This window comes from Acanthopagrus latus, chromosome 11 (assembly GCF_904848185.1).
Source record: "Acanthopagrus latus isolate v.2019 chromosome 11, fAcaLat1.1, whole genome shotgun sequence".
Taxonomy (NCBI): Eukaryota; Metazoa; Chordata; class Actinopteri; order Spariformes; family Sparidae; genus Acanthopagrus; species Acanthopagrus latus.
This window is the reverse complement of record NC_051049.1, coordinates 19,741,872-20,025,858: the sequence shown is the minus strand read 5'-3', so window position 1 is coordinate 20,025,858 and position 283,987 is coordinate 19,741,872. Positions and strand designations below refer to the sequence as shown.

The 283,987-nt window shown below is 40.8% G+C and overlaps 20 protein-coding genes and 4 long non-coding RNA genes across 48 annotated transcripts in view; 13 read left to right on the top strand and 11 right to left on the bottom strand.

The window, feature by feature from the left end:
* Positions 1-587, top strand: part of LOC119028521 — an 8,053-nt gene extending 7,466 nt beyond the window's left edge. Inside the window, exon 3 of the long non-coding RNA XR_005077740.1 lies at positions 209-587. This is a non-coding gene — a long non-coding RNA (uncharacterized LOC119028521). The remainder of the gene's footprint in view (positions 1-208) is intronic.
* An 8,748-nt stretch (positions 588-9,335) lies between these two features.
* LOC119028501 (prostaglandin E2 receptor EP4 subtype-like) lies at positions 9,336-13,295 on the top strand. Its single transcript, XM_037114600.1, has 2 exons — positions 9,336-10,460; positions 12,400-13,295. The coding sequence occupies exons 1-2, from the start codon at positions 9,576-9,578 to the stop codon at positions 12,730-12,732; spliced, it is 1,218 nt and encodes a 405-aa protein (XP_036970495.1). The 5' UTR covers positions 9,336-9,575; the 3' UTR covers positions 12,733-13,295.
* Positions 13,296-14,774: 1,479 nt separating this feature from the next.
* slc35e1 (solute carrier family 35 member E1) lies at positions 14,775-28,866 on the bottom strand. The gene is made up of 6 exons (XM_037114604.1): positions 28,032-28,866; positions 25,299-25,369; positions 21,386-21,523; positions 20,187-20,312; positions 19,852-20,097; positions 14,775-19,292 (listed from the first exon to the last, which is right to left on the bottom strand). The coding sequence occupies exons 1-6, from the start codon at positions 28,357-28,359 to the stop codon at positions 19,065-19,067; spliced, it is 1,137 nt and encodes a 378-aa protein (XP_036970499.1). The 5' UTR covers positions 28,360-28,866; the 3' UTR covers positions 14,775-19,064.
* A 1,123-nt stretch (positions 28,867-29,989) lies between these two features.
* LOC119028495 (mediator of RNA polymerase II transcription subunit 26-like) lies at positions 29,990-35,367 on the bottom strand. Of its 3 annotated transcripts, XM_037114592.1 has the most exons (4): positions 34,701-35,367; positions 33,179-33,256; positions 31,591-33,076; positions 29,990-30,751 (listed from the first exon to the last, which is right to left on the bottom strand). In XM_037114592.1, exons 1-4 carry the CDS (start codon positions 34,776-34,778, stop codon positions 30,687-30,689), a joined length of 1,707 nt encoding a protein of 568 aa, XP_036970487.1. In that variant the 5' UTR covers positions 34,779-35,367; the 3' UTR covers positions 29,990-30,686. The 3 variants fall into 3 exon arrangements, with proteins under 3 accessions (XP_036970487.1, XP_036970485.1, XP_036970486.1); XM_037114590.1 differs by having other exon boundaries at positions 29,990-33,076; positions 34,701-35,364; XM_037114591.1 differs by having other exon boundaries at positions 29,990-33,076; positions 33,179-33,253; positions 34,701-35,360.
* Positions 35,368-36,042: 675 nt separating this feature from the next.
* Positions 36,043-37,781, bottom strand: smim7 (small integral membrane protein 7). 2 transcript variants are annotated; one of them, XM_037114620.1, is made up of 5 exons: positions 37,421-37,781; positions 37,152-37,193; positions 37,005-37,057; positions 36,801-36,891; positions 36,043-36,678 (listed from the first exon to the last, which is right to left on the bottom strand). In XM_037114620.1, the coding sequence occupies exons 1-5, from the start codon at positions 37,444-37,446 to the stop codon at positions 36,663-36,665; spliced, it is 228 nt and encodes a 75-aa protein (XP_036970515.1). In that variant the 5' UTR covers positions 37,447-37,781; the 3' UTR covers positions 36,043-36,662. The 2 variants fall into 2 exon arrangements, with proteins under 2 accessions (XP_036970515.1, XP_036970514.1); XM_037114619.1 differs by having other exon boundaries at positions 37,005-37,060; positions 37,421-37,775.
* A 989-nt stretch (positions 37,782-38,770) lies between these two features.
* On the top strand, positions 38,771-48,395 carry tmem38a (transmembrane protein 38A). The gene is made up of 6 exons (XM_037114610.1): positions 38,771-39,593; positions 44,229-44,385; positions 45,323-45,507; positions 46,003-46,090; positions 46,530-46,647; positions 47,683-48,395. The coding sequence occupies exons 1-6, from the start codon at positions 39,470-39,472 to the stop codon at positions 47,884-47,886; spliced, it is 876 nt and encodes a 291-aa protein (XP_036970505.1). The 5' UTR covers positions 38,771-39,469; the 3' UTR covers positions 47,887-48,395.
* A 3,174-nt stretch (positions 48,396-51,569) lies between these two features.
* Positions 51,570-71,748, bottom strand: LOC119028516. Of its 6 annotated transcripts, XR_005077733.1 has the most exons (7): positions 65,020-65,271; positions 64,292-64,370; positions 63,887-64,140; positions 60,728-60,848; positions 56,818-56,889; positions 52,824-53,082; positions 51,570-51,703 (listed from the first exon to the last, which is right to left on the bottom strand). It is a non-coding gene; the product is annotated as an uncharacterized LOC119028516 (long non-coding RNA). The 6 variants fall into 6 exon arrangements; XR_005077732.1 differs by lacking the exon at positions 51,570-51,703 and having other exon boundaries at positions 51,778-53,082; XR_005077730.1 differs by lacking the exons at positions 51,570-51,703; positions 52,824-53,082; positions 65,020-65,271 and adding an exon at positions 66,993-71,748 and having other exon boundaries at positions 56,753-56,889; positions 64,241-64,370.
* On the top strand, positions 51,601-64,396 carry LOC119028494 (cartilage oligomeric matrix protein). Its single transcript, XM_037114589.1, has 19 exons — positions 51,601-51,721; positions 54,914-54,987; positions 55,376-55,427; positions 55,785-55,933; positions 56,774-56,911; positions 57,526-57,600; positions 57,751-57,903; positions 59,048-59,152; positions 59,562-59,669; positions 59,786-59,945; positions 60,055-60,173; positions 60,817-60,869; positions 60,974-61,167; positions 61,255-61,433; positions 61,526-61,574; positions 61,879-62,075; positions 62,870-63,042; positions 63,908-64,047; positions 64,263-64,396. The coding sequence occupies exons 1-19, from the start codon at positions 51,655-51,657 to the stop codon at positions 64,319-64,321; spliced, it is 2,244 nt and encodes a 747-aa protein (XP_036970484.1). The 5' UTR covers positions 51,601-51,654; the 3' UTR covers positions 64,322-64,396.
* Positions 71,749-71,898: 150 nt separating the features above from the next.
* On the bottom strand, positions 71,899-84,342 carry crtc1b (CREB regulated transcription coactivator 1b). 3 transcript variants are annotated; one of them, XM_037114135.1, is made up of 14 exons: positions 84,106-84,340; positions 81,786-81,902; positions 81,132-81,257; positions 79,931-79,992; positions 79,570-79,664; positions 78,955-79,043; positions 78,820-78,857; positions 78,121-78,344; positions 77,884-78,035; positions 77,538-77,777; positions 76,742-76,828; positions 74,521-74,607; positions 74,251-74,425; positions 71,899-73,113 (listed from the first exon to the last, which is right to left on the bottom strand). In XM_037114135.1, the coding sequence occupies exons 1-14, from the start codon at positions 84,229-84,231 to the stop codon at positions 72,902-72,904; spliced, it is 1,830 nt and encodes a 609-aa protein (XP_036970030.1). In that variant the 5' UTR covers positions 84,232-84,340; the 3' UTR covers positions 71,899-72,901. The 3 variants fall into 3 exon arrangements, with proteins under 3 accessions (XP_036970030.1, XP_036970031.1, XP_036970032.1); XM_037114136.1 differs by having other exon boundaries at positions 72,902-73,113; positions 78,955-79,028; XM_037114137.1 differs by lacking the exon at positions 76,742-76,828 and having other exon boundaries at positions 72,902-73,113; positions 84,106-84,342.
* Positions 84,343-87,301: 2,959 nt separating this feature from the next.
* Positions 87,302-94,040, bottom strand: klhl26 (kelch-like family member 26). The gene is made up of 3 exons (XM_037114138.1): positions 93,903-94,040; positions 91,317-91,499; positions 87,302-90,729 (listed from the first exon to the last, which is right to left on the bottom strand). Exons 1-3 carry the CDS (start codon positions 93,950-93,952, stop codon positions 89,148-89,150), a joined length of 1,815 nt encoding a protein of 604 aa, XP_036970033.1. The 5' UTR covers positions 93,953-94,040; the 3' UTR covers positions 87,302-89,147.
* Positions 94,041-98,264: 4,224 nt separating this feature from the next.
* il12rb1 (interleukin 12 receptor subunit beta 1) lies at positions 98,265-110,428 on the top strand. 2 transcript variants are annotated; one of them, XM_037114133.1, is made up of 16 exons: positions 98,265-98,676; positions 99,359-99,482; positions 99,589-99,636; positions 101,587-101,738; positions 101,895-102,037; positions 102,130-102,163; positions 102,944-103,066; positions 103,554-103,630; positions 105,154-105,382; positions 105,523-105,654; positions 105,957-106,055; positions 106,185-106,340; positions 106,435-106,590; positions 106,706-106,775; positions 106,868-106,943; positions 109,591-110,428. In XM_037114133.1, exons 1-16 carry the CDS (start codon positions 98,571-98,573, stop codon positions 109,918-109,920), a joined length of 2,055 nt encoding a protein of 684 aa, XP_036970028.1. In that variant the 5' UTR covers positions 98,265-98,570; the 3' UTR covers positions 109,921-110,428. The 2 variants fall into 2 exon arrangements, with proteins under 2 accessions (XP_036970028.1, XP_036970029.1); XM_037114134.1 differs by lacking the exon at positions 99,589-99,636 and having other exon boundaries at positions 98,267-98,676.
* An 11,077-nt stretch (positions 110,429-121,505) lies between these two features.
* LOC119028032 lies at positions 121,506-129,425 on the bottom strand. 2 transcript variants are annotated; one of them, XM_037113520.1, is made up of 5 exons: positions 129,353-129,425; positions 126,043-126,375; positions 123,748-123,888; positions 121,898-121,953; positions 121,506-121,792 (listed from the first exon to the last, which is right to left on the bottom strand). In XM_037113520.1, exons 2-5 carry the CDS (start codon positions 126,137-126,139, stop codon positions 121,595-121,597), a joined length of 492 nt encoding a protein of 163 aa, XP_036969415.1. In that variant the 5' UTR covers positions 126,140-126,375; positions 129,353-129,425; the 3' UTR covers positions 121,506-121,594. The 2 variants fall into 2 exon arrangements, with proteins under 2 accessions (XP_036969415.1, XP_036969414.1); XM_037113519.1 differs by lacking the exon at positions 129,353-129,425 and adding an exon at positions 128,420-128,615.
* Positions 129,426-136,649: 7,224 nt separating this feature from the next.
* mast3b (microtubule associated serine/threonine kinase 3b) lies at positions 136,650-173,085 on the top strand. 4 transcript variants are annotated; one of them, XM_037115885.1, is made up of 28 exons: positions 136,650-137,015; positions 139,963-140,052; positions 147,412-147,500; positions 150,177-150,249; positions 154,187-154,207; positions 154,506-154,584; positions 156,689-156,846; positions 158,250-158,325; positions 159,171-159,380; positions 161,252-161,353; positions 161,988-162,120; positions 162,539-162,600; positions 163,254-163,345; positions 163,758-163,966; positions 164,148-164,286; positions 164,621-164,753; positions 164,875-165,040; positions 165,338-165,439; positions 165,805-165,927; positions 166,049-166,161; positions 166,413-166,579; positions 166,830-166,951; positions 167,072-167,272; positions 167,363-167,589; positions 167,757-167,879; positions 167,998-168,134; positions 168,524-168,708; positions 168,847-173,085. In XM_037115885.1, the coding sequence occupies exons 1-28, from the start codon at positions 136,969-136,971 to the stop codon at positions 169,926-169,928; spliced, it is 4,461 nt and encodes a 1,486-aa protein (XP_036971780.1). In that variant the 5' UTR covers positions 136,650-136,968; the 3' UTR covers positions 169,929-173,085. The 4 variants fall into 4 exon arrangements, with proteins under 4 accessions (XP_036971780.1, XP_036971779.1, XP_036971781.1 ...); XM_037115884.1 differs by having other exon boundaries at positions 162,539-162,606; XM_037115886.1 differs by lacking the exon at positions 154,187-154,207 and having other exon boundaries at positions 162,539-162,606.
* Positions 173,086-174,088: 1,003 nt separating this feature from the next.
* Positions 174,089-176,471, top strand: ndufa7 (NADH:ubiquinone oxidoreductase subunit A7). The gene is made up of 4 exons (XM_037115891.1): positions 174,089-174,196; positions 174,445-174,494; positions 175,832-175,969; positions 176,252-176,471. The coding sequence occupies exons 1-4, from the start codon at positions 174,146-174,148 to the stop codon at positions 176,337-176,339; spliced, it is 327 nt and encodes a 108-aa protein (XP_036971786.1). The 5' UTR covers positions 174,089-174,145; the 3' UTR covers positions 176,340-176,471.
* Positions 176,472-176,604: 133 nt separating this feature from the next.
* On the bottom strand, positions 176,605-182,507 carry LOC119029210 (methyltransferase-like protein 27). Of its 2 annotated transcripts, XR_005077925.1 has the most exons (8): positions 181,903-182,507; positions 180,860-181,183; positions 179,722-179,854; positions 179,102-179,230; positions 178,603-178,738; positions 178,315-178,407; positions 177,638-177,948; positions 176,605-177,453 (listed from the first exon to the last, which is right to left on the bottom strand). XR_005077925.1 is itself a non-coding variant. In XM_037115890.1 (7 exons), the coding sequence occupies exons 3-7, from the start codon at positions 179,833-179,835 to the stop codon at positions 177,698-177,700; spliced, it is 723 nt and encodes a 240-aa protein (XP_036971785.1). In that variant the 5' UTR covers positions 179,836-179,854; positions 180,860-181,183; positions 181,903-182,507; the 3' UTR covers positions 177,490-177,697. The 2 variants fall into 2 exon arrangements, 1 of the variants encoding a protein (XP_036971785.1); XM_037115890.1 differs by lacking the exon at positions 176,605-177,453 and having other exon boundaries at positions 177,490-177,948.
* Positions 182,508-182,864: 357 nt separating this feature from the next.
* LOC119029208 (low-density lipoprotein receptor-related protein 8-like) lies at positions 182,865-199,647 on the top strand. Its single transcript, XM_037115888.1, has 13 exons — positions 182,865-183,065; positions 184,070-184,204; positions 185,541-185,921; positions 186,848-186,967; positions 187,132-187,251; positions 188,612-188,783; positions 191,613-191,828; positions 192,830-192,948; positions 193,192-193,331; positions 194,599-194,740; positions 195,454-195,651; positions 196,539-196,687; positions 197,934-199,647. The coding sequence occupies exons 1-13, from the start codon at positions 183,005-183,007 to the stop codon at positions 197,994-197,996; spliced, it is 2,016 nt and encodes a 671-aa protein (XP_036971783.1). The 5' UTR covers positions 182,865-183,004; the 3' UTR covers positions 197,997-199,647.
* A 1,240-nt stretch (positions 199,648-200,887) lies between these two features.
* Positions 200,888-203,642, bottom strand: LOC119029212. The gene is made up of 2 exons (XR_005077926.1): positions 203,597-203,642; positions 200,888-203,094 (listed from the first exon to the last, which is right to left on the bottom strand). It is a non-coding gene; the product is annotated as an uncharacterized LOC119029212 (long non-coding RNA).
* Positions 203,643-203,849: 207 nt separating this feature from the next.
* On the top strand, positions 203,850-208,591 carry LOC119029209 (potassium voltage-gated channel subfamily V member 2-like). Its single transcript, XM_037115889.1, has 2 exons — positions 203,850-205,154; positions 206,166-208,591. The coding sequence occupies exons 1-2, from the start codon at positions 203,898-203,900 to the stop codon at positions 206,448-206,450; spliced, it is 1,542 nt and encodes a 513-aa protein (XP_036971784.1). The 5' UTR covers positions 203,850-203,897; the 3' UTR covers positions 206,451-208,591.
* Positions 208,592-209,288: 697 nt separating this feature from the next.
* Positions 209,289-220,732, top strand: LOC119028475 (N-acetyllactosaminide beta-1,3-N-acetylglucosaminyltransferase 3-like). 3 transcript variants are annotated; one of them, XM_037114511.1, is made up of 4 exons: positions 209,298-209,383; positions 215,603-215,665; positions 215,996-216,122; positions 216,762-220,732. In XM_037114511.1, exon 4 carries the CDS (start codon positions 216,772-216,774, stop codon positions 217,906-217,908), a length of 1,137 nt encoding a protein of 378 aa, XP_036970406.1. In that variant the 5' UTR covers positions 209,298-209,383; positions 215,603-215,665; positions 215,996-216,122; positions 216,762-216,771; the 3' UTR covers positions 217,909-220,732. The 3 variants fall into 3 exon arrangements, with proteins under 3 accessions (XP_036970404.1, XP_036970406.1, XP_036970405.1); XM_037114509.1 differs by lacking the exon at positions 215,996-216,122 and having other exon boundaries at positions 209,289-209,383; XM_037114510.1 differs by lacking the exons at positions 215,603-215,665; positions 215,996-216,122 and having other exon boundaries at positions 209,304-209,383.
* A 2,016-nt stretch (positions 220,733-222,748) lies between these two features.
* LOC119028474 (N-acetyllactosaminide beta-1,3-N-acetylglucosaminyltransferase 3-like) lies at positions 222,749-239,946 on the top strand. The gene is made up of 2 exons (XM_037114508.1): positions 222,749-222,882; positions 236,189-239,946. Exons 1-2 carry the CDS (start codon positions 222,875-222,877, stop codon positions 237,339-237,341), a joined length of 1,161 nt encoding a protein of 386 aa, XP_036970403.1. The 5' UTR covers positions 222,749-222,874; the 3' UTR covers positions 237,342-239,946.
* A 2,151-nt stretch (positions 239,947-242,097) lies between these two features.
* Positions 242,098-248,254, top strand: LOC119029000 (N-acetyllactosaminide beta-1,3-N-acetylglucosaminyltransferase 3-like). The gene has a single exon (XM_037115493.1). The coding sequence runs from the start codon at positions 244,659-244,661 to the stop codon at positions 245,910-245,912; it is 1,254 nt and encodes a 417-aa protein (XP_036971388.1). The 5' UTR covers positions 242,098-244,658; the 3' UTR covers positions 245,913-248,254.
* On the bottom strand, positions 246,768-261,420 carry jak3 (Janus kinase 3 (a protein tyrosine kinase, leukocyte)). 2 transcript variants are annotated; one of them, XM_037115491.1, is made up of 25 exons: positions 261,324-261,420; positions 259,203-259,412; positions 258,887-259,004; positions 258,309-258,426; positions 257,876-258,021; positions 257,451-257,754; positions 257,273-257,311; positions 256,219-256,338; positions 255,942-256,099; positions 255,742-255,853; positions 255,139-255,319; positions 254,508-254,632; positions 254,197-254,328; positions 254,015-254,102; positions 253,582-253,706; positions 252,476-252,614; positions 252,133-252,284; positions 251,650-251,800; positions 250,934-251,061; positions 250,407-250,596; positions 249,809-249,933; positions 249,149-249,321; positions 248,556-248,673; positions 248,341-248,454; positions 246,768-247,368 (listed from the first exon to the last, which is right to left on the bottom strand). In XM_037115491.1, exons 2-25 carry the CDS (start codon positions 259,399-259,401, stop codon positions 247,249-247,251), a joined length of 3,375 nt encoding a protein of 1,124 aa, XP_036971386.1. In that variant the 5' UTR covers positions 259,402-259,412; positions 261,324-261,420; the 3' UTR covers positions 246,768-247,248. The 2 variants fall into 2 exon arrangements, with proteins under 2 accessions (XP_036971386.1, XP_036971387.1); XM_037115492.1 differs by lacking the exon at positions 257,273-257,311 and having other exon boundaries at positions 246,770-247,368.
* A 3,893-nt stretch (positions 261,421-265,313) lies between these two features.
* slc5a5 (solute carrier family 5 member 5) lies at positions 265,314-282,584 on the top strand. 6 transcript variants are annotated; one of them, XM_037113437.1, is made up of 18 exons: positions 265,314-265,516; positions 265,742-265,873; positions 267,357-267,614; positions 268,435-268,500; positions 268,709-268,760; positions 270,368-270,435; positions 271,165-271,319; positions 271,670-271,810; positions 276,923-277,052; positions 277,379-277,467; positions 278,060-278,172; positions 278,447-278,517; positions 278,781-278,867; positions 279,292-279,494; positions 279,610-279,707; positions 280,412-280,497; positions 280,927-281,010; positions 281,495-282,584. In XM_037113437.1, exons 3-18 carry the CDS (start codon positions 267,417-267,419, stop codon positions 281,591-281,593), a joined length of 1,740 nt encoding a protein of 579 aa, XP_036969332.1. In that variant the 5' UTR covers positions 265,314-265,516; positions 265,742-265,873; positions 267,357-267,416; the 3' UTR covers positions 281,594-282,584. The 6 variants fall into 6 exon arrangements, with proteins under 6 accessions (XP_036969332.1, XP_036969333.1, XP_036969327.1 ...); XM_037113438.1 differs by lacking the exon at positions 265,742-265,873; XM_037113432.1 differs by lacking the exon at positions 265,742-265,873 and having other exon boundaries at positions 267,233-267,614.
* LOC119027989 lies at positions 271,332-271,784 on the bottom strand. Its single transcript, XR_005077537.1, has 2 exons — positions 271,700-271,784; positions 271,332-271,553 (listed from the first exon to the last, which is right to left on the bottom strand). It is a non-coding gene; the product is annotated as an uncharacterized LOC119027989 (long non-coding RNA).
* Positions 282,585-283,987: the final 1,403 nt, after the last annotated feature.

The following is a 283,987-nucleotide window of genomic DNA, read 5'->3' as shown; positions in this document are numbered from 1 at the left end:
CTTGTGAAGTCAGTAGATACGTGAAACCAGAAGATGTTGGTTAGATAGCAGAATGAGGGAAACTCTAGCAATCTGCGGACAGGAAATATCAGACTTAATCCATGTTATCAGTAAATCTGTGGTAAACACGGAGAGCGGGAAAGGGTCACAGTCAACTGTCATCAGAGCAATGAGGGGGGTTCAAATTTTCTTTTTCTTTTTTCTAAAGGAATTGTGTGGGATAACAGTCACAGCCACATTTCCCAAGGCTAGCAGTGAAGAAGTGAGGACACGTGGCTTCCTGCTGAGCTGAGAAGCCCCCCGCCCCAAGCTACAGCTGGTTGCTTCCAGTGAAGTTGTCAACGTAACAGAAACCCTTTGGTAAAACCCACAAATTCACAAGAAGCGCAGATAGTTTCTAGCATTGTGAAGAATGACGCTAATAATGGATCATAACTCTAACAGACCACAAAACTCTAGTTTAGCAGCCATGTTTGGTCATCTGATGTTGAAATGCAAACAGAACTCATTAACGATTCTTCAAATACATTCAGACATGGATTATTTTACAGTGTAAGTTTCTGGAACGTGGAGACATAACTATTAAAAACGCGTCCATGAGACAAGAGTCTCAAACTGGATTTTTAATTTTTTTTCTTTTCTTGATGACAGCTTTGTTAGATGAAAGGCTGCAGATAGATGCATAGCTAGGCTTGCTGCTACTGAATATTAGCTGGCTTGCAAAGATTTAAGTTTGACTTAGCTGCACTTGCTTGATTTTTGGCTGCAATAGCCAAGTTATCAACGTGCTAGATTAGCAGGTAGCATGTTACAGCTAGATGTTAGTGTCTCCGGTTCAGGTAACGTCAGCTTGGCATGCTGTCGTGCGCAGTATTGTGCAAATCTTGACTACTGCATGGAAAAAAACAAAAAAACAAACAAACAAAAAAACCTGAGCATGCATGTTTCCTTCAAGTTTTCAAGACATTGTTATAATGTGTCTCGTAATGCTTTGTTTGTAGCTAGCACATTACATTAAATTCCATCGTACAAATTGTCACAGAAACCCAGGGTTTGTATTCTTGACAAAAACGCAAATACAAATTACCACTTACTACAGCCTCAGTGTTGCTTTAACTTGTGTCTGAAAACTAAAGCTGCTATGAGGAACTGTCATTGTTTGTCAGTTCTGACGGCCCCCCGCAGACAAAGGGTGAGCACCACCACCTCCCGTCATAAAGCCTTCGATCGGGCTAGTGCTTAAATAGGTTGCAAAAGCCAAACAAAAGCCAAACGTATGTTATATTTCTTTTTTAAACACAGCTGTTTGCATGCATGGCAATGATGTATGTATCTATTTGTGGTGATGTGTCCATCTCTCTTCTTCTCTGGCCTCGATTAAATTTTGTAAGTATTTACATTTCTGTAATGTCACAGTTAAAGTACAAATAGGAGCCAGGTACTACCACTGAACTCTTCGCCTCTTACAGTGATTAGGGCATGAATCCCTGAGGTATAAACTGCTGCTGGGTACAGTTTACACACACAGCCGAGGTGTTTGTTTAACTTTTTGAACAGGTTACATACACAGTACAGTAGCAAAGTTAAACAGAGTGAACAGGAGCACACACGTTGTGTTCTCTGATGTTATCATGTAATTAATTCAGTAGCAAGAAAATGAGCGGTGCGCGTGCAAATACAGCAAGTGAGGCGATCCACACAGAGCTGATTATTCTCTGAGGATGAACTCAAAACAGTTCCAGTATCTGTCGTCCAGCTAGATTTGTGGTAAGACTGGTGAGAAGGCAGCACGAGGTTCATATTTGTGGTTCTGAGTAAAGCTTCAAACAGTTGATTGCCATGAAATCCTGACCATTCATATTCCTCGGAGATGGAGACATAATTTGCTCAGTCTTTTGGTTAATGACCAAATTTCGGCAAATGTGCGCTTTTTGTGCATGCTCACTCACTGACATGGCTTTCTGGAATAGTTAATGGAGTGGAGCCATTGTTATTGGTCACACTGGTGCTTTTCCTGCTTTGAAGAGCCACAATGTCTGGGGGGGAAAAGGGTCTGTAAAACTGGAATTGTGACAAGCCTGTCCTCGCTAGAAAATGGTCTCTTACAGTAGGTTGTTAGGTGGAGGACAGGTTGGATGAATGGGTCAAACACACCCGGACATTCACCAAGGAGGCCGCAATTTGTGCTCCGTGTGAAACCAAAGGTCAACAGAAGTTACTTTAACTCACGCAACATGATCAGAAACAAGCTGGGCGGCTGTAGCTCAGGGGCAGAGCCAGCGGCTTGTTATTTGGAGGTCGCTGGTTAGATTCCCCTGGTCTGCATGTCAAGGTGTCCTTGGTCATGATACTGAAGCCCAGACTGCTCCTGATGTGTCGGCCAGCATTGTTTTATTTTGAAGTTTGACCCTCATGTATCATGTTTTGCTTTTCATTTCCTCACAGTTTTTGATTTCCCCGCCCTTTTGCTGTGCGCGCTCCCTGTGTTCCACCTGAGCCTGTTGTATGTTTATGATTGTTTTTTTGTTCCTCTTGTTTTTTTTATCCTGAGTTATTCGTTGCTCCTTTTGGTTGTTACTCTGTTTTAGCTTTTGTGTTATTGCTTTGTATTTTGACGATTTACATTTCCTGGTTGTTTTTTGGATTTACGTTTATTGGATTATTCAGCTTTTGTTAATTAAGGCACCTTTTGTTCTACATCCTGACATCCTCCCTGGTGGTTTGCATTTGGGTCCTCACCTTTTTACACCAAATTGTAACGAATCGTAACCAAACAAACGACTTTTTTCACGCAACGAAGAAATGACAAAAAATTAGGCAGAAATTCATCCTGATTCAGAAATGAGTCGGGGGCTCGAATCCATGCAGCGTCTGCTCATCTTCACGCAGAAGTTTAAGGGGCAATGTCTGTCTCACGTTCGGGAGTATGTACTTCATTTACACATGAGATTAATTCAGCATTACTGCACTCAAGATATTTGCTCTGACTCATGCAAACACCTGGGCTTGGGGTGGAAATATGAACCGCAGAGGGGTGGGTGGGTGCTTCACAAAGTCAACAGGAACTCAAGACGCATCAACAGAAATTCGCTGGAAAATGAATCCCAGTGGAAACAAAACAATAACAAAGAGTTTGACAACAACATGTGTGTCGCAGATTTCCACATCTCTGCTCTCCATAAATGAAACCCACCAGCTCAACGAGGATAACGGTGCTCAGTATCTTTACCATGAACTGCGTCACTTGTCTTGCTGCTCGTGTTGAGAGGCCAGGCTTAGATGTACTCTCTAAGCATAAAGGCGCGGCTCTTATCTGCTTTGTGCAAGAACATCGTCATGCAGTCATGCTCCGGTCATAACCTGCGAGTGAAGGCGCGAGTACAGTATCGTTTTTCAGTACATTGCTGAAAGAAACATGAGCCGCAGTGAAGACAGAAGAAAGGTTGTCTTTTCGTGCCAAACTGGAAAACAGAACAGTGAAGTCGGAGACGCAACAAACTGTGAGGGTGCGTTTCCCTGAAATTGTACGACGTCTCTCAGCATTTTCTAAATTAATCCTCAGAATTACTCCCCCCGGTGCTGTGTGTGTACTTTGGTTGATTATGCGTAACGAGCACTTCAAGAGACTACAGATTCCACAAGGCAACTTAACTTGACATGTGGATTCCATTTAATTACTTTGGATCGACGTTTGCAATTGTAACACGGTAAGGTCATCTGTGAAAGAACCAGGCTACACACAACATTTCAATTGTCTGTCACGCAAGGAGACAAGATGATCATTCCGAATAAACCCCAGGAACAGGTGAACAGAACAGACAACTCCACAAAGACTGACAGGATTACTGGCCCTGTTACATGATGATCATTTCACTAAAAGCAGAGACGTACATACATTTGACAAAAAACATTAAGAAACACACCGAAACCCAACATATCTACGTCGTATGACTTCACACTGCAGAGAATTTGGGTAAAAAAAGCTTCCTTGAACAAGAATCTGTCACAGAGTGCTGTAAGAAGAGTTATATTCTGTCTGACGTAATGATCACTCAGAGACACCTCCAGTCCCCCACACTTTGTTGTTTTTTGTCATTAATATTCCAGCTGCACTTAAACCGAAGCAGATGTTACTGTGCGGAAGTAAAGAAGGATCTGCTATTTTTCTGCATGAAACGGCAAACACTCGTACACAGCACACAGGCTGGATCATGTTCTCCATCAACAAAATGAGGAAACGTTCTGCTCACCCTGAGAACAGCGCTATTAAAGATTTTTTAAATTCTCACAGCACCTGGTTACAGTTGAGGAAAGATGGTGGTTTTTAATCAAATGTATTGACTTCAATCACACGCTCAACAAACACAAACCAATTTCCAAACCTTAACCAAAGTAGTTTTGTGCCTGAACCAAACCATAGACTGAAATCTGGATGTGAATTAATACCGTAGTGTCAGAGTGGTGCACTTTGTATATCATTAAAGGAGCAATACGTGAAAACGAAAAAAAAAATGGAAGAAATAACAGTTGTGATGTTACAACAAAGACATCTATGTATTGTGTTGCAGAGATATGTACTCAAGTTGGCATGCTAACCTGCTAGCCCTGAGCGATCCTGTCTTGTAAGGGCTCGTGTCTACATAGTGGTTTTTTTTTTCCCTTTTTTTCTGAGCGGCAGTATCGTTTTTAAAATGTTCCCAATGAGATGCGAGCATCTGCGGCAGCTGCTCAGAGAAAAGGCACAGCGCCCGGCCTGCGAGCGCTCTGAGCATCCCGAATTGAAAATCTCTCAACTTTTTTAGAAAGTTCACGTCAGTTTTTCTCCTTCTTTGCCCGGGTGATAATATCCACCTCATTTCTGATTCTTATGGATCACGTCAAGCACCCACATCATGCTTGTTCAGATGTCCGGGGTAGTAAGCTGCAAAGGGGCAGTGTCGGTAAAAACAAAACAAAACAAACAAAAAAAAGCGCTACGTTGACACAGGCCCTAATGGCGCTGTCCGGATCGCTACGCTGTCCCCTGTTTGTTTGTAGTATAAAGAGGTGACCGTTTATTACATATTGACCCTTTACATGGGAAAACAGGTAATATGTGTTGTATAAAAGAGGTGGGAATAAAGTAAATGAAGATGAAAAGAGTAAAAGATGTGTACAGTACAGAGCGCAGTACAAATATGAAAACAAGAAAGCGCACATCAACACTTGTCTTTTACTGCTCTGACATCACCAAAATGGGAACAGGACTGACGTAACCGCTCAGGAAGTCAATGCACTAAGATTGATAATCTATTATTTTGAGACTTTAAGAGCTGAATCATGTGTTATAATCAGTTTATAGACCAAATAATCCTTGGCAAAGACCTTTTAGGGATACATTGCGATGTGTTCTGTTAGTCATACTCAAAAATCTTCGTACGCTTTTATAGCTCCGGCCTGCTGCAGAGACCACAGGCAGAGATAATGCATTGTAAGTGCACATCACCTTTACGACATTCAAGAAAAGCTCTAAAGCGGGGACGTCTCGTACGTCCCATGATTCACAGTGAGCTGAGGCACATTCCTGTCGGCGTTGGGAGTTTCCAAGCCTTGGCATCACTTAAGTGCTTTGTTGTTTTTAGCTCCCTTTAGTCCGCAGCGGGAATGAGCAGCAGCGGTTTACCTCTCGGAGAGGTGTTGTGTTTTGTCTTTTAAGGTCGGCAGCAGACAGAGACCCCTTTGCCGTCGCTCCCCACTGTAAACATAAGTCACGCTGTAATGGATGTGCGATGGCTGGAGAGTCGGAGCAGACTAAGTGCACTGACGTCCCGTGTGTTCCACGCTGTCCGTCAGCCGTCTGTTGTTCCTCACAGCCATTTACAGTCATCCCTGTTTGGGACAGAGCTGTGTGCAGAACACAGCGCAGTGGGAAAATACCAACCGCAGCAACACGCTGGAACACTTTTATCCAACCGGTTATTTATGCGTTTGATTAAATATTGTGCAACTGTTTCACTCATCAAATACCAATTCTCAGCAAGGGACAAACAACCACATCACAGGAAACATTTCATTTGAAATCATATTTGAATTCCACAGTTATCAGGAGAAGGTGGCAGAAATAATCTAGTCCTTTTTTTTTTTCTTTTTTTTTTTGCTAGAGAGCAGGGGAACAGCAGTCCCAGGTCAGAGGTCAGCTGTGCTGCAGGTTGATGCTCCCTATACAAGATAAATACGTCAGTTTCGAGCAATATAACCATCACAACCCACATGCTTCCTGTGGAGTGCTGACTATATTGCCTGACCTCTGACCTCAGGCAGCTGCTCCCCTGTGAGGCCGATGTAGATTGATCTGCCCCGAGTTTACAAGTAGGAACTTTGAGTGGCGTTCCATTGCACGAGTTTTAGTGGGAAGTCAGAGTTCTGAGTTGTCTGGAAGCAGCATCGAGCCTTGAGGACACCCATTTCTTGAAGAAATGCCACGACACATTTTCTTGTCTTTGTTAATGGTGTGCACAGCTTTGATGTTTCCTTTTTTAGTGGTCAGCTGAGTTACAGTTCCAGTAAAAATTATTCAACCCCCGCTGCATTTTAGGTTCATTGTCAAAATGTATAATTTTCAGGTGTTTGCAATAAACAAATCACACAAGAACAGTTTCAGTGGTTAAATAAAACTAACATTACAAGGATTTTACCCAAATTCAACACTAAATCCTACTTTCAATGAATAGAATTCCTCATAAGAGCACAAAATTGCCTGGACTGTCGACAGTGACGGTTCATTGAGAAGAGTCCAAAACGTTCAGAGAAGAGATCAGTGTCTTGCACAAACAAGGAAAAGGATACAAAAAGATAGCAAAGGCACTGAATGTTCCTAGAAATACAGTTGGAAGCATAGTTTAAAGTGAAACAGTGGCTACACTACCTGGACGTGGCAGAAAGAGGAAGCTATCAGTGACTGCCACCAGAGTCCTGAGGAGGCAGGTGGGCAAAACACCTGCAGCAAGACACCAGCAGGTACTGAGGTTTCAGTTTCCACAGTAAGGCGCATACTAAATGCTGAAGGGCTCCATGCCCGAACTCCTAGACGTACACCACTACTGACCCAAAAGCACAAGAAAACTCAGCACCAATTTGCTAAAAACAATATAAATGAGCCAAAGAGGTTTTGGGATTCTGTTCTGTGGAGCGATGAAACAAAACTGGAACTTTTGGGGCCTATGGATCAGCGGTATGTCTGGAGGAGGAGGAATGAAGCATGATGCTGAAAAGAGCGCCCTGCCTACAGTGAAGCGTGGCAGTGGCTCAGTGATGCTCTGGTGCTGCTTTGCTTCCTCTGGCACTGGAAACCTGCAGCGTGTGGAGGGCAAGATGGATTCAATCAACTATCAGGAAATCCTGTGAGAAAACGTCATGCCCTCTGTGAGGAAGCTGAAGCTTGGACAATGATCCGGCTTAATTTCAGAGGAAGTCCTGGAAGATACTACGCTGGCCATCACAGTCGCCTGACTTGAATATTTGTGATCTGAAGACCTTTGCCCATGAGGACTGAGCTAAGATTCCCCAGGAACGCTGCCAGAAGCTGGTGTCTGGCTATGCAGTGTTCATTAAAAGTGACATTCTGTGTTGACTTTGGAGAAACCACTTGTAATATTAGTTGTGTTGAGCTATTTGAATTGTTATTGTTTGATTTATTAGCTGCAAACAGCTGATAATTTGTGCATTTTGCCAATAAGCGTAATTTGCAGTGGCAGTGGGGGAATAATTTTGATTGCAACCGTATATCGTTCACTTTTGCCATCTTTGAGGTCAGAGTTTAGAACTTGTTTTTCTCTGGTACTCCTGAGCCCCCAACTGCGATAATTCTCCCTCTGGGAACCGCTGCGTTAGCTCATAGCAAAATATCTGTCTACACGTCACCCACACACCCAAAACCACTGCAAATGAGTGCCAGTTAGTGTGGAAGGGATGATCTAAACAAACTCTGTCTCATTGTTTCTCCGCTGTTGAAGGATTTTGTAAATTTTCATTAGCTCCACTCATCAGCAATACGTTGACACAAACCTAAAATAAATCAAACTTCCCTCCCTCCCTCTAAGATTATGTGAATTCGCTTGTCAATTGAAGGTCAGAGGAAACACAAAACAATAAAACTTCTTAGAGTTTAGTCAGCACCACTGATTTACAATCAGTGATGACGAGTAGGGGTTAAACCAAATGAGTCCACTACTTATTTCAGTTGTTTTCTGAGGCGTTGATGGGAGGGGATGGATGTGTGTTTGAGCAATTAAAAAAAAAAAAAACACAAACGTAATCCCTTGCAAAATACGCCCATTAAATGAAACTCAAAGTGAAACTCAGAACATGATGGAAAAACATTTCAACGGGAAAACAAGATCAACAGCCACATACTGAAAAGACACAAGAAGAGCAGCATTAAAGGCTCAGTTCACCCAAGTTTCAGGTAACTCTCGCAGATCCCAGAGCGCCAGGATGTCACAAAGTGGGATGAGACTCAAAAGTCAACTTTTTCAAATAGCACCTTTAAAGGAAACATCTGTCTCTTTTGTGGGGCACTTATCTATTTGTAATTTGGGTGAACAGACCCTTTAAATGGAGATGGAAACGTCCAAACTCCACAATCAGAACTTTTTATGCAAGTTGCTCACACAGCTGCTACAATTGTTGAGACGCTTTTTTTTTTTTTTTTTTTTTTTTTTCGTCACCGTGCTCTCCATCAGTCCAGCTGACCTCCTGTCATATTTGGACAAATTATTTCAGTTGTTTCCTGAGGCGTTGATGGGAGGGGATGGATGTGTGTTTGAGCAATTGAGAAAAAAACACAAACGTAATCCCTTGCAAAATACGCCCATTAAATGAAACTCAAAGGGAAACTCAGAACATGATGGAAAAACATTTCAACGGGAAAACAAGATCAACAGCCACATACTGAAAAGACACAAGAAGAGCAGCATTAAAGGCTCAGTTCACCCAAGTTTCAGGTAACTCGGGCAGTCCCAGAGCGCCAGGATGTCACAAAGTGGGATGAGACTCAAAATCAACTTTTTCAAATAGCACCTTTAAAGGAAACATCTGTCTCTTTTGTGGGGCACCTATCTATTTGTAATGTGGGTGAACAGACCCTTTAAATGGAGATGGAAACGTCCAAACTCCACAATCAGAACGTTTTTTGCAAGTTGCTCACACAGCTGCTACAATTGTTGAGACGCTTTTTTTGTTTTTTGTCACCGTGTTCTCCATCTCCCCTCAGACAGTCCAGCTGACCTCCTGTCAGCTGCCTCGGAGATTACGCAGCGCAGCGATGACGCCAACATCAGAACATGAGACGTGCGGCGGAAATTGGGAGAAGCAAACAAGTCTTTTTCTCTCTCTCTCTTTTTTTTTCTTCCCCCTGTCTGTCTGACAGAATCCCATCCCTCCAGGCTGTCAGGCTGCTGGGTGGTTCACTACATGAGACACAGCCCGCCTCCGTGCTCCACCACATCTGGATTACTGGAAAGCAGAGGGGATGAGACTACCAGAGAAAATACCCCAGCCGACTCCACATCCTTCTGCTGCAGGGGGTTAAAAGGGAAATGCATTCCCAAATCCACAACAGACCAAAGGAGCTATCACTCATCAACACCAGCCTGTGGGCTCATGTGGCGATGGAGAGCCCGAACTTTACGCACGGACCTGCCGCCTCGAACGAGACTCTGGCTCAGCAGACTCGGGCGCCCAGCGTCGAGACTGACATGGCGTTGCCGATGTTTATGTTTGCCGGGGGCGCCATTGGGAATTTAATTGCAATAATCGTCCTTTCGGTGTCGAGACAGGAGCGCAAATCTTCCGCTTTCTACACGCTGGTGTGCGGTCTGGCGGTGACGGACCTGCTGGGCACCTGTTTGGCCAGTCCGCTCACCATCGCCAACTACCTGGACCAACGCGTGCTGACGTACCCACAAGTGTGCGAGTTCCACTCCTTCCTGTTGCTGTTCTTCGGAGTCACGGGTCTGAGCATCATATGCGCCATGGCAGCGGAGCGGTTCCTGGCCATCTGCTGCCCGTACGACTACCAGCGGTGGGGGGTGGACCGACGCTTTGCGCAAAGGTTCCTCTTCTTGATCTACATCAACCACATCTTCTTCTGCTGCCTCCCGATGATGGGCATGGCGAGGAGCGTGCTGCAGCCGTCCCACACCTGGTGCTTCATCGACTGGAGGACGGAGGAGCCCCTGCCCGCCGCCTACTCCGTCCTGTACGGCTTGGTCAGCCTGCTGCTCATCCTGGGCACCATCGTGCTGAACCTGGCGGTGTGCGGCGCGCTGCTGCTGATGCGGCGCAGGACGGTGCAGGGGCCCGTCACCAGAGCCAGCGTCCGGCAGAGGTGGAGGGCTCTGTCCTCGGCCGCGGAGACGCAGATGATCGCGGTGCTGGTGATGACCTCCGCGGTGGTCCTGGCCTGTTCAGCCCCGCTAGTGGTGAGTCACTGTGGGACTGCTGGAGAGGGAAATAACCTGTATTGCATTTGCCTACAGATACATGGTGCAGTGTGGATCAGCAAGACATGAGGGGAAGCTTTGGTTTTTGGTTCTCCAGAGGCTAAAAATGAAAAACAAACAAACTAACTGCTATGCCTTCAGCGGATGTAGTCGTCTCTACGTCTTTAAGGAGCACTGTGTGGTTTCGGAGGAGAAATTCCAACTCTGAATTTTAATGTTTACAATACTGATGAGGTATTAAAACTCAGAAATATTTATCCTTTCCATAGCTTGGTAAACAAGCTCTTCTCAGAGGAAAATAAGGTCCCAGGACACTGTTTGAAGCTAGGAAAGGTGGCAGGGTCCGCCACGTATGAACAAAGTAAAACAGTATGAAACTTTGTTGTCCTTTAAGACAGTTTGTTTATTCAGTCATGAAAACAAAGAGAGTTTGTTTCTCTAGTTTGTGTAGGCATGAAAAAAGATTTCTTCCCCAAAACTACATAGTGCACCTTAAACTTAATCATAGAAATCTGTAGCACCACAGTGTGCAAATACTTTACTACAAGTAAAACTCTTGCATTTTTAGAAAAGTCGAATTACAGTAAAAATGTACTTAACATATAAAGTATTACTACTTCATTATTACCCTCACTGATGCATCACTGTAGAGGCAAACATGTAAATTGATCTTCAGCCTGCTAATCAAAGAGCCACTGCAGCACCGCGGGCTTTGGTTTTCACGGTGTATTCATCCAGAAAGTAAGAGGGATCCTTCACACCTCTCCTGCTCTAGTGAAAAAAGAAAGAAAGCAAAAAAAAAAAAAAAAAGAAAAGAAAAGAAACATAGGCCCACACAGGTGCATTATGGTTCTACACCTATCCTTTTAATTATATATTCCATAACTAACAAAAGAAGTATTAACCAGGAGGGATTTTCAGCGTCCTATCTGTAGCTAAAACAGCTGTATCATCATCACAGTAATCCTTCATGAATGTGTGACCATCAGCAGTTTTTCCTTCAGCACATCAGGAGAATCTCACAGAATGAAGAAGAGAAATATTCGAAGCCATGAGACTAAAGCGGAACTTTTTAACTGCTGAGGTCTGTTACTAACGCGGCACTGCAGCAGATTGATGACCAAACTTAGTTTAGAGTTTGAAGCTATTTTGGTCCCATGTTCTCTCTTTTGTTATGACACATGGATTGATAATCTGCTCAGACATTATCTGATGGGTCAGAAGACGACTGGACCAATTAATGTCTAATAGTCAGTTTTACTGTGTGTTAAACACTTGATAGTTTTGCCCTTTCAAACCTCCAGAAGCTGTTTGAATTTTGAGAAGAAAAAAAAAAACGTTTTTATTTTTTTTCAACTGCACATATTTCATTGACACATTACATTAGTCAATGATAGGATGTAACTAAGTACATTTACTCAGACACTGTGCTTAAATGCAGTTTTGGGTTACTTGTGAATTACTTGAGCATGTCAGTTTTCTGCTACTTTTGACTTTCACACACTTCATTTTTGAGGCATATATTGTAGTTTTCTACACTGTGAGTTTTCCACTACATTTGTATGATATTTTGTTGCTTGTTACTTTGCTGCATCAGAGCCGCAGTAGCACATTTGAAATTAATTTATTTCATTGGCAATATGGAAAAAAAAAAACAACAAAAAAAAAAAACAGGCTGAACTGTAGATCCTATAATACTTTTTTTTATACTTTTCACAAATTAATTTTGATACTCGAAAAAACTCAGTATGAACTTTGGGTACTTTTTACAAATTATTATACATTTAGGAATGATGACCTTGCATTTTTAGTTAGTGAACTGTTACAATAATGAAAATGTGGATTTATTTGACGGTGTTTTAAACTCTTATTTACAGTGTGAAGATCTGAGCTGTACTTACTTGTTTTTCCCTCATAGGTGCGAATGTTTGCCAACCGCTTCATGCTGAAGTACGACCCTACAGCTGACCTGGCTGCCATCAGGATAGCGTCTGTCAACCCGATCCTCGACCCCTGGATCTACATCCTCCTCAGGAGGTCTCTGTTTCGTCGGTTAATCAGTTTATCGAGGCATGGCAGCAGCACTCACAGCGGCTCACCTCCCTCACCACAGACAAATCTGTTTTATCCTCAACTCATGACGGATGGCACCGTGTTCGCTCAGCTGATGTGCAGTGCCAACGTCATCACTCAGCTGCCGGCTGCCGTCAAATTCACACCCTATGACGCAGAGAGTCTCTGTCAGACTTGACTGAAGACGTGCTTGACGTCTGTGGATATTGGCTGTCTTCTCAGGCTGCAGGCAGCTCGATGCAGGGCCAGAGACCTCAATGTAAGTGAGATGGAAGCACTGTGAAGAGGCTGGCAGCTGGCAGCTCCTGCAGGATTACTTATCTAAAAACCAGGAGGGCTGCCCTGGTTGCATCTGAAGTGACACAGAACAGATGAGAAAAACTCTGACTTGGATGCTTTTTACAGAAATGCAACAATGAGGCATGACTCAGTCTTTAGTTTCACTGTCATCCAGCCCCTATTATATAACTCAATGATAGTCAATCAGCTACAGGATTCATTAACAGCTCATAAAAAACATAACAAAGAACTGTGTGGGATCCATCACAACTACTTTTCTGAGACGCGTTCAGGTGGATTTGGACCGGTCGTCCTGCCTCAGTGACAGAGAGTCAGACAGGTCGTTTCTGTCAGAAGCAGTTTCTGTTTCAGGAGACACATTTGAAACACTGACATGAGCTCGATGATGCACTGATTAAATGCTACTGATTCATGTATTCAATAAAGATCCTAAAGCTTGAACCTCGGTGTCTGTCATCTCTACTGTTTCTCTGTTTTAGTGTTTTAGTCTTGAATGAAACTCGTGTTGCTGACGTCTCCACTGAATCAAAGTAACAGCTTACTCAAGTACTGTAGTTGTTGTAGTGTGTTATGTTACTTTATACTTCGACTCGACTATATTTAACAGGAACATATTTTACTGTCTACTGGTTACCAGATAGTTAAACTTAAAGGCCGTTTTTAGACATTTATTTTTAGAACTATTTTTAGCCTCTGCTTTCTTTCCGAGATGTTTTGACTTCCAGACCTTCTGCAGATTTCGATCTTTCCCCTTAAAAAGTCTGAGAAAAGATGCAGTGCTTTGAAAACATCAGTTAGTAAGCCCCTCACGACTCTTGAAAAGAGTGCTTAGATTCATTTTGAGGGCTCTGATCTTACAGAAGCTGCAACTGTCACTGCGGTCAACGATTATTGGCCACTAGAGGGCAGAAAAACTTAAGATAAGCCAATAATAACTACCATCATAACACACACACACACACACACACACACACACACACACACACACACACACACACACACACACACACACACACACACACACTGTAATCGGCTTTTTCAGCATTCATTTTTGGATTTTTCACCTCCTGCCCCTGAGAATAATATCTGGTCTTGAGCTTTCTCCATCTTTTCTGCATCCAAATGTTAATAATAAAAAAAAGACTGCACTATAAATATTCCTGCTGCTTCACTCACACATTAATACAAAATAGACATTCAACATGTTCAGTATTCCATAATGCATTTATTTCCCCCCCCGACATTTAAAAATAGCATTTACTAAACATAAGCAGACGAGACTGTGCATAGCTGCACCTCTGTACAACATTTTTGTACCTTGACACCATAAATAAAAATCTATAAACATCGGTTAAGTAAAAATTCTGTCTCAAGATCCATTAAAGACGCACAAAAATAATAATTATACAAGTTTTACAAAGTAACCTCCGCGTTTCCCCCCTTCATTGAGATTTACATCGCGGTTAAAAGCGTTACAGGGGAGATCCAGCCGTCCTCCACGCTCGCTCACTGTACAGAGACAAACAGCCAGCAGGACTCTGGAAACAAAATCATCAAGAAAAGTCATAAACTGCAACATGTGAGCGACAGGTTGGAGTTTATGAAATCTGCACATGCTGTCCACCTGCAAACAGAGACCTCCACCCTGTGGTGCATCAGCACTAAAATGGTTATACACTCTGCTTTTGGCAACATGAGGTGTGACATGAAGCAGATGCATTTCACCTGTGACTTGTACTCTTATTCACCTTCTCCACATGTGGACTGCTACTTTCCAAAATTCTGGATATTATTGCAGATTTTTCGAGGGGAAATGAGAACAAACTCTTAGTATTACTCTTGTATCCTTTGAAAATATTACTTCTTTGTTGAATAGTTTTATTTTGGATGTTGTCTGTTGACATCACGCTGCTGTTTAACACATCATCTCTCATGCACAATATGTCACATTTCACTTGATTTGTTGCACCAACCTGATATGCAGAGGAGTTCATTTAAGGGATATTTATATCAAAATATGTGTATGAGCTCATTTTGATTTGAAATGGCTCGTCTCTTAAAGCGTTTGATGATTTAAGTATTTTTTTACATGACGCAACAGTGTTAACATGAGCTTTCTGAGCTAACAAAGACCCACCTGTCGTTGAAGATGTGTGTGTATGCCCCCTCGACTGACTGAGGGTGTTTAGTGTTTAATAATTCATCTTCATTATACCAGCAGAATGTAGGTAACATAAAAAATATGTGTACATTTCTGGAATCCTGATAAATTAAATCTAGTGTTCTTTATGCTGTTTGGTGCTTCAGTTGTTGAATGACTCAATTTGTTTTCTAACCACTGAGTGAATCATTGCATCTATCTGCCTGTTAGATGTTGGGAGGTTAAAGGGTAAATCCACCAATTTTACACACATCAAAGTGTGTTGAGAGGTCTTGTGGAGTACTACTGCATATGTCGAGACAGTAGTATGAAGCCATCTGTGGCTCCAGGGGAAGCTGCATGTGATCTGATTAATTGTCTAAAGTGATGTCAATCAGAAGCTGCATTGTGGGTAATTTAGGCACAAAGATTGGGGAAGCCATCCACTGGTCTAACACAGCTGACTCATTTCAGTTCACAAGTTCAAAAAGAATTTGCCCAAACCAATACAGCAGACCCGAGGATATCACCTTTTTCATCGCCAGACATTCTTCTTCCTTTTCAAACGCTGGTGCCTACATTACCCATAATGCAACGTAGCTACTGAATGACATCACTCCATTTATAAGATCACTTGCAGCTTCTTCTGGAGTAACAAATGGCCTTATAATACTTTTTTCACAAATGTAGTAGAACCCCCAAAGTTCTGTAAACACACTTTAATGTGTCAAATTGTTGGAGTTACTCTTTAAGTACATGAGGTTCTTATCACAGGAGCTTCCAGGAGTTGATGAGAGATACGTGCAGCGGTAAAACCAAACAGTCATCGAGTTGCAGAGATGGGTGTTCATCCTCTGCTGTTTCAGCGTCGTGAGCAACACTTTGACATTACACAGTGATTTAATTCAATGTTAATACAGAAAACAAAAATGAATGCCGGCACCTTTTCAGATATTATGATTCAACCTCTGTCATTTTTGAAGCAGCTGTTTGTGGTATTGTAGTGCACAAAATTATATTTTCTGCTTGCAGACTTTTCCCAGTTTCATGTCTTGGATTTTCTCAAAAGGGTTCATGTAAAAAACTTAAATTTTACTCGAGGGACATTGCAAAATCCTCTCCTACTCTGTACTTTCAATTTTACACAAAATTTATATTTGGTTGCAAGAAAATGAAAGCAAGATTTGAAAATAAAATGAAAGACGTTTTGTTTGGTTAAAAAGTGAATTACTGTTACTGATTTGATTACTGTAAAATATCCTTTGGGTCTTTGGATGCTGAGACAAATTTCAACCCAATCCGGAGAAAAAAAAAAAGCAGCTTGTGAGGCTGAGAATACACATGCAAAGAATCACAAAAATTAAATGCAACTCCGAGGGCAAAACTTCACAAATCTATATGTATCAAGAGTACTGCTATAGGACTTCGCATATATAAAAATAGAAGTTATTACACTTTTTTCCAAGTTAATCCATGACATGAAGTGGGAGGGCCTCGGTGAGCTGGTACGGAACAACTCTAACGCTCCAAGTCTCAATTTAACATCACAGAGTCAAGCCTTCAAAGGGTCCAACAGTCAACACAGAAACAAATACAGCAGCAGTTCTAACAAAAAGGGACATTAGAAACAGGAAGTAATCACAGGGCTGTTTCAATTACAACAAAAAGGTGTTTTTGTACTGACACTGGTTTGTCTCTGGGAAGCCCAGTGCGTACCGACCCCAGAGACTCTAAATTCTCTGACAGTGTTTTGAATCAAAGGCAAACATAGTATGCTAAAATAAATGCCATATTACTAGAATATCCCCAAGTTTACCCAGGACAACAGCTGACAAAATTAAGCTCACAGGCTACAACTGGCATTTTTACAAAAGATTCAATCAGTGTGCGTTTGTCCCAACAAAACAAATAAGCAGAGATACAATGTTGATTCAGATGCCGAGACATTTCACAAAAAAAGGAACATTAAAAAAAAAAAAAAAAAAAATCATATTGCTGGAGTGAGACGCAAAACACGTCTCTGAAATTAAAAATTCTTCAAGCACTTTAATGATGATCATTTACTGTAATCAATGATAATGACACCTCTTATTAAAGTATAGCTGAATCTTTAAATTGCACAACTCAACCCTCTGATTTCATGCATGTCTCATTTTGTCTGGTGACCTTCTGACAGCAATGTTGGAAACAACTATAAAGTCAATTAACAAACCCTCACAATCTAAATTTCACATGTTTTTCGGGCCTGTTTAAGAAGAAAACACATGACGGAGCAGCTTTGGTTCAGGCTGACAGAAATCTCTTTCAAAGGGGAGAGAATCTCACTCTGACTGAGAAGCTTTGCAGATCCATAAATACCAATAGTCAATAAAAACAAACTATGCATTATTTGAAATTGATTCTTCAACTCCAAACTAGGACATCAAAATGATTTCTGAAGTAAGATGAAACATCATGAGCATCATTACAGTATGCAGCTGATGGAGTGCAGAGTGAAAGAATCATTTGTTTTAGTGAATCTAACGTTAGCGCTAAATCTTTTCCTTATTGCTCTATGATAACATCTATCTATCTATCAATCAATCGATCTATCCATCTTAGGAAAATAGGCAGAACTTTAGGAGGTCATTGACTGTTCTTGGACACAGAACTGGTCTCACTCTTTGTTTTCATGAAAGTTTATCTTGGTTCAAAGACAGGGAGGCTTTGTGTGTTCCACAAGCTCTTTAACAAAACAAGTGTGACTGAAATTTGACTGATCTTTTTTGGGCAACAAGTTTACAAGCATCATTTTTCTTGCAGACATAATGAATGGATGTATTTAATACTGAATTTTGGGCATTTTTCTTCATCAGGCACTTGTAATTTGGACAGCAAGTGATGTAACGTCTACAAAAGCATCTCCCGTGTACTGAAACCAGACTAAAGAGTCTACAGCTGTGAGACTGTACTCCAGCACTAACTAGATGCTACTGTTACCATGCCAACATGCTCACAATGATGATGCTGACAAACATGCTGACATTAATTAGTACTAAACAAGAGGGCCAGCTGATGGGAATCGCATTTGTTTAGCAGATTTTTTTTTGTTTTAAATACACCAAATACACCACAAACTACAGTATTGGAGACATAAAGATTTTGACTGGATGATGGTGATTAAATGCAAAGTTAGAGGACCACATCAGGATGGGGATTTAAATGTTTGTACCAAAATCCATCTGAAAGTTAACATTTTATGTAAAAAAACAAACTAAAAAATAAACCTTGCGATAGCGCAGAATGAAAAGTCAGGAGATCACCAAAGTCAGTGGGAATTATCTGCCAAGGACCATGGATTTCTGCTGGTGGTTTAACAAACATTTTGAATTTCACTAGAATTAAAAGTGACAGTCTGATAAAAATCTATGAAAATGTCCCTTCTATAACTGTCAGCTCAGATCCTCAACCCATATCAAGCTTTTGAATAATGGAACACGTTTTATACAAACATATTGTTCCCCTCCACATCATTACAGGTGCTTTGTGATGAAAATGATAACCCTACACATGAAATTCCTGAAACCAAAATGTCGAGTCCTTCTGCTTTGTTACACCTTGTAACATGATGACTGTTGATCCGGTTCAAGTTTCCTCTGAAAGTGAACAAAACAACTTAAAAAAAGTACAGCTGGCTGTGAAAACAAAACTCAGACGTTTCCAGACAGTAAGGTGCAAATTTACCAACTACCTTTTACGTGCGTCATTTCTGCGTCTGGTTGTCTGACTCCATCACCAAAATGAAAACAGGTGATGTGAGTTTTGTTTTCTCTCAGACCAGCTCGTACTGTTGGTACCATAGTCATAAATAAACAATGACATACAGCGAAACTGTCAGATAGTGAAGTTTAGACCGGGAGGAGCGTGGGGGAGGTCACATCACTGGCCCATCATGAACAACTCATCTCATTCTTCTTATCCAGATCAAATAGCACTTGCCTGCAGTCTCGTGTACGGGGCTGTGAAGACCCGCTGCTGGGAGGGTGGCTACACACAGTTATGTCTATGACAGCGACCCAGAGACGACTCCTCTACACCACATACTGGTGGTTGCTGTTGTAGTTTGTCGTGTAGGTCTGCCGACTGTACTGAAAGTGGTCGGTCAGCACGTTGTTCCAGCTGTGCTGCTGCTCTGAGCCGTGGGAGAAAGGCACTGACCCATTGGCCTGGATCTTCTCCAGCCCCGGGTTGTCGAAGGACATCAGGTCCTGCTTGGCGCTGGGCAGGAGCTTCTTCTCCTTGTTAGCGTCGTACTTGGCCTGTTGGCAGAGGAGAAATGGATTTTAAATGACTGGGTGTCTTGGTAGTTGGTCCGCTGGCACTGCACTGTGGCTGCCCACTCTAAATAGTTTGGGCGAGTCAAACCTTTTCCTCAATGGGATAAATAAAGTTTAATATAACTTTACTATTTACATTGAAGTCAACAGCCAAGTTGTATGGCGGGCCCCTTTAAAGCGAGTGCCAAGCCGTTTACATATAAGGAAAGAACAACTGTGAATGGAGCAAAGGCTGACAGAGCATACAGTGACTATATATAGAGAGAATATTTAAAGCTCCCAGTGGAGAACAGTTACTATGGAAGATAATGGATTATAATGCAATCAAGTTTTTACATTTCTTACCACAAAATAAGGCCAAAGGCAGTACATTTCCAAAAGATCAACTGAACTGAAGGATGACTTATTGTTTTTAAACTTCCATAAATTAGACTGAAGCTATTTTCTCCTTTAACTCCTGTCCCTATGACTCCCTCCCTCTATTTGCTCCTTCATTTTTTCTCCTCCTTCCACTTTCCTTCTCTTCATCAGGTGGACTCACCTTGTTGTAGAGGAAGACTCCAAATATGGCCGTCATCATACCCAGGACGTTTGTGAGGGTGACCGGGTTGCGCAGCATTAGCAGAGAGATGCTGATGACCATGATCCTCTTGGTGGCGTTGGCGACAGCGTAGCTGAGCGGGCTGACGAGATTGAGGATGCTGAACGCAATGACGTTCTGGGCGAAGTTGCAAAAGCCGCTGATGAGCAGGAGGACAAAGGTGCCGGATGATCCAGAGAGGTCCGACTGTAAGGAAAGCAGTACGGTCAGGTTACATTCAGGCTCGTAAGGCAGGCCAGGGTGTGGTGTTTGGTTAAACAGATGTTACTACTCACCATGTCTCCATTTACAAGAAACACAGAGAGATCCACCAGGACCCATGTGGGCAGCATGAAGATGACGGCGTTAAAGCCCAGGATATTGAGCAGCCTCAAGTGGTGGATCCTTGTGTCTCGCAACACCTTTCAAAGAAAAAAAAAAAAAAGGTCAATAAAAAAATAAAACTAAAATGAATTAGAGCTGCACTAGTCAAGGAGAAGTGATGAAGAGTTGTTGCTCTTTTCTTCTTTAGACACATTCTGTTGTCCACTACACACTGAACACGATCAAAGCAAGTTTTACAAAATTACATCAAAAAACCTGATTCTGCCGACAAAAAAAGCTGTTATTTTGGCACTTTGAGACAGAAACAATAAATCCCTACGAACCTAAAAAAAAAAAAAAGTTACATTCTTGCAAGCAGAGTTGTTTGAAATCTTTTTCTAACATTTCCAGCCTTGACATGGAATCCCAGATAATGTGGGAAATTGTGGGTATTATTGCCATTAAAAATAAGTGGCAGCCAGGGAAGGAAATATTCAATGATTTGTTCCATTTCTCGCTACTTCACTGTAATGTTAGACAGAGAATATGTTCACTGGACCATTGACCTTTAACAGAGTCATAAAGAAGACTTATGGGTCAGTAAAATGCAACCACCATCTTGTGGCAGGAGACGGTATAGTAGTGATCACCTAAATGCAGCATTTATAGTTTAGATTCTCCCTTCAGCCTCTTATTTGCATTATTAAAATTAGCATGTAATACCAAATACAGTATTGAAACTAAATGTTTTTAGGTATCTAAAATTAGTCCCATGATTTACTCATCCACTGTCTGAAACTTGTACATATTGTGAAATCAAACAAGATGACTGGTGTGTACGTTAATGTAATTTAAATGTTTCCCAACGCTTCTTTTGACCTTGTAAATCTGAACTGTTGTGAAAATGATTGACATATTAATCAATTATGAATATAACACAGCCCTTAAGAACATTTATATACATGACAACCAGGTGATCAAGGTCAAAATTAAAAGAAAAACAAAAGGGATATGTCCCCTGAAGCCCACTTGGCCACTTCTGAAATCCAGTGTCACAAAACTATACAAACCAGGAGATCCACTTCAGGCATTTCACAACTAACTGTCAAGGAATCAATCATTTCAATCAGTCCCCTTCTATCATCATCCTCTTTGTAGGAGACTGAGTTACCTTTTTGGAGAAGATGTTCTGCAGAGAGAAGCAAAGCGTGGCAGCGAGAGCGCTGATTAGTCCTGAAACATCAAAGGACAGCTCAGTCGCTGTGGCCAGCAGCACGCCACTGATGATGGGGATGAGCGATACATACACCTACGAAAGAGACAGGAGGCAGAGTCAGCAGCTGATAACACAAACAACACTCTGGTAATTCAGTTTCCAAATCAATTCCAGTCTTTGGATGTTGGACTTTTGGTCAGAGGAATATAAAGATGCCACCTCAGGCTCGAGTTCCCTTCTCATCATTTTTTTTTTGAAGAATTCTCTTTGTGTCTGCAGCAACTGTCAGACAAATACATTCACAACTTCCAGTGGTGCTGCTTTGCCTGTGAGACTGGGCCTGAATATTGCTGCTTTTTTTATTGGTTTTGTTGGGTGTTTTAGTGCGATCCAACTTGTTTTAGTACTTGATTTTAATCACTTGTGCTTTCCTCCATTAAAATCCTAAACAATAAAGATACAGCTTGAGCCTTAAAACTAACCATGTCAAAAAATACTGCTCTAGTGTACAACTGCCATCTTCAGTGCTGTGTAAAGTCATGCAATATGTTGTTTTTGATGTTTATTTTTCCAGCATGTACAGTACATACAATGTATGTATGCAGTAACTAATTGTGGTATGTGGTATGAAAACTGTAAAATGCAGGCAATCAAGCCTGATCCAATGTCAACCTTGATGGCCCTGTGTCACTCCAAATCTTAAATCACCCAGAACTGCTTAACCACAATTTACCTAATCAGATTTTTTTCATCATGGTCTGTGCATTAATCCCTGAGAAAAAAAAACTGTGAGAATGATATGTCCCCTTATCAAATCAAAGTTAATGGGGTTTATTCTGGGAAGAGACCATCCTCGATCCAGGTTTCATAGAAAACTCTTCAGGAGTTTTAGTGTAATCCTACTGACAAACCAAACTAACAAACCACCACACCAATAGACAATGAGAATTTTAGTGGCCTGCTGCCATCTTTTTATGTTTAGTAATATCTAAATGACAATTGGGTACAAAAGTAATGCATTACTGTAACGTCAACAAATCATCACAACGCATTTGACCGGCATGTAAGACATGTTAAGTGTGTGAAGTGTGGGGTTATTTCAGACAGGCATTCACTTTCTCCTGGGAAAATGTCAAATTTCTTCTTGTCAAAAATACTGAATATTGATAATTTCGTAATACGTATTTCAAACTGTTTCAATACCCGTTTGCCACAGCATCGATACTGATACCAGCGTTGCTTTCTCGCTCTCTCATCTCTCTAACACGAGCTGACACACCCACAGCAGTGTCCACATATTCCCACCTCTTCCCACTCTTCTGACCCAGGTCAAAATTTGTTAACTTCATCGTTGTTGTGCTTAACACATAGAACTTTTTCTATTCATTTTTTGTCTAAAAATCTAGAATTTTGTGCTCTCAATGTTATGAAAGCACGGCCACATTTTAACTGATCGAAAAGTAAAAACCCAGGACAGGTCTTCACAAAATTTCAAAACTAAAACTTAAACTAAAATGGCCAAAAGTACTGCAGAAGCCGTCTGTCCAAAAACATGTAAACAGGATGAAACAACGCCTGCAAGCACAACGTTAGAGGCTGCAGCTGGACATACTGTAACCCGTCTATCTTGGTCCAAACACTTGGGGACAACACCTCATGTGCTGAAACTACCACAACCTCTATAGTCAGATTCATTTGCATGTTGAAGAATACTAAACCATGAGAAACGATAACGACCTGCAGTTGTTATGAAACCCACTTGTGCGCCCACTCACTCGCTCATTCCTCCCTCAACCAACCACCCAGAGTGAAACTGAGAGAACACGGCAGTGAGAACTTGTTGGATGATTCCACCTGTTTATCACAGTAAACCACAGTTTTACTGTGTCTCACACATGCAGAGAAATACAGAAACATGAGCGGTACTTATAGTAAAAGAACAGTAGTTACAAGTCTGAAATAAAGACATTTAAAAAAAAAAAAAACAAAAAAAAAAAAAACAGGAGGTACCAGTGCAGTTTGACAATATGAACTCTGTCTGCTCTAAACCAAAACTACAGGTTGTTCCTTTAACGCAGCTTTCTTAATGCATTGGTTGATGATTAAACTTTATTAACAGGATGCACTTCAGGAAGCAGAGCAGCTCTAGGTCACAATTTGTTTGACACAATCAGGATGAAAAATTGAAAATGACCTTCTGCTAACACACTGAAATTTCATCTTTTCTACTTGTGCTTCGAACACACATACAGGAAAGTGAAGTCACTGGTTCAGTTCAAAGAGGACTCATCTATTTCAGCACAGGCCTACATTGCTGTCCCATTTTAGGTGTCCTGACTTATTTCATAAATGTATCCCAGGGGTTGCACTCAAAGGACAATTTGGAGACAACACAATGCATTTAAAGAGGGAACATATGGACATGCAATTGCTACTCCTTTCTAGGCACACCTGTAATGTGATCAAATACAACTGCCAGTCTACTTTTAGGATGTCGATCCTCAGACAGGATCTCCACACACACAGTTACACGTCATCAACAGCTACGTCCCCTGTCTGTGAATGCAGCAGCCTGTCTGAGTACCGACCTGGAGACTGTAAGGTAAACATGATGAGCTGGTGTTAGACTCAGAGGTCTCCTTATTCACATCTAACAAACCTCGACTGCAAAATGTTCCATCAGGATGGAAAATTAAACTGTGATCCGGAGATGTTCAGAGTGGTTAACTTTGCAACAATCAAATAGAGGCAGATAATCAGGTGGTTTTATAAAGAGGAGAGGAGATTTTTCTAACATAATACAGCTGCACATTGCACACTTTGGCATAGCTGTTCATATGATATAACAGTGTGACAGCTAATCACAGTAGCTGTGCATGAAGAAAATACAGTTTACACCAAAGTTAACCTATAATGTTATGATAATACAGTGTTTTGTGTTATATCTATGGAAGGATTTGTTTTCCAGTTTGGCTATGGAGCACATTTTTTCCATAATCACCAAAGGACAAGATGAGCTGAGATTTTATGGGCAGGCAACAATTCTAAACTTATAGTTAACTAATCAGTTAGCTGACAGAATAATTATAGCTGAATATTCTGATAATTGATTATTCCTCTTTAAGTTACAAACATATACAATAACAAACAGGAGTTTTTGAATTTTTGATTGATGGTGTGACTAAACAAGACATGTGAAGAGGTCATTTTCACTCTTGGAAATCGGGACTGTCATTTGTTCACTATTTTCTCACATTTGGTATGATTAAGACAAGATAACTCAATTATATCAATAAACTTACATTTTGGGTCAGTTATATATTCAAGTTACCATTTTACAAACTTTTATTGTCCATTTAAAACAAACATGACTCAATATTTTGTTGTATGCATGAACTTCTTATCTGAAATAAAGTGGACAAATTCTCCAGGATATTCTTCATTACACCGACTCTGGTTGATCTACAAATCTATAACTCTATCCCACAGTTCCCTGTGCTCTGAGACTGTGAACTGATACTTCCTCTAGTTCTCAAACAACTCTGCCTTCTGGTCTGGAAAAGTTCAATCACCTGTCTGAAGCCCTTCCACCACCTGCATAAACCCGGTTAGTTCCTTTATAGTGAAATGTAGTGAGTGTATTTGGGCATATAACAGGTGAATATGGTCAGCTGGGGGACATAAAAAGTTAGTTTTCCTCGGTGACCTCCATCCTCTCACAGATTATCAGTCCAGGGACAAAAGCCCCTGCAGATGGCTGTAATATGAGATGCCGTACAGGCGCAGTACAGTGCCACATCACCACTGCTGAGCCAACACTGAGAAACAGAGTGGGCCTTGTGCCTTGTTTGCCATCAAGTCTACTCACCTTTGTGGTTTGCTTCTCCCTCATGATAATTCTTGATAGCAGCACAACCCATATTGGCATTGTAGCTTTGACTGTGAAAAAAAGAATATTGAAAAGGACAATGTCAGCCTGGAAACTCCAATCACTGTATTTCCTTGACAAACACAAAGTGCCATTTGAGAGGTACGAAGAGTATGACACTGATTACATTTGGACCAGAAAATGTTGTAGAAATCACATTAGTATTGCTCTTATGTCAGTCAAGCCAACACCTCTGTCAAACAAGCTCCTGTCACTCAGAGGTCCACATGCCTCTATAGCAATGCGTCATCAATTGACGTACTATCACATTTAACTAGGTGTGTCACTAACAATGAATAAGTTTTACATACAAGGGTGGCACCCTTACCATTTAAAAGCACAGCAATTATCAGCACATACTTTCAACCTTCAAATTATTAAAATTAGATTCAGCACAGTTGAAATCTGCCATCCCTCAAAGACAGAGGCTCATATCAAAGTAAGTTCCTGGTGAGGTTCACCGTTTCAGTGCACTGATGTCTTTTTGGACAATAAAGTTGACTGTTAAAGAGCAAAGTTTCCAGCCTCTGTTTCATATCTTTGTCAGCATTGTTTAATAACCCCACTTGAGAGATCACTGCAAAATAAGTGTTTGTATACTGGCCTTTACATTCAAACAGGTGAAGAATAGTTTAATTTGAAGTCTACCTACTTCTAAATATTCAAAGTTTGAATGATACACTTGGTTGCCTGTTTAATGAGTTTACCAAGCTATAATGGATGTTCTAAATATTAAGGTGAAATTATATTTGTATTTTAGAGAGGAATCGATTCAACTTTATGACCATTTTGAAGGCTGCAGTTACCTGTGGTGGAATTACATTGCACTGCATTATACTAAGAGATGCCTCTAATTGATATCAATAATACTCGACCCTTTTGAGTTGAGTCAGAGTAAAGAGGGTTTTTGTTAGTGTGTCCAATCACAACTCATACACAGAAACACTTTGGCTTATTGAATGTGTGCGTGAGAGTCTAATCATATCACTGGTACAAGCAATTTAACGTAACTATTCCCTAGTTAAACATATGGTATATGTTAAAACTTCAAAGTTTTAAGAACATTTTAATGATTATCAGGATCATACTGTGAGTCAGTCATGAAATGTTCAGATTTTCCAATAAAACTAACACAATCTAAAAAAGCTCTGCAATTACAAACCTGCTGGTTCCTAAATCCTAATCCTAAATTTTACTTGGGCTAGACCAGGGGTGTCAAACTGATCCAGTAAAGGGCCATGTGGCTGCAGGTTTTCATTCCAACCAAGCAAGAACACACCTGATGTTCTTGCTTGGTTGGCTGATTGGTTGGCTGATCCAAATCAGGCGTGTTCTTGCTTGGTTGGAATGAAAACCTGCAGCCACATGGCCCTTTACTGGATCAGTTTGACACCCCTGGGCTAGACCAATTATTGGTCCTGGATGATTATCGGTGTCGATATTCAGCATTTTCCAATTCGGTAACTGTGACTTTTCTGTCAAATTGCCAATAAAATAAACTCATAAATATACTACTTTGGCTCTGATGCAACATCCGCTCACACAATGTCCTGCCCACAAACGTATCTGTTCGGTAATATGTCACAGTTATGAGCCTATGTAAACCATACAATGATCTGAATCTGAAAAGTAACTAGTAACTAAAATTATCAAATAAAATTTAGTGGGGCATAAGTATCAAGTAACAGAAAATGGAAATACTTAAGAAAAGTTCCTCAAAATTGTACTTAATTAAATAGTACTTGTGTAAATTGTACTTATATTTACTTTTGAAATTTTGACACAAAGATTTTCATGTTTACTGCAAGAGAATATCGGTCCAAAATATTGGTCTTCAAAAAGCCACATCGGTCGACCCCCTGCTGTACACCTTCCGTATACTGTGGCCAGTCAGTTTAGTTTGGTTTCTATTTAACAGTCGATTCAACCCTTTTCTTAATTTGGGAGTGGTGCTGTAAGAAGTAAACAGGGAGGTCATTGATGAAACATCTCCCCCACAAGCTGCATCTTCCAAGAAGACCATAAAGTTAAATGAATACGTCAAAACATTAACATCATAACCTTCCTGTCAGGGTTCTTTCTCAGTCTAAATTAGTTTTAGCCCTGCACTGTGCACTTTAAGCTAGGTGCACCTATCTAATAAAGTTGGAGCTGCGGCTCCTGTAAAACACGCACAGTTAGCGTTATTTGATTCCACGGCAGGTAACCTAATAATGTTTTAGATTGGGTTTCCTGAGGGAAAGTCAAGGACATGGGGAGCAGTGTACTGTCCGGCAGTCTGACATCAAAGTTAAGGCAGCTTCACTGCAACACAGAACAGGCTCAGTAATGGACCCTCCCCCCTGACGTACTACATCACCGTTAATTAAGTTAGCTAGCATGCTAACAGCAACCAGTTACTTATTCCTAATGTCGGTCTGAAGGTTAACAATTTGTGGGTGGAAAAACTGTCCTAAGTTAATAAATCTCACGAAAGTCTGTCTGTTCACGACCCGCAGGGCGCCACACTGACCCGGGGCCCTCATGCTAGTTAAATGTCCGTGTCGCCGAGTTGTGCAGCGCTAGCCACGAAGCTAACATCAGCTGACGGTACAGACACATCATCAAGTTACTGACACGCACCAGGTGGCCTCTCATTATTACCAAAATGATCACAAAAAGCGACGTACTCACCCGTGTGCGCGTATGAAACTGGTACTTTCCATATGCTGAAATGGGCCGACACAGATGCAAAGTATTTTCCGAAAGCTAAAGGCAGGATGTACCACCGGTAGTACCTGCTCGGCAGTTCTGTTTTGGGGACTCCCCATGCCCGCAACAACGGCGGGAGGAAGACGACGATGGAAATAATGTGGAACAGAGAGACTGTGACCGGGTACGGGAATCCATTGAGGATGATTTTGTTGACGATGTTGCCCCCCGAGCTGACCGTGTACCAGCAACAGCAGAGAAGAAATATCCGGATCCCTTCTCTGACCGGGGGCCGGTCCGCCGTAGCCATCTTACAGCGCGGAATGACGAGTCACCGGCGGTGTGTCTGTCTGGCTGCGCCGGGGGAGGGCAGCGCTGCTCAGCCGTCACCCTGCCGGCGATGGAGGAGCACCTGACTTCCGGTGGGAGGCTTTCAGAATAAAAGACATGCACGGAAATGCGTTTATAAAATAAAATACACTGAGCTACATTTACATTGCACAGCGGTGGAAAGAGTGTTGTTACGTGAGTAAAATACCACAATTTCAGTAATGGGTGACGACGCTTATGTCACGTGACGCGTTTCAATCCGCGTTACCGACTGTGTGAAACGTTTATTGTTGTTTTTCTGAGAATCCATCCGTATTAATAAAGGCTGTGCTTGTGTTTTATATAACCGAGCCTATAAGTTCTTTGTTCGGTCTCTGTGTGACTGAAATGATGAAGCCAGATCCTCTGTGTGCGCTTTAATTTACCTTCTTGAATCACATTGTGTCCAGGCACTCCTTGTTCTGTGGACTAAAATAAAAAGGATAGAAAAAGAGATTTTTGTCTTGTCATGTCATTATAGGCTACATTATAGAAGGTTTAGGTCTGCTGTATATCATATGACTGAGCTTACAGTTAAACATATTTATTTCTATCTCATAATATATCAGACGTTGATCCTTTGTTTGCCTGCTCATCCCTGTGTCCAAAGCTATTTGTTTATTGAAATCGATCTTGGCAATTTATTGTAAAGTAATGTAACTTTCAACTGAAAGTAACGAGTATTGTAATATATTGCATTTTTAAAGTAACTTGCCCAACGCTGATTGTGAAATAACTCATTATATTAATCAATAGTTAATATAATAGAGCATATATCAATTAAGGTGTATAATTCAATACATTTTGATACTATGTACAGTTTATTGTAGTCTTGTGATATCATTCCAATAGTTTATATCAAAGGTGACAAATTTAACAGATTTTTAGGTTCCAAATTGTATTTTGGGTTACCTCTATAACAGGTTTACAGGCTTCAATGCTAAAAAAAACCCACATCTGTTCTATCATGATGCCCAGAACTGCAGCACCATATTCCTCCTCTGTCTTAAACATTGTCTCAGCTCCTGTCTCTTTGAGGACCCCTGTCCTGATAACCCAGTGTGCTCTGACTGGTCAGCTCACACATGCCTGAGCCAGCACCACTAACAACAGAGCAGCTGTGATAAGTGAATACTTACCTGCCAAACAATAATTATGCAAATGTGAGTCTGTGACACAGTGTGATGTCACAAAGTCAGAATTAAAGGCAAGGCGATGATGAAGCCCAAAACAATTTCCCTGTCAGTCACTTGTTTTTTTTGTCTGCCAAATAGCCCAAAACAAAGATGTTCACACCTTATTTACTAAATCTGCTTGAAAAATAACAAGTGAGTATTAAAGCAGTTGCCAATTATTTCCTGTTGAACTACCTAACCAAATCAGCTCCACCTGCATAGAGAAGCAAGTGTATTATCTGGAACTGTTAAGTTTTATCATTAGCATGGGAGGGACTGTTGTTTCCAGTGTGTTGTGTGCATCGGGCAAGTGCAGATACCTTCACTGTGGGGATTCATTTGTCTCTTACATTAATGCAAGCAAGAGTCAGTAATAAACACAAGAAGAAAGGGCAATCACAATTTGTTCCGTTTTTTATTAACACTTATCAACATGTCCACTTAAAGGACTAAGTAGCAAATATGTTCTCTTCTGCATTCGACTGAACACAAAAGGCTAATTTCTGTACATTCACTAAGGCTCTGTCTTTAGGGAAAACACAGGTTTCCATAAGGCAAACAATATCTAAAGGAATGATATTAAGTACTTTATCCAGCATGTCAATTTGTATCTCATTTTGTCTTGACAGTAGAAAGATGCAAGCTAGTAGCATAATCTGCTCTTCTCTGCCATTCCAATTCATATTATACAACCTAAATACACAGTAAAGGGAAAAGGCAAGTATAAAATAAAATAAGTTCACATTATCAGAATGTGGCATTTGAGTTTTCCTGTATAAGGTAGACTGATGCATCAACAGGAAAACATTAGAAAGCCGCTGCATCGCTGAACCAATTCTGAATAAAAAAATCTAACAAAACATGATTTAGTGTAGTCTGTACACATATAAAAATCTTAAAATGAATACGAAAATGTAATTAAATATCATACATGACAGCCACATTTCTTTATAAGCGTGCATTGTCGCAGGCGTTCTCTCTCTCTCTCTCCCCTCAACCTGCACGGTCACATCTGGCAGTTTCATATCACTTTATTTAACAGCGATCAAACCTCACAACCAAGAAAATATTCAAATGTTTTTAAACTGATTTGTCAGCTTTTTCCTCTCTGCTTAAAGTCGCTGCTCGAGACAGTTGTGCGATGATGGAACAGCGATTCTAAAAAAAAAAAAGGTGCAATGATAAATTATTTTCACAGCACCAACAGTTGATAGTTGTTAATACCAATGGGAAAAAGGATAGCATGTCATCTACACAGGCTTGTTTGAGATGCATGAGCAAATATTGACAAAAACCTGACTGGGAGATGGATATGTTGGATATCTGCTCTGATTATGTACCCTATTAATCTCCACCAAAAGTTGATAAAGTTAAGAGAGTCACAGGTTCCTTTTTAAAAATATTACTGACTTTAAATAAAAAAAAAAAAAATAAAAAAAATAAAATACTGTGTTGTGGTATAAACGTGAGTGGAAAAAAAAAATTCAGTGAAGTCACATTAAACGAGGCATGTGGAGAACAAGTCAAATCAGATGTAGCTGTGCAGTTTAACGTGACGCCCTCTCCCATACAAACAATGGCAGGTATTAGAAACATAATCTGTACAGTTACTGAACACCGACAACTAAAAAAGGACAGATAATGCATAGCCTTTTTCCTTCGTGCGGTCCTCACACAATGTTCAAAAACTCATAAAAAAACACTGATTACATCCTCTGTGCTTTACACACACACACACACACACACACACACAGCCCCCCCCCCCCCAAAAAAGCAGGCAGCATATTGACTCCACTTTCACCAACGTACGGTGCAAAAACAGCAGCTTACTCTTAGAAGTGCCTTCACACATGCTGTACGATGAAGGCAGCTTACAACTTCCTATCCAAAAACCCGAACTTAGTTTTAATCCAGACAGACGTACGGCAGGATGTTCAACCTGCTCTCATCTCCGTGCGGGTCTAAGGAGATGCAGTCCGTCCAGTCAAACCAATTACCTTTTGTGTCGTAGCAACCATTAACCCCGGACCAGTGTTGTGTGTGTAATCTGTCCAGGTCTTCACTGATGACGTCTCTGCTAATCCCAGGTAAAACCCTGGCTGGGAGTTCTGGTGCCAATGTGTGTGTTTTCTTGGCATCTTTACTTTGGTGTTCCTCTTTTTTCAAGAACTCTGTCATGAAAAAGTGTGCACCAGGGGTGTGGGCGCCTGACGATGTCAGCACGTTGCTTTGCTGGCTGAGGTACGACTGGATGATGTCACTCCTCGACAGCTCTTTCCAGTCTGTCTGCTGGAAGGGACTGGGACCAACTGGTGGATTTTGCTTCGGCTGTTCTGACCACTGGGATTCAGTCTTAAGGTCCAGTCTGACCTCGCCCTCCTGGCAAGACTCCTTGTGAAAGGAAGATTTGATCTGTCCTGTTACTGGGTCAAATGTAAGTCTCCTGTCTTTTAACCTGACGGGTTTAGTGCCATCTTCTACTGCCTGGTTATCTAACTTCACCACATAGTCCTTTGTTTTGTATTTATGTCCTCTCCTTCTTCCCATATTGCTTACAGCGCCACCATCATCCAAACTGACGCCATTACTGCACCCAATTACGGAGTTATGAAGAGATGGGTCGGGAAGCCTGCTTTTAGAGTCCAAATCTGCAGACCATGAACCGTCGGTGTGCAAACCCTGAACAGAAACACTGAAAGACTGAGGTGAAGACCCCAACCCAGAGGTGTCCACAGACCCAGGCCTCACAGTGAGGCTTGAAGGACTCTGTACTTGCAATGCCATTTTTTTAACACCAGCTTCCTGCTTTGGAGTTTGGGGACTGTGCAGGGAACCACGTGGGCTTCTGGGTCGATACTGCCCTCCAGAGGCAGCTTGCTCTTGTCTGGCTTGCTGCTGCAGAACTGATGCTTTCAGCAAAGAAGAGGTGCTAGGAGGCTTGCTGTATCCTGGGGCACTTGGATGAGGTTTAACAGCATTTACAGGGATTTTATTTAGCCTGTCACTGTCCAAAGGCTCAGAAATGTCCCTGTCTAAAGGCTGATGTGCACAAGCGTCTGCTAAAATGTCAGAGCTACCACCAATTCCATTGGTTGGCAGCTGTGTGGAGTTTTGTATTTTATCATTGAGGGTCGTTTTGGATATCTTGGCTGGTAATAGCTGCCCTTCCTTCTGGTCACATTTACGTTTCCTGTTGCTCAGTTTTTCCACCTTCGGGGAAGAGTAGTTGTTGAAGTCATTTCTGTTCTTCAACTCCGGACCTGTTTTACCTGATGGTGTGGTGGCAGCTGGAGTGGAGATGCAGGGATGTGCACCACCGTTGGAAGACCACGATGCACCGGTGTGTCCTTTGGACGACACCTCACCCTTCCCTGGCTCAATTAGCTTCTGCCAGTTGCGCAGGAGCTTCTTTGCCCGTCTGGCAAGGTCCTCATTCTTGGTTTTCTTCCGCACGTCGTTGATGAGCTTGCCGAGACGGGTTTCCTTTAAGAAAATAATATCACTCTTACACAGCAGCTGTGATTTGAATGGCTACAACAGCACATTATCTTGAATGCACACACAGTAAGTATGAATGTAACCTACCTCCAGGGCCTCTTTGGTGATGGGATATTTCTCCAAATAGGAGATCACCTCCATAACTGCCACCATGTTGCATATCTGCTGAAGAGACACATAGGTTTATATAATCACAGTCCTCTGATATCATAATGTTGTCAACATTGTAACAACAGCATCTGCGTGCAATTGTATGCATGTAGATGTTTGTGATTCTGAACTAGGGTTAGGCTGAAAGATGATGCCATCATCCATAGCAGATGTCTGACAGTCATCAACCACTGAGCCCTGTATCATCGCAACATGGGCCCCTTGCCAGAATGCGCAAAAATAGTGGGTCCCTTCAGAGTTGCCGTAACGTAAGCGCTGTTGCCGTTTGTGAAATGAGGGAGGGTATACAAGAAGCTGTCGCTGCTGGACGGTTTGCGGTTGCCATCAGAGCAAGGGGAGACTGCAGAAGTGAGATGGTCAGCAACTCTGATAGGCCAAACTACCTCATATAGAGAAACACGTCATTGTCCATTGCCATGTTTAACTGTGGACATCGAAATATTTCAGTTTTGCAGACATGCTTGGTTCCACAGAGAGAGAATGAGTCAAGGCATAATTTGAATAGACTTTCAAATGTGCACCTGTCTGTCAAGACACAATGTACTCATACTGGTTTCAGGATCAATATGACAAACTGAGATTGCATGCAAATGTGCCATTTTATCCCACAAGACGTCCAAGTCAGATCTGCAAGTAACATAGTAGATAAGTGCTGACAACAGCGGTCCACTCACTTTAATCTGGTCTTGATCAACACCAATTTAGGTCTGGAAAATTATGTTATATACTATGAATTGTATCCACCACTAACAATTTTACCATATGGTTTATATTGTGGTAGCTAGCAACCCCTGGAAACAATAAAAGACCGCTTTTTGGCAGTACATCTAATCATGAAAACAATCAGTAGATTATAATGCAAATAGTCGATGCAGCCCTGAAAATGTTTTACTTAATTCAGTCAAGCTCATGAGGTTGCCAGGATGTTTCTACTCATCGATGACTGACATACCATTGGTGCTGATGAAATGGACGAATTCCTACAAGTAGTCTAGTATTACATATTTTATTTTGGATGCATCATGGATCCTTTCATTCTTTGAGGAGTGCTGTAACATTCCATGGTAATCTCATCAGCTGTTCGAGGTAAAGTGAAGCCTTGAGTTTACTTAAACCTCAGTTGACCAAAGTCTCTTGTCTGTCACTTCTGTCTCCAGTCTTGAATTGAAACCGTGAATTCCAGTGTACACAGATAAGCTAACCTGGGTACATGAACATTAGCCAGCAGCAGTCAGTTAGCCCGGCTCTGGAATGCCTGCCTGTAGTAACTTTGGCTAAATAGTGATGTTAGCCAGCTAATTAGCAAGCAAATAATAACTCTCCATACACCGACTGCCCCCACTTTGTCAACCCTCTGTGGCGAGCCGGGGTCTTCTCGGCCTTGTTGTCTGCCTCTTTGCGCCCACTGCGTCCTCTGGGAATCAGCGGCTATACTCACATTGCTCTGGCCGTCGATGGCCTGTAGCAGCCGGTCTCTCATCACCTGCGGAGTGGCTGTGGCTGTGGCCGCTGTCATCGCCTGGCGGTGTCGCGGGTCAGGACGGACTCAGACAGCAGAATCCCCCGAAGAGGCGGCGGTCGGAAACCTGCCGACACTCACAGGCCCGACGGAAGATCTTCTCTGGGGGCGAGCATCATGTTTTATGATGCCTTTATCTTCGCTTTCATTCGGCGCCGTCACGACTGGATCATTCGGGACGACGGGAACAGAAAATCCTCTCCGGGAATCGGCTACCCCTCTCGGCTGGTAGCCTCCTCCTCCTCGCTCTTCTCGTCGGGCTTTTTGTGAAGCGTTCGCGCAATGCACGATGGGACATTTTTACGTAACCGATTGTTCACGTCCGCGATATTATTGTTCTGTGGGAGATGGACAATAGTGTGGTCTGTGGCTGCAGCAGGGGGGTGTCATGTGTCGTTCCGAACAGATTAACACGTGAAATGTGTATAATATTAATGTGGACTTATTTCGTCAAAGATGTTGTGTTTGGTTTCTGTTTCTGTAACAATAAAAATCATCATACTGGTCCTCTCCCTTATTAGTATCAGTCGTGCCATGGCAGAATTTCTGATTTGCAATTTGCAAATAGTAACAGACCAAATAATAAAAAAAGAAAATCTGATTTTGAAGGAAACTGAACACTGCATTGCCACTATTTCACCTTCAATAAATTTAATGTCAAAATCCTGTTTGTGATCCAGCCTCCCCTCACCCCCATCACTCTCTCTCTGTCTCTCTCTATGTATTTATATTCATCACATCTTTACCTCAGATTACCCTGCTCCCCATGTTTCTAAATATATTTCTACGTCTGTGTGTCAATTTCACATGTATTGCACCTTTCTTACATGATCACTTGATGGCACTGTTGGAATTAAAGACTATACAGTGTCTGGATCCTACAAAGCTGAGAGAGAATTGATCCTTAAAGGAAATGTTCATCCCACAATGAAAATTCAGTCATTATCTACGCACCTCCATGCAGATGGAGAGACAGGTAAAGTTTTGTTGCCGACAAAACATATCTGGAGCTTCACCGCAAGACAAAATGGCAGTATTCTTCTGAACTACTGATTAAAACTTAATTAAATAATAGGCACTGTGGCAAAAGCGTGTTTAATAAATTCAAAAGGAATTTTAATAGTGGCTAATTATGACTTTTAAGGCTATAATAAACGTACAGAATTACATAAAAGGCCTGATAAAAAGGGACAGTAAAATGGAACAGCTGCAAAACTGAAAGGGCAAAAGCTATCAGGCCAGTCAGTTAACAGACAGTGGATAAGAAAACTGCATTTTTATTGTTAAGATTATGGACACATTTACATTTTAGTGCATATACATTTACATACAGCACATGTGGCCCAAAGGAAAATGAAGAGGTTTCATTAAAATATTCTTTTAACAGGAGAGACGTGGAGTTCATTAATTGATTTGTTCGTTGAATACAGCTGAATTCTGATTGCTGCTTAAGAAAATAAAAGGATGTTTAAGAAGGGCGATATGTGAAGTTTGAGGGCCAAATAGGACCCTTAAATGGTGACACACAGGTGACATGTCACAGAAAGATCATTTTCTCTCCCATTAGTGAGGGCTGTCCGTCATTACGAAGGGAACAAGACAACAAATTTCCAACAAAGACAGTGGTGTTGGTACAGTTTCAGCTTAGCGAAAAAGGGGCAAAATGTAACAACTTCAGTAAGACAAAATAAATACAGCGATTCATAAATTCCTGTACAGCCAGAAGGAGATTTACGGTGTGGTGTCTTAAGGAAAATGGAGCATAATTACAGTTAAAAAGGCCAAAAGAATGGCAAAGTCTTATTAAGAAGAAGTTTGTATCATCCTTCTTGAACAGCTGACATCCTGGTGGTGGAGGTCCAGTCGGCCCACGAACATTGATCATGATCCAAACAATCTGAGATCAGAGACATTAGGAAGCCAGTCAGAAAACAGATGTCACAGCCTGCTCACCATCACATCCAACCACTACAGGTCAACAGCTACATTATTGTTACCAGCATCAAGACTTTTACTCACACGATCATACAGAACATGATGAAGATGTTCCACAGAGCGATGAAGATCCTGAAGTACCGCAGGCTGAGCAGGAACTCTCTGATGTTGTCACCTGAAAGACAGACGCCTCATTAACGTGGCACTTCTTTTAAAACTACAGATATCTGTGTCACACATTCATTCGCTGATTCTTGGCTACTAAGTCTTTATTTTTTGAAGACACACCTGTTGTTGGTGCACTGGACTCATCTCCAAACCCGTGGGACTCCTTCCTTTTGCTGCTAATCACATACAAGCAATAGTTTATTTCGTGACTTCAGGTTTATGTGTTCAGCGTTGGTTCATAACAGTGACAATGACATTAATACTCACAGCTTGAAATTCAGCACAGCCCCTGCATTCACCAGTAAGGTCCTAGAGGGAACAGAGACACAAACTGTTTGTTTACAGGTAGCAGTGTTTTAACCAGCTGTGCTAACGCTAGCTGGTGAGCTGGCAATGGCGCAGTGCTAGCTTGTTATTTAGCTTGGTGCGCGGCTATCTAACTAACAACACTTGGCACAATAACACGCACCGAGAGAGTATTTCGACTGAAAAAAATCGGTGTTCGTAGTGAAATGTGACAGAAACGTGCAAATTACCCGAATATCAACAGATCTCCGATCATTTTGTTCACATCACATCACAGACGCCTCACTTCCGTGTTCGTCACGCACTCACAGTGACCAATAGTGTTCCTGACGGCTTATCCGTGGGTTTAATTCCATAATGTTGGTCTATCAGGTTCTTCCTGTCGAGCTCTGTGCCTCCGACTTTGTCCTCCAATCAAATCGATACATTGGATTCAAATAATAGCAGCAATAGATGGTAACTGTTCACGGTCATACGGTTAGGTGGTGGTTGGGGTGAATGACAGAGGAGCTGTACATCAACCGAGAAATTTTGCCTGGAAGACCAAATTAAGGGAATTCTGGAGGTGCATACCCATGCCTGAGCAACGTGCGCCACCTGTAGACAAGAAAAGTGATATCAGCGGCAGGTTTATTCATTTGTGTTTGTGTTTGTATTTGTATTTTTTGGAATTTATCTTTAAATTCATTTTTATTTCAATTTAAGTTCTAATTCCAATTCTTAATTTATTTCAAATAAATGTTTAGCTTTATTATCTACACAAAATATAACAATTAAAAATGTATTTACCTGCTAAAGGTTTTTAGCTGCTTGTCAATTCGGTTAAATAGTCTGCTATAACCCTCATATTGACACAAAACAATTTCTTTCTTGTATCAGTATGACATCATTGCATCATCTTATAAACAGTTTGGCTACTTGGAGATTTTAGGGTATTGTGTGAAAAATGCTTTAATGTCCATTTTTGTCTAGATCGTTTTATGCTCTCGAGAAATGAATACATAATAAACAAAAAATCACCCCCTGTTACATCTTTGAATATGTAATTTTGCATTGTACTTTTGTAAATATAAAACTAAAAACACAATATTTGAACAGTCTTAAATTGAAATCACATAAGTAGTCTATGTAATACATAAAATATATGGTCCCAGAGAGCTGAGTGTTGTTGGCAGAATTGACATCAATAGGGTAAACAAACGAACGAACAAAGAAACAAACAAATAAATAAGTTAAATGGACATCTAATAAAACCAGTTTGGGGGATTTTCTTGCTTTTATTGATATGGTAGACACATCTTGCTGTAAATACTCTTACCTATAGCATCTATATGAGGGTACAATCTCAAAACATGGGTGTATGGGCTGTGAATGTACACTAGGTAGAAGACAAAGACATGCCTACGATGTCAAACAAGGACGCCCCCCTTCCCATTTCCTCAATTTCAATGTTGTGGCTGTACGGCCCCCTGGTGGCGGATGAGGTCATTGCTCTTATTATTATTCTCCGTTTTTAAAAATAAATAAATAAATAAATAAACTTAATACATTAAATCAAATAAAGAATTAATAAAATCGTTTTGCGGTGCCATAATGCGGGTCTGAAATCACTGCGCCTTTAATCACAACATGTGTGCGGTGCATCATGCGGGACAGTGTAAACAGCCGGTGATATCACCGAATGTGTCCGCGCTGCCTGCAGGATTAGAGCCGATCATCTGGCTGTGAGTCAGCCCTGGCGCAGGATCCGATCCGGGCTGCGGGGCTGTTGTTCATGAGCGGCTGAATGAATCTTTGTACGATATTAATCCTGGACACTTGTCTCGGATCTCCGCTGCTGCGTTTCCCAGGATCCTCTCTCTCTTAAGCGAACGAACAAACGAACGAATGAATGAATGAATGAATGAATGCAAGAGGACAACCAGCTTTTTTGTTTTCATGTCTCAAGCAGCAGCTGACATGTAAAACCTGTCGTCTGAAAACAAGCGGAGCAGCTGGCACGGAGCGCAGATGCTGCTGCTGCCGCCGAGGAGGATGATGATGGTGGTGATGAAGATGATGCTGAGAGGCTGCTGGAGATGAGCGGTATTAATAGGAAGGCTTGAGTGTCACAGTTCTCTCACTGTCGAGACCGGGGGGCTTGGTGGAGAGTCGGTGGACACCGGGTTTTTTTCGGGGGGGCTTTTTTTTCTGATCCACACTGCAGCAGTTGGACTAAAGAAGAAGAAAACACAGAACGACAAACGGGGGGTTCAGTCGTCTACAGAAAAAAAGGCAACATGGAGGTGCTCTCAGCTCTTAATTTGGGCGATTTCCCCCAAACTTTCTCCAAACTGGGAATGTTTCCTGTGTTTGATCTCGCTTATTACATCGTGTCCATCCTCTACCTCAAATACGAGCCAGGTGAGTGCGTGTCACACTTTCTGTTCCGCCTCGGGCCAGCTTTGTTTTTCACATTAAAAGCACTGTTTACGACCTGATAAATATGATTATCTGTGGTGCTGCACCGCTTGTTATTTTAGGCGCCACCACACTTCACCACAACCTGTGTCTAAGGGTGCATTTATTCACATCAGCACAAGGCAAAATATGCCTAGAACAACACATTTCTAACACGTGAATTCAACATTAGGCCCTTAAAGAACTTAGTAGCAATTTCTGAGACGAAAAAGGCAGTAAATTAAAAGTGAAGAAGTCAAATCTAAAGCTGCTTTTCTGTGTTTTAACCACACATTGCTGTAATATCCCTATAGGGACTTTTCTGTGTGCTGTTATCTGTGTAGCACCCTATCCTTATAAAGCGTGACCTGTTACATAAGCTGCAGCAGGAGCACTTGCAGCTCTGCTTGCTCGCTCGCTTGCTGTGGGGGAATGTCTGTTGCTGCAGCAGCCTGACCTCATTCAGAGTAGATTAAACCCACTCAGTTTTGGATTTAAAAAAAAAGAAAAAAAATGAATGAAAGAAAAAAGTCTGATAATTCCCAAGACTGAACACCTTTGAGCAACAGAGCCCGAGCAGGGTGAAATCCGAGAGAAGGCCTGTGCATACCAGAGACTTAGGCAATAAATAGAAGATCCTGAAATAGACAGTGTCAGTGGGTCTCTGAAGCCCCTCCGCTGCACATGTATTTACACTAAACATGAAATTAGCTGGAGAGCTAACAGCCCAGCGCGAACTTAATGTTCCCGAGTGTGTGTGGCTTTGAAAATATCGCATTCCCCTCAGCCTGAAGAAAAAGTTCACTCTTCACTCATTCAGTGAAGAAAAGAGCTTCAGAGATCAACATGTGTGTTTTGTGTTGCCAAACATGAATCTTTTTAGACAGACAGATACTTTATTGCTCCCAAGGGGAAACACAGACTTCCAGTCGCTTGTACCACACACACAAAACACAAATGCAGACATATAATAATGTAAGCGGGCTCAGCAGTGCACGTTTTGATGATTAAAGTGAGTGAAAGAACACATTTCCCTCGACAGTGAGGCTCCATGCAGTCAATCCAGGAAAACAGCAGAGCCACTGGAGACCTGGACCCGGCTCGAGTTACTGTCCTGTGTCTTGACTGGACAGAAAAATAAGGGACTTGAGACTCGACTTCGACTTGGAAGTTAATTGTGTGTTAATTGTGACCTGACTTGACTTGAGACATAAAGACTCGAATGACGTGTCTGTAGTGATGATGGGGAGGAACTTTTTTGAACAGTTACATAAATTGTCATTGTCTTCTCTCCTCATGAAGACTGGATCCTGCTGGTAAGACTGCAGTATTTTGGGGGGAATAAGCGACTCGAATCGACTTGACAGAGAAGAAGAAATGACTTGGGACTGGCTGGAGACTTGAGTCTCATCTCTGGATCAACCGATCTGGAGACATTTAAAAGATTTTATTTGTTTTTGCCATGAAATCCATATGATTCTGTAATGTATCTACAACTGCCCTCATTAGTTTGTCAGTTAGGGTCAGCTGTGTGTGAACTCAGTCTGTTTGGTGTCCTGACAGGTGAAATTTTGTTAAATTCAATCTCTTAGATAAGCTATTCATCTAATCTAGTTTACAGTTTGGCCTTAAAGGAAAGTGACACTAATTTGAGGCTGCACATCGAAGACTGTTCGCGGTCTGTCTGTTCATAACTGCCTCGTGTGATGTCACTTGAGTCAGCCTCATCTGAGTCTTAAGACTACGAGCTTGAATGTGATAAAATAATATCTTGGGGTAAGAAGTCAGAAGGAAAGACAACCTGAGAGAGATGAAGAAGGTCTTATTTTTCACAGTGATTTATGCATATAAATGATCACATAAAGCCCTTTAACAGTCAGGGCTGTGATCATTTCTCCTTTTGACTGATCACATGCATAAAGTTGGCCATTATATAAACAAATAGTAGTTGGGGTGAAGGTGATTGGCTCATTCTCCTTCAACACATTTGTTGTATTTTGTATTGAATGAGAAAGAAAACAGCTGATACTTGTATTTCATCTAAACAATTATCACTTGTGTGCGTCCATTACTTCCTCAGAGCTCAGGCTCACTGTGACAGCTGACATCATGACTGTCACTGCTCACCCTTGTCCTCATATCTCACAATATTTTACAGTCAAATGTTGCACCGTTCCCACATGTGTCTGAGAGGAGAGTCCCCGATTACAGTACGTGTTGGAACAGTTGGCGCATGAATGAGTTTCGGCGGGTCAACATGAGTGTGTGTGTGTGTGTGTGGGGGGGGGGGCGTAGGACGGACAAGTGTTGGGGTCAGAGGTTAAGACAGGCCTGTCCGTTGGAGGGCAGGAGAAGCAGTTGGGCAGAATGTATTTATAGGGCGGCATTTCTCAGGATCGGATTGCTCTCAAACTGAGCGCCTGTCGCACCACGACACCCTCACCCACCTGTTGTTGGAGATTTGTGCGGCGGGGCAGCCGCGCTCCATTCACGTCTCCGCTTACTGAGCTTGTTTAATCAAAGTGCTGCTCGAAAGTACATTTTTGAGGTGCTTGTGCTTCAAATACATGTTTCATTGTTATTCTAGATGCCTTTTTTGTTTTTTACCTTCATCTCATTACATTTCAGAGTGAAACAATGCACTTTTCACTCCACTATATTTATGCTACAGCTATAATTATTGGTTATCAGCAGTATGACAAGAAAACTCCTCCCCCACAATAAAACAGCCTGTAATGAGGTAAAAAGTTGAGATACTTCATCTCCACTATAAGAACCTGGAAAGAAGACAAAATGGCTTTATTTACACAGCACCTTTCAAACAAACATGCAACCCAAAGCGCCACACATAATAAAATATAATCAACACAGGCCCAAACTAGAACGGCACTTAGTAGAGTGCATACCTCCATTTGTACTAACTTGTAGATAACAGCCTGATTTTCTTCATTGAGATCCACAATTATTCCCTGAGAAATTTATGAAAATCGTCAGGAAAACGGCCTACAGTGTCTCACAGTGTTAGCTTACATGAGAGAAAAAAATTGCTGGATCATTCCCTTCAACCGGATCCGTACCCAAACGTTAACAGGGTCTGTTCTGGGCCGTCCTCCATCCACGTTTCATGGAAATTTGTCCCGTAGTTTTTGTGCACATCTGCTGACAAAACCAACCAACAGACAAATGGAAATGGAAACATTACCTCCTCCTCCTCACAAAAACTTAACAAAACCATGTGAAAGTAACTTCAAGTTGTACGAGCTAAAAAGTTGTAACAACCTAAATAATTCAACTTTACTTGGTAATTTTGAGGTACCTTCGATTTTTCTTCTTTGGGAAAGTCACTTTGTCAGGTTTTACAGGGCAGTGAGAGACGTCCCAGGATGGTTGATGTTCCAGCACAGAGAGGTGAAAAGGGGGACAAGCAGGATAAAACAGGAGAATGAGAACAAGAAAGCTTGTAGGACAACAAACAGCCTGGCTGAGAGAGGTGTAGTCATTTGTATAAAGTTTCCTCTCCTCTTGCTAGCAGGATGAACATGGACTATACATGTGAGGTGTAATAGATTCAATGAGACTGAAACCAACCTGCCAAACAGACTGTGGTTGTAGATACAAGGCCTGACTTAAACAAACAGTAAGCACCCTGTGTATATGTCTTTGACTGGTGAATGAATACTGTCAACTTACGAATGCCTGTTGAAGTCCCGAGTCAATATTAGGTCACGGTAAAAAGGCGGATTATCAGGGCGTGAGCTGAAATAGTCGACTGGGCGTGGACAAAGATACAGCAGCAAGACACACAAGGGATCCACTGATAATGACTTCTGAAGCTCATTCCTAACTGCTTTTCTCTGCAGGAACTCGGAGAAAGCTTTGAAAGTGAACACTCGTGACTTTATGACTCGTAATAAAGAACACTGCTAACTTCAGAAGTTTCTGCGTAGAAGTTCAGAGGATCAGAGGCATTTTGGAAAAATAGTTTTGATATAAATGAACATCAAACATTTACATTTACTAACTGATTTATATATTTGATTACTTTTTAAATTCAAATTAATTTGTGGGATGTTCCTTTTCTGCACATTTTTTTTCTTTGTTCACATGATTTACCTTTAATGAATCACTTTTCATGAATTGTTCTGCGGTGTCGTAGGACTTGAGACTCGCCATGGTCTCCAGACCACTTTTCGAGGGTCTCGTCTCAGAATCGCCTTCGGTTTTACTTGGTCTTGTCTCAGTGTCGGACAAAGAGGAGTCTGGATTTTATCTCATAGACCAGACAAGACCATGACTGCAGAGATGTATCGCTGGATTATATAACTGTTTGATACCTTCTGTGCTTGATGATGTTTCACATTGGACAAGACTCACCCAGAAACAATGATTGCCGCACAAAAACTGCACTGTGTCAGGCGGATGGTCAAACATGACAAAGGAGGCTTGTTTTAGACTCACCGAGTAAGTGTTCATGATAAATGACTGAAAGCCTGATGAGTGACGCACTGCAGCTTGTTAAGGCTGTGAAAACATGAGCACTGAAACTAAAGATGTTCAGGTGTTCATGTTGTCCCTGACGGCTCCTCCTCTGTGTCGCAGGCTCGGTGGAGGTTTCTCGCAGGAGTCCCGTGGCCTCCTGGCTCTGTGCCATGCTCTACTGCTTTGGTAGTTACATCCTGGCAGACATCATGCTTGGAAGCAGCCCCGTCGACTATTTCCAACACAACAGCCACATCCTGCTGGCCTCAGCTGTCTGGTGAGAAAATCCTCAGCAGGATGTTACCCTTCTGTTTTAAGGTCAAATGGATGAAACATCAAATCTCTTTTTTTTTAAATTAATGCATTCTTGTTATTTTTATTGTCAAACTTTGAGGACTGTGGTATGATCTTTTGCCTGCCACTGTTGGGAGGTCCTTACAAAATGTATTTTCCGGCTTTTAAAGGGAAAACAAACAACTCTTTAAATGATCAGATCATTGAATTCACCAAAAACTTTCCCCCCCACATATCAGCAGCTGTATTTGAGGGTTTTAAATATCCCTCAAAATTACTTTTGAATGCAACATTTCATTAGAGAAACAACCTTCAGACCTCAGCACTTCTTATAATTATTTTAACACACACCATGTACCCATATCACCAGAGTAACCGTTATCTGCTGCTTACTGTAGCTGCCATTAGCTAGGTAGCTCAATTAGCCATGCAGTTAGCAGTGTGATGGGTCTGGGTCTAGAATGTTACCTTCAGTAAATATCTTTGCAATGATACATACTCGTCATGACATAAATAATTGATAAATTTATATAAACTTTAAGATATTTCTTCAAATTCTGTTGATTCATTTAGTTTTCAACCACAGCGCTCTCATAGTACAGCTTTAAAGATTTAATAAGTAATATTTCTGCATGATTTCTTGGATTATCCTAAATGTTTCCAATGATGTCAAGAGAAATCCACAATTTCATTTTCAAGTTAATGATGAGTTTCATCTGGTCACAGAAGGGATTCTATGAATAAATGCGCTACAAACTACATTTAAAAACACCGTAAACAGAAAAATACGATCAAACATCAGTTTGAATCAATCAGTATCAATATATTTATTTTTTGGTGACCATCAAAGCAAATTCTTGGTGTTTACCTGTCCCCGTGTAACTCTCCACCATGTGTTTCTCTGTCGAACCCAAACTCAGGTACCTCATCTTTTACTGCCCACTGAACCTCTTCTATAAATGTGTGGCTTTCCTGCCCGTCAAGCTGGTGTTGGTCGCCCTGAAGGAGGTCGTCCGCACTCGTAAGATCGCCGCCGGTGTTCACCATGCCCACCATGCCTACCACCACGGCTTCTTCATCATGGTCATCGTTGGATACGTGAAAGGTCAGCGTCCGGCGATTTTACTGAGACTTGCCTTCCATTCACTGCTGTATATATGTTGACACGCAGAAGTGGGAATTGAGCACATAAGTAGATTTTAAAGGTATCTGTGAGAGCACTTATTTTTCTTTTTATCTTTACTTTTTATTAAAAAATGTGAGGTAAAGTTTGAGTCTGCTCAGCAGAAAGTGGAGAGAAAGAAAATATGTGGAATCATGCTTGATCTATCGTCTTAAAATCCAGCCATTGTTGCACATGTAAACATACATTTTTGTGTACTTTTCACCTTTACTGTTCAATCATAGAGAACTGTCCATAGAAGCATATATAAAGGGTTGCCCTGGTCTTGCCCCCTACTGTTTCTGCTTCAGTAGTGAAACCCTACAGGCGCCCACGACTAAAATCAGAGGAAAGCTGAAGCCAAATAAGAGTAGTCACACGAGACACAGACTTTTTTTTGTCCTCATTTTTTTCCTTTGTCTATTTTTATCTGCGCAGGATCTGGAGTGGCTCTCATTTCCAATTTTGAGCAGCTGCTGCGCGGCGTGTGGAGGCCCGAAACCAACGAGATCCTCAACATGTCATTGTAAGTTCTGTGTTTCCTGCTGTGGACGGGAAAATACATACAAATCATCATCACTGCCTCCCAAAGTATGTAGTTGTTTCCCACCAAACCCCAGAGAGCAAACTAGGACTAGGAAACTAGGAAACTAGGAAACTGCGTGACTAGGATTTAACAGGGAACACATCCAGCCTTTCCGAGAAGCAGCAGATTTGTGAAGTCACATAGTGACAAATCTGGAATTGTCTGACTTTGCCGCCCCCTGGTGGTTATATCAAAAAAGGCACTACAATGCACCAGACTTGCATAATGTCACTGTCGGATAAGAAGTCTTTTATAAAAAACATTCAACCAAATGATCAAATCAAATGAAAGTGCAAAAATCACAACTGTGTTTTTGGTTTTAATGTTCATCAGTCAGCTCAGATGTTTCCGCTCACAGTTTTGACTTTTGTCTGCCCAGCCCAACCAAAGCCAGTCTGTACGGAGCCATCCTCTTCACCATGCAGGAGGCCCACTGGCTGCCAGTGTCCAAGAGCACCCTCATCCTCGCCTTCACCATCTTCATGGCCACGAGCAAGGTGAGATCAGCGCTGGATTTGGCCTATGCTTTAGGAGAGAAAAGTAAAACATATAAGTCACATAAGTTGGTGAATATGCCCATTATTGTCTCTCTGGAGCTATGTTTTGCTTGTGTCTTGTGCTCGACGATAATCTGCCCACATTTCTGGTTTGTTGAGTGATTCAAAGAGGTTTTTGCTTTGCTAATCTCCAGCTGTCTCTGCCAATTAAGAGGAACAGTCGACCAATCAGAGCTTTGAAGGGGGGGGATTAGGAATGTCAATATAATTTTTTTTGCATAGCGACAGAGAGAACGGATCCACTTTTGTGTCCTTAGAGGCTCAGTTTTTTTGATCCAGCAGCTTATAAAAAGTCCACTCTGGGTTCTTTACCCTGTTGGAAGCATCCAAACACACAGCAGCCTTTGGTCATTTCTATGTTTGCCTGCAGATAGAAGGAGGGACCTTCATGTGATTTATTATTTCACCTCCTTACAGATGGAGGACTTGCAAGAGACCTATGTTGTGTGCCTTTTGTTCATATCATTACATCGTTTCGAAGTGATGAAGTTCAGAAGTCTTCTATGACACAGCTACCAAGCGACAGCGCTCTGTTCAAGACCACTGATTGCTTCCCGTTTTAACTGACAAATCTTGTATTTTAGGGAAGACGTCAGGACATTGTGCTGCAGTCTTTTGCTTACTTATTACCCCAAAATGATCTTTTCTTCACCCTAACCTTGTAGTTTTTGTGCCTAAACAAAACAGAGCTTAACCACTGAGTTGTCACAATATTAAACCAAAACGTAGAGATTCCTCATGTTAGTGGTTTGCTGAAACAAACAATGCCAACATTTATTTTGTAGATGGGAATAGGATTGCAATCCTACAGCTCCCATAATGCCTCTCAGTAGCTCAATTTTTCCATCAGTCCATGTGCCCGATATGTGACGTAGGCTCTCCTGGTACTGAGGTTCATGAAATGCCCCTTTAGTATCACAAACTCTTATCTGATCTGAAGTCTGATCTCCTCTGACCGACCCCTCTTTCCTTCAGGTGGTGATGACTGCCCGACACTCTCACGGCTCCCCCTTCGCCCTCATCGAGTCCTGGGTTTGCCACCTGCTGTTCGGCTCCCCTCTGGGTGGATCTGAGGAAGACCACCATCACGCTCCCGCCGCCGCCCCATCTTCACCTCTGAAAAGCAAGGAGGAGCTGAGCGAAGGGGCTCGCAAGAGGAAGGTCAAGAAAGCCGAGTAGGACGCCGCGCTGCTCTGGTGAAACTGCATCCGACTCGCCCCCATCATGGTCTCCACATGACGGAACTTCCCATTCCTTTCCAGGGAAAGGGGCAGTTTGATGTTTTACCAAGTGAGACCCTCTCTATTAGAGCAAAAATGGTGCTTTCTGCATTTTACACAGCACGAGGACTCTGTAAATACCACAGCAAATGTTTCACACTTCAACCCAACCTGGACATTTGAAACCTATTTATTTATGTGTTTGTGAACATCTGTGCTCAACATCTGTGTGGTGATCCACGTGTAGAAGCTGCATGGGCCTCTGTTCCACATCAGTAGTTGTGTTACCGGGTGTCAGTGGTTTCCTTTAAACTGAGTTCAGTTCATCAAGAGATAGAAAACGCAAATTCACCCGACTCTCAATCAGAAATCCAAATGTGAACAAAGCATTATGTGAGAGAACATTGCTGCTTTTTACATCGAGATGAGACGACTTCATGTCTTTCAATAAAATCAAGAGAAACATTTTGTCTGGATGATTTTTATTTTCATCTTCTTGTCGACATTTATTGAGCTCTGAAACGTTACGACAGCACACCAGCAGCTTTTAGACGTTTATAATCAGTGGAATAACTGGATGCAAACAAACACAACGGATGCTCGGACACATCTTTAAGTAGCTTCTGTGTAAATATTCAGCTGGTGTGAATAGTAGGTCTCGGACGTGGAGAATGGCCATGCTTGGAATTATACTTATAAACATTTTATCGCAAGATTACAAATTAATTGTCTTGTTGATGTCTTGAGATAACAAAATAATGAACTTATGATCTCAAGATAATATTAGATATAAAGATAATGGCTTAAAAAAATGTAAAAGGGATAAATTAATTATTGCATCAATATCCATGGAATATTCCCTTGGAAAATTAACAAAAGTGTCCAAAAATGCCCTATCCCTCAACGGAGTGAAAAAGATTCCTGGAGCCGTCCCTTTACCTGAATCTGCCCCAAAACACAAAACATGGATGGAGATAAAGAGCAAATGCTGCTGCTCTAAAATTATGATTTTTTTTCATTACTTCGGTTGAAAACAGAATATAATCCAGATATTCCATCTATGCTGGCATATATTTACTATGAGATAATAAAAATGTTCAGACTTAAAGGTCCTGTTTGTGAGACAAGCTGAGTTTTGAGTATCACTGCCATACTCATCAAATATTGATGCTTTGGGACTGTAGGACGGGTCGGCCACCATCCCAGTGCTTAAGTACCACAAGTCGGTGCTTCAAAACTGTACTTGGGTGCTTCACTATTCAGAAACAGACGAATCTTCATACTGAGTGTGAAGCCTCTGTCTCTGAGCTGTAACGCAGCTGTCTGCAGCCATCAACGGTATATAAACTATTAATCTGAAGTCATTTTACGTCATTTTGCAGCTGTCTAACACTAAGGGGTGTTGATGCATTGCATTTATTCTTTAAAAAATAACTCCACCATTAAAGACCTGTTCCAGACCTGGCCCTGGTCCAGGACTCTGGACGCTGGCAGTCAGGACTACATATGTCCACATTAACCCTCTGTTATGTAACTCTAGGGCTGTTAAGAGGTGAAAGGAAACATCTGAAGTCAACATGAGGTCACGTCCTGAGAAACTTGGACGCCCCCTGCCGAGCTCTTGTACAAACAACACAAACTCTTGTAGCACAAGCAATAAAGCATCACTAATGAACTTAGCAGGAGGTTGTTACACTCGACCTTTGGCCTTAACATTCCTCACAGCAGCACAGGAGATCAGGGAGGCAAAGGCTGTGTTGGTTACGTTTGTCGCACTGTTGGAGCTCATGTACAGAAACCTTCTCTGAAGCATCAGTTCAGCAGAGCAAAGGACTCAGCTCAGAGGTTTCATTTACTCTCTTCGGTCTCAGTTTTCTGTGTGACATAAACTTTATTGATGGTTGTAAGAAAACTGTCATCTCATTTCTGCTGAAGACGCAGATGAGAGACGACTATAACTCAAGCTCAAGAAAAAGCGTCCTGGCTTTATTTTCATCCTGGGATTATTTTATTAACATTGCAATGGAAGAAAAAAAAAAGAAAACAACTTATTTTTGGCGTCCATGTCACTCCTGTGTTTTTCATTTGTTTTTTTCCAATTATTACAACACCACATGGAGATGAAGTTATACGAGCAGGGCTAATGTAGCCTCAAAGCTGCTAGCCTCAAACTTGTAGTTTAAATGTTAAAATACCTGCCATTTACAGGCTTTTCCCTTACATTTTTCTATATGCGGTAGTACTCCCCAAGACGCGGGTAAACAAGGTGGGGTTCAGCCTGGCAGATGGATCCGTCAGTACAAACTCACTGTGTGCAGCCAAACAATCTTTCGAACTGCCAGAACTTATTTCAGTTTCCAGACGTACTAAATGTGACAAGCTGAATTATACAATTTTACAATGATGCAAAACGAGAGAAAAATATTAATTTTGATTAAAGTGCACAGCTGAAAAAACAAGGAGTCTTGGATTCAAACATAAACGTCAAGCTTCAACGATGAGCTGGAATGAGGCGATGAAGGAATACTGCATACAGTAAATGATACTGACAGACCGCGTGGAATAAGATCGTTTTCATTGATTAAACAATTCATTTACTGACTCAACATTCCTGAAAACATTAATTTCCGGCTGGTCGAAGACGAGAAGAAAGACCTCGTAGAGATGTTCGATTTCTTCTGCTTCAGAATGAAGCGTCCAGCTCTGCAGCTTGACGGCAGAAAACGAGCTGCTGGTGTGTTTGTTTTTCCAGACGAGGCCCAGAGTGAGACGTCCCTCTTTTGGGCAAAGCAGCGAGTGGAGAGAGGAGGTGGTGAGAGCTTATCAAGGTGATCTGGACCAAAAACTTCACTGCCAGGAATGTAACTGACATCTGCTGATGCCATTAACACACACATGCGCACACACACACTAGAGTGTAATGCATTTGTAATCATGAAGCAGTAAACTTGGGTTTGTTGTAAAATCTGAACTGGATCTGAAGAATACTGTCTGATATTACCTAAGAACAACAAAAACAACAAAATATCAAAGAATGAAAGACTCTTAAGACTTGAGACGAGCTTAATAGCTCACCAGCACAGTCGCTGGTTTGTCTTCCAACAGTCGCCTCTAGATTTCTAGTTTCTGCCTGCCCTGTTTTGTCATGCCTGAAGTAATCCTGGTCAGAGCCTCTGTAAATCACCTCCATACCGGTTCCCCTGTCGGTCATGTAGGCTGTGTTCAGTCTCAGGTCTGTTTCCAGCCATATTCTCTCTCACATCACGCTGCCAAATCCAGTTGAGCTGGAGCCAATAACGCAACCAACCCATCAATACATTTAAAACTAAAAATACTATATTTACCACGAACCTCCCACTTTGTCATAAATTAAGGATTATAATATGAACACAAATCAACTCGCTCTAAACAAACCATATTGTATTTTTTGGTCCACAATGAAGAAGCACAACAAAAACAGATGTTGTTGCATGTATCATATGCGGGGGTGTTAATGTGTTGAGCAATCGATCCTGTTCCCGGTTCTCGGCCTTCCAGAGGTAGTGGTTTGCGGGGGGAGTTTAAGGGGAGAGGACGAGGATGAAAGCCAGGTTGGGGGAGGTGGAGCGGGGTATAAAAACCAAAGCGAGGGGAGAAAGGAGAACTGAAAGTGGGTCTGCAGGAGGAGCGCTGACTCCGAGCTGAAGGCAGAAGAGAGGACGGCAGCATCTGCGGCACAGATTCAAGCATGCTGTGGTTTCTGGTGCTGAGCTGTGCGCTCTACATGGGACGACACGCTGCAGCAGGACAGAGAGGTGAGAAGAACGTGTCTAACGTTTATTAAAGACATTAGTTTCGTTTTGCCAGAAAGAACTTCGATAAAATAAAGCTGCCACCGGCTTTCACAACTACTTGAACAGCTGCATGTATATTGACTATCATTGTTCAATGCATCAAAAATCAGAAATAACTTTATTATTCTCGCAAATGGGGACATTTGTCCTTCACAACAGCCATAGGACAGTCCAATATAACAATAAACATAGATAAAATAGAAAATAATAAACAATATAATATTATAGTTTATATATTACCAGTGATGGAATGCAACTAATTACAGTCACTTAAGTACTTGAGGCACTTTTACTTTCCCTGAGTGGTTTCATTTTTTTGCCACTTCATACTTTCACTGTACTACACTTTGAGAGGCAAATAAATGTAATGCAGTAAAAGTACGATATTTGTGCGTGGAAGTACAAAGTAGCAGAAAATTGGAAATACTCCACTAAAAATGCTCAAAATTGCACTTAAAAAATGTATTTGACTAAATGTTCTTTGTTACTTTCCATCATTTTTGACCAAACTTTTGATCAGATGTTTTCGGATCGTTTTACAAAAACAAAACAGCCCAAAAATATCAGATCTGATAAACGGACAACGGTGAAACTGAAGTATTCTACCATTCTACAGTAGTCTGCAGTTTTGAGGTACTTTGCTTGACTTCTTCCCTTCCCTTCTGCTACTCTATACTTCCACTCCATTACATTTTGGGGGCAAACATTGTACATCATCAGAGCCAAAGTAACACATTTTAAATGAATTTATTTGATCGCAAATCAGATCAGAAAAACAAAACGATTCCAATAATCAGAAAAACACTGAATATTGGATACAGCAACAGGTCAACAGTGATGGAAAGTAACTAAGAACATTTAATCAAGCACTCTACATACTGTAAGGATTGAAACATCACTGAATTAGTTCATAGCTTTGTTCAGAAAACAATTTTAACATCCCCACTTTTTTTTGTCTCCTCATGTAAGTGAGTATTTGCCTGGTGTTCAGACTTTGTGTTTTCTGTGCCTGTGCTTGCACACAATGAGGAAAAACAATCAGCGAGCTCTCTGTTGTCTTTACCTTTCTATTAGCACTGAGAGAGATTTATTTCCTCTATCTTCTCTTTCTTCTGTGGAATCCATTCAGTAAACAGAGTTGCTGCTAATGAGAAGACCACATTTCCTGCGCTTCATGCTCAGGGAGATTTCTGCCCTGGTACGGCTCCTCTGGGGGAAGGGACGGTGTTTGGGGAGGACGATGGGGGTCTCTGGGTCAATTAGGGCAAACAGCATGTTACATCAGGATCCGGTCACACCTGAACATCCCAAAGCATCGGATCCTGTGTTGAGACAAGCTTAGTGAATCTGACATCCAGAGAATCTGTGAACTTATCATCATCACAAAAAGAAGTCAAAGCGGCTAACAATAAAAGATGTCACTCATATAGGGAATTATCACCCAAATCAGAGCTTTATAGTGAGTTTCAACTCATCATTTGGCTGAAAAGGGTAAAAAAAAAAAAGCAGCAAACAGCAGACACATACATTTAAGAGACTAGCTGGTGGACATAGTTGGGTATTTAACAGCAGATATTTATAACTGTTCCTGGTTTCCCCAAGAGACCAAAAAATCTGATTTAAAATGAGTTTTGTTGCATTTCTATATTTGATTTGCACAAATGAAGTGAATCATTCATCAGAGAGAGTTTCTTGAAAACCACCTTTTCAAGCCAACAAAACCCTTTTATGTTATGTAATTATTTCCTCATTAATTGCACTGCAGTTATTTGCTGCTGTCTGGTGTCACCAGAGTTCGGACGGCTTTAGCAAATACAACCAAATTAAAGCGAGTCACTCAGGAGTCAAATAACTACTCTTGGTGCAAATGTGCCCCAGCTGTCGTACATTTTAAAAGCTGGGTGTCATAAATCCCTGATTACCTGTTCGGCCCCTCCTCCAGGTGAACCAACACACAGTTCACTCATTCGTGAGCAGGAACGATCATCATCATTCTGTGTCATCTCTGACAGCTGCAGTCCGTTAAATGTGACATATTGATTTCTGGGATTCTTGACAGTGCGGTTAAATTCACTCACTCAGTCACATCCAGACTCTAAAACAAAAATGATACAGAAAATATGGCGTATTCGCTAAACAGATTCAATGTTGTTTTGCTTTCCGAGATTTTCTTGTTTTAGTTTTACTCGTGTTTTAAAACTACTTAAAAGATCTTTTCAACACTGTTGTATTATCAGACACAATAGTTTGGAGATTAACAATCTCCATCGAAACCCCAGACAAAGACGTTACTGTACTACACTGTACAAACTCAAAGACGGCCGCAGAGTTTCTTTCCTGTAAGCTTGAAAAATGCATCCTCCAGAAAATCTTGTATCTTTCCGTATCTGGAAAATCAATCACGCGGCTGCAATCAAAACATCTCTGACTCCAGTGAATGCGTGGGCAGTGGAGGATACAAATGAGGCCTGCGGTGACTGAGGAGCCAGGACTCAGGTATTAGATTCTGGTATTTGACAGGCAGTGGATCATGCTGTGTGTTGTGCCCCGTCTCTGTATGACCGTATTCTATCCCTGCTGAGCTTCTGGTCGTGGATGTTCAGCCAAGAGGAAGACTGATGGGCTCATCACGACTACACACTGTTGTTATTATATTATCTCGGTCTTTATCGGTGCCTCTGTTGTGTTTCTGGTCGGCTCTTGGTGATGTTTTTTATATTCGGAGCAGGTCTTATCCTCTCCAAGATTAATATCTTTACTTGTTATTCTGAACAACATCTCACTTTTTTATTGAATTATTTTAAAATGTATTTTTGTATTAATGTATTCATCAGCTGCAACATTAAAGTAAAACACATATAAAAAAAATCAATAATCACAGTACAGTAATATTTCTTGATTTTGAAATGAGCCATTCAGAAGAAAAACATCATATTATCTTTCTACTTTTACCTCAGAAAGAGATCTGAATACTTCAAATTAAGATTTGTTAGTGAAGTGCCAAACGAAATTTCTTCTAAATCAATGGTGAAGGATGAAAAATAAAAGTATGACCTTCAACACATTATGGATTCACAAAGTAAAATCTACCCCCAAGTCAACAGTTTTCTTTAAAAAATACTTATGAATTATTAATATTATTTCTCTTTTCAGATGGAGAAATCATCAGTCAGATTAAAATGACGAACCTTGCACTGGCTGAGATTAAAGAGCTCCTGAAACAACAGGTAAAACACATTAAATCAACATTATGTAACTTTTTGACTTTATGTCAGCAGCTTTAAAATCTGTAGGCCCATCACTTGTTTCTGCACTATGTAACTTCAGCGAGAGGGTGGGATCACAGCGTTACATATGTATTTAGTTCAACATACAAGTTTTCAACACATAACACTGTAATGAAGTACTGACTTTTGTTTGTAGTCAGCACAGACTGTACAGAGCTGGGATTTGAACTTGCACTCAGAAACTACAAGGGGCCCCAAATCTCACAAACTGATGATTTCTACATATTGTTACTTTAAACATTTAGACAGCAAACACTAATATCAGGTGATACTATTATCAGCTTTTGGTGTAAATCCTTATAAACTTTGGACTGACTGTATTTTCCAGATAAAAGAGATAGTGTTCCTGAAGAACACCGTGATGGAGTGTGAAGCCTGCGGTGAGTCGACCAGCTGAGCAAAACACATTCTTCTATTTTAGTAGTTAAGGTTTTCACAACACTTGTACTTTTCAGTTGAATTTGAGGCTTTGTTTTTTGTTCAGATAACCTTGCCCTCAAGATGACAAATAATGTTTGTACTGCTCAGACTGTTAAGAGCTGGATCTGTATACAATAATATCGAGAAACAAGGGAATGATATTTATGCCCGTTGGGAGGTTCGTATCATCAAATATACTAAGGAAACCATCAGGGCAACTTAGATGAGATGAGATAAATAAATCAGTAGAACAAACTGTGTCAAAAGATGCTTCAATGAGCTGAAAACCGAGGAAAGTTGACCTCCTCTCTCCTCAGGGATGGGAGGAATGCAGCCTCGTCCCTCCTGTGTGCCCAACCCCTGTCACCCAGGAGTGAAGTGCATGGACACCCCTCATGGAATCAAGTGTGGACCCTGCCCCGACGGCATGGAGGGCAACGGTACCCACTGCACTGATGTGGACGAGGTGTGCAGAGATTGGTTTATAGGTTTTGCGTATGTTTGGTGTTGGTTTCAGTTTCACCTAGTGGCGGCATGTAAAGATTAAATAACAGATGTCCGACAAGTGACCCTTGAGGGACCCCACACATTGTCAGAGACAACGTAGTGAGACGTATATCCGTTTTACGCACTGAATGGTGCCAACTGTACAGTATACATGTACACATATCTCACCTTTTTCATCCCTAACTAGACTCTAGACTCTGATTTGTGATTTGAGGTTGGAGTTTTACTGCTCACATTCAGAAGACAGCGCAAGTCAGTCACTTATTTTCATTTCTGGCAGCACCATTGCAACCTCATGTTAGCATCTGGCTTGCTAATGTTGCTCGCTAAAGGATAAAAAATATGTTAAACCTATGAACACAAATCAACAGGAACTATTAACAATATGTGCAAAGCAAACTGTGAAAAGTGTTTTAACTAAATTACAGATGAAAAAGCACTGAGATAACTACAGACGTATACTGTAGCGCTGGCACAGGAAGCAAAACAACATGTAGTTCGCAGAGTGGACATAGGTCACACTACATTGTAACAGTGGAGAACCAAGAAAAGATGGGAGAGTTTCATCTCTTTCCTGTTTAATGGTTCATATACTTTGGTGACATAATCAACATCAAAGCTCATATCCTGACTACGTGAAACATCTGTGTTGTTGTACAGCATCTTTAATGTTAGAAACTAATTAAATTATCACTGATTATCTCCCACGTCTCAAAACAAAGTTGAAAGTTATCATCTAATCATGTGTAAAAAGATTTGGATTTGTCTTGATGTTTGTGTCTGTTGTTGTTGTTGGCAGTGTATCGTGAAGCCGTGCCACATGGGTGTGCGCTGCATAAACACCTCCCCGGGTTTCCGCTGCGGTTCCTGTCCTGCTGGATACACCGGCCCTCAGGTCCAGGGCGTCGGACTTGCCTACGCCACCGCCAACAAACAGGTCAGAATCAGAGAACACAGACTGATCAGCAACTCTGCACTACTCTCAGTTAATGCTTCTGCAATTAATATTACAACAGGAAAAGAAAAACAACATGAGGATATTCAATCTTCATACATCTGTGATAAAACATCCTCATCTCAAGGTTCACTTATTTTTTTCACATAATGAGTGAACCTTGAGTTTCAGTTGTACAGAGGTAGAAACGGAGGTCTTGATGTCACTGAAAATTAACTGATTGACTCTAAAGATTACAATTGTATAAATATTTAAGTCATCTAAAGCATTTGCCAGGTAACCTATCTTACTGAAAGGGTTAGGGTTAACTTCTCCCCTTTGTGAGACTGTTGACACTGTTTTGAGGAGAAAGTTTCCCCTGTGAACCTCACCATGTCTGTCTTTGCTTTTCACCACCTCATCCTCTCTTCATCCTTCAGCAACACCTCCTCACTCTTTACTGTACATACGTAGTGTGTCAAACAATGTGCACTGGTCTGTGTCATCACCAGCTTAACCCTTAACATACGACTGGCTTCGCTGTGCTTTGTTTTTGTCTTTATGTCAAAACCTGTTTAAGTTTTGGGAGTTTCTTCCTGTTTCTTTGTCCCATCAAGGTCTGCAAAGATATCAATGAGTGTAGCACCAGTAACGGAGGCTGTGTGGAGAACTCTGTCTGCATGAACACCCCTGTGAGTATAAACACTATTTAAGAAAAACTACTCTCTGCTGCCAAAATAGTGTCCTATAGCCCATAAAAAAGACTTCAGCACACTTCAGTTAGTTTTAGAATTGTCTAACATGACTCTTATGATGGCTCTGTTTCCTCTGTGTGTCATCAGGGCTCCTTCAGGTGTGGTCCATGTAAGACTGGCTATGTTGGGGACCAGCGACGTGGCTGTAAGCCAGAGAGAGCTTGTGGGAATGGCCAACCCAACCCCTGCCACGCCAGCGCTGAGTGCATCGTCCATCGGGAGGGCAAGATCGAGTGTCAGGTGAATAAATGTAACTTTCTGCTTCCTGTTCTTTTGCAGCCCAGGAGATTTTTCGTGAAAATGTTCATCATCCATCTACTGAAGTTGTGATTGAGTTAGTTTCTCTCTGATGAGGAAATCTTCCAACAGGGGACTAGTATGGAAGCCCCAAACTGTCATGGGTTGAATTCATAATTTCTTCTTTTTTCCCCTGATATCATGTTAAATCTATTTCTCAAGATGAAAAGATAATTTGTTTGAGATAATGAGCTTTTTAATCTGGAGATAATGAGATAAAAGAATCCACTATCACAAGAAAACAAAAGGTTTTCCCGTCATAGCTTCATGTTTATTAGATGCCAGGATCCATACATGGCCTCTTGACAAGTGTAGAAACCGATTTAAGATGAAAAAAATCATAACAAGTTGACATGGTTTGCTTTGAAACTACCAAAACCTGCCACACACAAGACTGTGTATGTATTTGTCCAGTTTTATGAACCTTACAACGCCATTTTCTCATGATTAATTACCTCATCATCTCAGGAAAACAACATTTGTTCTCTTGTGATAATGACCTAAACTTCACTTTCTTGAGATCTTGAGAAAATGATCTCATTATCTTGGTAAACATTTGTTCCCCATGACAATGACACAAATAACTTGTGAAGAAAACTATCAAAATCTCACTTGGAACTAGGAATCATGGGGAAAACGGAGGACAGGATGTTTGACCCAGTGCTTCCTTAGATTAGTGAAAATGGTAGCTGATAAGGGAATATGAAGTTGTGTTGTGGTGAGTTTGTTGTGTACTTTCACATCAAAATCTCAGGAAAATGGCTTTTAAATCTATCAGCAGCTGCTGCTTCTGTAAAATCTACAAAATTGAACTTAATAATGCTCCTGCTTACTACCACATTTGTTTTATGTTCCTCTAAAGTGAGACATTCAAGTACAGCTTAAAAATAAAGGCTTGTACACAGCTGCTAAACAAATTACAAAGTCATGTAAGTATATTTGACCCAGCTCTGTGAAATATATACCTCTGAGGAAGAATTGTAAAATGTCTGTTTGAGCAATTTAGGTGATATGTTACTGTGCGCTACACAAACGGGGCTGATGAAAACAGGCTGTACAGTACATAAAACATCATTCATCCCCACAGTGTGGAGTCGGATGGGCTGGCAACGGCTACCTCTGTGGGCCTGACAGTGACATCGACGGTTTCCCTGATGAGAAACTGGTCTGTCCTGAGACAAACTGCAACAAGGTAAGTCTCGTGAATACCATGAAGACATGTTTGAATATTACTGACAGAAATCCTCCACATAAATGATTTAGTCATCTACAAAGAGTAAAATATTCATAGGACGTACAGAGATGTGTTAAATGTTTACTACTGTATGCTGTGATGCTTGTTCAGAAATTGTACCTTTGTTTAGTATCTAAGGTTAGATTGCCTTAAAACTGTTCCAGATCTGCAACAGAAACAACAATGTGACCATCATGGGACACCAAAAACTCACAACTTAAATTTTTAGTTTGAACGATTTTTTAATTAAAGCATGTTCTCCACAGTAAGAGATAGATTGTAAACCACACATTCTTACAGTCACTATAATACGATTACATTTTTCCCAATTGTCATCTACTTTGTAAATGAGCGTTTCTCCTTTCAGGACAATTGTCTTACTGTGCCCAACTCTGGTCAAGAAGATGCCGACGGAGATGGGATTGGTGACGCCTGTGATGAAGACGCAGATGGGGATGGGATCCTCAACATGCAGGTTTGTGCATAAAAAAAATAATTGATGGGCTATACAAAGATAATCAAAAGCTAGTGGGAATCTATGTTTCTCTTGTCACTTTACCAAACTAAAGGTCTGAAACAATTTCTGTGCAGGACAACTGCGTGCTGGTGCCTAACGTGGACCAGAAGAACACTGACGAGGACGACTTTGGCGACGCGTGCGACAACTGTCGTGCCGTCAAAAACAACGACCAAAAAGACACAGACGTGGATAAATTTGGTGATGAGTGCGACGAAGACATTGACGGGGATGGTTAGTATTCCACGTGTTTTTATATGGTTTAACACCAGTATTTATAAAAACTGTACCGTCATGTGTGTTGATGCTGTGACACGTTTGCTGATGCCCACTTCAATCCCAGGAATCCCCAATCACCTGGATAACTGCAAAAGGGTTCCCAACACTGACCAGAAAGATCGTGACGGAGACAAAGTGGGAGACGCCTGCGACAGCTGTCCTTATGTTAAAAACCCTGAACAGGTTGGGAGGCGCCTTTTGTTTTGGTTACAGACTAATCATCAGCGCATCCTGTCAGCCGATTCTGCGAGCAAAAATCTTCGCCTATAAATGACGCATTCGTATTTGAGTTAGTTTGATTGATGATTGTTGTGAGCCAAAGTACATACAGCTTCACCTCTTGAACCAATATACATGACTTACACACTGCATTCAAAGTTACATTTAATAAAAAATAGGGATCATTATGGACTATTATTGTTTAGCAGTCGAAAATACTCAACTAATCTGGACAGTGTAAATGATGTGTGATCAAATTAAATTGTTGTGAGCATCAGATGAATTAATTTTATTCCATGGCTCTAATAAGTTTTGTTGTATTAAAACTCTTGTTGTAATTTCAGTTTCATAATTGTCCAATAAGCCGAATAATAAACTATAAATTTCCCATCATTGATCTTACAGTTCATTGATTCAATACAATGATTCAGGCTCACAAACAATGAAATTAGCCTGAAGAATGTAAACCATCATCTTGCGCTCCCCTCTTTGGAATAACACATTGTTTTTACACTCACCTCTGTAGTCTACTGGCAATCAGAAGAACCTCTCTGCGCAGAACTTGTCACACAGATGTTGATCAGCTTTACAATGTCATCTTTCTTAGACGGATGTGGACAACGACTTGATTGGAGACCCCTGTGACACCAACAAGGACAGGTATCGTGTGACCTCATCAGTTAACATTCACTTTTAATCATCTGTATAATAAGGCTGCTGGAAAACTAAATGTGCGCGTGACAGTGAAAGTCTCTCTTTTCCAGTGACGGCGACGGTCACCAAGACTCTCGGGACAACTGTCCAGCCGTGATCAACAGTTCCCAGCTGGACACCGACAAGGACGGCAAAGGAGACGAGTGTGATGATGACGATGATAACGACGGCATCCCGGACCTGCTGCCACCTGGTCCCGATAACTGCCGACTGATCCCCAACCCTCTGCAGGAGGACTCTAATGGTGTGTGATCACCCTCCGTTTTCTTACATCTAGTTATAAAGTAAAAATGTTCTTCTTACCACGGTCTAAATCTATTTACCCCCTCAGGTGACGGTGTGGGTGATATATGTGAGAAGGATTTTGACAACGACACCATCATCGACACCATTGACGTCTGTCCAGAGAACGCTGAGGTCACCCTCACCGACTTCAGGGAGTACCAGACCGTCGTTTTAGATCCGGAGGGAGACGCACAGATCGACCCCAACTGGGTGGTGCTGAACCAGGTTCAGTGACATGTTTGTTAGTTTGCGCTCCAAAATACTAAACATCATCTCAGATTAAATTAAATCTTAAATCTACTTTTTTGTTTGTACAGGGAAGAGAGATTGTCCAGACCATGAACAGTGATCCTGGGTTGGCTGTTGGTAAGATCATTGTACCTGCTTTTTAAAGGAATAGTTTGACATTTCGAGAAAGTGGCATTGGTTGATTTGCCCAAGTTAGAGTTGGAAATCAATACCGCAAAGCTAGAGTCCATCCACACCCAAAATCCTCAGTGAGATCCGAGCTAGATACAAATTAATTAAACAAGAAAATTGCAATCCAAAGAGCATTTGCACACCGGATTCGCAGCTTCCCTTGAACCAAAATACAACATTTAGTTCCCATCAATTATGCAGTATATCATACTTTATAACAGCACTTCTGTGACACCTGTCTCTCCACCAGGCTACACTGCCTTCAGCGGTGTGGACTTTGAAGGGACGTTTCATGTGAACACGGTAACGGACGACGACTACGCAGGGTTTATCTTTGGGTACCAGGACAGCTCCAGCTTCTACGTGGTGATGTGGAAGCAGGTGGAACAGATCTACTGGCAGGCAAACCCGTTCAGGGCCGTGGCAGAACCAGGCATCCAACTGAAGGTAGCCTAATCGACTACTAAAGAAAAAATATTAATGCTTGGATATAATTACATTCGAAATTTAGCTCCAGTGGATAAAGGAGTACTAGTAGTATAAAGTAGTATAAAGATTTACTCAAGGATGCCTTCAACTGCAACCATGGTTGTTAAATGACATTTTAAATTTTTCTAGCAGTTTAGTTTGAAACATAATGGTGCTATAAAGCACCATTTACAAAAGGTTTATAAGCTGTAATGAAGGAGTTATAAATAATTTGTTAATGCTTTCACAGCAAAAGTATGTCAGTCAGCTGCAGTTATAAATGTTAATAAACCACTGACAAAAGGTACCAATAGTCAATCACATCTGAAGTAGGAATTGTTAATAAGCTGTTGTTAATACAGACGATCTGTTCCAGAAATTGGTTGAAAATCCAGAAGGATGCTGGAAGATTTTCTCACAACCTTGAGATCCTAAAGTTGTTCTTCTTAATGGCTTACAACAGTTCTATAAAGCATTAATAAATGATTCATTAGGATTTAAAAGGTCAATAATAACAGCTTATAAATGCCGCTTTAAGAAAAAGTGGAAGAGTACGTGAGGAAATGACCACTGTATTTGTCAGATATCAGTGACCAGCTGTTGAGTATTGTCCTTCTTGTAAACTGCATCAGGGAATATGTGTTTAAAGTTTCACAATATTCAGTTTCTTTTCCTGAGGCATTCCAATATTAAAGAGTTGCTACGACATGCTAACTGACAAACTGCAATCAAAGGCTGGTCCAGACTTTTTTGTCATTTGTGGTTTTGAAAAGGCCGTCAAGTCGAACACGGGTCCAGGTGAGAACCTGAGGAACGCCCTGTGGCACACCGGCGACACCAGTGAGCAGGTCAAACTGCTGTGGAAAGACGCTCGCAATGTTGGCTGGAAGGACAAGACCTCTTACCGCTGGTTCCTCCAACACCGACCTGCTGACGGCTACATCAGGTACCGACAGAGCTAGAGGTCACATTCATTTCTATGCCTTTTTAAATTGTACATTTATTGTATTTTTAATAAAAAAAATAACAATAATATATAATTTGCGACAGAGAACACTGCCCCATTGCCTAACTGTTTTGTATTTCGACACCATTGTAAATGAGGATACGTCCTGGTGTTTCGAGGTTAAATAAGTAAGTAGTCCTGTGATAACGGGCTAGTTTGTCTTCTTATCTCTGGAAAACAGAAGGCTGATTCCTCAAGATCACCAAAAAAAAAAAAAAAACTCTTGGTAAAGTGCATACTCCGCCAAGGCCCAACAGTCTCCTTTCATTCAATCAAATCTGATCCAACATCAAGCATATTTGAAACTGCTCGATCAAGATTTGGATCTGCATCTAACTGTACTAACTCACAGGTAAGAGTCACCTGAATATGTACATACCATTCACTGAAAAATGAACAAAAATTTTAAAAAAAGAAAAATCACTTCATGTTAAAGAAGAAAACTGCTGGATCTGTCACTTCACCCGGATCCATACCAAAGGTAAATGGGCTGTATTCTGGGCTGAGACCCATCATCTATCATGGAAATATATTTGATTGTGTAATAAGGCTGTGGAGGGTGACAACAGGAAATGTTCCTTTTGTTTTCTCATGTTGACAGGTTGGTTATCTTGTGATCTTGAGATCACCAAGCTAATTTTTCGCAACTAAACAAAACAATCAACTTGGTATCTCCAGATAACGACACTGAAATATAATTGCAAACATGGCTGCTCTCGACTAGAACCGCTTCTAGATTCTGTATGCACAAACCTACACGTCATGAATCCATTTATGTTTTTACCTGTTCTTTTTTTGCTGGCAGAGTTCGTTTCTACGAGGGTCCTCAGATGGTGGCAGACACAGGCGTCATCATAGACGCCACAATGAGAGGAGGCCGACTAGGAGTCTTCTGCTTCTCCCAGGAGAACATCATCTGGGCCAACTTGCGTTATCGCTGCAACGGTGAGTCCAGTTCATGAACGGACTTATCATCACTCTGCTTTGGTTTTGCACATTTCACCCCTATCAGTAGTCCCCTCTACAGCCGGAAGCTTCCTAAATAAAACAAGTAGAATTAATTAAGCATCAGCATATATAGTTGTAAATACAATATTACTTTAGGTGGAATTTTCCACTGGATAAAGTCTTCTTTCACTTCCTGCTTTTTCCCACTGCAGACACACTTCCTGAGGACTTTGACACCTACAGAGCCCAGCAGGTCCAGCTGGTGGCCTGATGACAGCAAATGAGCTCAGGGAATTCTGGGAACACTTTCCAACGCACAACTGGGATCAGACAGAGAAGGATCAGCATCATTTCATTCACATTTAACAAATTTAAAAAAAAAAAAAAAAAATATCCAACAGACCGCAAAAGGTTTAAACTCCTGACAGTAAATACACCAATTGTTTGAATTGTATTGTTGTTACCAACACAGAAGTTCCTGTCATATATGTTTTCACTATACTGTCTACTGTATATTTACATTATAATGTACTGTTTTGACAGAAGAATTACTGCAAAGATTTTACTGTCATTAATGAATAAATGTGGATTTTGGTAAATCAAGAGCAGTTACTGGATGCATTTAAGCTAAGTTAAGCTGCTAAGTGTGAAGTGACCATTAGTGAAGTGAAACTCTCACCAAAATGCGACCAAGGTGTTTTATGTGAATGTCAAACCTTTGTGTAAAAGCTCAATTACAACGAAAGAGGCAGCGTATTTTCGTTTTTGGGTCAAAATCATTTTCAATGGGAGTGCGCGGGGCAAATTCTATGTTAGCATCAAAATCGCTATTTTTAAAACACGAAGAAGGCTCGACACAACGTAAAACTGCTCGTAGGATCACCAGGGTCTCTACTCATGAACACCAGCATTTAAAATATTGTTTGTGTACACAGAGTCTTCTAAAAAGAGAGTTTTTGAACAACTCACATTAGCAGATGTTTCCTCCGCTCGCCACCGTCCTGCCAGTGAAAAGTGACGATCTCCGAATGCAACGTAACATGGAGAGGAGTTAAGGTGGACCGCTCCTAAAGCTTCGTGACATACAAATGCACGTATAATTCATTGTTTTGTCGTTAGTGAAAAACAATATTGACCTTGAAGTTGAAAACGGAGCCTTGTATAAGAAACAATACTAAAATCAAAAGCCTGAAAAGTCACGTGAGATATCGCGTGGATGGTTGTTGCGGGAAAACAGTAGTTCCACCTTAACTGTCCTCCAGGCTACGTCACATTCTGAGATCGATACTTCTTGGCTGCCATGACGGCGGCTAACGGAACAAGCTACTGCTAAGGCGAGTTGTTCAAAAACTCTCTTTTTTAGTAAACTCTGTGTACACAAACAATGTTCTCAATACTCTTGTTCACCCTAGTGATACTACGTGCAAAGTTTGATGTTTTGTCAAGCCTTCTTAGTGTTTTAAAAATAGCATATTTGATGCTATCGCAAATTTGCCTGTAGCACTCCCATTGAAAATGAGTTTGACCCAAAAACGAAAATACGGTACATCTTCAAAGTGCCTCTTTTGTTGTAATTATGCTTTTACACAAAGCTTTGACTCATATACATTCACAAAAAAAGGCTAGGCTGCATTTTGGCGAGAGTTTCACTTTAAGTCATAATGAGAGAATATTAACTCATCAGCACTGATGAAATACTGATTCTAAAAGGTATTTTTAAATTGTAGAAAAGTGCAGAGGATTTACCCTCTAGATGAATGAGCCTTGGAATAATACTATTTGTCATCCAAAGCATATCTAAACTGTACATAACTGTTCTATAAATGAAATGTATGAATGGCAAAATAAATAATAATGCTGTAGCTACACTACGAAAGGTCAAACATTTGATTTTAAGTACCAGACGTGACTTATTTCAAACTCAACAGCTTTTAGTGGAAATCAACATTCTGAACATTACACAAGCATGCACATATCCAAAATAATCTTTTAAATTTTGCATTTGGAAATACAGATTACAAAATAGAAACGATAGCAAAGACAATATACAACAGGATTGAAACACCATGCATGTCCACAGCAACACGCTGTGATGTTGTAAAATGACATCGGACAGTTTTTTGTTTCTATTTTTCCAAGTCAGCATATTCTGCAAATCAAGACTATGTGCAGAGAAAAATCTGTCTTCCACATTCAATTTAATTGACATTTTTCTTTCATCTTATAAACAAATATGGTCACATAAGGAGAATCACATGGCAACAAATAAATAGCTACAGATCTTTTACTACGACTTACAGGACAACAGTGATATAATGCTATTCTCACTATAAGCTTAAGGTGGAACTTAAACTGGTTTTCCAGAGAGAGCTGTCGTTTAGAAAACCCCATATTATTAAAGGGAGATTTTATTCAGACCTAAAACACTCTAGGAATGAGCAGTAAGGACCGAGCAGCAACTCTTTCCTTTCATCCCCGGATTTAAAGGGGAGAATTCACCACATTTTATGTAGACATCAAATCAGTGTTGATGATACATGTAATCAAGTGAAGCCTAAGTCCCGCCCATTTTCACTCTTTGCTCCAATAACAGTTGAGCAAGCCTGGTACCCAACAGAGCCCTTGGGTAGAGACTCGCGTCATCACTGTTAACTCCAGTGACACTTTTAAACATTTAAACCTGTTTGTTTTTAACAATGGCCAATCGTGGTGCCTCTCGGTAGTTTCTGGAAGTTAACGGAAAGTAATAGCAGCCCAACCCTGAAAATCGATCAATCAATTATTAAATCAATCAATCATTTAATCAATCAGTCAATCAATGAATGAATCAATCATGTAATGACTACGAACTGCCAAACACTGTACTTCTGTCTCTCTGTATTAAAGCATTTAAATTGCCCCCTTAGAACTTCCTGGATCTATCTGAAGTCTCTGCAACTCACGTGATGACCAGGATTTCGAACATCCGTTTTCTCGACTCTCAAGGGCTCTGGCTCCCAACTAAGTCACACATCAGATATCTATACATGCAGTATATAGATGCCACAATCCTCTCGGACACATCACACTGTAGCACACCCCCAGGACGAGCCAGGCTCTGAAGACAGTTTTCTTAGTGGCCAATTATATTGTCACGTGATTTGCTGGGGTCCAAAAAGACTTCTTCCAATAAGCTTGTACTGTAAAAGAATATTTTTGTTTCTTGTTGCAAAGCTTGTCCAACCTAGCAACAGTAACTAAGGGGGGCTCAGCTGTCTCTGTGAATGTATGCTCCCGCTTCAACTGACTACATGCACCATCAATACTGATCAGACTTTTTGACATAAAGTGTGACAAACTTTCCCTTTTAAGAGACACCTTCAAAGCACGGGACTCCTGTTTGAGCTTCACTCGTCTGCCTCTTCAGTCTGCGACACGATTTAGCTTCAGCACTCTTTAGGAAACGCAGGTCGTGCTGACAAGTAATGCAACCGGGTGGAGTCTCAGACTGACACAAGCGGACGAGTCAAAACTAAATAGATTACAAGAAGTAGAAAATATATTTTGAGGTGATTCGTTTATCTCATCTGTTTAGGGAAATGGGAGTTTGATGTCGAACGTTTCAATATTTGCGAAGTCAGCCAGAGGTCGCAAAATGCCAATTTGTGTTCTACAGAAGCGAATGTTTTCCCGCCAAACCACGATCAGGCAAACTCTGCTGAACATTGTTGATTTTAACACCCTCATAAATTCCCTTCTGCAATTTGATAACTTTGATTAGAGGTGTATTAGCTGCCATACTCTTAAATCTCTGCTAGGGCTAACGTTAGTTAACTTTGTTAGCAAATCTGAGACGATGGAAAAGGGCATCTAACACTGTTGTCATGTTGTTTAACTCTGAATTAAATTCCAACTTGGAGACAGCACTTCAGACCACCGTCTACTAAATGCTTCTACTATTGCACCTGCAGGTAAACAGAGGCATTTCTTACATTAATCATGTTGAACTGGAGAAGAAATGTTTGACATGTTGTAATTCTTCATATTTAAAACGCGTAACCTGCATTTCAGGGAGTTCATCTAGTGTCACTGTGATAACTTGCTCAAACGCAAAGCGCTTTTCGTGTGTGTGTGTGTGTGTGTGGGGGGGGTGATCGACAAAGAAGTACATTCGGAGTGCCGTTCCTTTCCAACACGAGAGCACAAGCTGCACTGGAGTAAGCCCTTTCTAGTTTTGCATCCCCTAAAATCTTCACTGAAAAAACAAAAAAAACAAACACAAGACAAGCCAAAATATAGTTTACAAAGGAAAATAGAGAATTCATCTTTTCTTTGACATGAAAATATCTCCGGAGTCTACATCTGGAGTCAAACAGTCAGCATTCACCTCAGGCAGAGCGGTCCCTGCTCATAAGTCACAAATAAAGTGCGAAGCAACTAGTGGACTAAACATTGCACAAGAACAGAAAATAAAAAACAAATAAAACAACAACAACAAAACAGAATACACTTTACCCAGTCCAAAACCTGACATGATAGGCAACAGCAACATAGAACAATCATATCTGATGTCACAGCTCGGTCAAACTCCTGCCCTGCACCTAACGCGGGATGAGAATCAGCTCGATGCGTCTATCATGTCATGCAGTCGACCATGTAACGCAGAAGCGCCAGAGGATTCAAGTGCGCATAATGCAAACGGTCAGCGCATGTGCCAAATCCGCAATCCCCCTGCATTTCTTACTCGAAAAAGCCAACAAAAAAGGTTGCGCTGATGGAGGCGAGGGGCCCGATCGACCGCAGGCTTCTTTTGCATTGCGAGAATCAACTGTTTACACTCGTACGCGGTGAGATGCTACAGTAGGAAGTAAGAAAGAGAGAGAGTAGAACAAGCAACAGTCCAATTCATCTGAGGAGGAGACGGTGAAGAGAGATAGACAGAGAGAGAGAGAGAGAGAGAGAGAGAGAGAGAGACTCTGGTCCAACTGTGATGGGACCATAAAACTCCCCAACGTTTGGCAAGAAAACTAGTACGCTGCCACAGAAAATACATTCTCTTATCATTCATGAAGTAGCATTATACAGAGATGGAGGTAACAGAGTCACTGAACAGGAAAACTGAGTTAACTGTTGCACTGGAGAAACCCACACATGCATCCCTTTAGACATTTGTGATAGCGTTATGTTACACAAATCAAACCTGCGCGGCTATAGAAGGCCTTCACGTAGAGGTTCTGACTGTCATGTTTTAGTCATGCATTTTGTTTCACCGATAGCGTTTATGTACAAGGTCAGTGTGAAGGACTAGGATTCAGCAGGATGACAGGAAAGCTCAACATCACCGGTGTTACAACAGTGACGTTTGGCTCAAATACAATGCTTATTTTTTCTTTTTTTTTTTTCTTTTTCAGGAGTAAATATACATTTGTTTCAGTGACTTAAAGGAAAAATCCAGCTCGAGATAAATGAAAAAAAGAAAAAAGAAATGCTTCTGGTAAAGGGTCATTTCAAGGCCTTTTTGTTAGTGGTTTATTTGTCTTCTTCCTATGGATTACTGGCCCATGACAACTGAGATATTTCAAGCAACTGCAGCAGGATGCGCCATTAATCTAAATTATAAAAACAGTGGCGTTTGTTCCTCAAGGGTTGGGGGGAAAGGTTTCTTTATAGACAACAGTCGCACTGGAAGATATGTGAGAGGAATTCTGTGATTTGTAATGTCATTCTTATTTCAAAGTTAAGCTGGATTTTTGTTTCTCTGTCAAGACACTCCTCTGAGAAACACACTTAGAGCTCAGCGCACGATTTCACTCATTGATTGTCAAAGCACCACCGCAACACTCGATGACCTGCACTCAAACTAGCCCAGATTATAGTTTATTTTCTGACGCGCAAAAAGACAATGGAAAGCTTCATCTTCCGTTACAAACTGCTCCATCTTTTGGGACTCTTGTTTTACAGACACGATCACAATGTAACATTTTTAGGGAGACGATATATTTTTTTACAGTATTTAGCCATCAAGTCTCTTACTATGATGGGCCAGGCAGATGCAGACGTACAGTACTTTTCAAAATGTACATAATCACTGGGCAGAATAAGACAACTACTCGGCAGAACCGTTCATTTTGGGCTGATGAAGATATTTAATTTTCAAGTATTTATTATCAGCCTATACCAAAGATATACCGATATAATTGTGCATCTATAATAGATGTGTCTAATGTTTATAGTTGTGTCTTTTCAAGTTACTCAAAGCTGTCTTTATCATCAATGATCTCTACCAACATTAATAAGAGAAAACAGCCTAAGTTGATCATTAACACTGCTTCTTTCTGCATCTCAGACGCTCCCGTTCGTACTTTTTTTTTTCTGGCAGTACAAAGCCTCCATAATCACAACACTTTAGAAGAACAAATCCAGCTTAACTCCTGTTTAAAAAAGAAAAAAAAAAAAGAAACAGAGGTGGATTTTTCCTTTCAGGGTGGTTATTTTGTCTCATTTGCATAGGAATCACAGATCTGTTGAAGGCAAACAAAACATTTGATGGGAAGATTTACAGCGGACAAATAAACACTGGAACTGAAACAAATCGTACAGCTGTGGAGGTGTGCAGTAAACCAAACGTGATTCCTTTATGGGAGGGCAGGGGAGGGGAGGGGGTTGGAAAATCTTCCCAACAGCGCTATAGGTGAGTAAATGATTTAGCACAACTGTACATGAACATTACACTATACCAAACATGATCCCACAGACCTACAAACACCTCTCAGGGAAACTCTGACAAAAGGCCAACGCAGATTGAACTCTGACGTTTCAAAATTTGACAATTTGTTGCACATGTTTTGGCAAAAGAGACCGTGTCATGGATGTAGCTGGAGACAATATCAATATGTACATTGTTTTTCAGGTGAAAGCTTGTGTAAACATTTTTCGTTTTGAAAAGGAGGCGTAAACAACTCTAGACTCCACTACATCCCTGAATGCTATTGTGACCAGTTTTGTTTGGTTTGTGACACTAAACCGATCAGAATCGATATCTGAGAAAACTGCATACAATAACAGAAATAAAAAATACAATTATATCCTTTCTTAAACCTTTATGTACTTCATCCAGTTTACTTAATGGGGTAAATAAACCTTCTATGATAAACAATACTCTGAATCTGCAAGTTTGCATCTTATCAATACATCCATTTGGAGGCTTCCATACTGTTGAATATCCAACGATCAACTATTAAAATCTGTATACTTTGTATGGTATTTTGTCATATGATGTGGCAAAGCTCAATAGCATTTTTGTGAGAGCTTCCCTGTCAAGGAGCAAAAAGCCTCCCCATAATTGCGCTCCTTCTAAAAACACCTCACACCCGTCCTTTCGATTTTTTGTTTTGTTTTTAAGCCCCACTTTAAAAACATCAACAATTTGGCTATAAACTGTACCGATACAAAATACAGTACATTGATTTGTCAAACCTTACACAACATAACCACAAATATCACTGACCAAAAGTTAAGTTCCTCTGAAATACAAGAAAATGTTACAATAAGTTACGAAAATACGTTGTCACGTTAGACACTTAAGTAGAACAGTAGAATACTCATGTAAGGCAAAATCAGGTGATTTCACAGTGACGACTTAAAAAGATTTAAGATTTTAGTGTTTAAAAACAGACGGCTTCCTTCACTGAAAAGAAGCTCAGTCATTATATATATATATATATATATATATATATATATATATATATATATATATATATATATATATATATATATATATATATATATATATATATATATATATATATATATATATATATATATATATATATATATGCTTTTCACTGGCAGAAAATCAATTTGGACGTGTTTTGTCTTGCTTTCTACTTTAATAGAAATACCTGATGATTTTCTCAGAAAAAGTTAATTCAAGTGGCGTAAAACCAACCCATTTCTGGAGCATGCAGCATTTCCTGGAGCTGTGCTAAAAACTAGGATATTTTTGATTTGACCGCTGGGCTGCAGCATGGCAACGTCTACCGCGTCCTACATCAGAAAATGGCACAACGAACACACACAAGAGCAACTATGGGGAGGTTTTGCACTCCTTCATTAACCAAGTAGCTTAACAAACACATATATAAATATGTTAGTAATCAATAAATAGACACAAATTACATCAGTGCAATTTTACACTATGCCTACAGACAGCATTTTGGCATCAAATTTAAATTATGAAATCATATATAAAATCTTTAACTAAATAAATAAATAGAACATATAAATACATAAAGCATTAACACATACAGTACATGATGAAAAGAACATTTGGTTGTCAAAAATAAAGCTTTGAGTGTGAAATAGAAAGCCGTTACGGCATGATGGGAAAACCGATCATTTGATTGCAGGGTACAAGCAAACCGGCTTCTGTTGTTTTTCTTTTTAAGCACAGCCATTTTAACGGGAGCGGTTTAGCCCAATGTCCTAGCAGCTTCCTGCTACGAGCAAATATCAACAAAACAAATATTAAAGTGGATATGAAAAGAAAAAAAAAAGTCAAATGTGCGTTTTTTGGAATATATGTGGCATGTAATGGTACACTGTAAACACAGCAGGCTAGCGAAAGCGCTGAGCGACCAATCTCATTCAAAACGACAGCAAGGCCATTCCCCTGCAAGCCACTGGATGTCTTTTTCCCTGTTGTCTTTTGGTGGCGCATCGTTTCAAAGGGCTTCACGGAGTTGAGGGCGAGGTCGGACAGCTGGACGGCCATGCAACGAGGGAGAGGGTTCATCCTGCCCTTTGATTCTCTCCATTCACAAGTTAGTGTGTTTTTTTTCTTCTTGTTCTCAGCCATAGTCAGCTTCTCGCATTACAGCCTGTCCATCCTGAACGTGTCCTCGGTGGCAGGGTCTGCCAGCACCATGTCGGGGTCGTTGAGCATGTGCAGTCCGTCCAGCGTGAGCGGGTCGATCTTCAGCTCGTCCAGAGGAAACTGAGAGTCCGCATCGAAGCTGACATCACCGACACCCGCCAGAGAGTTGGTCAGCTCCTTGGAGAGGCTCGGCGGAGACTCCCCTGTGACTGAGATACGTGACATCAGAGAAACAAGTGAGTACTGACATACAATACCAAAAGCTCTTGGTACGATATTTTCATGATAAACAGTTCACGATACGATATTTATCACGATATGCACAGTTGTACGTTAGACTACCAGGGCATCCGTAGGGCTGTGGCACAGGAGGATAGCCAAGAACTCAGCAGATCTCCCTCTCTTGTTGTTTAATCAAGGACCAATACCTCAAAAATCTCTGTCAGTGTAACTGACACAGTATCATTTCCTAATAATTCAACGGTTGTCTGGTGTCAGTGAGTTTACTTCGTGTTTTTCATGCAGACGGAGCTGATGCAGCGTGTGATAGGTAGTTTCCCTGCTGGTAAACACACCGACTGGCTGTAACAGCTGTAGTGTCTCTGGGCTCATTAGGTGGAGGAAACCGCAACCGCCATGCAGACAGCTTGCCTGTTTTTTCCATCTGACGAGTCCAGAGATACTACACGTGTGGCTCCGGAGGATGAGTGACCCCAACATAAAGGGGCCAGAGTGTTACTACAGATCAAACTCTGACGAAAACAGACATTACCAGAACTACTGTGTGAGTGGGGGAAGACCGAGTTCGGGTCCAGCACAGAGAACACAACCAATGAACCCAACCAATCAGAGGTGGAGAAAGGCGGGTCTTATGAGAACTCAGGTGTGACCCATAATAACAGCAGTATGCACCCTCTGCTGATTAAACAGAACAATACAATATACACCCCCCCACTTTAGATCCACTTAGACTTAACAAGAAAAATATCCGATGATAGATTGTCACAGTCCCAAGATGGCATCACAGCATTTTTTTTTTCGCAATTTCAGAAAATATGTTATCTTGAGATGAAATAATTCAGTAATTAGCTTAATTTCCAGCATGTTCTCCACTTCCCTAAACAAGAGCTTTGCTTGTGCTTGAAGAAGAGACTAGAGGCTAATTTCATCCTGTCAAAGCAGTTAAGCTCAATAATATTTGCATATCATTAGCAAAAAACAACCAAACAATAATGTGTATGATACAGCTGGGCCAAGATATGTAGAACTTAACTTGATGTTTACATGCTAGAATCAAACGGGTGTAATAACGTAAAAGTGTATCTGATGGACGCTGGTGTGGCAACCTGTTAGGATGATGTTGGGGATGTTGCCATGGTTACTGTAGCCGAGCTGCTGCGAGTCCTGTAGGCTGCTCCCAGTGAGACCCATCATGGCTGCCTGTGTGTAGTTGAGGGTGGAGCACTGGTTGTAAAGGCTGGTGGAGCTGATGGGGCTCTCAATCATGTTGAACTGCTCCAGCTAAAAACGTACAGAGATGTAACCCAGCATGAAGTCAGAGACTGTCTGAGGAAAACCCTTCTGTCATTTCTGTGTGTGTGTGTGTGTGTGTTCACCTGGTGAGAGAGGGCATTGGTCTGCCTCAATGCCAACTGCTGATCGTAGAAGGAGTCTCCGAATATGCTGCCCACTACAGGGATGTGCTGGAGGAAGAAACAGAAGCCATAAAAAAGTCAAAGCACACGTAAAGGAAGCAGATACACTTAGAAGGACCAAAATTAGCCAGAAGGTAAGTTATCCGCACCCACAAGCAGAGAGATAAGCGATGGAATAACAGAAAACACAAGCAAAACACAAAACCATACAGCTATGGGTCTCATGACGAGGGCTGTGGCAGGTCACAGTCATGAAAGAGGAAATGAAAAGAATTATCTTGTAATTTAATTTGGCAGACATCTAATTCATTTTGTCATGACAAAAAAACAAACAGTAATCCAAAAAACTAAGATATGAAATGACAGTATGGACGTGACGTGGTTGCAGTGATGTGCTGACTGCAGCAGCCCTGTTCACTATGACACAAACAGAGATTTCTGGTTTTCATCAGCATGACGTGATACACGGATACTCTGGTCCATTACGACTAAAGGAAACTCTTAACCCACGTGGACGCCAGCATGAGCAAACAATTACACAGAAATCATCAACACGTTTCTAAGTTACTGCCTGCTGTATTGGATCTAAAGATGCACATTTTAAGCATTTTCTTTCACTGATAGTTTGCGGCCCCAACAATAGATGGTGGTTTATCGTTTAGAATAAATGAATATGTCAGATGTTTTTCCAATTACAAACTGTCAGCCAAAAGTAAGTAGGAGGGCATCACAGGAACACGATGGTTTCTTCTATTTGATTTTTACTACTTTTTCTAAATGCTTTCCATTTGAAGTGATTACAATCATTTATGTTACACAAAGAGAATGTTTTTTGGCAATAAAACTTCTCATTGAACATGTAGTTTAGTGTAGCTGAAAATGAAGCAGTTATTTTCTCTGTTTTCATGGAAAGGTAATCTTTTTTGGGAATGGCTTTAAAACAGTTCAGTTATTCATTTCTAACAAAAAGGAGAATAAATAAAGACAATAAAACAAAATTTAAGAATTAAAATAATGATATAGTTTAATTGCCAAATTGTTATTTTATACATTGGCATTGGGTGAGTATGTCCACATCGTTGCATCACTATTTTCTAATTAAATACATTTCCTCATGCCAGTATTTGTACTTTATTTTGATATATCTGATAAGAAAGTTAATGTTATTTTAGAGAGAGAATTTTTGATGTATTTGTGCCATCTGCGATTGTCTACTCGGATCCTCTCAGCTACGCAATTTGCTCCCAGTCTGTTTCTAACATTGTTTCTTGAGTCACTGATGCACCAGAGACAACTTTTTCAGTCTAAGAAAGCCCAGAATTTAGATTTATACTTGACCGGTGTCTTTAAAATCTACTTTCTCCCTTTTTTGATTTCCTTTTTATAGACCATATACTTAGCTTATTCTCATCTTAAAAAGTTCCCTGTAGACTGTATGACCTCTAGTAGAGCTATGAAATTTTCATTTTTCAGTGTCTGACAAAGTAATTGCTTCTGGCCTTTTTCCCATGAAGCGTCCTTGAAAAACACGAAACACAAAATTCTCGCAGCTGACTTTGACTTTCTGTCAAATATTTTACTGAAAACATGATAAAGCCTGATGAGTTTTCCACAGCAAAGAGGGTGATAAGTTTTGCGTATAAATGAATAGCAGATGTAAACTGAGGCAGCGTTTAGCTCTAGAATTCTTTACACACAAAAGAGAAAATGTAATTTAAAAAATCTGACTGATGATAATTAGGTCTCACAATAGCCCAAAATAGGCATGAGCATAATGCCGATCTGTCAAAAGATGTCCTGTTGAATGGCATCTTTACTCTAGTACACGAGTAGTCTATTTTTCCGCAAGTACTAGTTTATTCAATTGTGCAGTACAAGCATGAAATGTGACACCGTGTGTTCATTTCACGAGTGTCTGTCTGTTGCATTCTAAAAAGATGTTATAGATATTCTAAGACAACAATCTGTCAGGGCCTCCCATCAGCAAACTATTGGCGTGTTGTCATGCACACAGTGAACAGTGACAGGGTGATGAAGAAATGAGTTATGCAGCTGTTGACACCATGAGTGGTTAACTGCTGATACAGAGAATGACAAGCAGCCTATCTCATCTACAATTAGCTTTTCCCCAGGCGCAAAGCCCTTCCCCAAACAGCAGCTAGCTCGGTGGGTGGGCCCTTACTTGAGGCGAGCCGCCGGGGGAGAAGCCTTGATTGGAGACTGGGGAGGTTGGAGACTGAGTGGCTGGTGAGCCAGTCTGATTGCGATACTGTTGGAGGGAAGAGGGTTAGCTAGCACTAAGCTTCATGCCTGTCACACACAAATCTCATAGGAAGGGATGTAAGATGAGCCTTCGATCTGCTCATTGGGTTTCCTGTGTACAGGAGGGAAATATCACCAATTAACACCCAATAAACTGTTGTTGGCTGGTTCATCTACACTACTGGAAAATGTCATTTTTCTCAGCAAGTAACATATGGCACTACTTGAGTGAAATGTTTAAGCACTTGCTGGTTCTTAGAGAACAGTCAAAGGTGTTTTTCTGTATCTCATAAGCTTACATCAGCCAATTTCTCGCTTTAAATGTGCACACAAATTCAACCAACTACGTCCAAAAGAAATGCCTTTACCATCACTAAAGAAAGTGCTAAATAGTGGGAAGATTTTTTTTCAGAACCTGCAAGCAAAAAACTGAATTTATCAAAAGAAATACCTTACAGGAATAATTGTCTAGTAGTCCAGAGTACAGAAATGTTCTTCCTAATAAAGTGGGTTATTCTACATAATGGCTAATCAGTGTCATAGCAAGAAGTAAACCAGTGAAAAGATGTGAAGATATTTACTGGGATGTATTCTAGGCAGTTGAAGAACTTTCAGCACAATCAGGTAGAAAAATTACGCTTCAGAATAAGTAAAACAGTCGCTGTCATGTCATCAAATCAACTGCTATCCCTATGTCTGCCTTTCTGTTCACTTACCGAGCTGATGCTGATGCTGGCGGTGGTTTGGCTCTGGCTGTCTGGGGAAGGGCTGCTGGCAGTGGCTGTACCAGGGGAGGCCAGAGTTGGCAAGGTGATGAGCTGGATGCCCTGCGACAGGGCCTGCTGCTGCTTCTGGAGGTCACTGAGCAGCTGAGCCTGGGCCTGGGCCGTCAGCTGGTTGAACAGGGGGTACTGGGCGAGCTGCTGCTCCAGCGTCAGGGTCTCTGTTGTCAAGGCCTGAGAAAAGACGAACATAGACTCTTTTTAGGCTACTTGCCTGTGAAGAAAAAGGGGGGTTGTTTATTAGTCTCTCATGCGTTGGTGGAGCAGAGCAGAGCCTTACCTGTGTGATGTTAACAGGTGAGGAGAGGGTGGGTGAAAGCTGCTGTGGGGACAGTTGGAGATGGAGGTCAGAGGTGAGTGTGAGCGGCACCACGGGCGGTTGCCGGCGCTGTGCCGTCACAGTCATGGTTGGCTGAGAGGAAGTGGAGATCCCTAGTGAGGAAAAGCAAAGACGACACATGAAAGCTCTCCAACTTGATGCACGTTTAGTCTTAGTGCTTTCAAACAGTATCATTACCATGGCTGGCAGCGCTGATGCCCAGGTGGGTGAGGTTGGTGGTCAGGCTACCCGTGCTGTTGGACGAGCTGAGGGAGGGGAAGGCCACAGTGTCCTCGGGGTCCAGCGGAGTGGAGAGTGGAGGAGGGAACTGGATGTTGGTCAGATCAGGAAGTGAACCACCGGTGTTGTGTGCAGCTGGGAGCACGGACGGGTTCAACTCCTGGTCTGGTGATGGGAATATACTAAAAGACAAAAGCTCGATCAGATGAGAGGAAAGCTGCTGTCTGTCAAACTGAATGATTTTCAGAGCATGGTGTTGACTTCGACCTGTGTCACAGCAAAAGGGGCAAAAATGTTGTGATGCTGTGTGTTCCTGTCACTGCCAATCAGAACTGAAGCCAATAAACTTCCCGGGGCAGAGTTGCTTGACCCAGGACTGGATGCTAATTGTTCCCTTTCCTATTGAAGACTTAGGGATGATGTTGGTTTTTAGTCTGGTGTAAATCTGTCACCACCATAATAACAATTTCCTGTAGGACTTGAGATGACATTGTTTTACTGCCTTTCTTTTCCAGTGCACCTAGACCAGCTGTCTTGCCTCTTACACTTAAAACACAACACATTTGTTTGACTAACAGACTGTGATACTCCTGTAGTGTTTCACTGTAAATACCACTACCACTACTTATAATAAATTAATATACTAAAATGACTCACTTGATTCCAGGGACATCACATGCCTTGGATGAATCATCCTAAGGAGAAAACATCATGAGACACAACTCCGAAGCGCTTCAGATTTATCACAACAATGTGCGTAGAAGTGTCGCCCTTCCCTTTTCCCATCAGTACCTTCTTGTCATCCCACAACTGATCCTGCGCATCCTTGTTGTCCGCATTCGACTCTGAATTCTCCGTCCCAGGCACTGTTAGCAGCAGTACTAATTAGTGAAACAGCAAGACACAGTTGCTTGCCATAACAAAATAAATAACAATTCAAATCAGCGCAAGAAATGAGTCATCAATATCCCAGCCAGTCAAGCAGGATATAGTGCTGTGTGCACCAGATTCCTGGGAGTCTAAAAATAGCAAGGCGACCAGCAGACAGACAGACTGAGGGGATGCCAGCCAGTGTTGGCTTCATTATATTACAGCCTCACACATAAAAAGACATAATCCATGGATAATCAGTGAGTTATTGATCCTTCTCTCTAGATCATCCTGACTCAGCTCCCTTCCGAGATGTTACTTCTCCACAGTCGACTGAGCACTGTATCACCATGCTGAGGCAGCCTCTGCCAGAGATCAGGATCCATTTACTCCATAAATGTTTCATCAACAGTTTACATCTTCCTTCTTTGTGACATCGACCCTTTTATGTCATTTAAGGTTTGCCGCCTGCATTAGTACACTGCGCATTAATGAATAAAAGTGGCTCTGTGACTTTGTTACCCGATCTTCCATTACCTCGTTTAGGCTGCAGCTCCTGCGATCCCCCTGCGAACACCTCCTGGGGCTTTGGATTCATGGCGCTCTGGTGTAAGGCAGAGTCTGAATTTGTCCTGTATGTGTTAGAAAGATGAGATGTCAGCAAAACTGCTGCCAAATCCCCAAAACTGGTAGAGAGCCAAATGTACAGCATGACATCCGTCGGGAATCACATTCAGCAACAGACCTTTATTTGCCTTCGTACAGCCCAATATACGGCCTTCTTTGTTTTGGCTGAGTTTGGCAACTTTGCACCAAGAGTGAGTCACGTAATTGAATTTTTTTGGGTTCACTGTCTTACTCATTGTTTTGGCAAATTTACAAGGGGTGGTGGGCTTACCTTCTCCAGCTAGTGTCTGGCGGTGGGGAGAGGTAAACTGAGCTGTAGGGACAGCTGTCAATGTGAATCTAGTTAAGGCTAATAAAGCACAGGGGATGAAAAATAGATCTCAGCTAATCCATAGTTTCAAGCCTGTTGGCTGTTCAACCTAATAGACCTGATACATAATAAATGACCACACACAAGTGTTATTAGGATCCAGCTACTTTGAACAGGGCTTCAGTCAGTGTTTCGTTATTGAATGGCAAGAAACAGTTCTAAGAATAATCTCAGCAGCGGCGTAATAATAGAGTCTATTGCTTTGTACAATTCAGTATCAGGCTTACTGCACATGTCGTGAAACAAACAATTTACTGTTTAAAATCAGCCAAACAACGCAGAGCTTTCCCCTCTTTTGACCTCATCTGGTGTTTTATGTTACGTCTTACAGCCTACATATAAGCTGAAGAAACCACAGTATATGAATCAGGCAAATCTAAAAGCTGTATTCTTATTCATTTCTTAAAAATGAATTTGGGACATGACTTGGTTTCAGCTTAAGGGTGTATTTAGTGTCATCCCTATGGACATATATCTGCATTTGAATGAGGAATCTGGAGGCAAAGGGATAAGGTTTGGATTTTGGAAGCGTTGGTTTCCATTTGTATTCGGTTTGTTGTACCAGTAGTATTGGCTAACCTTGTTTGAGCAGGCTTTGGTTGCATGCAGGTAAACAGTCTGTGTAAAGGTTGTACTTCCTGTCATATGTGTTAATTACAGACTATATTTCAACTCATAAAAGTGTAAGTTTCTCTGGCAGTTTGTTGGTTATCGACTGTTTACTTAAACATCAAAGTCTGCCTAGACTGTACATCTTGCATCATCTTATGTCTGAATGAATTTGGATCTCGGAGTACATATGAGTGTGTCTTTATAGTTTTGTATTTATCTCTAGAGTATTTTGGGCTCCTGGTCAATTATAGTAACACTCGAGGAGTAACACTCGAGGAGCAGTAAATCAGATGAAAACAGTGCTGACTCTGTTCAAATCTACTCAGTGTTACATCTCTAAACATGCTTAATTAATTACAACAACAGATTATGGTGGAAGTTGTCAGAACAATGTTCAAGCAGTCTCTCAAGCCTCCAAAGCTACAATGAACGCAGCCAAAACATCCTCAACATAACATGCTTCTGTGACCAAAAAAAAAAAAAAGGATATCTGGCGTCCGTGTTTGTCGACTGACAGCAGCCGGCGGTGAGGAGACGTGATGCGGTTCCTGTCTCTGTAAACTCGCTCCACCAGCCCGTGGTGCCTGGTTGTCCGACTGGTATCCAGCGCCGAGTTCTGGAGTGAACACATCGGGTGAATGAGGCCAGCAAAAACAGCGTACTTACACAGCAAAACTAAAACGTCTTAGGATTAATGGTGCAAATGTGTTCATTTCAAAATGAGTCAAGCCATGGGCCCCCCATACTGATGCTCGAGTTGGCAAATGTATTTTAAGATGGAAAGCCATGACAAGCAATGATATAGTTTAAAATTTAGGAACCAAATTACACTGCAGGGTAGAACTGGTACATCTTGGATTACACACTTCTGGCTTCCTTTCACTCATGAACCATGATGAACCTGGTTGGACTGTGCAGCTCTGACCAGCAGGTCATTTTTCAGCGCTCACAGCATGAACTAAGCCTGCAGACTTTCTTCAGTTCTTTTTAAAAAGTGGAATGATCTGTTTTTGAGCCAATCTTTCACCAGTACAACAGATAACTGCAACCTTTGTATGTCCAATAACATCACAAACAGCTAAGAAAGGTACACCGGTCGAGCACAAACCATTGATTTACCAGCCGAGAGAGGCTAAGGGCTCACCTGAAAAGGCAGGTCAATGTTGCCATTTCCAATCTGATTGACATTGGGCAGTGAGCCTCCATAGTACTGTCCACGATTCTGCCCTAGTTGCAAATACTGGGTCTTCTGTAACTGCAACTGTGCAAAGTAAAATTGCATGAAAGCATGAGTGAATGATTGATCTGATTCACAAAAAAGTGATGCTAAAAGTGAATGATGCCTGCCAGTCCACAGTGGTGACATGAAAGATGGATGAATCCATTAAGTGACAGATGACACATGATGAGACAGGCAGATTGTCTGCTTCATGAACAATTAGGAGGCAGACGACATCTCTCATAGCAAAGAAAAATCACATCAGCTGACACCTGACGGACAGCTGGTGTAATTATAGACTTTACATGTAACGCACCTTGTGATTACATTAGCCACGTGTCTTCATACAAAACCAGTCACAAAACTAATGCATGTTATTACGAAAACACTGTGATGCAAGTCCTCTTACACTAGGAATGAACAGAAGTCAGACTGATGATGATCGGAACAGATGCAATGGATTGATGGCAACAAAAAGAAATCTGGCAGAGACCACAAGACTGACCAATTAATTATATTTCCCTGCAGTAAATGACAGTACAGCTCGGGTTTACACTGATGCAGCATGTGGGCATCATTTCCAGCAATACAGCCAACAATTAGACCAAATGATTCCTGGCAATAAAACTTTTCATCGTTTCCTTTTTTTTAGGGTTATAAGAGCTGAAACGATGTGTTGATTAGTTGATAACCAGAAAATTAATTGGCAACATTTTTTTTTTTTTTTACAACTGATTAACTATTTCAGTCATGTTTCAAGTAAAAACTTGTTGTAATGGGCATTTTTGTTTTTTTTCTGATAAACTCTGGCTGAACTATATCGTTTTCATCATCATTAAATTAACTGATCATTTCACGTCTTTGTTTTGTTGACAAAGTGTTAGAAAACTATGAAGAATGCTTGTCATGATGTCTCAAATCCCACAGTAAAGTCATGACAGTGCTTGTTTTGTTTGTCGGGTAGTCACAAAACCAAAGTAAGGATGGACGTTTTAGGGGAATTTCTTTATATGACAGTCAGCCGCCTGAACAATCAATAATCTGTGTATGTGTGGATAGAATTGTCGCTATTTACCAACAAAATCAGACCAATACTGATGCTACTACATGGCTGAAATGTGATGATGTCAGTTTGTACAGAATGTCTTTTAGTATAATTTCAAATTAGGACTGACTGGTGTTTTCATTCAATGCATTTCTCTTATCAGCACTTTTTTTTCTATTTTGATATATTTTAGAAGTATTTGTAATTCTTAACAAGATGCTTTTTTAGTTGTTTTTTTTTTTTTTGCCCCTTTCACTTCAACGATCAATCGAATAAGGATTAATCGTTAAAATCCCTAGTTCAGAGATATTAATTCATAAACACAACAGAAGAAAAAGCTCATTCTTGGAGACATGCCAAAATGTTTGCATAGAGCAATACATGGCTTACAATAACTAATCAATTATCAAAATCCTCGATTATTTAAAATCAATGAACTAATCAGCTCCAGACTAAACAGCAGATTGAACGATTATTACCGCTCGTTTTTGAGGTAACTTTTTACAGTGGCTGCAAGAAAGTTGTCAAAGTGATCCTGGATTAACGACAACTGAATTAAACTGTTAGAAATGAAAGCACATAAGAGGCATGTGGGATTTTGTTAGAGCTGTATTTGTTTTTCCATCAGTCCGATGTTTGCTCTCTGTAACATGTGAAAATAGTCAGCTGATGTGCCGCCGAGCGAAAATAACGGGTCTCGTTTAGCTAGTGCTGAATGGGTAAAAGACTTAAAGAAAAACACAGCTGGAAGGCTGGTTAACATCTGATTGGCTAGCAAATGCTAACTTAGCCCCCTTAGAAGATTCACCAATTCAGTGTTGAGTTAAAAGCGGCTGACTCGCCGAACATGTTGTTGCACGGTGATTAAGCGACATGTCAGACGATTTGTTTGCTAGTGCGATGACAGCAGTGACTCCTCATAGCAGCCTCAGACAGAGCACAGGTGCACATTATTCACATCCTCAGCAGCCTAGCTAAGACACTTAACGCAGCGCACGAGCGGCTTGATGTCCCTGACTAGCGCGTCTGACAGGCAGACAGGAAACATCACTCGGCGGCGTTGGACGGATGCAGCTACGGACCACCACATTAACTTTAGCTTACTTAGCATCCCAACGTTCAGGTTTATATCCGCAGCGTTCGTTAGCTGCCAAACAGCGATGCAACACAATGTAAACAGCCGCGGCGAGCAGGTCTTACCCGTGCGGCTCTGGTGATGTTCAGGTCTTTCATCACTTCTTCGAACGCAGCAGTCTCCTCCGCCTGTTTCTGATTATGCAAAGCGATTTTTTCGCTAAATTTGCGAGGATTGTTAGAGGACGCCATCTTTCCCTCTTCTTCTCAATGGAATGTTACGTTACACACTACGCTAGGGCCTTCAGGTGTCGTCATCACGCACGATCAGCGGCGCAACGTCGGTGTGTGGATGAGCTTGCTTTCTGCTTCAGCTGCGGGCACCAACAACCAGGGGTAGAGTGATTGTTTTGAAACGAGGCAAGATTATACTTTTAAAAAGAAAAATAGTTTCCTTCTAATATTTCTTCATAAATGTATGCAAATGTCTTGTTGTGCAAAGCTACTTGGCGATAATAGTTTAGCAGAACTCCACTAATTTGACAAATTTAAGTGTGTTTACCAGTCTATGAAGAGCACTGTCTATTTGTGAAAAAGTAGTATAACGTCTTTTGGGGATCCCACAGGGGAGAAAAAAAAGGTGTTGTAGTAAATGGCGTCAGGGAAATATATTTTGGATCTCGCATTAATAGTGCCACACATGAATCACACATGTGTTTTTCTATTTAAAAGATATTGTTTCAAGTCAAGAAAGTCACTGTTTGTTGTTATCAGAGTAAAATGTCATCTAGTTTTGTGTTAAACTGCCCAGTGAACTGCATCGTCTCGCTCAACACACACCAACATGGCCGCCAACAGGGCACAGAAAGGGTACCATAGAATATGAAAATCACATAAACTTGGTCATACTAAAAACTGCAGTTATGTGAAAAGAGAGTCTGTTAGTTTGACTTTGACTTAAAATGTTATGTTTTAAATTGACAATCATATGTGTAATTCATGACAAAATTCTAAAAGGATCAAAAAATTATTTGTCTCCCTCCATTCACTAAAATAAAGTCAACTGGTCCACATAAAACACCTTACACTAATGTTGGACTCATTATGGACAAGAAGCTTTTTTATTCCAGGCATTCTCTCCCTTTTCAAAAACTGGCGCCTACATTTGTCATAATGCACTGAGTGACATCACGAGAGGCAACAGATTGGTGTAGCCATGACATATTTTTGCAAACTAACCTGAAAAATATCATCGCCCTGGTTCCCTCGACAAAAAGCCTAAGGGGTTTTTTAATTGGATTTTGGAATATCACCAGAGATAAGCTCTGTGACAAACACAAGTTTATGACACTTCCACGTTTTGTTCAGCAAGATAATGATCAGCACAACTTTTGTGATTTTCTAAACCTAAATTAAATTTCTAGAACTAAAAAGTTAACGTTATAGCCATGTAGCCATTTGTTATCAACCACAATATTAAATTGTGGGGTATTTAATATTGTATTTTATGTTATAGAACAAAATGTGTAAGTATCTTAAACTTGTGGAGACCACAGACTTTTTTTTCAGGCATATGCATGAAAATCTATTCAAAAACATTGCAGACTTTGAGACGAGGGAACTGGATGTGCAAAAATGCTAACTGATCACTGGCTTTTAGGACTACGAACTTCACCCCTCTATTATGGACAGTTCAAAAACAAAATCAAAAGAGCAGAACCAGAGAAATTACTTTTTATAATCCCGGCATTCTTCTTTGTTGTCAAAACGTTGTGCAAAATATTATATAACACTGACCAAGAGAAAGCAATAATTTGAAAAATGTCAGACAGCTGTAAATACTTAATATTGCCAGCATGTTGAAACTCGTGGCACTTATCAAATTCCTCAGGGACATATTTTATTTAGAGGAGTTAAATAATATGAATGAATGAATGAATGAATCCTTTATTTTATTTAGTCTGATTGTAATTGTAATTTATGATCATATTGTGTATGTATTTTCACGTATTTTAACCCAGGGGTCATAAAAAAGCAACACTTAACTAAACACATCACTTCAAATTCATTAAAGAATCTAAATGTCTATGCAGGTTCTCAGCCATTCAGTTTCTGGTGTATCTAAGGGCTAAGTTAAGGGAATTGCAGGAGGTTCACTTTTCATCTGTTAGATAAGAATCTAGATGTTAAAGGTAAAAGAATGTTATCACAGAAGGTGAGTGGCAATTTGGACAACTATTATTGTATTGCACTTCTGAAAGGGTTACAGCTGATCTTTCATAATTAATAAATGTGTAAGAAGAACATTGTCTGAAATGAGATACTGATTGAAAGCTGGATTCACTCAGAGCATAGCTCAAACTTTTTTTTATTTTATGAAGCAGAGCAAAAAAGACATGGGGTCTGCATGATACATTGTATGTTAGAAGTAAACATTTGCTTATTGGACTAAGTTAGTGGACTGGTCATATACAGTACCTGTGATCAATCATCTCTACTTTACTTTAAATATGAGGTAAGGGACTTTCAGTTATTACACTTTATTTATCATCGATGATTTATGATGTATTATTCCAAAACTGCTCTGATTGTCATTCATCACCATGGAGGAGAGGAGGTGGTGTGGCTCGGGCAGCACTGCTCCGGCCTCCTGGAGCCGCATTTTTGTATACAGTTTATACAATTTTTATAATTTTGGTCTGTTCTGTACACATCTGTACATCTGTTGCATGTCTGTGTGGCTTAGGAGAGGGATCCCTCCACTGTGGCTATTCCTCTAGTTTCTTGAACTGCACATATGATGTTTATCAATTTGAAAGATAATGTTCCATGCTAGACAGTCACAGTTTGTTGTAAAATACCAATAAAACTGGCCACACTGATGACTGCAGTTATAAAGTTATAGCACAGGAGCAGCTCTACAATGTTTCAATTACAAGTTTTGGTGATCGTTCAACAGGACGACGTCGCTAATGAAACTACTGGCTGTTTAGTCTTTATAATTACATATTTCCACAGTCTTAGTTTTATGACAAACTTTCTCATGATAAAAAACAATCTTTTAAATTGACAAACATAATATATATGTAGTTTGCAATTCAGACAGCAACAAAACATTATTTTGTCTCTCTCCATTCACTACCATATATATTTCTTCTGAAATAAGGTCCCTGGTAGGGGCGTGACTTCAGCGCTCTATTAGATAAAGCTGCACAGTAATTCTCCCTTGAAGTGCCTGTGAAGGCAGCACAACCTTTTGTTGAACAAGGCAGTGTTTCAGCTGATCGAAACATCAAAATAAAAACATAAAAAGCACCTGAAGGGTATTTTTAAAACATGATACACCTTTAATAAAGGATGCACATAAAAGATACACAAATGTCTACATTCCCCCTTGACAACGGCAGTTTACTTTATATTGCACTTTAACGAGATATCATGTGCTTTTACTGGTACAGGTAAAACAATACAAACACACTAAGGCAAACAGGAGACAGTTTTAAAACAGAGACTCCTCACCATCATACAGATGGTGACATTTAAAAGGAAGAACAAGAACTCTTTGCCTGGTTCTTCCTTATACACATATTAAGTACATCAGCAGCAGAATCAGATGTCTGACAAATACTGCTTTGAAAAGTGCAGTAATGCATTTAAAATAAAAACACCAGCCGGTGTCAAACATGGCAAATGGCCAGTTTAAGCAGTTTTTCCAGGGGAGATTAGGTTTTTTTGAGGATTTGAGTAATAATTTCAACATTATATATGTGCATTGATAAATATTCCCTTAATGAGTGTGGACAACATGTAGCACTTCATTAAGATAACGAGCAGCACACACACATTGTTCCAATGGACACATATAAAGGATTTATGTAGCTGCCATAAGAGATCCATATGTGTTTGTTATGTTGACTCAGAAGTCAATTAGTGTGTCAGTGGGGGCGTCAGCTCAGGAAACACAAGGGCAGTCACAATAATAAAAAAAATCGTTAACAGCCACATGCTCACTGATTTAAGTTGAATCACAACCACCACTGGTGTCCATCTGTGCAATCATTACTGTGCATTGATATGTGATTTGTTGGGTTTGTTAACAGGATGTGACATACAACATTGTCAGTTAGCTTGGCTGTTCGAATGATAAAATAACAAACAAAATTATTAATGGATAAAAAGAAGCAAACAAATAATAAAACTTTCACAACTGTACAATCAAAAGGTCTTACATTTTAAAAGGTTGAGTCTGTTAATACCTTTGCAAACACAACATTTCTAAACTAAGATTTTGAAGAGACAGTTTTTGCTGTCTGTAAATTAAGCCCTTGACTGGTAAAACTACAACATAAATTAGAGAAGGACCAACACTACATTTTTGGGGCTGTGTCCGATACTGACATTACGGAGTCAAAAATTATGATATCGGCTAATATAAATATATATATTTTTAAATGGTCTTTCACAACACTGATGAATGTAATGGAAGCAAGATATTTTACAGTGTAACAGTAAACCCCATGTCTAAAATGACATCAGTGCACTGAAACAGTGAACTTATTAAATCAATAATATCTTATTAATATATCGGCAAATATCGGACAACATATACACTGATACCAATATATATGTTACAGGCCAATATAGGCCAATAATATTGGGCAACAGATGTATTGGTCAGGCTCTACTTCAAGATGTGTTTTATATTTAGATAAACATATTCGTCAGGAAGAGAAATAGATTTTTACCAGGCATTTGGGGATTAAAAATCACTGAATCAGAGAATTTCAACAGGAAATAACTCATACTCAACCTGTAAAATTGTGTTGGTTGAATACTTACAATCTGTCATTCAAAAGCTTGAATCAGTATCAAATAAATGTGTCAATATCAAGAGTTTGTACATAAAATCAAAAATTGATGAGGGTTTGCCTGTTAAATAAACACGTCTTCTCAAAAACAAGACAAGGATAGAAAATAATACTTTTAAGTCGCTTTTCAGGTCATTTCCTCAAACACACACACACACACACACACACACACACACACACACACACACACACACACACACACAGAGTCAGTAGCTTACATAATATTCACACCTTGTGTTGACTCAGTAGTCTGCACAAAGCACAAATGGAATAAAATCATCACAGTCACAGGTCAGATGGCTAGGGTTGTGTGGTGTTTTGTGGAATTATAATTGGTGTACAAGCGATGCCAGCAAAGGATTCTGGGAAGTGCAAATCCCTCTCCCACTCATCTGTCTCTGTGTTGTACACCTGTACAATGCTTGTGACATTGTTCAGGTGCCAGTTGTAGCCCCCTACGATGTAAATCTTCCTGTCCAGTAGACAGCAGCCGGCCTCGGACTGCCCTGCTCTCATGGGACTGACAGTGGTCCACTGGTCGTTCTCTGGAATGTAATACTCGACGGCAAGTACGTCAAAACAACGGTCCACGTGGTCCATGCGACCGCCCAGAGCATAAACTCGATCCCTGGTGCTGATCATGGCATGCAACACTCTGGGTTCATTCATCGGAGCTCTGAAGTCCCACTGGTCTGAAGCGGGGTCGTAGCAGTGGAGAGTTTTCTTGTCATCCAACGAGACGCCATAACCCCCCGAGATGTACAGCTTTTCTCCACAGGGAGCTCCTGCATGACCCCAAATCCTGCGTTTTAATGGTTCAACATTAGTCCACTCGTTCTTCTTTGGGCAGTAACACTCTACAGAAGACAAGCTACCAGATCGATTTCGCCCTCCTGTGGCATACAACTGTCCATTCAGCACGTTGAGCTGAAACTGGATACGAGCCTCCTGCAGGGCCTGGATCCGCAGCCACTGGCTCAGATGTGGGTCATAGCGATAACAGCTGTCTACTGCTCCCTCGCCACTGCGGTACTGTAAGTGCTGTCCACCCACTATGTACACAAAGTTATCAAGTACAGCAACACACGCGTGGCTGCACCCTGCCTCCATCTCTGTCAGCTCTTTGAACTGGCGGGAAGCGATGTCAGGGAGATGGTACACTTTGGTGCTCACTGTGCGGTCGTTGTCAGTGTAGGGCGTCCCGCCAAAGGTGATGAGCGACATGACGTCAGAACGTATGAGTGTCCGGGAAGACTGCATCTCATGTTGGCGGAAGGGAAGTATCTGGTAATTGAAGGCCTCCAGGAGATACTGGCGGCACAGCACATCCTCCACCATGATGTCCACCGTCTGGACGCTGTCCACCAGCTCTGAGGAGCGCATGAGCGGGAAGCGCACATGGCACAAGACACTGCTGGCTTGAGCCCGTCGAGAGTCGTCATACTGGAGCCATCTGATGGCGGCATGGAAGAGGTCGATCTCGCTACAGTTCTTCAGTTTGTTGCTCTGGAGAAAGAAAACGAGGCGCTCCATGGGGATGTGCAGAAAGTCCTCCTCCTCTGCGATCTGGAGGAAGTGACGGAAGGTGAAGGCATCCACTGATTCTTTGAGGGAAGACAGGCTGAAGGTGGTGGCCATCTGGCCAATGTGCAGGCAGGTCTCCACACTCATCGCTGACTTAAGGAACTCCTCACAGAGCTCCACGACTGGGACCATCTGCAGAAACACAGCTGCCCCGAGAACATCCTGAATACAGTCCAGGTCTAAAGTGACTTCGGCACTATAGGCAAAGTCAATAATATGTTTCAGCCCACGGGCAGACAAACCCTTCAGCTCAATGGTATCTTGATTAGACTCCCTCATGCCTCCAGTAAACATTGCTCTGTAACACAAGAACAAGCCAGGAAATCACATGATGTTGTCAGTCTCTTTAAATGAAAGACACCGATTTACAATTACATGAATTTCATTTGACTTTCATAAAATAAGTCAGAGCACTTGTAATTGTGATTAATGTTTTGGTTAAAGGTCTGGCGCCCATGGTATGATGAACTGCAAACTACCATTTCATGAGAATAGTGTGCAAAAAAGTACATCTCACCACATTTTTATGTCACTTATTTGTACATTTATCCCATTTCTATTTCATGATTTATCATTTTAAAACGTCCTCACTTTCCATCTATGCAAACGCCTTTCCCCTTTTAGTAAATAAGTAATTTGGTTAGAGCTCTGTAAATGTAAATTCAGTGAGGTACTATGGCTCAGATCAAAGACAAAGTGAAAGAAGTGAGTGCATCACTCGCTTTATCGTCCTCTCCCAACCAAATTGTTCTCAACGTAGTTGATCTGTGACCTGCAGCTTACTAGCAGTGCACTCAGTGTAAATTGCTCTGGCTAAGAGTGTCAGCTAAGTGCTTCCAATATAAAATGCAAATAGCAGTGAGAAGTCTTGTGATTCAGACTAACCTGAAGTAATCACTACAGGCGGCCAGCACAGCTTTGTGGACTTGGAAGCGCTCTTCATTGATGGCCAGCACGACGTCGAGTAGTTGACCCTGAGCCCGCAAGATGGACAAGCCCTGGAGGAGGGTGGCACTGTGACTTGGGGCCGAGAATGTACAGCGCAGGGTGCTATTCTTGTTAGCCATACTGAGAGAAACAGGAGAAACAAGGCCTTGTCACAGGCAGTGAATCAAGGGACCCTACACTTCTTTCAAATAAAAAACGTTTTTTTTCTTGTGCTATTTTTAATATTATGTATATGTCAGGAAGCTCTGGTATTCTGGCCCAGCAGGCTGTAGCTGAAGAATATTAAAATGGGATATAATGTCTGGTGTAGATGCACACAGGAATACTGTGATGGAAATGTAATCTAATCTGCTACAGTCCGAGGGGGGATGCAGTCTGTAGTGTACAGGGTCTGTGCATTAGTGAGAGTGCATTTTTGCACAGGAAAGGAACAACAGTGCAATTAGAAGTTGACCGACAATGGATTTTATAAAGGCCAATATAATAAGGATAATAGTTTGGAAGAGGAAAAATACAAAAGCTGACTGTGATATATATGTATGCGTGCTTGTGTGGATTGAGGGGAGGTGGTGAGACAAGTCAAAATAATATGCCTAAATAAATATATGAATTGCTCGGCTTCTAGGGATGGGACAATATATTGGTTTGGTAAAAGATGATATCATTTCCATCTTGTGAGATTTATTCTAAAATATTAACACACTCTAGACAGATTCCCCTAAAAATTTGATTTACACAGATTACATTTTTACAGATTTTAAGGAGCAATAGCTGCATCCTCCCCTTAAATATTTTATACCCAAAACTACAGAAAAACAGTATAATGATGACACACATGGACAAGATGCAGTCTGTGTATAATGTAGAGTTATTACTGGCAGTTTTCATAATTATCTATACATTCAAGACCCAGTTTGGGCGCCAACTTTGTTACGATATGTAGGGTTAGGGTTGACTTGCACAATTCAACTCAGTGACTAATTTAATAGGATGTGTTTTTTGAGCCAATAATAACTGATGTCACAAAAGATCTTGACGAGGAGCTCCAAAAAGAGTGGTCATCTCATATTCGGGCCAATAAGGTGATCGGTCCACAAGAAAGCCACAGAAGTTGTTGTTTTTTTTAAACTGCTAAGTGTCCCACTCAGTACATGTCTTGGTTACAGTCGTCTTTCTGTGGACATTTTGACCATAGTAGGAAAAAAAAAGGGTGTAGCTAGTAAGATTAAAGATGGCTCTTCAATTGCCACGTGGAATCCTGTCATCATTCATTCATTTAAGTAGAGCTCGCCTGATACATATTTTTTTCTTTTTTTTTTTACTTTAACTTTATGCCAAAAGAGCAAGAGCTTGGAGTAATATAGTAACTGAATTCTCAGTCGAGTTTTACAGTTCCACTGATGTCACTTTGGATATTTAAGTTTATTGCTAATTTTGCCTTCATGACATGTTTGATATGTGAGGAATTATTAACAAACCTGTAGTTTACATTCTGCAATTCTTCACACTGTATATACACTACTCAAAGTAAGTTAAGGATATTGGGATATGGGTGCATATATGCATTTGCATGGATATGCAATGAAAGTAAAATTAAATGTGTCGCATCATTTTTGGGAAACAAAAAGTAGTGTTATTTATGCCCTTACTGACTGACAGGCGCTCCATTTATTCTTTGTTTTGTTTGTTTTCATATACGTTTGTTCCACTTTGTTAAGTGTCCTTGGGTACCCTGAAAGGCGCTATATAAACTGAATCTATTATTATTATTATTATTATTATTATTGTTTTGTCCCAAAAATCAGCCAGGCTTTACATTTAATTATTATTACTTACTAAAGTATTTTATTCTAACTACTTTTAATTTTCTGTCTTTCATATGTGTACTGGGAAAACACCTTAATTGTTTTATATCAGGCCTCTAAGCTAAACAAACAACAACAACAACAAAACAACTATCTGGTTCTGTAAACAGAGCTGTCACCTGACCTCATTCAAAACATGGCACAAGTATATCTAGTCAATGTACAACTTTATTTAGAAAAGTGTTGTTTTGTGGACACAACTGTGTTCTGTTGGTTTACTGCTGCAGAGAAGGCACTGTGATCATTAACAGAGACATTATGTGGGGCAGCGTTACCGCGGCAGCCAACAAGTATTGTAAATACTGACTTGGCGTTTAAAGAGATGAGAGGAAGCTTTACCAACCCCTCAACATGTGTGTTACACTTCACCTGCTACATGACAGCACACCTTGTACAGTGCGTTTACTTCTCTGAATGGACAGTTGTTCCACACTGACTTTATTTACACTGCTGCCCATCGATTTTAAAACTCAGAGTATGACTGCCTGGAGGCCCGGACAACTCCGCGGTGTTTCCTGCAGCCAAGCCGCCACACCGGGACCTTTCAGCGGACTCGAACTGGGCTGCAGTCGCTAGCCGTGCAGGCTTCCTTTAAGATAACACCGAGGGACCAGCCCGACACCGCGGTCACCCCGCGTCCTCACCCAGCTTCACTCACCTGCTCTGCGGATGTTTCGAAGCAAAATCCCCTCCATCCGACTCCGCCATCTTCTAGCACAGAGCAACACACATATGGCATTTTCATGAATGTTACCAGAAGGTCAGCGGCACGACTGGCCTGTTCATGGTGTGTTAGAGGTACGAGGAGGGCCTGTTGTTTTCAGGCTCGGACGGAGAGCAGCCGTCTGTCTGGAGCTGCACGGTGCACACGGTGATGATGACCTCTCCCACCGGCTGGTTGTTACACCTCTGTCCTCTGTACTGACCGCCTGTGGCCACTGGGAGGCGCCACTGCAGCATCTTCAACTGCGGGCCACTGGTTGCTGTGGTGCTGAAAGAGTAAGTATACGATGAGTCAGTGGGAGTGCATGGGGCACTTTTATGCTAGCATCAAATAAACTAGTGTTTGTTTTTAGAGGTTTCGTGTTAGAAGAGTTTTTGTTTGATTGAAGTGGTTTTATGTGTTTTTAGAGGTTTTGTTTGTTTGGGGAGGTTTCATTGTTTTTAGAGGTTCTTATTGTTTTTAGAGGGTTTGTGTGTTCATGCAGGGTTTTTTTTTTATTATTATTATTGCTTTAGAGTTTTGGTTTGTTTGTTGATGTGTTGTTTTTGTGATAGTTGTTTGTCCTCCACAAAGAGACCTGGGTCTATTTTTGATGAGTTTTGAGTCTCCTTGTGGAGGTTTGAGTCCCTACCTCAGTTGTATTTAACCTGAAATCACTTTTCATTATTTGTTTTAATGGAGTTTTAATTTAATTTAAAGGGAAGTAAATTTGATTTTGTTTGAATTTAAATAGTTACTTTGCATATTCATATCATTAATACAGTTTTCCCCATTTTCTCTTGTGGGACTGATAAAGGAATTTGTGATTCTGATCTCATCTATAAAATATTTAACATGTGTACATGCAACGGTCCGCAACAGGATTAAAACCAATGACAGGTGAAATGAATAACATTGATCTAGTTAGGACAATGCCACTTTCTGCTGGAAAACCTTGAGTCCAAGCCTTCGCGTGGACACCTGTTTGACGAGCACCACTCACCCAAACAGCTTGCAGACCAAGTGAGGCCGCTCATGGCAAAGACACTTGGCAGTGGCTGCATCACTGCACTTCAAAAGCCAGTTCAATTCCTTGAGTTCTTTGTCAGGTTCATCTAACCATGCCTGTGCAGTTTCTGTGGTGTTGCAGGTGCACTGTCCTGTAGGGGGGCACTGCCATCAAGGAGTGCTGTTGCCATGAGGGGGCGTCCACATAAATACCAGGACTCAAGGGTCTCCAGCAGAACATTTGATTGTAACAAGATGATCAATGCTCACTTCACTTATTAGCGTTTCAGTGTTTTGACTGATGGTGTATATACATGTTAAATACTTCATACAAAGGGATCAATAACATTTAGGTGTCGTTAACTGCCTTTGCCATTGTTTATATTTTTCTCTCAGTAAAACAACACATTTAAAATTCTACTTTTTCTTCTTTTCTCTTTTCTCCCATTTTGTATTTAACCTGAAATCACTTTTCATAATTTGTTTAAATGGAGTTTTAATTGAATTTAATGGGAAGTAAATTTACATTGGTGTAAAGTTACTCTGTACATTGATTTAAGTAGTGCACTTAAGTTCAGTTTTGAGTTACATGTACTGTTTCTGAGTATTTCTATTTTCACAACTTTAAACTGATTTATATTTTATATATTTATATATACAACAGCTTACATTTTACAACCTTATTTAGTTAATAGTTATTTTGCAGATTCATATGATTAATGCAAAGTATTAACTGATCAAACATGATGTATTATCATAGATTAAGACATAGCTGATTTCTGAGTCTCATTCTCACATATCAAAACTGCTCCAGCACGTCTTACAGATGCTTGATCAGATTGGGATCTCCTGAGTTTGTGGGCCCGGTCAACACCGTGGGCACTTTATTGCCCTTGAGCTGTTCCTGAGCAGTGTTTGCAGTGTGTCGGGGCACACTGTCTTGCTCGAGGGCCACTGCCATCGGGTAGTGTTGTTGTGATCAGGGGCTGTACTTGGTCCGCAACAGTGCTTGGATTGGTAGTGCGTGTCAAGTGGCATTCACATGAATGCCAGCACCCAAAGTTTCCTGTCAGATCATCCTTTGTGATGAGATGATCGATGTCATTTACGTCACCGTCAGTGGTTTTAATGTTGTGGCTGATCGCTGTATTATATCCATTCACTTTTGTCCTCTTAAGGTGAAAGTCCCACCAACTGATGGTACAACAGCAACTGTCATTTTCCAAACTTCAGAAGAGTCAAAGATTAAATCTTTGAGGAAGAATAAGACGGTTGGAGGTGTGAGGAAAATGTTTTCTAAGTTTGACTGTCACAACCACAACAGTTTTTCTTAGAAAGGAAGAAGGGATTCATAAGAAGAAAAAAAGGGGAAATAACGTCAATATTAAAGAACAAGAGTTAATTTGTTTTGTTTACAAGGCAGCATAAAATCACAGGAATAGAAACACAATACAACAAAACAAGACAATTATAGCCAGTAAAAGTGCTGTACTATTCATGGAATAAAGAATAAAAGTAAAGCGTGTATCATGAAATTGAGGGAAAATGCAACATGGTGAAAAAAGATATGACTCAATTGCTGAGCTCTTCAAGACAATAATGTTGCGAGGAGCCGGATGAAGAATCTCCGGAGCGCTCTCGTCGCCTCCTCGTCAATGCTGGCAAGGAGCTGGGGACAGCAAAGAGGACCATGGAGGAGTACTTGAACAGAGTGGTCAACATTAGAAAAGAAAGTAAGAATAGAACAGCTGTGCTCTTTCTTGCGTTCTTGTTAATGCTGCTGATCGAGGCAGAGATGGGGAACATCCTTCAGACTGTTATGAATGAGTGTGTGAACACCAGTGACTCAGAACTGAACAGCATCTCTGTCTTCCAACGTTTCTACCTTAACCCTGAAGTAAGACCTCTCTGTGGCTAAAAGAAAATGAGTGAGAGATAAAGAAGCGATTACAAATGCTGCCGCTGCTTCAGAACCACGGACAGCGCGATGGAGTTATCAATACAGGGCAGTTACTTAATACAGCCACAGAGTCTCACTCGCACAAACATCAGTCAGATAAAGAATCACTGAACCAGGCAGACTAGACTAACGTATTGAACTAAACGACCCATCAGCCCCTGCATGCTCTCTCTCTCTCTCTCTCTCTCTCTCTCTCTCTCTCTCTCTCTCTCTCTCTCTCTCTCTCTCTCTCTCTCTCTCTCTCTCTGCAACGAGAGGATGGCAGGTTAAAAAAGTGGGGAGGGGTGCATGCAAATCCGTCACTCCTCCTCCTCTTCACTGCTCCTCTTGCGCATGTGAAGAGAAGTAACCACTTAGAAATGAAAGAGCAAGTGATTCGGTGTGAAACTTGTAGAAATGGGAAATGGGAAAAGAATGAGGATGTAAGATGAGGAGCAGTCGCGAGAGAATGGTCGGCGGCCTCCCAGGACCACGAGGGCTTTATTACCATCAACATGGGCACCGAGTCAGTACTTGGTGAAGCGTCAAATGTGTATTAAACCACTGCTGAAAATAGTTCCAGATGAATACAGTATAGTGTGTGTTCCCTCAAACAAGCGAAAGACAAAAAGTTGCTTGCCACGGGCGTAAGTGAAAAGAACGTTAATATCCTAATATGCTCAAAATAGAGACAACAAAGAGGGTTAAAATACTTCTGCCACAAGGGTGCCCTGCGACTTCCTCTTCTGATTCTGCTCCGATCCTGAGCCATTTACAGACGGGAGGAGAGCTCAGAGATTACCTTGTAACTTTGGGATTAAGAAGTGTATCTTTCTTCACTCCTGTTTATCAGCCTGACATCCGTTTTCAGGTGTTGGTGCTGCAGGGGAAATGTACTTTACTCCGTGCTCACTAACATGAGCTTAAAGCTAATGTCCAGTGAAGTCATCATGCTGTTTGGGGCCGATACCTGAATAAATGATCATATGTGATATGACTCAGGCACAGATGTTCACAGAGGTAATGTTTGAACGTTTCAATCCTGTAAAGTTTAGTCTTGTTTGCCATTTTTCCTATCCAGGAAGTAGCAATGGGTGACTAATGAAATGCCTTAACTTGAGTAAACTCCTGTGGGTTTGAACATTGCTGGAAACATTTAGGATGATTTAAGTAAACAACTCAACAAAATATGGTATATAGCAATTTATTCAATCTTTTTTAGACATTCAAATGTAGGATTCCTATGAAATATGTCTTCAAAATGTCCTCACCAAATTAAAAACAGTCCAAGCTAAAGTTCAACTGCCTGATATGATGGTGGACATAGAAACACAAGGCAGGCGTAGGTTTCTGTGCTGTTACTGTAGTTTCCACAGTCAGTTATTTTTGAATGTCAGCCTGACAGAACAAAGACAGTTGTAGGGAAACTGACTTTAAAAAGAAAGAAAGAAAGAAAAGAAAAGAAATCAACAAAATGACTTCAAAGAAGCCACTTTCAGAATAGCTGTTGTGTCTGCATGCAGTGTGTCGACGCAGCCTCCCCCCACCCCTGACACTCTGTGGTTTACTGCAGCTCATTTAACCTGAGAGACACGAAACTTCTGTGACATTTCTGAGAAAAGACAAGTGAGTTACATGAAGGCAGGTCGAATACATGGACTCTCACACGCTAAAGGATGATCTTTCGAGACTTTCCACTAAACCTCATGGAAACTTTGAAATGCCGGCGTTCACTACATCAATATGTCGTTGTGTTTATGTTCCTCGTGACTCTCGGCACAGGTAAATACAAATTAAACTCCTTCACTTTTTCTCTTCTAACTTAACTTAGGTGATCTTATGACTAGTGACATTACCACTAACCTTGATCTGATTGTAACACTACACTGTGAAGAATATTAAAGGTGATTCTAGAGAAAAACAGATCATTGATCATTTCCAGGTCGCTGTGGGTTGACGGGCCTGCCTGGCCACCAAGCTGCTGTCGCTATTTGACAACCTGTAACATATTGTGCCGTCAATCAGACATGTGAAAGTGAGAATTCTTTTACAGTAAAAGTAAAAAAGCCACAGCATGTTGGTTAGCTTATCAGCATCATGTGGTTTCCACCAACAGATGGCTATCGCGCCGAGTGGCTCTGTGTACCCTTGAAGTGCCTCAACAGTTTTGTCTAGACTGATATTTTACACGTTGGCCTTGTTATCTCCGTTTTGAGCTTGAGTCAAGGTTCAGTGCCTGGACTGATAGACTAAACCTCCAATGTGATTCACAGTGGAGCTAAGATGACACGAGAAAATACAAAAAACAAAACAAAACAAAAAAGACATTATCCAGAGGTCACTTCGACAGTAGATCAACAATAAACAAAAGATAGGGGCTGAAGTTTTTTATTTCTGGAACAACTCAGTAAAACTCATGTTAAAAGTGATACATTTTTGTATATTGAAATGTGTTTCCTGTAAGGATCAACATGCGAGGCTCCTTCCAGTCCTCAGTGCTTCAGAAGAAGCTCTGCTGAGATCATGTACGTGTGTGAATGGACGATGAATACGACTGAGAGTGATGTCTCATATGACCTTCACATTGAGTGAGTACTGTTCAGTATTTGATCTGCAGAATTTCATGGATTAATACAATATTTAATGTTGATTTTCTTCTCTTTACTATTTTGTGAATGTGTATTGCTGTAACAGATACGAGGCACAAGGGATACTATCAGCCCTATTAGGCTCTGTCCGCACGTACGCAAGTATTCCTTAAAACATTTTCTTTTTGACTTTGACCTTTCACACGAACACAAGTGGTAGGGGTGTGAAGATTCACTGATATGAACCGGAAATCGCTTTTTTAAGATTCAAGATACGAGCCATTGATATAAATGTACCATGAATTACCCAATTCTAAAGCTAATAGTTGGTCGACTGACACTTAGCTGCTAATTTGTTTAAGGTCAAAGTTCAGAGCGAGACTCCCTCGTTACTTTAATGAGAGTTAAGTAAGCGCGCCACCTCAGTTGCTTTTGGATCCATGCTTGTGAGGAATAAACAAAAACAACATGTCCGACAATACTGACATGGTTCACAGTGCACCGTCAAGGCGAGACGTCTGGATTTTGAAAGAAAGAAGGAAAACTGGTTGTTTGCGGGGTCTCTAGAACAGTGAGGAAGTTCACATTTAGCACTCACCTGGAGAGACGCCATAATGAAACTTATGCAAATTATATTGATATACTTTATAAAAGTACTGTCACTTTTATAGAAATAGCATATTTTATTAATAATGGGAAATTAATTACTATATGAAACTAATGGCTCTTAGATAGCATCGTATCACATCAAGTATAAAAAATGTATTGCCCCTGACTTGTATCTGAGCCCCTGTATCTAGATATGTACGAGATGCACATCCCTAATAAATGGCCTGAAAATGGACCTTTTGGACATAAGATATTCAAAACCTCCGTTATCAGTTTTTACACCTGAAGGGGAAGAAACAGGGATTTTTGGAATTGATTGGAGTATCTGAGTTAGGGCGCTGTGGGACTGCAGAGCTGAGGGGGGAACTTTGGTTGTCTATAACCAAAGTGAGTGCTGGGTCGGCATCGAGAGCCGAACCGAGATCATCACAAGTGATCGGAAAAAGGAGAGTGAGATGTGCAGGTGTTTCGGAGTGCTGCAAGCGTTTCGTAACACTGGAGGCGTTGTGCAACACTGGACTGTCGAGGTGAAGAGGAAGCTGAGTTTTCTCCGCAGGGCGGCCGGGCTCAGCCTTAAAGCTAGGGGTGAAGAGGTCAGACATCCGCAGGGAGCTTGGATTTTGAGGTTTTATTCCTGGTGGAGATGCCGGAGAGACCCAGAACTTGTCGGAGAGATTATGTGTCACAACTGAGGGACGGATTGTACAGTAGCAGGATGGATGTTGTATGGTCTACGCTTTAGAGACAGACAACTTGACATTGAAATACAGTCATGGGAAAGAGACAAAAAAAACAGCTGTCAAATGTCTTTTTTGAAAGTAGCATTATCCAGGAGGATTCTGTGAGTGGCCGTCACGTTTCACTGCCTCGTCATTTCTGTCCTTGTTTTCAGAAAAAAAAAAGCCTCGTTATCAGCACTGGTTCCCGTAACATATAGAAAAGCAACTAAAATGAAATGAATAAGTAAACAGTAAGTAAAAGTAAAACTAGTCCATGTATTTTTTGCAACTAAGCAACAAACCGCGTATTATACAATCTGCTTCCTGTGTACTCTGGCACATGCATACCAGGTGCAGACGCTTATCTAGACAGACATCCTCTGTGTTTTAAAACCCCGTTCATAAGAATACTCATGTACGTGTGGACTAGCCCTTAATGTGCAAATATAGAGATTGCCTCTGAAATGAACCCCTCTACCAGGCTGTGGTCTGCCACCGGGACAGTCATTACAAACTCATGTTGTTTGTCCCAAACATTGTTCAGACCCACATGACTTCATTCTCATTTCTAGAAGAGAACCCAACCAGTCATGTGTCTAAAATGACACATAAAATATCTGGAACCTTTGCAGTCTTAAACATCTGTCAGACAGATCCTCCTTAAACATCTGTCAGACAGATGTTTAAGGAGGAGCTGGAACCGCTGTCTCCATGATGAGATGGTCTCAGTTTCTGCTGCCTTTACTTCGCTCATAGCTCTTTGTTTTCATCCGTAGGGAAGTTCAGCATCGAGGCATTAAGAAGACCACATGTTCGATGATCGGGGATACTCTTATCAGAAAGCGTCCAGTTGAGATTTGGGTGGCAGCTCACGTCGGGAACTCCAGCTGCACGTCACCCAGGAGGTCTGTGGAACTCCAGCACATAGGTACCGGATGCTCCTCTCATTTCACTCAACAACATGTGAGATTAAAACACGCCACCGTCCTTCCTGAGCAACAAGTTAGCTGAGCACAAATTGACAGCTGGATCAGTTTTGTAGATATAAAGCATATACATAAAATAATTTGCATTTTCTCAACAGTAAAGCATGACATACCACAAAATATCACTATGTCCTGGTTAAAAAACAACCTCAGCTTGAGCTGGTCAGCAGCGGAGGAGTATCCAGCTTTAGCCGAGGTTCGGTTCCGACGTCATGAGCACCCGACAGATTCCTGGGAGACAGTAAGGCAAATTTCTCTCTTAAACTTTTGCAGGTGTTTTTTTTTTCTTCACATTAAATGACATTTAAACCTTCATCACTCTTGCTGTTACAGAGAATGACAAATACCACACATGAGACCTCTAAATGTGAGTAGTGTCATGTTCCATATTTTTAGAATTTTTTTTTCAGTTCATTCAGCCTCGTTCTGCGTTCGCTGTATTCGTCCTTTTCTTCTTGGGCATCTATCTCTGAGTATTGCTGTACTGTATTTGTCATGTGGACATAGAAGTACCTGACCACTATATAGGGCTTATATCAAAAGACCAAGACCAGCAGTGTGTTAGTCCACGACGTATGACAATATTGCATTTGCTGAAGACTATTTGTTGCTGTGTCCTATAGGTGTTGCCATATTCCAGTCCATTCTCGCTCCCAACGCATCAAATACAGCAGCCTGATCAATGACCTCACACTTTTGACACTTTTGACTATTTGACGCTGTAGTTACCCCTCTATCATCACTTCCTGAAGCACCTCCCTAGTGGACTCCCAAGTGTAAAGACCGAGAAAAGACAGAATTGGGGGTGCTTGAGGTGGTTACAATTGACTTTCCCTCCAGAGACTGGGCTTCATGTCCCATCTTTTGACCGAGGGTGTGATTTGTTATGTAACGTGACCCAGTTGACACAAGTTATTTCTTACGAGTGACGGACGCAGGTCACTTACTTTAGGCTATGTGACGTGAGTTACAGCACTTTCCTAAATGTTGTTATTTTAACATATGTTTGAGCTTATCCTAAAGACTCAGTGCATCACTGTGGCTTTTGTCTTCTATATAGTTGGAAAACCCAATTATTGCAAGCCGTATAGCGAGAACTGACATGTCAGATTAATTTGTTGTCTTTTTTTCTTTTTCGTCTGAACAGACTCGGTCATTGTTGTGAATCTGTTGAAGTTAACACCTTACCAGGTCCAGATCAGACAGAGGTCCAGTCAGGTCCGGAATCCCCTGTGGAGCGACTGGTCTCCAGTTGTGACGGTTCCTGCAGGTGACACCACAGATTTCATTTTCTACTGGCACTTTGGACTTTAAAGCCATAGTTCTACTTGAATTGATCAAACCATCCGGCACACAAAAGTAAAGGCTGCTCTAGACATAATTTAAAAGTCTGATTGATTTACAAACCTGAATCATTTAGAGTCTCGTCAAATCCCCGCTGACTGATATATATAACTGATACGCTCGTCTGAAAACTGTTGCTTCAGGTATGAATAATAGGTTGAAATCACTGTTGCACACTGGACACCACAGCTCCAAACTCTAATATGAAACGTGACACCTGCCATTATTACTATTTCTGTGGTTTGGGTTTGGCAAAATGTGTACAGGTGCCTCTTTACAGGAGATTTACTGAAATGTTTAAGATCTTTCCCTCTCTAAATCACTTGTCCTTTGTGGTAAAAGTGATACACAGAGGCTCAAACTTTGAGATTTAAAATGTGTCTTCTCGCCAATATTTTGTTTTTTAACTGCAGAGCTGGAACAAATGCCTGAAGTCTCCATGGCGACGAGACTTTTAAACGGCACCCGAAAGGTGACTCTAACGTGGAAGGTAAGAAGATGCCAAAACATTCACACCTGGGGGTATAAAGGTGGCACTTATCACCGACACGCACTGACTTTGTCCCATATTGTATGATAATGTGCTGTGCTTCACACATATGGGACACAGATCAGACTCAGTGCACATTAAAAAAAAACAGTCATTACAATGACACATGAACTGCTGCCTTTATTGTGTTGTGATGTACAAGCCTGTGGAAGAATTGTTGTTCACTGCTGCTGGACTCTGGATTTCTTTGTGAAGGACTCAGCTCAGCATTTTCCTGGACAGTCCAAACTAGCCCTGTCACAATATATCAATATTGATGATTATCGTGATATTAACAGAAATTAATTGTTGATATCATGCTAATAATACACACAATGATATTGTGTAAATAAGTCGGCTCTTCTTTGATATTGCTTGATTAGTGACTGTTGGCGATGGTAACGCACTTTAGCGCTGCGAGCCACCTGACAAATGGAAAAATTCATCGAATGTGACTGGTCTTTTTGTACAGTTATGGTTACAGACTGTCTTTGGGCATCTTTGTCTGCATATCGGCAAAGATGCTAAACCCCACACTGTTCCTGTTGTGCTGGTCGACACCTTGCATGGCAGCCACTACCATCAGTGTACGAATGTATGTATGTATGAATAACTCGCTTTGGACACAAGCGTCTGCTAAATGCAGATGTCTCACCACCTCCCTACACATGTAGTGTGAGTGTAATCCAATTGCCAGAAGAAAGACATAGATATTATTTTTTGCAAATTTTCTCTAAATTTTGTGAATCCTATTGGCCACGACATGTGACAGCATTCGACCAAACGATGTGACTTCATGTGCGTTCTCGAGTGCCTCGTCTCTGTACATTAGTGTAGGAATGGAGCCCGCTAGCGTAACCCAGTGACCTGTTTCCAGCAAAACACGTAAGTTCCAAATAGAACATTTACATTTAAACTCAAAATCCTGGAGAGCATTTCTAAACCAGTCTATCATCTTAAACTGCAAATTCCGTATGTGCACAATAAAACGGACAAAGCTGTTCCATTAAATACAAAATAAACTACAAATTGCTATGTTACAAAAATGTAGTGTATGAAACAGAAATTATGACCTTTAACGTTCACTTTGTACCAGCAAACACACATTTTAGCTCAGGGTTTCCTTGTAGTTCTTGTGGGGATTTTTGTTGAACAGTCACTTGGCTGTAGGGGACAACGAGACTTTATACCTGAAAAGTTCAAAATAAGACACATAGGCCTATTCTCATGTAATGGTTTTAAACCGAACAATTTGTGTATTCATAGCGCAAAAACACCACTGATTCCTACAGATGAGTTTGAATAACATGCAACGTGTAAATGAGAATTTTGTGCTTAGAATCAAATACTTTTTTTATGAGAGAAATACAATTGTTCTAGAGGCAGCATGCATGCCTTTTGTTTCTTTCTTGTTTTTTTTTTTTTGTTTTCATTTTGCTGATCAATCTACTGTGCATCACCTCTGGGCTCTTTCTGCTCTTTAGCCGATGCCACATGCAGCAGCAGTCACTGGAGTGAGGTACAAAGTGATGGACACACAGTCATCTCAAAGATGTCCCTGTGCGGAAAAGGGACCCGCCATCAAATCGAGTGAACACCAAACTTATGTCTCGTACTCTGCGGTCAACATCTCTGTAATCGCCATGAACGCAGCAGGGTCTTCTCCTCCAGCAGTCATACAAGTCCCGGCCCAACCTGCTGCAGAGTTAAAAAGTATGTGAGTGTGTGTGTGTGTGTGTGTGTGTGTGTGTGTGTGTGTGTGTATGCGTGTGTGTGTGTGTGTGTGTCCATATCATGTGTACTAATCCTTAAGTAGGCTTTAAAGGCTGTTATTTCTTCTCCCCCCATTGCAGCTTGTAATGAAGCGTTGATGAGCAAAAAGATCAAAAAGAAAACTTGCCGCGAGTTTTATGAGCTTCAAGACGGAGATTCAAGGCCAGAAAATATTATCACGGTAACAGCAGACAAGAGGAGGAATATGAAGTGTAAGTTGAGTGTTGTGTTTTACCACACAACCTCATGTCCGCTCTACAGTGAGAAAAACTAGTCCCTGACCTAATTTTGCACCAGATTTATCTGATGGTTTTTAAGACAGGTGCAAAACATTATTTTCAGTATTACAAAGATGATAAAATAGGTCACAATGCAAAGCAAAAGTCTGGAGCGGAAAATCCACAGCTCTTCAGTAGTTTGCATCATTTACTCTGGTTCCTGTACCAGTATGACTATTTTCTGTGCGCTGCAAAACTACAAATCAGTTTGATCGTCTTTTCTGTTTCTCTTACAGACGTTCAGGAATTTGTCCGCTACCTTTACTATGAGCACAGATGTGAACGTGGGAAACCACGCACAGTTGAAATGTGCCTCTTTTATAAAAAACAGGGTGGTAAGTGTCTTTAAAGCGACATTACGCATGAAATAACAGCCTGAAATCATGTTGACGGTACAGTGTCTTGTGATAGGGCGAACAGTGTCTCAGCCACTCCTCTCACCCCCTTTCATTTTTCTTCTTCAGCTCCACGTATAAAACCTCAGAACTTCACTCATTCCAGTGAAACAGACAATTCTGTCGACCTGTCATGGAGAGCGATCCCCCCTGCGGACCAGCGGGGTTTCCTCACACACTACAGCCTCTGCAGCGTGAAAATTAGTTCACCGGAGGCGCGCAAAGGTGTGAGTTCACTACTGCAAGAAGACACGTTGGATTTAATGTGTAATTAAACATAACTGTAACGACAACTTTCTCTGATCTCATCTCGAATCAGAGTGCCTTAACATATCAGCCTCTGTGGTAAACTACCGTCTGGAAAACTTGACACCTGGAGCGCAATACAACATCAGCCTGGCCGGGGTGACACCAGCTGGAGAAGGACCGAATGCCCAAACAACTGTCAGCACGCTGCCGGAGAAGCCTGTGAATGGTATCAGACTTACAGAATCAGCTCGTAGCTCTGAAAACAAATCAACGCAGCAGTTTTTTTCCACATTTGGACGCTAACACATTTTTTCCTGTCTTCCTCCTGTCGTTGAAATTAGTGCTGTGGAGTCTCAGCTTGCTGTTTGTGTTCTTTTTCCTCTCCACGACGTGCACCTGTATCTTGAAGAGGTAGGTGTCACTACTGTTTTCAGCCAGCTGTTCATCCTGGGTGGCTCCCTTTTTTTTTTTTTAAGTTTCCCCTCTCTTCTTCTTTTACTCAGAATCAAAAACAAGATCTTCCCTCCTGTGCCAACACCTGTTATTCCAAATTTCACCCCTTATCAAGAGGAGAGCCAGGTAAGACGTCACCATTGACTCACAGCTGTAGAAGCAGTGTGGAGTTCTCGCTGTCTGAAACCTTCAGTCTCTGGGGAGATGTTTGGGGTTTCAACCTTCTCGCTTATGACTTGCTCTCTTTTCACACTGATTTACAGTATAATAGAGCACAACTTTATTGTCCACAGTGGTAGGAGTTTATTTCACTTATCCTCCAGCTTGTCAGTAAGTTACAGCATAAAACATCCCGGAGAATGTAAAACACTAAAGTTGGTCAAATGTAAAGCTTTCAGTGTAATAAAAAAAAACAAAAAAAACCCCTCTGGTTTCGCCTGATAAACAGCGAGGACGCGTCAGAGATAAATGTATTTTTGTGGGAGTTTGGTGGCATTTTAATTCACTCATCCTCTCCTACACTCCTGTCTTATGAAATAGATGTGCACATTATTTTTCATTTAGATGAAATAAAAAAAAAAAATCCACTACAATCTCAAGATTTCAGTCGTAGCTAGAAAAAAAAAAACGTGTAAAATTCAGTTAAAGCGTACCATTTCAGAGGGCGAATCTACGCACCTGTGCAGGATAAAAATGAACCAACGGTAGTAGTTTCAGAGACCGAGACGTATTTGAAAGATTTGACTCAGTTCGCTCTGGAGGATTAGCATATTTACACTGTTTTGTGCCATAAAGATCCAGTCTAGAGACAACAAGAGGTTCGGCAGCCTTGTTTTTATTTCAGATATTTGTGCAAACGTCTTCATCTTCACATCAGTCATACAGCAATTATTTATTCATGTCTGAATGATTCTAGCGGACCTCGAACAGCAGGGAGGTTATAGAAATGAAAGATGCGGATGGTTTTTCTTTTCTAGGGAAGTACATGAAATGGAGGAAAGTCCCCAGTGAATCTTCAGAAAGACGATGTAAGAAAACCGCAAACGTTTGGTTTAACCACAAAGCAGAACACAGCAGGGGCAGAGCTTAAAGATATTCTTAGAGATACATGGAGACTTCATATGTATTCATTCTGATGTGTTGATATAATCGCCAAAATCAATATTTACTTGCGAAGCCACTAAATAGAGAGTAAAGCATCAAATAAAGACATGTAAAGGTGGCACCAGAAATTTCTGATTTTCAGACATCACTCCAAAAAATGTTTTATAATGTGTTATTTGTTTAATTTAATTGTTTAACTAAGTAATTTTAGTAAATTTGATAAGTAATTTAATTATGTAAATGCCCTACTTAAGTGTTTCTCCCTTGATAGTCATCACCAGGTGATTAATAACACTGAATGTTGTGGAAATTCCATCAGTGTGAGCTGTCTTTAGAACCAGTTTGATTATTCAAAATATCCAGTCTATAAGGATAGTGATAAGGAAGCTAGAAAGCAGTTCAGAAACACTGTCTTGGCCCCTACACACCACAACATAGCCCCAGCTTGCACGGATGGAAGATTTAGGATGTGGGAGGATAGGGGGATTTCAATTATGGGGCACGTACTTGATAAAGGACTGATGCTTACATTTGAACATCTCTGCTTATGTGCACTGCATGTGAATGTGCATCCATCTTGAGGAATATTGACGCAAAATTGTTAATAGGCCTAGCCTGTTTTTGGGTGTCAAGGTTAGTTCCGAGCTCCAGGTCGTGCTTCTCGGTTTGCCCAGTCCTGACATTTACATTTATGTTCAGGGCATTTAGCAGAGGCTTTTGTCCAAAGCGACTTATAATAAGTTCATTTGTCACAAGAAAGAAACCACAACATATCACCGTTGATAGAGTAAGAATAAAGACTAGATACAATCTTCAAGCCCCCATCTGAGCATAGCAGCTGCTATTTATCAACTATCATGGGACTGAACCTTTCCTTATGTGTATGTGCATATATCTCTGTACATGGAGACTGTGATCATGTGGCCATTGTTGTTATCTGGAAGATTAACATTAGATAAGATATCTTGGGGGGGGAAAAAAACATTTCACTCATCCATTCAGTCTGATAACATCTGGGAAGTCTAGAATCTGGTTTAAACTTAACTAAACTTGACATTTGAAGTGGACACACTCAGTGAGAAAGCTCTGTGGAAGATCTGAAGCCCAGGATGTCAGACAACTTTTTCAGCTTCGTAGGAACAAACAGGGCACTGCCTCCGCTATCACACCAACGTGAAAACAATATAAGCCTCACGTTTCCATACGTTGCACCCAAAGGGGCTTAAATACCCCATCCGCGCCAAGTGGTGAAGCAAATGCACATCTCGACTTCGCACCCAGCTCAACTGGCTGAGGCTGAGCCACAACAGATGACAAGGATGTGGATGTGGTTCCTCAAAAGGACTACAAACAGAAAAACTGCTTTCTAAGTGTGTCACATCCTGCACTGCCCACGCTCAGCGCCAGCAGGCCATTCTGATTTTTTCACTGGTCTGCATTTATGTGTGAGTGACTTCCCTTTATAGATCAATTTCTGTTTTCAGTGGGTCGCATAATGAGGAATTGTCAGTGGCCTGAATTGGCGCCACCATCTTTGCTTCCGATATCTTGGTCCATTATACAGCTTTGGAAATGTCTAATTGTAGTTTTTTCCTTCTGTTTTTGTTCTATTTCGTCTGACCTCATTTGTTTTCAACTTCCTTCCCTCTGCTAATGTGACCTACAACAGGAGATGCCAGAGAGAAAGGAGGAGGTCCATGAGCTGACGCTGCTCCAGCTGCATCCAGAGGTAAAGTCTGTCCCCGAGGACGCAGAAGAGACCACCGTCCTCAGAGGAGACTGGGACGATGACACTGATGAGGACGTGGAGAGCGAGAGGGGGGATTCAAGTCTGTCGGGAGGAACCAGTGATGAGTGTTTAGGTCCCGGCTCTACAGACCAGGCACTGAGGAGATCCAAAGAGGGGGAGGCGACAGATCTGGAACAGCTGGATAACGAGATCGCCATGCTGATATACAGGAACGGCTTGGTCTTTGACGTGAAGACAGAATCGACTTGAAGTGGATTTGACCGCTGCACAGCACAGAACTGCACTAACAAATCAAGGGCTGACGTTATTTGTCAAGCGGCAACCATTGTGGCGGGAAAAGTGAAGCCAACATGGAGGCGCGGATGGCCACTCGAGGCTGGCTCCAGAATCGACTCAATACCCACAAGGCCACATGTTGAACAACTTTACACCCAATTTACTTGTTTCGGTGTCTTTGTTTACAGCCCGGTACAAAAACGATTATAGCTTCTACAGCTAATTTTCCTGTTCATGACAACAGTACCTTTATACAACCCAGAGACTACCTCCTTGTTTCATACAGTCTATGGTTCTAATATTTTTTTTTTCTTTTTAAACAATGTTTGCATTTGCGGTGCTTGATGAAAAGAAAATCTGCGAAATGATCTTGCGTGTTGAATTTTGCTGGTGACACTTTTACATACGGTTGTGAAAGCAGGAGGGTTAATCTCTCAGTCTTTGTCGATGCATGTTGTCAATAAACTGTATTAGCATCCGTCCCGCTTTGATCCAGACTGAAATATATCTCAACAACTGTTTAATGGATTGCCTTTGGTATCATAAGCGTCACAAATTCGCAGAGCTGTTGGTGTCGCTGTAGACACTTGGTCTTATTAACTGCTACATCTACATTAAACTCAATAAAACAGACAATAAAAATAACTACACTTAATACGTGCATGTTAACTGATAAACCATCAGTTTACTGTAAAGAGTCTTACTCTGGTCAGTGTAAAATGAAACCTCGAGATTGCAGAAACAGAAGAACCAGCCTGTGTGATGCCTGAGCAGCACAGCCTGAGCCTGTCGAGGGGTGAGCATGTGACAGGAAGTGGCCGCAAAAAAACAATGACCTTAAAAAAAGGTGACTCACGCAAGGTGAAACGCTGAATTAGTCATAACCAAAGAGATGTCTGTGGTGTTTCGAGCTTCATTGTTCAAACTGGAACTAAGGTGACGCTTTGTGCAAAAGTGGTGACTGACTTACGGCACTTTCAACCACACTGCACTTTAATTTCTCGGCAGAAGAAAAGGTATCTTTCCTGGTTCCTGTATTGTTTGGTTGTGGCCTGCACAAGGACAATGAAAACAGTGACAGCGTCACTCTACTGTCTTTGATAAAGTCTTACCTGTCACCACGTCGAGATTCAAATCATCTGTGCGACTGTTAGGATTTATACAGTTTCATTATGACCCACCAGAGTATTGCCTGTTCTGCTGATCACTTAGAATCTGGCCCTCTGACCCTGTTTTACTAAAATTGTGTGCTCTTACCTATCCCCATGCCTAACGAAGCACACTGCCCATAAAACCTGCACATCGCTCACTGCCCATCGGAATGTGAGGTCTGCCACACTGTGACTCAATTACTATGATGCAATACTGTTAGTCCTTACAATGCCAAAGCCAGGGTATGCGAGAGAACATATTCACTACATTCATGCACATTTCACACATTCACTGCAGAGGCCTCAAGGCCAGAGATAGGGACGCAGCTATAACAATAAAACAAGGGCAGATGTGCTGGAAGACAGGACAAGGACTTTCTCTCTTTCTTTCTTTCTGTCTTTCTTTTTCTCCAACAGGGCGATGTCTCCAGGGGATCTGTTTGTTAGACCAATGACAATTCACATTTGTTTCAACTGAAATCATATAATGCATTATAGACTGAAATTGTGCATCATTTTCTGGGTGATTGGTTGCAGTTAACAGCTTTGCTGCCTGCGATTTTTCAAACAGAAAAGGTCCTTGGTCGACCAAGCTATTGCTTTTGCTTAATGATACAATTCTTAATAAATAGTTAACAATACATCATAGTCCGTCTTCTGTAATAGTCTCTTTATTCTCAAATTTCAAACAAACAAACACGCCTGACACGACCCCAGACTACAGATTAGCGTCTGATAAACGTGACGTGTGGAGAATAATATACTGTGAACAGATACTACGCTGTTCTGTCTGTGTGTTTGTTAAGTATAGTGTTTTTACAGGATAATATAGACGTAGGCTTCCTGAGTTTATTTCATCAACATTCATGGTGTAGCTGTACTTACAGTAAAGGGGCAAAAACACATGGCCAGAGTTTGAGATTTAAACAATCAAAAGGTGAATCATTATCATCAGATTGTGGAGAAACAACTGTAGTGCAAGAGGCGATGGAACCCAGAAAGTAATTATCAGATCTGTTAATTAAAAGGGCTAAATTCAGTTTCAGCAATGAGATGTGGACCAATGATTATCATTTTGTTGTCCGTCAGTAAAATGAGAAGTCTTATATGACCTCAGGGCAACATTTAAAGTTAGAACAGAGTGGAAGCAGGACTGAAACCCCCTGCTGATGCATATCTGTCAGAAGCTGAACCTGAGAGGTCAGCCAACAGCATTAACCATCAACCACCACATTAAAATGTCCACAGGACTGATTTTAATTATTGACATTTATATTTATCATGTATATTGGACAGTGGCCAGACAAATTCACAATAAGGACTTTATACTGATACCAATAGAAAATGAATTTGAAAAAAATGCTAACAGTCAAATCTTTAACTGCTAGATGTGAAGACACACCCAGAAGAACTGATAAACAAAAAGATCCAGAAGACGTAAAATCTGTGCTGGGTTAGTAATATCATATTAATAATATATTAGTAATATCAGCTGAGGGTAAAGCAGTCACCCATCAATTGGAACACCAGTCTACATGTCAAAGTATCCTTGGAACAGATACTGAAACTTAACCCTGAACTGTTGTTCCCTCTGCATCAATACACAGTAATACTTCAATGGTTCATGCCATGTTTCATGTAGTAACCCAGAGTGTCCCACAGATGGCAGGATAGACGTTTCTGCTGATTTGTTTTATCTGAGGCAGAATTATTATTACTAGTTATAAATAATTATTATACATATCTGATATCTGAAAACAGGAGCTATGAAAAAACACCGGTGACATTCCTGTATTCGCTATGTAGTTTTGGATAAGAAATATCAGTGAGGTAACAATACAAACTCAGAAAGATTTGTCTTCTCCATGACTGACTAAACAAGCTGTTCTCGGAGGAATAAAGGTCCTCAGAATAGTTTGAAGCTAGGAAAGGTGGCAGGGTCCGCCACATATAAACAAAGTAAGGCAAAGGAAACTGTGTTGTCCTTTTAAGGCTCGTTTGTTTCCTCAGTCATGAAAACAAAGAGAGTCTGCTCCGCTCCTCCACTCTCGCTCTTCTTGATCTTTCTCTTCTTATCGCAATGTTTTCCCCAAAACTACTTAGTGCAACTTCAAGTCAGCATGAGAAGATATCTCGGTCTCACTTGAATCAAAGATCTAAGGGTCTTCCCCTGTGTTATTACTCATTAAAAAGCCAACTGAGGTAATGTGATTTTTGATTCAGTGATATGTAACCAAACTGACCTGAGCTGGATGAGAAACTGCAGCCATCGGACAGATTAAACATCTGTGGAAGTTGCCCGTCTGCACTGTGGCTCATTGCCACCAGAGGGCAGTGTTAGTCGCAGTCTAGTCCAATGAGTTCATCATCTTGATCAGAGAACACATTTTTTTTTTTTTTTTTTTTTTTCAGATGTAGTAAAAATAATGTGTGGTTGGGTTGCTTTTACTCTCCAAGAGCAGACATCCTGAGGCTGATGAGAAAGTGGTTGTGCAGAAATAAACTGTAAACAGAGACGATGGGGTAAATAGGTGGAGAGAAAAGTGTCTTATATGGTCTCCATTGTCGTTTGTAGATATTTTACAGGCGGCTTAACATCGTTTGAAGCTGAGGTCATCACTCCGGCTGAGTCCAGTTTGTCACAGTCTGAGGGTTGTCTGACTGACCTGCAGCAACACCAGAACGACCAAAGCATCTGAGAGGGGAAGAGCAGCAGCATTTAGTATCAAGAAACTGAGTTTCTACTACAAAATGATGGAGGAGTCGGCCTCAAGCAGGGATGTAACTGAAAAGGAAAAAGGTTAGTGTGACTATCAGGCTGAATTATCATGTTGTTTTCACGTTATTTTCCCCCTTTTTTTTTTTAAGCGTGGGCAGCAGACGTAGAGGTGTGAAATGTAGATATGCAGGAGGAAAAGCATCATCCGCATATCAAAACAGGATTGCGCTGAAAGGCAGGAAAAACACTTAATCGACACCTGCTGCTCTTCGTCTGCACGACAAAGATCATCACATCAAACAAAGCTGGCATTTTATCTGCGAAGGTTCACACGCCTCATGGAAAATGACTCAGTGTCCACTCATACACCAGATACCAAACCTACCATGCAGCAAAATTAAAGGTCATCAGTGACTTCTGTTAGTGTCAGTAAGTTATCAAAGAATTGTAAGAGTAATGAATCTCCCGTATTGTGTGCTGAGGAAAAACATACATCACGTTTTTCACAAAGAGTAGGAAATCCACTAATGAGAGCAGAGAGAACAGTGTGTTGTGAGTTCTTATCTCTACCTACACACTGCAAACTTGGCCCTTCTTACTTGTTTTCTGCGTGATTTCTGTTATATGCTCCACTTGTGCTCATCCAGCTGTCACAGGTTTAAAAATGTCAGTGAAGGGATTCTCATGATAAAGAAACGGCATTGCTTGGGTGCCGACCAAACTGTCAGGATTCATGTATAAGCAAGATTCTCAGCAAAGCAACAAGTAAGAGATGGACAATGTGAAGATTGTGTTTTTATATTGCTCTACGGTATCTTGCTCTTGACCGCTCTGTCAGATTAGATTATTAGATTAGTAATCCTGTGTCTTCTGGGGGCAAATTGAAATAAATTCTGGTATGTTTTAAAGTGTCTCTGGTTGTGGAAAGACAATACGGGTGCAAGGTTTGTGAAAATGGGGAAAAAGTCAAATTGAACAAATGATAGGAATTTTCCTCACTGACTTCTGACATGAGTAGCGATTTCTGCTCTTTCTGCTGATGTCAAGTGGAAAACAATGTCAAACTCGCACCCACAGGTTGTGAGCACTGCGGTATGTGATTATTAACACACACGCGCACACACACACACACACACACACACACACACACACACAAATGAGTTTCAATTCCAAAACCATCTTCAAAAGCTTTGAGGAAATGTGGTTTGTTTCAGCTGTTCATCTAATGATTCACTATTAATATACATATATACTCAAATGGCAGCTAATGTCCACGTAGCAACAATCTATGTAGTGATCTTTTTGGTGAAGAACCATGTGCAATATAAAAACACAAAATAATTTCATGCATTGTACCAGATTTAGTTTAAAAGGGATCATTTTCGACTGCAGTTCTTTGGAAGATCACAACTGAAACGTGCAGTGGCAGAACAGCACTAAGACTAAACAAACAGGACACACACATTCACACACAGCTTTATACACAGCGGGACATGTCGTACGATTAATATTTATTTGTACAAAAAGCTAAGCCAACACGCGTGTGCTGCAAAAGCTTTTTGTGTGATACTGCTGGATAATTTCAAGGAGAATTTCCAGCCATGCTTGTTTGACCAAAAGCTGATCATTTTCAAGGTAGGCAGGACAACTTCAGCTGTGTTTGTGGTCCCTAAACAGGTATTTTTAAGACAAACCTTGATGTTTTTCTAACCATAACAAGTGGTTTTTGTGCCAAATCATGAGCACAGTATTGTCACAAAAGAGAAATGGAAAGCTTTACATAAAAAAAAAAAAAAATTAAATTAAAAATGCAAAACTACAATGTTTTAATTGATCTGTAGATTTGCAGAGATGTGAGAGGGCTGCAAGGTTACAGGTGGAGCTGCACAACAGACCAGTGGTTCCTAACATGGGGACACTGACAAGGACTAAGACTCATGTTCAGGGTCCACAGATTATCAGATGTATATATTGCATTTTTCATCTCTTTTTCCAGTCTAATATTGATTGATTGCTGTCACTGCCCCAGCGCCTTAAAAAGGAAACCAAGCGAGGAGGAAAAACCTCACTCATTAGTTGTACTTTGTTTGCCAATGAGTGCATTGCTGTTAGAGGATGCAACAGCTCACAGCAGAGTTATGGAAAAGCGAGGTTTGTTTATGAGAAACCTCGGTACAGTAGAGGTGGGTGTTATGTTGTGCAAAGTGCAGATAGCAGCAAACATGCACACACACACACACACACACACAGAAAAGCAATGAAGTCCAGCTTCACCTCAAAGACAGAAACAGTTCTCTCAAGTGGTTATCTTCAGGGTCCCTTTCAAATACTGATATGTCTGCAGAACCAGTGATACAGAAATCAATTTTGCTGTTTCTGTTGTTGTTTCTTTGTGTGTTTGTTAATGTTTGTTTTTTATCTACAGTCACTTCACTTGGATGTTTGACTTCCACTTCACAGAATGATACTGGTTTACAGGTTTACATCAAGAAGAGCCTGTCAGAGCCTGAACACTGCAGTTTTAGGCTACTGGGTGTTCACATGGAAGGATGAAAGAAAAACAGTCAGACCTCGGGCCTGAAAACCTCTTTCCCAGCAGTCCAAAGCTCCTGTGTAGGTGGTGTAAACACCAACATCACCCTAAAAGTCTTGTTAGCTTCACGGCTAACTGAGTGAACAAACAAACAGTAGCTACAGTCATGGATGTATTAGCAATATACAGCTAGCAGCATCTAGCAGCTGCTCTGGTGATATGCAGCCCCTGTTTTCTGGGAGTATGAATTCAAGGTGACTAATTCTTACATAATGTATCTTTAAGGAGGTTATGCCACTTTCTCCCCCTACACAAAAGAGGAATGATCTTGTGTATTTCTCTCTGTGATCAGGGGTGGAGTTGGGCAAAAATGAGACGTCAGCTCTGTGACAGCCTCATCATATTTTGCCTCAAGACAAATAAACTCAGCACTATTTCCTGTGTCCTTTGTACAACTCAGGCCCAGTTTGCTGTGTGTCAGTTATTTGTAAGCGCTGTATCAAAGGCCACTGGACTCGGAGCAGTTTCTTGAACACGTTTCACCTCTCATCAAAAAGGCTTCCTCAGTTCTAACTAAATGGGGGGGGGGTGTTATGAGTTTATGTAATTTGATTACAGGGAAATGTGTTAATAACTAATTGTTTCAGTTAATATTATGCCGTACTGTAGGTGTGTATGTCACGTAAGTACCTGCGTAAGATGCTGTGAACGACATGACCTTCTATTTCCATCAACAAGTGAACGAAACTGATTAATTTTCCGGGGTTTAACCACTTCTGAAAGCCTTGGCTGTGGGAAAAAACGGTCGGACGTGCATTTAATTATCTCGCTCTTTCTAATTTTTCTTATGTGGGCTGCTTATTCAGTTTTATCAGGATATGAAACTGACTTTCTCAGCTGTATTTGTTGAGTCCCCAACCCAAAAACTGATAAGTAAGGCTGATGAACCCTGCAAGCTGCCACAAGCCACAGGCCTGAATTCAGCCTTTCTGGGGGATCTGTGTCAAATGAAAAGTAGGTCTTCTTATTGTACAGACTGTACAGTTTGTGTGTACGTTTCAGTTTAATAAGTGCTGAATTAGCATCTGCACCTGGGACCCTGTATGCAGCTTTAGAGAGAAAACACCATGTAGGCTATACAGGGAAGAATAAGAACGCTGAAATATTTTCAAATATTTAGGTTCTACGGGGAGCTGACACCGCAGTGAGCGTTTACACATATACGCTGCCACGCCAGCCACACTTTACCCTTAAACACGGTGACCCATTTGGCTCACAGCTATGTCTCTGGGCTACAGAGAGCACACAGGCAGAGTGGCTGTGGGGATTGATGCCTCTACATACAAACTCGAAGGCTTGAACGACTTGGTTTCGGCAAGAGGCAGCCTGCACTTCGAACATCCGACCTGTCGGCTCTCTCTCACCAACAGACGCTCCGGCAGCGATCAGTAGGGACCGCAGCAGCCAAAGAGTGTGGTGTGTTTACTTGGGGAATTACAGGTTGCAATGCCCCTTAATAAGCACTGCCCTGGTTCCCTAGACAAGCAGGTTGTAGGATTTTGTAATTGGAGTTTGGATTATTGCAAAAAACAAACTCTGCGGCAAATACGAACAAATCGTACGTACTTACTTTTGTCCAGCAAAACAACTTAACTTCAAAAGAAACTAATCGATATACAAGTCCCAAATATAGGCGGACTAGTGAGTATATTAGCCTCTGTGTTCAATATGATGATGTTTAATGTCACCGACACCTCAGTAGTTTCATTTAGCTGCTTTAATAACATTTTAGAATTCACAATGTGTGGTATTTATTGACATATTCTATGTTGTTGAACAAAGCTTGACAATCTCTTGCTTGCTTGTGTGAACCACAGACACTATATCAGGCATTTAATCAAAGACCCATTTAAAAACCCTTCTAGAGACAACTCGCATTGATGAAGAGTAGGGCGTTGAAATAAGGTCAGAGTTTCAGTCAGAATCAGTCCTTAGTTCAACATCAATTCAGTGTCAACGCATGATGTCAGGTTCCACATGTTGGAATGTTGTAACGACGTTTCTGATTCACTTTGCAAAATCTAAACCAACTCAAAACCAAACCATATTGTTGCAATGCTGGATGGGTTTTATACAATGGCTGATTTTGTCCCCAACACTTTTGATGACTGTACTTTCCACGGATTGAATAACTTGTGGCCTTAAGATAAGAATCATTCATGATTGGTTCAACTTGACTCGTGAATACTTGGGTGCTCTTTATCTACTGTTAAAAAAAATGTGACTACTATTGCAGCATTTTATGCTCTTTTTCTTGTAGTTTCATCTCCAGACCTATGCCTTATTGATGACATGGTTTTGGGTACGGTTATTAATTTGTAATGTTCATCCTCACTCTTCCTGTCCTTTGTCTTCTTTGTCCCTCCCTTGGGATACTTCTGATTAGTTGCAGCTGTTCATCATAACCCTCCTGCTCATTTGGTCCATGTGTTTTCCTCTCCTTTTGTGTTTTCCTGCAGCTTGCTTGTCTGTGGTGAATTGGTTATAACTCCCTGTGTATTTAAGTCCTTGCCTTCCTCTCTCTCTCTGTCAGCTGGACTGTTAACTTCTCCTCACTCTCCTCTGTGTTTCTTTTGTTTGTCATGTTCCATGTGTTCCTTGTGGTTCCTCATTTTCCTGCCGATGTTCCCATTGCTTCTTTTGTTTGCACTTGATTCAGTTTTTTTATTATTATTTCTATACTTCTTGTGTTTTTGCCACCTGCCTTTTTTGGTCTTGTGTTTGGACTTTGAAACCTTCGGAGTGAAGCTGTCTGCGTAAAGTTCACCTTCTGTTATGTTACCTGCCTAGCTTTGTGTGTTGCATTTTGCCTTCTCTGCTCCAGTGGGACAATTGATGCACCGCTAAGCGTTATCCTGTTGTAATCATCTCTCTGCTCACTCTGACCTGATACCGATACTCCTATTACATTGCTCGAAATCACATATGTTCTAGACCATTGACATGTATTTTGTGCAATTTGTTTTTATCTCACTGCCATCAAAACACCATTTCCTGTTTCTGTTTTTTAAATGAGACTTGTATATCACCGATGTACAAAGAACACAAAAAATAAAGTTTATTGCTGTATTTTGACATTCATTTCGAAAAATAATGTGCACATTTCAAGAAACAGTTCAGTAACAACACCTGACAGGACAAGCATTTAAAACAAGTTCTGCCATTTTAAAAGAAACAAGGTTTTCAGAGCAGAGAACAAACTTCCATCGGTGTGTGGCTGAGTGCCGTGGACAGCTATTTTTTAAACGACACATCGTCATTTACTAGCTTGGCTGATTAACATCATGAGTAACAACCAGCATCCGGGCTGAAAAATCAACCTGTTCATGTGCCACTGGTGAACATAATATTTACTGTAGGTCTAACTGTATATAACACATTAGTAACACACATTAATAATGAGAACATAAATAGTTCAATAGTTTGTCTGACAAATCTATCAAAACATCAATAAGCACCCCCCAGAAGAGAACCTGAAGTGGAAACAGGCAGTGAGATAGTGTCAGATAGCCGCTGTTTGTGTTAAGACGGTGTGACATAGTCAAACTGTCGCCATTGAGTGAATGGAAATTCACACTTGTGTTCTGTGAATATACAGTACTGTAGAGCTGTTAACAGATCTCTAATCTACAAATAGATAGTCACCCTTTCCAGAGACTGTTTCATTTCACTAATGATTCTAAGTTTTGTTTATTTTAACAAAGGAAACGCCATGAGTCAAACGTTTGAAAAAACCCAGAGACGAACAACACCGACAGAAAGGATATAAAATTACTAAACCTGAAACTAAAGGGAGCATGTAAAGATCTCACACCTCCTCGGTGGGGATAAAAAATATGACAAAACAAGTCGCAACAGCAAAGTTCATAGTCCAAATATAGTCCGGAGATGAAAGTCAAAGCAAAAACAGACATTTAACTTCTTTGGAAATAAATGTCAGAGAGCTTCAAAGACTAATGGTCTCTGAATAAATATCTACCTCAACAATGTATCAGTACATTTGGAGACAATGTAAGCTCCAGGTACCTTGACTTTACTGGATAAGGCTGACCTGCATTCAGTTTTTGTCATGTTGAACAAATCCCATGAAAAGACTCAACCATCAATGTGTTCTTCCATCTCTTCACACTTTCTCACTGAAACATATATCCAAATTTACTTCTACATTTTCCCATTATGGTTTTCCGAAAAAATGTTACTCAAACAGTAATGTACTAAGTACATTTACTCTAGTACTGTACTTCGTAGCCTTCTTGTTCTTTACCGCACTTTCCCTTTTCTATTTTCTGCTATGTTATACTTCCACACCACTACATGTTGGAGGCATACTATGTACTGTACTTTATACGCCTCCTCTTTTTTTTTTTTTTTTAAACTGCTGAATAACAGATCAGATGATGGGCCAAGAGACATTTAGGGTACAGTTTATATATATAGATGTAAATATATGTTTGATTTCACTTTTGATGGTTAAGAACTTTTACTACCAGAAAATTTGTCAGACTGCTTGATATTTGAGTACTTGAATTAGTGTCTGATGCTTTAAGACTTTTACGCAAGTGTCATTCATATGGGAGTTACCTTTACCTAAGCAATATTTTAATGATATCTACTTCTACTTGAGTATTACTTTTGGGTGCTTTTCACAATACTGGTGTGGGGGGGCTATTTTTATCCTAGTATCTGAGCATCATAATGAAGAAACATGTCCCGCAGTGAAACAGTGTGTTGGCTCGTTTGATGACAACAATGGAGGACTGTGGCACAGATGAATAACATATTTCAGACTATTGATACATACACATTGAAATGTGAGTAAGGTCAGTATGTTGGCTTTAGTTCTTTTTTTTAGGCATTTTGTCAGAAACAACAAAAGTATGGAATCTGACCAGGTTTTAGCTTTAAGGGTTAATGACCAGATGATTCTGAAACACACAGAGAGCAAACAAATACCAAAACAAATCAAAATGTTCCAACTGTATCACACTGGCTTGTGGTTTCCCACAGCATGTGTCTCAACATTTCAGTCTAAAGACCACCAAGAACAAAGAGACACCCACACACTTAAAGGCTGATGCATAACAGTGACACTTCCCCTCCAAACTCTTTTACTTATTATTGCAAGTTGCAATCATCTCACTTACTGGAAAAAAACACTTTTAGATTAGGTCATCTCGCATATTTCTACTTAAATCGAGGAAGACCAGTTGGCTTACATCCATCTGTATGTCCAAATTGTCTATTTTCTGTGATATAACTGACAGCAGCGTACTCTGTATCACTTGGATTTATCTCCAAAACTGCAGAGGGTCTCTTGGGAAAGTCCAGGACGCTGTAGACCAGCGAGGATGCAGGCACATTCTTGGAGTCATCAAGTGTTTCCTGCAGAGATGATCAGAGTCACACTGAGGACTTTCTGCAGATGATTTAAATATGTGGTTTGACATTTCATCGGTACAGGACGATGCAAGACGACAGTGTTCTTACTTGCACGGTGGAGTTGGAGCCGTGTCCTGGTGGCAGCGATGGTGGTTCTTGTTTGTCTGTGTGAGACGTAAAACAGGTGAAATCAGGCAAATAATATGTTTAAAGGAGCAATATGTAAGACATTTAGTTCAACAAATCAAAAAAAAATAACAATCATAATGGTTTTTTTTGTTTTTCATGGATCATGTACGTCAAAGACATTTATATATTGTGTTGCAGAGCTATCTAATCAGCTTGCTAATAATGCATGCTAATCAGCTAGCACTGATCCTGAAAACCTCTTTCTCCCTGTGGTCCAGAGCTGTTGTGCTAGCAGTCTAAACACTAACACTCCCCTGGTAGTCTAACCAACTGCACAGCTCATTGAGCTAACAAGCTAACAGTAGCTTCAGTTGTGATTTTTAGAATTGAACGGGTGGCCAGCTCTTACATACCGAACCTTCAATCACTGTAAGATGTCAATTTCAGAAAATGTTACGTTGGTCAAAAGGAAGAAAATCTGAATAGAGTGGAGATGGAAGATTTTTTTTTTCTCAGATTTGCCCCTGCTTGCTCCTTTTGTTACTGTTGCCTTTTGTTTAAAGCTTTTATTTGACTTTCGTATTTGCATTTTGGCTTTGGTCTTGTAAAGTGTGCATCTATGCAAATTGTGACTCAGACATATGTTTTCTTTTTCAATTTTTCAATGGATATTATTGTAATATTTTGAATTCTTTATTCTACAGCAATTGTTAACACCACTGTTGCAGTGGTTTCATTATTCTGTGTCCTTTGCAATGTGCAGCCAGCATTTACTTCCTGATGATGCACTGAAACAGAAAACGTGTCAATTGCCAATTTCACACACAGACACGAGAGTTATATTCATCCTCTTATATAACGCTCAGCAAAAATCATAATACCAGTATGCATATTAATACATTATCAGTTCAGGTTGAAGGCCATAGGCAGTGCAAAAACAGTTTTGAGTTGAATTATATAAGTTTATGAGAGAAAGCCTGTAGTTAATTAGGGGTCTTACTTCAACTACTTAGCTCTATTCAGTCATCCGTTATGACTTGGTATTGTGGATGAGCTACGTGAGATGCAGAGGAGTTTATCTCCACCATCTGTCAAGTTGCTGAGCTGTTCAAAGCGGTGTTTGAGCAGCGCTACATGTGGACAACGGTTGGGCCGAGGTTAGCATGACACAATGCACAGTCAGCAAATGCCTGCATTTGTATACACGTACGGGAATTCATCAAATGTGGCTTCTGAGGTCACGGGGATGTCACAATATTTCAAAGCGGCGATGTTCCTACTCAAAGTAGGCCAGAGGGGTTTGTCTCTGAAGTGAAAGCGCATCGGTAATAGTGAACAAATAATGCAAGTGTTTTTTTTTTTTTTCCACCCACCCCTCTGTGGTAGTAGGCACACTCACATTTGCATGCATTGATGGAAGACTTTTGAAAAGCTGTGAATCATCACATGTATCAAAAGGATGTGAAACTGCAATCTGGTTTGCATTTTTTGAGCTTCTAACCACACGACTGCACATTTTTTCCCCCCACAGAATAACAATTATTTTTCTCACCTTCACTGTTGTTTAGCATGAAAAATTTGGAAAATATAACAGACTGCATCCCGGAACAGATCATATGACAATGGACCGTCTCTGGTTCAGGTAATTCCCAGTGATAACTGACAATGAATAATGGAGTAAAGTCTCAGCTGAGTACAGCATTAGAAAATAAGCCTACATTTCTATTAAAGCTTAATTATCATCAACCATGGGTCAGGTTACGTCACCTTAAGTAAAGTAAAACAAATACAAAGAAGAAGAGCATTTCTGAGACCGACAGTTTTCCTACCTTTGGTTCTCACGAGACACCAGATCAGGCATGGAAGTACTGCAGCCAGAAGCACTACAGGTGAAACCACAAGGACAGTGACGAAGTGTGTGTTACTACTGTTGCCTGTAGTCGCTGGGCTGTCACTCGGCATTGGAGAAACTGTAGGAGTTTCAGGGAAATCAGAAAACATTCACTCACTCTGGTGTCATTGATCAAAAGATACTGCATCACTGTTTGTCTCAATGGAAACTTTCAGCAACGTTTTTCCTGGACAAGTAGAAAAATACAGATAATTATATTTCATGGCATGATGTGACACCAGTATCCTGTGTTAGATTCTATGTTTTGGGGCTAAACTCAAGCTGGCACTTTCTTTAGTCTGTGGCCCAACAGGTAAATTAGGTGTCCAATGTAATATTTGTCAAATTGTTATTAATGAGACATGAAAGCATCAGATATTCCTTTTAGATGGATGAGATGTACACAAAATTTATTTAAAAGGCTAGTATGCAATGCAGGGGTTTTCTACTCGTCATGTAAACAAACACTGTGATTAGTCGTAGTCTCAAAAATATATATATATTACTATACAGTAATATCCTACATCAGTTGGGTTCCTGAGTATTTCATCATGCTGGCACTCTGCTCCACACTGAAACTGAAATATCTAATACCAGATTTATTGCCACGAATCCCGACTGACTTTAGTGATCCCGTGACTTTTCCGGCAGCGCCGCAATGAAGTTGACATTTGTGGTTTTGAGTGTAATGTCTCAGACTTATGACCAAAAGCCTGCAAAACTGATGACATCTGCATCATCTTAGCTTTTGTGCTAAGTAGCAAATGACAGCATGCTGTCATGTAAACCTAAAATGGTGAACATGATAAACAGTCCACCTGCTTAAAGGGGCCCGAGGTAGTTTTAGAGAATAGTTTCAAACTCTGAATTTTAATATTTATGTAATGAAGTAATATTACAAACTCAGAAATATTTGCTGTTTCCATAGCTGAACAAACAAGTTGCTCTCAGAGGGAAATAAGGTCCCCAGAACACTGTCGCTAGGAAAGGTGGCAGGGTCCACCAAATCAATCAGTGAATATCTTTCTCCTCTGATTTAAAAGTCTTTAAAATTCTTTAAAAATACTGAATGTTGAGCGTCCCTCGCCATCATTATGTGGGAGTGTGTGTATGAATGGATGAATGATCTCCTTATCCAGCCTTACATAAGGTAGAGAAGCACTTTGATTGCAGTCAGTTTACAATATCATGATCTACACTGCATTCATTTTAGAATCAGGATCAGCTTTATTGTGTGTGTGTACACAAACAAGGAATTTGACCCCAGTTTGGCATTTAGATCAGTGTACTTACACAGAAATAGACATACTATAGACGATGATGGTACAGTTTTGAGATGCTTAAGTATTTCCATGTTCTGCTACTTTATATTTTCATCACACTAGATTTTGGAGGAAAACATTGTACATTTTACTTAGTACTGTAACCAAAAGGCATACTTTTATAATAATGACTTGAGTAAATGTACCTAAGTGATTTCATTCAGTCATTTTCTAGCAAAAAAACCCTTAATTTAAGTATCAAAAATACAAAAAAAAAACATACAAAACATTTGACTCTAATGCAGGATATATTTCGAAAAGTAGTTAGTTGTTAAAGTTATCAAGTTAATTAAGTGAGTAAAAAGTAAAACTACCTCAAAATTGGACTTAAGTACAGTAAAGTACTGGAATAAATGTACTTAGTTGCATTCTATCACTGTTTTTACTTCATTACATTTATTGATAAGTTGAGTAAGTAATCACTTTGCAGATTAAATGCTGCATCAGAACCAAAGTTAAGCATCTTTTAAATGATTTTTTATTGGAAAACTGATTATTATTATTGATCATAGTAATCATAATAATAATAATAATAAAATCTCATTCTAATGATCTGAAAAATTAGTATTGATTCATATCATCATCCAGGCCAATTATCAGTCAGTATGCAGTACATCATGTAAATATATGTGTAATTTACTTTTACGCGTACTTGTGTAATACATTGTAGGAATGGAGAAATTAGGCAAACAATGCAGGAAGTCGAGGTGGAGGGTGACGTGTAGCTTTGTGATTGGCGGTAAACGAGAACATTGGTTATCTCCAAAAATGATCTGAAAAACATGTGATTTTTAGTGTCTGTGACTCAACACTAGATGTCTTTACAGTATCAAAAGATCTTATATCTTATTATTGTTCTGATGCTGCACAGCTCACAGAGTGTGGTCATGGAGGGAAGAGTTCCACCTTACCTGTGCTGCTGCTGTTGTTCTCTCCAACGATCAGCTTCACCTTATTGCTCTCTGTGGTTCCGTCAGTGATAACTGTGGCCCAGTAACATCCACTCATATTTAGTGTGAGATTTGTGAGGAGCCAAATTATGGAATAATTATCAGGGCCAAATTTAAAATGATGCTTTGTTTCGACCTTTTCAGGGTTATATTCATCGACCTTTTGCTGGCCGTTTGGGACTTTACCTTTATAAACATTTATTAACTGACTGTTTTCTGTGATGCTGACATTAAATTTGAATTTAAGCCGGATGCTGGTGCCAAGGATCCTGGTGACCACTTCGTGGGCGGAGACTGCATGGACACAAAATAGGAGATGTGTATGTTTAAGAGGACTAAAACCAAAACTCAGTAACCACAAAGCAGAACTAAAAAAACAATCTAAACCAAGCCGACTGCACCCTGGTTGTGTTATTACTGAATTCAACTGACTTTGTCTTCCTCCTCAGGTTGAAGTTACTGCACTCTACAACCCCCTCATAGCACTCAGTGTAAAACCCACCGCAGAGAGAAGCTAATCTTAATTCAAGTGAAAGATAACTGGCAAGATAGCCACTCACTATTAGCTTTAGCTAAGGCTAAAAATAAATTATTGGTTTCAAGTTGTTAGCTGTGGTTCTGGTTCACTTCAACTCAGTTTGGCACCTGGAGCCCAACTGACATCTCAGCTTTTTGAATTTTGTAGGCAGTATTAGTGCGATTTTGTGCGATTGCATGACCTTTAAATGGAATATTAAGCGTATTAGGTAATTGGATATGCAACTTGTAATGTATTTGCTCTGTACATGCGATGCTACGTCAATCACATGTCTGTCTGTCCTGGGAGAGGGATCCCTCCTCTGTGGCTCTTCCTGAGGTTTCTTGCATCTTTTTCTCCCTCCCACTTAAAAGTTTTTTTTTTTTTTCAAAATGGCAAATTTTTCTTCCCCCGAACTGAGGGTCTAAGGACAGGGGATGTTGCTCACTGTACAGATCGATACAATTAATTTGATTTGAATAATTACAACTAGATTACATTTAAATAGTGTACATGTGTATTTCAGAGGACTATAAACATTAATAGTAGCCTCGATGTACAGTAGCGAGGCCATGGACCTGTGTTTACAGGTTACATTAAAATCCTATTGAATGTGAACTGTAAATAATCAAACTCAAGGCTGCAAAAGATGAAGTGCAGTAGCCTCTCTACAAGTTAAAAGTAGGCTAATGTAGATGCTGCAGCAATTATTTTCAAGGGGCAAACTAATCAGCCCAAATCAAGCACAACATTAAGGCTCCACAACCTCTCCGTTCATAAATTAGTAGTAGCAACACTCTTGGGCACGCACTCTACAAAAGTAGGTGCAATGTCTTACCTTACGTAAATGTGTAAAACTGCTCCTATTAGAATGTTGTGGGAGCTTTTTTCTTAGCAGCACATAGACTATATGATTCCATGTTTGCATTATTTTATATGAAATGAAGTTCTATGAAATTATTTCTTTGCTTAGACTACATTTCATCTGTTGCAATGTGACTTTGGAGCAATACCCTTTGATTTGTTAATGACTATCGCCTCTCTTTCCGCCGACAAATGAGCAAATTATTCACCTAGTGTGTTGTGACACATTGATGCTGTAACCACATTTCAGGCGGCTGAAACGTCAAGGAAGGAAGGTCTGAGACGTTCAGACTGGAAATCACCTATGTGATCACCCAGAAATCAACGTTTACTCCTGGTTTGTGCCCACTGGACATGGTCAGACAAGGGTTTTAGTGTCAGGGTTGGGGTTAGTGCCAGAGTAGGTCTAGATGTCTGTTGAAATTAAGTGCCTGAACAGATTTTACTGCATTACATTACATTATATAAAATTACTACTAAACTCTATTCCCCTTGTTTCTTTCTTTCTCCCTTGCAGTTATTGAGTTATGGTTAGAGTAAATCTAGATATAAGTTATAAAGGATGGTTTCAAGGATGAAACCAAGCAATGTCTTGGTGAGCTTGGATGTAAGAATTCTATTGAATTTCGACTGCCTCATTATCTCAGATCAGCTATTATTATCTCAGATCAGAGCATCCACACTTGACATTTATTAAGCACACTGTCCCCATTTCAGTTTCCTCTTCAAAACAACAGCAGAAATCAAGCCAGAATGAGAGCACATAACCTCAGAAACAGGGTTTGTGGTCAACTACAGAATACCACTCAGTACAATAGTCTCATTGGGGAAACTGAATTATTATTACAAGCTACACAGGCAATATGATTCTAAAGAAATAGAGTCAAAAATGTATCTTTAGCTGGTGAAAACCCTCCACACCTCAGATGCGTAAAACATCAAAAGAACACAGCTTACCGTTGGATACCATGTGAGCTGCAACGATCAAAACTAACCCGAGAGGCACTTTGACAGTGTTGTCAGCCATGATAGAAGAAATGTGTCGCTTGCGGGCCTGCCGAGATGGCCCCTCAAGGCTACGAGCGTAATGGCTTCTATGCGCTGCCTTGGTGCGCTGAATCCCCTGGTTTTGTTGTATCTACTGAAGTAGCAGTCTGGGTGCCTGAGAGGAAGAAACTGTAGGCAGGAACTGGTACAAACACCGATTTATCTACCTACAGCATCACAAGCACCTCCTGTAACGGAAGACTTCAAAGAGTTTCATGGACATGTGGTACAGACTGAGGAGCTCAGACGACGAGGCTGTCACTCACACGAGGCGTGTAAATTTAGAAACAGCTTCCATATTTTACAGAAAGCAACACAGTCAGAAATCTCGCACTCAGAAGACAGCCTCAGAGGTCACTAAGTCGCGGAAGTCGGATCGAAGTGGTAAAGCTAAAGTTGTGAAGCAAGAGTTTATCGTGTTGTTAAAACGATAGACTGTCTGTTTTTTCTTAGAGGTTTCATTTATACGAACTAAAAAACCCCGTATTTTCCCTTAACTATACTTAGACTTGTAAATAGTTTCAGTTTTGTCTGCAGAGGGTTTTGAGAGATCGGTCTTGGATTTCATGACAACCGTGGCACAAAATGAACAGAACTCTTTACGTGAGCTACTGAGAGTCACCTCAGGGCTCACAGTTATCGACCAATACAGAATTCTCCTGAGTGGAAATGCATAAATATTCACAAAGACAGACGTGACGTGACCCAGTGTGCGAGAAGACGTGTTGTAGAGCCACACTGGCTGCCCCTCGCCTGACATAGCTAGTAGTATGTACTTAACTGTGTAAATTCGAGTTAAAACAATAATTTTCATAACCAAGATGGCTGTAATATAGAATGAACCTCAATTCAAGCGTGGGCCAACGCGCGTGGTGAGCAATGCAAGTATTTTATAAAGATGGTGGCCTGCTGGCATTAGAGCTGAGTCAGAGGGGAGTCCAGGGGGAGCGCAGGGATAAGTAGGCACATCAACAAACCATGAATGACACAAGGATCTGGGGAGGACCAGCTGTTTGGGGTGACAGACAAAACCAAAACACCAATTACGCACCACTCACACTCGAAAACTGAAAGTAACTACAAACACACAACAGCCAGACAGGTGTCACAGGCTAGCATAGAGGAGGAGGGCGTGTTTGGAGCAGTTTCACCCTAAATGAATCTAATGACCTTTAATAAACCACTGCCCCGCCGCATGCAGCTGGTGTTTTTATTCTTTGAAGCCCTGCGGTCCAATGTGGGAGGCTGCTGTGCTCCTGTGCGCGCACCATCTTCTAGTCGTGGTTTTGTCGTGTCTGTCTTCTTTCATTTCAGTGTTTTATGTGATTTCAATGTTTTTGCGGTGAATCTCGCTCTGTTTCCCTCCTGTTTTCTTGTGCTCCCTCCCTCCCCATTCTGCTTTCCTCCACACTTGCATCGGTCCCTTTTTAGGCCTTTCCTGCTCCTAATGGTTCACCTCTCATTACCCTCACCTTTGCTTTTCTGCCTCGCCTCACCCGCGCCTCATTCCCCCATCAGTTTAGTTTGTATGTCCAGTCTTTGTCGAGCCATCTGTTGTGTTCCTCCTGTTGATACTAAATAAACTACCAATTCTATCCATTGGTACCTCCATCGTCTTGCGTCTTGTGCGGGCAATGGACAAGTAGACAAGTAACCCTGAACAAGAATTACTGACTGAATAAACAAGAGACAAGTTGAGTCAGCACAAATCAGACACACACACACACACACGCATGTGCACGCACGCACACACACACACAAACATACACACAGTTAACACTTTAACCACAGCAGAGGAAGTTGGGGGCTTTACAGTCACAATTTGACTGTCAGACAAAATCAGAGATTCTGAGATCCGTACGTGATAAATTGGAGGAGCACTGAAAGAATCTGTTGCCTGCAGCTCTTCGTCTAACCAGCTGACTATGACTGCTACATTGCAATATTAAAAAAATTATTTGACAACAAAATAAAACAGGAAAAGTTTGGTTTGCATTATCAGGAGCTTAACAGAGAGGTAACCTAACTCATCTGAAAAACAACCGTACAGGTTTACTGTGAACGCAGTTCATTACAACCCGTGTAGACATTTCTTGCAATGTGGTGACTTCTAGCACCAAAGGAGGAAGTCAGGAGAAGCAGAATAAAGCAGTACAAAGTGAGGAAGGAGGCTGTGGATGGCACAGGACTTTCATCCAGGGGACCGCTGATTGTGTCTCATGTGAAACCAGAGGTCAACGGTGAACTCTTCTCCCGACCTTTTTCTGAGTACTCCTGTGTCTGAGTAGTTAATCACCCCTTGTGTATTTAAGTTGGTGTTTTCCCCTCAGTTCATCTGCTTTGCCCCTGTGTTTCCTGCTTTCACTGCCTGAGTCCTCGTCCTCTTTTGTTTTAGCTTGTGGACTGCTCTTGTTTTGTTGCTACCTGCACTTTGCTTTAGATCTTGCATTTTCTGTCTTTTTGGGTGTCATGTACTACAGATTGGGTTACATTAAAGCCCACTTTCTGTTCTGTTACCTGCCTGCCTCTCAGTGGCTGCATTTGGGTTCCTTTGTGTTAAACCTGACAGAAACTTCAAGTAACATTACTTACCTAAAGTTAAATAAGTAACTTTACTTATGAACTTATGTTATTTACATCTGAGAATGTACATTAACTTATTTGTGAGAATCCAATTGCTGAAAATGTCCAGTTCACAAGGGACATTATTTCCTTTTCACATGTTAAAATATTTGTTCATGTACCAAAATATTCAACAAGAGAAGAGCAAGAACTACTTCTTAATGTCATAAGATGGGCTGTCACATATTTACCCCATTCCCCCTCAGGTGAGGCAGCAGTGATTTTTATTTGAAGTGTTACCTTGTACTTCACTAAAGTAGAGAAAACAATAGACCCATTGTGAAAGAAGTGTCTGTAACACTGTGGATAAATTATTCAGAGTCACAGCCCCTCCGAAATAAGTCATTTCACATCATTTGAGCAGTTCGGTCCAACAGCATTTGGGAAGTCTATATGAGCTGCACAATTAAATTATTTCATCCAAATATAAATTTGCTAAACTGGGAGTTAGCCGGCTCGGGTGGCGATCCAGGTATTTTCAAACCCAGAAAGTTGAGCCTTTTTTGGCTTCAAAACACCACTGAGCAGCTTTTCATGGAATGAACGGGGCTTCACCTCCAATGCTGTTGTCATTATAAAAGGTCCTCGATAGACCACGTCCCAAATTCCTTTCTTATTTATGCAGCACCACCAGATGCTGATAACGCGTCATAACTTCACACAGTGTTCACCCGGATCTTATGCATGATCTACACATGACGTATAAAAATGTTAAGAGTTTGTAGTTGGTCTATATCTGTACTGTCTGATTCATAAAAAACTTTATTGGTCCAGGTGTGATTGATCATATTCTGAGTGATGTTTGCCTGTAGTCTGACCTGATTGGTCCACGTGGGTCAACCAACTTATTTAAGATGGTCTCCTAATGCCTTGATAACCTGACGGAGGTCTTTGTCCCGAAATGTTATCAGAATTCATTCTTGACCGTATGTAAGGTGAACAGCGTGCGGGAGTTTTTTTGTGGTGAGTTTCAGAGGTGACATTTTGGTGAGGGTTGTGGAAGACTTTATGAGGTGAATTTTGTTTGCCCTCTTTTCTTTGACACTAAAAAAAGACCAAACTTTGTCCTGTTTTGTGTAGTAAGAATTACCTTGTGCTTCTTCACTGGCAAACTCATTCAGTTCATTTCGTCTTCTTCCAAGATATTGTGGTCCACATTGTCTCTAGTCTCTCAAAGCCATTTTGAGGGGCGACAAATTCATTCAACACATTACACACACAAAAAAAGCATCAAACTCAAAAAGTAAAACGGAATCACTCACCACCCTGTAATGACTCAAGTGGAGGTCAAAGTGCAGTTTACCTGTTTAGTTTTGCTACTGAGGGCCCCAGATTAGGCTGTCGACATGTGCCTACTAGGGCCGGCATGAGCAAAAAGAGCATCTTCTTTCTGCTCATGTTATATGGATTTGGAACTGGAATTATCTATAACAAGATAAACCAAATCCTGGCGGTTAAGACACTTATGAGAGCGCTCTGCTGTTGTTGTTACTGTGTTCCTACGCCATCTTGTGGCCTGACTGGCGTGATGACAATCATTTGCAGCGCCCCGGACACGTGTTCAAACACACCTCCCTTTTCTGTCTCCCACCCACAAACACACATGCCTAAACCTACAGCTACCCGCTTCCCCTGCGATGTTATTTTCTCATTTCCTGCATCACAGCATATTGAAATGACTTCCTTTTTATAGAGATGTAGTCTTACACCGCTTTAAGTTGAGCTGGCAGTCACAGTCTGTATGTAGTTGTTATTTTGCAAGTGAATTAAACCGTGAAACTCACTCTTCAGTTTATTAGAAGCTGACACGCAACTAAATTGGTTTCAGCGGTTCTACAGTAATTTCGGCGAAGACATAAATCGAGGCCTCAGGTTATGTGCCTCCAGCACCTCAGCTGCAGGCAGGGTGTGTGTATATGTGTGTGTGTGTTAGAGAGAGAGTGTGTGTGTGTTCATATTTCTGTATGACTGGATGTGTGTTTTTGCAATTAGATCTGACTGATGATGTGCACTCAGGATGTTGTTATGCTTTGTTTAGCATAAACTACTTGCATAACGTTAATATACCTCATCAACTGAAGCGTGCGTGAGGTATTAGTCATGTCCAGAGCATTGATCTCCAGTTATACAGTCTCCCTCTTTTCCTCTCCTCACATGCAGCCACACTGAAGACAATGCCTCACCTCACGTGTCTCAGGTTTTTGCGCACACTGATTCCTGCCTCTCGCTTGTTTAACTTTCAGTATCTGTGGGTGAGATGTTGGATGTGTGTAAGCCTCAATCTGTAAAAACAAAACCCTATTTTGAGTTTCTGAGGAAACACGTTTTAAAGAGGAACCCCACACCATTTTTATGGTCAGTACACACCTAAATCCCAAAGATTCCGGATGGCATATGATGTTAAAAGACAGTGATGTGCACACTAAAGTGCCCTCTTGGGAGCCAAAGAAGCATGCCAAAGTGCCCTCTTGGTTGGCAAAACACACTAAACTGCCCCCTTGGCTGGTTAAAACATGATAAAGTGCCCTCTTGGGAGCCAAAACACGCGCTAAAGTGCCCTTCTTTTTGCCCATGCCCCTCAAAAAGTCTGTGTGCGCCACTGTTAAAAGATAAGTTCATCCAAAACTGAAATTTCCGTCATTATCTACTCATCTGATGTCGATAGGAGGACAGGTGACCTTTGCAGTCCAGCAAATGTTTCTGGAGCTTCGTAGCAAAACAAACTCCTACACAACTGGAGTAGATGGAGGCTTTTTTTTTTTTTTTTTTTAAATATATAGAAAACCCTGAAAACAAACATAAAATTGCTCCATATACCTCTGGCATAGAAAGTGGAGTGTCCTAAAGCCCAGAGATCCAATATTGATTTGAAAAGATATCATCTTCACCCTTTGAAAAGCTGTGTGGATGATATTTACACCCTAAATGTGCAATCAGGCTCCAACACTTTTAGCCCAGCAGCTGGTGAAGAAATATATAACGTCTTTTCAAATCAATTTGGCACCTCTGGGCTTCCACAGACTTGGATAAAGCTGGATGAGCTGTACCAAGTGATTTCATGTTAGTTTTTCCGCTGTATCTTAATGTTTAAATGAAGTCCTCATCTACTTAAGCTCTTTAGGAGAACATTGCAACGCTGTTCTGCCATGAAGCTCCAGAAACGTTCTGTGGACTGAAACGAGAGTCTGACAGTATAGCTTCTTCTCGCAGATGGTCGGCTCTGATTACCAGCTCTGCATCCATGTCAATGCTTTGCTAGATGGTGGTCAATTAGTGTCTTCTGACCCCCCCCCCCCCGCGAGACACACGTGATGTAAACATGAGGGCTTCCTTTCCGCAGTGTTTGCTCCCTCGCTTGTCTGTATCTTTTTTTAAAATACAGCAGGAGCAGAATTTGAGGCTGTAGTGAATATTTTTAATGAACTTTGCTCCACAGCTATATAGTATCAGAAATATGTCATATATTATATCAACTTGTACTTCACAATCATTTACTGTTTCCTCTGCAGTCACTCGTGTATTTACATGGGTGGTTTAGCAGAAAGGACATGTTAATCATGATGTAACTGTCCAGTTCACTAGCATTGGATTAAAGCTTCTTCAACCACGATTCTGACTTGGCTGCCATTTCCTGGGGGGCATTTGTTGAACCAGCGTTTAGCTAATACTCATCTCACACAGCAGAGATGGGAGAAGGCACACAGACTGATGGCAAGAGGAGAGCAGGAAAGCCCTTATCACCATGGTAACTGGGAAACCGGCTCTCCTATGAAATGCTGCTCTAACAAAACAATTACCACGCAATTGGGAATGGGAAGCCCCCACCGCACCACCACCACACCACCACAACAGCATGCACACACACGCACACACACACAACCACACACACACACACACACACACACACACACACACACACACACACACACACAGCAGGCTGTTTTTCTGCTCATTAGGTTCAACAGGTGGGTTCAGACACAAAGGCAAAACCATCCCACAATCTTTATTTTTCTTGTTGTGAGCCAGCAACTCCACTACTCTCACAATTCTCCTGTATTTCTCTCGATTTATAACAAATGTTCACACCTTTTCCCCCCAAACCACAACCCGTGTGCACTGTCATGCCTCGTCCTCCTCGGTCGGTGAGTGACAGAGAAAGACAGAGAAATAAAAAAAAGAAGAAGAGAGGAGAATGTGTTTTGCTGCTTCTGCGGCTTTCATTCAGGAGACCGCTTTTCCTGTCCACTGTGAAACCAGAGGTCAACATTTAGTTCCTTTATTTACAATATTAATGAGGGTTAGAAAAATACAAACTAGGAAATATCTATTTTGCCCATAACTAAATATACAAGCTGCCCTCAGTGGAAAATGTGGTCCCCCGAAAACTGTTTGAAGCTAGAAAGGTGGCAGGTTCCGCCATTTATAAACAAGGTAAAACAGTATGAAATTGTGTGTCCTTTAAGGTCAGTTTGTTTATTGAGCTCATGCAGTCATGACAAGGAAGACGGTTTGTTTATTTAGTTTAGAATCGGTCAGTGAAGATCTTTCTCTTCTGATTACAACGTCTTCACCTGAACCAAGGAATATCGATTTGCTTCAGTGGCAGTTAAGGATTTATAGATCCCAGCCGTAAACAAGCAGCATAATGGTCAATCCTACGAGTAAACAACGCTGGATCGCCTGGAGTCACTCTGTACTTGGGTGAAGCTGGTGTCCTATGGCGACCGGGCAAACCATCACCAGCTCCTTAGCAACCAGGAAGACACTGGTGTCGTTGCCGTTGGAGATGAAGGCGCTGAGCAGCAGCCAAGCTGGGATGCAAAAAGTGACACTTCACACACACACACACACACACACACACACACACACACACACACACACACACAACGGCACGCACGCACACAGGCGCGCGCCCACCTGCACGAGAATTGACTTTCACGCACGCTGCAAAAACGTGTCAAAACCTCCTGCCCGCACGTGCTCTGATGAACGGCGGATAACTAAATAAATGTTGTGTGGTTGCACGTGCACGGCGGCTGCACATACACACACACAGACGCACACGCGCGCACACAGAGTGAGAAACGCGTCCTCCCGTGTGGCAGCTGTCACGGTTTTCCAGCGGAGGTATTCCCCAGCCTCATCACGACCAGCAGCCCGCCAGCGTTCACGGCTCTGCCTCATCTGGTCTCACACACATCTCATCAGACAAACACGGGGTGGGGGGACTTTGATTCTGGCGTCGCGTCACTGCGGTTCAACAGCCGGAAAAAGATGAGGCTGCATCACAAAAACACATTAAACACACACCATATATATGAATACTGTCCCCCTTCCTTCTTCTTCTTCTTCGACAGTCACTTCCAAGCCCTGACGCCAACTTTCCCTCCGTCCTCACCCACAACAACCTCCCTCTTCTTGTTGACAAGCGCCCAAATTGATTTGGCCACCCCCCGCCAATAGACTCCCCCTTTCCTCTCTCTTGCTCCCTCCCTCCCTCCCTCCCTGCCTCTCCACCTCCCTCCCCACCAGTCACATGGAGGTAAGCGGTGACCCGTCGCTCCCGCCGGTTGTGTGGCAGTCGCTCTCCGGTGCGCCTCGGAGCCAGACGAGGAGCGAGACGCGGTTTGTTTTTGTTCAACGCGTCCCTGCGTTCGACTGCGAAAAGAGAAAACCTTCCCCCGGAATCCGCTGAAGCCGCCGGTAAACGATACTCCGGCTAAACGGGGTTATTTTTAGTCTCCCACCGCAGCGATGAGTGTCTGGAAGCCGGCTGTGAGCTCCCGTGTTGCGGCGCTGTGGTAAATGAAGCCCCCGCGCTCTGCTGTCCAGCAACAATGAAGTCGAGGCGAGACAAACTGAAGATCCCCTCTCTGACTCTGGAGTAAGTTTTTTTTTGTTCTTGTTTTTTTAAATCTCTCTTTATCCTCTCGTGCATGTCTGACAGCTGCCATGTGAAAACTGCTGCGTCTTTCAGTAGACTGACAATGTTTGTGTGCTCATGTCAAGTCACAAGTGTCAAACAGACTTTTTTGTGTGGTTGTTCAAACATGAACGCCAGTGAAGCTGTGAGACCCAACACCCAGATGGAAGTAATCCTCATGTTTCGCTTTTTTTTTTTTTTTTCACCCCCTCAAGCATGCAACCTGCTTGAGGCTTCAGTTTCACTTGTTTGTGTTTTGGATTTCGAGGAGTTACAGGTGTCTTTACGCTCCCACAGTTGCCTATTTCTGAGTAAAAATGTCACTTTTGTAAACTATGTAACCTCACTGGATGTGGAGAGATCCAGCCGTCCAAACTGTAGCTGTGCCTGCACGCGTCACAGCCGGATAAACTTGTCAAACCAAACTACAGAAACAACAGGAAACTTGTGCAGACGAGGAGGGGTTTTTTGGCACTTCGAGCACCTGTTCGGTTTCACAGATCTTTTCTCTTGCCGTGTGAATTCTGTGCTCATGATGCTTTGTCTTTTTTTTCCCCAGCTCTATTGTCTCATCTTTCTTCTTCTTCTTCTTCTTCTTCCCTCACTCCACCATTCCTGCATGAATCACTTGCTTGCTCCCCCTCACAGCAGACAAATGGCTCTCGCTCTTCGGGAGAAGGTTTTATTTATTTTATTTTTCTGTGTGTAATTGCTAACCTGTGAATCCCGTCTCCCATCAAAGGACACGGCTGCAGTCTCATGTCCGCCCACTCTTCCTCCAGAGTGAATGTGGCCTTTTCTTTTTTTTTGTTTTGTTTTGTTTTTGTTGGGAGGGAGGTGGGGAAGAGAGTACCTGCTGCCCATTAGATGCTGATCCATAAGGCGTAGGAGCTCCCCGCTCACATGCCCATTCTCTGAACCATCCATCTGCCCCCTCAGTGGATCATCTCGGCAAAGCATGTGCTGTTCTTGTTTCATTTTTAGGCCCTTATCTGATCCTGCGCAGAGATACAGAGCAGGTTTCACACCGGCTGAGCAGGGAGGGGTTCAGACGCAGTTTCCTGAAACAAAGCCATGACATGTGCTTGGGGTCTTTAGTTAAGATATTTGCATCAAGGTGCACAGCTTTTTAAAAAGAAACTTATTTTGCAAGACATGACATTACCCTTGTCCAGATTTAGGTCCTCGTTTTGTGACAGGGTCAATGTTAAAATCTAAGGTGCAACAATATGACTAAAATATCTTCTGCATTCATTTCTAAATTTGCTTGGCATGATTGTTAGTTTTGCTTTGGAGTCAATCCTGCTGCTGTCTTGTCACTCAAAGGTTGTAGCCGCCAGAATCTCCCTTTAAAGAAAACATCGAAAAAAAAAAAAAAAAAAGAATCAGAAATTCAGTGTGAATGTCGCCAGTGACTCAGTCTGAGAATTTCTACTCAGTTTACACACTGGACAAGTGTGTCCATGAAGAGCCAACCAAATGAAAAAGCAAAATGGAAATGACAGACTATTACTCACTTGATCACCGTCGAGAGCTTTAGCTCAGGGGTCTGAAGGAGAAGATGTGTAAAGACGAAACATGGCGTAACGAGTTGCATGTGCTGTGTAATTATGAGCCGACACTACAGGATGAGGAGTGTGTGTGTGTGTGTGCAAGGAGTTGTTTTTCCTGCCATCCTCCCTGCATTACTATGACAACACGTTCATTAGTGCTTCGGTAGCCAGTGCTGTGTTTAGCACTGAGAAGCCTCTGCAGCACTGAGACAATAGCAGCACTGTGGAGCCCACGAGGCAGAGCTCACATCTGAGCAGGGAAATCAATAGAGAACAGCCACGGCGCTGGGTCAGCATCAGGGAGGTGTAGACCTTAGGACTGGCTGAGCGTGCACATTCTGATGCAGATATAGTACGTTAAGTTTACATTTTAGAATTGTACAGTCTGGGGGTTCGTTTGTGTCGGCTGCTCAGAAAGCCCACGACATGTAGTGTATGGTTCGATTTACCAGGTGTTAGTCACTCCCTGACACTGCCTAGGTCTCCAGGGTGTAAATCTGTCAAGTGTCTCTCTGCCACTGCAAAACCTCCATATTTTAGAGCCCGCTCATGGTTTAAACTTTTCTAACAGTTAATGTCTTTTATAATACCCCATTAAAGCCACATTATGTATAAATTGGCATTTTGATGCGATTTGGCGCCCCCCCCGCAGATTCCGAGTGCAACAACACTGTCGTAAAATAGGCACCCCAGGCGTAATGTAGGTGCTAACTACAAACAAAAACCCATTACGTCATGACAGTGTTGTGTTGTGTTGAAAACATGTATGTAACGTTGTGACACCATTCAGCCTATTACAGGACACCGTACCATCAACATGATTACAAAGCGGTTATTCTAAGGATAAAAAGTTACTGTTAATTATCAGCTCTTTGCCATTGAGGTCTCACAACCTCTTGTCATGTGTGCTGTGATTTTAAAGGAGAAAAAAACATTCATCTTCACCTTTATTCCTGTTTACACTCACTCACATCATTTGTAATGAGATTAAATTGATATCTGCTGAAAGGGAAAAAAAAGCAAGGTGCACCAGTGAAACCAGTGTGAAGAGTGAGTCTGAAGCCCTGCTGTTGAACGTTGCATTAGGTGCAAAGTAAACATGTGTTGGACGATGAAACTTCCGTTCGGGTTTGTTGACACCCAGCTGCTCACTTCCTGTGGTGTAACCAGCTTATCGAATGCAGCCAGTGTTGCATTCAGCTGCCATGCAAGAGAGAGTGTTGTGTCAGCCAGTGACATGCAGTCATCACTCTCTCACCCTCGACCTGAGCTCCCCTGCAGACAGTTGACAGACACCGGGGGGCTGAGGTGCTGAGTCAGTGCACTAATCCATGCCAACATGTCTTGCCTTACAGTTTGTCGCCCACTTGCCAGAGCCCCACACTCCTGAGCCCATGCAGCCCCTGCAGCCCCTGCAGCCCCTTACAAACACTTCATCCCTGGAGGTAAGACAGCCCACACGCACACTGTCTAATTAAAGCTGGACCACGGAACTTTTACATACAGATGAAGGTCTTCTACATTCAAGCCAAACAAGTTCACGCCTCCACCCTCCAAATAAATCTCTCTCTCTGTATTTTGCAGTACACCAGAGTTTTGAAATGAGGTGTCTGTTGAGACGCCCTGGACTTGCTCACTCAGGGTGTGGGGAGCAACCGTTGTTAAGGAGTTGCCACAGCAACTCTGGCAGAGAAACCTAACTGCCACAGGGGGGAGACAAAAGTTTCACTCTGCAGATTCAAGCTGCTGACCAAAAACTATTAAAAATACATAAATGAGCCATACTTTTTAAGTCTTTTTATTACAAGTCTTTTTATTAACACAAATTAACATTGGTAATATAATTTAATTGTCTTCAATCCCATGCTCAACTCACTATAGAGAACCAAGTGTGTATTAATCCACTCTTGAATATAGTCCTCAACAAACAAACCATTTACATCCTGTTTGCTGAAAACTACAGTGCCCAGTGATTTTTAGAAAACCATATTCTTGACTCATTTTTAAAGATTTACATTTTCAGTGGTAACAGATGGGCTTGGGGCTGAGATTTATACACTTGGGTGGATAAGATAAAAAAAAGTTAGTCCTGTAATGTAAGTCAATTTAATTGGTTATTTGGTAAAACGACTGAGAGTAAGTGACTGAGCTTTGAAACGATCTCTGCACAAGGTAGTTTCAGCAGCTATCCTGCTGCTTTCAGCTGTATGACTCCGTCTTTTCATTTGGACATCAGCAGTTATATGACACCTGCTGCTTGCAACAGAAGATAGCGCAATATGATTAGAGGCTCCAGAACAGCTGCTAAATAGACCTTGTGGTGTTTTGGCTCATTATTTCAGGACCTGTATTTAAAATGATGATGACGTCATGAAAGAGAAATTATTTTCTTTAATGAATTTGGCTCAGAGACGGCAGACAGTAGATTGATGTGTGTGATAAATGAGATGTGAATGACAGATTGGATCAGTATGAGATAAAGATAAAGTTGTGCTGTTGAAGTGTTTGCCGAGAGCTTTTCAAATTGCAAGTGAAGAAAAATGAACAGCTGATTCAAATGTTTTCTGATGTGTGGTTTTCCAATTGACAGATTTAACACTTGAGAAAGTGTAAAATATAAATGAAAATAAGCAGTAAGTCTGAGTTGTTTTTTTTTTTTTACATTTAAAGTGCTTCAGTTTCACCAGTGAAGACCTATCATTTACTAGTTGTCTCTAAGTCTAGGTGGGTTGCTTGGCAACCGTGCTGGGTGCTGTGGAGGAAGGCAACACTGCAAACAGAGGCGGCTGCATCCAGCATGTTTCTGTGATCTGTGTTAGGCTGTCACACTGCACACACCAAGCGGCAATGCATCCCATTTTTTCTCTGTTGAAAAATGAGCAATTGTTTGTGGGGATTCAAAAAATCTCAGATGCGATAAACCTGCGCTGCTTCACACGAGACAGTTTTCACACAGTATAAATAATCTGGTGCCGCAGTTTGGAAGATTGCAGATTGTTGGCATTGTTTTTCCACAGCATTTTGCATTAGAGACCCCTGTGTTTGTTTCACCATCCAGACATGTGTTCATCGTCTTGCAACAGATTCAGCACTTGTATGCAACAAAGTGCTTCCCCACGACCACCTTTGATTCTGATGCACTGAATATGTTAAGGTTATCTGGATGACAGTGGTGACATGGACTATGAACTTTGTGTCGTTTTATGTTTAAAAAATCTGAAATGTACTAAAGCAAAACGAAAATATTGTCAAAAATGTCTAAAAATAAGATTCATACATACATTTTATATTGTGTAAACCCCAAATGTACAACATGCAGTGGGATGTACCATTGTTTAAAACTTTTGCAAGGATCCTTCCTCTGCCAAGCTCCTCATGGTTTAACCCAACAACATCTTGCGCTGCCTTTAGGTTCCGTAGGAAATTGCTGCAACAGTATGAGTGAGTACAGAGGTGAACATGACAAGAGTGTTTCTATAGCAGTAGTTTTGACAAAATAGTCTGCAGTTAACCACACATCATATCAGGGGTTATACCTTTTATGTGAGGCAGTGAGATTCAAATAACCTATTGCTTACCCATTTTCTATTTCCAAGTTTGACTCTTTAGTGGCATGAGTGCATTTCCACTGCACCTTGTTAGAACTGTACTTGTAAGTAATGGTGCGGAGCAGAACTCTTACATCTACCACTCATTTGTGTTATACTGTCCAATGAATGTAGGCCTGGCCTAAAAATAGTCGAGATGTTGACTAGAGAAAAAGTTCTGTTCAGCTCTAAGTTGTTTTGCAGCACTTGTGCAATGTAGGAGTCAACACACTGTGTGGAGCTTAGTTTCACTCCTACAGTCTTTAGCAGCCTCAGTTCTTTGGTCTGCTCTCCTTCACAGTGTGATCTATTTCAGCAAGCCTTTAGTAAAATCTGTCCAGGGACAACAAAGGATAACTCTTGCCCATTTAGCATTGCCCCGATAAAGACAGACACAGTCGACTGGGCACCTTATTACACTGTGACCAGTGTGTCTACAGGTTGAAAGTACAGCCAACATATTACATACCCAGAGGTAACACAAAGGGCTTTTTTGTACAGTAATAAAGTACTCAAATTGCTGAGATGAGGTAATTCTTTATTAGTCCCACAATGGGGAAATTTGCATTGTTACATCAAGATAAAACACATTGCTCATTGGTATTGCACATTGGGATATTGAAATTTCACAGTCGAAACTCAGTTACATAATACAAAAATGCCAAACGTTGCAAGCTCTTCCAGATGGTGCTATGTGTCACATTTGACCTATAATAAACAATGCACTTTGATAAAGAGTTCAAATTAGTACTGCGTGCTGTCAGTAAAGGGTTGACGTCTAGTTTATATGCTGCTATGTTGACTGAACGAGATGAAGCTGTTGGACTCCTGGTATGGGAACAGTTTCATCTATTTCAGTCGACTTTCTGAGAAGTTATATACCAACATTAAAATGCAGCGTTGCTTGCTTTTATGGCATTGTAAATTCCATATCATCATGTTGTTTTTTTTGGCTAGTGGTTAGGTTTTGTGAAACTGAAGACAAAATGCAATCCTGCACTTTGTTTTTTAGGGATGCTTTCCATTCTTGGGTTAGACGGCTATCATGATGTAGGTGGTTGTCTTGCAGCGACGCTTGTAGACTAAAAGGTTAATGCAGCATTGAGGAGCCAGAGGTAACGAGCAGCACTTGAACGCAGCATCATGCTCACGTTAGCTCACACGGTTTCACACACACACACGCAGCCAGCAGCGTCTCTGTTCAAACTAAAAGAGTGCCGCCGCCGTGTGAACGCGATTACACACACCAGATAACCCGACATGGAGGTGATGTTACGGGGACAGGACGGCGGCTGGAGAGCCGACCGGAGGATGTGAAGGCAGCTCCGGAGCCGCTGGGACCAACACGAGGCAGACGGAGTCGGTGTGAATACAAAAGGAACCGCCGAGGAGAGGAGACGATGGTGGGGAGAGCAGCAGCAGCAGCAGCAGCAGGGGGAGCGGGCTTCTCATCGTCCTCAGCTTCAGGTTTCTTAAACCACCATTAACTTTGAACACGAGAAAATCCTCCAGCATGTCGGATCCGAGCCACTGGACCGCGGTGCCGAGCCAGAGCAAGTCGCATTATGTTCCGGGAGCGTTGCTGAAGCGCTCAAAAAGGTAAGTTAGTTATCACGAGTTGGGATGTGGAGCGTCAAGCTAGTTCGGTTCGTTTGGGCTTTGGCTGTGTTAAAATGCCGACAAATAACGTTTTAGCCCCTGCAGCTGGTCTTTGCGGGTCTTCATTCGTGTGAACGTTATCTGGAAACGAACACAATTTTAAGCTAGCTCCGTGTGCGCCACCGTTAATCCCGCGTGTTCAGTTTAACGCTTCAGTTTGTGTCGCTTTGTTCAGAAAATAACACCTCTGAGAAGAGCTAACACAGTTTACAGACACCACCGGCTCTCAAAATCACATTCTCCAAGGCACTGACACACACACACACTGTTGTCTTTGTTGTCTGTTATGTCCCATTGACTGTAACTGTTGGTTCAGTTGGTTCGACTGCTCAAAGTTAAATAAAGACAATAGAAGGTCTATTTATATGGAGACAAGCCTGCTTTTACACTGTTTCTGTTTGTATTGGCAACTACTGGTGTGATGATAATTACTGTCTGGAGGTCAGAGTTAACTGTTTGTCATGTTTACTCTCAGATGACTGGAGATAAAACCTGCAGCTGTTCACTGTCTGATAAGAGGCAGGGTCACTGACTGAACTGACACCTCTGTGGCATGTTTACTGTTGACTAAAGCGGATTTAGTGTTTCATTTGTCAGATATCTCATTGATTTTTTTTTCTTTCTTTTGTCTTTAGAATGTCAGGAGTGAGTGAAATATGCCCAATACAGTCTCCCAGAGCCAAAAGTTCTGTCATCAGAGAGCTTTCTCACAGAGAAACAGAACATTTTCTCATTTGACATGCTGGAGCCACACGATGTTTGGCATTTTTACTTACAGATTTATTCAGTTATCAATTTAGCTCTGCTGAACTGTACGTCCTTATGTCACAAAAAATCTGCTCAGTTGATTGTCACTGGTTAAATTTTGCCTGTTCTTTTGAGAACCAGAGGATTTAGCACTCCCTCCCTCCATCCCTTTATACACATACGCACAACCACATACACGTACACACACACACACACACACACACACACACACACACACACACACACACACACACACAGCATCTTGGACATCTGTGGCTCAAGCTGGACCTGCTGCTGCTGTTGTCTGTGCACACAGTCCCTTCAGCCTCCAGTCTGTTGACAGGAGGTTTCCTCTTTGTGTTTTGGCTCTCATCAGTTTTCCCTCTTGGGCTGACACGGCCATGCTGGTGTGTCACGCATCTGCCTGCAGATTAGAGTTGTAGTTACATAAACATTTCTCAAGGCAGAGCAGCTCTGAAGGCGGAAATAATCTCATCGGTTGAGGTAAATCTCAGTGGGCAGAGACAACAAAATCTCACTTCTTACAGCTAAGTATCATAAGCCCTCATCTGTACCACCTCTCCATGAATTGTGTATTTTTGGTAACTGCAGAAACTGCGAGTGTTGAAAGGATTTTCAGAAACGTTAGTTCTGCTTGCGGTTAACAGCATCCTGTCCGTCTCACGAACGCATTGCTCTTCAGAGCTGAAAATATGAATATGGTAACGTTGGTTTTGTGAATTTTGTATGGCCACCAGTGTTGGGTGGTAGATATTCAGGTAAGAAATACAAAAAGCACAAGCTGATATGATGAGGCCAAACTCTCAGCTACTGTCTGAACAAATCTTCCAGTATCTTTAATTTAGTATATCTTGAACAATGAGTCTGCAGCTATTTGGATAAAACCGTTTCGGAAAAATACTCCACATTATCTGGTCAGAATCAGCTCTAATGGCAGAGTCAGTTAAACAGACTATCTTTTAGTTCTTGTTCGGTCAGACAGTATTTGAAGATGTCACCTTGTTGTATGTTTTTTTTTTTTTGACAATTTATAGGCTAATTGTTTAAACAGAACAACAATCATTGATGAAACTAATTGCTAGTTGTAGGGATGGGACAAAATATTGATACAGCAATATATTGAGTCCTCTTGCAATATGATTATTGATACACTGGCACTACTATTGAAACATTCAGTGGCTCTAAACAGATTCCCCTGACAGCTTGACTTACCTATGTCACTACTCTATAACTCCTTGTAGTGTAAACTTAATCTACACATATTGAAAATTGCTGCTATAAAACTCTTCTAAAAAAGGGAACTAAACAAACTTCAATATGTTTTATGGGAACATCTGTATGATTTAAAAAAAAAAAAAAAAGTACTCGAGAGCAGATAGCAAATTGTATAACACAGAAAACTGGACTTCCCTGCACATTTTCACCACTCCTAGTTTAAACCCAGTCCACCAATTTGCATACAAACACAGATATGTCTTGGCGTTATTCAGGCTTAGTCACTGTGTTAGAATAGTTCCAGCTTAGTGGATCACAGTCTGCTACTTTGGAGGTCAAGTGTCTTCTTAATCTGCCCAGTGTTAGTCTGCCATACAGTGTCTCTGTGTCCACAAGCTGCTGCTCAATGCAGTCACTAACATACACTTAAATATAAATACATGCTGAAAAATTGCATGAGTCAAACGTGTAATTATGGGGTGGATAAAACCCAGGGATGAAATTATTACAGCCAGCTTAAAGGAATATATCAAGTTATTTTCTATCTAGATTTCCTTATTATTCAGCTTAGCTGTTCAGTGATAAAAGGAAACACCAGAATCATCCATGTTTTTCCTCCAGTGCTGCATGCTAACATCAAAGCAGTTTTTTTTGTTCTTGATATTAATTTCAGAGGGAGAAAAGCTAACTTTTAGCAGAAACTCACTGGAAAATTAATGACAAGAAAAAAGGAAGCATTATGCACAAGGATTGGTATGGCAGAAGAATGTAATGCCTCTTTTCCAAACCGAGCCACACAGAGTTGCTTGTCCATCGCCAGTTTTACTGCACCGAGTTGAGCCAAGCTGTGCTGGAGATGGACGTGCTCCGGAGTGGGGAAAAGCCATGACCTGACCATATGTGACAGCAGCCTACTAGTAACAAACGCACATCTGCCCCTCAGATTGATACTGAACTCATGTCTATGCAGGAAACCTGAGAAAAAGACGTTAATGAAAGTCAGTGTGTTCTACTCTGTGCTTTTGTAGCGTCTAACTGAATCTCTTTAGTTTCTGCCATCCTGTTTGTACTTTCAAACACCCGCTGTGTTTTGCTGTTTTGTCGTGTTCACTTTCAGCTCTTGTGGGAGTCATGTTTATTGTTAAGTTGCTGTTGGTGAGAACACAACTTTTCCTGTAATTCTGCGTTGGGCTGCAGTGCCGAATTAAACAGAGGAGAGCAGGGCCCGTAGATGTAAAGGAAAAATGGTACAACTGACACAAAATAGCCCAATAGAAAGATGTTAACATACCTGCCTAGCATAGTTTACCCATGTGACAAATGGGAGTCTGTTTTCATCTTGATTATGTTCCTTATATTGTTCCTTTTGTTTTTCATATTTCAAACCCACATGCTACTCAATGAATACTACTCACAACCTTTTAATTGCTGTGAAGGTTAAGAGTTAAAACACATTAATTCACTCAATATGCTAACTACCACCATAACATTTCCATTCAAATTGTGATGACAGATAGAGATGAGTGATGTGTGTTGATCTTGGCAGACAGTTGACGTTCTCTCTTTGTCTTTCAGCTGTCGCAGCAGCAACAGGAAGAGCCTCGGCGTTGGGACGCCATCGCCCACGCTGTCCCGGCCGCTCTCTCCGCTCTCACTCCACACCGGTAGGATATAATGCAACGTTTGGAAACCTTTAATCCCAGCAAGTCCCAGCAGGAGCACTGCAAAAAAAACATGTTGATATTGGCGTTGGCTCTGGCTCACAGTCATCGAGCAACGCACTGCATTGGCTAATTTAATAGATGCACATGCACAGAGCAGATAAAAGGCTGTGTTGTAATGTGCTCATTTACATTCAATCTCACAAGCACAGACTCCAAGGAGAAAACTATTGAAGTCTTGATATTCAGACTTTTTGGTTTAAACAGCTTTGCTTTAAAAAAGTTTGAAGTGCCATTTGGTGTCCTTGAAGTACTTACCTTTAAATTCATCTTTCTGTTTTTTATAATCCAACTGTGCACGGCAGCCCATTGCATTGTTTCTCCATCCCAGTTCTTATGATTTAAACTGGGCTGGATAGACTCTAGCTGTGCTCCTCTGCATGTCCATGCTGAGACTGAGTTATTGCTAAATAACAGTCAAAATGACTCCCAAGTTTAAATTGCATTGTTCTCGCTTGACCACCGGAGATGAAATAATGAGCATCCAACAGGCTTTGTTTGAACACAGTACCAGACCTTCTCAGAAATCACATTTTTCACATTTTACCTATATGAAAACATTCAGTTTCACTGTGTTTTGTTAATGACATCTCATGAAATTGCAAATGAACACATCACTGTCTGTCATGTAGCCTGCTGCCAGAGTATCTGCTCCGCTCATGTTAGTATTGGTAAGATGGAGGGCACCTTGGCAAGGCCACTCGATCACTAATACAAGATTAAGCTTGTTCAACTACAACTTGTAATCCGCACCACAGACAGTATCTGGTTGGCACGGCACAATATTCCGATGACCTGTAGTACACTTGCTATCAAATGTTATAATATTATTTTGACAGACTACATATGTCAAAGAAAGTCACCATTCTGTGGACATTATTGCACAATATGTACAGTGTGAATTTTACAATAATGAAGTCTAATGTAATTTCATTGCTGATTTGTGTGACGTTAATAGGCCATGGCTAGAGGAGAACAGAATGAAAGAGGTGACTTTCAGATTAAAAAATGGCTAACAAAAACAGATGACCCACCCATTTTCATTATTCAGCAAGACAAACCCCTTTTCCCTGTTTTCCTTGTGTCTCCCTCCCACCGATGATTAATGGAGAGATACGAGTACTGTAAACCATGCGGGGAGAGCTGGAACGAAGAAATGTTTATACAGAATTAACAAGACGTTATTTCCTCTTATCGCATTTAAAGTGACATCTGCCATCTTGTTAAAATATACCAAATATAGGGCTAGAGTCAGAGTATTTATGCGTCATGGTGTTCAGCTGAAACTTTTACGGGAAGGGTACTATTGTGCATCCTTGCTCATGACTCCTCGGAGATCCTGTCTCACTCCTCAGGGGAGCAATAAGAGCTTTTCAACAGCCTGTAGGATGCATGACCAGAATTACTTCTGGATCAAAAAAGGATTGAGGAACTCAGAAATATCAAATTAGAGACTTGGGATATGTACCCCTAGATTAATCTTTTGTACTCCCTGGTGGACAAACTACTGTATGTAAGGGGGACAGTAGCTGTGTCCCAGTTCAGGGACTGCAACCTTCAAAGGACGCATTTGAAGGCCAATTTCATCACAGTGCTGCACAAAGGCTGTCCCAATTCAAAGGCTCCTTCAAATGCACCCTACAAATGCAGCCTTCTTTTCCCTCTTTTTTTAAGGATACACCGCTACTATCCTTTGCAGCCTCCCATATCCCAAGATTTTTTGTGTAATCCCAAATCTGCCATTTCTGTACAACAATTTTGTTTATTTATTGGAGGGGATGTACACCACTACAATATATCTGAAATCATTTTAATGTCAGCCGGGCAGATGTACTTGTTGAGCTCTGATTATTATCGGAATATTTAAGATGAAGATGTGATCTGTCATCATCATCACTCAGTCCTGGTTCCGTCTCTGCAGAACATATAGAACTCCCATTTGCAATTTCATGTTGCTGAAGGAAGTGGTGTTTAAAACCAGAATGTTTCGGGTCATTCATTTTGTCTTCATATTGTCTGAATTGGTATCAGAATGAAGAAAGTGTTAAGATAATTGAATGAAAGATAATTTCTAAATAGTTGCTCTGTGAATCACCAATAATACAGACGATGTACAGCCCCTTGAAGCCATGAAGCAGCTGCACTCAAGAGCTCCTCATACCAGCAGTATGTGGACACTCTCCCTTTTGAACTCAATCATTCCGAGGATTATCTAATCACTGAGCGCAGTGAGGCTCTAATTGGGTCTCTCTCTTGTGTCCTAATTGATGCTCAACCACTTGCATATAAACGAACCACAGACTCCAGTGTAACCCAGACCTCCAGACTCTAGTGAGACCAAATTGCATGAGGCTTCCCCCAGGAATTAAGAATGTCCCCAGATAAGTGCTGTAATGTTTGGAAAAGTAATACCAAGATGATATGTTGGACCCATTTGAGGTGCCGGTTAATGCTGCTGGGTTTTGCTGTGATTGAGGGTTCCTGCATAGACGTGATGTCACCCTTTTTGGAACATTTCCACTTAAATGCAACCATGTGGTCGTCTGTGTTCTATTTTTATGTGTTTGTTATTACAGTTGTGAATGGTTCCCCATAGTAACTTTGTCTTTTCTCTGTCAGCTGCGAGCAGCCCTCTGGACAGCCCTCGAAATGTGTCGACCAGTGCCTGCCTCAATTTTCCATTTGCCCGAAGGTATGTTAACACTACTCGCAAGTCTTTTCCACCTAGATGGATATATTTTCTTAGTCAAATAATCCTAACCCTCAAATTATCATGATTGAACTCTGCATCAACAGTTACTGATAACGGTAACTTTTAAGTTTACAGGGCTATAATTTCATATTTTCTAGATACTTTTAGTTTCTTGGAGATAGAATTTCCATTAAAGAAAAAGTCTAAGAGGAAGATAGTAGTCATGCATACATTCATATATTATTGGAGACTGCTTGCCTGTGAACCTTCTGCACTAATGAAAAGACCTCTAGCCTTCACTTCATTGGTGTGACTCAGCAAATGTAGACTGTGGGTTTAAGCCTGATATTGACCAAACATTTAATGCAGCATTCTCCTCCCTTTACGCTATCTGTGTGCCAATGATCTCAAAATCCCTGTCTCTACAGAAAAACAACAACATCCTCCAAGCTAGCTGCCGTGATCCAAGTTACCCCAACCTGGTCCCTAGGGCCCTATAAAATCTGTTGTATTTTTTCCCAAATTCCATTTTTTCCATTTTATCTTTTGGGAATCCCATTTTTTTTTTACCTTTAACTCTTATTTTACTACCAAAACAGTGTGTTTTTAATGTAAATGACTAAATGTGCACAAATTAAATAGAAATTACAGATAAGTATTGATAAAAGTAGAAGAAAACATTGCACATTGCTTGCACATGTAGTTTTAAATGTCCCTTTCATTTGTTGCTGTAATTAAAAATGATAATATGATGATAATGATAATAATAATGATGATAATGATGATGATAATAATAACAATAATAACAATAATGACAATAATAATAATCATCTTTGGATTTGATTATTTTATTTTGAACATGCAAATAAAAAAATAGATCAGTTAAAAAGGGACAATATTTCCACTTCTATTACAATTTGATATTTCGATTTAAGTCCAGGAAGTAATTCTTTTTAATGTCATTGAATGTACATGTTGGCCTGATTCCCCTGTGGGATCAGTTGTTTTCTGACTCTGATGCATCAGCTATTAATCGTCAATTTATTTGTAATGACCTATCTGCAGTTATCCTATTACATTGTTGTACATGTAGCAATAAATGATGAAAATCTTATGTTATCAGTGACCAAACAATCTCTTGCATCAGTTCCCTTCCCTTGTTCCCTCACATGGCTTTTGGACAGTACGTGGTCATTGCACGTATTTTTACACCTCCAGGGGGGGAAGCGTAAAAATTGAAGGGGGAGGGGCTCAATCTGTGGAGGGGGCTTGTTGTGCCACACAGATTTGCTTCCCTCCATACAATTTTCCTCAGACATATGTTCCTCTTCCACATGAAAACAGCATTTCAGTGAAATTATGTAAAATTCCGCGATAGTCCCCCTAAAAACTAGATTCCGTTTTAATCGGCCAATACCACAATTCTGTCCGCGATTCCATGATTGTGGAAATCATAGGGCCCTAGATCCCTAACACAGCAAACGTAAACAAGCTATCAGTTGTAAATGGGGATTTAGCCATTTTAACGTCAGGGCTTGCCTCCTGACTACAGCCAGACTGTTTCTCCAGGGCTCGTGCAGCGCTGTGGAGATACAGTAGATGTGGCAATGGGAGACTATTAATGCAGTAGCAATTATATGGAATTATTTTTTGGGAAATGTATTAATGAACAGTGACTCTATTTCCCTAACAGGAATTTCTATTTTCACTATAAATTAAATAAACTACTTGTAAATAACATCAAGTGGTACAAAGACTTCTACAATGGGATTTTATTCAAAGACTTTCAAGAAGTTTAAGCATGGTTTTCAACCTACAGCAGCACTCTGTTTTTTTTTTACTGCTCTTGAAGTAAGCAAGTGATTATTGAGAGACTCAAGGAAATGCCTGCCTTTTTATGAATTTATTTGTGGGCACTCTACAAAATTTAGGGATTTCATAATAAAATCCTGTTAAGGTTTGCAGAAATATTTGCTCCATGCATCATGATCACTTAAAATTACAGGACCCACAGTCAGTTTTGATTTGCGTGGCTCCTGTTTACAAGTCCTGGAGCTGTGTAGTTTGACAACGTGAACCCAAATGAACCAAATACAAATTAACATTCTGAAGAATTAAATAAATCTAATGCGTGATCACACACTGAGGGATTCCTGTGAGATGCAGCATCTGTGTGAGTGTGCTTGGACAGAGGCAGACACTCTGGAAGCTGTAGAGAAGCAGTAGCAAGGTGATTGAGACTGACTCAGCCTGGAGCGTTCGCACCTCTGCCAGCCGACTCTTCCTCAGCAGGATGAGTGCAGTTAGGTAGAGGGTACCCTCGAAGCCCACTCACACATCATTCATCCTGGTTCCTATGGCAACACGCTTGTGTTGCTTCAGGCATGTGTAGCATACGAGACTAAAGCGGCACCTTGTAGAAACCCAAGAACGGTTGTTAAAAACTTGTGAGCAATTCAGGTGCTTTGTCCTAAAATACGACAGGATTGAGACAGTAAAATTACACCTACTCAGAGAAAATCAGTGTAAAGCACTTGGTATCATACTATCTGGATGAAAGATAATGAATGAAACTTTTAAAATTGGGAAAAGTAATAAGTCACCTCACTACCAGCACCAAGATATAGACAAACTTGGTCACATACCTCCTGAGGCATCCAACACAGCCTGTGCAGGATGGACCTAACACCTTGCAGGATGATCAGTGGTCAAGTAGAACTAAGGTTACATCCAGTAACTACTCTTTTCCTCACTAATACTGACTTCAGTGACACAAATTTGTGGAAGCTCAACAAAGCATTTATTTATTGTTATCTACTAGAACCAACAAATGTCATTATCTACTCTCACCATCTGAGGAAGTAAATACACAGTAGATAACTATATTATATATTATAACAACTGAAAAACACATACAGGCTAATGTACGTGCTAACCATTTCACCTCGGACTGCCCTCTCAGTGAGGGCCAGCAACATGAAACACGGGCTGTGCTTTAAAACTCAATGCTGTTGAGCTGCCTCATCCTAGCCCTCTGAAAATGAATCACATTGCATTTACTAATTAACCTACATTATTGGGCAGGCTGATCCTCCCTTCTCAAAACACATAGACCAATACAGCATTTGTATTCTTATTTGAAACCAGTAATCACATACATTATTATTTATGTTTATCTTCTACTTTTTACAGACATGCTCCCTTACATTCTTAATAGAGTGAACAGAGGTAGCATCATGTTTTAGTGGAATATCCCTTACATTTTATAATACTGTGATATCATACCATCACCCCAAAAACAAATAAAATACAGTGATATAAATTTTAGGTCAAATCACCCCCTGCTAGAATGCATTTCAAGTCCATATTGAGGCGTTAATCCACTGAAGTTGCCTTTAAATCAATATTTTGAAGTCATCTGGTATATTTAAAATCGCTCTTTCAGATCTTACTCATTCAGTCTTCTATACCAAATAGATTAAAATCTGGATATTTTGGCGCTGTTGGAGCTTTCTTTTAACCTTTAAGTTTCTGTGGGAACTTCATTGCATAATAACTTCACTGTTTCCTCAGCTTGCAAGCAACATGCCAAATATTATAACACGTAACCTTTTCTTGCTTTTATTTTTTTTCTCTCTGCTCAGTGCGTGTGTTTTTTTGTTGTTGTTTTCTGTCTTTGGACACAAGATCGCTGTTCAGGCTTTGAAGTGAAGATTTGTTTCTGTTATGTAAAGTATATCCTCAAATTAATTTAGTTTGCGCGCTAGTCCTTGTATCTGAACAAATGAAAACTGGCAAGGAAGGCAACATTGTCAGAACTAATCCCTCAGCTGAATGCCAGGGGTCACAGGAGCATTTGGTGCAAAAAATCCCAAAACTCACTGAAACCTCTTTCTTTTTGGTTTTGTCTTTCTCTCTGCTGCTGTTGTGATCTCAGTCACCTGGCCCGCGCTGACAGGTAGCTTCTTTCAGAATTCTTGTCTGTCGGCTTTTAAAGCTTGTGTTTTATTAAGTTTTTTTTGTCATTTGAAGGTTTATAGCTTGATTTGTAGAGAGCAAAATACTAAAGAGCGGCTCTGATTCAAGTGACGACATAGAACCTTGTTATATATGATTTAGAAAAAGGAAATTAATTTCATGCTCTCGTAGTCACAGGCCTCCTCCGTCGCCTGTTATGTAAGGAGTTTCACATATGAAATGCTAACTAATGCCAATGATGCTGCAGCTTACATAAGATGCATGTCTGTTTCTCTCAGAGCTGAGGGCCGGAGATGGTCCCTGGCATCCCTCCCCTCATCTGGCTATGGCACCAACCCACCGAGCTCCACTGTCTCGGTAAGTCGTCCCAAAACATGGCAGAGTCCTCCCCGGCCGATAAACGGCAGCCAGGCACTTCTAACACCTCGCTCAGCCCAAATAGCACATTCATGCTAATGCCTGCGGATGCCAAGCCTGAGATGACAAACTGTTAATTGTTTTCCTCCATCATCTGCTTGAATTAGTCATTCTCCCAGTCTGTGGAACTCTGTGTTAGAAGTAGTCCACACCGTCTGTGTACAGGCATGTTAATGAGGATGATGTAATGTGTGTGTGTGTGTGTGTGTGTGTGTGTGTGTGTGTGTGTGTGTGCTCTTGCAGTTTTAGTAATTAGATTACATACTGTAAGTGACAATATTTTTATAACAGCTTTTCAACAAAACATCACATATTTGTCACATCATCACAATTTATGGATGGCATGTTGTTTAAATGTTTTTTATTAACATCAGCTGTGGTTATTATGTTAACTTGGCTGAAAATCACATGTTATTAGTTGTTGTCAAAATATTCAGAAAGTGTTTTTCACACCATGAACTTATTTAAAGTTAGTTACTCAAATACTTTAAAAAAAAAAAAAAAGGTTTTATGTAATTTATAAAATATTCTCATGAACCTCTTTTAAGATCACAACATTACAAAGAATAACGTTTCAACTGTATTTGTTTACAGCATGATGTAATGAGTTTGAATTCAAATGAGCAGTTTGCAGTCGGGGAGGGTGTGCTCAGTCTATGGTGAAAGTCGGCCATGTGCAGCTATTATAAGGAAGTTTATTGGGCAGACCCCGGCACAGGCCCAGAGGTCAGTGGAGACAATAAGGCTCTTCAGTGGCCGTCGCTGCCCTCTTTATACTGAGGCATTCGAAAAAGACTTCACAGATGCTGTCCCTGTGGCCCTCTTCTGTTCAGGACACATGGGCTGTGAAATTAAACAGATTGCCGGCAACGTACAGCGCGTCCCGCTTAGTTGGAAAAGAGTTCACTTCTTGCCTCAGTAAATATGAAACTTATTGGTGTGAATAAAGATGTCTCTGTGGGCTTCATTACTGTTCCCACCATCACCCGAAGAAATTCTTGTTGTAATTGTTAATTTACTAGGTCCATTTTCACTCTCTGACTACTATTCTATATTCACACACCAGTTTAAACTTGTGTGCCTCATTTAAATCCTCCACAGGTGTATTAACAGTTGGTTGGGCTTACGCTGGCTCCTTGTCAGCACAGAGTGCTCTATGCTGCTGTCGTCATGAACTAGAAAGTAAATATGAAGTGAGTGGAAAATTCCTAACAGCAAAGTGCTGATTTAATGGTGCTGGATCGAGTCATTTCACATAAATAAATGATTACGTCATTTATTTTGGTCATTGAGACGACTAATGAGAAAATGGTCAGCTTATTCATTTTGAGAGGCACCGGCTCACATTTGAAGGAAACTTTGTTGCTGTTGCAGGACTGAAAAGTAGCAACGTCCTCTTTATAAAAGGAAGTAGCATGATTTACTGGAACTGTGAATTTGAGTTTGACAAGCACAAAAGGCTACATTTAACGCCTTGTGAATCAGTCTTGACTTAAGTTCTTCCCATTCATCTCCACCTTGGCCACCGAGGCTGGATTAGTTCAGTTTGGAAAGTCTTTTGGGAAGTATTTTGAACATGTGTTCTATGCCACCTGACTTTTGATGTGTCCAGTTAAGGCCCTTTGAGTCTTTGTTTTTAAACGACTGCTCAAATAAATGTTGTTTAAGTATAGCTGTCCAAACATCAATATTCAATAATTTGTATTTTTGTGTTGTTTTCTTTTATCCAGCAGATGTGGTTGTTTAACCTGTCTTTACCCAGTTAGCAGCTATACAGTATTAAACCCACTTCACAAGAGAGAAAGGCCCAGTACTAACCTTTTAGTGTGCCTTTTTTGTTTCATGTCCTTCAGAATTTGAGTCATTATTCACAATTATCAGTCAGTGTTGTTATCAAACACTCTTGAATTATCTCAGGACTGTTGAAGAGATGGTGAATGTGATTTATAGTTTGGCGTAATCACCATCAGATTTCAACCTGTTTTAAGAGAAAGAAAATGGATTAAAATTGGAGAAAGTGATGGATCCCTCTTTGTGTCGGCAGTCCTCTTCGTCCTCACAGGAGCGCCTTCACCAGCTTCCTTACCAGCCGACACAAGATGAGCTGCACTTCCTCTTCAAACACTTCCGCAGCACAGACAGCATGACCGATGAGGATGGGCGGCCCTCGACGGTCATACGTCCCCGATCTCGCAGCCTCAGGTAGCCAATCCTGAATTAATCTCCTTCTCATATGGGTTTTTTACTGTCTACATAATCATTTTTGGAAATAGTGACAACATCTTCAGTATGAAGTGTGGGTTGGCCTCTTTACTTGACTCTGATGTTAGTTTATGTAGCTAGTAAGAATACAGAAAGATATGAACTCACACTTTGACATTCTTACTAAGCCTGTTCAACTAAAACAAATGTGACAATGATCTGACCCCTTGAAGTGCCACAGATCATGTCTGAGATAAGAGTGTAAATGGCAACACTTGTGTTCACCACTTGTATAGTCTGATCAAAACACTTGTTTTACTGTCCAGGCTTAAACAAGTGTTTTATGTTGTTTCTTGGCCTGTCATTAAATTAATGAAAATAATATTTTATACAGATTAAATGCAGCATAATCCTTTTGAAAGGGATTAACTATCTGTTAATAGCGATAGTGTGTTTTGCACGGTTCATGTTCCTTGGTTGTTATGTCCTGGACGACTGTTGGATGTCATGATGTTGAAATGACCAAGACAAATTCACAAGCACACAGCTTTTGGCGTCTCAAGTGCCTCGGATAGATTACACATGCCTGTTGGCTGGCGGGCAGGTGGAGATCTGACTGCAGAGCTGTGCGGTTCTGACAACTTTTGTCTGTTGGCTCTGCTCTGCGCTGTTTGTGTGATGCCTCAGTGCTCTGTGTTCTGGCACCATGTTGTGCCGTGCGTGGGCATGCGAGCTAACAGAGCGCCTCAGGGATCTAGCTGCTGAACTGTAGTCGAGGGTGGGGGTGGTTTGGGGGGTGGTGGGGCCTGATGCAGAGAGCCATGGTGAGCTGCAGCAGTATGTGTTGGGGAGCAGCCATCCAGTCTAACAGAGGCGTCTTTCATGACAAAAAAATGGCTTAGGGAGCCTGTTTGCATGTGATAGGTTTTCCCTCCATCTGTTCTATTTGAAGCTTCATCGAGCAAGCAAAATACGCCTGTCTTACAGCCTAAATACTTAAGCGGTGTTGCAGTAAATGACTAATTGAGTGATGTTGATGATTCACCCGGTTTGGACAGCAGTGTGGAAACATCTAAAGGAGAAACATCAAAACCTGACAGTGAAATCCACTTTGATTGTAGATTTACCAGTGTAAAAGCCACTGAAATCGAATGTTGGCTGACAGTATTGCTTTTCTGTAGGTTGTGATCAAAAGTGCAAGTGTAGATTTTGACCTCAAAAAACCTCCTGTGTGTTTGTTTGGATGGGCTGAACTGTATCAACTGATACTGTATCGCTTCGATGACATAACCACTTTCAGCTTACTGGCTCAGTGGAGAGTATTGGATTGTGTATTGGTAACGGTTTAAATACGTTTCTGATAAATTACAATGTACTAATCTGTTGTTTTGTTTCTGTTTCAGCCCTGGGCGATCGAGTGTCTCCTTTGATAATGAGATTGTGATGATGAACCATGTTTACAGAGAACGTTTCCCAAAGGTACGCATAAGAAAAGTGCAGCAAAAACACAGCACATTGCTCTTTTCCATTTCCATGTTGGGCATCCCTAAAGTTAGAGTTAGAGATGCCCTATATAGATTTTTTTTTTTCAGAGGATACCAATAACCAATAAGTGCCTGCTTCTTATGCCGATAAAATTGCAAATTATTTCACATTTTTGTATTTTAAAAAGAAGTTTCTGTGAATAACCTGTGGTTTATGAAAACCTGAACGAACAAAGATGAATGATTTAATATTCCATAGCTCCTTTTAAGAGTTGTTGCGTTGCCTCTGTGAACCCTTGTGTAACATGTGCTGCAAATAACAATCATATTGTCTCTCTCTCTCTGAAACTGTAAAAAAAAAAAACATTCAAACAGTTGACAACACTTTTGACTCTCTAACAAACCAACTTTAGCAGTGCATATCACAGCTTACTGTGTATGAGTGCTCAACTGCTGAGCTTAAGTCAATTAAAGCAATTAAGCTCCATATTATTTTCATTTTACCATTTCCAATAAATAGCAGATGATATATTGACCCTATATTTATTGTGCATCCCTAGTTTGAATCTTAATCCACACATACTGCAGACACATACTATAGAAATACTGAAAACTAAAGTGTCTCGAAACTCAGGGAGTGGGAGTTTTGCTATTTAAAAACAGAGTATAGAAGTTTCAGATCCAAAAACCTCAGCAGGTGGCTCAGTGATCACTGGGTCAACAACATATGAATCCACCCACAGAAATGTTATGGACATTTGGTGCAGAGAATGAATAAACATAATTACTGTCTCCCTTAAATGTCTTAAGTGTGTGTTTATGTGCTTGCCCTCCCTGCAGGCCACAGCCCAGATGGAGGAGCGCTTGTTGGAGATTATCACCCACTGCTCTCCAGACAGCTCCCTCCCGTTGGCTGACGGGGTGCTGGGCTTCATCCAACACCAGTTAGTGGAGCTGGTCAGAGACTGCCTGGACAAGTCCCAGAAAGGCCTGGTTACTTCACGCTACTTTGCTGAGCTGCAGGAGAAGCTGGACAAGCTGCTTCATGAGGTGAGGTAACAGCTGATTTTGATACAGAAATCATGTTGTTTAGAAACGGCTTTGTTGCTTTCAAAACATGATTGAAAATGAAGCTTTTCGCATCAGCCGAGGAGCCACTACATGTGTGCTCTTCATCTGGACATTTGGATGTGATGAAATTATGAAAGCAGATTGATCGAGCCCAGTTGAAACGAAACAGATCTTATCTGTGTTGTGATAAAATGGTAGTTTCTATAGCAACCTCCTCCTGTGTTCCTCTGCTGTCAGGCAGAAGGCACAGCCAACTAGGTTTACCTCCAGCTGAACTGATAAGTCTGTTCCCATACAGTGGAACAAATGCTGACACACACACACACACACACACACACACATGCACGCACGCACGCGCGCGCGCACACACAAACAAACCTAAAGATTAACTCTGTGTGCCATGGTCACTTTGTTAAAAAGTGGGGTAAAGAGGGGTAAAATGACATTTTCAGTCATCTAAATTCTTTTGTGTTTGTGATTTGTTGTTATCCAAATTACTTTCAGTTTGTAAAAATTGACATTTTTTGAAATCTTTTTATTTGGTAGGTTTTGTATCAAGGATTAAAAAAACTCCCTTATGTACGGCCTCCAGATCGCAGATTGCAACGATGAAGAATATTTTGACAGCCTACAGAAGTGTTATATTTCCTAGTTGTCATCCTCCACTCGTTGTCTACGTGCCCGTTACCTTGGGTGCTCTTCTCAAGTGTGCAACAGCTCTGCAGTTTGTTTAGTACAAACTTTCTGATGTAAAAGGTCAGAGAAGCAGTGAAAGTCAACGAGCACCACCCACAGAGATCAAGAGAAAAGGCAAAACTGAAAATGATCTCTGGGAATTGTAGCACACCAACAATGAACACTGCTTAACACATGATTTACCATGTAAGCAAGATTCTCCCCACTGACTGAACACTTCACATCATGTGAGAATTGTGTGTTTTTCATAGTATAATACACAGTTGTTTGAGTAACAGACCTTATGTCACTCTAGGAACAAGACTGTCTTTCTTGCTCTTACACATTGTGACATTCACATTGGATTATGGGCCTGCATGACCAGAGGTTAACACAAATAAACTCACATATGTAAACCATTATACTCATGACTACTTGGAACTTTGGAAAGAGTTAGAGGAATAGTTTGACATTTTAGAGGGGCTAGGAGACGGTTTGTTACTTTATGCTAAGCTGAGCTAACTGGCTGCTGACCAGGGTGCAACTACAAGTATTTAATTATCTGTTAATCTGTCGGTCATTGTCTTGTATTATGGATTAGTTGCAAGGTCAGAAAATGGTGAAAAGGGGGATTTGTTTTTTCTTCAACTTGAAAGGTGACTTTTTTTTTCTGTCCACAACCCACAGATATTCAGTTTACTGTTATAGTAGGTGTAATAATATTTACATTTGATAAATGGAAATCAGAACATTTTGGGCAATTTTTTCAGAATAGATGTCAACTGATACAATGGTTGACATCTGATCAGCTAGTCAGCTAATTGTTTTAGATCTACTGCTGACTGTAGCTTTTATACTTATATATTTAACAGGCAGATTCTCCCTGACATATATAAATATATATAATATATAAATGTCACATTCAGTATTTCATTATAAACTGAAACTGAAGGGTATGCAAAGTTTACATGCTTCAGCACCATGTTTGGTCAGATGTGTCATAACATATATTCACAAAATATTCATACAAACATCACCCATTCCCACCACCTGCTTGTTTTCTCAATTTGAAAGTATTATTTTTAATCGTCGTTGACATGTTTTCCCAGTCAGTTAATAGCACTGCATGAATAAACATGACATTTTGTTGCCCCTGCTCCCGTTCTGGCTGCTAGGCGTACGAGCGCTCTGAAAGTGAGGAGGTTGCCGTCATCATCCAGCTGGTCAGGAAGATCCTCATCATAATCTCTCGGCCTGCTCGCCTCCTGGAGTGTCTGGTAAGCTGCAGAGGAGAAAATCTCTTCTTAATTGAAAATGAGATTACTTTGATTTAAACAAGTAGAAGTTGACGTTTAAGAAGAACTAAAATTAAATTCTGACCTTTATTCTTTCTTAGAAAGTGGATTTGTGTCACCAGAACAAGAAGCTGATGAACTTTGAATGAAGACAGTATTCCTTAACTTTCACTTTATCTACCCTTGACTAGATAAAGAATCAGATTTCTCAATACCTCACCAGACGGAGCCATAATTATCTACATGGCTAAACACCACAAGTCTAATTCTTCTGTGATATGGGTGTATTTACTGGACTTGAAAAAACTTTCAGGAGGAGCTTCAATTTTACTACGCACCCCACTGTTTCTCTTGTGAAAACCCATCCAGCTTTGCCTCTGATATGCTTACCCTGATGTGCTTACCCTAACCAGTCTCACTTTTCATGCCTAAACTTAACCAACCCAACTAAGAAAGTCAACCAATCAGAAGCGGAGAAGGGCAGGTCTTGCAAATAGAACAACAGTGGGCTCCATAAAAGCATGCTGATCCTAAAGATGACTCAAACCTGTGCTATACAATGAACTCTTGCCTTGGCTGGCAGTCCTCATTTATGAGACTTGGATTCTCTTCACAGGAGTTTGACCCAGAAGAGTTTTATCACTTACTTGAGGCAGCAGAGGGTCATGCCAAAGTTGGCCAGGGAATCAAAACAGACATCCCGCGGTACATCATCAGCCAACTGGGTCTGACACGGGACCCATTAGAAGGTACAACTCATAAAATGAAGCACACACACCCACGCATGTGGCTCAGACTGGCTGGACATGTCTTTTATGACTGTTACTCTGTGCATGTGTCATCTGATGTCACTTTAATTTGGTAGAGGATTAAATTTACTATCAACAGTCTTGGAAAACCAGAGATAAATACAGCAGATCTGACCTGGGGGAAGATATTCCTACAGTGTGAATGTGGCATGAAAGTCAGGTTTAGTTGGTTTGAAAACATCATACCTGTGTCCCTGCCACATAAGCATGCTGTAGTAGAACCAGTTTCTGAACAGCACAGTAACATTTACACCATGTGACAACCTTGAAATGGTCTAACACCGCCAGTCTCAGTGAAAAGTGAGTTGAGGAGGGAGGGCTGAATTGAAGACTGTTTCTCTCTCTCTGTTTATTCCAGACATGGTACAACTTGAACAGTATGATGCCGGTCCTTCAGTGTCAGTGGAACCTGATGCTAATGTAGAGGTTAACTTTTACTTTTATTCATATTACTACTTATAAGTGTGCATTGTATTTGATGATAAATAGGATGTGGTTTAGAATTAAAGTTTTAGATTATGTGCACTATAAACACAATTTCTTCAAATGTGTCCCTTGATTTCAATAGTATTTTAGCTACTGTCTGTGTGTATGTGTCTCTAAATGTGTCTCCAGATGATGAGGATATTTTTAAAATTTTTTGTGGTTTCCTGCGACCCATTTTAGTGTGAAAGGAAACCAGACATATTTTGCATCTTGAAGTTTAATTTTCATGAAAGCTACATGAAGCCAAGGCAAGATGAAGATAAATTTAAATTGTTCTGCAATCTGTCACTCCAAAGCAAAAGAAAACATTTTTAGGTTTGTATCATAACGAGTGTTGAATCCAAGTCGAGTCAGTTTTGTTTACATTGCCCCAAATTCAGATATATGGACAAAATGAGAACTACAAGTTGCTCCACACTATACTTAATTTAGCAATCTGCAGAACAGGCCCTGGAAAATTAATCGCACTGTAGATGATTAAATAAACTGTAATAAAAAAGTAAAAGTCTTGAATCTACTTTTGTTTCTGTATTTTTAACTTGCCTATTGACAGCCACTAACATCATATTTCTACTTCCGCTCCATAGAATAAGACCCCACAGACATTGACACCAACTCGAAGAAAGCCTTTTGAGAGTGACTTTGAAACAATCAAACTGATCAGTAATGGAGCTTATGGGTAAGAGGAAACAACCATTGTTTTAGGTGTTTTCTTGCTTCTTTGCTTTTCTTGGCATTGTCTATTGGTCTTCCAAAAATATTTGAGCAACTTTTTATTATTTTAAACCAAGAGCTACAAAGCCGTTGAATTTTGAAAGGAACTATTTAATACTAATATTGATAGAACTATTTAATGCCGAAGTTCTTCTATATCTGCTGCATTGTGGCCTAACACTGTTTCATTATCAAAAATCATTGTATGTATTTATCTAATCAGAAACTAATTTCCTCCCTTTGATGAAACAGCAGTGAAACATGCCCAGTCTTGAACCTCTTGTCTTTGCCATTGTTTCCCATATGAATGGATTTCTTGAATCCTTTTTACTGTTCAGTGTGAACATAATATGGCTAATGTGGCTCCTTTTTGACAGGGCCGTGTATCTGGTCCGCCACAAGGAGACCCGCCAACGGTTTGCCATGAAAAAGATAAATCGCCAGAACCTCGTCCTCAGGAACCAGATCCAGCAGGCATTTGTGGAGCGAGACATCCTCACTTTTGCTGAGAACCCTTTTGTTGTCTCCATGTTCTGCTCGTTTGAGACAAGACGACACCTGTGCATGGTCATGGAGTATGTGGAAGGTAAAATAGAGAAAGACTGTGTGTTTGTGATTTAGACCTATGGCTCTATATAATCTACAAAATCTTACTATAAGTCATGATGTAGAAACCAAAAAACAAGAAATAATTAATAATTAGTCTAGGGAACAGAAATTGAAACAAACACAATGCTTACGGGCTTCTGTTTTTCTGATTCATTAAGGTGGAGATTGTGCCAACCTACTCAAGAACATGGGCCCACTGCCTGTAGAGATGACAAGGATGTACTTTGCTGAAACAGTCCTAGCCCTGGAGTACCTTCACAACTATGGTATCGTGCATCGGGATCTGAAACCTGATAAGTAAGAACACAAACAAACTCCCACTTCACTGCTGTTTAAGAATTTCCCTGTTGTACTCCATGTACTGAATATGACTCAAAGTACTCTAGATGTTCCCTAGGATTCATTTGATTAAACAGCATTTAAATAGATAAACATTATCTGCTCTCTGGTTTGACACATGGTGAATCCAGATGTCTTTGTTCACTCTTGCAATCTGGGTTTTGCTTTTATTTATTTATTTATTTATTTATTTTTTGTTTTCTTTCTGAATTTGGTACACATATTGACCATTTAAAAAGTAAAATATAACTGCTTGTACTAATATAATGCTTTTTTATTTTTCACCTGACAGCTTGTTGATTACATCCATGGGCCACATCAAGTTGACGGACTTCGGCCTGTCTAAAATTGGCCTGATGAACATGACCACCAACCTGTATGAGGGTCACATGGAGAAAGACACAAGAGAGTTCATTGACAAGCAGGTGAGCCTGTTTTTGAATGCAACAAAAAAAAGCATATTTTCCATGTTAATAAAAAAAAAAAAAAAAACACGACAGACATCACTGCTGTTCGAAACTCACCTATATTGGTTTGCTCTTGCAGGTGTGTGGCACTCCAGAGTACATTGCCCCTGAAGTGATCCTCAGGCAGGGCTATGGGAAGCCAGTGGACTGGTGGGCAATGGGGATCATCCTCTATGAATTCCTAGTTGGTTGTGTCCCCTTCTTTGGAGACACGCCTGAAGAGCTTTTTGGACAAGTTGTCAGTGGTGAGCGCTGAAATAATCTAAATCATTAAGTAGTGGTGAAGATATTTTCCGATGTTGCTAATATGAATTTGCAACTTCATGGCATTTGTTGCCAAACTTAACCACATATGAGAGATCGCTATAAGTAATCAGATCACCCTTTTTTTTTTTTTACCAGCACTGATTATATCTAGAGCACAGAAATTGTTCCCATTTACAGTTTATCATTATTTGATGCTTTTATTTGTAATAATTATAATTTTGTAATAATTATAATTATTTAAATAATAATCTGTCTCTTCCTCCGTTTCTTGGCAGATGAAATCATTTGGCCTGAAGGAGATGATGCTTTACCTGCTGATGCTCAGGACCTGATCACCCGCTTGCTCAGCCAGAGTCCTTTAGACCGACTAGGAACTGGTACTGCCCAGTTTACTGTTGATTCATGCATGAGAAAGCTGCAGATGGTGTTTGAAACAAACTGATAATGAAAAAAGAAGGTGTTTTCTCTCTATGCAAAAAATCTCTGCAAGATTTTCTAGCAACCACAGTAGGGATATAGAAATGCTGACTTTATTCTAAACATTAACTATCACATTAACATCTAATTATATTTTAGAAGCAGTTGTAAATCCATAACTTAATGAAATAAGAAAAGTATATTTTTTTGAAGACAAAGTTAGACATTTAAATAACGGCTTGTTGTCAAATGTAATGATTGAAATACATTTTTCCTCTTGAGTTTATTGAAATTACATGGTTTCAAAACTTGTGAACTGTTGCAGGTGGAGCCTCTGAGGTCAAACAGCACTCCTTCTTCCTTGGCTTCGACTGGAATGGACTCTTGAGACAGAAAGCTGAATTCATCCCTCAGCTGGAGGCGGAGGACGACACCAGCTACTTTGACAGTAGGTTACATTTATGAGTTCCCCCACATGTAAAAGACTCTATTTAGCAATCTGATAGCAACGAACGGTATTTGTTGTGGCTCTCTCAAACTGGGTGCCTGACCTTTCTTCCTGTTTGCAGCTCGTTCGGAGCGTTATCATCATTTGGCATCTGACGAGGATGAGGAAACCAATGATGAAGAGTCTTCCTTGGAAATTCGACAGTTTTCTTCCTGGTCGCATCGCTTCAGCAAGGTACAGTTGACTTGTTATTTCTCTGGCTATTTCCAAATGATGCTTTCTTTCTATGAGGCAAAGTATCAAATGATCAGGTCGCAGATTTAAACAGGACAGAAATTACCCCTGTCTATTTCATGGTGTTGAGATACAAAGTGATTTGTTTATCAAAGGGTAGAGTTTCTCTAGTATATCTGCTAGACTGTGCATTACATCAGTGCTCAGCTCAGCTCTCTTTGTACAACCGACTCTCCTCTTCAACCTCTCAGGTTTACAGCAGCACAGAACATCTGGCGACGCCGTCCAACCTGAGCTTCTCCTCTGACCGCAGTCACAGTGAGGAGAAGGAGGATCGTGGAGACATTGGAGGACTCAGTCCCTCCCTGAGCCCAGCAGAGAGTAGCGTGGAGCGCAGACATGCTGGACGCATGGCCAGGTACGCACAGTTGTATTGTTTCTGTATCATAAGCTGAGCTCTAATAAGCTGAGCTCTTCTTTTTGTTGAATTAAAAGTGTTGAACTCTGTTGCTAGGTTACGTGTAAAACTGCTGCCAAAAACAGTATGAAACAAATGTTTGACCTGCTCTAAAAAAATTATGGTGTCTTTAGGAGGAATTACCAAACAAAAAAGTGTTGTTTGATCACCCGTTGATTTACCTGTCCAACTGGTCTCTGGCTGTTTGTAGCCTACGCCCTCGGGCGTCCTCCAGCTCCTCCCAGTCTGAGAGGAGCACCAGTCCTCTGGTGATGAGCAGCACCCACAGCCTAGAGACAATGCCCCGCTTTGCCCTCTCCACAGATGATGAAGGTAAATGATGAAGATGATGTTTCAGACATTTGTGTCTGTACCTCTAACAGGCACGGACAGTGAGCATATTTACATGTTTAAAAAAAAAAAAAAAACTTTTCTAACCTACGTTTTCTGCAGCTGAGGTAGTTGTGTCAAACCTCCGGAGGATCAGGATTCGCAGCAACAGCACAGGGGGCAAACACTCATCCCCCAAGGAGCCCACTGGCCCTCGGCGCTTTGGTAACCAGCTGGAGACCCCAGACAGACAGAGGCTGCCCTGTGGAGGGAAGGTCCCAAAGTCGGCCTCAGTCTCAGCACTGTCTCTCATCATCACTACAGGTACAGAATTTTATCAAGTCAAGCAGAGGACAAAATGTATGTGAAAATGAGTGGGAAACGGAGGGAAACGTTCCTGTATTTTTTTTTCAGACGACTCCTCCGGCTGCCTCCAGCCCAGTCCCATCTCTCCACGCTCCCTGTCCTCCAACCCGTCATCCCGTGACTCCTCCCCCAATCGGGACCTTTCACTCAGCCCCAGCAGCCTGAAGCCTCCCATTGTTATCCACACCTCAGGGAAGAAGTACGGCTTCACCCTGCAGGCCATCCGGGTCTACATGGGTGACAGCGATGTCTACACGGTGCATCACATGGTCTCGGTGGGTGTCGTCACAAGACTAACAGAACGAACAACTTTAATGTGTCCACACTGATGAATGTGCTTCACTCTGATGACAATAAAACAGAAGAGAAAGGTTCAACAGTAGTTATGTAATGCTCAAATAAAACTCCTCTACTCACTCTCTCTGTGTTTCTGTTTTAACAGAGTGTGGAGGAGGGCAGCCCCGCTCATCAGGCAGGTCTTTGCACTGGAGACCTCATCACCCACGTGAACGGAGAGTCTGTCCAAGGCCTGGTCCACCCTGAGATGATAGAACTGCTTCTAAAGGTACAGCACCTCCTGGAGTCTGCCGTGACTTAAGTTTGATATCAAGTTTATTTATTTTTTTTATCTTTTTATTTTTTTTTTAATCCTTAACATAAATGAATCATTCTTTGCTCCCCAGAGTGGCAGCAAGGTGGCACTTCAGACCATAGCACTCGAGAACACGTCAATAAAAGTGGGCCCGGCTCGAAAGACCAAACACAAAGGCAAGATGGCTCGTCGCAGCAAGAAGAGCAAGAGGAGAGATAATTATGACAGGTGAGAATCTGAGGTTTGGCTTTTTGTCCTGCCTCTGCAGCGCTGCAGTGTTACTCATTGTCCAGAAATACTAACCTGCAAAAGTCAATACTCTGTCTCCCCCTGGTGTTAGAAATTGTTATGGGAAGTAACAACCTAATGTAACTTTAACTACAGGCTTTCATCAACAATAAAGAAAAATGTGCACAGAAATGTACGCAATCAAATGAGTTCTATTTATTCTATCATACAGCGAACAAAAAAAACATTTTGTTGATAACAAAAGAAATTAACATCCTAAAAATTTGCAGGGACCTCAAAACTCTTTTGAGCCTGGTGTCATTGCTGTAGTTCAGCACACAGAACAACGCAGTATCACATATCTGACTCCTTGATCCCTCTTCCTTCAGACGACGAAGCATCTTGAAGAAGCTTTCCAAGCAGAGCACAGTTATGCACAGCAGTCGAAGCTTCTCCTCAGGTCTCCACCACTCAGTTTCCTCCAGTGAGAGTCTCCCAGGCTCCCCCACGCACAGCCTCTCCCCTGGTCCCTCCACACCATGCCGAAGCCCAGCACCAGACCATCAGACCTTCGGTTAGTCATTTTACGTATCTATTGACTTTAACATCTGAAAACTAGTTGGCTTTTTGGCTCTGTTCATTGTAAATGTGGTAAAATATTGAGGTTTCCGTACCTTTTTTTTGATGTGTGATATTTTCTTCTGCTTCCTAGAAAATAACTCCCCTCAGAGCACATCTCCCTGCTCCAGTTCTCCCAGTTCTCCAGCTGCACACATCCGGCCCAGCTCTCTCCATGGCCTGGGTTCCAAACTCAACACACAGCGCTACACAAAGGTGGGCCGCCGAAAGTCAACCAGCAACATCCCCCCCTCGCCACTGGCCTGCACCTCCTCCTCAACGTCTGCGCAGCAGCTTTCTCCACAGCGCTCTCCCTCTCCACTCTCAGGCTTTGCAAAAACCCTTCACACCTACCATGGCAAAACCTTGTCCCCACCTACCATCGTTAGACATATTGTTCGGCCCCGCAGCGCTGAGCCACCTCGGTCTCCTCTGTTGAAGAGGGTTCAGTCGGCTGAGAAACTGTCTGGTGTGTATCATGGTGATAAGAAGTCATATGCTCCCCGTAGGCACACGCTGGAAGTGCCGTTTTACGGTGAAGGGGACCTGCTCGGTGACTCAGAGGCAGAGGGTACCAGTGGAGTCTCTTACATCGGGGCTGATCACGGCAGGCTGGGGGGATACATCGGAAGCCAGAGGATGCGGGACTCTGTGATCGAACGATCAGAACAGCTGGTCGTGATGCGAAAACTCAACCTATCAGAACGGCGGGACTCCTTTAAGAAACAGGAGGCGGTGCAGGAGGTGAGCTTTGACGAGCCAGAGGAGAAAACCAGCACCACAGTTACAGTGACGACCACAACTCCAAAAGCCCAAACACAACAGCAGCAGCACAGGATGGCCTGGGTGCTCACTCGACCCCAAACCAGCGAGGAGGTGGAGCTAGAGGTGCCGGTGGTGAGGAGGTTCACACTGGTGCCTCAGATTGCCGTGCAGGGTTCGACTGAGAGCGAGCAGGATGAGTGGGAGGCGTGTTCAGATGGAGAGGAAACCAATGAGAACCCTGAGATGGAGGCAGCTGTCACTTCATCTCAGCCACTAGAGGCAGGACGTCCTCTTGTTGACAGCAGCTGTCTGAACACAGAAACCACCCCAGCTGGTCCTCAGGACGGACTATCAACAGGGAAGACTGAGTGCAGCGAGGACGGTCCACAAAAAGGGCATCTGAAAAAGTGATGTTCTTGTTTCAATTGCTCATATCTTTTCCTTCTAAAGTTGTGAACTCATTTACAAACTCTTCGGGCTGGGAGGGAGTAGAAGATTTTACTTGAATTTTGTAATTGTAAATATTTGCCTCAAGGCATTGCATATGTTCTGGTCTTATTTATTACATTTGTAAACTATGATGAGTTAGTAACAGGGAAAGAGGGAAGTTCTCATCAGTTGAAAAGCCAAGGCTCAACATTTTGTATCCATAAAATCTGGTTTTATGTCTTTCAAATGTCTATTTTTTAAATAGATAGTCTCGGTACAGAGTAGTTTGATATCGCTGGGCTTAATTGTTGAAGGACCAAAAGGTACGAGTATTTTTTTCTTTTCTGTGTCAGTTTAGATCTCAACAGTGCAGCTTCCAATAGTGTAATACTGTTGTTATCTGGATCCCCATGAACCTAAGAATGACCTCTCGTTCACACTGTCAGCAGCATGGTTGATATGTCATTTTCTGATGGATTCAGCCAAACTCTTCAGCTGTATCTACAGTTTCCAGTGACAGTTCTGATGCATTTGCTGCTTTGCCTCAGCCCTCAATAGCACTACATCCTAGACGAAGACGGCAAAGCTATCAAGCACTCATTAGCATGTTAGAAAGAAAATGCTCAATTTTGAAAGTTTCTCAAAGCTGGAAAGATTCTTTTCAGCTGGAATTCTTTTATTTTGCTAAACAATTATTCATGAAACAATCCGATTGGTAGGGAAAGAAGATGGAGTCTGACAGAAGACTGAGAGGAAAACATTAGTTGTGTGGCCTGTGTTTCTCTGGCAACAGTGTCGCATTTGTTGGAATTGAAAGTACATCCCTGGATTTGTCAATCTTGTTCCTTGCAGTGTGAATTTTTAAGGCCACAGCATCATTTTTTTTCTTGAATGTGGATGTCAGTGCAGAGTAATATTGCACTTGTGATTTAAAAATACAATCTGTAATGGAGTCAAGAAAGGGTATTATTATGTGCCATGATATCAGTGCAGTGTCCTCTAAGCCATATCTTTGAAGACATCAAGATGAAGATGTTTCTACGTGTTTTTTTCCCACTGGCATCTCAACACCTCATGAAGTTGAGGATGAAGTTTTGGATGTCGCAGAACACGTCACTCTGCTTTGTGGCTGCTGGATGTAGACTTTGCGTGAATAAGTCTCAGATTAGTTGTGATTTGACTTTCCTGCGCTCATCTGTAAACACTGGTTCGGCAGCATGGCTCCGCGTCTCGCTGTGATGACTTCTACTCAAACTCAAAGCATGCAATTTGCAGGAAAAACACTGAGCCCGTAAATCGAAGTCTGCGTCTTCTTCGGAGTCTTGGAGGGAATAGCTTTTTGTTTAAAACATTTTGGTATTTATTGTTTTGGTCTTTAGTAACAAGACATTTTGTACCTGGAAATGTGCTGGATCCTTGTGTTATTTTTCCTGAAACTGTAGCTTTTGTCTTTGCTTTTGTTCTACATGAGCATGTAAGAGACACCATGCCTAACAGACCTGTTCCTACCTAATTTACTGTGTAGTGATGTTTACATGGAGGGGGAAAGTGCACTAATGTATTTTGACATGATTTTTGTAAGTGAATGTTAAATGGCAGAAGGAAACCCTTACATCATATCCAAACCCAGGGCTTCTTTGATCAAATGTTTGATGTCTTTGTATTGTACAAATATTGATGTATATTTTGATAACATGGATGTGTAATTCCAAATGTGTTAAAGGAAATGATATGCACAATGACAATTTGAGGCACCAGGATTTTGGGATGTCTTGCTTGAGGGAATGGGTGTTTTTTTTTTTTTTTACAAAAGAGAAAAAAAACTTGTTTGGATTCATACCAGTATTTCACATCCAGTACAGACTGGATGTGCGTCACATTTTTCCACTACAGAGATGGAGTTTTGAGGTTTATTGTCTTATTTGTCAGTGGCCATCGATGGCTTTTGTACCAACTTCTCTTGAGTCCTCTGTTCTTAAAGTCCTTTTGCAGTCTGACAGAATTGTTTACAATGAACCAACATGCTATGTACTGTACAGACATTTTATATTCTGTGGCTGTATATGATGAGACTACTCTCTTTGATACCTTGAAAGAACCCTCAAACGTATCCTATCTGTTCGTGTTTGGTTCGTTTGAAACTGTTCATTAAGAGTTATTTAGCATCAAGCTGAGATGCATTTAGTGTTTTTACATACACTTCAGTAACTAGCTTGAAAATCCCTGTTTTCATAGATTGAATTAAAGCAACCCAGTTTATTAACAGCACTACAGTCGTCAAAAGTTTAAGTACACTTGTAAAGAAAATGTACATCATTGTAGTCTTCACTTCTGCCACTCTCATTTTTGTGTGATGGAATGAGTGGAACACAAACTACTTTTGACCACCACTGTAAGGAATGCAAAGAAAATCTGGCATTTTTATTTATTTTATTTTATTTTTTTACATGTGTGCATTTGAAAGAAAAAGATGTAAGGCAGGGGAAAAGTAGAGGAATTAATAAGAATATCACTAGAGGTGTGTTCATGTAAACCAAAAAAAAAAAATTGCTAGCTAACAGGCAATTCAACACTATTTGTAAGCATCACACATATTTGCAGAGTAAGGGTCAACCTGCATTCTAAACTGTAGTGTAAGAAGTCTTTGTGATCGCTAACACATAAAATGTGGTAGTCTTATTTCCAAAATGACATGACTCTTGGGTGAAACTGCCTTATGGTGCACGTTTACCTGATTTCTCCAAATAACCTGGTTTCTTATTTGAATGTAAATGTAGTTGCTGCTTTATTGAGCTCTACTGGTTGAACGCTTCAGATCTGGTTCACACCTGTGTTACCACACAGAACAGCGATGTAACTGTGACAGAAGTGTACAGTAAAAAAAACTTCAACCACTGGAAGACAGCAAAAATGAGATTCTCAGCTGGTGTTAAACTAAACTCGTACAGAACGGACGGGCAGTTGTAAACTGTTGTACATGTGCATGTGTTCTCCTGTGGACTCTTCTGTTCAGTGCATGCTGCATGAGACAAGCACACATTTGTGATACTTGATTGCATGGTATACCGGCCTCGTCGCCCCTGTACTGTGTTTTCTTGTGCAACAAATAAAATTTGTATTTCTCTTTGCCTCATACTAACTTAGATAATTTTTGTTTAGTTACTTTGAGTGTATGCACACAGCTCTGATGTGCTTTAATTAGGTATATAAAGTTGTTTGGCTATATCTTTATAATATAACAATGTAGGGTCACTTACCCACACTGTTAGACTTTGTTCTTGAGCAAAACCGATGCACAATATTAGGAAGTATAGTATAATAATATTGATATATACACATGTTTACGGCAGTGATCCCTCAAATGTGGTTATCAAACACTTTGGACAAAGATAATGTAACAAGACATGTTGAGTGGGTATCAGCCAACTGATAAATGAGTTGGGCTCTAGTTTTATCTCTTTTTTTTTTCTATGAATTGATCAGACAAAAACATGTATTTACTCTTGGCAATATATGATATAATGTATGGACATTATTACAGTAGTTTATATAAGCAATACATATAAACCCAGACAAACCAAATGTTAATCAGTGGTTCAGGGACCTATTTAATAGCCTTTCTTTGGAGAAGACTTTAAAGGAAAACCTGAGTTTTTTTCAAGAAATATTGGGGACTTATGTTATATTTTATGGAAAATAATTCTCTCGGTCCTTCACTGAGTGACTGAACAAATCTTCAGATACATTGCAGGAACATAATGCTTACTATACACACTTTTCTGTCGTGTTTTTATGTATATATATTTTTAAAAAAATTACTGTCCTGTCCAGGGCCGGAGCTACAATATCAGCCCAGTGAGTAACTTTAATTTAAAGTTTTCTCAGATTTTGTCATCTGAGAAAACAATACTAAAATTGCAGTAATTGGGTAGCTAATTACTGTAAGTGCTCAGTTTTTACCAACAATTTGCCAATTACTGACCAAACAATAACACAATTCTCTTCATGATTCACTAGCACCGCACATTCAGTTAAAAATGAAAGGAAATGAGTACTGAAACTCTGAAGCCAAAGTCTGAGTATCTGACTTGTTTATTATTGCTGCAGTTCTGTCTCCTGGCCAGCAGGTGTCAGTGACGAGCGGCTGAGAGACGACATTTCCCAGAAGAAGTCCTCCTGTGTCCTTCACAACAGCAAACATGGCGACTGCGACCAAAATCATCCAGAGGCTGCGAAATTTTTTATCTGGGGTAAGAAAACACTACCACTGACAAACTTTACATCAGAGTCAGGACGTACCTTGAAAGAAATAAGAGTTATCTCTCCGGATGAGTTATTTTGATGAACTTGCTAATGTAACGGACAGAAGAGCTAGCTGGGTGACAGCTAGCTAAACGTGAAGGATGGTAGCGCTAATGCTTGGCATGTTTTGATACTGTGTGTGTGTCATGAGGCAAAGAAAGCAAGAGTAGTAAATACAATCGTGTTTCTTTTTCAGCACGACCTGCAAGCCAAACTGCAGATAAGATATGAGGAGATTTCAAAGAGGTAAGACTAAATGCATTAGAGTTAGCCTGTGTGCTAAGTGAAGTGAGCCCTCCAACAGTGTTGACACAGGTCATGTTGGATCACAGGTGATGATGGCAGCTCATCGGGGGTCTTACTTGAAGCATTAGTCTGCAGCAGCTTTATCACTAGTCATGTTAATCCATCCCACTAGTATTGGGGTCGGAATATTAAGTTAATATCATTTTTTCTATCCCCAAAAGTAGAGCAGTTCTAGTGTTAATGTGTCTTGAAGTTGGCCCCTCAATCACCATTTGCTAACCGAACACACACAGTGCTTTACAACACTACTCAGCATTCACACACTGGTTACACCATGCAAGGTGCCACTTGCTCTTCAGCGGCAGTAACAGTTCATTTGTACTCACCTACTGATGGAAGAGCCACCGGGAGAAGACTGGGATGAGTCTCTTCCCCAACGACACTTTGACATGTAGACTGCAGGGACTGGGAATTGAACCACTGACCACTGACAGTTTTTGCAAACCACAGATATGTTGATTCTTCATTTATTTCACTTTATTTTATTTTATTTATATTAGTGATTATTTGTATAGGGACAAGTATGTAGCACAACCTGTCACACCACAGTATTTATAGCCTTTGCTAATTTGCAATGCCGTCCATAGATGGGTCTTTAAAATAAATAAAATCACAACAAATTACATACAAATTACGTACAAACATGAACTCTGCGAAAAATATGCACAAGATAATAAAGACACGCACGACAATATAAAACAATGTTGTAATGTTTCTTTAGATTCTTTTCTAAATTTGATGTTTTGTCAGTGCTGTGCTCATGCTCTGTTAAGGTGTAGGCACAAAAACCACATGGTTAGCGTTAGGAAAATATCATGATTTGGCTTTGAATACTTGTTTTAGTCAGCACAAGCATGGCTGGAGAAGTCCCAAGGTCTCATTAAAAACACGCAGTTTTGTCACCGTAAGTGCATATGATACAGAGAAGGTGCATCTTCCCATAAAAATGATCTGTTTCTTGTTCTCCAATACAGCTGGAAATTGTCTCAAACTGCCGTCATTGACTTGGCAACCTTCTTACTTGTAACACCTCCACCTCCCCATGTGGAATTCAGATCATAAACCTGTGATGTGCATGTGTTATGACATATTGTGGAGATTTGTCAGTATTCTGTGTAACCTATGAAATGTACAAATGTGAACCTATCGGTGGTTAACAGAATTGTTAATTGCTAATATTTTATCGTGTCAACTGGGGAGCACACAAATACAAAACAAATTAAAAGGGTCTGTGATCCCAGCATACATTCTGTTGACAATGTTTTCTTTTTCTATAGGACTCAGCCACCACCTAAACTGCCAGTAGGCCCGAGCCACAAGTATGCCAGTAACTACTACTACACCAGAGATGGACGCAGGGAGGCAGTACCCCCGACTGTAATCATGTCTTCACAGAAGGCTCTCACCGCTGGCAGGTAGATACCTCAATCAGTGCATTTTCATGTTCCGTAATAATTTGATTATTACTAGACAAGGACGTTACATCTGTTTTATCAGTTACCTCTGGTGAATTGCGATTTAAAAAAGCAGAGCAAACAAACCTCTAATGCTCCTACAATGCTCTGATGTTTTGATCTGATGTCTTCTTATGTGAGCCGAAACCTCTGTCTGCGGAAGTGTGAAGTTATTAAAACAGCAATTGATGTTTTCTGATTAAAATGTAAGAATCTTTTGAATTTTCTTTCGATCTCTTCTAGTCAAGTCGCTGAGGCCCCAAAGCCTCCAGTGACGCCAGGAGCTGTATATAAAGAGCCATCACTCTCCACAGACCAGCCGTACCTCTGAGCAGCAGGATTAATCCCTTCAGCACCAACAACCTCATTTCTTCATCCAGATCTGCTGCCGAGGCCTGACAACTGCGTGTGATGGTTGTGTCCTGTACAATAGACAGTGTGAATAAAAATGTGTTCTATTTAATTTTTTTTTGTTCATCTGGTGTCTGTGGTCGCATTATGAACTGAACAAGCGTGAAATGGGTTTAGACTGGCTGCAGCCACCGCGGTCATGCTCCCTAATGCAAACTCTGCTTTCCAAAAATCGAAAAGAAGGAAAAACAGAAAGACAGGAGGGAGAAACAAAAGAGGCGATACCCAGTTACACCCAGCTTTACTTGAAGAAGGGTGGGTGTAGTGTGTGAAATGTAGTGTGTTTGAAATGAACTTGTTAGCATTATGGTCACAGTGAATAAAGCTACATTTCACTGTTACATTTCACTCCTTACCAACCTACATTTAATCGGTGCAGGTCAAGCTAATTATATTATGTGAGCTGTCCCTGCCTCTCCTACCAGACTCAGCAGAGTCATCAGCAGCCTCGTCTCCTCCACATCCCTCCGCAGCCCACATCTCAAGAACGTGAACAACATTGTGTTGAGTGACATGTCAGTTACTGCCACTCCGGGGCTCTGTGGGAATGTAGCTCTCTATTTGTACTACGACTAAATCTCTTCCAATGAAACACTGAAATTACTTTTCCATGTAATGATAATTACACAAAACCTAAAGATCCTATAGTCTGTATTCGGTAATGGACAGTTTGAGGCATTGAGTGACTCAGTCTGTATTAAAGTTAAAGCCAGCGCTAAAATAATACCGTCAAGTCTTGATGCAGACTGAATGATTTAATGACATCTACAGATAAAGACTGTATTAATCCCACCAGGGGAACCTTGTTTGAGTGGCTTGTTGAACATCGAACACTGAATTCCACTGCATGCAGGGTGTTGCATGTATGTCTGCACAGTGTTATATTTTCAAGGCTCACAGTAAAACATACATAAACACCATATAAGCAGTGTTATTTAAAGTTTTCAATGGGCTGATTGGATCCTGGAGATGTGGTTACAGAGCAGGGTTCACATGGCCTGTGGTGATGAGGCCCAGAATACCTGGCGGTGCCGCTGAACGGGCCACACAAATGTAAGGAGGGAAAAGTGGAGAAATGTTATTTAATCTGTGAAGTAACTAGTGACCAAAGTTATCAAGTAAAAATAACAACAAACAACAAAAGTATAAATCCTGCATATTATAACATTTAATATGTAGTGGAGTATAAAGTTGCAGAAAATGGAAATTCTTAAGTACCGGTACTAGAGTCAGGTTAACAAACATGTTGCTGTCTCCTCTGTACTGTATCATTAATCTTCAGTTTAACGGACTCATGGATTTCTTGTACAGGTAAACGGTCCCGCTGATGTATTGCTTCTCCTGCTCGCCCTTCCCTCCTTTCTCATTAGTCAGATGTGGGTTTTCCATGTATCTCTCCGTCCGCTTGATTCCCACCAGGCTCCACAGTCCCCCCTCCTCCATCAGCTGCAGCTCTTTCTCCAGCTCCCTCTTGTATCTCTCTGATGGCGTTTGAGTGTGGTCGCCCCTCGCCATACAGATGAGACCCCCTGCAGACGACAGGTGTGTTCACATTGCACTAGAAATATCCACGAACATGTGTCAAAAGAAAACGCAACTTCTCGACATTTTTCTTTTCAAATCCTTTTCGAGCCATCTGTCTCAAGTCCAAGTCTCAGGTAACGAATATCAAGTCAGAGTCAAGTGTTTTATCAGTGTGAGTCAAGCAGGTCTCAGGTCCTCTACTTTGAGTCGGCTATCTCTCCTCTTAGTATCATGGATGGATTATTAAACAGTCCTACTGGGTGCCCAGTCAAAGCTCTCTCACTGGAATGTTACTGACGATATTTCCACTGCAGCTACAGTCAGAGTGACCTGCTGAATGTGAAGACACGTAACAGGTTTTAGCTGATTACCTGGTTTGGCGGCGTGGCAGAGCTCCCTGACAACGCTAACTGGTACAAAACCAGCATCCAGAGCGCCGACAATGATCACCACATCGAACACACCTGAAACCATCACCAGAAGAAGAAGAGGAACCAGTGGGCATCACAAATATAACTCCTGTATACACCGTCCTCCAATTTGTGACAGAAAGATTTTGAAATATCAAGATGAACTAAAAAAAAGACAAAAAACCTCCTATTGAAAGATTAGCTGTGAGTGAATCAGTGTGTGTGTGAGTGTGTGTTTGTGTGGTGTACCAGTCTGTGCAGGCAGTCGTTCGGTTCCCAGTAAGGCCAGTCTGAGGTCCTGATAGAGGCCGGTCTCAGCAGCTCGCTGTAGCATTCCCTTACTGCCATCCACTCCAACAAAGCGCCTGAAGCCCAGTTTAACCATCTGAACACAAGAGGGACTCACATCAGAACTGACATGATGAGACTCAGTTTTGATTACAGTTTGTCTTCAAACTTCTTCAGATATATCGGGTTTTATTCGGAGGATCTCCCCATATCTCCGCACAGTTCAGACACTAAATGTAAGAATAACTAAAATTATCAACAGAAGAAAAATATAAAAAGCACCTTTGACATTATAGTGGATATGTATTGTGTTCCAGCTATTTTTACTGAAGGTAGCTTGCTAATGAACAAGTCCTATGTCCATATGCTCACCCCTATTTGTTTTGAGTTTGAATTTGACAGGTGGAAAACCTTCTAGATATTGCACCTTACAAGTGGAGTTTGAAGTTAATAGTCTCACCACTTTGGTGACCCATCCTGACCCACAGGCCACGTCCAGAACCAGAGCACCCTCGGGACTCCCAGAGAAGTTGTCAGACAGGAAGTTTACTGCCAGGTCCGGTCCTTTGAAGCTCATCAGGCGTTGATCCTGTTTTTAAAAAAAAAAACAGGCACTCTTTCTTCAGCAGGGTTCAGTTCGAACACACAAGCTGTAATGTCTGTTGTCTGAATCTTCAGCGCCAAATTTATCAGGCGTTGTTGGCCTGAGGCACATCTAAAACTCCACTGGACAGACGTTTAGTTTCTCAAAGCTCCAATGATCTTACATGTTAAGTTGTTCTTTCTCTTCAGTGTCAGGAACTTTGTTTTTTGGGTGTTTTTTTTTTGGCCATTTTGGGCAAGAAAAATGGCAAAAACACCACTAGTGTCAGTGGAGGCAGTCACCGCCTAGAAGACATATTTCTTACAGGCCGTCGCAGGATGAACAAATGTAACGTAATGGAAACAAACCAGGGGACAAAATGGACACGCACAACACATGACAGATAGAACGCCAGGACTTGGACGCATACACAGGAGATAACTAAACAAATAACTCCAACTTTGAAACTCAGATTGGTGGAGGGTCTTTAAACTGACCTCTTCATAGTCTACCCAGCTGTCATAGAAGTCCACGCGGTCTTTTGGATCAGGACTTTTACAGGACTGAAATGCCGCCTTTGCATCGTCCTCAGTTCTCCTGGAGACTGGCATGATGAGGGGACGACTTCAGCTGCCAGAGGAAGAAAAAGAAGATCAAAAACCAATAAAACCATAATAACAACAGCTGAATATTGCACCTGATGTCACACTGCCAATCAGTAAGAGTGACATAATTCAGGTTTTGGTCTGGTTTTAGAGAGCAGCGTAGCGCAGTGATTCACTACTCGCAGCAGACGTTGAGGCCTGAGCTATTGCAACTTTTTCACATCAGCGTGGCATTTGATCCAGTGAACAGTGGGTTGGGATACAGGGAACAGAAGACCCCTGAACCCTCTGCCTGGATATTCTTATTGTCTCACTTTGTTGCTGCCCTCGGGATGTTTTGCCAACTCAAAATGTGACTATATGACGTTGGAGTCAGTCTTGTGATGTTGGAAAGGTGCTAAATAAAATAAATCAATAAATTCCCTCAAATGCATTCAAACTAAATGAACAAGCCTGTTTTGAAAAAGTAAGGAGGAGAAAGTACTGCTATCTGAGTTCAGATGTAGGTGTTGGGATTTGCATTTCGTGAGGCACAATTAGGTAGTGTTTATACAACATTAGAAGGGACATTTAGGTTAAATTTGGCTATCAATAATAATTAATGATTATCAGGGATAATAATATATCATAATAATGTGATCCAATTTAAATTAGATCACCTTGGGGCACCACCCTTGAAGGGAAAACATTGCAAATTTAACAAATATGTCTCATAAAAAGGTACTAAACTGTTTATAACTCTAATTAATAATTGTGTGTGGTGTGTGTGTGTCTGGCAGAACAAGGAAACAGTGGTGGTCACTGATATCACATGTGGCAGAGACCCTGAGTCTGTGTGAAGCATAATTCGACTAACATCAAATCAGCCATCTAGGAAAGCAAACTACCAATAATTTGAACTGAGGTCACAATAACACCAGAACAGTGAACGAACACATATATTGAACACGAATGCATTACATCAACCAGAGTTTAAAGTCCTGTGCTTAGCCGTGCTATACTATGCTATGTAAGCCCAGTTCAACATTACCAGTCTTTGAAGAGAAGCTGCTGGTGGTTGCAGGAGAAGGTTGGGGTTCCACTGTTGATCAGCGCTGTTCTTGCTGTTCAAGGTTAGATGAAAGTCGGCAGAGGAAGAAACTGGTCGCTCCTTTCCTTTGCAAGGATAGCAGCTCAGTGCTAACCTGCTTTGTGTTCCTCAGATCCTCAGACTGGCAGGACCTTGTGTCGCTACAGTGAGGAGAGGTTCTTTGGGCCTGCTGCGAAGGCAGCTTGCAGCTCTCCACAGCTTGTTGGGCCCAGAAGAAGGGATCTTGAAGGCAGGCAGCCCCGAGGGGGGAGGTGGAGAGGAGTCCTTGAAGATCCGAAGTTGAAGGAGTAGAGGGCGTTGAGTGAGAGAGAGAGAGAATAATCAAGGCGCTGGGGTTTTGACTACCTGATCAGCCAGGGGGTCTCTAACCCTGACCAATAGCAGCTCAAACCTGAATTTTGCACCTAGGTGTGAAGAATGGGGAATTCTGGGACACTGAGTTCAGTTCAGTTATCGAACTGTTAAGATACAATCTGTGTATTCATTGACCAGTTGTCAATGAAATAATCGGAAAGGTAAACTGATTTTAAAATGTGTTGCTTTGGCTCTATACAGCATGCAATCTGTAGAGTGACTAGTGAAGTTATCAAATAAAACAAGTTCTTTACAAAAGGCTTCATCATGTTTTTTCTTGGCATCATCATCATCATTTATCAATGTTTTTAACCTGAAAAGTAACTAAGTAAATTAGTTAAACTTAAATTCATGGTGCTGAGGAAGAAAAAACACATGTGGAGTGACGGAGCCCTTTGACCTCCAGACTTTAAATGTCGATTCCTGTCTGTCTCCTAACCCTTTAATCAAAAGACATCTAGGGCCGATTTGATCACTGTGTTAAATGCGATAAAACTGATGTGATCTAATCACACTCTCCACAGTGCGCACCCCCCCTTTTGTATTCCTATTGTTTGAACCTGCCATTTTGTCTCCTTTGTTCTTACTGTATAAAATGCTGTTGTCTCATTTGCTCTGGGTCCACTCACCAGCTCAGATCTGCTCTGTGCCTGTCGCGGTTCACCAGTTTACCGGTATTCTTCGAATAAACACATCACCATAGCAAACTGCTCAACGGGACTTGAATGATTTCTTCAACAGTTCTTTACTCGTGTATTTCGATTCTATGTAACTTTACTGGAATGTTGTACTTTTTACTCCACTACATTGGTCTAACAGCTTCAGTTACTAGTCACTTTGTTAGGTCACAGTTTTACATGCCTTTCCTGTCCACTGGAGTGGAAGTATAAACTAGAAGGACTTTAAATACTCAAGTAAAGTCACTCCAAATTGAGCTTAAGAACAGTACTTGACTGAACGTCCTCAGTTACATTCCATCAGTGGTTAATCATTGTGGTATGGTTTCGGGGTTTATTTTCCTTTGAGTTGCAAACAATTGACAATGGTGTCTGCATCTCTCTTGCCCTGTCACCCTGCTAAAAAACCCCATAAACGCCTCCCTCCACCTGCCTAGTCACATAGATTCACCTGTACCAGTGCCTTCAAAACAAAAGCCCTAATCAAATATTCAAAATCACAAAAACCATGCTACTAATGTTGTAATCAAACTAACTATCTAACTTGTGCTCATCAAAACATGAACAAAATAAATCAGTGTTGAAATTATGCTACCAAACAATGAATAGCTCCAACACATCTATGTTTTTCAAAAGGTGAGCACACAATAGTTTGTATGTCTAAAAAGTTGGTAGTGTAACTTAGTTATACAAAGTTTGTGTTATTTCAAGGGGAGTTCATTTTAAGGTCGTATGTAGCAGGAGTGGTGCTTATTATGTTATTTGTGCCATTAAAATAAAAAAGGGCAATAAAATGACCGGAAACGTCAACATTTGACAAAGGAAGCGTTGTATCCTAGCAACAAGACAGCGACATATTCTACGTCATACCAGCAAATAACCAAATTAAAAGAAACGATGAAACGGATGATTAATCTATTGACGAAACTATAATAACGACCTATTGAAAGTTTAAACTGATATCGACCGCTGACAAAACTCCGGTCTGTCAGCGTTAACGTTTACGTCATATTTCCGCGCCGCGTGCCACAGGCAGCCGTGGAGGACATCGAGCATGGGACACCTTGGAGGTTTATTTCTTCTTATCTTCCCGCTAACCTGCTGTCACATCTGGGGTAAGATGCATGGCTTGCTGGTGCATGTGCGTGAAATGAAAGAGCTGCTTGTGTTGGAGGTCATTTCACGGGATTACATACGAGCAGAGCCTGTCACTTTGAATGGAGACTGTTTACAAAGCAAGCTACAGTGAAGTCGAGCTGGACTTGTATCCAATATACACACAACGTCACAGGAAGCCAAGTTGTTGCAGTCCGAACACAGTTCGAGGAAATATTCATGTTTGGACAGAAAAGTACGAATTTGGTCGGTAGACCGTTAAAAAGATGGAAACATCTGGCCCCTCCTCCGCAGTGAATTGATGCATGTTTGTTAAGAATGTAACATAACGTAAAGATAACAGTCATTTTTAACTAGAATTGTGCAAGTACAGAAGATAAAACACGTGTGTCATGCGGTGTCAGTGTAGGAAATGTGATCCGTATCTCTGAGAGAAAAAAAAATAAATGCAGTAGTTCATGAATGATTCTGCTCAGTATGTCTTCAGATACAGGCACTTGGATTTGATAGGCTTGAAATTTCGTTCTGGTTGTTCATTTTGGTGATTTGGTGATTTGATGATTAAAAAACACATGATGGGAGACAAGTGAAATGTGCAAAACTGCAGAGAAAAGGTTTATTTTGCCTATTTATTGAATCCCACATGCCTGACCCTGTTGACTTTCTGTCAGAATTAGGATGTGTCTCACATAACTGAAAACAACAATTGTGTAATGACACAACTTGTCATGGTTTTTGTAACTTCCTCTGTTCTATCGTGTAATTTTGATTGTCCTTTGTGGTGTCCTGCACTACACATACAGTAGTGTCAAAGACATCCGATGCTGCACAAACTTGTGGAATACTAAATACAAAGACATTATGAAGTGCACGCACATTGTTGTTAAGCCGGTATTACGTTTTGTAATGAAAACTGAAGTTTTAAATTATGAACCAATGCAAAATAGAAGTATTTGGGCTGGTTGTCTCAGACTTTTTGACTGTGTGTTTGCACATGCCTCAGGAGCTGCAGGCCACTCTCTACCCCCCTGCCACGAGCAGCTGGAGTTCAAGTGTGGAGATGGCTCCTGCGTCAAGAAACTGAGTGTGTGTGATGGACACAGAGACTGCGAGGACGGATCAGATGAACACCGCTGTGGTGAGAGCAATGTCAACACATACGATCCCATTCCGAACAATGCACACATACACCCACGCACACCGATTCAGGTTTCAAAAGCTCTTTTTTTTCTTGGCAGCATGAACCGATCAAAGCAAAACAAAAATCGCCATTTCTTGACAAGGGAAGATTACGTTTATTGATATTGTGCATTTCAACAGTAAGACAATTCAAAGTGTAGAGGGGAAGTGCAAGAAGCACAAGGCAGTATACAAAGATATTGAATGGGGTGGACAAAGAATAATACAAAAATAGCAAGAGAAGAATAAACGTGTCACTGTGACACAGTACTACATGTCAGTTTCAGTCCCATATTTGAATAGATATTAAATTAATTAGAAATTGTTTCATTTAAATAATTAAATATTAATTATGTATTCAAAATATTGCTAAAAGGAAGTGGCAAACAGTGTGAGCCATTCATTTAAAAAGAGCTGAACTTCTCCATGCAAACTTGTATGTGCAGACAGTACGTTGATCTACTTTCTTCAGTTTCCTAGCACTGTGTGGGAAAATACCACTGCAGATTTCAGTTTTATAATCCTGCTGAGGCCACGAGAGACTGTAATATTGGATTACAGGGATATTTGGTGTTCAGCATGAACCCGACGCTGCATAACGCTGGCAAAGAGAAACCCTGCAGGAGAAAGTTTGCGAAAGGATTTCATGTGATTGCAGGCATTCAACTTAAACAGTGTTGGTGTGCCTGATGGCAGAATGGAAATGTTGGCAGTGTTGCTTAGAGATTAGAAAGACTGACCTGAATGTTGCTGGTTCTAATGTTGGCCAGAAAAACGTAGAAACTGAACGAGACAAGTAAGTAAGTATGTGACTGTAGGTAAGTTAGTTTCTCACACATGCAAGACTCCCACCTCCTCTGACTCAGTAGAGATGGATGCAAATTTAATCAGGTTAGACAGGTTAGTCCACCTTTTTTTTTTTTTGTTATCACACCACATTATATAATGTACAGCTGTAAAAGGCTTTGTGTTGCAGATTAAACTGTCAATCATTTTTTTTCTATAAAGTGATTTTTCCAAAGCCCAAGATGACGCCCTCAAATGTTTTGTTTTGTCCACAATTCATAGATATTCAGTTTGCTGTCATAGAGGAGTGAAGAAACCAGAAAATATTCACATTTTAGAAGCTGGAATCAAAGTGAAATAAATGAGTCCTAAATCCTAAGATGTGGGAAACTCTCCTGTAAATGGTTGTCACTAACTCCATACTGTGAAGATGATATTAGCAGAGACTCTTAAGTGCTGCAAGACTTAATTACTGCTGTATTTGTAACTGTGCCTCTCACTCCTCACAGATCACCTGTGGTGTGAGAAAGATGAGTTTTCCTGCAGCAACAGACGCTGCATATCTCTACATCTCCTCTGCGATGGCTCGAACAACTGTGGCGACGGGAGCGACGAGGCTTCCTGCCACAACTGCACCACCGCTGGCACGTTCTCCTGCGGGCCGTCTGACACCTGCCTGCCTGGAAACAAGCTGTGTGACGGCCGGTCTGACTGCAGAAATGGGCGGGACGAGTCTAAGGAGTTGTGCGGTTTGTCTCGACCTCGTCCGCAGACTTCCCCCGCATGTACGTCGTCAGAGTTTCAGTGTGGAGACGGGCGGTGCATCCGCCAGAGCTGGAGGTGTGACCACTCAGCAGACTGCTCTGATGGCAGCGACGAGGCCGACTGCAGTGAGTGAGACGGCTTCATAAACAAAGGGAATGTAGACTGCTCTGTCCACATACTTTTGTCCAGTTTTCACCTGAGGCTGTTCCACCATTTTTAGGGTGTCACTCCTGACACGACCCCAGCTCTGAGGTTATGGCAGCTGAGAGAGGTTTCAGATTCTGCTTGACCATCAGACGTGCACTCCTGTTGAAGCATAATGACATGAAATGAAATTTGAGTCCACCACATACTGTAGTTGAGTGCCCTCCTGCTGTATACTGTGGTACCTTGTTGCTAAAGTTGCTAAACCAGCCAGCAGAGGGCAGTGTGGGACTGCTCCTTACTGCATTGAAGAATGTCTTCTTTCAGTGTCCTGCAGGACATCCAGCCCATAACTGAACTGAATCTTTATGTCCGGAATTACTCATTCAAAGAAAATCTGCGGTTTAATTGTGACAATGAAGCACAGCAGTCTTGCTAAGACAGCTGCACCAGAGCTAAAACAATCAATCGATTGACTGGTTTGTTGATCAGTAGAAACAACTGTTGTTTTTGATAATTTGGTAATTGTTCCGGTCATTTGTGAAGCAAAACAATGAAAAAAAAACCCCCACGAATTCTACGTGATGATTTTCTGTGTTTGTCTGTTTGACATCGTGCTCAAGTGATTTTTTTTTTTAGCTTAAAATAAACCATTTGAAGATTAGCAACTGCGTTTTTTTTAACACTGCCTCTGACATCGTCTCACGCGAACAACGCCCAGATTTTGCCCTCTGACACCTAAAACTCAAAAGTAAACGGATAGACTTCATATCTTCTGCACCATATGATTCTACCAAAAGGGTTTCGCAGCAGCCAAACTTTCCCAGCCAATTGACGACAATCCAGATTTTCAGCTGCGTACTTCCTTGTATGACACCACTCATGATGTACTGTTTCTTTTGTGCAGATCAGGACGAGTGTAAGGTCAATAATGGAGGCTGCTCCCATCGTTGTGTGGACCAGCCGATGGGTTTCTTCTGCGACTGCCCTGACAACATGAGGCTGGTTGGGGACAGCCAGTGCGAAGGTGAGGGGCAGCCATGATGGAGCAGCTCAATGCCTGCTAACAGCCTCTAACTTGTGTCCTGACCCACTGAACAAAATAGTTAATGACTTAAGTGTAGACTGTTTCAACACATTTCAGTGCTTCGTCGCTGAAACTCCTTTTAACTGTGTGGTGCTTTTATGTAGAGGTGGACGCGTGCCTGGAGAACGACGTGTGTGATCAGCTGTGTGTGAACGGCAGCCTCGCCTGCGACTGCCACGAGGACTACCTGATGAATCCAGCAACCAGAGAGTGTAAGGCCAAAGGTGAGGAACAGGTGATCTGCGCTCCTGGTAACCAGCCACTGACGCCCATAAAGGTTAAAGTTGGCTTCGAACACCACAGAGATATTGGGTTTGACATATTTCCAATTTGTCCAGGAAGCACAAACAGGGAACGTTTTTCATCTACACAAACTTCCGTTGACCAATATACTGTTATGTTCAGGCTGGCCATTTTTCCCAAACACCAACCTCGAGTTTGTCTCCATGTAAATTATATTGGTTGATGGATCTGTTCAGCTGATGATCAACAAACTTTGATCTGCTGTCAAACTAGAAAAGCAGCTGAGAGTTTTACCCATCACATCCACACCTGTCTGTGAATGAGTCCGCCATTTGTCTTCCCTTCTTCCGCTAACTTGTAAAAACCTCAGAAAGAGTCAGATTGAACCATAAAACCAGTGGGTTTTGGGACAAATTTTCACCCAAAAAGATTCTAAAATTGTTCTCTATTTTGATTTCTTTCTGAGTGCTTTCTTACTATAAGACTGGTCAGCTAGCAAAAGTAAAATTTTTCTTTCCTCTTTTTTTTAAATGTCAGGGAAATCAGGCGTCAGGAACATCCTTTGTTCAATCACAACAAAGAAATTTTACATTGTTGAACTCATTTTGACCGTGCGGGTCTTCAGTGTCCCTCAGAACGCGACGAATGGTTTCCCGCTGCTGCTAGCCCTTTTAGAAACACACGCGTTCATGGTATTTGCGTAAGCACCCACTGGGAAGCATGTTTGCATGTGATATCTGTACGATATCAGTGGCAGGTGGCAGATTTGCAAACTCCCTTACGGTACACTTTGACTCATTTCAGCTAAAAGTTGAGTATGGCTGAACAAACACATTAATTTAACATCCAATGGTGCTCTGAAAACCTATTGAACCTGCCCCTAGATAGCCCTGACCAGTGTTTCTTTTGTGGTCTGCGCTATTGCGTGACATCCTGACCCTTCTGTTCTGATGAGTTATCACATTTGGGTTGGGTGTTGTTGTTTTTTTTTCCTGGTACTCTTTTGATATGATACCTGAGGTTGATTTGGCACAGTTGCCAAAACGTGAGCCTGAAAAGTTGCTCACTTCTATTGGTAACCTCCCTCGAGCCTTTTATTGATCTACACTGATAGCTTTGTCTGCTTTCATTGTCCAGTTCAAAAGAATTCCAAATGCCTTGCTGCCACTTGTCATATATAATATTGTTTGATACACGTGTGAGGAAAATGCGCCAAGCAGTCAAGACTTGTAATTGCAATGGTGTGTGTGTGTGTGTGTGTGTGTGTGTGTGTGTGTGTGTGTGTGTGTGTGTGTGTGTGTGTGTGTGTGTGTGTGTGTGTGTGTGTGTGTGTCATTCCAGGAGACGCGGCTCAGCTGATTTTCACCTCCTCCAAAGGAATTAGGCGGTTAACCGTCACTGGCGCTGAGTACAGGGAATTGGCTCCACATTTCCCGGGAGCGGGGCCAGTGGCGGCCTTGGTCTCTAACCGAACGCTGTACTGGGCACGGCCAGGACGAGGCTCCATATACAGGTAACAGAGAGTAGCTGCGACCACCACACACCACTCTGTATTAGCTGTAAACAAAAAAAAGGATAACCCCACCCATCCATTTTCCTACACTTTTCTGGGTCTCTGTGGCAGCAGGAAAAGCAAAAGACAACCACATAATAAATATGCTGAAAATCGAAACATTTGTCCTAGCTGTGAGCGTGCACGCAAAGAAAATGCTGTCATCTGCCAGTGACCTGGAAGAGCCATGCAGACACCAACAATGCAGATTGTGTTTGAACTTGTGCAAACATCAACTACAGTGTGAACAGAGCCTTGTGCATGCCTCCTATCAATGTCTGTGTCTGTTTTGTGGTATATCATGGTTCTGAACTAGTACTCCATACCAGTACCATTTCTGCAGATAAATTAGCCCAGTACTTTTTCTCATTGTTTTGTTTTGTTTTGATTTAAAGATCAAAATCGATCCAGGAGAGCCAGAGATGTTGTCTTTTTATTGTATGCATTCTTCTGCTTTGTCAATGAAACAACCAAGAAAACGGAAACGGCAGGAAAAACGTTTGAAAACATCCTTCAGGCGTCTCCGTGTGATCACGCACTGATTTCCTGTTCAACTGTTTGCTCAGTTAGTTCCAAAATCCTCCAATCTTTGGCCAGAATTTGTCCGGACACACTGCTTTCGTCTCAGTGTCCTCACATAACCCTGGTGAACTCGGAGAAACGTGACTGCGGTGGTTTGTACACATTGAAACACCGCCTTCATGCTCATTTCTGGACAAAAGGTTAAACAGAAAGGCACTATGGTGCTACAGATGACCTTATGACGAGGTCACCAGCACAGCCTTTGAATTTCCTGTTGTTTCAGTTTTAATTGAATAACATCCTAAAGCACAAACACCTCCCTCCCCCTGTTATTTCCCGTCATTCCCATCAATATTTAAAAAGCTCTTTGAAAAGATGTCTATCTGAACTTTAATCTCTTCAAAGAGCTGTTACAAAGAAAGGAAACTCCCACTTCCTTTGTGTTTTATTGTTCCCTTTTTATACATAAGTGCGTACTGTTTAGTGATAATAATTTAAAGGGTGGATGGTGGTATTTAATCCTCTTAAGGTTCTGTACTGTACTGCTCTCTTCTGTCTCTGGTGTCAACATCATTCCTCATTGTGTCTGCAGACTGAATTTCCTCCTAACTTGAAGGCCTTGAACATCTTACTCAGGAGAGATTCAGACACAGGGAAGTTGAAGTTTCATCCAGGATAGGAGGAGTCAGTCATTGCATGTAGCTGCGCCACTTAGACATCACTAAGGCTCTCGTTTGTCCTAATGTTGAATTTGATACGTCATACAAGCGAGACAAGAAAACATTAAGTTCAACTAAAGATAAAAAGACCCTAACCCTAAACCCAAACCTGTGACCAGATAATTCTGCTCGATGAAAAGTCAGAGGAACGCCAAAGTAACTCTAGCTCAGCCTGAGGGGGCAGGGCCGGCTCGAGGCATAAGCGAACTAAGCAGCTGCTTGGGGCCTCCTGGCCACCAGGGGAACCCCAATCAAGAATATTATTCATTTATCTACACGAACGTCGGGACATTTGAGTTACACCCACCGCTACACACATCCTGCTTCAGAACAACTGTTTTGATGCCTGATACAAAAGGGAAAACTCGCACTGTTTGCATAGCTAATCCTCAAGAGACAGCAGTTAGAGTAGATTAAAGTAGATTATTCCACACTGTATAAACAGTGAACCACCCATAATGGTCACAAGAGATGTTCACACAGACAGTACTTCTTCATTGTGACTGAAGATTTCAGGCCAACTGTTGATGTGGGACCCAATAAATGGGTTCTGGTATTTACATGCAGTGATGAATTTAAGAGGAAGTGTTGTTGGATATGCACAAAAGTGATGTTAGATCATGCATTCCTCTCCCTGGTTGGATATTTTGTTTGTTTCAGCGCTTGTTTGATCACCTCCCTGTCCTGGAGCTGGATATCTAACACTGTCTATGTGAAGTTCTCTAAGAGTTGTATTAAAAACAAATTCTCCACAGTAGACCAGGTCAGAGGCAGACATCTTTGGTAAGTGGAGAATCGCACGTTAGGTTATATTGTTTATGTCAGAAAGTTTTAATTTTGATTGTTTTCTGAAAACACACCTTTTTAAACACACCTCTGCAACCATTGAAATTTTGTGCAGTTTGGGCCTGTGTCTTCTGAGGTTTTAACGTGGAGCATTTTGATTCTGTTTGGGCTTTTAAATGGATTAAAATCACAGTATCAGGCTCCATGCAAACACAGCTACAGTTCAAATCAATTCATCAAACGAGGCAGGCCCTGCTCTGGCTATTTCATTTAGGAAAAATCACCCCAGTCATTGTGGAATCGTTGCTTGTGAAAGTTCCTGTTTTGTTTTGTTTTTTGTTTTTTTTCTGCTTTGTCGTCATATATCTCGCAGAAAACCAAAAAATATCGCAATGTCAGTTTTTTTTCCAATATTGTGCAGCCCTTCTCAAAAACCAGATATGTGAACTTCATGGTAACACTAAAGGAAAAAGTCAGAGAATTAGGTCATTAGTCATTAGGCTGCATCTTCTGGGGACCACAACTACCTGCACAAAACATCACTCAGTCTATCCAGTTATTGATGAGGTATTTCAGACTGGAACAAAGCTGTGGACTGACCACAGTATTAACAAACATGAACATCTCCAGTCTTTGGGTTGCATTTTCCTCTAAAGTTTTAGATTGTTGGTTCCACTGAAGCAATGTAGAGCAGAACTTTTTCATACACACCATGTTTTCATTGATTACAAAAATGTCCCCCCCCCCCCCGGCTGTTTTTTAGGGTCTCCATGGATGGAAAGCCGCAGGATTCGGTGTTGCTGCTTAAAGTTCAAGGTTCAGTCTCAGGCCTGGCTGTGGACTGGATCCACCAGCTCCTTTACTGGACCAATTTGGAGAGTGGTTGTGTCAGTGTTGGTGTGCTGGATGGTTCAACTCAGCGTCCACTTATAACAGGACTGTACAAACCCTCTGCAGTGGCTGTGGATCCTCTCCAAGGGTAGGAGACATTTTCTGGCCGTCAAGGTTGTGTTGTTGTATTGCGTTCACCAGATTAGATCTGATCAGACAAGATGTATTGCCCTTCACATATACTTGTGCAAAGAAAGACAACACACCAAAGGTGCAGTAAGAGTTGGATTAAAACAAATCTTTGTGTCATGTATTTGCTCAGGGAGGGCCGTGTTGTACTGTGTCTCCGTATTGTATTGTGATTTTGATAAACAATTATACAAATTGACTAAAGAAAAAAATCCCCGATCATAGCTTATTAAACGTGAAAGTTTCCTGTAGTCTTTTGTCCTCAACGACAGTAAATATCCTGAATGTCTCTGGGATTTAGCCGAATGAAGACTCATCTTGACGTCATCTCTGGCGTTTGGAAACACTGATTGACATTTTACACCATTTTTAGACATTTGATAAACAAAAAATCATTGATCAACCGATAAGTTCCAATGAATCTACAATAAAATATGTGTTAGTTGCAGCCTATTGGCGAAGCGCTGTTTAGGCACTGTTGCCTCACAGCAAGACAGAAAGGTTCGATTCCTGGCAGTGACAGGGCCTTTCAGTGGGGAGTTTACGTAGTCTCCCTGGCTTACTCCAGTTTCCCCCACCAACAAAACATGTATTTAGGCTTATGTGTCCAAGTTTTCAAAGTTTTCATGCGCATTTTGCCTCCCAAAATGAGATAAGTAAATCATTATTAGACAAAAAGATGAGGATATAAAACGGATAAATAAGTAAGGAAATGTAGTAGTAGTAGTAATAATAATAATAATAATAATAATAATAATAATAATAATAATAATAATAATAATGATGATGATGATGATGATGATGATGATGATGATGATTGTAATAATGATAATAGTAGTAGTAGTTGTAGACAGATTCAAGAAACTGGAAACGATTGAGGAACATTTAAAAACAGGACAAAGCAGGAATCTTATCCCAAAACTCAGCTGTGATGTTCATTTTCCTCTTCCGTTCTCTCAGGCTGCTCTTCTGGGCTCAGAGTGGCAGCTCCCCAAAGATTGAGCGATCTCGTTTGGACGGTCGGGACAGGATGACTCTTGTCACGTACTCAATACGCCACCCAGTTGCTCTCTCTGTGGGTACGTGCTGAAATGTTACTGAGCTGATTGTACTATGAGTTTTAGATTTGTAGATGGTCATGGTCAAAAATATGTAAACTAGTTAGGGAAGCACAGCTACCGCAGTGAAACAGAAACACTACGTGCTTTATTTATTAACCAGAGGGCTGATGTTATCACAGTTTAGTTCAGTGTGTCTCAGTGTTGCCCTTTGTGGTTCAGATCACCTGTTCATGTGATTTTAATACGTGCAACATAATCTAGATATGCCTCGCCAGCTGCTGTACTGGGTCGATCTGGGAACAAAAAGCATTTCCAGAGTGAATCTAGACGGCCGTCATCGCAAAACTGTGGTAGAGTCTAATGGTTACCTGGACCGACCCTTTGGACTGGCTGTGTTTGAGGTAAATAAACCCCTTACAGCCCACTGTTGTACCCATGTCTTTTACTCAATGCAAATAAATCTGGAAATGAATGATAATAGTTAAATATTGTCGAAATAAAACAAAGATTGCAGCACCCAGAGAAATTATGTCACTATAGTTTTTGACATCCATCCTCTAATTCATTCAAATCCTGCTGCAGTCCTTTTTTTGTTGCCTTCCATGAAGGTGTTGATAGTTGACAGAAATAGTGAGGAAGGGAACCCACATCCTTTTGAGACTTCTGAACAGGGTCATGCTGTTATGGCCCGGCTCATGAGCCATGAACAAAACAAGAGAGACACAAGTGGTAACTGCAAAAATGAACAAATGTATTAACCAAGTAAACAAACGATACTTAAATACTCCTGGGAGGACTGATCAGCTGCTCCCAGGAGTGTTGATTACAACTCCACCCACCAGCAACCTGCAGGCCAACAGACAAACATGAGGGAAAACACACAACAGGCCCTGATAAAGCAGGAGGGCCATCACACCCTCCCCCATAGAAACGGGGTCCCAACCCCGGAACCAAAACAATTTAACCATATTATAACAGTTATTATTTTAAATCGTCCATATCTATAAAAAGTAAGGCTGAATGGCTTTTCATCCGTGACTTTTAAGAGTGACTGATCAGATGCTTGTCATGTTTAATATCAATTACTTAGAACCATTACACAACGATTTACGCACAGCGGCTTGGGCGAGCCCCCACCTTGTTACGGCCCGGCTCATGAGCCTTGAACGAAACAAGAGAGACACAAGTGGTAAACTGCAAAAATGAACCAATTTATTAACCAAGTAAACAAAATGATACTTAACATCCTAACCTAACCTAATCAGGCTGAGGCCAACTAAACTAAAACATGGTGCTCCTAAGCAGGAGAGCCAAAAGGAATAGAGAGCATATCGAACACAGCCAGGTCTTAAATACTCCTGGGAGGACTGATCAGGTGTCCTGATCATGCATGCACTTGTATCGCTCCCAATACATAGATACACTGTAATGTAGAAAGTGCAGACATTAGTGTGATACATTCAACACCTCGTTTGACTCCAAGCATGAGTTTCGGGTTCATCTTCATGCTGGGTGGTGTCTATGAAGCAAAGGTTTCGCTGATTGGGTCCACTCTATTTTGTGCTCTAATAACACACACGAGAACAGGGTTGATCTGACACTTGTTCACCTTTTTAACACAAATTTCAGCTGATGGTAACAGTTAATTGTGTGTCCATTCTGCCACAGGGTTTTGTGTATTGGAGTGACAACATGACGAGCTCCATCTGCCGAGCCGACAAACACAACGGCAGAAACCTTCAGATACTGCTGCCAAACGCCACCTCACCGGGCGGCATGGTCATCGTTCAGCCTGTTCTTCAACCAAGCGGTACAACCAGTCAGATGAATTCAACGTGTACTGTGTGTCTCAGACTTTGTGCTGAGCACTGTGTTCTAGCGCTCACCGCCTGCACTGAATCCGTTAAACAGGCATTCTGTTATGTCATGTAAACAACCCGGGTATCAGCTGCGTGCTACTGATCAGAGTGGAGACATAACTACTGAAGTAAAAGATGGATGAGTTTGCTAAGATAGCTGTTCTTCCTGCGTTTGTACTTTTTAAACAGAAAACACACATTTTGTACTGTGACATTTAGACACTCCTTGAATGGGAATGACTTAGCCAACTGCAAGAAGAGATGGTGTCTTTCAGCTCACCAGTGATCTTCCCTCAGTCAGTTTTTGTCTTTGTTTAGTTTTTTGTAGTACGAGGACTCAGTATTGTATAGATAACTCCTCATTTCAGCCTCAGTGCCTCAGCACTTTCAATGCCAGTGACAGGACTGAAAATAGAAACAGGGTGTCGAGCTCAAAACCGCACTCTGCTTTGCTTTGTACTAATAAGGCCATTCCAACAGGAAAAAATAAAATCAGGCTGATTCTTGCCACTTACACTTGCTTGGGTTGCATGTAGTTAAGATACAGTGTAAAGGGTGAAATGTTTTTTGTAATAAGGTCAGATGAACTGTGTTGGTACCTATGACCTTCATGATGCCATGCCAACTTGTTGTCATTGATTCCTCTAATTTTCCTGGTGCTTAGGGCCATCTGTATGCGGACATACCCGGACGGTTTGCCAGCACGAGTGTATTATCGACCTGATGTCTGAGAGTCCGGAGCTGAGCTGCACTCCTCCAGCACCAGGACAAAACAAATCCCAAGAAATTCCTGCCATTTCTCGCACAGTACCTGCGCCGACTTTATCTGAGCCTACGTTTGCTGGAATCCTCTCTCTTATCAGTAAGAAACTCAAACAAATCCTTTACTGTGCAGTGTTTCCTTACCAATCAGACATTAATTGTGGCAGTTGGCTGTCCAGCTGGCATGCCATAAAGCCTGCACACTTGAGATCTGAGATTAATGTGTGGGAAACACTGTTGCACACATCCTTTACAGGGACGCACCTGTGCCAAAAGGTAAAATGGTCAAACGGAAATAAATTTGTAATCAAATATTGACTGTAGAAGATAAACATTGATGCCATTTCATCCCTCCGTTTCCCTTAAGTTACCATTTACCAGCTGCTTCCCACTAGAGTTTATGATTTTCAAATGCAAGGCTGTGGATCTAAATGTGATGTCACTGCACACTGAGGTCGTCATGGTCACTCCCATCTGAGTCATGCATATGTAACAGGCAGCATCTGTCACTGTGCATTCACCCTGCCAGACAGCTTTGGAGGTGACTGTTTCCACGTACAGATTTATTAAGAGCTGCGACTCCTAAAGGCGAAAATGAAAAGAAGCAAAGTGGAGCTCTGCTCTCTGTGTTGCCAAATTTAGCAGTTTGCTAAATATGACATGTAAATATTTGTACAAGACATTTTTTAGACTTTCCGTTTTGAGCTACATGCTGTATTTGCTTGTTTATCATGTAAAGTGAGTGTATAAAGAAGCACTCGCCAAACAAAATGCATTATTGTTATTATGCGTATATTTCCTTTTTCCTCTTGATGTTTTAGCTTCTTGTCCAGTCATAACAGACACCTGTTTGTTTGTCCACTCAGAGGAGGAGAAGGGGGTTGGCAGAACGCTGATGTCAACCCCTGAACCTCCGTCATGTCTGGAGAGGCCACAGAAAGTGATTCATTTCTCATGTGTGTGCGTGTGTGTGTGTCTCTCTCTCAGTGTTTCTCAGTGTGCTCCTGGTGGGAATGGCTCTGTGGTGGTGGAGAGAGGAGTTCAGGCCGTCCACGTCTCTCACTGAGCAGAGTTTCTCCCTCAAAGAGTCCCAGGACCCGCTCATCATCCCGCCTCCAAACACATGTCGGGTCAAGGCAAGAAAAGTTTACCCACACACACACACACACACACACACACACACACACACACACACACACACACACACACACACACACACACACACACACACACACACATAAAAATAGTTTACACAGGCACCTTCATTCACCTTGAGAGAGGAGATACCATTCATTCAGCAGCACATGTGTAAATTCGAGATATATATACCAGTTTTAAAGAGGTGTTGATTTTCCACCTCGTGGTTATTTCGGAAGCTGTGTTTATAATGTGGAAGAATCTCACATGGCGGGCACATCTGACATTGAGAGAAGATGACATTTTAAAGGTGCACAGAGGATGTGAGGATCTCTGAACAAAAAATATGCCCCAAACAGGAGTTACCTGTGTAAGTAGTCAGTTGACTGTCTTTATGCAAGGTAACACCTTGTTCCAAGATGTTGTGGTGGAGTTAGGTCTCCGTAGGCACAGCAGTCTGTGATTTCACGTTGCCTGGCCAGCCTGTGTCCCATTTTGTCCACTGATTTTTGATTGAATGGTAGGTATGCAAATCAAGGGTCTAAGGACAGAGGGTGTTGATCACTGCATGTAAATCCCACTGAGGCTATGTGATGTGATTATTGGCTATATAGATAAGATTGATTTGTTTATTTGATTTGATACACATAATATACACGCAGTGTAAAAGGAAGCCAGAGGAAGTCAAAAAGCTGTTAAATGTTACGTGTCCTTTAGTTTTAACAGTGACATGATGCGTGTCTGGCAAAAATGTTACACCGCCTCTGATTCACAGTCAGTTTTTAAAAAACCTCGCCTGATCCTGAACCCCACAAAATCCCTACAACAGATCCACCTCCTGCACAAAAGTCTTCATCATTTGGAATAAATGTATTGAAAAAAAAATAACCAAATGGAAAGTTCTATCCTGTGAAAGTCGAGTCAAAAGAGAATGCTCACATTTGGACACATTTCCATTACAAAGTACTTTGTACATGCCAGCAATTATTTTAGTGTAACTTGGAAGCATTTGAGTCCAAGACATATTCCCCATGGGGACAATGAAACATCATATCATTATCGTATCGTTAATACAATTGCTGTACTGGCCTCGATAATGCTACTTGTGATTGTAATGTCTCTCAGGTTATACTTGAAACCACTCAGATAGTGTGCCAGATAAACACACCCTCACCAGCTCTCTTTAGGTTAAAGGCTTATGGGGCGCAGTATGTCAACTAAGCCGTGTTTTGTCTTCGCCGCCAGGAAACTCTTCTTAAGCTGGACTTGGATGGTGAATCAAGAAAGTGCGACACAGATTGCCAGTAGGCCAGGATTCACCTGCCGTCTCACGACACCGCAGTGACCTCAGTGTTGTCAGGACAATTTTCAGCTGATCAGCCAGGCAGTTCCCAGTTTCCTCTGGAGGTTAATACCACTTAAGTAATGACTGGGAGGTAAATATCTATGGTCAGATGGGGCCGAGGCTTTCCAACAGTTGCTTCAGTTTGGAAGACATGGTGCTTTCAGCCCTGAGGGCTCCAACATTGTTCTTGGTTGTTGATAAGAATGTTTGCAGCTGAGAGTTCATCAGTGACTATCAGTACTGATTAACTCTGATGTTTGTTTTGCCTTATTTTGTAAGCCCTGCCATCAAGCATTATCCTCAACAGGTCACCAGTTTTGTTGTGCCTCCAAGATGCTCAGTGGAATGTGTTCTGTTTGAATTAGAGTTGGAACATTCGTTCATTAATCAGTAAGTCAATTACCTGCTTGTCTTGTCTCTTGTGACATGAGGCTGAATATATTTGGGTTTCGGACTGTTGATCAGACTGAATTTATTTTATTTGATGAGCTGTCACAGAGCACAAGCACTTAATCGTTTGATTAGAAATATTAACAATAAGGAGCCCTAACGTCAATTTTTATTTTAATGTTCAATTGCACTTTCTCTCCCAACTGATTGAATATTTATATCATCCCGTTATAATTCCCCAAACTTTACTTTAGCTCTATTTCGGACCGTTTTTACTTTCAGACATCAAACAGGGATATAATGAATAACTTGAATGCATTGTATTCATGAATAAAGTGATCTTCCACTGGTGTGTTCATGACTTTCTAGATTTTCACACTCGTGGTCAGTGAGAGCGATGCATTATTGCCTTTTGAATGTACGCTGCCATTTTGCTCAGTGAACAGTCTGATTGAATTGTGCACTTGAAAAATTGAGTGTCTACCTTTTGGATTATTGAAATAGTTCACTTGGGGAAATTCCGTTATCGCCTCTTTGCCAATAGTTGGATGAGAAGATCAACAACATCAACACCGATTAAATGAACGTGAAACATTGTGTTTGGTAATAATTGAGCTGCAGGCTGTGGCTATATTCACAGTAGAGATACGGCATTGATCATGGTGTCTAACCGCAAGAGAGCATATTTCCCAAAATGTTCCAAACTATTCCTTTTAACAGAGATCTTGTTGGTACGAATGCTAGAAGAATAACTTGAAAAAAAAGTGAAGCCAAGCTTGCCCAATAGCATTTATACAGTAGAACTCTAGTTGCAGTTTTGTTGTTTTGATGCCTTCTGATCACTGGTGCTACACTGGGAACAAAGATGTGTTTGTTTTGTTTTTGCTAAATGTCTCATGGAGGTTTGGTTTTGCGCTTGTGTTGGAGTGTATGTTTAGTCGATGGACCTGCTTTGTTTGAATTCAGTCGTTTTGTGTTATTTTTTTGTCTCAAAGTAATGTTTAAATCTGGGGTGATTTAAAAATTCATCAGCATCAATTGAGAGAAAATCCTGTTAGTGTGCTCAAACTGCTGGGTTGTGTGGTTGGTATTTATTTTTAAGTTGGTTTTATTTATATACAGTGCAGAATTGCAGTCATCGTCGTACTGTTTGTGCACCATGGATGACACTGTTAGATGCTGTAAATGAAACAAATAAAGTATTTTTTCTTTGTTTTTCTCCTGCATACGTGTCCTGTATTCACTGTTGTATCCTCTCCTCTCTGCCTGTGAGACTATTAAATTGCTGAGTCACGCTGACAGATGTTTAGGTCGATTAACCATCGTGTTTATTAAAGTGTGTATCACAAAGCAAACGTTTTTACGTCAGTCTCAGAACAGGAGACGTATTTGATTAGTGTTTGATTAGTGGTTATAAAAGTGACACGAACAGTCATTAAAATATTGAATCATCGTCCTCTGTTCTCTGCTCTTTCTACTGTCAGCGAGAACAAAAGTTGGCAGGCTGGTACATCCTGTGCTGGGTCATCAACCACAGCCCTGTTGACCTTTTAAAGTTTCATTAAGGAAAAGTGTATCCATACTCTTTGACTTCTTAAGTAATCCTCAAGTAATTTACCACCAGACCGTTATTGATGGACCTGGAAAAATATTTCACAATTTATAATCTATGTAAAAAAGTAATTAATAAACCTGCATTTTATCAGTCAGTTATGCAGGAGAGTATGGACTGGTTCTCTCTGGTGCAGCAGTAACACGTGCTCCTGCTTCCTTTTTCTCAGCAAGTTACTGTTTGCACTTCCTGCTGATATTAGCAGACAATAACGCTGCCAGATTTGAACATATTTTCACTTTCAGCTGTTTCAAACAGTATAACACGCTGGATTTGAGTCAAAACCATAATAAAAAGAAGTTAAGTCTCAGGTCTCAGAAGAGTGTGGAGAAGTTATGATGAAATGAAGTAACAAATTGATTGTTGTTGCTGCTTTTTAGCCACCTACGAACATGCATTTTTTTTGCATTCTGATATATTTAGCATGTCATGCCACTCAGTAGCAATACAGCAGCAGCACGTGGCGCTTCACAGTCCCAAATCTTTGGCAATAAGGAGCAAAACGCTTCCCGAAAGAGGGATACATCCACAGTTTGTAAACACATGTACTTTCAGGATATGGAGAAGCTGAACTGATGATTGTTGTCACTTCTTAATGCTCTCTGCTGTGGGTCCCGGCCTGTGGAACAAACCACCCCATCACATCAGATCTGCCACAGCGCAGCTCAAGACCTCTTTTCTTTGGCTTTTGATCAATCTTAAACTGCTACTTAATGCGCTTTCATAATAGCTGTTTTTGCTAGTTTTTACAGGGATTTTATCCTGAATGTATGCCCAATCCTCTACTGTCTGTTCTATTGACCTTATTTTCTTTTGTTTCTGTTTGTAAAGCCCTTCAATCAACTTATGTTGTTTTAAACGTGCTGTAGAAATATACTTGACTTGACTGGACAGAACTTCATCTTAATCAGGTGGTAACTTGAGTAGATATGTTGAGTTTTGTTGTGAAATGTTTTTTTTTTTTCCCTCTGTTACATTTATTCGCATCATCACACCCTAAACCCTGATCATAGCCTTTTCTTATCTGACCATGACTCATTCTGTTGCAAGCCAACGCTGACAGTTTAAGATATTTCCTTGTTTGCGTTTCTGTCATCTGAGTCACTTCATTGTACTTCATAGAACAACCCTGAAATGAGCTTTGCTTTGTGTCCTTTTCTTTCCTCAGAAATCAAAACCAGTAACTGATAAGGAAATCGATAACAACTTTTTGTCAAATTAAAAAACATTTGTTGCTGAAAAATCTGTGAGTTTGTAAACACATGTAAGTTTAGGATATAGAGAAGCTGAATTGATGATTGTTGTCACTTCTTAATGCTCAACAACTGAACAAAAACAAAATAAACTGCTTTATACCAGCTGGTGCCTCTTTTGGTATAAATGAAGGTGAGGGATAAAGATGATGACCAACAGTGTACATAATGGGTCTTTATTGTTTCTGGAATCCAGTTTTCTTATCAGAAGAATCTGACGTCAAACATTTTATGTTTCTTGCTGCAGCTTTATCATCTTCACACAGTCAAAATACCATTGATAAACATAGTGGGTGTAGCTTTACAGGACCCTTTTTATATCCTTGAAACTCAAGTCAAACTTGTAGATCATAAAAAGTCCAATTTAACAGAACATTTCTTAGTGAAACAAGAGTGTCCTTGTCAGCCTGTGGCAGACAGAAGCATGTCTGATATGTATCTGATATCTGAATATTAATGAGTTCACAAATTTCTTTTTTTCCAAAACTGAATAGACAAGCTGTTCTCCGAGGAAAATTAGTTCCCCACAACAAGATGAAAAAAATGCAAATGAAATTCTGTTGTCCTTTAAGGTCAGTTTGTTTATTCAGTCAACAATGTGTTAATCCGGTTTATTAAGGCATAAAAAGTTAGTCAATGAAGATCTTTCTATCTCATGCAAATTGTTATTTGCCCAATACTTTGGTTAAAGACCAAACACCCACACAACTAACAACTTTCCTCAAAGTCTCACCTCTACTTGTGTTTAGTGCTAATTAGCAAATATAAGCATGCAAACACAAAAAAAGGTCAAATGTGTACATACAGGCAATATCGCAGCTAAATATCAGAATATGTCAGCATTGCAAATTAGTTTTACAGTGTAATGGTCATCCACCCTCAGATAAGAACCAGTTTCAGAGCACTTAAAGGATACTTATACTATGTATATATATATATATGTGTGTGTGTGTGTGTATATATATATATATATATATATATATATATATATATATATATATTTTTTTTTTTTTTTAAACATGTGTTTACTGTTTTTTCACAAAAGGGTAAACAACCATTTACAGCAGGGTAAACATGGTAAACATTCCATATGGTATCTTTTTAATCCGCTGTGTGGTTTGAACCATCCGAGTCATGTGATGTAGAGCCCCAAAGGAAGTGGAACTGAAGGATGGAGCAGACTTGTCCCAAATCTCAAAAAAAAAAAAAAGAAACTAGGTAGGGGCTAATTTAAAATATCATGGACAAACACACAGAAATTTTACAAAAACATGTAACCATCAACATACAGTTCTCAATGGTAATGTTGACTCACCTTTTTACATTGTCAACAATTTCCAATTGAAATAATAAGCTGTAATATCAATTAACTGAAGTTCATAAAATTAAATGATCAAATAATGTGTCAGTATAGACTCTCAATACTTCCTAGACCCCACAGTGATTCCTTCAGAGTGTGTGTTATGACCAACCAATAGTCTAAAACCAAAAAGAAACAGCTTGCTGTGATAATATGATAAAGAAATATGGCACAGTTCAGCATTTTTGCTTGACAAAATGTAAGAACTATTTATCACTTATTACAATTGTTATGATAATTATTAATAAATGGGATTGTACTTTCAAAATGTAAATGTATATTATTCTTCTTAGACTCAATAAATATGAACTAATACTAGGCTGAGTGAGAAGGTTCAAATCTTTGTAAAGGTGAAGCCATCGAGATTCTCGATCCTCCACAGTGGTCTTGGTGTGAATGCTGATGGTCAGCTGGTGTTGGCTATCGCAGTGGGGGTAAGGCACAATCTGCCAATGAGATGTAAGGGCTTATGATGTGAGCCTTTCAAGTCTAGGCGTGGACAGACTTTACCTGTATGGTTAAATTACCAGCCAGAGCATTAATCCACTAAATATCATTATGGCCCGATCTGGCTCTCATGACAGCTTTAGGCTGCTGCCTCAGTTTCATGTATTGTAATGTGTTGTATGCCTGACGCAGTTAACATGGGTTCTTTCTGCAAGTGTCTTCTGCATCTCTGAGTAGTTTTACTTCCCCTTTAGGACTCAAAGACATGAATGCAGAATCCATTTACAATAAGAGGTTTAGAGTTACGTGGAAATGAAAGAAGACAAGAGTGGGGAAAAGGCATATTAAAGAGGAACGAGAACAATACTTCTGTTGCCCTTTTGTCTCGCCACTTCAAAATCCTTAAATCAACTTTATTTTCTAATCCCTCCTGCTCACCTATATTTACTTCTTCTTAAGGAAACTTGGAAAGGCACCAATGAGATTAAAGGGGTGACTTACCCTGCTGCTTGCCCTTGATCTCATCCTGCAGCCTGATGAATCAAATGCCTGTGCACTGTGTGTTAGTGAGGGGAATCTCTCCCTCTCTCCATGACTCTCTGGACTACAATACCAGCCAGGCCTGAGCCAGAAAAACAGGAAGAGCTGCCATTCATCAGGATAATAATTCTTGCAGGACAGACACACACTATCTGGGCATACCATGTGACACTAGAATCATTTTCCTGGAGCGTTTCCTGTTGTGCTTTTTTTCTTCTTTTTCTTCTGTTTCATCGGCTTCCTGCCTTGAACTGCAGTTGCTATGGATTTAGAGAATGAGGAACTACAGAGATGTTTGCAAAACCGCCGCTCAACTGTTAACTGCCTGTCAAAAGGTGTGAAGGACAACAAAACATTCCCATTTTCCCAGGAGAAATCAGTCAAAGCATGGAAATCTCTGGAGAATTTGGAGACTCCTGTCCCCAGAACAGAGGGCCCTAAAGCTGGATATGGAGCCGAAAGGCAACATCAGCACATCAATGTTAATATTGGGGGTAAGTTGTTTCATATACCCAAACAGTGTGCCTTAAAATATCCTCAAACCCGAATAGGCTCATTAGCCCTCTGCAGGGACAAAACAAAACTCCTCATGCTGTGTGACGACTACTCTGTGCGAAAGAACGAGTTCTTCTTTGACCGTGACCCTTACTTCTTCCACCACATCTTCAACTTCTACACAACTGGGGTGCTGTGGATCATACGGGAAATGTGCCCCATCAACTTCGAGGAGGAGATCGAATACTGGGGCCTGAACTTAAAGGACACACAGCTCTGCTGCTGGATGGTGTTCCAGGAGAAGGTCGACGAGCTGAGGGACAACCTGAAGGTGGAGAGGGAGCTGTTGGCTGAGATCGAGACGAAGTACGACAACGCACGTTTCAAGGACATGATGTTCGGAAATATACGGAAGACTCTGTGGGACATTGTGGAGAATCCATATTCGTCAATTCTAGCAAAGGCTTTCTGTGTGGTCTCCAACCTTTTCGTGCTCTTCTCCATCGTCGCAATGACTCTCAACACCGTGGAGGAGCTCCAGGAGTATAGAATTAACAACAGAACCCACATGGAGTGGGTGGAGATGATCACCATTGTGTTCTTCACCTTTGAATATGTAATTCGCCTTGTCACCACTCCTAACATCAACATGTTTCTGAAGAGCGGACTCAATTTTGTGGACATGGTGGCAGTCATGCCTTATTTTGTCCAGATGGTCTTTGAAGTCTTTGGTAACGCCGAAGACACGAATGCACAGGAAGACCTCAGGGCCATGGCTCGAGTCAGCCAGGTCCTCAAGGTCATCAAGCTGCTGCGGATCTTTCGGATTTTGAAGCTGGCTCGACACTCAACGGGCATGAGAGCGTTTGGGTTCACTCTGCGGCAGTGTTACCAGCAGGCCTCGTGCATTCTCCTTTTCATTGCCATGGGAATCTTCACTTTCTCTGCTCTTCTTCACTCAGCCGAGCGGGAAACCGAGGGATCTCCTATCAGCAGTATCCCATATGCCTGGTGGTGGGCTGCGGTGAGTATCACTGGCTGAATGAGTCAGTGTCTCGCTCTTGTGTCTAGGTTTTACCCTAATCCACAAACATCTGTCGCCTCACCTGTCTTCCACCTCTGCATACACCTGCTTTAGAAGACAGATATATGACATGATCAACAATACTATCACCAAGGAAAGGAAACTAAGAGAAAAGCAATGTTTTTTTTTTTTAATTGCAAGCTGACACAACAGTGTGTTTTACTAATTACAATGTCTCCTTTTAGCCACAAAAGCTAGTTATTAGAAAGGAAAATCTATAGGCTCAATCACGGAAAATACATTTTAACTTCACGAAAATAGAATCTACCTGCTTATATAAACATCAGGCATTCATTTGCTACTTTCTTCTCAATCAGTCACTTTTACACTGTCAAATACTGACAGCCAAAACTAACCTGAAAACAAGTCATTCAGGTCATCACGTCCCAAGTCAAGTCACAAGGACAAAAGGACAGTGGCAGCTTAGTTGTTTACAACCTGGCCTCAGAAAGTTCTCATCTTTGAATATTTCACATAGACAGCTGTTGTCCTCTGCTGACACCGATACCTCAATATGACCTACAAAAGCAAACGAGATCACAAGCAAGGAGATGAGTTAGTTATCCTTAATGCCTGTCATCAGGTCGAAATTACTATTACCTCGCAACTGAATCTTTTAGCTGTGGACACATGTCAGCTAACATTGTCATAAGAACTTTAAACTCAGAATTTCTACATTTGCAAAATGAATTAAGCAAAAATATAAACCCAGAAGTAAAAGAAAAAAAAAACAAATTTTTAAAAATCCACAACTGACTAAACAAGCTTTTATAAGGTCCCAAGATCACTGTTTAAACTATAAAGGAAATTCTTCCAGTTATACCGGTTTTACAGCATGTTATCTAGAAACTTATCTACTTATCCTTGTAATCACTGGAAAGAATCATTGTATGAATAAGACACACTGACAACGCATTGAATAATATGGGACTGTCGGCTTTTGTCTCTTAGGTCAGCATCTCCACTGTGGGCTACGGGGATGTGGTTCCCGTCACCATACTGGGTCGCTTTGTGGCCTTCGGCTGCATCTCATTTGGAATCATCCTCAACGGCATGCCGATCTCTTTCCTCTTCAACAAGTTCTCTGATTACTACTCCAAGCTAAAAGCCCAGGAGTACAACACCATCTTACTGAAGCGGCGCTTTCTGCTGAACAAGCGCCTCCGCCGCAAACTGGACATGTGTTTTCATCCCTCGGAGGAAGACAATAACACAGAGAGCCACGGCAGACACTGAACTGAATCTTAAAATGACATGTGATAACGTGCTGCTTGTCTTCAGCGTGAATGAGCTGCTCGGTAAACTTTCAACTGAGTTTTCACGCGTGACAGTGTGTTCGCTTCACACACTGAATAGAAGGACGTGGAGGATGTGAGATGAAAACCAGACAGGAAGAAGAAGCGGAGGCTATCTTTGCACAGATACTGTTACCATCACTCCTTTGTCTTCAGCATGAATAAACTGCTTGGTAAACTATACACTGAGTCTTCATGCACGACAATGTGTTTGCTTCACACATTAGATTAGATTAAGAGCAGGATGTGGGATAAAAAAATAGACGGGAAGAAGAAGTGGAGGGTATCTTTGCACAGATACTGTTACCAGCGCCCTTTTGTCTTCAGCGTGAAGAATTTGCTCGGTAAATTTTATACTGAGTCTTCATGCATGACAAGGTGTTTGCTCCACTCATCAAATAAAAGTACGAGGAGGATGAGGGATAGAAAAGGAAACAGGAAGAGGAAATAGAGGGTTTCTTTGCACAGATACTGTTACCAGCACTCCTTCGCTGTGACCCCGTCCATGACAGTAATCATAGTAAACAGCTGTGTGCTGTCTGTGTCACTTAGGTCCATTTGTTTACTAATCGTATAAGACTGACAGTATGAAGTTCAAGTGACCCTAAGAGACAGGGTGGATGCAACTTGAGTGTTTGGGCCTTATTTCTGACATCAGCATCAATGCCTCCAAAGCTTTCATCTGGGGTTTAACCGTCTGTCTGTCGGTGGGCCATGGTGGGTATCTGATCACTTCCTGACTGAAGCAGATAACTTGCCCGACCTGTAAACACGCCCGCTGATGTGCAAAGCCCCCGAAAAGTCAGTGAATATGTGGAAACAGCTGGACATTGAAGAGACATTTTGGTTGAAAGAAAAAACTGAGTTTGTCACATGGTGGGCGGTGATGAGGAACACCCCTTTTTTGTTTTGTTAACACTTTTTCCTTTTGCATTGAGTTGTTTTTATAAGTTATTTGAGTCAGCTTAACTCACCTGCCCTGTTATAACTGCTCTGTTTGACTATTTTGTTGTGTTTCTGCATTAAGATGAATCAAACCTGAGCACTACACATCATCCCTTGACATCTGGTGACTTATTTGTCACACTGTAGGAGGAAACGCCCTGCTTGAGGTTTCCTCTGTGTAAAAATACCATTTCCTGTGTTCTGACAACACACCAATTATTCAAGCACCAATCAAACTCTGGGGTCTCATGTCTGTCCCTTGACTTCATCTTATCACAGTCATTTTTTCACCTCTTTTCCACTTTTATTGCATGTTTCAATCTGAGGTGCATATGCACGTGTTTGGTGAGGGGATAAAAAGCAAGCATTTTTGAACAGGCGGCACCTGGTGTGGATGGGACGTGGCTTTAGAGCTGAAACAAGATTCTACAGTCATTTCTTTTTCAATCAGGCTTCATTTTTTCAGAGTGCAACATGCAAGCACAAAGGTGATAAAGTTTGTACATGCTGTAAGATGTTTGAAATGTCTCTGCTATGTCCTAAAAGTGCAATATGCATCTGCCAAATTCATACTCTAAATAGGGGGCAGTATGAAATAAGAGCATTATATCTAATAGCCATTTTATTTCATAACTGTCATGTTCACTATAATTTAACATGTTTTGCACATAAGCAGACCTCCAAAAGGTTTCCTCCGTCAGACGTTCAAACATGTAACCGTGTTGCATGTCCACAGACATCCGAGAGGTGTCCAAATCAGACATTACGATACTAAATCTGTTTTGACATCCATGTGGTTCATTAGCCAGATGTTTCAGCACTTAACCTGTGTTGTAACTCTATAGTTGTCCAAGATACGTCCCAGTTAGACCTTCAGATACGAAACCTGTTTTGAGTGTCCACAGACATTTGCAACCTCTGGGGTCATATAAACATTTCTGTTGTATGTGCTTTGATTACCTCTGCTTAAATACCCTGCTGTTACATTAGCGTGCGCGTGTGATTGGCTGCAGGTGTGTCTGATCGTAGGTTGTCCGGGGAACTCGTTATCTCCAGCCTTGAAGCCAAGAGTTTGACGGCCAGCTCTTCCCACTTCCCGTGGGCTCTCCTCTCTCAGCCAGATGGCTGGCATGACTGTTTGTGTTCTCGATGTGTTTTTAAATAAAACCTTTTAAAATTGCTTCGCCACTGCTGGTGGTCCTTGGGAGATGGGAAGAGGGGAGTCTAATTTTCATGTTTCCCCGGGGGCCCCTTGGGGGTTCGTCCGGGATCTGAGTGTCCATGAGGTGGTCTGTGGTCATTTTACTTAAGTGTATTGCAATGTGTAAACCCCCCCGCCCAAGTGTGATGTTACACATATGCATGTTTCCTCTTCTGTCTACAGTGTTCAGCTGCTTTTGTCTTCAGGTTTCTAGCAGCTAAGCATGTGTCTTTGTCCTCTTGTGAAATGTGGAAACACCAGAGTTCCGCTGAGCCCTGAAGTGACAACAAAATGGGCACTCTGTATTAGCAGTATGGCTGATGACCCAGCAGAGTGCAAGAGAATGGCAGAACTGAATATTTACATGGCCATGGTCCTCTTAGCACACTCCTGCTTCAACTATCCAGCCATCACAAGGCCACCTTAACAGGTATAAACACAGCTGATCATTAAAGGAGGTGATTGAATGATGGCTAACATTATTTATTCAGACATGAATATAAAACATATTAGTAGATATCACACAAATAAAAATTATATGAATAACTAGACTTAGATGGACGGATGGATGGATGGATGGGTGGATGACGCGCTCAGCGGGACGCAGCAGCAGAGCCAGGCGCCGCCCAGCAGAGCGGCAGAGCTCAGTCATGCCGCTACTCACTGGATTCACTCATAATAACCTGTTCTGCTTCTCGGACCGGCGACAGGATCGATCTCTCCGACAGGTGAGCAGGCTTCACTCCGGCTGGCGAACTTTATTTGACGCTGTTCATGCACCGCCGCTCACGCTTGGACCTGCCGCGTTTAATGTCACAGGAAACGTCCCAGACTAAAGCGCATTTGAACGTGTTCATCCTTCGCCGAGGCTTAATCGATTGACTTCATTGGGATACCTGATTGAACAACGTAGAGACAGGGGGTCGCGTGAAACGATCGGATCGGGGGTAAAAAAAAAAATAAAATAAGGCGTAACCAAAAGGGAAGTTATTTGTCTCTACTGAAAAAACAAAAACAAAAACCACAAAACAAACACACACACACAAAAAACGTTTTTATTTCACTTCTTTATTTAAAACAACCCTTTCTCCTGGAGAAGAGTCTATGACACTGTGCGTCACTGCTCATAGTCTGTAATGTGAGTTAAATATAAATGTCACTTGATCTTTTTAAGCGACAACTTCCTACAGCACACCAGCAGCCAGAAAGGAGTGCATGGCCATCACCTCATGGTGACTGAGGGGGGGGCTCGCTTTTTCAGCCTGATGTTATTAATAACGGCATCAGATGATCGTCTGTATCGTTTCATTTCGACCGTGTATCTTAAAATATCACATTTTCATTTCTGTAGAAAACATATCTCACCTGTCACGTTACCACAGTGATCACAGCTGCCATGGGGGAGATCAAAGTAAACCTCCCCAAAAATGTTCTTTGATAGACTTAAGTTTATTTTCTGTCAGATTAAAATGTCTTCTTCTTTTGTTTTTACTTGTTAAGCCTAAATATGACGGAAACAGGGGTGAAATAAGTGCTGTGATTCAGTACTTCAGTAAAAGTACAATGTCATGTGTAAGTACAGAGGTATTTTAAACTAAATATATGTAGAAGTAGTGGCTCTGCAGTGAAATGTCCCCTGTGACTCTAAAATGCAACCTAAATTCATATATTCTTTCATTTCTGTAAACTGAGATCTCATATGTCTTGTTATCTCAGGAATCATAGCTGACGGGTTGGAGATCCTAATAACCAAAACTATCAACTAAAGTTTATTTTCTATCAGTCTAAAATCCATTTTGTGAGTCTACTAACAATAAGATTTAGCCCATTCCTTCATTTTCTCCCCTTGTACATGCTTTTCCCCCCAGCTTCACGTAGGTTTTGGATGTAGATTGCAACCGTTTCGAGTTTTTCTTGTCTAATTATGACTGAAACGGGTGGAATAAGTACTCCGATTCAGTGCTTATGTAAAAGTACAAGTTCAGGTGAAAGAGCAGAGGTATTTTCAATTAAACGTGTGTGAAAGTGCACAATGCTGCCTTGAAATGTCTGCTGTGCCTGATATATATGGAATCATTGAGCTATAATACTCATAATGTTACTGTAGCTGGTAGAAGCGGAGCTGCTCATCTGCTTTGGGAGTTGCTCCCAAATTAAATGCCAAACAAAAATGTAATCACCGCAGTTCTTGACGTTCATGTCGACTGATAATGACCCATAATTGTGACAGCTGTGACACTGCTGCCAAGATCCTTGATCTTTAACCATGTATTTTATAAGCAAATCATATTTATCCATATACAAACACATACTCAAAATCTTACTCAAGTTCTTTCTGTTGAAAAGTTTTTGTTTGTTTATTTGACCGGGACAGAGCACCGCTTCTTAACTGTAGGTTTTAAAAGCATTGAAACATAACAACTACTGGAGTTAGTAAGTGAACCCACTTGATTTCTTCCCACCACTGTTGATCAGTGAGAGAGACTGTTTTTCCTTTTCCCCTTACATGGGAGATGTTGTGAGTACAACACCTCTTTATCTCACAGATTCATGTGCTGTATCTTGTTTTAATCTGTATAAGAGCAGAGGAACATTGTGTAGCTCTAGTGGGAGTTACTGGCTCTGTTCTCTGCATTGTATCGTCGTCTTCATCTGGTGCCTCAGTGTAATTTTACTTCTCTTAAGAAATGTTTTTTTTTTTTTTTGTTTTATCTCCGTTTTAACTCAACCAATGAAATTATTACCCGCTAAAAAAACAAACAAATCTCGAGTGTGATTCATTTCACTTCACAGAACATCGTTCCACTGACCTTTGCTTTGTGTAATTTTGTACTCAGAGCTGCTTGCTGCTTACAGAAACTGGAGGCAATGGCTGATGAATTAATCGATCACACAAACCTCTTATCAAATTTAAACAGCAATTAGTTGCTCAAAATCTGTGAGTTTACCAAAAGAAGTGTACTTTTTTTTTCAGGGCAGAGAAAAACTAAATGGTTGTATTGTTAAGATGCAGAAGGCTCTTCAAGTTCTTTAACTGCAGGATTTTCCGGCAACTATCACTCTGCTGGCCGTGCTCTGACTATAAAAAAATCATTATTAGTTAATGATCCCTCTCACTTAAAGTGCATTTTCCCTCACAAAAATAGAAAACAGCACGGACAGCCATTCCTGTTAGAGCCTTAGTAATGTACCGATTGGCCAACCACAGATATATCGTTGGCATGTATGCTGCCAGATATGAGCCAGCTCTTTTTTTTTTTTTTTTTTTTGATGATAATCCAGAGAGAGATACTTGGGATTGTGTATAATCATCTAATTCCCAGTAAATTCACGGCTCAGTTGCAATAAATCTTGGAATCTTTTACTGAAGGCATCAAGTAGTTTCTAGTTTCAATTTTTAGATTATTCTTTTGCTTGAAGCATCTGAACCTCATGGCGCACCATGTAAACTGCAGGCCCCCCTTTCCTGTAAATGATCTGAGCAACAGTTTGTGACACTCTTCACTTATTTAGAAGCACTGCAGAGTTATTATATGATGGTTTAAGGGAGAAAGTCTTAAAATATCTGTTGACATTATGCAAAACGCAATGCAAAAATTGAGCAGAAAACAATTAGTATATTTTGTTGTTGTACCATACTATATATATGTAGTAGATGATCTGCCATTGACTTTCTGAAGAAAACACCAACACTTATTGACTGATTGTCAGATGGTGGAATCAGTCTGTCATGGAATCAGTCAGCTGTTTGTTTTTCTGCATGATTTCATGTGCTGAGTGAAGCTAGTTTCTAGTCTAGGTGGGTCATTTTTCTGTCAATGCTCTGTTGGGAGCGTCGCTTCTTTTTGCACGTTTCACTAAATGAGTATTCAGTTTGTTCTCATGGCTAAATCTCCTACGTCAACTCCATGCAACATATTCCACCCTTTTGAGGAGACATGACAGCATTTGATTTGTTGCCACCCCACACCCCATGTAATAGTCGGCGTGTGCAGTCGGACTCTGGAGGCAGATGCCAAGCCACCTCATGTCTGCTCTGACACCCAGTCTGCTCACTTCCTTTGGCTTGGTGTTCAGAGCAGTGGTGGGAGACATGTGAAAACTTTGATCTTTGGGCCTCAAAGTATGTGACTAATAAGCCCAATAAGTCAAAATGTTGTGTCAGCAGTCCAGAAGAACATCTTTCCCCATATTCTGTAGTTTTCCTTGATGCATTGTTTTCCAGAGAGGCCAGCTCTATCCCCTCAAAACTTATGGTGGCACTAAAATTTAAAGAGTCATACTGTGGACGATCTCAGAAACAATTGTGAATGATTTTGAATTTTGTATACATTTAAAACCACATTCAGATCAGCCGTTGTTTCACCACTAAATCCTTCCTTGGTTGAAACAGTGGCCTAAGAAAGTCTCTGTTATGATTAACATCAAGTCACTCTCTTTAACCGCTGCCAACTTCCTCGTTTTAACCACGGCTGCAAAGAAATATTCTCTTCCTGTTCTATCCTTCTTTTACGTGTAATTCCTGTTTGGGCCAAGTTTTGTATTGTTTTTCAACCTTTCATTTTACTTCCGCACACTGTGAGTTTAGCTCGTAATGTTTCATGGATGACGGCATAAATGTGAGTACATAGCAGGCCGAACATGACATTTCAGTGAGGTATTCTAGTGAGCTTGTTTCACTTTCTGGGAGTCACAACACAGTTTGAGAAGATGGTTTTAGTGGCTCAGCGCAGTCTGATACACACTTTGGCGTGGCAGGTCAGTGACTGTGAGAGCAATCATTAAGTAGTCACGCAACACATACAGACACAGGATCATAAGGGGACAAAGAAGAAAGTGCCCTCCATCAAGTTAATGATCAAATTCTATTGCCACCATCAGTCCAGGACATTAATATTTCATCTCAGATTATAAATTGATACTTCTGAGACCTCGGTGCCGGTCCCTTCCTGCCAATTCACAGACTCAGGAATTTGTCATGTGGTCAGTTCTTAAGAGTAATTCACTTGTTTTTCATCAAAGCACAGGTTATGTATGGAGAGTCATGTGCCATGCTAAGGGAGACTCGGGACTCATCAGATCATACTGGATGTTGATAATAACTTGACAGCTGCTTGTGTTTGAATAGCACAGACACAAGCAGGTGATTTTCCACAAAGCACATTGCTACAAATAACAATAAAACAACTGAGGTACAACCTGACAAGTGAATTAGTTTATTATCAATTCATTATCATTTTCTTTCATATCATTGTTTGCATTATTTTTATTGGCCTTAAGCTACTGATATGGTGAAAACATTGCCCATGGGAGCGCTGGCTCCCACTTTCAGTGTTTCAGTGCCAGTGACATTTTAATGAAAGTTTCACTTTAAAATCCCTTCGCCTTGATAGACCATTTCATTTAAAGATACATTATGAAGAAAATCTGCATTAACATGTCTAGAAACAACTACACATTTTTTTTAAATATCATTTGTTGTTTACTTACATTATCACAAATGTTTCCAACAATGTTAAAACCCAAAGAAAACCACAAGTTTACTCAGGGTAACAGTGCTTTTCTCTATGTCGCCCATTGCTACTTCCCCATAAGGGAAGTAGTTTCTTTAATGGTGTGTTCACCACAAGCCAAGTGATCATAGGCGTAGAATTGCATATGGATCATATAGACGTGTCCATACCAATCTCAAACAATGGCTGAAATGTCAACACCAATATTAAGGTTGAAGGGAAAAAAATGCACATGTCCGAGGATGTCGGGCAAAATGAAGGTGGAAGACATTAGAAACTATTTCACCAAACAAAGTGTAAGTCACCTGAGGAAAATAGTCCTCACTCATAGGTTATCGCTAATGAATGCAAAACATCGTTTCCAACCGTTTTCTCACTCTTAATCAGAAGAAGCAACCCCGCCGTCCCCATTATCAGACAGCAGTGGAGTGGCAGGGTTACAGCAGCAGGTGAACTTGAATAAGGACATGGTGGTTAATTAATTTCTAAGTATTAGCTAGTGTAGTTTCTGGGCTGTCTTCCGCAAAGATATCGGCGTGTAGTAGGTTGATAAACAATTCTGCGGAGGCAAGGCTGGGTGGAATGATAGAGCAATCTTTATTAAAACAGACTTGAGCCTATCATCCGAGCAGAGTGTGGCCACACCTCTGATGTTCTCCAATCTAGGGCAAAGTAATGCCAAACATTTTTGCCCTTCTTGCCCTATCAGATCTCCTACGCCTTCGCTCTTAGGAATTCTACCAAGTGCCACCCCCTGTCTCTACTCGTGGGACCCTTCTTAAAGTCCTTTGGGCAGTACCTGCTTACTCCTAAGTGGTCACTGCGGTGGGTTGAAGGTTCATCTCCCATAAATGACCAAATCTGTTACTGTCCCTCCTTCGGGCTTGTACTCCAAAATTACCTAGATGAGCCCTTTTCTGGAGATGTGTCTGTTTAAATATCATCCTCCATCTGGAACAGGAGTCAGGCTCCAATTCAGTCCCTATAGTGGCCCTGTCCCTGCTAACCTTTGACCCACACACAGCTGAATGCTGACTCCAAGGTCTCTTGGAGCTGTGAGCCCTGTATTGTCTGCATTCCCTAACTCACACAAGGAGGAACAGGTTAAATTTAAACTGAGTTGAATTAAAGGCCAGAATGTGTTGCCGTCCAGAAACCTCACTAGTCATATTAAAAGTAGGCCTAGTGAATACTACTGATCTTCTTCAAGATTTGAGTCGTGCTGTGTAACTGCTCACAGCATCAATCTTTTATTTATCAGGTGACTGAGGAACCCTGGCCAGGTTGTAGCTCATAAAGGGAACGTTCAGGGCTATGGGTAAATTTGACATGGTGCTTAAGTATTTTACTGCATATGTTTGACTGTGTATATACAGTAGGTAATGCAACAGAACAAAGTTAATGTCAGGCTGGCATCATGTGTTATTTCATTAGGGTGCAGCAGTAATCTTGCCTGGCTGTAGGCCTAGTTCAGGGAGCGGCGGAGTGGAGTCACAGGTGAGACCTCAACATAGGCTATAACACTGTAATGTAATTCAAATGTAAATTTGTTTATACACAAAATGTGTAATGTATAAAATGTGTAATTATTAACTTTATAAATGTAATGTTGTCTGCCTGCATATTTTCACATGGAGTCATAGAGAGTGGTTAATTATATAATGTGGTCTATTTCTAAGGAAACTGGACCAGCTGTAGGCAGCTGTTGTTAATCTATGTGTAATGCAAAGTTTAATGCAGTGGTTTGCACTATAATGTAATGTGATGCACTACATGATGATGTCATTACACTGCTTAACGTATACAATTTTTCTCCCCTGGTGGCAGCATATGGTGGTGGTGGGGGGTGACTGGCTATGTCCCCATCAATGTCAAAATCAAACCTACACCATTCCATGTGATCATTTGTTGCCAAACCAGTAACCAGATTACTTCACTGTAAATTAGCCATAAGGTAACGTTAGCAAGCAATCGCACAGACCAAATCAGCACTCACCAGACACTCTGGTCAGCAAATTGTTCTAGCCACGTCAAAAGAGGCCAGGCTAAAATAGAAATATGTTTGACAAAAGAAAATATTTTTACCTTTCTGAACATGAGAAGTTGCTAGTTAACCTCTTCCTCCTTCTATTAGTTTGTGGTATTGCATGCCTTCAGGGTTTTAACAGCTTAGCTGAATTCAGCAAGGTCACACAATGACACAAACCAACCAACCACTCAAGGCAGTGGTAGACCAGCAACTTTGTGTTCCACATGGTAAAATGACTGTTTGGTGTCTCGTAACTTTGGAGAGCACCATGTAACGGTTTGGTAACATGTCAGACAAGGTAAAGCTGTAAGAAAATGATTGAACTGCCTTTTTCGGTGACAAAATTTTAACAGCTGCTTTTTCGAAGTCTACTCTAGGTTATACACTGACTGTAGATAACTAACTCATGTAACCACAGTTCTAAAGACCCCCAGCAACCCCTCCCATTTCTATATGTAATCAATACCCAATTTGTCATTGTCATTGACATTGTCATTTGTCAGTTGCTTCATGTCATACGCAGATGTTTTAATAAGAAAACTGTGTTTTATTTTCTCTCTGCAGAGTTTCAAGGATGAGAAAGATCAAAGCAAAAACGTTGTTGCTGGCAGCAGCTCTTGGTCTGTTGATCCTCCACCTCGTTAAAGATTTTAGTGATAGCAAAACCTTCCAACACAATTTCAGAGAGGATCGAGTTCAAATAAGACAACCCACCACCAAAAGCAGCTCCTATGTGTACTCCTGGCCAAGATGTCAACAAAACACGTCCGCTGCCAACGTCACAGACTTCAGCTCTCTTCCTGGTAATATAAAAGACTTTCTGTACTATCGACACTGTCGCCATTTCCCCATGCTTTTGGACGTTCCTGGCAAATGTGGAGGAGCTGAGAAATCAGCAGAAGTCTTCCTTCTTCTGGTCATTAAAAGCTCTCCTGTGAACTACGACCGCAGGGAGGTGCTGCGCAAAACCTGGGCTAAAGAGAGGTTACACAATGGTGTGTGGATCCGGAGGATCTTCATCTCAGGAACAATGGATTCTGGTTTTGAGAAAGAAAGACTGAACAAACTGCTAGAGTATGAGCAAAGTGAGTACAATGATATCCTCCAATGGGACTTCAGTGACACATTCTACAACCTCACCTTGAAGCAGATACTCTTCCTGGAATGGATGGAGAGAAACTGTCCAAACGCTCGCTTCTTGTTCAATGGGGATGATGACGTCTTTGCCAACACAGACAACATGGTCGAGTATCTCCAAAACCTCAAGGACAATAATGGAAATAAACACCTCTTTACTGGCCATCTCATCCATCATGTGGGGCCGATTAGAGATCGAGGGAGCAAGTATTTTATCCCAGTTCAGGTATATGAGTCAGACTCATATCCCCCTTACTGTGGTGGGGGGGGCTTCCTCTTGTCTGGTTATACAGCTTCAGTCATATACAAAATGTCCCAGTCCATCACCATTCTACCCATTGATGATGTTTACATGGGGATGTGTATGGCCAAAGCAGGACTCAGTCCTGTGGCCCACATTGCTGTGCGGACGGCAGGACTGCACCTTCCCTCCAAAACACTGGATGCATATGACCCTTGCTATTATAGAGACATTTTACTAGTACACAGGTTCCTTCCAATCCAGATATATCAGATGTGGCACAGAATACATGATCCAAATCTGATCTGTACTAAACAAGCAACAGGTGGATGACTTCCTGCTCTCATGTTATAAGATCAGGTATGTTTTTCCACCAATGTGCAATGGAACTGTTTTTTAATTTCTGAACTTAATGTGGACACCAAAAGGAGCCAGTGAGGGAGCTTTTTTTTTTGGAACGATGGGCCTGACATGTTTGTTTACATCATGCATTGTTTTGTTGACTAAAAATGGGGATGCAGCTTGCTTTGTAGATGCATAGCACCAACAAATCATAACTTATATATTTATTACCGTATACAAACCTCCTCACTTACCCATCCAGCAGAAAATGGGCAATTTCTTCTTTCTTATATTTATTAGATCATGCTACACTTTCTATTCCCAGTGTGTCTGATGTTTGTTGCTGTGCAGGTACCATATTGTTTTAGCTGAAAACAACTGCTGGAAACAGGGCTGATCAGAGCCATGACATCCTATCTTAGAGTAGATTTTCAGGCCAGAAAATTAACAACACAACAACAAACTCGAAGCTCCACAGTACTGCTCAGTTCACATTCAATTAAGAAATTGATTATTGGCGTGTTAAATGTGCAATACGAAATAAGTTTAGTAGAAAACATGAAAAAAATGAAGTATAATCATCAACAGAATGAGAAAAACAAAAGCTCTGATGCTGTGACATATATGTATTTTTGCAAAGATATCTACTGAATAGCATGCTAAGCCCCAAAGCCCCTGTGTCCAACTGCATAAACACCACATCATGGTGATATGTTTAGAGTATGAATCTGACAGGTGGCCAATTCTTACATATTGCAACTTTAGTATTGGTGAAGCCAAACTATGCACAAATCAAGCTAAATAACATCTACACAATGAGCAATGAGCTAGCCTATGAGGGAAAAATCCGCCCAATTAGAAAACAGACCAGTGATAGTTAGCACCAAAGGCACACCGAGTGTTTTACCAATACTGTGCAGACGTCCCTGTTTTCCATCTACAGTCAGCATTGTTGGAGGCCTTTCCCCGGCTAAAGCTGTTCCCAGAAATGTCCCCGTTTTTAACAATGCATCATCACAAATCTTAAAGAGGGCTGTGTTTCCTAATACCATGCAGTTTGACTTTTTAGAGATACATGGTTGTCACAGGGCAGCCTCACATCAAATGCATGATAATGTGTTATTAGAATTAAACTACCCGATGGTGTATGAAGTAGTTAGAATTAGCTCAACTTTCAACATCTACAGTCAGTAAAAACTTTTATCACTAGGCCTACTTACAGTTTATTACAGTACCAGAAAAAGTACCATGGTCAAAATACTTGAAAGTGGCACTGGATGTTTTATGAAATTCTGACTGCCGAACTGGAAATGTTCCCGGGTTTCATTTCAGAAACCTGGTCCCTTTATTGTATTTTAGACTCGAAATACTCGTTGTGCCTTATTCGAGCCGTTCCAGAGCCAACAAAAGTGAAATCGATTGAACACTGGCATGTCCATCTAGCTAGATAACTCAGTGTGGTTATTTATTTACAATCACCTCCAAGGCCAAAGAGCATGTCAGTCATTTGTTGGATTACAGGGTTGGTTACGTGACAAAAAGCTCTGTCCATAAAAGTTTAGGGTAGTATTAGAATCTCCTGTTCTTAATTCTATTCTTAATTGGACATTTAGCTTTGGCCTGAGTCTTCGAGCACAATATACGGAGCTGTAAAGTCCAAATAAAACTTTTCCAGAGTTCTCACTTTAAAAAAACAAACAAAAAACATTTAGAAAACAGGGGTTTGAAGTGACTGGTAGAGTTTACATCGGCTTAATGATGTAGTTACATGTAGCTACAGCTGAATGTTTCTAAAATGAAGTGGTATTGAGTGATAAATGGCAGGTGTGAAAAGTAACAGTAAAAAAAAAATGTAACCAGTTAAAATTAAGGAGAGTAAGTGTAGCTAACACTGTGCAACACAAACAAGAAATGTGATATTTGACATCAATATTTTGGGAAATTATTTCTAAAGTTAGATCAATTAGGGTTTACCTTGTTGTACAGGAAAGCTATGCTGGGTGGTTTTAGTTGTTCTGGCCGATTGGATGGTCACTCTGGTTGACACTGGACGGAGCAGTATGTTCGGTCTTTAAACATCTCTAATACTACGCATGCGTAGTGTAGATTGTCACCAGCCTGTTTTAAATTGTTGACAGACAATCCGGTCATAACTGTCAAAAGTTTCTGGCACAATACGTGTTGAAGATCAACTCCCATAAGTTTGCACCAAATGCTTTTTAGATGTGTTTGCTTGTATTTAGGTATTTAACCTCTTGTATAGATGAACAATGGCATCAGAATTGTTGCAGGGCTATAAGGTCGGCTGAGACTGTGGTGTCCAAAGGAAAGAGAAATATCATTCAAAAATAATTCCTCAGGGTTTCTCAAACATAAAGATGTAAGTTAATAAGTTTACAGTTTTCTTTAATTTTAAATTTAAATGTTTGTTTCCTTATAACCTATATATTTGTATTAGAGAAATATCTTTGTTTGTTTTTGTGCCTTACATAAGTGCTTCTATTAAAGGATTCCACTGTTAGGATCGCAAAAATATATTTTCGTCATCGGAAAGTAGTTATGTACTGTCAATAATAAAAAATGCTCATTAGAAGGGGTCACCAGTAAGAATTCATATGTATATTTACTCTATGGTTTTAGGACTTTGTCAGTTGAAAAGAGTTGATTCTTTTTTTTTTTACAGGTATTGTATATATAACTTCCAGATGAATTTTATTTCCATACTGAAAAGATTCGAGTTTGTCTTGTTTTATAATCAACGGTTTTGAAAGAAAGGGAGTACTGCATGTAATAAACATGTATTTACTATGAACCAAAAAACTAAATAAATGTTGTCTTTCTTATTACACACATATTTCCTGGACAAGCCACATCAGGCCAAGTCAAAGAAAAAAGTAGCGCTGCAAACTTAGAAGCAGTTCCAGCTGAGAAACTATTCCAATACTCTATTGTAATCCTCCAACTTTATGAATGACCTTTACTGATCCCATCATCATCTATACTGCTGAAACATGCAACAACAAGGCGTAGTAGAAGAAGAAACAAAGTGTGGCTTCATTTCATGAAAAAAGCTGACAACACTCCTTGTTGCAATGCCTGTAAAATTATCATTTCAAGTTAGGGTGAAAACATCTTTCTATGGGGTTAAAGATGTGGTTAAATGTACTACCAGGCACTTAAGCTTCTATAAATCAATCTCAATTTAATACTGATGTATTAAATTGTGGAACATTTTATGATGTATTTTATGTCATAGAACAAAACGTGTATATATCTTAAGCCTGTGGTGACCACAGACTTTTTTTCAGCCATTTAACAGAAAACTAATTTTAAAAACTCAGACTAGGATGAGAGAACCAGATGCTAAAAAAAAATACTGTATGATTTCGGGATTTTAGGACGTCAAACTACACCACTCTTTTGGACAAAAGAAATCTAAATCCACATGTAACACAATGTGGAGAAGTAAGCAGGCTGACAGATCATTGGGTTTGCATCAGGCAGACACCATATGCTGTGACCTCGGTGCCCAGGCGCTGCACCTGCTCTCCAATGCAAGACCCAAGGCATGATGGGAAACGCTTGGCTGTCACCTGAACAAAGAGCAGATTGGTTTAGATGCTGAATCAATAATACGACGTTTCAGAGGATTTTTCAATTTTTGCTGAATCTGAGAGATTATGATTGTATTTGTCTAGATTTTTCTGTTAATCTGTTAAAGCCGGAGCTCTGAACCTGTACATACCAAGGAAAGTATTTTATATTCATGTCATTGCCAACTGAGTTCACACATTGCTGAACAAGCCTCCAGCCTCCAGGTAGATCTCTATGTATTTTGCAGTGTTACAGGGCATTTAAATGTTGTGTGTTGAGAAAAGTCAGTTCACACCATAGTTCCTGAACTGAAGAGGGGCAACCAACCAATTCGAGTTTATGCCACCAGGGGGAGACAAAAGTGACACACTGCAGCTTTAACAGAAAACATGTTGTGCATCTGTGTGATACAATTACATAGCTGACAGTAAATGCAGCTTTTTAAGGACCATGAAATATCATATTACTTTTCAACATCACTTGTCCAACTCCTCAAATCATGTGACTGAAAAGTCACCATCTCTGCAGAAATTATTGTAATTACAGAAAACTAGATAAGGCTGGAAAACTAAATGTGTTAACAGAACATTAAGGTGCATTTCAGTGATTTTACAGGACATAAAGTTACATCTGAACATGTTTATAGGGAATAACAATTTCATTCTCTTAAAGACAACACAGGACTGTTGCTATGTAAAAATTATTATCATCATTATTACATTATTAGTTGCTAGGTCTCACTGTTACCTTCATATATACATGTGACCTTTCATATCGTGTTGGTTTGCTTCATGTCCATGAACGTTCTCATTAGCAGGGAATACAATACAGAAAGGAATGTCATCATTTCATTAGCTGCACCGGGAAAATGCTTCAAGTACTGGTCCTAACAGTCACATGTTAGCCTTCTGCTTGAGGCTATTGCATATTTGTAAGGCTTTCTTTTTCTTTTTTAACTAAATACATTACATCATTGTTACATTATTAGTTGCTACAAAGGGACAGATTGATGGACAGGTAGGATGTCCACACAATATCCTTAGCCAGCTGAAATGGATTGGATTAAGTGATTACAGCCCTGTTGCTGCCACAGACCATGGATTTATTCATTTATTTATTAAATTTATATTTGTATTTTTCATTATGATTGTTTTTTTGTTTTTTTTTTCATGTGTAGACTGTAAACTGTAGTACACATTCCGGTACAGTAGGTGGCAGCATGTACCTTTTACACATGGGGGTTGCCATCCTCCTCTTAATTAGAGTAGAAGAAGAAGCTTTTCGTCTCAGCCCACCTGACGCTGCTACCTGCCCTCCAGGTTCATCTTGACCGAACCTCTGCCAGGTGAACATCAACGCAAATATGTTCAGGTATTTACTGCTGAGCTATTTTATTGTGTGTTTCATATTTTTGTGAACCTCCTTGAAATAAATCATAATTCTACATATATAGCACAGATCAATGAGGACACACTGATTGTAGATCAAATTAGTTTTGTAGCTTTCAGCTGCAAGTCTGTGAATGTTTCTGTGCAGCAAAAGAGAAAAAGTGATGGAATCAAGACAATTGTTCAGGCAGCTGTAGAGATCCTGGGGTTTAAATAAATTACAGCTGAACTGATAAATGCAATGTTGAACCAGACTAACAATGATGGACTGTCTCAGAGTAATTATTGTCGCCCTTATGGTAATGGTAATTCATATGAGATTCCATGTAAATGAGATATAATAACTGATAGTGACTTAGGGGGTGATAATTTTTCCGATTTTGTGTTCTATTAATTTTGATATGCATGTACATGAAGGATGCACAGTAGAAAGATGGTGTTTTCCTAAAGCTGACTGGGGTGAATTTAGAGCATGCAGCAACCGAGTCCAATGAAAATAATTAGGTCATCCAAAAAGAATGCTTGAAGACATTTCTGCTCCTCCACAGGCAGAGAGATTAAACTTAATGACATTTGGTCAATGGTTAAAAAGGTGAGTGGAAAACAGGAAATCTGTTAAAATTCCAGGGCTGGTAGATGGAGATTATCTGACAATTACAAACCCATAAAAATTAAAAGGTGACATTTTAAGAGCAAATAATGATGTAACAAAGAAGAAGGATGGTAATGGCTCCTCTCTTGATATGGACATTACATTACATGAGTTTAAGATGGCATTAGAGGGAAGTGGATGTACGGCTCCAGGACAAGATCAGCTATGCTACGCTATGTTCAGACAACTCCCAGATGAAGTGCTGGAAATGATATTAAACCTGTTTTTAAGAAGAAATGGAGGAAAGGTGTAATGCCTAACAGCTGGAACAATGCACTGGTACTGCTGTTTGCTAAGCCTGTCCAAAACCCAGCTAATGCACAAAACTACAGACCTGTAGTATCAACATCTTGCATGTGTAAATGGAGGGGAAAAGGTCTGTTTATAGACTGACATACTATTTAGAACAAAGAGGTCTGCTAAGCAAATGTCAAAGTGGTTTTCATAAAGGAAGATCTACAGTAGATGCTTTAGTCAAAGTTAGTGATGATGCGGAGAAAGCTGTAATGAAAGCAATCATGGCTAAACTGCACTTTGACATTGAGAAAGCTTATGACTCAATGTGGAGAGAAGGACTCCTGATTAAAATGCATGAAATAGGCATTGGTGGTAGACTGTGTAACTGAGTTCTTGATTTCTTATCTAACGGACATTCTGCATTAAAGTTGGAGATGCTGTTTCAGAAGAGCTTGATATAGTAAATGGTATTCCCCAGGATAGTGCTGAAAGCCATATTCTGTCTAACATTATGATGAATGATATTTTTATGAATGTTGGTGGAAATATTGGGTCATCACTGCGTGCGGATGATGGGGCTTTATGGAAAAGAGGGGAAAACACCAGATTGCCAATTGCATTCAGTAAACTATACAAAAAAATGTAAAATGGTCATATGACTGAGGATTTAAGATGTCAGCTACAAACTCATGTTACATGGTCTTTACCAGGAAGAGAAGGTTAGATAATGTTTGGCTTAACTGATATGGGCAAAATACAGAAAGGGTAAGTGAGTTCAAATATTTAGGATTGTGGTTTGATGAGAAATGTATATGGACGAGCAGGTTGAGACAAAGTGCAAAACAGTGCTGAGATCAATATCTGGTTACGATTGGGGAGCAGATAAGCATCCTCTGTTGGATATTTATAGATCTTTAAAACAGTCATGTATGGATTATATATGTTTGTGGAGCAGCAGCAATGAACATCTTTGAAAAACTTGACTGAATACAGTTTACAGCTCTAAGACTCTGTATTGGTGCCTTTAAAACAACTCCTATGAAGAGGAGGATCATGCAGCTAAGGTGATGCGTGATTGCTGGGAGTACACACAGCAGCTTAAAGGAATTGGCTGCCATATTGATTCAGTGGCAGAAGAATATGGAATAAATAAGTTAGAGTATGGGTTAAATGTTATTTGAGGTAACGTTCCTCCATGAATATTTCTAGTGCCCAATGTGAACTTACAACTTATGGACCAGAAGCATGAATGGATTGAGGAGGGGATACAATTGGGCTCTTGTATCATATCTACTGATGCAGCCAGAGAGTGGACTTGTAGGAACAGGAGTTTTCAAACCAGAGTTTGATGTAGTGATATGCAAAAGAATTAATAATAGATTAGCTGTGTTTACAGCAGAACGTACTGCTATATGTTTAGGAATGCAGTGGGAAGACGAGGCAAGACGATGATTAATTTGCTCAGATTCAACTGCAGCTGTCAAAAGCTTAAATTCAAAAGAAATGGTAAAAGAGGCTCCATTGATGCAGATATATATGATAATTTTGAGAGTATAAAGACTTGGAATTAATGTGCAGATTTGTTGGGTTCCTGCTCATGTTGGTGTAGACTCTACACCAAACATCAATGAATCTAAAAACCAACAGGAACAGACAATTAATTGGATTAAAACACTAAGATACACTGAGATAGATAAAATTAAAATTGGCTAAAACATCTAGTGACCATGACGACGTCAGTGTGCAGTGACATCACATTTAGATCCACAGCCTTGCGTTAGAAAATCATAAACTCAAGCTGGGAAGCAGCTGGTAAATGGTAACTTAAGGGAAACGCAGGGATGAAGTAGCATCAATGTTTATCTTCTACAGTCAATATTTGATTATGAACATTTCTGTTTGACCATTTTATCTCTTGTCACAGGTGCGTCCCTGTAAATCAGGGGTGGGGCGCCTCCGGGCCGTATGCAGCCCGTGAGACTGTTTGGTCCGGCCCACGAGGCAATCTATTAGTACATCCACAAAAATTAATTCAGGAAAAATTATTTCAAATGTGCTATTAAATGCCCCCAGGGCGAGAAGCAGAATTTTTTCCTCCTCTTACTGGCTTCCACTACATGGTCCACAGTCTGGAGCCAAGATATGTTATTCCATCCCAGAGCTTTTTCATGCTTAGATCGATTCCAAATCTTTACAAGGAACGCTTTCCACGCAAGAGTCCCTCAACTCTGCTCACATGGTAGCAATAACATGCGATGCCTGGACATCCAGAGCTACAGTCTCATATGTGACTGTTACAGCTCATTATGTCAGCAGTTAATGGAAGCTAATGTCCCACAAACTTCAGATGAAAGCTATGGATGATAGCCACACAGGCGCAAATATGTGTGAGTGTCTCAAAGCAATGGCAGACGAGTGGGGAATAGAGAAACACGACCTGGTTCTCTTCACCGACAATGCTTCTAGCATGAGTCTGGCTGCTGAGCTTGGCAGCTATCTTTTAACAGTGAAAGACTACATTTAAAACAAAGTAAAAAACAATAATTTTGATATTACACGTACACTATATAATATTGAAGGTGCTGTGAAGTGTTACTCATAAGAGAAGTAAAATAATTCAGCAGCTGACTGATGTTAAATGGAAGATCAATAATCGTTAATAATCGAAAATTGAATTGATAATCGCTAATAATTGAAAATCAAATCGAAAATCTTTAAATTAACATGAAGGATTTCAAAGAGAAGCGAAGAAGAGAGGAAGTGATTATTTCAAGGCTAAGACTCGGACATACTGGATTCAAATCAAGTCTTTATTTATTGGCAAAGTACTTGTTGGATAAATGTGATGATTCTAAGGTTGCTGAAAATGTTGAACATGTTATGAACTGTAGCAAATATGATGTAGTCTGCAGTCTGAGAAGCTTGAATAGGGCTTTGTTTAGCTCATAGACAGCATTCTGAACACCGACAGTGCATCATCCCTGGCACTCTGCCCTCTGCCTATTTTAGCAACGTGAAGGTCAGCCGACTATAATGGCTGCACATCTGGTTGAAGGGCTACTACACTGACGGGGCATTCCCTAAGTGGACAACTTCACCACCTTCCACCATAGGACCGATCTTTTCAGACACAATTGTCGCCATCCAAATCACACAGGATCTCGTCTATTTTCCTGCATCTAGCATTAAACTTGCGGTACGCTCTGCCAAGGCACTCAGTGCATGAGGGTTTGACAGCCAGAATGCTCCCATCAGTATCTGCAGAGTATTCATGATTCAGATGTTTCTCTGCCTAACTATCAGGTTTATATGTCACTGTTTTAAATGATGTCACTATACCTCATTCCTTTTGAATTTATTGCTCTGAAATTTGTATTATCTTGTAATATTGCAATCATTGCTGTGGGTGTAAACAGACTACCCTCAGATATCTCCAGTGCAACTGATAACTTGAGAGACTTGATCAGTACTCTAACTCAGAAATGCTGGCTCTAGGTGATTTTAACCTTTTGTGGTTAACAAATGTTTCACACTGTCTAAAAGAGAAGTGATGGGATCATCTCAACCTGGCACAGATGACTGATGAGCCGACCAGACCTAATTTGAAGGATCCCTCAAAGACAGCATTGATAGAGCTGATTCTCTGTAATAGGAGGGACAAAGTTACTGCCTCTTGGGTTTTTGCGCTTGGTCTAAGTGACCACTGTCCTGTAGCCTGCATTAGAAGGGCTGGATTGGCAAAATCTGTTATGTCTGGGTCCATGTTATAGTTTTGTCCCTGTTCTTGTCTTGTGTATCATCCTCTCCTCTCGTTTCAGATTCCTCTTGGTTGTGTGGTTTTATCCTTCTTCCTGACTGTCTCTCCCCATCCTGATCACCTTCACCTGTTGCGTGTGTCTATATAACCCCTGTGTTTCCCCTGTCTGTTGCCAGTTCGTCTTCTTGTCCCCGCACAGAAACGCCTTTTTGTTCCAAGCCTTACTAGTGTTTCCTGGTTTTGACAACTGCCTGTGTTTCTTTCGACTTTGCCTCTGCCTTTTCCCTGTCTGCCTTGTTCGCCTCCGCCGACTAGCTGCCCATGCACTGATGCAAGAAATGCAAAACATTTAAATGAATAGGCCTTTTTAACCCACATTTCTAACAGTAATATACGCTGTACTACTGAAATACTGGATGTAGAACAGGCTCTTGAACATTTCACCAACTCTTTAGTTAACATTATTGATAAACATGCACCCTTCAAAAAGTGCAGGTTTGAAGATGGATCAAATGCCTGGTTCTGCTCAGAACTATCAATGACTGAGCATTACGTCCATTAAGCATTAAGCCATACAGTACGTCTGTGTTTATGCTGCAGAACTTAACTTCCGTTATTGTTTGGGGGCACTTCAAGATGTAGACTTGAGGAAAGCAACTGGGGAGGATAAACTACATCCACAGTTTTTCCATTTTATTTTTGATGAAATTACTTCCATCCATTTCTTCTGGGGTTATCCCTAAGATCTGGAAAACTGCACATATTGTCCCACTGCATGAAGCTGGTGATAAAGCTGATATTAATAACTATCAACCAATTTCTAAACTGCCTTGTTTTGATAAAGTCCTGGAATCATTAGTCAATAATCAGCTCAAATCATTACTGTTTTGAGTCCTCACTAGTCTGGTTTCAAAGCTAAGCAGAGTATTGTTATTGCTATCCCTCGCAGGTACTACTGATAATATTTATACTGTTAATAAAGGGAAATACTATGCTGTCCTCTTTTTGGATCTGACAAAAGCTTTTGATACTGTAGACTGTGCATTGATGTTGGATTTGATTGTGATTCCTGTAATTGGTTCAAGGACTACCTGTCTTATAGACAACAATGTGTGACTGTAGAAAATGATCGTTCTGTGCTTTTACCATGTCTTAAGGCAGTGGTTCTCAAACTTTTTCTGTTTTTTTCCTGTGCTTTTTTATATACAATTATTAGTACAACATGTGCAATCACATTAAAGAAAAATAAAGAATAATGAAAGTTAAATCTGTGCAAAGACCAAACAACAACATTTGGCAACAAAGCCAGCTGTCTGAACATTTTCAACATTCATCATCTAAAAAACAAGTCACAAAGAACAAAAATAAGTGCAGGCATTTGGAAAGAAATATGAGGTTCCTTATTCTTTAATATTTCCAGCCACTGTGTTCCAATTAATACTACTATTTGCATTGTAAAATATGTTCCAGACAATAACAAACAAGAACAGATTATTTATATTTGTGCTGGAAACTGTGGAAAAACAAGTTGTTGGGCTCAGGTCTCAGAACTTTACTAGTGGCTGCAATGAGCCTGTTTTTCACTGCAAATTCTCTCAAAGCAGGGCTGCAGGCTAGTTACTGATATTCTGACTTCATGCTCAATCTTCAGCTTGGATCTGCATTTTGTTTTAAGGGAGGCAACAGTAGAAAATCCTATCTCGCAGAGCTAGGAAGTGGCAAAAGGAGCAAATTGGGACATTTGTTTTTCCACTCACATTACACACATACAGTGTGTGTAATGTGAGTGGTGTAGAGGAGGTGTAGCGGAGATGAGTAAAGGGGCTGTAACACATGCAACAGCACCCAACGAGCAGTGTTAGGGGTCGGTGCCTTGCTCAAGAGCAATGCCAAGGATGTGAACTAGCATTCTCCAACTGCCAGTCCACATAGTGGACATAGTTTTTTGGGCCGAGTGAGACTTGACCCAACAACCTTCAAGTCCCCAAGCCAAGTCCCTTCGGACTGAGCTATTGCCACCCAAATCCTCACAGCCCTCTGACAAATGAGAGGATGCTCCCTCTCCACACCAATCCAGAACTTACTCAGTGTCAGTGACACAAACTTCAATCTCAGGGAGGAGTCAGACCTTACCTCAATGAACTGATCCTCTTCAGCAGAGCTGAAGTCAGCAGGTGCTGCTGTATTGAAGGGATCTCTCATCCAGTCATACTGGGCACTGTTGCTTGGGAAGTACTTTTGGAAGAAACCGACCAGTGAGGATATGTGCTCCCTTCGAGACCAAATCACTGTTGTGGCATCCAAATCGTTCATTTCGTTTCACTTAGATTCTCAAAAGAATCAGTATTTCCTCTCTCAAGGTATTTGTTCCACACGTCCAGCTTTTGAGCGAATGAGCTGATCTTGTCTGCCAGGTGAGGAAGGTGTTTATCTCTGCCTTGATGTTGGAGATTTACAACGTTCAGCTTTCCAAATATGTCACTTAGATAGGCTAGTTTCATCAGAAATTGTTCATCTTTTAATTTGACTGCGCTCTTCCTCCAGAAATATGCAAATTTCTTCTCGTAGCTCAAACACTTGTGAAAACACGCATGTTGCACTCCCATCTCTTTGCATAGTGCAGAGAACAGTTGCGCTTTCAGAGGTCTTGTCTTGATGAAATTGACCGCGTTGATAATCAAAACAGCGTTCAGTTCAGGGCTCTGGGATCTGTCTCGCGGCCAGCGCCTCCCTGTGTATAAAACACTGCGTCCAGTGAGCTTTTGGCAAGACCCTCATGATGAGTGCCCTCAGCCCCTTCTTTTTTCCTGCCATGGACTGTGCTCCATCCGTGCAAACACCCAAACAGTTTTTCCATTCCATATTCTGCCAGGTAACTGTCAATAAAGCTGAAGAGCTCATCAGCTGTAGCTCTCTTTACCACATATTTACAAAACGGCAAATCTTCATCAAGTGACTCAGATCTGATGAATCAAATATAAGCAATAAGCAGGCAGTCTTTATTGCTGTCAGTGGCCTCATCCACTTGTATGGCGAAACGGGCGCCTTTCAGCTTTTCCACAATTTAATCTTCGAGGTCAGTGGAAATGTCACATATGCCCCTTGCAACAGTGTCGTTAGGCATGGGGACTGCCTATAATTTTTCTGCACTTGTATCATCAGTCGTAATGGACACCATATCTATAGCTGCAGGGAGTACGAGCTCTTCTGCTATCATGTATGGCTTCTTATATTTTGCAATTCTGTATGCGCTGTATGATGCTAGTTGTACTTACTCACCGATGCTGTTATCTTTCTATCATTTATCAAATGCAGAGCTTCAGTGCTAATGCTGCACAGATTTAATGCTTCTTTGTGTATTCTGACTTTCGTTATTTAGTATCAAATGACCACAGACCAGTGACCAGTCAGAAAGCCAGATGAACGTAAATGTCTAAATTTAAAGGTCCGATATTATTCTGTTTTTCATCATTTTCACACAGCTGTCAGAGATCCAACAACACTGTATTCGATATGCAGAGAGATAGACCAATATGTTTATTTCAGGGCCAATACTGATTATTAGTAGTCAAGGAGGCCGATAACCGATATTTGGAGCTGATATTCATTTGCAGTAAAAGGGAAAATATTGGCGTCAACATTTTGAAAAATACAAACTCCAAGACTTAACTTTGAGTGTTTTTACACATAGACTTAAGACTATCCACCTGTAATAAGGGTTTGAAAAAAAGAGAGAGACTTAACAGTGGGGCCACATGCTGACATATGCTCAACTCATCATGCTTAATTTACTACAGCATTTGGGAAGCCTGTAGTTGATTTTATTATGTAAATGTTTTATTTTACCAACATGTGATAGCAGGGACACTGTCATTCAAAACTAGGCTACTACATTACTAACGATGAATGTAACTAAAAATGTACAGAAAAAAGAATGTACTGAAAAAATAGTAATATAACGATAGAGAATATTAATTCCTGTCAGTTTCTGCAGCTTCTCATGTGGCTTACACACACACACACACACACACACACACACACTTCTTACTTTTACCACTATTTATTTGCAATATTATCTGCAACCTTGTTACAAGTGATTAAACTGTTAAAAACACTAAATAGCCTACAGCATCTTCACTTTAACAATCAGTGTTTATCAAAGGAACAGACAGCTGCTGCTGACGTATTGGGCCTCACAGTAACCTTAGTAGTCGTGAGTTGTACAGTTTCTACAGTCTGCTGAGCGTCTACAGCCAGAGAAGGAGAAAGCGGACCGGTGGGTTAACGTTACGCTAAAAGCTAATCAGCCTTCACCTCAACGTGCTTCCCTGCAATAAAACTGGACTGAATTGAGTTCATTACATTTTTACTCTCTCACTCACACACACGGACTATTTCCATATTGATATTAGCGAGTGATTAATAGGCTCGTCTGGAGGGACTGCGAGCGAGCAGAGCTGCCGCTTATATTTATATAAGGTTAACGAGCTCACAGTAATGTTACTAGTAGTTGTGAGTTGTAGAGGACTGGGATGTTTTTTACAATTTCGGGAGAGTCTGCTGCCTTAGCTTACCTTCGGAACCAAGCCCCCAGGAACAGCGCCGGGCTATGAATCCAGTTTTACATGGTGGCTAAACTTTTTCTCCTCTCCGCTGTGTGTGTGAGCACTGTGAATGCATTTCCTGGGTAGCTATTCGTACTGTGAATTCCAGGTTTTTTGTCTTTGTGTGACACCTACTGAGCTGTTATTTTTCATTGGGTCCAGGAAATTTGGGTGTTACAACTTCTAGTGGTTTTAGTTTAGTGTCGTGTTTCATGTGCGGACAAAATATCACTCTTAGTTCTGTAATTTGACACACCAAGTATTTCACAATTTCAAGCTTATCTGTCATTTCAGACATCAGCTAGTGGCATTAGAAGAAAAAGCAAGTTGCACTTTAACCAGGTTAGGGCAGACTGTTGCCACATGGACTCATAATTCAGTTCATCATTAAGCACTTTGATGTGATGTGACGCCTTGGGGAGAAAGCCAACTGTCATAAAGTGTACACTAATAGAAGAGTTGATTTCATGTTTGCATTGGTGAAATGTGTCTTGAGCTTCAAGGTTAAAGCAAAACTCTCGCCAAAATGCAACTTAGACTTTTTCGTGAATGTATACAGTATGAGTCAAACTTTCTTGTAAAAGCATAATTAAGATGAAAGATGCACTGATGACTGATCCTTTTACGAGGGTCAGTGTCAAAGCAAAGCCAGCTTTGTACTGACCCTTGTTACTGAAGCACTCTGATGTGAAGTGGTTATTACACACACTTACACAAACCGTAGCTGGCATGTTGTCGTTAAAAAATGAAACTGTCTCACTGTCTCTTCTGTTTTTCTGTAGCTGGGAGGGAATATAAGCACTTATGTTGATTTTCACAACAAGGAAAAATTTGCACGTCTATCTCTGAGCGACAACATTGCGAAACACTGCTAGCTTACCATTGGACACACCGGACGCTCCCCTGTCGGATATCTCCTATCATCGCACAGAGGAGGTCGGCCTATGAAAATGACTCCTTTCATTACATAACAGCCTGTATGAGCGCTGTTTTACCAGTGGGTGGGCTGCAGAGACCATGCAGGAATCTCGTTTTCCTCAATCTGGGAGTTGGCAGGCTCAGGGAGGACCAGTTTATATATGTAGACACCAGAGAAAACATGTTTTTCATGATATGGGACCTTTAAGTGTTGGGCCACATTCTGATTGTTTATATCTACAGTAACGTAGTATGTAACAATGGCTTTCAACTGTGGGTCTACCACTGTCACATACTATGAACTTAAAAGTTCACTGTCATGATTATGGATTTTCTACAGTATTTTCTGTGTTTGGACATGAAAACTAACAGCTCAGTAGTACAAAGTTCATGTTTTATTTATCCATGTCTGTTGCACCTTTAATGCAAGATCTGCACAATATATCGAAAACATGAACTTTGTTTTTTTCACTGGCAGTTCTTCCTTTTTATTGGTGTAATTTCCTAGGTAGATATTCGTACTGTGAATTCTAGGTTGTTTGTCTTTTTGTGACACCTACTGAGCTGTTATTTTTCATTGGGTCCAGGAAATTTGGGTGTTACAGCTAGTGGCATTAGAAGAAAAAGCAAGTTGCACATTAACCAGGTTAGGGCAGACTGTTGACACATGGACTCATAATTCAGTTCGTCATTAAGTAATTTGATGTGATGGGGAGATCATCGAGTCCTGCTGGATTGGGAACGCCTAGGGGAGAAAGCCAACTGTCATAAAGTGTACACTAATAGAAGAGTTGATTTCATGTTTGCATTGGTGAAATGTGTCTTGAGCTTCAAGGTTAAAGCAAAACTCTCGCCAAAATGCAACCTAGACTTTTTTTTGTGAATGTATACAGTATGAGTCAAACTTTCTTGTAAAAGCATAATTAAGATGAAAGATGCACTTTTAAGACTGACAGTATTTTTGTTTTCAGGTCAAACTAATTTTCAATGGGAGTGCATGGGGCACTTTTATGCTAGCATCAAAATCGCTATTTTTAAAACACTAAGAAGGCTCAACTAAACATGAAACTTTGCTTGTAGTTTTTGAATATATATATATATATATATATTCAAAAACTACAAGTTATATATATATATTTCTAGTCTAGGTGGGTAATAAGTAAAAATGTTGTGTCAGCAATCCAGAAGAACATCTTTCCCCATATTCTGTAGTTTTCCTTGATGCATTGTTTTCCAGAGAGGCCAGCTCTATCCCCTCAAAACTTATGGTGGCACTAAACTTTAAAGAGGCATACTGTGGACAATCTATATTTCTCAGAAACAATTGTGAATGATTGATTTTGAATTTTGTATACATTTAAAACCACATTCAGACCAGCCGTTGTTTCACGACTAAATCTTTCCTTGGTTGAAACAATGGCCTGAGAATGTCTCTGTTATGATTAACATCAAGTCAATCTCGTAAACCGCTTATTCTTCTTCCTTGTTTTAACCACGGCTGCAAAGAAATATTTTCTTCCTGTTCTGCCCTTCTTTTACCAATAGCTCCTGTTTGAGCCAATTTTGTATTGTTTTTGTGTGGTTTTCCGAACATGACATTTCAGTGTGGTAGTCAAAAATCCCCTTGCCTTAGTTGACCATTTCATTTAAAGATATGATATAAAGGAAATCTGCATTAACATGTCTAAAAACAGCAAGACCTTTTTTTTTTTTTACATCATTTGTTTACTTACATTATCACAAATTATCAACGCTCTAAATAGCCACATCACTTGACTGTAATTTAGCCATAATGTAACGTTAGCCAGCAATAAAGGCCTGGCTAAAATATATATATATATATATATATATATATATATATATATATATATATATATATATTTCTGACAAAAACAAATATTTTTTACCTTTCTGAACATGAGGAGTTGCTAATCAACCTCTTCCTCTTTCCATTAGTTTGTGCCATTGTGTGCCTTCAGGGTTTTATCAACTTAGCTTACCACTTACCACTCAAGGCAGTGGTAGACCAGTAACTTCTGTGTTCCACATGGTAAAATGACATGGTAAAATTGGTGTCTCGTAACTCTGGAGAGCGCAATCTAACGGTTTGGTAACATGACAGAAAAGGCCATCCAACAACAAGGTAAGGCTGTAAGAATATTTCAAATAGAGTGTGACCCTAACCCGCATCCTCCGATGGGGCCGTGTGTTCCCCCGGTGTCTTTGCCGATGGGGGGGATTCAGGTTTAACAGGGGTGCCTGGTCGGCTGGTGGCAGTTTGTGGCGGATGACTTGCAGTGATCTCCTGCGCTGTTCAGAGTACTCCACCTGTGCCCTACGGGCTCCTCCTACTTTAGCTTTGGCTCTCCACTGGTGCGGACCACTTGGGGAGGGAGGATATAGTGACAGGGGAGACTTCCACTGCAGCAGTCAGCCTCCACTGGAGCGGGCCACATGGAGGGGACTGCTGTAATGTTCGGACGATGACATCTCCGGCACTGTCTCAACTCACTTAGCAAGCAACAATATCTAATTACATGCTGTCTTTGCCTTTGACCTTTCTGTGATTTCTTTCTGTGTTTTGCCGGTCTGCTTGGTCTTTCATATGGCCACACCAGTCGATTATCCTAACCTCAACCTCTCCCCCCTCCACGTCTAACCCCAACCCCTCCTTCTTTTTCTGACCTGACGCTGGACACGCCGTAGTCAGCATTTTTTGTATAGATTTAAGGGAGTAAAACATTTTTTTTAGCCACTGGACACTCTACTGTCTTCTCTCTTCTGTCATGGCTCATGCAGACAAGTGGGTGGTGGGGTGGGGACTAATTTGCGCCGGCCTGTGCCTTGCCTCTGTCTCTCTACCCAAACTATGCTTATCGGTGGGCAACATAGGGAGAGACTCTGAGTATTTTACCACTATACCTAACCTTTTTAGGTGGCAAAATATGTTTTATCAGCTGCTTCTTCATACTGTATACACTGACTGTGGATAAGAAACTCAAACAACCCCAGTTCTAAAGACCCCAACTACCCCTCCCATTTATATATATAATTAATACCCAGTTTGTCTTATCAGTTTCTTCATGTCACACCTGGATTTTTTTTTGATTTCTTTCTGCAGAGTTTCAAGGATGAGAAAGATCAAAGCAAAAACGTTGTTGCTGGCAGCAGCTGTTGGTCTGTGGATCCTCCACCTCTTTAAATATTTTAGTGATAGCAAAACCTTCCAACACAATTTCGATGTGAGAGAGGATCGAGTTCAAATAAGACAACCCACCACCAAAAGCAGCTCCTATGTGTACTCCTGGCCAAGATGTCAACAAAACACGTCTGCTGACAACATCACAGGCTTCAGCTCTCTTCCTGGTAATATGAAAAACTTCATTTACTATCGACACTGTTGCCATTTCCCCATGCTTTTGGACGTTCCTGGCAAATGTGGAGGAGCTGAGAAATCAGCAGAAGTCTTCCTTCTTCTGGTCATTAAAAGCTCTCCTGTGAACTACGACCGCAGAGAGGTGCTGCGCAAAACCTGGGCTAAAGAGAGGTTACACAATGGTGTGTGTATCCGGAGGATCTTCATCTCAGGAACAATGGATTCTGGTTTTGAGAAAGAAAGACTGAACAAACTACTTGAGCTGGAGCAACGTGAGTACAATGATATTCTCCAATGGGACTTCAGTGACACATTCTACAACCTCACCTTGAAGCAGATACTCTTCCTGGAATGGATGGAGAGAAACTGTCCAAATGCTCGCTTCTTGTTCAGTGGGGATGATGACATCTTTGCTAACACAGACAACATGGTCGAGTATCTCCAAAACCTCAAGGACAATAATGGAAGCAAGCACCTCTTTACTGGTAGCATCATGGCGGGTACGGGGCCAATCAGAGATCCAGGGAACAGGTATTTTGTCCCAGTTCAGGTATATGAGTCAGACTCATATCCTCCCTACCTGAGTGGTGGGGGCTATCTGTTGTCTGGTTACACAGCTTCGGTCATATACAAAATGTCCCAGTCCATCGACATTATACCCATTGATGATGCTTACATGGGGATGTGTCTGGCCAAAGCAGGACTCAGTCCCATGTCCCATATTGGTGTGAAGGTATTCGGAGTTGATTTTCGCTCCAGCAAACTAGATAGATATGACCCTTGTTATTATAGAGACTTTTTGCTGGTACACAGGTTCCTTCCAATCCAGATATATCAGATGTGGCACAGAATACATGATCCAAATCTGATCTGTACCAAACAACCTACAGATGGATGAGTTCCTGCTCTCAGGATATGAGTTCAGGTATGGACTTTTTCATTCTGTCACAAGAAAAGGTTTGGACTGTTTTCCACCAATGTTTAACTGTGCATTGGAACTGTTTTTGTTTTTTTGGAACGATGGGCCTGACATGTTTGTTTCCATCATGCATTATTTTGTTAACTAAAAATGACACATAGCACCAACAAATGATTACCAATACATTTATCATTTATACAAACCTCCTTACTTACCCATCCAGCAGAAAATGGTACATGCTGCATGTTCTATTCCCAGTGTGTCTGATGTTTGTTGCTGTGCAGGTACCATATTGTTTTAGCTGAAAACAACTGCTGGAAACAGGGCTGATCAGAGCCATGACATCCTATCTTAGAGTAGATTTTCAGGCCAGAAAATGAACAACACAACAACAAACTCGAAGCTCCACAGTACTGCTCAGTTCACATTCAATTAAGAAATTGATTATTGGCGTGTTAAATGTGCAATACGAAATAAGTTTAGTAGAAAACACGAAAAAAAATTAAGTATAATCATCAACAGAATGTGAAAAAGCTCTGATGCTGTGACATATATGTATTTTTGCAAAGATATCCACTGAATAGCATGCAACTCCAACATCCAACTGCATAAACACCACATCATGGTTACTCTGTTGATATGTTTAGAGTATCAATTTGACAGGTGGCCAATTCTTACATATTGCAACTTTGGTATTGGTGAAGCCAAACTACGCACAAATCAAGCTAAATAACATCTACACAATGAGCAATGAGCTAGCCTATGAGGGAAAAATCTGCCCAATTAGAAAACAGACCAGTGATAGTTAGCACCAAAGGCACACCGAGTGTTTTACCAATACTGTGCAGACGTCCCTGTTTTCCATCTACAGTCAGCATTGTTGGAGGCCTTTCCCCGGCTAAAGCTGTTCCCAGAAATGTCCCCGTTTTTAACAATGCATCATCACAAATCTTAAAGAGGGCTGTTTTTCCTAATACCATGCAGTTTGACTTTTTAGAGATACATGGTTGTCACAGGGCAGCCTCACATCAAATGCATGATAATGTGTTATTAGAATTAAACTACCCGATGGTGTATGAAGTAGTTAGAATTAGCTCAACTTTCAACATCTACAGTCAGTAAAAACTTTTATCACTAGGCCTACTTACAGTTTATTACAGCACCAGAAACAGTACCATGGTCAAAATACTTGAAAGTGGCACTGGATGTTTTATGAAATTCTGACTGCCGAACTGGAAATGTTCCCGGGTTTCATTTCAGAAACCTGGTCCCTTTATTGTATTTTAGACTCGAAATACTCGTTGTGCCTTATTCGAACCGTTCCAGAGCCAACAAAAGTGAAATCGATTGAACAGTGTGTTTTTCCTGCTTTACACTGGCATGTCCATCTAGCTAGATAACTCAGTGTGGTTATTTATTTACAATCACCTCCAAGGCCAAAGAGCATGTCAGTCATTTGTTGGATTACAGGGTTGGTTACGTGACAAAAAGCTCTGTCCATAAAAGTTTAGGGTAGGGTTAGAATCTCCTGTTCTTAATTCTGTTCTTTATTGGACATTCATTAATGATCTAGTTACATGTAGCTACAGCTGAACATTTCTAAAATGAAGTGGTATTAAGTGGTAAATGGCAGGTGTAAAGCAAGTAATAAAGGGGTCAAGACCAAGTGAGCATTCTACGTAAAAATAAAGAGAGTGTAGCTAACAAGAAATGTAGTATTTGACATCAAAATTTTGGGAAATTCTTCATAAAGTTAGATCATTTTATATTTACCTTGTGGTATATGGAAAGCTATACTGGGTGGTTTTAGTTGTTCTGGCCGATTGGATGTAGATTGTTACCAGCCTGTTTTAAATTGTTGACAGACAATCCAGTCATGACTGTCAAAAGTTTCTGGCACGATACGTCTCGAAGATCAACTCCCATAAGTTCGCACCAAATGCTTTTTAGATGTGTTTGCTTGTATTTAGGTATTTAACCTCTTCTATAGATGAACACTGGCATCAGGACTGTTGCAGGGCTAAATGGTCGGCTGAGACTGTGGTGTCCAAAGTCTTCTAAAAAGAAAAAAAAAGAAAGAAAGAAAAACAACAAGAAAAAGGAAAGAAAAATATCATTCAAAAATAATTCCTCAGGGTTTCTCAAAAATAAAAATGTTAATAAGTTTACAGTTTTCTTTAATTTGAATGTTTGTTTACTTATAACCTATATATTTGTATTAGAGTAATATCTTCATATGTTTTTGTGCCTTACATAAGTGCTTCTGTTAAAGGATTAAAGGTTAGGATTGCAAAAAGATGTTTTTGTCCTTCGAAACTATATATGTACTGTCAATAATTAAAAATGCTCATTAGAAGGGGTCTCCAGTAAGAATTCATATGTATGTTTACTCTATGGTGTTAGGATTTTGTAAGTTGAAAAGAGTTGATTCCTTTTTTACAGGTATTGTATATATAACTTCCAGATCAATTTTATTTCCATACTGCAAACATATGAGTTTGTTTTGTTTTATAATCAACGGTTTTGAAAGAAAGGGAGTACTGCATGTAATAAACATGTATTTACTATGAACCAAAAAACTAAATGCCGTCTTCCTTATTACACACATATCTCCAGGACAAGCCGCATCAGGCCAAGTCCAAGAAAAAAGTAAATGAAGGTGTATTGGACATGCACTGCATTTCTAGCCTGACAGTAGGAATGTGTTTGAAGTGTGTATGAGGGAATACAGAACCGTGCTGCCCTCTTGTATCCCAAATATGTCACTGCTGTTCCAAATGACTTGATACAGGAAAGCATGTTCTATATGAATGTTTTTGTAAGGATGACAATCCCAGTCTTCTGAGATGTTACACAATCCTCACACAGTACATTCATGTGCAACATACTGCCAACAGGGACAGTAAACTGCACCTTGTACAACAAAATACAGTTGAATTAAAAACACTTCCTGCAAAATAAAAGCATCCAGCGAACATTTCAGATAATAAAACTAAACCTTTTACAATGGCAATACCAGTAATTGGATGTTTATTTTATCTTTTTTTGTTTATGTCATTGTATTCCAGCAGTGATTGTATGAATGCCTCTGATCTGTGATGGAAGTTTCCAAAGGCAACAGGGGTAGGGGAGCTCTCTTGTGGACAAATAATGTCACTGCTGAACTAAATGACAACATTAAAAAGAAGAATGCCAAAATGACAAGTGCAAAACCAGAGTGAATTGAAGCCAAACTGCAAGTTTGATTTCTCATTTCTTTCTAAAACTGATAGATTCTTTCTCATCTGAAATGATATGAGGTCCAAGGTTCAGCTTAATTCTCATGCAACAGAGGATTTCACAATACACACACAGGAATTGTATGAAACAATAAACAACATTCAAATATTTTGAATTCAAATAGAATAATCACTGACAATAGGTAATGAAATAGAACAACATAAATAAAAGTAGCTCTTCACAGTAGCACTGTAAAGGGAGTTGTATTTCTTCTCATCTTTGTTTGTCTTCTGAAACCCACCGAAACCGGTGGATAGCACTGCAAAGAGAAAACCAGTTTCAGCTAAGAAATAATTCCAGTACTGTATCATAATCCTCCGACTTTATGAATGACCTTTACTGATCCCGGCATCATCTATTCTGCTGAAACATGCAACAACAAGGCGTAGTAGAGGAAGAAACAAAGTGTGGCTTCATTTCATGAAGAAAGCTGACAACACTCCTTGTTGCAATGCCTGTAAAATTATCATTTCAAGTTAGGGTGGAAACATCTTTCTATGGGGTTAAAGATGTGGTTCAACGTACTACCAGGCAATTTAAGCTTTATAAATCACACTCAAGAAAATGATTTAAAAAACTCAGACTAGGATGAGGGAACCAGATGCTAAAAAAAATATGGACTGATTTTGGGGTTTTAGGACGTCAAACTACACCACCCTTTTGGACAAAAGAAATCCAAATCCACATGTAACACAATGTGGAGAAGTAAGCAGGCTGACAGATCACTGGGTTTGCATCAGGCAGACACCATATGCTGTGACCTCGGTGCCCAGGTGCTGCAGCTGCTCTCCATGACCACAAGACCCAAGGCATGATGGGAAACGCTTGGCTGTCACCTGATCAAAGAGTCGATTGGTTTAGATGCTGAATCAACAATACGACGTTTCAGAGAATTTTTCAATTTTTGCTGAATCTGAGAGATTTTGATTGTATTTGTCTAGCTATTTCTGTTAATCTGTTAAAGCCGGAGCTCTGAACCTGTACATACCAAGGAAAGTATTTTATATTCATGTCATTGCCAACTGAGTTCACACATTGCTGAACAAGCCTCCAGCCTCCAGGTAGATCTCTATGTATTTTGCAGTGTTGCACTGTCATTGTTACTGTGGTCAGCTGACAGTCAGATCGTGAACTGAAATGCAAAGTCTATTCAGTAAAAAAGAAAAAATAATAAATCTCACAAATATGCAATAGTCTCAAGCGGTAGGCTAACATGTGACTGTTAGGACCAGTACTTGAAGTATTTTCCAGGTGCAGCTAATGAAATGATGACATTCCTTTCTGTATCATATCCCCTGCTAATGAGGACATTCATGGACATGAAGCAAACTAGGTCTCACTGTTACCTTTGATGGATACATTTCATATATACTTGTGTCCTTCTCTCATATCGTGTTGGTTTGATTCATGTCGAAGCCAGATGCAGGTAAATGTCTAAATATAATTCTTGGGCCGCATCCCGATCGTTTCTATTAACAGTAATGTAGTATGTAACAATGGCTTTCCACTGTGGGTCTACCACTGTCACATATTATGGACTAATTCTTGATTTTCCCAAGTTCACTGACATGATTATTTATTTTGTGCAGTGTTTTCTGTGTTTGGTTTTGGTCTGTATTTCTGAGTACCCTTGCAGAGGCGGAGCGTGGCTGACGTGATTGGCTGGAGCTCCTGCTGCTCACACACACCTGCAGCCCATCTTCTCGTCAGTGCCGGCTCAAAAGCCCTGTTCTTCTCTGCGCTGGCTGCCTAGCCTCTGCTTCTCCTGATTCCCATGTTACTGTAACCATATCCCTGCCTTTGGTTTTGCTTTTGGCTCCTACTATCAAACTTACAAACCATAACATTCACAACAGTGGCAATCTTGTTTATTTGTTTTGGCAGGTGGGGGGCATCCAGGATGAATGTTGATCGGCTACTACTCGACCACAGAGAGATGATGCTGCCTCAGAGCAAAAGTACCACATTTCAAAATGTCTTTATTTTATCAGACATCAGAAACACTGATACAGATAAGCAGAAGAATGCTGAATGTCAGCCATAATAATCAGCCTGACTGATAATCACTCTACCACTATGTTTCTTTGTACTTTTAAAAAATGGTTCCGTGGCTTTTGAAACATGTTAGGACTTGAGTAGTCGTGCACGTCTGCCTCTTGAGGAGTATTACAGGAACAAACCCTTTGAAAAGTGAGCCTTCACTTCCTCTTGAAAATATTCTCTGTTTTCCTTCGGTTCCACACACCAGGCAACCAAGAGAGACGGGGAAGGTCTCATTTTTCACGTCACGTTACAATCCGTTAACATATGGACAAATCGGCATAGTAAACTTCAGTAATCAAAATGCAGTGTGTACAGTAACAAAGGTTGCTGAAGTGAAACAACAAGTTAAGTTCGGTCTCCTTCATTTTCATGCTGACAATATCTGGGAGTGACAATCATCAGTGTGGAACCATTGAATTCTTTCCAACTTGCTTGTAGAGCCTGAAACAGAACTTCCTGGTATGGTAGCTTACTCAAATCAGTGCAGACAGTCGGGTCTATGTAAGACAGTCAGGTGAACACTGAGGGACTACTCACCAAGGGCTCACATCGATCCACCAACATGTTCAGGTATTCATTTTGTTATGTGCAACATGTTTCTATGAGCTTCCTTCTTCAACATACTTTAATTTGAAATCAAGCTGAGGTGTTACCTGATGATCTGGTTTGAGGGTCGGATTCAATTTTCAATCTGAAAACTAAAAACTAAATGTTTCATTTATTTTTTCATTCCCTTTTCCTGTGTAGAGACTGTTCTAACTGTTCTTTTTATCGTGCATTCTTCCCAACTACTGTACCCCCTTTATTTGGGAGTAAGTTGATCGTCTCTTTCTTACCTGCAGCTGGTTTAAAAAAAGTGATTGAAATGAACAGGTAGAGGTCCAACAGAGGGAAAGGCATACTCAAAACTCAGCTACTCCACCAATCATTGCAATTTCCTTTTGACATTAAAATTTAATGTTGTTAGAAGTTGATTGTCTCATTTTCGTAAAATATTTGTCTGAGAATGTTACAAGTTACTTTTTTGTTATGACTAACGTCAAGTTCGTCATGACAAAAGAGTTTGCTGTGACGAAAATGTCAAATGTGACATTTTTGTTTCCTTGTGTGCAACGAACAAGGAAACAAAAACCATGAGGCAAACTCTGTTCCACTGGCAGTTGCCTACTTGTATGCTTGTATACCCATGTTTATAACACTCATGGGCTGATTGTGGTGTAGAAATAGGTCATACTCATCATCCTAAATTGTGAAGCGCCTGAATGACGGAAACTCATTTCATAGTTCACACACCTCATCTCGTGTGTTGTGGTTGGCTGTGGCCATGGAGCAAGTGCCAGTAAGTCATCAAACAGGTTCCATGAATGTTTGATTGTTGTCAACAGATACCATATGAATGTTAGTCTTGTTTTCAATGTCACTTACTACAAGAAATGATGGCATCCATCTCACTGATGACTGTGATCATGGAGGGGATTCAACATAATATGGCCATAACTCTCTTTGTGATATTACACCATGCTGAGCATTGAGCAAATTGAAAAAATCCTTCTGATACAAATACATTTCATACATCCATCAATCCATCCATTTTCTTCCTCTTGTTGGGGGTCAGCACCTCTCTTCCTCTGCAATTCTGTAAAAGCAGAGATTCCAGTCCCTCTCCAGTTAAATTCCAGGACCAGTGCCATGCGTGGGGTGAACCCAATTTTAATGTTGCTACTACTGCTTCACCTCCTGCCTTCCTTTCCCACCAGAGAGGTGTCACTCCACGTCCATAAGACCATGTCCATACCTTTGCCTGCCACCAAACATACATTGTACCCATCCCTAATGCCAATCCCTGCAGGTGGTGGGCCGATATTAACACGCACTTTTAACTACTTAACCGCATGGTGTTCTCTCATTTTCAAGGGCCTCCTTGAGGACACTTAATCGCGCTTTCTCTGCTCACTTTTGCATGGGTGCACCAGGATGGGCTGCTCATGGTGTGTGACTTTGTCACAGTTGGACATGATTTTCAATAATAAAGTTGAGAGAACTGATTTTTCTTTTCACTGCAGAGATTTGATGCAGAGACAAGGAACATTGTTGTTGCTGTTTGTAACTGGGGGACTAATTGTATTTTACCTACATAAAGAGGTTGAAAACATCTCCAGGGTCCAATATGTGAGAAAAGATAATGATCACAAGATGTCATCCATGAAAAACAGCTCCTATGTGTACTCCTGGCCAAGATGTCAACAAAACACGTCCGCTGCCAACGTCACAGGCTTCAGCTCTCTTCCTGGTAATATAAAAGACTTTCTGTACTATCGACACTGTCGCCATTTCCCCATGCTTTTGGACGTTCCTGACAAATGTGGAGGAGCTGAGAAATCAGCAGAAGTCTTCCTTCTTCTGGTCATTAAAAGCTCTCCTGTGAACAACGACCGCAGAGAGGTGCTGCGCAAAACCTGGGCTAAAGAGAGGTTACACAATGGTGTGTGGATCCGGAGGATCTTCATCTCAGGAACAATGGATTCTGGTATTGAGAAAGAAAGACTGAACAAACTACTTGAGCTGGAGCAACGTGAGTACAATGATATCCTCCAATGGGACTTCAGTGACACATTCTACAACCTCACCTTGAAGCAGATACTCTTCCTGGAATGGATGGAGAGAAACTGTCCAAACGCTCGCTTCTTGTTCAATGGGGATGATGACGTCTTTGCCAACACAGACAACATGGTGAAGTATCTCCAAAACCTCAAGGACAATAATGGAAGGATGCATCTCTTCACTGGCCGTCTGAGGCAAGATACAGGGCCAATTAGATCACCAGGCAGCAAGTATTTTATCCCAGTTCAGGTATATGAGTCAGAATCATATCCCCCCTACTGTGGTGGTGGGGGCTATCTGTTATCTGGTTACACAGCTTCGGTCATATACAATATGTCCCAGTCAATCACCATTATACCCATTGATGATGCTTACACAGCAATGTGTCTGGCCAAAGCAGGACTTGGCCCTGTCTCCCACAAGGGTGTGAAGACAGCAGGACTGCACCTTCCCTCCACACTAGATAGATACGTAGATAAATATGACCCTTGCTTTTATAAATACATATTGGTGGCACATAGATTCCTTCCCGCTCAAATCGATCTTATGTGGCACAAATTACATGATCCCAATCTTAAATGTGGCTTGATGAAATGGATTATTAGCTTACTTGTACTGTATACCTAGTACCTTACCACAAGGGTAAAGCATTCAGGCCACATTTGACGAATAAAATCAAGCATTTGTTAATGACAGTAAGGTTGCTGGGTGGTTGTTATTGGTTACAATCATCAGAACAATGTACACAAGTGTTATAATGTGTGTCATGGTCAGTGGATTATAAATGCATATGGTAGATGCAAAAACACAAACGTACACAACACACCAAAGAAGAGTCAAAACACAATAACCCCTAAGTGAGTTTAAATGAAATGTTGTGTCTTCTGTAATGTGTTCTGACCTTCAGGGCCATTGTAGATTTCACTTTTCTTTAGTGTGTTGTGTACGTTTTTGTGCATGTACAACATCTGAATTCAGAACATTTGCTTATTTGGGGTCAAAAATGATGTCGACTTGTCTATCAGCAATGTTTTGCTTTGTTCACAGCTGTGAAATATACATGTCTTTTATCAGGCCTAGATATGTGCGCTGTCTGTATTATTTTATGAAGGGGAAGAAACACTGAGTAAAGTGCACACCTCTGGCAATGTCCAATAGTCCCCTTCAATTCAGTCAAGCCTAGTCCAATATCAAATTCACTTGGAAGTTTTTCTGTAATCCCTCTGACAAACAAACGAACAAACCAACACACACAGGAGAAGAGGAAGAGGTTTTTAGATGTCAAACTATGGCCTGGACTTCACATTTTACCTGTTGTCTTGGTAAAGCTACCTGTTGATCTGTTCTGTGTGAAATACATCAGTATTTCATTTTTTTGAATGAAAAACGTAAAATTCAGTATGTCATCAAACACATCCTTTGCATTGCGCATTATACTGCATCTTAATTTGTTAGAATAATGGCATGAGAAAGGAGTTGCAGTTGAATATGTTTTAATTCATTTGACAAAAATAACTTAAATGAGGGCTTTTGCGCATTTAAACAGTTTTTCTTCCTACACGTTATGACTATTCTAATGTATCTGACCACAAGTAAGCCACAATGAAATAAGCCACGCTAAGATCTTACATAGGACACAGTAGGACTAAAAGTGTGTTAAGGGAGAGATTTTACACATATACTCATAGAACTGAAGTTACATCCAGGTAACTTTTATTTTTCATCTGCCTTTTGTTGGCCTCCGTCATGGTGAGGCAGGAATTTACACAAAATCTGCTTGTTTTTAAATGATACTGGGAACAAAAACAGCTTTTGATTAAAAACTACCCAACAACATGCTCATGCGTGATCAATAAATCTTCTCTTATGTGGAGGTTCATGATGATCCTCCTCAGTCCTTGTTCATGGGAAAAGGGCTTTTGGCGACCTTCAGTTTAACCATGAGATGCACCGAGACTCCTCGTTAGCCTTTCAGGCTCTCTCTCTCGTCCTGCATGATGGTTTCAATTTGGTTTCCCAGGTTGGAGAAACATGGCCGCTCCTCGAAGTCATACCCCCAGCACTCCTTCATCATAACGTACACCTGGTGTTAAAACGACAAAAACATTAAAATCCACAGTGAGAGCAACAGAATTTCACTGTGTACAAATAACACAACTTTACACTTTTAAACTGTATGCAGTGCTACTGCCTTAGTTACATTTTGCATGCAGGTAATAAGCCTATTAACCTCTGTGGAGAGCAGACACACTGCCAGGTGTCCTTCAGTCACGGTAACAGAAATAAGCATGTGATGGTCGCAGTTTGGTTAGGTTTAGGAAAGATAATGTTACAGATGGGATGTAAGTTCTACACGTTAAAACAAGTTGATGAAATTTTTGTGAAAGTCCTGTGTTTGTTCTACCCACTCGTTAACCCCGACCTCCACCTCCAGCCTGCTTGGCTGTTCTCACCTTTTATACCTGTCATCACCAGAACGACAGCTGCCCCGAGTAGTTCGGTGTGTTGTGGACGAAATAAGATGTTTATGTTTAATAACCACGGTTGAGAGGGTTGTCAGCCTCCTCCGGATTTAACAGCAGATGGTGAAATACAAAAACTGAGATAAATCCTAGACGGATCCTAACAAAAGAAGGATAGAAGATATTTGTGAAGCAACTTTTGTAGGTTTAATCTTGAGGGCCTGATTTTGATCTGATGTATGACAGAGGCCACAGTCACCTTGCCAACAGGACTCGCTGCCACTCACTTACAAAAGGCAGTGACGAAGGTTATAGACACAAACCAGCAGTTTATTTGTAGCAATGCCATCATGCAGAAATCTACATTACCTCAGGTGGGAAAAAAAAGTTTTGAGATGGGCATCGGAATATAGAATTTTGACTCAAACATTCAAACTTTGACCAAAATTTTAATTTCCGCACTCAAATCAGAAAAAAGGAACACTACAATAAAATAAATAAATAAATGCCTATGGGGATATTTACAGTCAAGATCAAACACATCCAAAAAGGCTCCTGTTTTTCAGGACTCAACCCACATAGAGTGAACATACCTTGGGCGGGCAGTTTGGAGGAGCCGGCAACCTCCAGTCAGTCTTCAGAATATTTGCCAGATGCACTGAAATGGATGGACCCTGCACATTGTGTCCAATCTCCTGCATGTATAGCTAAAACAGTGAAACCACAGTGGCATTAACAGATCCATTACACAATTCTTAGTTTAAAGACACTGTCCAATCTGCAAACGAATCAATAGTAAATCTCTTACTCTCTTTGGGTTGGAGTTCATGTCGCAGTAGGAGAAGAGCTCGTGCAGAACGACTCCAAAACTCCAGACGTCTGACTTGTGGGAGAATTTGAACTCACTGATGGACTCAGGAGCGTACCTGCAGGGAGATGAGCAGTGTTTGATCAGGAACTGAACACACAATAAACATCATTTAAAGGGTGGCTACTTGTCAGAGCAAAACCAAAAAAATCAGGCCTTCTTTAGACTCCGACTTTAGATCTTTGCTCATGTACTATTTCCTGCTGGCTGGCTTTATCCAAAACAATTGTTTCTGTATTTCAGATTTAAAAATGTGACGTTTTGGGAAATAAACTTATATGCTTTCTGCTGCAGAGGTATAGATGAGAAGATTGACAACACTATTGAATCTGTAAGTGACACATGACAGTACAGATGGCCATCAGCTTGCTTAGTTTAGTCCAAAGACTGGAAACAGGAGGAAACAGCTAGCCGAGTTTTCAGTCAATCAAACAGGAGGCTTCCACACAACCCTCCGCAACATTTTTTGCAGCAGCATCCACAAACAGCAGAAAGTTACACATTTCTGAGGTTTCAAACATGAGATAAGATACCAAAAAATGGGGCTCTCTCCAGGCTGAGTGACTCGGTAGTACTCCTTGTCGAAAGGAATAATCTTGGTCAGTCCAAAGTCTGCAATTTTCACCAGCGTGTCACTGGCCACAAGGATGTTTCTGGCTGCGAGGTCTCTGTGCACATAACGCAGGGACTGCAGGTACTCCATCCCCTGGGGAAATGTGAAACACCAGAGCAAAACAAAATGGAATACATCCGACCCTTGGTATGATCTTACAGTGAAAATGAAGTTAAAAAAAATAAAGAGTCATCTCACAGAGAGCTATCTGTTGTACAGTATATTTCTGATGAATCTTTTTTATTTTGTTTTATTTGAAGCATGCATCATAAAACATGTGAGGTGGTCCTGATCGCCAAAACAATTTTCTTTTCCTTCAGGATTCAGTCCAAATTTGTGGCAGATGTCTCCCAAATAAGAACTGATAAATCCAGTAGATTTACTTTCACTTTTTTTTGTAAGGGACAAAAATGAGTCTGGAAAACGACAGTTGATGTCAGAGAGGGGCACCTAAATGTTCCAGCAATACACGTTGTGGAAAAGATTCAGGCTTAATTCAGTAATGAAATGTCAGTCCAATCAAACCTGCTCTTAAATGTTGTGATAATGAGAATTTGCTCACATATTTGACTCTTCTTACCTTACAGATCTGAGAAGCAAAAAGCAGCATCCGCCTGGTGTTAACATTATGTCGGTAACTATCCAAGTAGCCAATGAGGCTGCCGTAGGGGAGGTACTCCATCACCAGACTCATACTGAGGCGACCTGTGAACGGGCAATCATTAAAATCATTCAGCAGAAGGAAAACCTTTTTAAACTGAGAAGATGCTCCACATCATCTCTCATTTTTCTTGAATCGGTCGATCAGTGTCCGCTGAAGACTCAGATCATTCAGGGGAGATCATGCAATACACACAGTGAGTTATTAAGAGCCCACTGTAGGAAACATACATATTCATGGCCACCTTACAAAGCAGAGGTTAAACAAACTGGTACTAAAGAGTTATGAGTAATAGCCTTGCATGTGAACATTGCCTTGATATTTATTACTGGAGTGGAGCCGGACCTCCTGGCATTGAAATTATGTGTCATCTCATCTCGTACAATATCTCCCACTCCCTCCACGATGAGCTTTCTGATAACGTAACTTTTTAAGGTCTAAAATCTAAGCAGTGTAACAATTTTGTTCGTCAGCTGGAGTTGAGTATTTCCTGTGCTACAGCGACTGTCGTTATTACCCGCGCTGTAGCAGACTCCTCTGTATTTGACGATGTAGTCGCAGTGGAAAACACTGAGGGTGTTGACCTCCTTCTTGAAGTCCTCCAGGGTCGACTGCTTATTGGGCTGCAGCTTCTTCACAGCCACCAACTCGCCCGTGTGATCGCCCAGCGGGTCGTATCGGCAGAGTTCAACGCTCCCAAAGTTTCCCTGGAAAGATTTTGAGTCGGTCAGTCAGCCAGGGTACACATGAAACTGAGGTTTGTTGTGAGAAGAGAGAGCTTATCATGTAATACTTATATCTCATATAATATGAAGCACAGGTAGAAGCTTTAATTAATGCTTTCCTCCATAATATCATGATGCTCTGGTCTGGTTATTCTTGTTTGTCAAGTAAACACAATGTTGATAATTCAGAGATTAAATTGAAAGGTAGTGAATTGCTGAATACAATTACATTTGTAATTAGTTACACAATCACAAGATCATGATCAATAAAGTGCCCATTATGTACATGCTTTCCGTCGAGTGTTGAGTGCAGACTTACTTTCCCCAGAAGGGAGATGTAGCGTAGGTGTCTCTCCTCAAACAGCGCCTGGTCGTGTTGGGCCTGGTTGAGGCCTCTCCACGCAGGGCTCTGTGTGACCGGCTCAGTGGAGTGTAGTATCACATAGTCTGCCACCAAACAAGAAAACTTCACAGTAATGGCTTCTGGTAATCTGTTGTCATTAAGTAGCCAGATTCCTAAAGCACCACCCGTTCATGAGAAAGACTCTCAGGATCAAACAGAGGGAAAATGAACTACTATCAACAAATTAATGCAAAGATAAAACTGCATGCCTCACAAGTACAAAGTTACAAATCCAGCAGAACTCAATGCTGCAGTAATTTTCCTCCACACCAGCAGGTGGCACTATGAGTCAGTTTATAATGCCAGGGTATTTTTCTACCTGTGAGACATGCTGTATTTGTGTCTGACTTTCTTTGATAAGTATGTTTTGTATTGTTTCATAATGTAAACATGGTCCACATGAAATCAGAGTGGACAAAAAAATGCAAATGATAAGTAAAATAAATGAACATGGCATTGTTCCCCAGTTTTGATGTGGTGTATCTCCTCTTCCTATATTTAATATATTGTATCATGGTGGTATTTTCATTTTTACGATTTCATAGGATCACAACTGATCAGAACGTTTTGGTGGGGTTAATTTGATTTTATTTTTTTATCTGAAATATAGTAATGCTACACGTGATCATTACCTGAAGTGATCAGACTGTTGAGTTGACGAAGGATGCTGCGGCAGGAAGGTCTGAAGGCTGCATGGTAGTCCATACACTGACTGATGAGGTCAGCCAGCTCGGTCCACTGGGAGGGAGGCAGCTGGTGGCAGTTCTCATAAAACTTCCGCTTCTACAGGAAACACATAAGATCAATGATTCTTTACAGTGATGTTTTGAATAGGGTGAAAAGTCAATACAATTTCTAGCTCTATCATGATTCAGAGTTGGGACAGAATTTGGCAAAACAGATGTTAAACACACTGCCCCTTCAGTTTGGAATAATATACAGAAGAAGGTCAGATAACCTTTGATGAATTCAATTCAATCTCAACGGATCTGGAATAACTGGAATAATCTGGAGTTAGGAGTTACATTTTTCAGGTGAAGTCCTATGTTTTTGTATGCCAGATCAGTGCTCATTGCACAGTTTGGTTGACTTATCAGGAACCAAGGAGGGAGTACCTGCTTCAGCTCCAAGCCTTGCAGTGGGTTGTTTCCATTGTTGAAGATATCCCACACAGTGGCACCAAAGCTCCACTTATCACACTCCAGAGTCAGGTTGTCCGGGGCCTCCAGCACCTCAGGGGCCACCCAGGGGATCCTGTCCAGGATCACTAAACAAACACGCACACAGACATATTACATTCTGTGTATCAGAATTTAAATGTCTTATACAATTTAATTGTGTTTATATTGTAAAGTCTTATTTCAATATTTTACTACTATGCTTGGCTATATATTCATTTCCTTGTTCCATTTTAGCATGAACCTGATGCTGTCAGACATGGTAACCTTCCTTATTTACCATCCTGGCCAAGCATGACCACACTGATGCCAGGGTCGCTCAGCTTGATGAAAGGAGAGCTGCCTTGTGACGGGTCTCCTTCTCTGGCCAGCAGCAGATTTTTTGCACAGATATTTCCATGAACGATGTTCTGTTCCTCCTGAAAGACAGTTACAGGTTAATGTTGACTCCTTAAATTGTGGTTGTCATAGTTTGAGTTTGTGGTTTTGTTATTTCCTGTTTGATTAAGTTATATCCTGTCTCATGTCTCACTTTCTGCTTCCTCCCATTGTCCATTGTCCCGCCCATTCTGCTCCTCACCTGTGTGCCATCAGTTAAACACTCTTTGTGTATTTAAGTCCTTGCCTTCCACTCTGATTCGTGTTTAACCTGCGTTTGCTCCCTGTGTCCTTGTGTTTTGTTTCTGCTATTGTTCTCAGACTTGGTTTTGCTATGTGTCTTTTGTTTCTTCTATGCTTGAATTTTGGAATTTATAGCTTGTTTGCTTTTTGTTAAGTTACATGTCTGCCTGTGTGTCTTGCGTTTAGGTCCCCTTTGTTAAACCGTGACAGTGCTCATAAGTATTGGCCATCTTGACCAAGTTTCACACCCAAATTGAATAAAGCCTCTCAGGCCAGTTAAATTTTGGTCATCATAAAGGACTGTTATATTTTGGGACTAGTCATGTGTTTCAACATCCAAAATCCCATCCAACATCACACACACACTCAGGAAACCAAATCTACTTTTGATATTTAGCATGAATAAAGTCACTACAGGTGAATAGGATGAAATCATTAACTCATAGTTAACACTGTGAAACTTCCCCAGAAGATTATTAAAACAATTCATTTAATACTTACAAGTTATACTGAAATGTTATAATCAGATATGCATATTAAGCATTGTCTTATTATATAATTAAATTAAATGATTTGCATACATTTCCAGAGGAGACATTTAAGTTAAACGTGCACACATAAATGTGTTTTTTGGACTTCCACTTGTGAGAAGAATATAAATATATATCTCAATCTCAAAACTGACCAGTGGAGCAGTGTAGACTGGGTCAGTGTCATTACTGTTGCAAGATCTCATAATGCTCTACCTCAGAAAGTTTATCTTACCAGAAAGAACAGCACAGACGCGAGCTGTTTGGCTACGTCAAGTTTCCAGCTCACTGACACAGATGTCCCCCTCTTCAAGTAAAGGTCAAGGGCCCCGTACTCGACAAACTCCTGCACCATGATGTCTGTAAGGCACAGCAAGTTTTGTTTCTACAGCTGCACCGCGAACCAAAACACAGAGACACAAACGCTCGCCCACAGACGAGGGACTGCGTCTGGGTCACATGAGGATTTCATGTGAAGATAGTTATTTTGCTTGGTATGAAGGTTTAAACACAAATATTTACATTTGCGCCACACCATTCACGGAACATTAACACACATAGAAAACATCAAGCACCTTGTTTTCTTGACGTTGATGAGAAAACAGTGATCAAACAAGCAAATAAAAGGACAGTCTGGAAGAAGAAGCTGCAGTTTGGCTCCAACTCACTTTTTACTCGGTGAACACTAACGCCATATACATGAAGGAGGTGTTTGTGAGAGATCTGGCTCATCAAGCTGGCAGCTTCAAAGAAAGACTAAGAGGAAGGCGGAGACAAGAAAACAACATGAGTTGGATGACAAAATTTGAAAACACAGCACACAACAGTAATTCAACCTGAAGACACCCACCTCCCAGCAGTTTTTGTGAGCCACATCAAGCTCTTTCAGGAAAACTTCGGTCACATGCTTCTTCCCATCATGAACATCTATTTTGTAGCCTTTGAAATTTCGAGTGAAGGATCCCTGACCGAGGCTTTCATCCTTACAGGAAACATACAGACAGACACTACATTAAAGTGCACTCCATCACAGGTAACACTTTAGCTCAGTTTTGTATTAGTTTGGCTCGAGTATCATGGTGGCAGCATTTCTCATACGACAGTCAAGGTAATGTCGGAGTTGGAGCAACAGAGGCCTGGTCCAGTGTGAGTCGCTCTTACCCATTGCAGGTCTTCATATTTGATCATGTGGAACTGGATGTGACTGAATTTGGTCCTTTCAGTTGTCGGTGACCCCTGAGCTTCTACAGCGCTGCTGTTGCTTATGATTATCAGGTTTGTGAGCTCTGTATGAACAGCAGAGGACACGGTTATTGCGATACAGTCTACGATGGTTGCCAATATGTCAGGAATATATCTCAGTTCAACAAAGAAATGGAGGTATTACATTGTTGCATTTTTATAAGTGAGTGACCACTAGTTCATTTACATGTATCCAGTGCTGTAAAAAGTATCCAAAAGTTATACACATGTATGAAGATATTGTGCTAATAGATCACTTTGGTAAAAGTCTTGAGTACTTGAGTAAATGTCTGAAATTATCTGATATTAACTACTGAATACAGCATACTATCATATGCTGAAACTAGTGTGGATGTAAACACATATCTAAATTCTCTTGATATGTGTAAATTTTGATTTTTGTTTGCTGTGTCACAACCACTAAAAAGTTCCCTTTAGATAAATATAAAAATGTAACACAGTATAAGATATAATCAGTTCTTAAGACAGTATTAACAAGTGCAGGGCTGAGAGTCTTTCATGTTGCACATACTGCAGATGAGAAACACACCTTGGGGTCGGGGTGGACAGCAGTGGCCCAACTTGACAGGTACTTCAGCCAGTAAGAGCTTGTTGTGTTGGTAATGGCTGGTGAGCTCTCTCAGGCTGGAAAATGTTTTCTGCACACCAGGAAGACTGAACTGCTGATTCTTAATGATTAGACAGTCTTTATAATCAAGTCCAAGGGGAGTCTGTTAAAAAAATAAAGTTACATAAAAGACTTTAGAGCACTGAAAAGGTTGTTGGAGGAAGGAGCAGATTTTCAGAAAACAGATTCTACACACAAATCTGAGCTACAAGGGAATGACTTTTGAACAAATTAAGAGTGTGCAGACACTGCTCTCACAAGTTTGTTTTTGTTCAGAAACAACGTTCACAGAAATGACTGTATCTTCTGCATAGAACTGAACTTTTATGATTGCAAGTGATTCTTGTGATTTACACAAACTTTTAAATCTATACGTTACAGCAATTATACTAGCTTGTCACATTCTTGTCAGTTATAGGACCCCTTTCTGTGATCCCCTCCATGAAGTTCATAAAAATGTCTGCAAACATAATTAATAAATCACTCTGCAAAGAAAAGAGTCCATTCCATTACAGGAATCTTTACCTGAACACAAACAGTCAGGAAGAAGTTGTCATAGTCTTTGGGACTCTGCCGAAGAAGGAACGTGCCACCTTTAAATCCTGACCTTTTCAGCTTGTTGACGGCAAACTCCGATCTGATCAAACAAGATATGAAGGAAACATCTAGAACAGCTGAAATGTGAATGGCGTCACTGGGATTCAGTTTTAATCAAACCGACTCACGTGATTGGGCCGTGACAATGGTTTTTGATCCCTTCCAAAAGACTTGGAGGAGCAATGTCTTGGCAGAAGTAGTGGCTTGAATCTGTGGTCAGTCTGAAGTAGCCGTCAACGAGCGACACAAATGAAAGTGCCTCCTTGAGACTCTGGAACTTGGCCTCCTGTGAGCAAAGCAAGGATAGATGAACATGCATGTGTTGAATCAAATCAAAGCAGGAACATTGTCAACCAGCAGAAACCAATGATTGGGGAAGTGTTGATTATAAGACCTCTCCCCTACCAAGCATCTGTCATCGTTGCGTGTAATTGTCACCATCCTGCTGTCTTGAGGAGCCTGCTCATGGCAAGCCCTTTTTATGCTGACGTCGATGATATCTTTGAAATCACAGAATGTCTGCCACTGCAACAGAAAAAGGAAGAATTCATGGGTGGGGAGAATGACCACTTGGTGCTTAGATTGTTAAATTTGGATATGGTCTGCAGGTCCAAATAAAGTCATCATAAATAAAGAGTTCAGGAAGTTTTACAAAGACAAAGTGACCTAGATATGAATTATTAAGACCTGTATACTGCTGTGTTTCGTGTGTTCCTTAAGGATTTTTCATCAACTGAAAAGACAATGGATAGCGACATTCTAGAGGGAAACTAAAAAATGAAGTCATTCTAATAATAATTGCTCGTCTTACTCTAGATGAGCTCCGTCATCCATCAACCCCAACCGCAACTGTAGGTATGTGTTATAAACACAACAAAATGAAGTGTGAAGCCCAAAAGATAAAACACATTTTTGTGCTAGCATCAACATAGAGTGTTGTGCGTTTCAAAATTAACCATACATTATGTTGTTGTTTCTGTGTGTGACTTCCAGTCTGGTCTGTGCTGAACTGAGCTAAATTGTTGCGTCATGCTCAGGCATCCGGCAGAAATAGGAGTCCTGCATACTTGCTCCAGAAGGGTCCAGACTGCCAGAGCAGCAACGCAGAAGCTATGCAACGCAGCAGAGACAGTGGAAGTAAACACATTGCCTAGAGTGACTCCTATTAGCTTCACAGCCTTCACGCACATTCATTTGAGAATGGAAGTGGAACACACTCAATATAATCAAACGGTAGTGTTAGCTAGGTAGCTGCTGAATGCTAACAATAGCTAATGGATTATCAAATATGTTGTGTTAGTGTTGGACGTGGTAAAATGATAAATGTTTGTGAGATTACCTATGTTTAGATGGTTTATAACCCAGAGCAAAGCAGCACAACATTATCCTAGCATTTTAACACCAGAGGAAAACGGCCACTTTGAATATGGTCTGTTGCTGAATGAACTAGCAGACCTACGTCAGTCAGCTGGGCTGAGATGATCAGATCCTTTACTTTCTATGTAATGAGAATACAAAACAAAGCAGAGAGATGCATGGCTATGCAGATTTTCATTGAAATAAGAGCACACAGGTAACAATGGAAAACTAGCTCACCACTATACCTAATTTCTGATTGAGACTTGAGTTGCTCTTACCAGAACACCATCAGGAGGACAACTTCCACTGGTTTGAATTCCAGTTCCTCCAGTGACCCGCACAAGAGAGAAAGCTGACTTCGAATGAGAGGAAGACACATTCACTCGGTAGGTTTCGCTTCCCATGGAAGGTTCGATGCCAGCCAGTTCGATCAGGTACCTGAGCTTCAAGCTGCACTCATCTACTGAGCAGGTGCCAAGCTTCTTTAAGAAACACTTGAGGGTGTTTCTGATTCGGTAACGATCCAGCCGGTTTCGTTTCTGGATCTCGTGGCGATGTGACTTTGGAAGGCACGATTTGTAGCTGAAAGAGTAGGAAGTGTATAGTTATTCTGTTTGTGATGGAAAAAAAGGTATTGGTTGTTTAAACTTTAATTGGTGAGGTCCAGGTTGGGCAAAAGAAAACAAAATACAAATGTAAATACCTGACAGTCTTGCAGAGCTCTTTTACACTCTGATGGCGCTCTTTAGCCATTCTCCACAAGTCCAACACTGCAAGGCCGAGGCATTCCTCTTGGGCACTCAAAGGTGGAGACACTCCTGCCTCACTAGCAATAAAGTCGCTTCGCAGCTATGAATCAAAAGACATCAGTGATCAACATAATCCTTAATAATTATAGTGATTCTAGAGATAATTGCATTGCTAATAAATATTTAAGTACACTATAAACCACTTACTAAGTGGCCCATGAATCTATTTCTGGTGTTTTACTGTTTGACATCAGATTAAAGAAAATGACACTGGTTACATCTTAAAGGACCAAATATTTTGAGATATGTGGGTGGGATGAGTCAATACTTCAGTAATATGAGGAGAACATCAGACCTTTTTCTCCCTTGACACATTGTGTACTTTACCTGAGCAAATAGATACTCAATGACACTGTAGTCAAGCACTGGAGTGATTCTGCCTCGGGTCAGACTGTAGCGGTATGATGCTCTTGGTCCTTGTCCAAACCAGTTTCCAAAGAAAAACCTGCAAACCCAAAATGAGGTCTATTATTCATCACAGAAGAGCATTATTTCCAGGAACAATGTTAACTTCTTGAAATATGTACATTCACTTTTTGACTACGATAACTTCTTAGAATAGGCATTTATACTTTTCGATATGCTCTGTGTGAGCTTTGCAAGTAAAGTCAGTCACTTTTGGCCACCTTCCTATAAGATGTCAGTGAAACAACAAGATCATTTTGGAGGGGGGGGGGTTGTTAAACGCTTCCTCTACAAACTTGATTTTCCAAAGAGATTTCAAAAGGATGACAATCAGTCTCTTTTTCATTCAAATGATACTAAATACACTCTTTACTTTTTTTTCTTTTTTTTCTAATGAACAGGTTACCCTTTTACATCCCATTTCACAAAATAATGAAGTGATGTACTTCTTGAGTCAAATGAGTGAATGCACGATAATTATTGTTTTCTTTTTCACCTACCTGACTCTAAAGTGGACTGTTGTGTTTTCCTCTGTGTTGAACATGTGTGATGGAGGATACCAAAATGACAGATCATCTGACGCCAAACCAAAAAGACTTTGGTAAACTGGTAAGATTCCTGGAAAAAGAGATCACATACAATATATCATCATAGCATGACTGACCAGTTGCTTGCTTTGATTAACAGATTCATCCACACTTGCAAATTTAAGAAATTCAGATAATTGTTACATTTATTTTTGAAATATACATAATAGGGTGCCGTTTATTTTACACAGCCTTATGTCAGTCTCACGAGCAACCAGTGAAATCTTACCACATTTTTTGCCTACTTGGATGCAGACATTTTCAGCAGAGATCTGTCCACACAAAATATGTATCGTTGTGGCCTCCTTTGTGGTCGGGAGGAAGTAGAGGTGTACTTGTAAACTGGGACCAGTGCTTGAGCTGGACCTCTGGCTGCCTCCCCGGTCTCTGATCACCAGAGGGGCCGACTCCTCTTCACTGAGATCCATCGCTACTTCCTCTGGATTAAGTAGACATCATGTCAGCACGTTCAAATGCAAATTAAGTTGTTGAACAATGTTGACAAATGACCTACTATGTTTGAGGTATTGCACTGAAAATTGCATGCTGTGCTACGATTACAGAGGGAACTTTTTATAGACAGATGAAAGCCTTAGTGGAGGTAATGGGGGGAACATTGGGACTGATACTGAATACTGTCTATGTAAGGTGAATTTATATACAACTCATGTTTAGTTTTATTTTGATATGTGTGTATTTTTTACATTGGTCATTTAAGTTATGTGTTTGCTCTCCAATAAACATGTGTGGTTTGCAGCTCTCCACTGTTTTAATGTCACTGTAGCTTGACATCCTTTGGCTTCAAATCAGATATAGTGAAACTTTACTTTCTAAAAATATCTACCAGTAACAAGTTCGCTTTTGGCTTCTAATGTAGCCACAGCAGACTTTTGCTAGTTACAATATTCTCTGTTTATATTGACTTACTTTCTGATTATTTGATTCAGAATTGGTTTGCTAATGTGTGGAAAAGCAAACAGATAAACCTTCCTCCTTGATACGTTTCCTAAAGTTGTTGATATCTTTGTCTCAAGTAAAAGGCCTCGCTAAAAAGTAACAATGCATATTTTATAAGATGAACCTTTTTTTTTTTTTATCTGAAAGGTAAAAGAAACTTAGCTATTAATATAGTGGAATAAAAAGTAAATGTATGATTTGTGATATGTATGTGATGAAGCAGAAGTATGACGTATAACAGGAATAAGTAGCACTTAAGTAAATGTACTTGGTTACATGGGGATAAGTAAAGCTCACTGTCGGGTTCATATTTTTATTTTGGGTGACCATTAGAATAGGTTTTCATGCTTTAGTGTTCAAAAACACGTCAGTTTTCTCATGACATCCAGTGTTGTAGCACTGTATTCCCCCTCTGTCTGAAACGCTCTGTTTTAGCTCCAGTCTCTTTAAGGACCCCTGTCCCAAATACCCTGTCTCTTCTGATTGGTCAACTCACACACACCTGAGCCAGCACCACCCACAACAACAGAGCAGCTGTGATAAATCAATTATTCTAAGCCAAAGTAGCCAGTGGGCATATATTATTCAAATGTGTGACATGGTGACGTAGTTTGAAGTCAGTTTTCAGCAGCGTCACATTGAGTGATTCATTTTATTTTTCATTATCTAGGCATTTTGTTGTGGATCTTTCTCACAGCCACATCTGCAGTTACTGAGATAAGGACATGAAACCAACAAGTGATTCAGAGTAATTTTCCACACCAAGACTTTACCAGCAAGCCTAAAAAAAATAAACAAAAAAAACCCACACATCACATTTATAACGCTCAAACTCAGAGTGTTACTGTGAAAAGCTATGTTAAATTTTTTTAGGATTCATTTACATTTACATTTATACATTTAGATGTAAATGTCAATGTTGTTTAAGTACAGAATACTGAATATTTGTATACTTAAGTTTATATGTTATCACATGTGAAGAGAACTCCCACAACAACTCTGGCTTATGTTATGAAACGCCCAATGTATATGTGTGGGGATTCCCGTCATATCGGACGAATCAGCTCACCATGTTCGAGAGCAAGAACAAAGTATATGAAATACAAAATACATGCAATAATAACACATAACATTGTTTCAATTTCTTGCTCACTTTGATAACAATATGGATCTGATTACCTTCACTTGGTGGATGATCATTAATATAAACAATATGTAAATTACAATTCTCACTACAATCCATCCCAATGTACAGCGAACAATTTGTAAAAGAGTTGGTGAACATCGAGCCCCTGTCATGGCTCTTTGAAACTGAATAGACATTGAAAATAAACAACAGAAGAAGTTAAAACACGTCCACATTTTATTGTGGGTGTCTTCGAAATCGCGTTACCTTTACATTTATACGGCAGATGTCCTCAACCCGATCAGTTGTTCCTGTAAACCAGAACTGTGCGTTTACGCTGCGTGTGGTGTGTGTCTGTGTGTGTGTGTTGACAGGAAGTCAAGTAGGATTTCCTGATTTAGACAAGCATATGCAACACCATCGACAGTTCCTTGTCATCTCTGACTGAACTGACACAGTGACATGTGGACCCCCTCACCGTTCATAACTATTGCGTTCTGAAAGCGGTACACATTGTGCCAGAGTTCACACACACAGCTGATTGAATGAGGAGCCTCATCACAAAATATGACTTGAGTTGTTTCATAATTTGAATGATGTGTGCAGTTTCAAAGATAATGTAGCAGAAGTTCAGTTCATTTTTTTTTTGCCAGGTAAAGAAACATTGTATCGGCCAAGAACTTTTTGCCCCCCTCCTCGGAAACCTTTACATTTTAACACCACATACTAGGAATACAGAATATGAACCATAAAAACCCATAAACAAACAAACAAACAAAACAGTGTTTCTCTACATTAATTCAATACTTTTATATTGTGGGTTGTATATAACATCCCAGCTTCGGTGGGCTACAGTGACGGTCCTTTCATTTAGAAAAACTGACTGATTGAGAATAAAATCTTTACTGGCTTCTCAGTGGGAGACGTCAGTGTGTAAAACATGCACACCTCTTCAATGTCCAGGTGCTGTCCTACAGTATTTTAGGTCTTATTATTGGAGGGGAAGCAAGTGGGAAAAAACTACATAAAACAGGACAAAACAGCAAAACTTAAGTATAGAGAAAGAGGTTTATACCATATTAAACATGTAAGGCAACAGGCGGAGCCACACTGAACTACTTCCTCTACTTAAAGACAATTCAGTCCTGCGCAGAAACTCATCTGACATTACAGGAAAAGAGAACCAGCTGATAGCTGTGGTTTCCTTGTTCAACAGTGTGGGCTACAGCAGTTTCCTGTTAAGCTGAGAGAGAACCACCTGAAATGCAAACATTATTTAATATTTGGATTACATTTTCCTTTCATTACTGTTACTCTTTTTTTTCCCTCCCATCCCTGTCATGGCATGTTTTGTTTTTGTTTTGTTTTTTTTTACCTTTTTCCTCTCAGTAACCTCCCTGTGTTTCCATGTTTGTATATTTTTGAAGTAGCCTACACTTAATAATATAATATATAATAATATATATAATAATTTGGTAAACAAGTGACACATAAACGGTCCTTCATTTGAGTATCAGACATTAAAAGTTTTCAAACTACTACTTCTCTGTGTGCTCAATATGATTCAGTGTGTTTTGTGTTTTGCTAAAATCCGGCCAATGACTCATCTTCCTGCAGAGATTTGTATCATTGATGATCAAGTGATAAAACAACATGACTTAAATGATTTAAACCTCCTTTAGTGTAGGCTCAGAGTTTATATTGGATTAAAGAGGTTGATTTATTTTTATTTTAAGCTAGTTTTCAAAGTCTAGTCTAACAGAATTTACAGTTATAACCTGATTTAATTGTTTTAAATTTTTTTAGATAATCCTTATTGATGCAACCCAACTAAAATCTTTGTCTTATTTTTAATCATGCTAACATGAGCTAACTAGCGCTATTAACAAAACGTACAGCTGAGGCTGATCTATTTTAGCCTTTTTTTGATGACAGACAAACCAGGTCAGGGCTGGATCCAGGTATAGGCATCTAGACACATACCTGGGGCCTCCCTGCCATTAGAGGGCCAATCACGGGGGGAAAATAACATCAGCTACCTTCATTGTTAATGTTGAATATATATTTCTAAATATTCTAAATAGCTGAACTTTATTCCAGTATTTATGTATGTAATATTTTTTCTAAACATACACAACTTTAGCATCCATGTGCAGGAAGAAGCTTTTTATTGGTTTCACCCATTCAGAAGTCAGAAAAATCATCTGTAAATGTAAATGTTTCATTTAAATATCTAAATCTGATGAGTATGGACACATATTAAAATGAAATGTAAAATGCATGTAAATGAAATGTATCATATAGAGCTATATGTTTCCTATAAATAAATATATTTCACAGCAGACACTTTGACTTCACAAATCAGGAAAAGCACAGGCAGAATTTCTAACATTAATGACGGTTGCATTCTGTTCAGGTGAGCTTTGGTCTACTGTGTCACTAAATAGAATAAAGCCATCGTCATTTTTTATTGGTGACCTGCGCTTTTCTTGCTTTAACAAGTCAAAGTATCTGCCGTGAAAATGTTCTATCAATGTTTTATCACATATACAAATATGTATATAGTGGGGGCCCCAAAATATACAGTCTGTGTAATCTATCCATTTACTCCTGCCTTCCTAGAGCCATGCTGAAAGTGGCATTCGAGAGATTAAAAACAAACTTCATGTCCCATATCTTATTGCCACATATTGTCTGTCTGTTAGTGTGTCTGTGCATTTCTCAGAAACATTTAGGGAAATAATCTGAGAGGTCAACACTTCTTCTTGTGCGTGAATATCCAGTTCTGTTGAGCCAATTACCTTAAAACTCCTGAGCATGTTTATATGGTTGCTGCCTTGAGTGTTGTGAACCCTGTAAACCTCTTTCTAGCACCTCCCTCAGGTCAATCAGTCAACAGCACCAGCATGATCTCAAGTAAGAATCACTCTTTAGAATGCGTGCGATCCATTTGAGGGATTTTTGTGCATTTGCGAGAAGTAAAGAAGGCCCTCGAGGTGTTGACTGTAATTGTTTGGTGCGGTTTGTTGTGGTCAGACATCACCTGAGAGGAGAGATCAGTCTCTACAAGGAAGTGGGACGATGGAGAATTTGTTACTTGACCCGTCCTTACAATGCACTCAACTTCTCCAAGGTTTGAGCATAAAGAGCAAAGATAACAGCAGCTTTGCCCCATCCAGGACAACAAAATCTAAATTTATCAAATTATCACAATCAAAATCATTTATTTAATCTTCTTAAAAACAAGAAGCAGAATCCTCCTTGAGGATTTTGAGCAACCTAAAGTGATTTCTTTGATTTGGTTAGCCAGCACCTAAAATGGCTTGCAAACTGTGCGATTTTTTAACCCGTAGTTCTCGAGAAATGCTTTGACAGACTTATGGATTCTGCATTATGTTTGCTTTATGATTGAATCTATCTAATGTCGTCTAACTCCTTTTGCTGCCAAGTGACTTGCCATCAAGGGTGTGAACAAGCTCTTGTTGCGTCTGTGTCGTTTCACAGGGTGCCAAGATATATCTCTGCCAGGACGAAGAACCAGTCATCGTGGTTCTTTTATAATGCTTGGTTCACAGAGTGCACATGGAGTCTGTACAAAAATCACTCCACTGGCTGTCTGCCAGCTGTGTCACATCATGACGAGTGTGACAAGTCACACAAGCCCGACCTCCTCTCCTGCCGTCTCTCACCTGCACTTGTGCTTTTCTTCCTGTTTGTGCCACCGATACAAAACCGAATAGTTCAACACTTTTGGGGTACACCCTGATTTACTTCATAGTGGAGAGAGATGAGAGGATAGATATCACTCCCATACCTGTCCTCTGAGGCCGCAGCCAGCAGCCACTTAGTTTAGCACAAACCGGCACCTCAATGCACAAGGAAAACCTTCTCATTTTCTAAGGGGAGTTATCAACCCGAGTGTTTTCGGGCAGGTCATTTTACAGGCCTTTACTTTTCCTTATAGTGAAATATTCCCACACACAACCCCCCTGTTAAACAGAGTGCAAGATAAATATTTGAAGATGTGACACCTTTTTTAGTGCTGTCTACACAGACTGGTCACACAAAGTATTTAGGCTTAAGTATGGTTAGTTTAAATAATATAAGATAAGAAAACACAGGAAACACAAATGAGGAAAACACACACACAGACACACACACACACACACACACAGGTTTCCAGGTTTCAGTTCCTCTGCAGCCACTTGACCATCCTTGTGACTTAATGACCCTTTCACCACTCACCACACACAATGACCCTTTTCACCACACACACACACACACACACACACACACCTGAGCGGAGGAACCTCCACGGGAACTTTCGCGGCGTGCGCACGCCTTAAGTGCGCGTGCACGCCAATGGAAGCGAAGCAGCTGCTGAGGATTTAAAGGGCCGTCAGCACATTCCTGCGGCACCCCGCGGAAGCAACTGGACTTCATGGAGTAGCCTACCAGCGGTGAGTCTTTGGGCATTTTATTCAGTTATGACTACGAGAATTAAAAAAAAAATGCAGAGTTATTTTTGCAGGAGGTTAAAAAAAAAAAAGTGCCTCAACCTGCTGCGTAATGAGCACATTTCAGCTGCAGCTCGCGGTCCTACTAACTGAATCAGACGCACTAAGAGACTTTATTCACACTTTATAGATTATTCACCTCCTTAATCAAAGAATTGTGTGTTATAGGACCACCGAAGACTCATACAGGCTCCTGTACAATTAAACGGAAACATTTTGCTCTAATTTGTGAAGCACGATCGCACGTTCTCCAATCCTTTATTCATTCAAGGGAAATAAATCGGGACAATTTCCAGTCAGGTAAAAATATTCATAAATAGTAATTTTATAATTGATTTAATCAAGATTCAGATTTACTTCGATGTCTTTTGAAAGTACTCGATCCCATATTGTAATTTAATTACTTTATTATTTTGCTTTTATAATTAGTCCATTGCTTCTTTCTTCATAAGGACAGATGCAGCATTTGTCAACAGCCCATTTGAGCGTCTCTCCGGTCAGGTTCAGCTGCGGTTAGTTGACCTTACACCTGCAGCGAGTTTAGTGAAAGACTGTCATCTTGGTAGCTGTGGTGGAACTGTAAGGATTGCACGAGCAACACTTGGGTAATAGAGGGATGATTGTCGGAAACACTGGGGAATGGTGGGTCAATAGAAATAACTGATTTGCTTTGATTGTTGGTTGAAGACACAAACCCTGACCTGCATGTCAAAGTCAGGGGATTTGACATGCATTGAAAGTTTGATTAAATTACCATTAATTAAAATACAGAACTGATGAGAAGTGGGAAATGTTTTCATCAAGAGGACCTGCTATGTTTTTTTTTAATTATTATTCTAAATTATGAATAATGAAAAATATTCTCTTTATATTAAGTTTTTATATCAACCGTTCGATTGTTTTAGTCTCATTCCCAGTGTATCATTCCTGCTTACAAGTATATTTCTCAGAAGCAGCTGAAAGTGAGAAGTTTGTGACCGCTAGAGGCACCAAAGAGCAATGTTTTCATGAGCAGGTCCAGTTTGTATTTTTAAAACAAGATATGCTTTCCCTACTAGAGTTTTATTCCACTTGTTGAGTTTTGAGTCAGTGATGAGCCCGGAAGCATAACAGTGAGGCCATGAAATGACGATGAGAGGAGGAAGAAATGGGAAGAGGGTTTAAAAATGAACTACATTTGAAATGTAAACATGTGAGGGATAGCTCGTCCAAAGGTTCTCTGCGGAGTTTTTGAGCGTTGTTTTCACATGTGAGTTTTGTTTTATTGTGTTAGCGGCGTGACAAACATTCTTCCCACCCGCCATTCCAGTGATCAGCCGTTTTTTGGCAGTGATCAGATTGGAAGGAAAATGCATTTGACATCTGGTCTCGCCAGGAAAATGTCACCACAAACACATCCACGAGATTAAAAACAAAAACAAAAAACATCACATTAACAAAATTAGGATCTCTCACTGTTGCAGCCATCAGTGCAATCACATGACGTCTATCTATCTGCGTCTGCGGACGTCCTATTATACAACCTGTCATGCCTAAATCTTATCATGGTTGACAACATGTTAAAAAGATGTTAAAATAGCACATTTTTTTGGTGAGAAAAAGTGAATGTAAACTGAAGTTTTTTTGTTTATGCTAAGGGACTCGCATTCCCTCCAACAGATCTACCAAACCACAAGCTCGAGAGCATCAAAGTGAAATCATGGAACAGCAGTCGTTCGTCTGGGCTGACTATGCAGTCTTTGCTGCCATGTTGTTTGTCTCCATGGCTATCGGACTCTTCCAGGCCCTGAAGAAGAGCCCGAACGAGGCCAGGGCGGAGGACTTCTTCACCGGGGGTCGGAGCATGCCGGCAGTACCTGTTGGCATGTCGCTCTGTGCCAGTTTTATGTCAGCCATCCAAGTCCTGGGTGTTCCCTCAGAGGCTTTTCGCTATGGCTTTAAATTCCTCTACATGTGCATCGGACAGAGCATCAACTCCATGCTGACAGCTTTTCTATTCCTGCCAGTTTTCTATCGACTGGGCATCACCAGCACCAATCAGGTCAGAGTAGGCTTCCAGTTAGTTTAATATGTTTTCATGTAATCTGTCTGAAAAAGATCTAAAGATTTGAATTTTATTGTTAAGAAATGATAAAATCTGTTCAAAAACAGCAGGTTTTCACTGTAAATTATAATGGTGAAGTACTGTTTTTATGCTTTTGCAATGCATGGTGGGTGACTATTTGGAATAACACAGAAAGCTGCTGTAAATTTGAATTGTTACCAGGCCTACACGTGGTCTACAAAGGCTCCCAGGCTAACAGGCTAACAAACAATATGGCCGTGATAATGTGAAAACACAGTACATTGCTGTATTAAAACTGTGAATTTACTGTAACAAGTTACAAATTTACTGTAACATTTACCATTAACATTTACAATAACTCCAGATGCTTATCGAAATAACAATCCACATCATGATCATGAAAAAAACACAGTATATTACCGTGATTCCCATCTATACTACTCTGAATAATTACAGTATAGAACTGGGAATTTCCTGCAATTATTATCCAGTAATCTGCTGTTAAATTAGAGTGGTACCTTTTATTGTGTATTCTCAAAGAATCATAATAGGAACAAGAACACTCTATTAGCTTTTGATGGACTTTTGAGAGGGGTTTGATATGAAACACAAAACGATGGAGCAGTAAGTATTTCTCACCGAACACAGTGCACAAAAAGGGTCGGGATTTCTCTGACACGATGATGAAAGGCACCTGTGGGTCACTGAAACGATGAATATGAGAGGTGAGGAAGGATGAGCGATGCGTGCAGAGATACTCCGCTGTGTTATAACTCCAGCCGTCTGCCTGTCACAGTACCTGAAGATGAGATTTGGCCGAGGGATGCAGCTGCTGGGGAGTATCCAGTTTCTTGTTGCGACGGTAAGAAAGACATCACTGTGTTCGCCGATACTCTTCAGCGTTAAAGACGCAGTTGTATTCAGTGCTTTTACTGTAACTTCATGCAAATGTGTGGTTTGGTTTGGACTCATTTTGCTAGGTCATCTTCAGTCAGGCATTCTTGTAATGCCCACAGACTGATCATGACGTCTTAGCCCAGTGATTGTCACTATTGTTTCCTCTTTCTCAGCTGCTGTACACAGGGATCGTCATCTATGCACCTGCCTTGATCCTCAGCCAAGGTAGGAGAGCACTTCCTGAAACCCATCTGTCTTGAGATGTTATCAATCACTCATATGTCCAAGGTGAAAGAATAATTAACGAAAGAGTGAAAAGGATGTTTAACATGAAACTTGGAGAAATGTGAGCTACAGATGTATTTATTCTCTTTAGATAATTATACAAAAGTGCCAAAGTGATATTGAAACCCCATTGTAATGTACAGTGTGATGAAGTTTTTCAAAAACCTGAGAATTAATATTTGATAAAAATCCCAAATTAAGCATGTTAGCTTATCCTTTGCAAAACGTTTTTTATGTGAAGCACAACTAACTTTTTCTCGAGGAATCTTCAGAGTCCTTAAGACCATATACACCGTGAACAGCTGAGTCTCAAAAACTGATTCTTCAAAATTACCAAATAAAGTAGACTAATAAAAGTTGCTTGGCACATACGGTTTCTTGACTTTTTCATTGAATGTCAACTTTGAAAATGTACAGTTTGTCAGGAAACTGCAGAAGTTATGTTTTAGGTTATATGAGAAAAACAGTGACTATGTTTACTTGCACACTAATAAACCTGATCATTATCTGATTAGTGGAGATTATTCAAGTGGTCATGTAAACAGCCTAATGTGAAATGCTTTCAGATAAAAGCTGTTATCAGATTATGAGAAACCCAATAAACACACCTAGTTGTTTCCTCAGTGTCACCTTTAAATAGTTTAACCACCGGCACAGGTGTAAAAATGTTACACTCAGTATGGATTTACAGAAGAACAACACCTGCAGGTGCTGGATGAGATTCAGTTGGCGAAACAATGTGATATTGGCTGACAGTAAATCACGAGTTCAGTATTACCACATTATATGTTGGATCACACGGAGACGCATCGCTAGAATTGTGACGCCAGCAAAACTGTTGTTTGTCTGACAAGCTCTGCAGCCTGCGAGTAATAATAACACATTTTCAAATATTATAATTGTGTCGGCACAAAAGACCCATCATGACCCTCATCATGAATACAAGGAATAGTGAAATCCAGCTTATTAACTTCTGCTGGTTTGATTCCCCTGGTCTGCATGTCGAAGTGTCCTTGGGCAAGATACTGAACCCCAAACTGCTTGTGATGTGCTGGTCAGCACCTTGCATGGCAGCCGCCACTGTCCGTGTATGAATGAATGAATTACTGTGAGTGGCTTTCAACAAAAGCATCTGCTAAATACCTTAAATGAAAATGTAACAATGTAATAAAGTGTAATAAACCATTGCTGATTATTACAGTTTAGGTTTTCTCTTCCTTCCTGATGTTACCAATATGTTTAATTCCACACGAAACACTACATATTTGCTCAGCACACAGCCACACCAAAGCAAAGTTAAGCCTCAGTCTTCCTGTGTGAGGAAAAAATAGTGTTTTAAATAACTAAATATGGAATGCCTGCAGGTCAGACAAAGCTTTATACTTTGTTTTCAAAGAAGGGCTTCAACATCACACATTTTAAAAGTAAAAGCCACTCAGAATGTGGTGAATGCTGTCAATGACAAGTCATTTTCTGTAGTTCAAAAATAAATGTTAAATTACAAGGGATATTCTGTATTGAAACCCCATTTCTCTTTTTAATTTCAGCTACTGGGCTCAACATGTGGGTGTCTCTGTTTTCTACGGGGATTATTTGCACGGTGTACACCACACTGGTAAGATCTTTTTTTTTTTCATGTCATCAAACCAGCACAGCTCTTTGCCTTGGCACTCTTACAACAAGAGGTTTCTATTCAAACACTAATGTGCATTCAGAAATGTATATGAGTATTGTGCAACTATCTGGCAGGAGTCCTGTCAGTTCAAAATATATAATCCTCGACCTTGATGATTTTATCACAGCTGGATTGTTAGACCTTCAACCAGTGTTGCAGCAAGATATAGCAGTTCATGTTTGCTTGACCTAACTAAGGACTAAGGACAGTGATGTTACTGCGTGTGTTTAGGGTAGTTTGCTGGAGTTGGTTGCGAGTGTGATGCCACAGAATTGTTGAACTTTCAAAAGACAGTACAACAAGCCTGCCCACTTTAATTTGCCTTCTTCAATTCTTTTCATACATACAAACAACTTCAAAACTATGAGGATTGATATTGGAGAATAGAATTTTTAGAAATTATGCCATATCATCTGAATTTGAGTGACTGTGTTTTATAACATTACAGATATATTGTCAGCTGGAAAGAACTGCGCTGTGTTTCTCCCGGAGGAACCATATTTTTAGTTATCCAAATCCAGCGTAATGTACTATAACACCCATGCCAGCCATAGACACTTTAGCAGAACAGCATAAGCGATAAGGACACTCTGCCCTTCTTCAGTTTTTTGTAAAGCTCTCATGTTGTGGTCCTGTTCTCCTGACTGTCGCTCCCATTATGTCCAACAGGGTGGTGTGAAAGCCGTGATCTGGACTGATGTGTTCCAGATCATCGTCATGTTTTCAGGCTTTGTGGCCATTTCTGTCCATGGCACAGTTCTGGTTGGTGGTCCTGCAAGGGTACTGGAGATCGCCAACAATGGATCGCGGATTAATTTTAACAAGTAAAAGAACTGTTTGTTTTGTTTTCCATTTCACGACACATGACTATGAGCGAACAGTAAGATGCTCTCTCTATAGAAGACAAAAGCAATTTGAGGTTTGCTTGAGATTTCAGCTGCATCTCACTCCTTGGGTGGATGGGCTTTTTCAGTGGCCATCTCAGGACCTCCGTATGGGTCTTCATTGTTGCCCTCTTCAAAGATAGCCATTGCATCAGTGAGATGTTCTGGAAAAAGCTGATAAACAGTCATGGTGTTAAGAAATATGATTTGAAATCGTTGGCAACGAAACAATGTCACTAGAAATGTCCTCTACTAATTATGTTGTTTTATTGTAAAATGTTTTCCAATAGTTTTGCTGTTGACCCGCGGCAGCGCTATACCTTCTGGAGCCTGACTGTCGGGGGTGCAATGGTATGGCTGTCCATGTACGGCGTAAACCAAGCTCAAGTCCAGCGCTACATCTCCTGCAGGACAGAAAGACAGGCCCAGTGGTGAGCACTGTTCAAAAGCTTCCATGAACTGAATTTAGTATGCTGCTCATTTTCAGGTTCATATTTTTATTTTCGGGGGAGGTCTACTAGAACAGGTGTCTATGTTTCCCGGTAAAAAAAAAAAAAAACACATTCATTTTTCTCCTATTGTGCATTTCTGCAGCACCTCTGTTCAGACAAGATACAATGTTATCTGTGAAGCCAGGCATGCTTCACTCACAAGCCTCGAGTCTTAGGGAACTGACATTAGCAAACACAGTAACCCAGCTAATGTTATTGAATTATTATTTTCTTACAGCAAACTGAAAACTGATCCCACGAGGAAGGCTTGCTTCCAGCTGGGCTGAGCCAACACCAATTGCCTGCAAAATGGCGCCTCACTCACTTTACAAATATGTAAATTGGCTGACATAAGGACTAGCAAACTCACCGTGGCAGGGTAGAACACCTTAAGCTGTCACTTCAGCTTGTCTGTAGGCTATTATTTAACTTGGTTTGGGGCCACATGGCGTCTCTCAGTCTCCCTCTACTGCATCGTGTTGTACTTTTTGCCGAATAATACATAGTGTGTCCATAGATGTTATTCCTCTATGCACACAAAAATACCACTATATTTTTGTCACAGGGCGGTGCTATCGATTTGGGACAGCAACGCCTCATGTCTCATAACCCAACACTAACATTTTAGTCCTTTCTCGTCTCATCAGCAATAACAAAACATACATTCTATAAAATCCTGTCGTTACTATTTAGATTTATTGTTCGCTTGTCATTGTCTCATCATAGTCAAGAAAAAGGTAATTGTTTCTGTAAACGTAATTAACACTGAGAAGTGTTGATGAAGGTTCTCAGTTCTAACTAACTGGAGGGGAGATGTAGGCTGCTAAACTCTGTGCGGGTGTGTCTGCACAGAGTCGTTAAGGACAGGAAAAAACACAAAAACAGTCGCGAGCATCCAACCTATGACTGTCACATTTGGTTGCCTTCAAATGAGTTTTAACATTCAGTTCAGACCACAATGTTATGGGAACATTTCTGTCACATTTTTATAAAAAAATAAACTTAATCTACTAGTTCCTCATGGTATCTTCAGATAGTAGGAGTGCATGAAGAATTATGTGCTGGTTGCTGCAGCCAACAACAAAGAAATGTGTGTGCTTTGCTCACATCTCTGAACACACTGTGTGCGCTGAGCCAATGTTTGCAAGGAAAAAACACTGAAAACTAGAAGGTAGTTTTGCTTAACTAGGGTAATCTAGCTTGAGGACATGTGAGAGGAGTTTTTTTTTCCTCATTTTGAGGATCTCTATACACAACAGGGACACATATTTTTTTGTTGCAAAACCTTAAAAAGTGTTAATATATGACCTTTATATCACAAATAAGACATACAGAAGTGAAAATACAGGTTGCCATTGTGTCCTCAATGAGCTTTGGAAATAACACAACTGACCCTCTCTTTCAATAGTAAATGACTGATCTGACATTAAGCGTTTTTTTTAAAAAGAAACGTAATATTTAAAAATATATGTTTTTACAGTATATGCCAATCATCCAGGGCTGAGCTGAGGCCTGCACATCTGCCTCGGCGCCAAAACCAGTTTTCCCTGCAGAGTTTGTACAGTCTGACGAAACTTGGTGTATATAATTTGTCTAATACCAAATGTAAATAGCAAAAATAGCAAATCAAAAGCAAGATGACAAACATGTTAACATTTTTAGCTAACAGTTGCGGAGTGTGCCTTTAGGTGCTGATGTCTTTGGAAACGCTTGTCAAGTTGGATGTCAAGTTAATTTGCTTGGTCATAGAAAGTTGACTCTGCAAACAGTAAAAAGTTCCCTCTTCTGGTCTGGCAGGTAGCATTATATGCACAAGAGCATTGTTGAAGAACAATGTTGACAGTGAGAGAGCGACATCAAATGATAATTACAAAGGTGTTCTTTTTCAAACGATTGTGTCTGGACAGAAGGTGGAATCTTTAATAGGCAAGTTAAAGAATAGGGTTTCATTATTGACACGAGTTAGCATATCACCATCTTGTTTGTTTTAGGTTGGCGCTATTTTAGACTTCCCGGAGAGTTCAAAAAAATAAATAAATAAATTTACTGCCTGTTTACCTTGGCCTGCTTCAGATTCAGAGGAATTTCAGTCACAAAGATAACTATAATAGTTTCTTTTTTGGTTGTTGAAACAATGGTTGTATTCATTTATAGCATCAGACATTGTATAAAGTCTCAGTGGTGTTGGACTAGAGAACACACACACACACACACACACACACACACACACACACACACACACACACACACACACACACACAAAGATACTAGAATAAATAGCTGTGGATTTGGGTAGGTGTCCATAGAGACTGCATACAACAGGGTATAGAATTTTGTGCTACACCCCTGGAAGTGGACCGGTATGGGTTATTTATGAGGGAATGGGATGCAGATGAGAAGATGAGGCTCAGCTGAAAGAAAAGAGTGGCAGTGGGTTAATTGAGGGGCAAGGAAACGTGGCTGTACAGCCAACAGCAGGAGAGTTAGAGATGGGCATTGTATTATCTTGGAGTGGTGTAGGGCATGGAATGACATATTTTTGTAAGCTAACCTGGAAGTTAGCCTTGCCCTGGTTTTCCTTGTCAAAAAGCCCATGGGATTTTTCCATTGGATTTTGGAATATCACCGAAAAATATGATGATACTAATCTGCATGGGTGAATTTAATAGCGCTTTCTTGCAATTTACTTGCCTTGTAGTCAAGCGTGAGTCATTATCAGTCCACTCAAACGATTCTGGTTTCCTTGCACTAGTCATTTTTGTCTTCCTCTTCTTTTTGGATTCTCCTTCTGCTGTCTGTTTGTATACAGTGCGCAAGCTTTATGCGCATGCTCCATCTCTTCTTCTCTGTTTTTGGAGAATTTCAAGCACCATTTATAGGACTGGAATATGAACTACAGTGTGTTGAGTCGTTTACAGTGGATCAGTTTGGACGCAAATATAATTGAAACGATGTCGAGGAAGACGGGAAAAAAAGATTGTTTTGGTACGTGTGGACATGGCCCCGGGTCATCCAGTAATCACAAGGTCACTGATTTGAATCCTTGGCTTCCCCCTAGCTGCATGTCGAAGTGTCCTTGAGCAAGATACTGAACCCACAACTGCTCCTGATGAGCAGTGTATGAATGTGTGTGTGTGAATGGGAAAACGTGGGTTGAAGTGGGTTGAATGGGTGAAAGTGTTGTAGAGCGCGTTGCGTGATCAGTGGGCTGTAAAAGCACTATAGAAATGCAAAAGACCATTTAATAACAGTGTTTTCCACAGAATTTGCTTCATGCCAAGTGTGAGCGCACCCTTAACTCCCTTTGGTATGGACTTTTTCACTTCGTCGACCTTATACATTCACAGAAATTGCGACAGCAAAATAACAGCACGTCTGTCTGCACAGAGTGTTGCCATGAAATCCTCCCACATGCCCAAATTATATCTCCAGCTTCAGGAAGCATTACTCCCATACATGGTTATCTGTTTAACAACATAGCAAGGGGGGGGGGGGGGGGGGGGGGGTGATGCAGCATCTCTCCCCAATAGCCAAAGACACTTAGTCTGCTAACACTGATAGATTGAAGGCCTCCTTATTGTTACAATCAGATGTTCTGTCCCAAATGCAGAGATTGGAGACAGTACGTTTCAGCAAGCAAATATTCCTTTTGCAATGAGTGAGTGAGAACACCAGGCTGGCAGGTAGATGGGCAGGCAGGTGGGATGGCAGGCATGCAGGCAGGCGGTGTAGATCAGAGCTGACGAGGAGAAACTCTGAGGAGCAGTCGAGCAGGAACAGTGCGAAGAGGCGCTGAAGGTTTCTGCAGGGCGAAGTGAGACTCAGGAGCATAAGTACAAAAGCACATGAACTTAATATTAGAGGCACAACATGCTCACCGCTCAGGATGGAATAATCTGGCACCAAAGCAGTGAAAAGGCCAGCGTGTATATATAGGCGGAGGTTGATGGGCTGATGGGGATCAGGTGTGCCACTTAACTGCTGCTGCTGCTGCTACCACACCCACGGACACACACACTGGGAAAGGAACAGGTGAGGGAACAAAGGAGGGTGAGAAGGTAGATGGGAAAAAAACACAGAAACAGGACAAGGCCACCAGGCTGCCACGGTTGGACTGTGACACTTAACGAGTTTTTTGCGCAAACACTTGAGCCTTGGCTTGGTCAGTTAGACATCTGTTCTGTAGACATATCTACAATAGCTTTGACTATCTAGGTTGCAGAGACCATGAGATATAAGCTCATAGAGCAATTTTCACTATCCTTATCCAGACTCTAATGTCTGTACAGGATACATATGATCTTCTATTGTATGAGGACAGAATGACCTGGGAGAATGGTTTTTCTCACACATAACACAATAAAGGAAAGCCAAAAAGCTTCAAATGACCTCTTTAACATTATAGTAATGTTAGTAGTGATTTTGTATATTATTAAGTCAAAACAAGAGAACTACCTTTGTCTCCAGGCAAACCAAGGCCAAAAGATATGATGTACTCAGACTCCTAGAGGCAGAAAGTCTCATATTAGATCAATAGAATCCTTACATGAAACATCCTGACAAGAAACCTTCTTTGGTTACTTAGTAGGTCTCGTGGGTCTGGAAGCTGCCTTCAGAATTGGTCTGGCACTACACAGTGTTCTCACGTCTAATGCTTGTGCCTAATCTCTTCGATCAAGCTTCAGTAAGTGTTTCAGCGCAACACATCCAAGTCTCCTGAACCGCCGTCAGAAAAAAAGTTGACCAGATTTATTATGAAGTAGCACACAACAAGGCGCTGCACAGATAACCCACCAATGATCCATCGTGCACTGCTTTTAAAAACCCCTGTCCTCTCCTGCCAACTCCCCCTCTGCTCTCCAAGTGGCCTTGAAACTGAGGATTAGTGGCTTAGGGGCGAGGGAAAGTGGAACTAATAATGAGAGGCGATATATGTCTCAGTATATATGTGAGAGGTAGAGCAGGAAACGTGAAAAAGTGAGACTGATGATGGGGTGGTGTACATCCATGAAGACGAACATCAGAGTTAAGTTTGTGTTTTTTATTTTCCAGGGCACTGTTTGTGAACCAAGTGGGCCTGTGTCTGATTGTGGGCAGTGCAGCAATCTGCGGAATCATCATGTTTGCTTATTACATCAGCTGTGATCCGCTGAAGTCCGGGAAGATTTCTGCCCCTGACCTGGTACTCAAGACACTGCAGAATAAATATTCATAATCATCCACATCCAGAGCATGATTCTGTGAAGGGTTTTGACTGTTATTATTTACTACAGATTCAGATAATCTTTTAACCAGATTGCAGTCTATCCTATGTGACTGAGATCAAAAGGAAAATCATGAATAGGGTTATCTTTTACTCTCTGTTGAGTCAAGGCAGAGAAAAATGATTTCTTTACAATGCAAACAATGATTTTGTTTTATCCAATGAAGAGCAACTGGAAATAGTTTGTAATTGTCCAACACAAATATGAACTTTTCCACTCTCTCCCTCTCTCTCGTCTGGTGAAGTACATGCCGTACTTCGTTTTGGAAATATTTGAAAATCACCCTGGCTTTCCGGGTCTTTTCCTCGCCTGTGCCTACAGTGGGACTCTCAGGTATTTCAATCTTGGCTTTTAAATTAGACTTAGTTTCCCACTTACATTACAGGGAACCAAAATGGAAATGGAAAAAAAAATAGGCACTAAGATATTTATATCTTCTGAAGTACAATTTTGAGGTTACTATATTTGTTTTGATATATATTTACTTTTGATACTTTGAGACAGTTTTTCTGCTGATACTTTAACTATTATTGAATATTTTTACATTGTGGGATTGGTACTTAAATAAACAACATGAGAATGTTTTTCTGTCTTTACAGAAAAACTAATTCCATCAATCGCAATATGCAGAGTTTTGAAATTGTACATTACTTCCAGCCTCTAGTCGTGCTATCATAAGGCAGATGCCCTTGCACACTGTTGTCTGACTAGCTCTATATTTGGTACTGAATAATAATAAAGTACATTTCCTGACAAAAATAAACTTTCTTATATATTTCAAGTAACACTTTGTGTAGTTTGGGGGTGCAACAAACCGTAATGACGCACATCTATCTTCCTTTTTGACAGTGACAGAATATTAACCGTGTGTAAACCTGACCAGTGAGTCAGTTGAGGTGGAGTTACTGGTCTTTCTTTATTACAGCACGGCCTCTACAAGTATCAATGCAATGGCTGCAGTAACGATGGAGGATCTGCTGCAACCCCGTCTGCTCCACATGACCCAGAGGAAACTGATCCTTATTTCCAAGGGACTGTGTAGGTTGATTCTCATGTAAAGGTCCCCTGAACTGAGTGGTTTTTACTCCAGCGTGAACTCTTAAAACCACTTTTCATTTTAAACCCTGACGACAATCATGATATTGAACACAGAACTGCCACTTGATTTCCGCCAACTTCAGAGCACAGATCGTATTTTATCAGTTTCGGATTGACTCATGAGTAAATGATGCCAGTTCCCGTTCATTTTGAAACCAAGTCAAATGTAAAAGGAGACATTTTCACAGGTCATTATTTTCTCTCTTTCTCTCAGCGTTCCTGTATGGAATTAGTTGTATCACTGTAGCTGCTCTTTCCTCCTTCCTGGACTGGGGAGTACTTCAGGTATTATATATAAACATTACTATACTACATAACATTTAATCAGTTGTGCAATCTCCAGTGCTTTGTAGAAATTAAGCTTTAAAGGTGCTCTAAATGGAACACAGTAAGCCAGTCATAATAGTGAGAGCAAGAATTGATGAAGGAAAGCATATTCATTTTGGGCTGATGAGCAAAGCTTCGGACTCAACTACAGAATAAGATTTGAACTCTGTAATAAAGTCTGGTTGGTGTGTTTGGTAACTGCTTTTGTTTCCACTATTCAGGGCTCATTTACCGTCATGGGTGTGGTCAGTGGGCCGATACTGGGTGTGTTCATCTTGGGGATGTTTTTTCCAGCAACAAACAGGCTGGTGAGTACCCTAGAATTACTTTTAGACGTTTGGATTCATTTCAATGCGTTTCCCATCAAAAATCCCTCACTTTGTGTCATCACCGAACCAGCGATATCCGTCTGTTGTGTTGTAATTCTGTCCTTCACCCTCTTTATTAAGGAAGTTCATACTTTTGTTATTAGTCACAATATTCCTCTTTGACTCGGTGTTTGATTTCAAGAATGTCACTATTGAAAGCCAAACAAAACCATTTAAAATCATTAACTTGACACCTCATTCATACAACTTTCACAGCAAACGGCCAGGTTAACTGGAAGTCACCCTTTTCCTCACACAAAGCCAACCTCAAACAACTTGCATCTACAAAGACCGACCTTCTTTATGTATTGCTTCCCATTTGCCTCGAATTCCCTTCTCTTAAAAGTTGTTCTTGGTCTTTCAGGGGGCATTTTCAGGAATAACAGTGGGCTTCTGTGTCTCCATGTGGCTGGCCATTGGTTCAACTTTTTACCCACCCAGCGAGGGGACCATGGGTGTACTGCACAGCTTCACAGACGGGTGTGGACCCAGCAACATAACGCTGAGCAGCAGCCCGACCCCGGACCAACACTCCATCTCTGTTCCGCTTCAACCCAATAACCAGGGGTCAGTGAGTTCTTTATCGATGGATAATGTCATTAACTGTCATTAAATAGAGAAAAGATCCTGACATCGAACAAGACACATGTGGCAGCAATTAAACAGTCTTTTCCCAAGCTAGGGGCCTGCACAACTTCTACGCCATGTCCTACCTCTACTTTGGTGCCATGGCAACAAGTTCGGTCGTAATAGTTGGGCTGATAGTGAGCTATGCCACAGGTAAGACAATAAAGAGACTAGAAAGAAAACTGCTGACACACCATGACACATCGTTCACAAGATCTGTGTTTATTCAAGCCAATAAACTACAATGAATAGCCAGTATTATTATAGACTTACCAACCTTCACTCCTCCTGCAATAAAAGCTTATAGTGTAAAATGTTTATGAATCAGGAAGGTGTGATTCATCTTTGGTTTAAATGTATTTCTCAGGGGTCAGTGCAGGTTCATCAGTATTTCCATTTTCCACTACTTTAGACTTCCACTTTACAACACTCTGAAAGTTAGTAACTTAACTTTTATAACTTAAATTAGAAGTTACTTTGCAGATTACATGCTGTGTCAGAGCCAGAGCCATTTTTTAAATTAATTTATCAGAAATCAGATAAAAACAGAGATTCTCAAGGGTGTAAGTAACTCATTACATCCACTGAAATTACTTAAATTAAGTCATTTTAATGTCATGAGTACAAGTCTGTATTTTTACTTGTACTTAGATATGCATTACATCATGTAGTGTAATAGAGTACAGAGTTGACACCGCCACACATCCGCATTTTTGCAACCAATAGGGTTATCTATCATACGGACAATGGTGATCTGGACATATGGGATATTAAAAATATATACACATATACACATATATATGTACACACTGTACACATACATACAAATGATGTATGTATATGATCTTTACACACAGGAGCAACAAAGAGGAGTAATATAAAAGAGGGCCTGCTATGGTGGGATCTGAACAAAAAGGAAGTAGAAGTCCCATCAAAGCGCAGAGTAAGTGTGACTCTCACCAGCTCATGACTTCCCTCCATGTTTTATTGGTATAGAGGCACTAAAAAGGACAATAGTATAACTCAACCTCAATAAACTTAGGAGATTATCTGTCTATTATCACAGGCTCGTTCACACACTGGACTTATTGGTTTACATTAAACATTAAAAGTGTTTGTTTTATGTTCTCATTTGATGTGTAATTCTGCCTGGTGCTCTTTTATCCAATCAGCTGCAGGTGCACCTCAGACTTTAATAAGCTAATAAAGGATTTTGTTTCAAAATGTCACACGTCCATTTTGAATACAGTTTCACAGCAAAATGCCCCAACAAAGACTCCTTTGTTACTGTTGATGGAGCAGTTAAGAACAGATTTGTATTGATGCTGCATGTTTGAATGTGAATGTTTTTCTTGGCTGTGTTTGTTTCAAGACTGGAAAGATGTCCAGGATGTTTCCCTGCCCTCTGCATAGTGCATGCTGGGATACATGTGTGCGCATGAATAGGAGTAGCCAGGTAAAGAGATTAATGAATGAACCATTATCCTTGATTATTAGTTCACAAAAAATGTAGTCAAAGTTTTAAGTCAGAGAAATCAGTCCCACTTTTGATCACCTCTTGGGGCTTGACATGTGATTTGTAATAACTGTGAGGAAACTATTGCTAAATTTCCACTGCATGTTGCTGCTCGGCTCAGATAAGCTGGGATCGACTTAAGCAATCAGGAACACCGTCCTTTCCATCCTCCATTGCTACTGTGTTTGTGTTGCGTTGACGATGAGCCATACCATTCAGTGGAAATTGGGCTTTAAGGTGTGAATCTAATCTAATGTATGGCAGATCTACAGAAACTCTAAAGGGCCCTACCCAACACCTACCAGAGTCTCAGCGCTGATTGAAAAAAAATCATGATCGATCATGTACACCTGGGCATTACATTTCAGTATGTGTATGTTTCATTTTTATTGTTTTAAAACCCGAATCTTGGTATTTTTCACAGGGAGACAAGACGACTGTTAAACCACAGCTTGTGCCTTTGAAGGACCTGCGTAAAGAAGAGGAAGAAGTTGGGAATATTGAATCACCACTTAAAGTTTAGGTGTTGGACAGCCAAAGGTTTTTAATCCAGAATGGCATGACTCACAGATGGCATTTCCTCTCTAGTGCCAGAGTTTTTATTTTTCATTTTTGTTCATTTTAGTAAGTCTGCCTTACATTTGAAGGTAAAACAAATGACTGTTTTGTTTTTTCTCATAAAACGTGAAAGAAGGCCTTTATAACGGTGCCAAGGAAGGTACAGACTGTAATCAAATACCCTCTGTGGTTATTTAAATTCCTTTAATGTTGAAAGGCTCTAGTCTCTTGTCAGGACATCCGTGCTGGTATGTCCCATATCTGTAGCAATGCCCACCTGCACTTCAGCCAGTATTAATGGATATGTGACAGGCAGGAGTCTGTGTCTCCACTCGGAGTTCACCTCCTTTCATAATGTTACATGAAGCTTCCTCTTAAACAGATAGTAAAGGGAGACTTGGTTTGGTGGTTTTCTTGGACTCCTATAAACGGGAGATCTCCCAGGAGGTTATGGCTTTCAATATGAAGGGTAGAGACACTGTAAAGATTTCACAAGCATTTTCAGACACAATAGGTCTTTAAAAACGTTCAGGTTCATAGGTCACCATGTATTTCAGACCACATCAATTCCATCAACCTCACCAGGGACCTGTTACACAAACATAAGCAGTAACCAGCATTATTATCGTTGATAATATGATGTAAGTCAACTCACCATAAAACCTGGAGTAAGCTCTTCTCTGTCCTGGAGTGAATGCAGAGAAGCAAAGGAAGAAGTATTAAAGGCAACTTCTGTTGTGGATAGTTTAGAACTTTATGGGTCGTTTTCCCCCGCGGGTTCGACTCTGGCTGCCACTGTTCACGTAAGTCATACTGTATGTAAGCCACTTGTTTGCTCCGGTATCAATGCAAGAAGGATTAAAGTGAGATTAAAATAAATAAACAACACCATCATTTTCATCCAAAATGAAAAGCTGTATTCATAAAGCAATAAAACATACCGATGCCAAGTTCAACGCTGACTTTATGACTCTTCTTGTGGTGGAATTTTGGCTCACTTGACCAGTCAAGAGAGATGAAGAAGACTCAGAGACGCTGACAACTTACACTGAGTCTATAGAACATGACCATGGAGGAGCAACATGCTGTTTCATGCTGTTTTACTTTACTGATATGTGATGGACCCTGCCACCAGTCTAGCTTCGAACTGTGTTCTGTTGACCATATTCTTCTGGGGACAGCTTGTTTCTTCGGTTATTGAAAGAATAAACATGTATTATTAGTATTATTACCTCTAAAAATTGTAAATATGAATATTTTGACTTTGAATTTCTTCTCCAAAACTACATAGTGCTCCTTTAAGCAGTTATGGGTATTTTAGAATTGTGCTGGGGCCCCTGGCAAAAATTTACACGGTGCCCTTCCAACCAGTGTTTCATCTGACACCACATTTTTATTTTGTTTTGAGACATTGTTGTGCAGTGAATTCTCTCAGCCCTCAGGAGCCCCCTACTGACATGCGAGCCCTGCTTCCTCCTGATCCCCCCACTGCTGCTATGATTGGCCCCACATAGAGGGTTGCTCTGAGGCATCAGTGATGCACCGTATTGTGTCTTATTGAAGGTTTAAGGAGGTTTACAGTTGTTGTTGCAAAAATGTGCCAGAAGGATTGGCCATCAGGGGCCCTAAACATTTGCCTGTATTTCCTCTGCATGCAAAAAGAAAAAGTCTTGCATTGAACACTTTTAGAATAAAAGCAGGTGTGACAATAATATACATAAAGTATGAATAACAAAATGTTGAAGTAACGTTATGTTTCTGTTGATCTGTTGCAATGATTTCTTCATTTTATTTTCTTGTATATTTGGAAACTTAAAAAAAGATTTCAGGCACAGCTGAATGATAAGACAAAAAATACAGTATACACTGAGTCCACTTAAATATAAATAGAAGATGAATAGTTACACATATTATTATTGTGAATACTTCACTTTTTTTGCGTACTTATACTTCTTCAAGTACATTATCTAAGCACTATTTCATTTCCTCTTTCACTGAGGTGATTTTTTTTAATGAAATATTAAACATATTGTATTTGTAAGTTGGGAAAAAACCTTTGTGAGGATGAAAATATGGTCACAGTTGGAGCATCACTCAAGTGAGCAGGCAGTATTCCAGTTTTAACTCTTAAAACAAGATTCCAGGAATGAACTTTAACCAAAATGTTTTTTCTACACAAGTAAATGTACATTATCTTGTATATAGTAGAAACCATAGCCTCCTTTTACTTTACAACACAGTTCCACACCTTCATTCAGTGTGTTTATTTTCAGTGCTGATTTTAAGGCCCTTACAATGATCATAAGAGGCTTTGTGGTAACATGCCGCCTGTAACAAGGGTATTGCGCTTTCTAAAATA

Coding starts and splice junctions, on each gene's coding strand:
- LOC119028494 (XM_037114589.1), top strand. CDS start 51,655: ATGCTGTGGTTTCTGGTGCTGAGCTGTGCGCTCTACATGGGACGACAC. Junction 57,904..59,047: donor AGGGCAAGATCGAGTGTCAG/GTGAATAAATGT, acceptor TCATCCCCACAG/TGTGGAGTCGGATGGGCTGG. Junction 61,575..61,878: donor TGATCCTGGGTTGGCTGTTG/GTAAGATCATTG, acceptor TCTCTCCACCAG/GCTACACTGCCTTCAGCGGT.
- LOC119029000 (XM_037115493.1), top strand. CDS start 244,659: ATGGGCTGCTCATGGTGTGTGACTTTGTCACAGTTGGACATGATTTTC.
- slc5a5 (XM_037113432.1), top strand. CDS start 267,273: ATGGAACAGCAGTCGTTCGTCTGGGCTGACTATGCAGTCTTTGCTGCC. Junction 271,811..276,922: donor ACAGAAAGACAGGCCCAGTG/GTGAGCACTGTT, acceptor TTTATTTTCCAG/GGCACTGTTTGTGAACCAAG. Junction 278,868..279,291: donor TTCCAGCAACAAACAGGCTG/GTGAGTACCCTA, acceptor TTGGTCTTTCAG/GGGGCATTTTCAGGAATAAC.
- klhl26 (XM_037114138.1), bottom strand. CDS start 93,952: ATGGCGGAGTCGGATGGAGGGGATTTTGCTTCGAAACATCCGCAGAGC. Junction 91,500..93,902: donor TCGAAACATCCGCAGAGCAG/GTGAGTGAAGCT, acceptor TGTTTCTCTCAG/TATGGCTAACAAGAATAGCA. Junction 90,730..91,316: donor GCCTGTAGTGATTACTTCAG/GTTAGTCTGAAT, acceptor CTTGTGTTACAG/AGCAATGTTTACTGGAGGCA.
- slc35e1 (XM_037114604.1), bottom strand. CDS start 28,359: ATGGCTACGGCGGACCGGCCCCCGGTCAGAGAAGGGATCCGGATATTT. Junction 25,370..28,031: donor AGTTTCATACGCGCACACGG/GTGAGTACGTCG, acceptor TTTTTTTCACAG/TCAAAGCTACAATGCCAATA. Junction 19,293..19,851: donor GAGTCTTCCTCTACAACAAG/GTGAGTCCACCT, acceptor CTCTGCCAACAG/GCCAAGTACGACGCTAACAA.
- mast3b (XM_037115884.1), top strand. CDS start 136,969: ATGAAGTCGAGGCGAGACAAACTGAAGATCCCCTCTCTGACTCTGGA. Junction 164,754..164,874: donor GAGAGTTCATTGACAAGCAG/GTGAGCCTGTTT, acceptor TTGCTCTTGCAG/GTGTGTGGCACTCCAGAGTA. Junction 167,880..167,997: donor TGATAGAACTGCTTCTAAAG/GTACAGCACCTC, acceptor TTTGCTCCCCAG/AGTGGCAGCAAGGTGGCACT.
- ndufa7 (XM_037115891.1), top strand. CDS start 174,146: ATGGCGACTGCGACCAAAATCATCCAGAGGCTGCGAAATTTTTTATCT. Junction 174,197..174,444: donor TGCGAAATTTTTTATCTGGG/GTAAGAAAACAC, acceptor TTTCTTTTTCAG/CACGACCTGCAAGCCAAACT. Junction 174,495..175,831: donor TATGAGGAGATTTCAAAGAG/GTAAGACTAAAT, acceptor CTTTTTCTATAG/GACTCAGCCACCACCTAAAC.
- LOC119029209 (XM_037115889.1), top strand. CDS start 203,898: ATGGATTTAGAGAATGAGGAACTACAGAGATGTTTGCAAAACCGCCGC. Junction 205,155..206,165: donor ATGCCTGGTGGTGGGCTGCG/GTGAGTATCACT, acceptor TTTGTCTCTTAG/GTCAGCATCTCCACTGTGGG.
- smim7 (XM_037114619.1), bottom strand. CDS start 37,446: ATGATCGGAGATCTGTTGATATTCGG. Junction 37,061..37,151: donor GCTGTGCTGAATTTCAAGCT/GTGAGTATTAAT, acceptor GTATGTGATTAG/CAGCAAAAGGAAGGAGTCCC. Junction 36,892..37,004: donor GTCCAGTGCACCAACAACAG/GTGTGTCTTCAA, acceptor TCTGTCTTTCAG/GTGACAACATCAGAGAGTTC.
- LOC119028475 (XM_037114509.1), top strand. CDS start 216,772: ATGAGAAAGATCAAAGCAAAAACGTTGTTGCTGGCAGCAGCTCTTGGT.
- LOC119029210 (XM_037115890.1), bottom strand. CDS start 179,835: ATGCCAGTCTCCAGGAGAACTGAGGACGATGCAAAGGCGGCATTTCAG. Junction 179,231..179,721: donor GCTGGGTAGACTATGAAGAG/GTCAGTTTAAAG, acceptor TTTTAAAAACAG/GATCAACGCCTGATGAGCTT. Junction 177,949..178,314: donor CTGCCACGCCGCCAAACCAG/GTAATCAGCTAA, acceptor TGTCGTCTGCAG/GGGGTCTCATCTGTATGGCG.
- crtc1b (XM_037114135.1), bottom strand. CDS start 84,231: ATGGCGTCCTCTAACAATCCTCGCAAATTTAGCGAAAAAATCGCTTTG. Junction 79,044..79,569: donor GGAGCTGCAGCCTAAACGAG/GTAATGGAAGAT, acceptor TTCACTAATTAG/TACTGCTGCTAACAGTGCCT. Junction 78,036..78,120: donor CATCAGCGCTGCCAGCCATG/GTAATGATACTG, acceptor TTTCCTCACTAG/GGATCTCCACTTCCTCTCAG.
- LOC119028495 (XM_037114590.1), bottom strand. CDS start 34,778: ATGACAGCGGCCACAGCCACAGCCACTCCGCAGGTGATGAGAGACCGG. Junction 33,257..34,700: donor CCATCGACGGCCAGAGCAAT/GTGAGTATAGCC, acceptor GTGTCTCTTCAG/CAGATATGCAACATGGTGGC. Junction 33,077..33,178: donor TCACCAAAGAGGCCCTGGAG/GTAGGTTACATT, acceptor ATTTTCTTAAAG/GAAACCCGTCTCGGCAAGCT.
- tmem38a (XM_037114610.1), top strand. CDS start 39,470: ATGGAGGTGCTCTCAGCTCTTAATTTGGGCGATTTCCCCCAAACTTTC. Junction 39,594..44,228: donor CTACCTCAAATACGAGCCAG/GTGAGTGCGTGT, acceptor TCTGTGTCGCAG/GCTCGGTGGAGGTTTCTCGC. Junction 46,648..47,682: donor TCTTCATGGCCACGAGCAAG/GTGAGATCAGCG, acceptor TCTTTCCTTCAG/GTGGTGATGACTGCCCGACA.
- il12rb1 (XM_037114133.1), top strand. CDS start 98,571: ATGATCTTTCGAGACTTTCCACTAAACCTCATGGAAACTTTGAAATGC. Junction 103,631..105,153: donor AGGTGACTCTAACGTGGAAG/GTAAGAAGATGC, acceptor TCTGCTCTTTAG/CCGATGCCACATGCAGCAGC. Junction 105,655..105,956: donor CAAGAGGAGGAATATGAAGT/GTAAGTTGAGTG, acceptor TTTCTCTTACAG/ACGTTCAGGAATTTGTCCGC.
- LOC119028501 (XM_037114600.1), top strand. CDS start 9,576: ATGCATTCCCAAATCCACAACAGACCAAAGGAGCTATCACTCATCAAC. Junction 10,461..12,399: donor CCTGTTCAGCCCCGCTAGTG/GTGAGTCACTGT, acceptor TTTCCCTCATAG/GTGCGAATGTTTGCCAACCG.
- jak3 (XM_037115491.1), bottom strand. CDS start 259,401: ATGGATCTCAGTGAAGAGGAGTCGGCCCCTCTGGTGATCAGAGACCGG. Junction 251,801..252,132: donor AAGGCTTGGAGCTGAAGCAG/GTACTCCCTCCT, acceptor TGTTTCCTGTAG/AAGCGGAAGTTTTATGAGAA. Junction 251,062..251,649: donor CAACAGTCTGATCACTTCAG/GTAATGATCACG, acceptor GTTTGGTGGCAG/ACTATGTGATACTACACTCC.
- LOC119029208 (XM_037115888.1), top strand. CDS start 183,005: ATGGGACACCTTGGAGGTTTATTTCTTCTTATCTTCCCGCTAACCTGC. Junction 183,066..184,069: donor AACCTGCTGTCACATCTGGG/GTAAGATGCATG, acceptor CACATGCCTCAG/GAGCTGCAGGCCACTCTCTA. Junction 196,688..197,933: donor CAAACACATGTCGGGTCAAG/GCAAGAAAAGTT, acceptor CTTCGCCGCCAG/GAAACTCTTCTTAAGCTGGA.
- LOC119028032 (XM_037113519.1), bottom strand. CDS start 128,489: ATGGCTGACAACACTGTCAAAGTGCCTCTCGGGTTAGTTTTGATCGTT. Junction 126,376..128,419: donor AGCTCACATGGTATCCAACG/GTAAGCTGTGTT, acceptor GTGTCCATGCAG/TCTCCGCCCACGAAGTGGTC. Junction 123,889..126,042: donor GAACAACAGCAGCAGCACAG/GTAAGGTGGAAC, acceptor AAACTCCTACAG/TTTCTCCAATGCCGAGTGAC.